Source organism: Choloepus didactylus, chromosome 15, assembly GCF_015220235.1.
Source record: "Choloepus didactylus isolate mChoDid1 chromosome 15, mChoDid1.pri, whole genome shotgun sequence".
Lineage (NCBI taxonomy): Eukaryota > Metazoa > Chordata > Mammalia > Pilosa > Megalonychidae > Choloepus > Choloepus didactylus.
The window spans coordinates 58,573,295-58,861,652 of record NC_051321.1 but is presented as its reverse complement, the minus strand read 5'-3'; the positions used below and the strand labels follow the sequence as shown (position 1 = coordinate 58,861,652).

General features: G+C 37.4%; 2 protein-coding genes across 2 annotated transcripts; one reads left to right on the top strand and one right to left on the bottom strand.

The window, feature by feature from the left end:
- Positions 1 to 73,749: 73,749 nt before the first annotated feature.
- Positions 73,750 to 228,537, bottom strand: CABCOCO1 (ciliary associated calcium binding coiled-coil 1). The gene is made up of 8 exons (XM_037805293.1): positions 228,436 to 228,537; positions 215,754 to 215,857; positions 208,909 to 209,078; positions 194,664 to 194,808; positions 187,734 to 187,806; positions 80,046 to 80,168; positions 79,516 to 79,653; positions 73,750 to 74,145 (listed from the first exon to the last, which is right to left on the bottom strand). Exons 1-8 carry the CDS (start codon positions 228,514 to 228,516, stop codon positions 74,071 to 74,073), a joined length of 909 nt encoding a protein of 302 aa, XP_037661221.1. The 5' UTR covers positions 228,517 to 228,537; the 3' UTR covers positions 73,750 to 74,070.
- Positions 228,538 to 265,257: 36,720 nt separating this feature from the next.
- LOC119510417 (graves disease carrier protein-like) lies at positions 265,258 to 267,704 on the top strand. Its single transcript, XM_037804700.1, has one exon. It carries the CDS (start codon positions 265,319 to 265,321, stop codon positions 266,231 to 266,233), a length of 915 nt encoding a protein of 304 aa, XP_037660628.1. The 5' UTR covers positions 265,258 to 265,318; the 3' UTR covers positions 266,234 to 267,704.
- Positions 267,705 to 288,358: the final 20,654 nt, after the last annotated feature.

Below are 288,358 nucleotides of genomic sequence, written 5' to 3'. Positions count from 1 at the left end.
TGGGAAAAAAATCTAGGCAACCATCATCAATGGCATCTAAGATAACAAAGAAAGAGACAAACTGACATAACATGTAGAAGTACACCCTTTCACCCATGACATTTTTTTTGCCAAAATCTAATCTAGCCTCTAGCTCTAACTACCAATTTATAAGGTATGCAAGAGATAGAGGTACATAATAAATGACACAATGGGAATGCATTTGGCAGAATGTGGACTATTGGAAACTCTGTAAGACAAATAACTTGGCTACTTGAACAACTAAATAGCAAGGGGTGGGGTAAATAAAGTGACTAACTAGTGCCTGTCCATCTAGGAATTCCCTGGTTTTAGTACCCAAAGTCCAGTGTTCAGAACCCCCTGAGTCCAGGGCAAACCAAGATGATTCGTCATTCTAAGAAGAGGAGAGACAAAACTTAGGGATTAAAAGAGGCTTAAGACCACCTTGGCGGGTGATCTCACTGCCCTCCCCCCTACGTGGGACTGACTCCCAGGGGTGTAAATCTCCCTAGCAATGCAGGATATGACTCCTGGGGATGAATCTGGACCTGGCATCATGGGATTGAGAACATGTTCTTGACCAAAAGGGGAATGTGAAATGAAATGAAATAAAGCTTCAGTGGCTGAGAGATTTCAAATGGCGTCAAGAGGTCACTCTGGTGGACATTCTTACACATTATATAGATAACCCTTTTCAGGTTTTAATATACTGGAATAGCTAGAAGTAAAAACCTGAAAGTATGAAGTTGCAACCCAGTAGCCTGGACTCTTGAGGATGGGGTGACAGTGTGATTGTGAAAACCCTGTGGATGGCACTCCCTTTATCCAGTGTATGGATGGATGAGTAGAAAAATGGGGACAAAACCTAAATGAAAAATAGGGTGGGATGGGGGTGTGTGTAATTTGGGTGCTCTTTTTTTATTTTTATTTTTTATTCTGCTTCTGATTCTTTCTGGTGTAAGGAAAATGTTCAAAAATAGATTGGGTTGATGAATGCACAACTATAAGATGGTACTGTGAACAGTTGATTGTACACCATGGATGATTGTATGGTATGTGAATATATCGCAATAACACTGAATTAAAAGAAAAACACCATTCTTTTAAAAAGTTAAGTAAAATTTTTTAAAAAGTCAAAAAAAAAAAAAAAAAAAAGAGGCTTAAGTGACATATGGACTTTATTTGGATCCTAACTTAAAAATTGGAAGGAGGGTGGGAGAAAACTCTGACTGGATATTTGATAATATTAAGGAATTATATTTATTATAGGGTATGATTACAGTATTGTGCTTATGCTTTCTTTTAAAAAAAGAGTTCTTATCTTTTACAGATATATGCTGATATATTTATATATATACAATGATATGATATCTGGGATTTGAGGAAGTGGATTTAGACAGAATTAGGCTGAGCTGACAATGGTTGCAGCTGGGTGATGGTAATATGGAGATCTGCCATACTATTCTCTCTAGTATTGTAAATATTTGAAATTTCCTATAATAAGAAGTAAACATGGAAACAAACAAACCAAAAATCCTTCCAATGGCTTCTCTTTATACTCAGTACTTAGCTCAAACTTTTTAGCATGCTCTACAGAGTCCTGGGTGGTCTGGCTCCTACCACCCTCTCGCTTGCTTGCTGCCTTCTCACCACCCTGGTCTTCTGGCTGCTCTTCAAGCACCATGCTTGTTGTCACTCAGGCTTTGGCATTTGCTGTGCTCTTTGTCTGAGGCTCTTCCCCAGATCTTGCCTCCTTCAGGCCTCTGCTTTATTCCAACTTCTTCCCTGAGCAGTCTACAAAGTACTGTCCTTTTCCTAAACCCCAACCCTCACCCTCTATCTCCTTCCTCAGCTTTATTTTCCTTTAGATCACTTATCAATCACTACCCCAAAGCATTACCATATATTTGTTTGTTTGTTGCTTATTGTCTCTCTCCTGTAGGTCCTTGAGCGCAGGGACCTGTCTGTCCTGTTATTTGCTTGATTCCCAGCACCTAGAATTGTACCTGCCACCCAGTATTCATTCAATAAAATATTTGTGGAATAAATAAATGAGGGAATAAGTCCCATTTGCTGCTTGGAAAAATGGAGGTTCAGGAAGGGGAGTGAATTGCAGCAAGCCCAGGACACCTCCCACTTCAACAGCTGTCTTGCAGGTTTTCCTCTTTCCAAACATCAGGACAGAGAAGGGATGATCTCTGGTTGATGGCACTTGATGCAGGAATTAAGATCTTTATTTCAGCAAATTGTGAATGAAGATTCTGAATCCTTGTTTCCGTACTTACTGGCAATGTAACTTTGAGCAAGAAACAATTTCTCAGAACCTCAGTTTCCTCATTGTTAAAATGGAAAAAATATTTGAGAATGAATGAACTAATGCAAGGAAAGTTCTTAACCTAGTGCCTGGCACAAGGTAGGTGCTTAATAGAGGGTGGCTATTACTGCCAGGTTGGTACTGGCTGTCTTACCTTCTCTCCTTGGGTCAATTAAAAAACTAGGAAAACTATGGAGGGAGAAAGCAATCCTAGTGTGCTCTTTACTGGGTCAAAACACAATCGGAGCATGGTGGTCCTGAATCCATTTCTTAAAATGAACACCGAGAATGAGGAGAACACCCAGGGAAGGGCCTCCTGGGGTGACAAGCAGTCTGGAAATCATGTCCTATGAAGGATGGTTGACACATTGGGGGTTCCTAGCTTGGAAAAAGAAGACCTGAAGTGGATATGGTAGCTGATTTCGAGTAGATCATGTGGAGATGAGACAATAGCTATATTTTGCCAGCTCCAAGGAGCAGGTCTGGTCTCATCTCTCTATCTGAGGAAGAACCTTCTCATACTTGGAGCTGTCTTGATACAGAATGGGCTGCCTCCCAGCAGGCAGCAAGCTCTCTGAGGCAGGGCCCATGTTTGCACCTTCACTGTATCCCTAGGGCCCAGCATTGAGCTCAGTCATGAAGCATTTATCTCATGAAGGATAGAAATATACTGGGGAACCATTTGATGACTTTAAGTGCCCGTCTAACCCAACCTTAATTTTCTGTGGTTGTATCCCAACCCTGCATGCTTTAGAGAATATTTGGCTCTCTAGATCTCAGTTAATTACCTCTTTTATCTCATTCTCTAGTAGTAAAAGAATTCAATAAAAATGGTTTTCTCCTAGATAAACATGATTTACAGTGTCCTCCTATGCATTATCCTAAAATGACAAACACAAAACCCCCTGAAAATATCTACTGACATTTGGGATTCATGACTTATCTCATATAAGTAATTCTATTATCAAGGAACACATGGAAATATAAAGCTGTCAGAATTACAAGGATTTTAATGGTCATCCGCTTTAACTGCCATATGATACTCGAATCCCATCTTCAATATCCCTGCCAAGTGGTTGTTCAGCCTGTGCTAGAGCATCTTCAGTGACGGGAAACTCGCCTCCCTGGAAAAGAAGTATAGCACAGGATTTGAGAGCAAGGGCTTTCTAGCAGTCCAGACCCTAGGGTTCAAATCCCAGTGCCACTGCTGGGATTTCCCACTACACAGGGAAAGCTGTGTCTCCTTGGGAAGTTACATAACTTCTTTGAGCCTTCGTTTTCTCATCTGTAAAGTGGAGAAAATAATGTTGCCTATGTCATTGGGTGATTATGAGCCTTTTAAAGAGAAATAAAATGCTTGTAAAATTGCCTGGCACGTTGAGAAAACGACAAATGGCAACTGTTTTGCCTTTTGAGATGAGAACTACTTATTAGATTGACTTTTAGAAAATTTCCCCTTATATAGCTGAAGTTTGTCTTCATGAAGTGTAGTCCGTGTTCTGGAAGATCAAATACATTTAGTCTATGATGCCATTCTCAGCCAACTGATAGTGACTTCCTGGAGATGAATGTTCAGTGGGATCATAAAGCCCTGTCCAGTGGGAAAGAAAGACAAGATGGCTTAGCGATGTCTGTCCTGGTGTAGGAATTGGGAAATGGAGAGGCGCTAGGAACATTACTGTGGTTCACTTACTTGTTCTGCCTGTTTTTCTCTTTGGAATCATAAGGAATATGCTTCTTCTGCTATGTCCCCTGATTCTTCTCATCTTATGAGTCTTGCAGCCAATACTTAAGTAATGTCTTTCATGATCTGTGGCTACTGGCTGTCCTCACATCAATAATGCAGCGCTTACTTGGAGAGTAGGAACAAGCTCTGTGCAGCTGTCATAAAGCCCTTGCTTTTTAACCAGTTTATCAAATTCAACAATGACTTATTGAAAGCACCGTATGAATAAAGACAGGCAGGTCTCACTTTTTAATACTAACAAAGTGACAAACTCTGAGTAAGAAAACAGCTCCAAAACAAGACTGAAACACTAAAAACACAGAAACTATTTGGTTCTTTTTGTGTCAGGGTCAGCAACCCCCCTTTCCTTGATAGCTCCTAAGGGTTTCATTATATTATATCAGAGTAAAGTAATTGATGTGCATGTTACCTAACTCATCAGGAAAACAATACTTTGTAATCACACTGTTTAAGATGGTGGGGGAATTTGTAATGCTGTTTAGAAAGGTCACCAACAATTATTTAAAATAAGGATATTTTATTGCTGTAAAGAAAGCTCAGAAAATTTTATTATGTGGTTCACCCTACTCTTTAATGATATTACATAACTATAAATGCTTTTAACCCTAGCCTTATTTAGGTGACATGTGGAATTTAAAGGCTGAAGCTATCAAGTGCTGTAAGGAGATTATAAATTAAATCATAAGAAACAGTAAATATTGGGGGAGATGTAGAGTTCGTTAGAAGAGATGGTAGATATTCATTTTATTTTATGTCTGAAAACATTTGTTGGGCATCTATCATAGGCCAGGCACACTGTACTGGGGCCCAGGGTTCCAAAAAAGAATGAGATGTGTTCACCTGCTCAGGGAAGTCATAGGCCACCAGGAGAGGCTGACATGTAAAATAAATATAGCACAAATGAGGGAAAACAATTCTGCTGGACTAAGGATAGAGCTAGTGGCAGGGAAAACTAAGAGATGCAGTATTTCAGTGGGGTACCAAAGGATATGTAATCTCTGAGTGGGGTATTGAAGGATGCATGGGTTTTTGCTATTTGCCTTGTATGCACAAGGAAGAAACGGCATCCCAAGCAGTCATAACTTTTTCTGCTTGAGACAACACTCTCAGTCATACCACCATAAAAGGAATGAAGAGCCCAAAAAAAGTTTGGCTGGGAAAAAATGGATTTTGAGAACGCTTTTATAAAGAAAGGAAATATTGGATGTGAATCTAGAAATTTGCTTCAGTAATAAGAGGTAACATGGAATGTACTGAGGGTCAACAGAACTGAAAATGAACCAACAGGATGGAGACAACCCCGAAACATTTAAACCAAATGAGAAAGTAGAGATGAAGTTAAAATTATATGGTGGAATAAACTGCGTGATTGGATCAAGTCAGGAGAACTGCGTGTTCCTGGGGTTCTGCCCTGACTGCTCTGTTGTACAGAGCAATCTCCGCCTAATTGCTTCTTTGGGGAAGTGGCTAAACCAGCTAGTAATCTAAAGTTTTCTGTAGACCCGGAATATCCCCATGTTCTCACCAGACTGGAAGCAGGGAACTTGGACAGAGACAGCATGTGGAACGTAGTAGCTGCTCCATAAATGTCAAAAGAATGGGTTCATTGCCTTTCCTCGAAGAGCTGGGGACGACTTGTAAAGTCGCCTGAAAGACTTGGAATGGCCTCAGGCTAAGTAGAGGGGCAGACTTTGCCTGGTATTTTGTAAATAGACTGGGGGCTGGAACTCAAAAAGGGGTGCCTGGCAATGAGATGACAATGCTAATCACAGGCAAAGGGAGAGTATCTGAGGAGTTATCTCCACGGGAATGGAAAGAGGGAAAAAAGCAAATACTGGTAGGAGTGCCAACATTCAGGAATGCTGTTATGGTTTTCCCGGAAGCGGCTTCATCTGCAATTTAACATTTTCGTCTTGTTACTCAGGTTGTGACCCTGGACCATGCCCCTGCGGGTTGGGTTAGATTCACCCCATATGTGATGGTCAAGGGCTTTGTAAATGTCCAAGGAGGATGAAGAGCCACATACCCACACTGTCCTGCAGACAATTTTATGGGTCTTAGAGGGGAAGCCAGGACAGGCTATGAGGCAGCTAATGGAGAACATTAAAGCTAACTCCGGCTGCTAGCCTTTCTAGTGCTTCTGATTACATTTTACATTCTTAACAATTTCCTGAATTCCTTGACAAAGCCTTCATTTGGCTAGGCCATGGGGATCAATGACTGAGTGTCATGGGGGAGGGTCCCAGGAAGCCAGCAATGATTTACAGTTAAGCAATAGAGCGCAGCAGCCCTCTGAAGCTTTCTCCGTTGTCAGAGGCAACAGTTTTGTTGGGAGTGGGTTCCTAGAGACCTGAACGGAAAGAAACAGTAGCACAGAAAGGAGCCTCAGGGCAGGGAAAGGGGTACCTGGAGGAACATTTCATCTTAACAAGAGCACGGAGCCTCTGGGACCCTAGAAGCCAAGTAATGGTGGTGCAAGGACCAAGGTGGATGTGGGGAGGGATTGGTCTGGAGCACAGCGCTCTCACATGTGAGAAATCCATGAAGGAGGAATTTGATGGGTCCACGTCAATTCTTCAGTAAATGATAGTGTCTCAACTAGTGCTGACATTGGTTTGCTTGTTTATTGGTTTTACATTGAAAATTAAGAAGGAATAAAACTATTCATATTGTCACCACTTTCTGTTGGTAATTATATGAAATTAAACATTAAAAATTTAAAATGATATTCCTATCCCATACCATCTATCAAAGATTTAAACTTTGCTGTGCATCTTTCCTGAGTTCTTTTTGTCTTTCTTTCCTTCCTTCTTTTATCTCTATCTATATCTATCACCTATCTAGCCAACTATCATATGTATATAGTATATACATGCATGAATGGTATCATATATGTTAGTCTGCAACTGTGGATAATTTAACATATTGGTAGCTATGAATTACAACATTTAAAAATAGCTGCATAACATTTCATAGCATGTACAGTAATTTATTCAATCAGTGCCCTACTAGTGGACATTCAAGTGTATTTTTTTTTTCTAATTTTCTTGTAAACAATGCTGCAAAAATCCATGTGTGGTGTGTGTATAATATTCCTGCTTTTATTTCCACAGGCTGGATTCTTACAAGTAGAATAACTATATCAAAGGATATTCACATTAAAATTTTTATTTTCCAAAAAAGTTGAGTTAATTAGCATTCCAACATCAGTGTATGAGAGTGCCTATTTCTGTTACCTTGGGCGCCATTTAAAATGCAACTATCACATTTTTAAACTTGCGCTAATCCGAAGGCTACAAGTAGCATCTCAGTGATTTAATTTGTAATTCCTTAACAGCTAGAAGGTCAAACATTTACCTGGGTTTATTGTACATTTATATTTTCCTCTCCTTTAATTGCCTATTCAAATCCTTTGTCTATAATTCTATTGTCATTTGTATTTTTAAAATTAATTTGTTGTAATTTCTATATATTAAATATTAACCCTTTATTAACCCTGACTTCCAAAGACAAGTGACTTTCAAAAATTTTTTAAGTGTCAAAACCTTTGATTCAATGGGAATTTCATGCCAGACTCTATAAATACAACAGATAAAAGTGGTACTGCAGAATGTGGTCTTTAAATACCATTGCTCACTAAAAATAAACCAGGGCTCTTCAGAAAAATGGCTAATTTCAGTTTTGGGGCAGGAAATATACAAGAGGCACATGGAACATCTTGACATACTAGAAGGAAAGTTATCAAAGACTACAAGGATCGTGTAACAAGGACCCAGGGACAATCTGAGTCACCGTCCACTGACCAAAGATGGATAATGTGAGAATCAATAAAGGCATTAACTGCAATGAATGAACGTACAGCAAGTAGTTTAAATCCACAGGTTTATAATGATACTTAGAAAAACCGACTAATTAATCTCATTTGGATGATGCTAAGGAACTAACTCATTTTGAAAACTGATAAATAAAGAAATAAATAATTTATTTTGCCTTTCCTCTACGAACTGTATACCTCAGGGTAACCAGAGAGCTGATTAAAATTAGAATATCACCATTTGAAATAAGGATCTAACACAATGATCCTCATGAATGAATCCCAGTGGTTCACAAATTGGTCTGTAAATGCCTAATGAGATTAGGGATCCAGGGAAAGATCATCCACGGCTGTGAATGTCACAAAGAGATCAACATCAACCAGATGTTACAAGTCTCCTGGTAGACTTTTGCAATACTCTTGCAAAAAGGTCAAAATCGACTCTGGCTCAAAACTCTGGCTATAACTACCATATTATAAGAACTGCGAGGAACAGAGGAGGAACAGGTCCAGTGATATCATGCAGACGCAATCAGCAAAATCCAGACTCTACAAAATAAAGGACACAGTTCCTCCAGCAAATAAATGTCAAGGCAACAAAATTTAAAAAGAGAGGGAGCAGAAACTTTTTAGATTAAAAGAGACTTTAGAGATGTATCAGCTAATCTCAGTGTTTGTACTTTATTTTGATCCTGATTTGGGTACATACACTTTAAAAATATGAGACTGTTGGGGGGAATGTTGACATGACATTAAACATAATGATATTAAGATATCAATGTTAATTTTCTAGGTGGATAATGCTATGTGGCTATATTTTTAGAGAATCATCTATGTTTTAAAAATACATGCTAACAGTATTTACAAATAAATGATGTGATGTCTGGAATTTGCTGCAAAATAATCTGTGTGATAAGGGTAGAAGTGGGTATGAAAGAAGATTGTCCATAATTTGATAATTAGTGCAACTGGGTGAGAAGCACATGGGGGTTCATATACTACTCTCACCACTTTTGTATATGCTTTAAACTTTCTACAATGAAAGTTTGTTTTGTTTTGTTTTTTGTTTTATTTAAGTGTAGCTGTCTGGTTAAGAGGGCCTGTGGTATACAACGCTGGGTTGGCTTGGTTCCCATCTTCTTGCCCCCTGAGACATCTGGAAAAATCACTAGAATAAAGCTCCTTGAGGGCAGGGATTTTTATTTAGTTTTTCCTCTGACATATCCCCAGTGTTTAAAACAGTGCCTGGCACACAGTCCTTCCTCAGTAAGTATTTGCAGAATGAATAGTGGTTCTCATTCATTCTGGTATTGGGCTAGGTTCGTCAGGCTCACTGGGGGAAATGTGTAGCTATAAAGAGCTGGACACAAGCCTTGAGGTCATGCACACCATAGGCCTCTTCACGGTCTAGAAACTATTGTTGCAAACAAATAAGCTCATGGCTTAGTTGCAAAACTGGAACGTAAAAGATCTGCTTCATATCCCAAGCTGAGATCCTTCACTGCCTTTTGTCTCCACGTGCCAAGGCTGGCCCCCACCACCGGGTCTCCGGAAGTCCCCCTTCATTGTCGGCAATGAGAGGTTCTCAACAGGGGCTGTGCAACACGACCAGTAGAGGGCGTGTTACAAATACGGGTTCCCGGGCCCCACCTTCAGAGATTCAGATTCCTGAGCATAACCGACGTCAAACAGGCTATTGTAAAACAGAGCTCCACAGGTGATTCTGAGGGCTATAAATGCAGTTACCCAAATTATTTCCTCAGTCCTGGCCAGGCCTTGGCCCACAGAGCTGTAGTCTAATAAAAATCATTCCTATAAGATGCCCCTCTTGGCTGGAGACGGAATCTCTGATCCAGCACTGGGGGACATTTAGCGCGTATACTTGGACAGAATCGCGGGTCCAACAAGATCCAGCTCCTCGGCTTCTCTGCTCAGCCGCCCGAATTTGTTTTCTGAAGTTGGAGCATTTTGCTTTTATGGGGCACTTACTCCATACTCTCAGTAGGCAGCCCTCCTGCCTCAGAGCCGAATTGTGCCGCTTCTTTGTTTTTAACTAGCATTTTAAACTAGTTTCTGGAGGTGGGGCTTCCTGCTGCTGCACTTACTCTCTGGGCTAGTGCATTCAATTGATATTCTATCTGCAAGTTAGCTCCGAGATAAGATTCCTCCATAACTCCCAAGTCTGCCTGATTCTTCCAGGGGCCTTGACCGACTTTTGCTTTTCTATTATATAACCTTATTGATTAATCAAAACTGTTGCACACAGCTGCTGGTTAATGGACGATGGCTCTGGAGTTTGCCTGAATACAATTATTTATTGCTTTATTGATGTGCTACTTATTACTCTGTTAAGTACCATAGGGTGTTTAATTATGTGAAAGGGAAGTGCAAAGGCAGCTGCTGAAAGCTGGAGTTAAAGAGGCCCAGTACCTGAGTTCCTGACAATGTGTTATAAAACAGCTTTAAAACACATGCATACACAAAGGAAAAACCCCATTCCAAAGTTTAACGAGCGTGGAAACAGAATGGGCTGGGGAACTGCTTTGCCACTTTGTGGCCTGATATTAGCCACAGCGCAAGCAATGAAATATGAATATTTTAAAAGAAAGGGAAACGTTTCTTAGGCTTTCATGCATTTTCTGTTTTCTATTATTGATTTTCTATTATTGATTGAAGTGGCACCCATCATAAAGGCAAGAGCTAGAGGGTACATGGGATTGAAAAGTAGCTCTTGTTAAAATCGGGGGCCTAACCTGGCCCACGGGCTCCAAGGAATCCGGGCTGGTTTCTCACTGGTAGTCAACTCCCTCCATTCCAAAGGGCAATCATACTGGCCTAGGAGAAACTTTTGAAAGAAACACAACCAATGGTCTGTTGGATACTCACCACACTTTGCCTCCTATTCTACCGTGGGATAAATTCCTCACCATGGTGCCAATGATTTCAGTTCCTCAGAGGGGCTGGTGAAAGGGGAGTTTGTACCTGTGTTTGAGTAACCTCAGTATTGATAAGCCTAAGTGTTCACCAACAGAAAATGACATTCCATTATTTTGATACATTAGACTGGAGGTTTTCAAATTATGCTCAAAGCTGGGCAAGCTCATTTACCATGTGCTAAGTTGAGACAGCAAAATTTTTGGACAAAACACACGGGCTGGGAGCCAGCGGGCAGCCTCCCTGGGAACCCAGCACACCGCTCCCACCTCCAGCAAGCTTGGGTCTTCCCCACTTATAGATCCCTTCAACCCTAGAAATCTTTTGAGAAGGCACTCCCTCCACAGTTTTGATTTAAGGAGGAGGAGAAAATATCTTTTCTAGTCTCCTGTTGAATTAGGAACAAATCATAAATTACTGTCTAAGCAAATAATCACAGAGACATATACAGAAGTCAACATAAACAATTGGTATGACGGGTTTGTGTTGTAAAGAACTCTCAGCTTGGAGTAAGGCAGAGTTGAAATCTCACCTCTGCCACCTTTCAGTTGTATGGCCCTGGAACAGTCACTCAAGTTCTCTGAACTTTGTTTCCTTATTTGTAAAATGGACAAAATAATAGCTATATCACAAGCTTGTTGTGGGCGTTATCTGAGATAATAGATATAAAAAGCACAGCCCTGTTCCTGACTCATGGTAGATGAGCAAATATTATTGTTCAATTTTTTCCTGATAATACATGTAATACTCCTTTTAGATAAAAAAATGGAGATCACTTTTTGACTTTGGATGTATTACTTTTTAGACTTTTTTCCATGCTGACTATTATGTAGATTATGTACTCATAAAGTAATCTTAAGAGAAAAATGTCAGGATATAAACTTTCATATAAAATATGATCTTTTTTAGAAGTATGTCTTTACAAAAATATATTTATTAAATCTTTTCTAAAATATTTACAAAATTGGGATTATATATCCTAATGTTTTTTACCATTATATCATGGACAGGCTCTTTTTTTGGAAAGATTTTTTGGTTTTGGAAATTTAAACTCTGTTCTCAAGAATTCCTAGGAACTAAATTTTGCTCAAGTACATTAACAAAAATGTTTACAATACTTAAAAGCCTAGATTTGTCTCATCTACTAGTGCTCAGACATTTGGAAGGGATGACCTCCTGGCTAAGTTCTAGGGTTCTCGCTCCCAGTTTGGTGTGCACACGACCCTCCTTGCCTGCCCATTCCAGTCAGCCCCACTCAGATCCCTGGTCATATGACTTCATTGGTTCAATGGCTCCGGCTATAAATTCTGTTCTTGGTTCATTCTGAATCTCCATCAACACTCCATTCTGAACCTGAGCCTGCAGGACCCACTTGGGTGTGTCCCTGCTGGAGACACTTTCGCGCCTACTCTGAGCCCCTCGCCAAGCATTAATTATGATTAAGGTACGGTCCCTCTGGGCACCTCTGCACATCCCTGTAGGTCTCTGGATGATCCTACAATCTGCAACCTAATCGAAACAGAAATCAGGCTTGGGGCATTTGGAGGAATGGAGACCAGTCCCCAGCATTGGCAGAATGATTAGTAAGTTCAAAACCCTTTCCTGCTTAGAAATGAGATGATGTGTAACAAAGGACTGTATAAACTGTAAAGTGCTCCACAAGTGTGACTTAACTCCTTCACGATATCTGCTTAGGGCCTCTCTCTGTGGAGAGAGCAATGGGTAATTTTGACTCCATTTTAGAGATGGGGAAACTGCACTCAAGAGGTCAAATGACTCACTTGGAAATATATGGAAAATTGGTAGCAGACGTGGGATTTGAAGTCGGGATGCTCACTCTTGAGTCATTACAGTGGTATTGACCTCTTCCCACGTGCCGGTTACACTACTAAGCCTTATATTGTTTACTTAATGTGTCAGAGCATTTAATTTTACAAAATGAGCATTTTACAAATGGAGTACCTGGGACTCAGAGAAGGGAAGTTACTTGCTCAAGATCATGTAGCTAGAAAGGGAGATTAAACTTGGGTCTGTCTGACACGAGCCTGAGCTCTTACTCAACCTATTATAGAGTTTCCTGAGAAGAGTTTGAGATTTTTGACATTAAATAAACAGAGCATAACCATATGTGTGAAGCATTAGAAAAAATCCGTTAACCAATGCCTTATTCTGTTCTTCTTTTGTTCAACAAATATTGAATAAGCCCCTATAATGTGTCAGTCACTATTCTAGACATCATAAAGGACTGCAGTTAAACTTCTCAGAAGTTATTGCTCATAGCAAGACACTCCGCCAAAAAGGGCCTTTCAGGGCTTGTCCCATAGCCCCTCACCCTTACAATGTCAAAGCATGCCAGCCTGCCTTCCAACTGCTAGCGCCTACATTTCTTTGCTTGAGAGCTTCCTTTGGCCTCCAAACCTGCTTTGTCTGATGACATGTCCAGCTGCAGTGCCAGGGAATTAACTCCTCTCAGGAACTACCTCACTGAGGATGAAAGCTGGGGTGTAAATACCCCAGCTCCCTCCTCTCTGGTGGGATAACTCTGAGGACAGTGTTCTGTTCTGGCTCCCAGAGTTTCCCCATTGGGATTAAGCTCCGCTTGCCCCTAGTGGTAGCTGGCTTGATAATGCACCTTGTATTCGCCACCTTCCTTATCCTGTGCCACTTCCCAGCTCCCTATTGGTGTTGCCTTTGCTCTCAAATAAACTCTTTGCACTCAAATCCTTGTCCGTCTGTCCAGTAAAGAACAAGCCTGAATGGATGAGTCTGGGAGCTAGCCTTATCTCCTCAGAGGGCATTTTCATTTTTTCTGTTCAGTAAAAGTTTACTGAGCCTTTAGGGGTCTGAGCCCCAGGCTAAGCAATTGGGAGCACACACCAACACAGAGGATGGAGACAAGACACAGTCCTTAAAGGGATTCGTGGGGCTGGGGACAGCAATTGAATACCCTATTCAGGGTCCATATGAGTGATAATACAGTTCATCCTGGAGAACAATCAGGACATCAAAGTGACTTTGGTAAGCTTGCTTGGTTTTACAATTATAATTTAGGGGGTTAGGGGTGGGGGGCAGAAAAGAAATGTCTGTGGAGACAAATGATTACCAATCTCAAAATAGTTATTTTATTTTTACTCAGCCAACACACATTCTCTTTTGGAGTCTTAACCTAATTTCCCAGAGTTGCCTGGCCTATCTTTCTCCTCTACATTTAATGTTCTGCCCAAGTCTTTAAGATCCCGGTTGGTTAATGTTTAATGCTCTCCATGACCAGTGTTTGATGTTCACACTTTATTGAGCTAACCAAATTTGTAGAGCAAATTAAAAATGTGTGGCTCTTTGGCAAGCCACGTTTAGATATGCGTTGCTCAGAAACCTTCTTCTTGTTCAATACTGCATACCCCAAACACTTTCAATTAAATGTTCTTTCCTGGCAGTATCTGTAGCTTTCCACATCGCTTTTGGGGAGCAATCACTTCCTGGATTTACAGATGTCACAGCCTCGTGCCCCTCTGTTTCTGGAGAGCATATCATAGTAGAAAGCTCAACTTCCAGGTAAAGTGAGAGCATCAGCAACAGGTAACCTATTAAACCAGATTGACCAAAGACCAGAAAAATATACTGGAGGAGGAGGATGGGGGAGCTGGGAGGGGAGGGTTTATGTGGAGGACAGAGAGAAAATTGAAGAGCTGGTATCTTTGTTTAAAACACACACACACACACACACACACACACACACACACATACACTAAGAAAACCTACAGATGTAATAATGCACAGTTTAGGACCATTACTGTAATTACCTGAAGAAACAAATTGCTTCTCTCACCCATGTTCTTTTTTGAACAAACTGAAAGGGCAGTTGGTATGGCACAACGGAGAGGTTTGGGAATCCCATCCTTGGGTTGCAAGTGAGCCTTCCGGGCCTCGTCCACGAAAGGAGAGGGAGGCTCTGAGTGGGTGTCTTCCAGTTTGGACATGTTGGGATCCGATCCTCTCTTTGGCCCACTCATAAAATTCCCGAGGATTGGAAAGTAGGGTTTACGACAATCCTAAAGGACACAAGTTTCACGAATGATTACCCGATAGACTACAATTTAACTTTAATTTTACTCAGACACTGACTTGCCTGTGGCTGGCTGGTAGCAAACCTTTCTCCATTCTTCCAAACCAATATTCCCTTTCAGTCCTGCTGGGAGATACCAGGTTTTGGACACAACGTGAGAAAATGCTTAAAGTAGGTTCTGGGGTTTAATCAAGGGATGAAAATGAGGAATTCCCAAACTGGAGGGTCACTGATGGACTCGGGGACTCAGGTTTCCAGGCGTCGGGTTTCCTCCATCTCCTCAAGGCTACGGGGGAAGGCCAGGCCCGTCCCGGTGACTGCGGCTTTGCTGGCACGTCAGCAGTGGCTGAACACTAACGTGTTTAACAGTTGGACTTATTTTTAATCTACTGTATTAGGAGCACAAATTTAATCAAGAACAAAATGTTACCAATGTTATTTTTTGTCCCTGCATATGCATATATCCTTAACACTGTTTTGCGTTCCCTTGTGCTACAAAGCTCTCCATCTGACATCTGACTTATTTCATAACATTCCTTTTTTTTAAGTGCAAATATATGTGGAGAAAAAGAAACAAGAAGCTGAATTTCCACTTAATGCAGCCCCCCCCCCCCTTAAAGAAATAACTGCAGTACAGATTTTAACAATTAACATTCCTGCAGTGAATGTCGTTATGGATGGAGCTAATAAATGTTTTCAAACACTCCTCGGCTCAAATACACGTTCAGCTTATTTTCTGTCATTTGATGGCATGGGTGGGTTGAGACATTCCTCCAAGCTTTTTCTTTCCCTCCTAAAGAAAGAGATCTTATCTTCCTACCCACCCTAGCTCCCTGCTCGCCCCCCTTCCTCCCCGCCCCATGCCTATTTTACTGAAACTTGACTTGCAGGCCGACAGGCTGGTAACAGATTAATTTTACTCTGTTGAGGAACACTAAGCGTTTTGGCCAGGACACATGAGAACCCTGTTATAATATTACTGTTTTTCTAAATTAAATATTAGGAAAAATTAAAACCGAATTGTGGTGCACAGTGCACTGGAAAATATTCCTCTTCCAAACAGTCCTCTGTGATAAATGCCTGAGTAAGTGAAAGCACAATAAATATGCACTACTTTAAAAACCTAGATTATTCAGGTTTTAAGACTTATAGCTAAAAGTAGTTTAATGTTTCATGCCTAATAATAGATTACTGCTATCACATTTCTAACCTTTATTTCTCCTCGCTTTGAAGTTCAGCCATATAAAGGTTGTTTGTAGAACCACACGAAAGTTAAAGCAAATATTACTTAGAGTGATTCATGCCAGCAAGAATTTGCAATGAAGGCAGAGGCTTTTTTTTCCCCCTCCTTTCTGGTGTGTGTGTGTGTGTGTGTGTGTGTGTCTGAATCAAAGGAAATGAAATGTTTGTAATATTTTTTGGTTGATAAATTTATTAAAACATTTTAGAGGCTTGTAGTAGAGGCACAGCTGACATAAACAGACTGACTGAAAACAGATTATACTCTGCTCTGTGGGGGAGGCAGAATTTAAAGGGGGAAAAATTCCCTGGATTTCAAAAATTGCCACCAGTTCACAGCAATATTAATTAACTGAATACATTAACGGGAGGGCTATAACATAGATGCTAAAAAAAGAGGAGGGGTAGTCAAGTACATTTAATCCTCTGTTCTTTGCTTACAGATTAGCCTTTCAGAAAGAGCAACCTGATTTTTTTAAAAAAGGATCCATTTACCTTCCAGAGCTTTTCATAGCAAAACATTTTGCATGGTTGCAAAAGAAATTAATTTGTTGCCAGTTGCTCCATACTGGCAGGAATTCTGAATAAAGAATGTAAGCAATCTATCTTTGTTTGCAAGATATAATTAATCTGGCAGTTAAAATTCTTTGGAAACATTCTGATGACTTATGTGGAAAAGTAACGCAGCATTTTCAAAGAAAACTCAGAACTGTATTCAGGGGAAGATAAAAGATATATGAAGTGTTTGTTCTAAGCGACACTATTCATTTAAAGATCATAATGTAACCCCACCCTAGCAATTATTGTGAAAAACAAGACAAATCTCTGTATATAGCTTTCTGACACAGTCTTGATTTGAGAAACAAAATAAGCACATTACTGTTATAGCCTAATAGACTGCAAGCTGTTTTATTAGAGTCAGCTGAATCCTGTTTTGCATAAAAAAGAACTGTTTGCTATCAAGAACACATTTACATTAATATGACTTTGACAAAGTAAAATAAAATCGCATTAAGATGATGTAAGTAGATAAGACAATGAAATCTCTGTGAGAGAGTTTTGGCACACTAATTACAGTCAAGTCCCTGCAGGAAAAGAACATATTTTTACACCAACTATCCATGTGTTTGAAAATGTAGAGAGCCCAAAATGCAATCCTTGGTTTAGGTATTTCCTGAATACATTGTGTTTCTGTTTCTCTGAGGTAGTTTTTTCCTTTTTTTTTTTTTTTTTTTCAAAGAAGCCAGCCTGATAAATAACACTTTCATTTACAATAATACAAGCAAGTTTCTTTCTGAATATGAGCCTATAATCATCCTGATTATTTTAAGGGACTTTCCAATATAGGGCAGCTGAAAACAAGGTTTTAGATTACATGGTAATTTAGGAATGCATGAAAAGCTAAGCAGTTACCATAATAGGGTCCTGGATAAACGTCATGGTTTTTTAGAGCAAAACATAACAACATATGTTTTGTGATTTGTTTCAATGATTTCTCTCTCTCTCTATTTTTTGTTCAGGTTCTATCAAAATATTTGGAGGCCTCATCTGCGTACAGCGTTTTTATAACCTTATTTTGAAAACTTTGATGTCTCTCCTTTTAGTTTAGTCATTAAAAGAGAGGCATTGATGGATGATGATAATGCCGCGGATTTTATGACTAATCAGTTCTTGGCAGTGGCCATATTTCTTCTGTAGTGAAACTTTAATATTCCTTTAGCCTTGTATAGGCTTAAAAACTTCTTTTTTTGGAACTGTGCTACACCAGCTACTTACTAAGTATTACTAAACAGTTATTGCACAAAAGTTAGCACTCTGATTTAACACCTGACAAAATGAAGCAATTGAGAAATAGGATTTCTTCTCTTTCTTGGCTTCTCAGAGATTTGGGGTGCCTCATTTCTCTCCATGTTTTAAAGGCGAAGATATAAAGAAAAACTAGTAAGATGGGAAATTTGAGAGGGAAGAAAGAGTTCCTAGGGGTGAGATGGGCCGCCATTTGCATTTCCTCTTCTCGAATTGTCTTTGTGCATATGTAATTTTTATGAGGAGCCTGACTTTCTGCCTGCCGCCTTTGATGTGTTGTTCTTGAAGTTGCAACAACAAACACCAGGTGTCTCCACTTAGCCGAGCTAAAGTTTCTGAAAAGGAAGTCCACTTTGCCAGGAAAAGATGACTCTGCCTTCCCTTTCCCTGGTGTCCTGGTGGCTATCTGTAGAAGTACAAGGGCTGGCTGGAGGCAGGGGAGGGGAGTTCACTCTTTCATGAGCTTTCAGTTTAGAGCCTGTTGACTCATATCAAACCTGTAAGGGAACCTGACTTTTGTGTGGCAGTCATGAAGACTGGCGCCCTTGGAAACCTTGGTATGCTGGGAAAGGAGAGTTAACTGGGCGGCTGTGGCCAAGATAACATTCCTGGTGTACTCTGACAGGGACCCGCCATCTTGGAAGGCAAGTGGCCATTACTGGATGGGTGGGAACCTTCTTCTTTTGGTAGAGCCAACTCCAGTGGGTCTTCTGCTCAGGGACAAGACTGAAGGTACAGCAGCTGATGCATTGGGGTCAGTGTCAATGCCCCAAATTCTAAGTTGTGAATTGCATTAAAATTTATTCATTCCTTCAACAAATATTTACTTAATCTCTACTGTATGCCAGGTACCACCTTAAGCAGTGAAAAAATACTAGACTAAAACTCTGCCTTTATAGAGCTTGCAGTAAAATATACCACTTATTTCCACATGATGCCTGGGTTTCCCAGAATGTATTTTGTGGCATTCCAAGGATGGTGCTAGATATGATGCTGAGAAAAGTTTCCATATTTAATTATGCCCCGGAATTGCTGGGTTAAACAAAAGTTGAACAGGTTTCTACATGCCAAACTTCTTATATGCTAATTTACATTTTGTCCCTTTCCAGGAGATATCCTATATATTTGGCCAAGGAATCATTTATATAGCCTAGAAATTACCCGAGGCACAAGTGAGTCTTTTGAGGAACATGCTTTGGGAAAAATTGCTTTATGTGATGGATACTCAGAATCTCTCTCTTTCCTGAAGTAAACATGAGGTAAAACTTCGAAAGTGGAAGGAAGCAAAAAAGCCAGGGCTGGGAGCCCCCTGTCAGAGGAAGGCAGAGGTCTGCTTTGAGAATGTGGCCATGAAAGTTGTACTAGTCTTATTTTAAGAGAAAAGCTTTGTTTCCCATCAGGTGTGAGCAGCTGTCAAAGGACAACATGAGAGATGAGATAAGCTAAGAGAGATGGGTTCTAAACCCCACTCTGCCCCTGACTGGCTGTGCAATCTTGGGTAAATTACTTACCTTTTTTGGTTTTATTTCCTCCTTCCTAATAATAAGCATCAGATATATATTAAGTCATTTAATCATCGAAACTGTCCTCCAAGTTAGGTCATGTTATTACCTCGATTTTACAGATAAGGAATCTGAGTATCAGAGAGATCAAGAAACCTGTCGAAGGTCACACAACTAGAAGGTGATGGAGCCAAGAATATCTAATGACAATGTAGGACAAGATGCTCTCTAAGGTCCCTTCAAGATATAATGCTCTATGGTTTCATAAGAGTGACTTTTTGTGCTACATCGTGTATCTATTGAGATTGTGGAGTTGATATTCTAGGCAGAAATCACTCATCAGTCAACACATTTATCAAGCATATACTCTGGGCCAGGTACTAGCCAATATCCTAGGGAATCCACAGAGAGCAAGAAAATCCCTGCCCTCTGGAGCTTATAGCCCTGTGGAGAAGGGATAAGTAAATAGGCTGCCCATCTGTGTCACAAAATTAATTATCGATAACATTTCTATGGTAAATCATATTATTAATACATAACAGCATACTATTCACAATAGCCAAAAGGCAGAAACAACCCAAACATACAACTGATGAATGGAGAAACACAATGTGGTAGATCCATACAATGGAATATTATTCAGCCATAAAAAGGAACGAAGTATTGACACATGCTGCAACATGGATGAACCTTGAAACATGCCAAGCAAAAGAAGCCAGACACTAAAGCCCACACCTTGAATGATTCCATTTATATGAAGTATCCAGATTAAGTAAATAGGTAATCACAGATTAGTGTTTTCCGGGGACTGGGGAAGGGAGAAATGGGGAGTGACTGCTTCATGGATATGGGGTTTCCTTTTGGAGTGATGAAAATTCCAGAACTAGAGTGTTGATGGTTGCACAACGTTGTAAGTGTCACTAATGATAATTTTCATGTATGTGTATTTACCGCAGTACAAATTACAAAAAAAATATATTACGGCAGCTAAGGCCAGGCTTATTATTCCCATTTCAAATTAATAAATCCTATTCATCACCCGCAATATGAAGAAGGGGGTCAGCAGAGCTGTGGATAAAAAGGTGAATGTGATTTAAAACTTTTCCTTAAAGATCTTACAGTCTACTTAGCGGAGGAGACAGAAGATAAACAATGAATTAAAGTGAGATGTAACTGAATCAGTATTATAGCTGCCCAATGGACAAAATGCTAAGGAATATTTGGGAGGAAGAAAACTAATTTTCAACTGAGGTTACTGGAGAATCCTCATGGAGTAGGTGGTGGCTCGCACATCTGGAAGGTTGAATAGTAGAGACTTCTCATAGACAGAGAAGAGGAAATGGAGAGTCAGAGAGAATAACAACTTACCCAACGTCACACTGCAATGACAGAGTGTGAGTGAATCCCACTTGAATATACTTCTCATTATTGACTACTTCCGGTTTTGGAATTCTGCCGTTGCTTCTCCACTCATCACTCATTGCCACCCTCCAAAGCCGAACACACGCACATGCACACACATACATGCAAACACACACGTGTGCATATGTACACACTTCTCCCCAGGCCTGGATTTGTAATTTTCAGGGTCATGAGCAAAGTGAAAATGTGGGGCTCCTTGTCCAAAATTTACTAAGAATTTTGAGACACCAATAGCACAGTACTAAGCTAAGCATGGGCACAGTGCACGGAGTGCACGTCTATGAAGCTAGTCCTGCTTCTCCTTCAAACCCGTCATGTCCTCACTTCAGGGCTTGTGCTGTTTTCTCTGGGAAGAAGAGCTGATAGCCATTTGAGATAAGAATTTAACCAAGCCATTTGGACTTGCCAAATGTCTGTATGGAAGAGGTAATAAGATGCATGGTCTGTGACCCTGTGGCAGAAGGTTTGGTTTGGCCTTTGACCTCCTGGTGTCAAGCGGCTTGGAGGGAGTTTCATTTTCTCACTGAAAACTAGGCAGATTCACGTGGGCTTGCATGTCGGAGCAAAACAGAGTTTCAGAGCTCCACTCCGCCTCTCACGCATCCCCTTGGCCACCTTCCCTGAAAGAAGTCTCCTTCATGATTTGCTGGGTCCCAGTTTAGCCTTCTTCGACTTCCTGGACAGTGTTAGGGTCCTGGCAGCCTCACACAGGCAGTGCTCGTTCAAGGACTGTGGACTCTCCAGACAGATGTAGGGACTCCCAGGTCAGAGGCAGTGGGAAGGTGTGTCGCCAGGCTCCTCAAGTGGATTTGCCTGGCTCAGCACTCGTTCCTTCAGCTTTTCCTCGGTGAGGAAGAGGAAGGAGGGAAAGAGGAGTCATTCAAAAGCAAATCACTGAAGGCAGATCCCTGAAGTACCATTTTCTTATCTTAGCCACCCTGACCCTTGCTCTACCTCTAACAAAGGAGAAGTGAGATGAGATGTGGAAACCCTGCAGACTTTCAAGGAAGCAGGCTTGATTTACTCTTGGAAGGCAGGGCACAGGGAATCTTGCTGGGTTCTCTGATTGATTCCTTGCCGTTCACGCCTTTCTAGCCATATCTCACGAGGTCTCCAGAGCCATCTTCTCCCAGCCTTGAGCAGGTAGGAGGCCATGTTAGGAGGGAAGCACAGGTGAGATTTTGCAAGGTGGGCGCTAACGGAGATGGGCTCAACCAGAGCACACAGTGTGGAATGGGACGTGGTCTTGATGTTTCACATATGCGGTGGAGCCAGACTGGGGACTGCTTTGAAAGCCAGGCAGAGTAAATGCACACTCAGAGTGGAAGGTGAGTGGGAGCCACTGTAGGCTCTTGAACTGGGCTGCAATGGTGTGAAAATGACATTTTCACACAATAACCCAGGCAGTGGCAGAGAGGATGGAATGAAAGAATATGCCAGTACAGGCAGGGAGACTAATGGGAGCCTGGGATACAGTGGGAGTGGAATGGAAGCAAAAAATTGATTTGATGACTTAATTGGATTCAGAAGATGAAAATAAAGGAACATTAAGGATAGGGACTTGGATTGATAATAAAGTTGAAAAGGGAAACATGTAGATGTGTTTGGGGGACTGGAAAGCGGGAGTGGGGTCGTGCGTGCACATCCCAAATGAAAATCTCCGTTTGGCGTGTACTGAGTATGAAATGATGCTTGGCATCTGAGAGGACCTGTACTCTATACAGAGGTCAGCAAACTTTTTCTGTAAAGGGCCAGATAGTAAATAATTTGGGCTTTACAGGCCCTACTGTCCCTACTCTAAATACTTAACTCTGTTACAGTGCAAAAGCAGCCACAGACAATATATAAATGAATGGGCACGGCTGTGTTCTAATAACACTTTATTTACAAAAACAGGCAGCAGGCTGGATTTGGCATATAGGCTGCAGTTTGCTGACCCCTGTTCTAGATAACGGGATGAGATACCACCATATGTTAAAAGGAGAGAAAACAGAAATCCTTAAAGGCTGGTTTTGTGATGTTTTTTGGAGAGAAGAATGTTCAATGATTAATGGGAATTCATAGTAACAATTGAAACTTCCTTCTTGTGTTCATGCATGCAGCAAACATTTTATTGAGAATCAACTAGGTGCCAAGTATGCAAGCATATTATCACAATCACGCTTCATCCCTAGCTTTGTGAGTTGGGCAACTATCATTCTCATTTTACTGAGGAAGTCTGCGGTAAGGCTCCTTGAACTTTCTTCAGTACTGGGAAGTTTAGCCAGTTCCTGGATAGAAGCCTTCTACCTAGGCAGAAATACTGGTGAGGCTCCATAATTTGCACAAGGCAATATAGAATTTAACATCTGCTTATATATTGTCAAAGTTTTAACTCTGCATTCAATAGTCTACTATGCTCTTGCTAGAGAGTAATGTCTTAAAATTGTTTACTATCTACAATGTGTCAGGTGTCTAGAAGACAAAAATTTAGGGAAGATAATTTAAGGCTCATGTAATTTGTCCATTTCTCTAGATTACCTACATTTTTCCTTTGATTAGGTCGACTGGTCCCTCAAAGAATTTTCCTCCTGGGATTTTATTTTAAGACAACATCTTGATCTATTAGCTAAGATTACCACAAAAAAAGTTGCATCTTTTGCTCCCACTTTAGCTAAGAGTTATTGAAAATATTGTTTATTACATCCTCACATTTATTGTTCCTTGTGAGAAAATTATTTCTGAATTTGACATAAGAAAACTTATTTTTGTCTGAGAAGATATGTTTCTGCTTCTCAGCGAAAGAGCACCACTCGACTATTTCCCTTGTTGACTGGGCTTCCAGAAAACTCAGAGCCATATTTTAGGGGCAAATGCAACAACTATTATCATTTACTGTTGACTTACTTTCATATTTTTTAGGGCACATAACCCTTTTTTATTCCTATTTTATTCCTTTCTTCCCCATAGGATGCTTTAAATGCTTCTTGGAGATAGATGAGTATTTTAAAAAATAAATTTAAATTAAATTGATTCAGCATCAAGGTAGAGAGTCTTTCAATCAGTAAAGTAATAATCTGGATTCCATTAGACTCAGGAAAAAATATTAAAAAAAACTTGATGATTAAAAGCAGATTAGGTACCATGATATTCCTCAAGCAAGTCTTTTTCTAGGAAAACTAAACATCTGGGAGGTCAGGAACTATGTCTATGCCAAGTCATATGTCCACATTAGGCATATCTGTCTGTCATCTATCTATCTATCTATCTATCTATCTATCTATCTATCTATCTATCTATGTATATATATGATACTTTATTTCAAAATGATTCAGAATGACATAAAAATGCATGCAATAAAATAAAGTAAATTTAAAATAAATGAAAAAAGGTTTACGTAGGGGAAGAACATGATTAAGACTAGAAAGATGAGAAGAAGGTAGGTAGGTAGGTAGCTAAATAGGCAGTGGGGAAGCACCTGTTGAAGAAAACACTGGCATCCCTCTGTCTGCAGAGTGCACATTTGGTTTCTGCACAAACACAAATTGCCTTGGAAACTGAAGCAAAATGGAGTAAGAGTGTGAAGAAATCTCTTTGTTTTAAATTAAATTGAACCATCGCATAGCACTTATTGATTGAGTGTTAAAAGTCAGTTGCTGAGTCATTGACGGAGAGAGGTACTCACTGGATTTGGTAAATGGAAATTCCTTCAGTCAAAAAGCGTCCCAGGGAAGTTCAAGGGAGATTTGCTTCAGTGGGACAATGAGAAGAGAGATTTCCTTTTTGAAGGAAAGTATTTCACTGGGAAGAAGTTTTGGCTCACAGTGGCTGCCTCAGAGTAAGGGGCTGCTTCAGGAGCAAAGCAGATAGTAGCAGCTAAAGGGAAAAACAAGGAAGAAGCAGGTTGGGAGAATTCAGCAAATAGTGCTTTTTATGAAATTGATGAGTAATAAGCTAATATAGGGGACTGTTTCTTTTTATGGGAAGTATTCTCTGGTGAGCTTTTCAAACGGAAAAATTCTCAAATTCCGTAATGCACTGATATGAAAGATTTATGCAGCAAGAGGCCTTAAAAGGTAGCAGAAGAAATTTGAGGCTATGAAGGGTTGACAGCCCTGGGAATTAATACTTCATTCATTTAACAAATATTTACAGAGCCTTTACTGTATACAAGATACTATGCCAATCACTTGAGGAAGTGGGGGCAAGGAAGCAAATATGAGTAATATGCCATCTCTTTCTTACAGAAGCCCACATACTAAGGGAATTGATGGCATGAAACAAATCTTATTAATTCATTAAAAATTCTTACTGAGCATTTAAGATGTGCCAAAGCTAGTGCAAGGTGCTAGAATGAACACGGGAACTAAAATGAACATGGTCTGTTTTGAAATGTTAAATTAGAAATCTGTAAATCAGGAGGGTTTTTCTTTTTTTTTTCATGTTTTGTCTCAGCAGGGAATTAACACAAAGGCTTTGACTGCTGAGAACAGCAGAGATAAAACAGAAGTAGAGAGAGTTCAAGTAGACATAATAAAGCTCTCCTGGTCTATTTCCTGGTATGCTTATTATGAATAAATATCTATTTTTACAAGAATATTAAGGCTTTTCTAGTCTTGAAGATTGAAGCTATTGGTTATCTAAAACAGTGATCCCACTCATTATCTAGTAACAGAACCTGGAAAAACAATCCGGGTTGCCTTTGAGAAGGGAATCCAGAGAGAGCAGATATGTGGTATATGTTCCAACACTCCATGACCCATGTCCATGGCAGACATTACTAATAGATCACGGCACATTTTCCTGCTAAGGTCAGATGTGGCTGCAGAATCCTTCCCATTGTAGTATACCAGATGGCCAGGACTGGTCTTGGCACATAAGATGAAGTCCTTTTGCCCTTTGTAGGCTCTCCAGTTCTTTGGATATGCTCCAGTCCTTCGCATGGTAAGAAATAGCTGAATACTTTGTTTCTTTTGTTTTATTTTTTCCTTGACTCTGCCTGTCTCTTTCTGTGTTCTATTCTTTTCTTCAAAGTTGGTTGAAATCTCTTGTTTGACAGATGTTGAAATGTGATGACAGTATGTTATGACTCAGGACTTTCACAGCTTTAAAATGTAATAACAACAATTTTAATTATACTTTATATAATAAATATAATAATTTATGCAATTTTATATAATAATGATTTTATTATATTATCATCAATCTCCAGCATTAATTAAGCATATATAACCTACTATGCATTATTCTATACATTTTACATACATATTTTATTTAATATTCACTGTAACCCTGCAAGGGAGGTGCTATTACCATCCCCCGAAACAAACTTGCCCAAGCCCCCACCTGTATTAAGTAGTGGAACCTGAATTCAAATCCACACCGTGTGCCTGACCCCAGAGCCGAAGCTCTTCCCTGTCTACAGAGTCCAAAACGTGAGACCCCAGGAAGTAAGAATGTTCTTCTCAATGAAAAATTCACCCCCTGGTTTCTAAACTCAAAGGAGTTGCTTGTATTCTCAGAAGAAAGCACAGATAGACTTGGGCAAGCCCTTCAAACTCAGCCCACTCACCACCTTCACTGAAAAGAGGAGGAAACAAGGTGTGGAGGCCCAGGTGTCTGTCCTCGAGCTGCCTTGGTGAGTTAGTGGTGGGTCACGTGCCTGTGCCCAGCTTCCCTCCCACCCTGTGGCCCTCCCTCCATCCCCAGGCCATGCCCTGCCTGTGGCCATTACTGGGAGGCAACAGCTGATATAGAGCAGCTGGCACAGGGGAAGGGGATTAAATGCTTGGTTCGCAATTACTGTTTTCTTTGTCAAGGGCTTTTAATAAACTGCTTTGAATTCCATTTCTGGCTGCTGTCTTGTACTCATTTTTCGGTAAAACAGACAAGAAATCAACATAGGCATTAGAAAAGAGAGGCAAGAAACAGGCTTAGAAAATCTTCATCCCCAAATGATGAAGGGTGGACACTGGAGGAGAAAAATCTCATTTTCTGAACAATCTTCATAGGGATTGAATGAGATGGTATGGGAAAGAACAACACAATAATTTATTGAGCTCTTTCTATGTGCCAGATACTTCTTTAAGTGCTCTGCATGGATTCTTAAAAAATCTGTGTAACCATATGATGTGGTTATTATTTTTTGCTGTTTTGTATTTGGGGAAACTGAAGATCAGAGGGGCTAAGACAATTGCTCAAGGTGACACTGTTTTCATTGGTCGACCCAGAAGGCAAATCAGGGTTCCTCTACCTCTAAGACTCTTAGCCAATTTACTAAACATCACCTAAGTGAAAGTGGTCTATGAACAATAAGCACCAAAGGTTGAAATTACCATGGAGCTAATGAAATTTAAGCTTCAAGGACCTCATTTGTCAGAGCTCTGGGAAAGGCCTTAGTTATTTTGGATTCCTGGTCTTGTACTTTTTCTTTTTTTTACCTGAATAGTGACCCTCCCTTTAAAAAAGCTTTAGACCCCACAAAACTTGAATCTTTCCTGGAAAATACCATATTATTCTAGATTAGATCATCAGGTGGTCCTTCCATGCTTATCCCCATCACCCCACGGAGAATCTGGTATGAATAGAGTCTTTTCTTTCCTTGGGTATTATTAGTCATCCAAATTTCTAGGGCTTTCCTTCTATGGTATCTCGTGCTATTTAGACAGCTAGTTGGGGGGGTGGGGTGGGGTGGGGTGACAACTTCCAGGCATTCTGCAAAGAAGTATTAAACTTTTGCCTGCCATGTCACATGTGACATCACCAATGGCGTGTTTGTAACCCCTTGTGAGAATGGGCAGTCTTCTAATTATAGTAAATGCAGTCAAGAAAATGGCCCAGACTTTAAACCAAAAGCCATGAACACTACATTTGCATGTCATACTCAGAAATCATTTTCTGAGTCACTGATTACCTATTTAGATCAACCCACAAAGAGCATGATGTTTTGTTAATTTGGGGACTTTGGGAAGAGTAAAAAATTCTAGTCAAATATCCTCAGAGATTCCTTACTTTTCAAAGTAAAACATCTTGATAAATAATTAGTAGTTTTTGAGTGTAACGGTTCCTACATATTTAAGCAAGAATATATTCATGCTAAGTGAACTATATTTCCAGAACTGTGACAAGGTAGAAACGTACAATTATTGATTTGGTGAATACTTTAGAGCATAGAATAACTGTAAAATTTGATTTGGAAATTAATTTGAATCATATAATTATTGGAAGAAAACATAAAATATTTATTTCTTACTATTCATTAAAACCAACCACAAATCAAGTATGTGTGAGGGAGTATTAATTAAAAGCAATGTCACTAATAAGCCGTGTGACCTTAGATGGTGATGATGATGATAAGTGATAACAGTAATAAATAAACATTGGCATTTATCGATTGTTGTCTTTGCGAGGCACTGTGCTAAGCAATTTACATCCATTATCTCAATTAATTCACGACTCTATCTTTGTCCACCTTATTCAGATGAGTTCTGAGACCCGGAGAGGCTGAGTGACTTGCCAAGGTCACCAGTAAGCTGTGGACCTGGGATTTGAACAAGGTCTGTCTGATAGCAGAGACCTAGTCCTTAACTGCTCCGCCATCGTTTCACCTTTTTGGGGCTCAGTTTTCTCATATGCAACAGGAGGAGTTTGGCCTTGCTGATCTCTACCATATTTTCCAACTCTAAAGCTCTAGGATGCTCTAATTTCCAGTTGTAATCCCCTAGCAGCAAAAGAGCTCTTGGGTTTTTCCTAATATGTTTGTTTTTCAAATTGATCTCTACCAGTTCAGGGTAATTAAAATGCCACAGTTCTTACAGTTCTTATATTTCCTAAATAAACAGAGGCGTGCACGATCACCACCCTTCACAGCAGTGCACCTGGCTTTGTTTATGCCTGGCACCTCAGATAAAAACCAAAGACATGGCAGAAAGTAGCAAGCTTTGCGTGAACAGAGGAACAAAGTGTGTGCGCTCCAGCCTAATGTACTGTAAGTTTCTGCTTATTTAAGTGTCGACCTGATCCAGGCCTTCCATAAACAATCTCAAATATTCTGTTGGTAAATAGTACTTCATATTCATGGTCAATATGCAGTGGAATTTTGGGTTTAGAGACTGTAGAATATCTTTCAGCAACTTGCAATCCAGGAAACCATTTATCATGGCCATAGTAACAGAATTAACAATGTGAAGAAAAGGTTCTACCTTTCTAGATTAATATCCTATGATGGCAGCATCCTTCATGCACAGCCTTAGTTTCCATGGGAATCATAAGTAGAATGAGCTAAATTCTTGGCATCTCTGGATTGTGATATTTATTTACCTTTTGTGTAAGGATATCATGCCTGAATGGAGGCAGAAACAGAACAGGATTTCCTAAGAGGAGCCTGGTTGAGGCATTTCACTAGGTAGCAAGGGTTCTTTTAAGTTCAGCCCATCAGGACAAGGAATAGGACCTATAATTCATTTCCAAAATAGTTGCTGACGCCTCTTTCCTGGCTTGGTGCTGGGGGCTGTTGGTTCTATTAAGATGAAGCAGTATGATTATGCCTAAGAGTCTCCCCCTGTGTGCCTCTTTGTTGCTCAGATGTGGCCCTCTCTCTCTCTAACTAAGCCATCTCGGCAGGTGAACTCACTGCCCTCCCCACTATGTGGGACCTGACTCCCAGGGGTGTAAATCTCCCTGGAAATGCAGGATATGACTCCTGGGGATTAATATAGACCTGGCATCGTGGGATTGAGAACATTTTCTTGCCCAAAGGGGGATGTGAAATGAAATGAAATAAAGCTTCAGTGGCTGAGAGATTTCAAATGGAGTGGAGAGGTCAGTCTGGTGGACATTCTTATGCACTATATAGATAGTACTTTTTAGATTTTAATGTATTGGAATGGCTATAAGTAAATACCTGAAACTACCAAACTCCAACCCAGTAGCCTTGACTTTTGAAGACGATTGTATAACAATGTGGCTTACAAGGTGTAACAATGGGGTATAATACAGTGTGTGGAAATCTTGTGGATCACACTCTCTTTATCCAGTGTATGGATGGATGAGTAGAAAATGGGGACAAAACCTAAATGAAAAATAGGGCGGGATGGGGGGTATGATCTGGATGTTCTTTTTTACTTTTATTTCGCATTCTGATTCTGATTCTTTCTGGTGTAAGGAAAATGTTCAAAAATAGATTGGGGTGATGGATGCATAAAATGATGGTACTGTGAACAGTTGGTTGTACACCATGGATGATTGTATGGTATGTGAATATATCTCAATAAAACTGAATTTGATTAAAAAAAAGAAAGATGAAGCAGATGGGACCTTGCCCTCAGGAAGTCACGGCAGGGGAGGGAAGATGTGCATAAAACCTGTCCGTATGCTTGTCATTGTGGCATACTTCTTTATCTTGTATTAAAAAGCAGTATGGAGATAGACGCAGGGAGAGGCATCATGGAGGTGCAAGGGTTTGAATTGTGTCCCCCCAAAAGAGATGCTGAAGTCCTCCTCCCCAGTACTTCAGAATGTGACCTTATTTGGAAATAGGTTCATTGCAGATTGAAGTTAGACAAGTTAAAGTGAGGTCATCCTGGAGTAGGGTGGGCTCTTAGTTCAAGATGACTTGTGTCCTTATAAGAAGGGGGAAGGAGACACAGAGAGAGAAGATGGACATCTGATGACAGAGATTGAGTTATGTCGCCAACCAAGGAATGCCAAGAATTGTTGGCCACCTCCAGAAGCCTGGAGGGAGGTATGGAATAGTCTCTTCCCCATGGACTTCAAAGGGATCATGGCTCTTCTGAATATCGTTTTAGGACTTCTAGTCTCCAGAACTGTGAAACAATAAATTTCTGTTTTTTTTTTTAAAGCCACTCAGTTTGTAATACTTTGTTAAGGCAGCCTAGGAAACCGAGACACAGGGTAGGAGAGTGCACAAGACATCAGCTGCAATGGCATTTCAAAGAAGGGAATATTGTATCTTTTGGGTAAATAATAGCTTCAATAAGAGGCAGTATTTTGATTAGAACTTGAATGATGGGTAGTTTTCTAGAATGGGGGTGAAGGGGAGAAGGGCATTCTAATAAAAAAAAATTAGACATGGGGAGAGAAAAAGCACTTATGAAGAACCTGGCTGTGTACCAGGAACTTTAGTATGTGTTTTACTTAAATCATCACATTTATTCTTTTTAGTTCCAGAGGGACAATTTTACAGATGAGGAAACTGACCTTCCCAGTGGAGCTATGACTTGAATCCAGCTCTGTCAGACTCTAATCTGATAAGAATGGTATTAATAACAGATAAAATTCTTCTCTATCCTCTTGGGAAACTCCATTCTTCATGAACCAACTCAAGCACCACCTCCCTGATAATTTTCCTTGCAAACCTCTTCATTAAGCGAACATGCTATAATTAGAGTAGATATCTCAGCATATTGCAACTGTCCAAGGACAACTGTTTGGAACGCACTAGATTATGAACTTGATGAGGAAAGGTCTGGTGTATCTGTTGCCTTAAGCACCAGAATGGACTCTTGGTGGCACTTGCTTCTTTGTAGAGCCAACTTTTGAATTCAAAGTCTCCTGTGGGATCATCAGACCAGCAGGTTAAATGGCTGTGCCCTAGCTGCAAGGGAGGCTGGTAAGGAGAGTTTCTGGCATCAGTTTTGTGGTGAGATGAAATAATAAGGTGGGGAATCTTGTAACCTAAGTGTGGTACTCAGAAGAGTTGAATATCCAAAAAGAAATACAGAAGTCCACTAGACAAGGCAAATTCCCTGAAGCACCTCTGAGTAAAAAAATAGACCCTGATTTGGGTGTGGGTTATGGATAAAGGAAGATGGGAGAAATGGCAAAGGAATTACCTTCATCCATAGGAAGACTCATCTGAGTCTTCCTATGTGGAAGCAGCAAATTGCAGACTTTACCTCCCCGAGTTCAGTATATGTTCCACTCACGGGACACAGGATGATTATAGAGGTTTATGACTAGATTAAAATATTTAATAGCCATTGTACATTTTAATATACATTTTAATGTATATCATGCAAAATAATAAAATTAACACATCAAATCTGTGAGTTCACTGCTGTTATTGCTTAGCAAAAGGTTAACATAAGTACAGTTTAAAAGAGTAACTCAATAATAAAAGAATTAAGTAAATAATACAGAAGGAGGCACCTGGCTATGGCACAATTTGTGAAGGTAGCACAGGGATGGCTGAAATTTGGAAAACTCACACATGGAAGCAGGCAGCTACAGCTTCACTCACCACCTGGATGTGTCTTTACCTCACTGGGCCTCAATTTCACACTTAAATGGGGAGCAATACAATCTTGGCTTCCTGAAGGCAGGGTCAGGACTAGACCTCCTGTGGGGTCAAGTGACACTTTGGTTGGTTCGCCTTGCTTTCCAAGACTGCTTGTCAAGCGTTGGGAATTGATCCATTCATTATCATCATTCAGCTCTGCCTGGGAAATGTCAGATTCTGAGTTAGTCTTTAAGTGTGCACCTGCATATGAGTGGCCTTTGGTGGAGGGGTTGTCGTGGGTGGGTGTGTTTCTGTGTTTGATAAATGAGTTAAGTTCAAGTTTTGATTTGGTTGAGATATGGGTCTGCCCCCTGGCTCAATTTGTCCTCTTCCAGCTTTCCCATCCATAAATCCTTTCCTTGAGTTACTGGCCACTCTTTCAGATTGGGAACAGATGGAGAAGTAAGCATGGCCAGTTTCTAGCTCCCAGTCTAGCTTCATCCTAGGTAGACAATGAAGCAAATCCCTGATTGTGGACATTAGTTTACTTGTGAGTTCAGCTCAAAGGAAATTGTATGAACTTTTTTTACTCTGTCTTCTCTCTAAGAATCATTTAGTTACTTATTCCTTAGAGACATTTATGGTTCAGCAAGACCTGCTACTTCAGGAAGCAAGGAAAGAAAGAAGGGTTTACCAGAGGAACAGAATAGGGTGGGACAGCAGAGCAGTTTGCATTTGGAAAACTATTGGAGGGGTTTGGGCATGGAGAGACTCCAACTGAAAATAAAGTCATAGCAGTGAGGACCACCGGGACTCACTCCTCTGAGTGCTTGTGAAATGGGTGCTAGAAAGTTATCTCATCCTTGGGCCTGTCTATAAGAGGGAAACATGAATAGTTGTCTTATGTGTAGGTTCCATTTAAAGACTCTTCTTAAATACATCCTGGATTGTACTGGCAGGGCCTTAGCAGGTAAGACTAGAGAAAATGGGGCTAAAGAGTGTATCCTTACTAAGCAACCTTGGATGAGTCATTGGGTAAGTTACCTGTCCTCTTTTGTCTTCAGTTAGTAACAGCATGATTGATGGTATTAACTGCTTGTCAAATATTCCAATTTCCTTGTGGAACCTTTTCTGCAAGCAAATTAAACATTCCCAGCTTGTTAAACTCATGAGCGGCCAATGATTTACTTTAGCCAATGAGATATGGGCAGAAGTGATATATAACTCCTGGACAAAAGCTTTAAGAGCCAGCTTATCCTTTTTTCCCTCTGCTGCAACAGCCAACGGTATTCCAGCTTGGGTCCTAGAGCAAAGACGACTTGTAGCAAAGCCACAGCTGATCCACCGTAGGCATGTAGTGAGTTCAAGAAATAAACTTTGCTGCAAACCACTGAGATTTTTTTTTTGCATTATTTTGGCTGCAGAATCTAGCCCATCTTGGCTGATAAAATAGTAATGGTAATAACCCCAGCAATAAGAATACTGCCTTTGATTGAACACATGCTATGTGCTATGCCCGGTGCTAAGCATTTTACCCACTCCATCTCATTTAATTTGAAAACAACCTTGTGAGATGGATTTAACAAATGAAGAAGTTGAAACTCAAAAGAGGTTGGAAAGGTTTCTCAGGGACATGTTGCTAGTACCTTTGCTCGTGGCCTTTGCTCCCAACTGCTCCACTTTATTGGACATTCCCATCCCAACAGCCTCTGGTAAGCCGTCAGCCCACATATGCGGTGCCAAAGGTTCAGATTCTCAGATGTGAATCCCTGCAGGGAACAGACCTCCAAAAGCAAAGCATAGCCTCCTATAATGTGGGGTTCAAAAGAAGAAAAGGTGGCTAATTAATTGCTCACAACCTCTAAAAAACTATGATTTATCTAGTAGAGAAGACTAGAGCCACATACACATGCTTTCTTATAGAAAACAATGCCCTACACCTGTAAAAATAACCAATAATTGTATTACCCTATTAACTTGATAATATGTTGGAAATACTATAAAAAGCACACATATTTATCACCAACAAAATGCCATTATGTAAGCAAATGTGGGGGGAATATTTATATATGTGTATAATATGCAATATATGCTTATACAAAATTGTCTAATGCAAAATATACAATAAATATATTATTTATGTATATAAGCATATACGTTTAAAAATAATTGTTTAAATAATGCTTTAAAACTAATGTCTGGATGATACATATTTGAACTGCAATATATACATGCCTTAAAGTCTAGATACTGAAAAATTATAGGTAAAAAATTATAGGTGCAAACATGCACCATTTCACACAGTAGGGTTCACCAAACAACCCACAACAAAAATTAATAATATTGTAATGAAATCACAGTAATTTATAATTAAAAAACAAGAATAGCAGCAATTTAAAAACCACAACCAACCCAAGACCACACTTACAATACTCTGACAACAAAGGATCCTTCCTGAAAGTTGTGGGAATTCCAGCTCTGTGCCTATGAGCTTGTGTTGGGGCTTGCAGTGTTGCCAAGCATTGTGTGGGAGCCAGAATTGTGAGCAGAGCAGTGAATTAGCATTCTCAATAAATTCATAATGTGCTGACTTGAATTTATGAAGACTAAAGTTTAGTGATCCCTAATTGCCCATTTAGTAGTAAGTAGTCCTTATGTCTATGGATTAAACCAGGATCAGTTTTCATCCATTCAAATGGCAGCCCAGCGATGGGTCACATTGATTGTAGCTTGAGAATTGCTTTTCTAGAAGGGTAGTGAAATCAGATTGCCCAACTTTTTCCACTTAGACCCCTATGCAGATAGACCTACTGGCAAATACCTCCCCAATGTAGGGCCAGGCATCTGCCTCCTATGCATTTTCCAGAAGCTCTATGAGGATCTACTGACCATCTCTGAAAGTGCATTTGGTTTCCCAGGTGCTTCAGCATTGAGAGAGACGTGCCTTGTGGGGAGGGCCTGTCATGGTTTGCCCTCACTTAGTGGTCAGCACCACATGTGCTTAGCTGGGAGAATGCCAGTTCATCCCGGGATCAGTAGAGTGAAGTGACCCTCATTCTCCATGGATGCAGTGCCAAGGACAGCAGATTTCAGGCACCAGTGGAGAAACTCCTTTTGGATCCCCAGCTGAGGCACCCTGCTGAAAGTCTTTACATGGGCTTTTCCCCAGGGCCCCTCTCTGGACCACCCTCCAGGTAACTTTTATTGGTTTCACTCTTTCCCCTTCCACTCCTGCACCCCCACTTCCCTGTTGCTCCTACATAGAAGTGAAGGATGACTTGATACCTATTCGGATGGATACCATCTTCCCCAGTGAAGATGTTATTTATTTAGGTTCAAGTTTTATTAGTCTCGGTTTAAAATATTCTGGTCATTCAAAACTCTGTGTTTTCTCAGCATATCTGTTACCACTGATAATCCCATGTTATTCTGCTGGTCATGTTAATTCATTAACATTTAATTCAATTTACAAGTGCCTATAAATGAATTCAGGCAGAGCTGGTAATAGCTGATAATGCCAAATGTGCATCTCCTTCCTCGAGCTCTCCACGTCTCCTCTTCCCTCTGGGAGCTACAGTCCATTCATCCTACCATCTTTACACTGTCTCTCAATCCCCTCATGTCTTCAGTTCACTCTCTACCCATCTTAGACTCCATGGACCATCATCATACTCACTTCTTTTCCTTCAGCTGATACACATTTGTGTTATTTCCACTTTTTGACTATGAACATTGATGTACAAGTTTTTGTGAGGACATATATTTTCATTTCTCTTGAGTAGAATTGCTGGTTTGTATGGTAACTCTACGTTTGACCTTTTGAGGAACTGCTAGACTGTTTCCCACAGCGGTGGTGCCATTTTACTTTCCCACCAGCAATGTATGAGGGTTCCAATTTTTCTGAAGCATCACCAACACTTGTTATTACCTGACTTTTTGATTACAGTCATCCTAGAGAGTGTGAAGTGGTGTCTCATTCTGTAGACTGATCCATTTAAGATGTAAGTCAAATCATATGGTGCCCCTCCTCTAAATCCAGCAATGGTTCATCACTCACAGAAAAAGCCAAAATCCTTACAAGAGTGTCTAAGGTCCTATATGGCTTGTTCCCACCTCCCCGCCCCCACTCCCAGCTGAGCTCTCTTAACCTCATTTCCTGCCACTCTCCATCTTGCATAACTTACTCAATTTGACCTCATGGCCAAATTGCTGAGAACATGCCTCCTGCAGATATCCACATGGTTTTCTCCCTTAACTTCTTTGGGTCTCTTCAGTTGTCACCTTGTCAGTGAGATCCTCTGTGGTCACCCACTAACTCCTAGCTCTTCTGAGCCCCTTTCCTCACTTTACTTTTCTCCACAGCTCTTACCACCATCTGATGCACTATGTATTTTACTTGTTTATTGTTAGTCTTTCTCCACAAAACTTAAACTCCATGAGAGCAGAAATTGTGTCTTATATTTTCCCCCTATTCCTCTCTCTTGTGCTTAGAACAATGCCTGGAACTTACTAGGGGTTCACAAAGTACTGAATGAATAAATAAAAGAATTGCAGAAAAGAACTCCGTGCAACCTTTCTTTAAGCCAAAAGAATTATGATTATCATGGAAATTTATTTTGAGCCAGGAAGACCTTTCAGTAGGTACTTCAAGCCACATGAATTCAGGAGCCCATGCCTCCTTCTGATGAGGTCAACACTGCCTGCAGCCTCGACTGATCTTGATCCTTAAATTAAAAAATATGTATGTTTTCCCCACTGGCTTTTCTTACTTCTTTTAGGATGAGGAAAAGCAGGGTGGAGTGGGAATGGCTATTGGGTACGCCTTCAGCATATCCAGAGGAGAGTTAGCATTGGAAGTTTGGCTCCATTTGTTTCCCAGGCCCAAAGAACTATGTGGAATAACAGAGTGTGATGGGCATGCGGGTGTGTGAAAGGGGGTGGTGCTGGACGTAGGAGATGTACACATAAGGCAAGGGTTCTAATTCCTGCCTTGTAACTAATTTGCTGTGTGACTCTGAGTCAATCACTTAATCTTCCTGAGCATATTTATAAAGCATGAAATTGGAATATATGATTTTGGAAGTCCCCTCTAGTCCTGAAATTACATCATAATTTTCACCTAATGTGATATTAACTCTGGCATGATTTTAGGCCTTGAGGTCCTGGGAACTGGCAAGATCTCAGTAAAAAAAAAAAACAAAAATAAAATAAAAAAAAAAATCTCCAAATGCAATATGACCACAGTGGAGCTTAATGTATTTTTGTATCTGGGCTATGGGAGATCAAGCTTTGAGTTGGCAATATGGGAATTCAGTTACTATATTTGACAAGTGGTTGGACTTATTGAATGATACATTGCATCTGGCAGCATTACTGATGATTCAGGGAACAAGTACAGAATTAAGAATTTCAAAATAGTTGAAGGGCCTTAAAAGACTGACCCCAGTGAGGACACTGAATTCTTTTAAGAACAACAGGATGTGTCTTGCAAAACCCTCATTATGCAGAATAAATTACTTAAAGCCAGAGGAGCAAGGTACAAGTGGTGAAGAGGGGTTGGCAGGGAGAAGAGAGATTTTGGAGGGATGGGGGCTCAAATGGATCAGGCAAGAGGACTGTTACTCTCACTCATATTAGATCAGTTGATTTCTTACCAAGTATGTGCTTGCTGGGAGGGGAAGAAAGTGCACTCGTGTAATTGTGAGGGTAGAAAAGGTTGGGAGTCCCTGTGATGCTTGTGGAAATAAAAGTTTTTATTCCTGTAAAACAAAAGGGCTATTAACAAGTAAAGATCGGAGCTAAATTGCACTGATGTGATTACATGGGCTAAGATTTCCTTTCTTTGTGATAGACTCACCATATGTTATTGTTTGACAGGCCCAAGGGTCTCCTCAACCTAGGGGTTCCTTAGTGGACCAGGATGGGGACAAAAGGGGCTGGAACATAGGCTTTATAGTTGGGAGCCATGACCATGGCCTACCAAGGACTATAGAGGATGAAAGTCGTTGGAGAAAATGGGTGGAGGGGCAACACAGTCTGGAACCTCTGCCTCAGCAACTGGGTGTCCCCATGGGCCTTCTGAAGTCATGTGCTCCTAGGAAATCCATACATTGCAGTCATTTGGGGCTGTCTTGGCTTGTGATTTTCAAACGTGGTTCTGAGTGTGCAATCATAGCCTATGGGTACAAGAAGGGACCCTTTTAGTCCAGAAGGTGCTCTGTATATTTCATGTTGAGTATCACTGATGATTAAATAGTAGTGATTTCCTGGAGCGCTGTGTTGAGAAGGATTCTAAGTTTCTTATGTAGGCTCAGCAGAAAAAAGGAGCTTTATGGATTAGCAATGCCTCCTTTGAGTGAGAAGGGTTAACAGATAATGTGCAAGCCATGCATCTGATCTAGCTCATTCCACCTTACACTTAGGGAGAAAATTGAGGTGCAAAGAGGAGACATGAGCTGCCCAAGGTCACACAAGCTAGTTAGCTCAGACTAGACCCAAGTCTCCTTCCTCAGATGCCAAAGTATTTTCTACTTGCCATGCTGGATGCCACTTTCCTAAAGGCTTCTGCTCCATGAGGATATTAACAAAGTACACAGAGAAACATGAAGTTGAGGATGAATGAGCGTGTGGCAACACAGACATGCCCTGGTTTGAGCTACAACCTGAACTCTGCTTTTGTTCATGGCTCAGAGGGGCCCAAAATAGCATGTCTGCTCACTTTGTCTGTGAAAGCTGTAATACTGCAAAGGACATGGAAATGCTGTTCTTTGAGCAATTAACCTTTATAAAGAAAAGTTCATTATTTTATAGAGACACATTAAGTATTTAAATTTCCTTCAAATATTTTACCTTGGTAATTTATGATTTTAGACCTTTATCCTTTGGAATTCTCAGGATCTGCCTTTCTCTTAAAGGCGAAGTTGCTAGACTAGTCTTTCGAAGGTTTGCATTTTATTATAAGGATTTGTGTCTGAATGGGTTCTGTAGTGTAGGCTGATCCCTATTCAGGACCGAGGCACTCAGTCCCAGCTGCTGGGAGTACAGGCTGCTTTCCAAGAATTGCCCTTGGCTGAAAGGACCTGATTTGCCCACACTGTGTCCCCTTCCAAGGGGCAGGCTGCATACAGGGACTGGGCTGTCCAGGGGTTCAAAGGCAACTCTGAAGGGCCATCCCAGCTCCTCCTCCTCATGGGCTCTGCTGAGATCCTGTGCGATCCTCCAGTTTTGTCCCAGTGCTTCTTCTACACCTATGACCTCATGGAGGTTTCTTTATGACCAACTGACAGAGGAAGAGGGATGGTTCACACACGGGTTGACTCAGTATTTGGGTGGAAGCTGGAAATGGACTTTCTGCACTACCCGCTCAGTGAAAGGCAGCAGTGAGGGTAGCTACTCTCAATGGGTGGAGCTTTGGGGGTCCACTTGGCCTTCCACCTTGTGTGGAAAGAGAAGTGGCCCGAGGTAAGAATATACACAGAAAGGATATACATGGATTCATAGTAAGTGACAAATGGGTGGGCTGGTTGGACAGGGGCCTGGAGGGAGAAGGATTGGAAGGCAGAGGGCAAGATCTGGGGAAGAGGCATGTGGATGGACTTATGGGAGTAGACATGAAACATGAAGATCGTTATATTACATGTTAATGACTACCTGGCAACATCCATCCCCAAAGTGGCACTAGCAACCAAGTGCATTCCTGTCGGGGACTCTTAGGCATTGGCCAATGGGTTGATTATCTTACCATTTGGGCTTCAGCTTATTTGCTTGCACTTCAAAGAGAACTTCCTTGACCACCTTAACTAAGGGCTTTTTTCCCATCACTCTATCACATTGCCTTGTGTTATTTTCATCACTGCGCTTATATAAGATAGTTGTATTTATTTTATATTGTCTGCATCTTCAATTAATCTCCAACTAGTGGAGAAGGGACATCTTTGTCTGATTCTCCGCTTTATCCCACAAGTAGCAAGAAATTTCTGACCCAGGGTACACACTCAGTATATATTGTTGAATCAAAGAATAGAGCTTAGAGAGTAAAAGTAATTTGCTCAAGGTCGCACCACTAGTAGGTGTTGGAGCTGAGATTTGAACCCAGGTTGCAGAGTGTAATATTAAGTAGTGGAAGCAGTATTTAGACTTGACTCTGACTGGATCCTTAGCCTTGGTGAAGCCTCTTATGTGGCATTTTTGAGGACACTGTTCACTCGAGGCCAGACGAACAACAACTGCTAAAAGGAAATGGTAGGTATTTGATGTAAAGATACCTTCATAATTCCACCTGTCCTTGTGCACTGAATGCCTAACATATACAAATCACAGTGGACGGTACTATGGAAAAACTCCCACATGAACACAATTGGGTCTCTGTTCTCGAGCAGTTCTTGCCCTAGGTTGCAGTGTTTTAAATGCTTACAGCCTCCTCATGGAGTCCAAGTTCCTTGAGGCAGTGCCGAAGCAGGAAATGTCGTTCTCCAGGCTCGAGGAGAGCCATAGTCCTTTGCACCATTTATGTATTTCCATAATCCAGATGCATAGAAACATGTAGAGAAAATCTGGGAAGCCTTCCTTTGATTTTTTTTTTCTGCCTGTCTTCAGTCAGTTCTATAGGATGGAAGTAAATACAGAAGAGAAGATTTTGCTCTGCAAGAAATCTCTCCTGAATTCTTAGTTTTAAAACTTTTTATTGTAGTAGCAGCTGAAAATTTATATGGGTACATGTATACAACTTAAATTTTCCCATTTAAACCCCTTTTCAGTGCAAAACTCAGTAGCATTAGTTACATTCACAATATTGTTCTACCATGACCAGTATCCTTTGCCCTAACTTTTTTGTCGCTGCAGAAACTCTGCAACCATTAAGTGATAACTCCCTCCCCACCTCCGCCACCACTGGACCCTGGTAACCTGTAATCTACTACCTGTCTCTATGACATTTGCATCTTCTAATTATTTCGTATCAGTGAGATCATACAATGTTTGTCTTTCTGGGTCCGGCCTATTTCACTCAACATGATGTCTTGCAGGGTCATCCATGTTGTAGCGTGCATCAGAACTTCACTCTTGATATGAACTCCAAATTTATTTTGGCTCCTATCAATGGATTTGTCCTGTAGTCCACCTTAGGTCTCACCTGAGAGAGAACTGAAAGTAGCTTCCTGGGACCTTTGACCTGCCCACTTGGACACTTGACTTCTAGAATTCTGCATGCAGAGGAGCTGGAGCACTTGTGTGGGAGGACTTTATGGGCTGAGACCGCATGGGTTTGTACCATTAGTTAATCGAAGCCCACAACATCTCCTTTTTTCTACTGAAGCACGATTTGGGGTGAATTGTATTTAATTTTGCCTGGTATTTTGTGCCAGATTTCTTTGCCAAATACTCTAGTGAGTACCGAGCTTATATTTGCTGCATGATTTAACTATAAGTTATGCTGCTTGGGTTGGAGTTTTTGTTGTACTCCAGCATCAAGGTAAATAACCAGGCCCATTATGCCTTATTTTGTGGGTTCGTCCATTGAGGTATCCATAATGGAGTCCACATTTCTGAGAGGGGGGTGATTTGACAAAGGATGGTAGGAGAGGTGTTGCTTTGCTAATATTAGAAATATGGTCCTTTCTAATGGGGATGCGTGTGAAAATTCTGCAGCTTATTTTGTTCTTCCTTTCCCTCCTGGCAACATCGAGTTGGCTCCTCCTCTGCTCTTAGTCTCAGGAAAGGTTATATGTTGTTTTAATAGTATGTGTATATAATGCCCATTAATACTAATGGAATGTGTTCCTTCATCAGGACACAATTGCCAATAGCAGCAAATCAGCACATTTGTTCTCCAACGTTTGCTGAAGTCTCCATTCTTGGGTAACATATGGTCTCTAGTCACCTCCTCATTCTGCTCTGAAAATTTTCCATTACACAGCTTAATCATCAATTTTTTTTTTTTTTTTTGCCCTCTGCTTAAGCAATGAATTAAGGCAGTAAAAATTGGGATGACAGCCATTTTTACATCGAAAAGAACCTTCTTTCGTTGCTGCCAAAACCCACTGTTGCATTTTTTTTTCTTTTACGTCACCAATTAGCGCTTCAAAGTGATTTTTGCGTCTGGCGTGCATGGAGTGTGAAAGATAAAGATTCCAGTTTCAAGCTTGTTTTGCTCTGTTCTGTGAAAAAAATTCCCTTTATCAAAAAATTGCTCAGGCACAAGGGATAATAGTTTAAGGTGTGTAACAAACAGTATTGGCCCAGACAGTCAAAGTAATTTCAGAAAATGTGTGGGTCTGATAGAAATGAATTTGATGAATACACAGAAAGAAAACGACATTGAAAGAGAACCTACTATGTATCAGGTTTCATATTTGCCTTATATCAATGAGTTTTCTCAATAGACGAGGCAACTAAAGTAACTTGCCCAGCTTTATCCATCTGTTTGGACATTCCTTCTTCCCACCCAAATATTGTTTACGGTGTGCTAGTCTGTTCCAGGCATCGTGCTAGGCACGGGGGAAGGATGAGGCACACCACAGGTCTCGGGGGACTTGCAATAGAATTAGAAGGACAGATAAAAGATACCCAAAGAATAAAATCAACTAAAAAAGCAATGGTAGTAAGAACTTGAAAAACAATAGATAGGGTGTTGAGACAGAAAATAATTGGGGGTACAGGGTGAGAAGAACTCTCCACCATGGAGCCACATTGCAAGTAGGGATTGGAGCCTTGCTCCCAACCCAAGGTGGCCTTGAAGCCATTCATTCCACTACATATGTGCCAACTGGGCAGCCCTGCTCTGAGTTTGATCATGACAATGATTGCTAACAGTTTCCGAGTCCCTATTTTGTGCCAGGCCCCATGAAATTTTGCATGTTTCTTCTGCTACCTTATGAGGTAGGAATTATTTTTCCCATTTCGCTGACGAGGGAACCGAGACTTAAAAGTTAGCAACCTGCCCAAGGTGATATGGTACCACTTTCTCTTTGACCCCAATGCCCGTGTTCCCAAAGGCTAGAATCTGTAGCCATTATTTCTTCCCAGAGCCCAGGGGGTTGTGCTCCTTGGGAATGAGGCTTAGGCAGTGTGGACTCTGTGTGTGTGTGTGTGTGTGTGTGTGTGTGTGTGTGTGTGTGTGTCAGGGGTGGGGGTGTCATTCTCTCTTTCCCTGAAAAACTAAAAGCTCTATTCCTGGACACTGTGGAATCAAGAAAAGTTAACAACTTTTGTATGGAGCTTTACTTCTTTAAAAATATATAGTTTTCAGATTGAAAAAGTGGTACGTGCTGATCATAGGCAATTTGGAAAAAAAAGGATGAGAAATGAAAAGAGAAGAATTAAAATCACTTATAGTCCCACCACTCAGAAATGGCAGTCGTTTGTTTCCTTGCAGTAATTTTTCTATGTATAACAATGATGGCTGACACCTCTATAGTATCATTCTATGCTCTTTTCATGCATCGACTCATTTAATCATCACAATAGCTCTATAGGGAAGGCACAGTTATCATCCCAAGTTGAGAGACAAGGAAACTGAGGCTGAGCATGGCTAAGCATCATCCCCAAGGCCACAGGATGAACCCACCCAGGCCACCTGGCTCCAGATCCATGCTGGGAACCATCCTGCTATCCTACCTGCATATAAAAAGAGGCGTACATATTCTTTCATAAACCTAGCATTGCATTTTGCATACAAGGTTAGATTCTGCTTTTTAACAGCATTATTTCATGGCACTTTTCCATATTCATAAATATTCCTCAAAATATGTTTAATGGCTGTACGGCCATATTTTGTATAACTACCTCCTACTTTTGCACATTTAGATTGTTTCCCTTTTTTTGGTTATTATTTTAAAAAATGATGCAGTTAACATTCACGTACATAAACCTTTCATCGGCTTCTGATTATCCCCTCAGGACAGATTGCTGGAAGAGGATGACTTGGTCATTCCTCTCAGAATTTTCAGCACCTTTGCAAATCTTTGGTGGAATTGAAAAAGAGAGGGAAAAAAAGTATTTGGATGTGTGGCATGGAGCTAAATAACATAAAACCTCAGGAAAGTTAGAGATCTATGCGGGCTGAGGAAGGAAAATCAGGGAAGACTTCCCGAGGGTGATGGGGGTGGGTGGGAGCGGGCTTGGAAGTGAGAGGCTGGGGTCTGATGGCCAGGAGGGGAGGGGGAGATGCTCCGGGGCTCTGGGCCTGTTTTCTCCTGTAAGCCAGTTGACGCAGGGCAGGGGCTGGTCTTAAAGGACAGAAAGGGAAGTGAGGAGAGGAGGCACGTGGGCCTTTTAGGTCACGGGCACAACCTCGGGAGGCGCGGCGGCGTGAGAGAACATGGGGGCAGCTTTTGGAACCGAAGATAGTGGGTGCAGGGAAGAGTTGGGAGACGAGCTTGGAGGAGGCGGGTAGGAGCCAGAGCCTGAGAGGAAGATGGACGTTCTCCACCAGGAAGTTGCCCAAGTGTTTGGGCTTAAAGAGAGATGTGGTGTCAGGGTGAAGCAGTGACAAAAAGGGGTGAGGACGAAAGAAGACCCAGCTGGGAGGCTGTTTTGGGGACCTGGAAGAGGGTGTCTGCACCTGACACTCCCACTTCCAGTAGCTTTGCCCACAGTAGGTCCGCAAACCTCTCACCATTCCTCTCGCCGTGCCAAGAGGAGCACAGGCTGCATATCTATAAAACACTGACATGGAAATGAAAAAGCTGCAGAAACGAAGAGCACAAACACTTCCTGTGTGTTGTTGAGAGTTAACATAGATGAGAAATATGCATGTATGTCGGTGCAGAAAATAATGAGGCCGTAGACTTCCTTAAACGGATTCAGTTCATCATCGCCAGGCCCCGGTGAAGGGGGAGACAGCTAGAGGGGCGTCTTCTGTGGTTGGCGCTGGCTGCTCTTTGCCAAGCGGACAGGTCACTTGATGCATTCTTCCAGGCAATTATTTTCAGGATGACTGGAGATTTCGATCAACCAATCAAGCTTTTATAGAAGCCACTTGCCTTGATTATGTCCCAGATCTTTAACTCAGGGAGAGATTTTCCTCAGTATGGCTTGACAGCCTCAAGTTTTCAATTAATTTCTCTCTCCCCACCTCCTGCATCTAGCTTTTGCTTTTGGTAGGGGAGCTGCAGTGTGTTCATAGGCTCACACGAGCTCCGGATAGGTTGTGTGTGTGTGTGTGTGTGTGTGTGTGTGTGTGTGTGTGTGTGTGTGTGTGTTTTAAAGGCATTTGAAGCCTCTTTCTGGCTTCCCTCAATGGGGAATGTCCTGTGAAAAGGCACAGAGACTTGGAAGCATGAAGTTGAGTGAACAAAGAGAACTGAGAGGATTGCACCACAGGGTGTAGACTGTAGAGGATTGTGCTCCCTGGGATGACTGGATTCGGGACCAGTCCCAGGGGGCTGCAGAGCGAGGCATTGTGGATCAGCGCTTCCGAATGCAGGCGGCAGATCCCTGCCTCAAAATATGCTGATGAATATTTTGAATTTTAATGGATACATATCTATTTTGGTGTGATTTATTCCTGGAAATTATTGCTTTCCTTTTAAAATAAAATTATTCGCATAAAATAGAAATGATTTAAATAAAATTATTAGGTAAATATTAGTCCGGATGTTCTGTGGATTGTGGCAGAAATCTCAATGGTGGTGCACGAATGCCTTCAGATTAGGAAGCACTGGTAGAATGGGAAGAATTTTGAAACTGGAGAATCACAGGCATTTTCTAAGCTCTGCCCTCTACTAAATATGTGCCTGTGAGAAAATTACTTACATCTCAGCCTTAGTTTTCTCACCTGCAAAATGGGAATGTTAAAACCTACCTTTGGGGATCGTTGTGGGATTTAGAGAGTCAATCATCCATTTAGGTATTCGTCCATTTGGTCACTAAATATTTATTGTCTACCATGTGGCATTCACTGTTCTGGGCACAGGGACACTGCAGTGAACAAAACAAAGTCCCTGCCCTTGTGGAGCTCACCTGCTGATCAGGGGAGCGGACAATAAATGAATAGACAAATACATAATGCACTGACCAGTACTAAGAAAAATACAGCAGAGTCAGGGAGAGAGAGTTGGGGACGGGGGTTCTCTGTGGTCAGGCCTCAAGGAGTGACGTGAGCGGAGATGTGGATGAAGTGATGGAGCAAGGCCTGTGGCTTTCCAAGGGACGAGGGGTCCAGGTAGAGCAAACAGCAGAGCCTCTGGGACAGGTGTGTGGTGTGTGTGAGGGGAGGCAAGGGGGTCAGAGCCTGGTGGGAGGGCCAGGGAGAGAGGAGGAGAAGAAGGAACGAGCTTGGGCAGGTAGTCAGCTGCCAGGGCAGACATGAGGGTTGAGCAGGGCAGAGACCTTGATGGGAAGAGGGATGATTGATGCATGGTAACTGTTGATAATGGCTATTTCAATTAATATTTGAAAAGCTATTTACTGAGAACCCAACACATGCAGAGTGCCAGGTTTGTTGGGGATACCAAGATAAACGGGAGAAAGGAGCTCAGATTCCTGTTGGGGAAGCAGTAATCTGCCTAGTCAATTAATAGTAAACATTAAGAACTTACTATGTGCAGAGCATAGTTCCAAGTGTTTTCTTTTAATGTAGCAGCTCATGGCATCCTTATAAACCAAAGCACGTAATCAATTATTATCCCCATTTTACAGATGAGGAAGCTGAAGCACAGAGAAGCTTACCACGATACATCCTGCCTCCCAACTTTAAAATAAAGCAGAGTGAAATAAATATGCTACCCATGAGGTGCCAAGTGCAGCGATAGTGCAGAGCAAAGAAAGATTACTCCAAAGCGGGTCAGCACAGGCACCGGCTGCTCTGATAAGGCAAGCCCCCGCCGGCCCCCTGTCCACATTTCCTCTCCTCGCTGTACTGCGGTTTCTCACCCACGTGATGGGATCAGTAAGAGGATCCGTCCCATAGGCTGGTCGTGAGGAGGACATGAGGCAATGCAGGAGAAGTGCTTTTCCACGGAGCCTGGCACGTGACAGGTGTCTCTCAAGTCCTGGTGATGCACGCGAGGGACTGGGAAATGCCCGCTGGAACCGGTAGCCCTGAACCCCGGCCCTGAGGCATGGGGAGGACTTTGGAAGGAAGTGAATGCTGAGAAGTGAATTTCAGGTTGACAGAGATCATCTCAGGGAATTATTCTAGAGTGTTGAATGTTCATGGCCTGGCTGGTATTGAGGGTGCAGTGGAAAATTCTGCTAAACCTGCACATTGAGGGGACTTGCCTGCCATCCTAAGGAGAGTGAACCTTTAAAAAATAGGCCACCGGGAAGCTTCAAGTGTTTCATCGTAGGGAAGTCTGAGATCTGACCTGTGTTTGGGCGATGTGTCCAGCCTCGGTCCTGCCCAGTCCAGGAGACAGATGCTGAAAGTCTGACCTGGCACAGCAGGTGTGAGAGTGGAGAGTGGAGATGATATACGAGACATTTTAATGTCAGGATCTACAGCCTGAATTCCCCAACTCTTTGAAGCTACACAAAAAGCAAAAGAGAGAAATCCAGATTCACCCCCACCCCCGAATCTCATTTCCTATCCCCCAGGGATGAGTCTACTTATAGCTCCTTAGTTTTCCCATCTGCTAAGTGGGAAAAATAAAATCCTGGTCTCATGGCTCCCAACGGGATATAATCATATGCTACTTTAGCACTGAGAATCCTGCGGAAATGCAGACTGGTTTCGTTCCTCCTGCTAATAAAAAACTGTCTTTCTACCAGAATCCAGTACCAACAAACTTGCATTCTCTGAGTTTCCGAAAGCAATGGTTTGGGTTTGAGCTAGTCACTCACTTGTGATCTGAGATTATTCTAAAAAGACTTTGCGGCTTACTCTAATTGGGTAATTGGGATGTTTCCAGATGAAATTCGCCTTGTATTTTCAAAAAACGCTTTGAAGAACTGGTTGCCATGGCGCTGCTCTGCTGACAAGATCCTTCACTGGCTCCCACTGAGCAGCCGTAATGGGCTTCTGTTTATTCTAAGTCTCAGGTTACCTCACCTGAACACCCTTCTGGGAGGAAGCAAGGTGGGAGCAAAGTCCCTCCTTAGCTCTCCTTGAGGGGCAGGGAGGGGTACGCCTTAGAGAACCAGGAGACTCGTGGCTGCAGGACAGCAGGATTTAGGCCTGAGGAGAGAAGAGGCCCAGCCGGGGTGTGGATCCCCAGATCATTTTGCTCCCGGGCAGCTGGGAGTTGAAGAAGAAACCACTGCAGATTGGCCACAATATAAACTAGATGGTTGATTTAGGATATGAGTACTAATCCTTTCCTCTTTGTGGGAAAATAGGTATCAGGCAGAGAGAATTGTCTTTAATTTAAGAAATAGCACGGCTTAAAAATGCATATGAATGTTTTTATGGTATCCCTGTTTTAAATTTGAGAAGGCCTTTGTTCTCAGTCCATTTTTCAACCTAGTGGACACTATTTTTACTCGTCTTTAAACTTTCTGTACCCGAGTGTTTATTATAAAATGTGAAACATCTTCCCCAGATGCAGTATTTTTGGCTTCATTAAAAGTTTTTTTAGTTCCTCTTCAGTCATGTCAATATTTACCTTGGACAATTCTTTGTATCCTTTTGTTTATAATTTCAGAATTCTCCAAGACAAACTGATTATTCATGACTCTCTGGCCTGGGTTACAACTTAAACATACCTTATGTTGACATTCTAAGAGCACAGGTCTCCCAAACTGTTTCCTCTCCTCCTTCTCATAAATTCAGAATTCAAAATTTTCGATACGTGCTTCATGCCCTCTAGTTTTTCTCCCCTCAGATATTTTCCACGCAAGTCTTTTTTCTTGATTATATTCTTAGAACATTAAAACATGTCATTTTTCTTCCTTTTCTTTTAAAATCCCAGGATCCCTCTGTCCTGCCATGGATGCTTTTATCACACTAGGTTGTACCCACATTCTTTGAACACGCCTATTGTTTTCCTAGAAGCACACTCGTCCCTGCTTCCTGCTCCTTCTTTTTGAATTTCGGGCCCCTGATGCAGAGGACACGTGACCCCTGTCTTCACTGTTAGAGACTATAATTTAAAACCTTCCAAATGAGTAAAAGGATGCCTTAGTGGCCAAACAATTATTATATAGCGAAGGCACATTTTTCTTTGGAACCAGTCATCTTTCCTTAAACACTTAGGATTTTACAAACCTACGTACTTGTTTCGATTCTCTGCCTGTGTCTTACGGTTGTAGATGACTTTAGCTTCACAAAGAATTTCACATACATTATTACATTTGATCTTTATAACGACTTTGTAAGGGAGACCTAGGGTATTAAAGTGACCTGCTCAGGATCACAAAGCAAGTTGAATACAGAGCAGTTCTTGCCCTCGAGGATATTTATGTTAATAAATGATATGGGTTTATACAAGTTTTCCTGTTCCTCTAAAACACTGTACTTTTTCTTGATTTGGGGACATTTGCATGTTCTGTTTCCTTTGCTTGAACTGCCCAACTTCTCCCTTTGACTAACTAAACTCCAACTCACTTTTCAGACCTCAGCTTTGATTTCACTTCCCCCAGGAAGCATTCCCTGATCCCCCCGAATCTGGGCTAGGACTTCTTTGTTTGTGCTCCCTTAACACCCTTAAAAATACATAAACAGGTTTACTGCTGTGTCTGTCACCTAATGAACACTTAATAACCATTAGTTGTTACTATCATTCTCCATCCCAGCCCTTACCACACTGTATATATCTTGCTCTGGGGAGGCGCTTAGGAAATAGTTGTTGAGTAAATGAATGATGCACATGGTGCCTCTGGCTGGTGTAGTCTTGGATCCTTTCACTCATGAACAGATGCCACTGAGGGCATGGAGAATGTTCAGAGAATTGTAGACTTTTCCACCAAGCTACAGAACACCATCTGCGTATTGGTAGATAAGTGGATATTTGTGGTTTGCCTGCCCAATACCCTTCACCCTGACTTTGCCATCACCTTCCGATTTTCCTTTGGGAAACTTCCCTCTTCCCCACTTTTAATCAGTGTTGTTCTGATGAGCCTGTCCCTACCTCGGGTTCAGCCAACATGACTGACCACAGTCAAGAAATGGTGAGAGACTGAAGACATGATGAAAATCATTTGAAGCCCTGGATTCACCTGAAGCTCGATGTCCCTTGAATTTGAAAGTTTAGTAGTAAATATATTCCCTCTTTGGTTGCAACCAGTTTGCATTGCATTTTCATCAGTCACCAACAACTGATAGAGTTCTGACTAATTTAGTGGTGAACAAAATACCACGGTATTTTTATTAGTGACATCAGTGCTTTCTGTTCCTCTGTGGCTTTGCCTTATGCTTGCAGTTCTTTGCACGTGTTTTGCCTCCATGTAATTTGTCTTAGATGGTTACTCATGAGAGGAGAAAGCAAGGGTGTGTTTTACTTATTTTTCCAAGGTCCGATTTGTCCTGCGGGCTTGCTGTGTATACCTTGGTTCATATGTGAGCTGAGCACGTGCTCGGCAGCCTTCTTCCAGGAATGGTGATGATTTGACGCAGATGCATCCACACTCTCACAACTACCTCTTGGGCCACGTGGGGTAAACTGTCAGAAGGGGAACTGGCTGGGACCCGGCGGGGGGTGGGGGATGGGGGGATGCGGTGCTTGTGAGCTCAGAGTAACCAAGAGCTCCTGGAACTGTGGAATCAAGCCTCAGAACTGTCACTGACTGAGTTTCACACCAAGATCTGAGCAGTCAAGGCCTCTGTACTCTCTTTGGAGACAAGTTCTTGCCTCCTTAGGGGGCTGAGGACTTGAAAGGAGTCACAGGCTATTGGAATTTCATGGTTTTGAAGTGCTCTGGTGACTTGGCATCAACCTTTTTGTCTTGGTGGAAGAAACAATGGAAAACATCATCCTTCATCCCTCTTTCCCTCCTTGAAGTGCCAGTGAACTTTGTGGTGCATAGTGCAATGGTGATTGCTTACCATAGTCCATAAATTCAGTTGCTCTCTGTACCTGAATCTTGGAAGGCTCTTTAGTGGTTAAAGCAGGGAGGCAGGGGTTTCACTCAGAAGAATTCAGTATTCACATTTTGTCAATACACATTTTGTATTCCTGGACCTAGATCACTAAGTACATCACAGAACAATTGGTAATACTCTCCCATTCAAACAATGTTATGTGTGGGAGCTGTGCTCCTGAGCCAGGCCATAGCTTCAAAGATATCAGAGATGACCTTTCATTGTCACCAAATCAAGATACAAAGTGCAAACTTTTAAGATAATGAGATGAGGATCTAATGCATATTAAATTGCAAAAATTTTAAACAAAAAGTTTTTCATGGGAATACATATTCCATACCTCTTGTTTATATAAGTGCCTCAATTATACATGAAGAATTCTTTTGTCGCATAAAAATCCATTTTATTCTTACATTGAAAACAAAAAGGCAATGTACTTATTATAAAAAGTATTCTTCATTAGATTTAAATAAATGTTGCTTATCTTTCTTAGAAATGTGAAGGTTTTTTTGAGGAGGTGGTTTTGAATAATTTAAATCTCGAAACCACTGTCCTTTTACCTTTGAACTAGCCCTGTCTTTTTCATTGTTCTACTGCAAGCTTGGGCTTGGTGGTCTATTGCCGTGAACTATTGTGCTTGAAAATATTTTATGATGATGGCACCCATAGTGACAGGGCTGGTAAAGACATGGAGAAATGACATGCAAATCCTGATCCGTATACAGCAAAATTTCAGTGATAAAAAGTATAAAATTATCCATTAAGTGAAATCCGTTTTTGCTGTAAACCATATTTACAAACAAGAGGTAAGAATCTGCTCCCTCCTTTCACAAGGCTGAAGCTGGCAAAGTTTGGGGCTTATCACATTCATGTGGGATGTGGCAAGGTCATTTTGCCCTTTCTTCTCGTTGTGCATGTTTGTTCCTCTGCGCTTTTGTCCTCTGAAATCTTAATTAAAAGTTTTGGGTTTTGGCTGATGGGCAGAGCGGGACCCAGAGGTCCTGAGCAGAGACATCTCCAGTTCACCCAGTCAGAGCGCTCTACTTAAGGGCTTAGGACACAAGCACAACTCACAATCAGCTATTATTTGTTAGGATTTCCTTTGCATACGAATTCCCAAGGGATTGCCTAGGGACCTAGGTTCCTGGCTGGGTCCCAAGGACAAAAATCATTTTCATTCCATCAATATCTTCTGTTGGTTTCCTACCAAAACCAAAAAAGAAAAAAAGTTTTCTACCTAGCCTCCAGTGAATCTGAAAATTCATTTAAACAACATCCTCCAAACACCATAGTTTATCGAAGTTGAACTATGCACGTTCTTGGAAAGGCCAAACTGGATGAAACTGACATTTTGAGAGCTTTATTTGCATTGAAATAGAAATTGAAATAGGAATGCATTTTTACTTGCTTGTTTTGATAGCATTTTACTGACAGGAAGTTTGGGGACAAGGGTTTGAGGGCACAAATACTGAGCCTTTGATTTATTATCAGAGAACATTTCACCCAAACTGTACCCTGTTTCTTTATTTACAAATGGAACTTAACAAAATAACATTTTTGCTTTGGGATTCCACTGCTGCTTATTGTCTTGCTTACTTAGAAGATCTCTGGACAGTTGAGGGTTGCAGCAGCTGAGATTTGTGTTGATTCTGCAACAGAGGGTTTTTATTTAACTTTATCTCAGAATTAACGAGCACAACAAACAGCTGTGCTGATAGGCCCATTCTGCTTGGTGACACAGTCTTGCCAGAGCAACTGGCAGGTTGTCTGTCTTGCAAAGGATTGCAGCAGAGTGGGAGAAAATGCTGAGAGGAAAGTGGGTCCTACTTAATTTGAAGTCAGGTTGTTCCATTTTTCTCCTGGTGTTTAGCATCCCGACTCCTATTTTCTCCCCGCTTTAGCTAGGTGGGCAGCATCTCTCTGCCATTTATATATTTACAATTTCTGTTGTGCTTTTCTTTCAGTCCCAACATTTTTCTTCCGGACACTGAAAACTTTGCCCCAACTGCTTTTGTATGAGTGTCTAAGGGTTCTATTCCATAAGAAGTCTACAGCTTGATTCAATCTCCGGATAAAATCACAATCGGGAAACAGCGAAGTGAATGAAAGGAGACAAGAGGCACTAACTGAGTGACAAAGGCAATCGTGTCATAGCAGTGCTATTCAAACTGATGCGATGCTGGAGGCAGGGCCTGCGCCTGTTCTGAAACTTGTATGGTGTTGTTTTTTGTTTGATATCCATATCATGGCTTGAATGCAATCTCCTGTTACATATCTGTGTTCCGCTTGGAACATGTTCCCGTATATTCTAGCCCTTGGAGTGTAAGAAGCCTATAAATATGTTTGTAAGTGTCTAGAAATCTATGGTTTGTTTGTTTGGTTGGTTTGGATTGTTTGGTTTTAAATGTCCTTAAGGAAAAAATAGTCCCTGCCCCCCAAAACGCTTATTGGAGAGTTAATGGCCATTAGAGACAGGTGTGGTCACATCCTTGTACGAATAATCAGCGATTCCGGCTCAGAACAGTATTCTTGAGTTGCTTGTTTTTCTCTGTTGAGAGTTCTTTCATAGACATTAGTTATCAACCATTATTTTTAAGCTGTGGAGAGCGTTCCCATCCCTAAGAGGACATTCTTATGTGGGTGTCATTTATGATGGTATAAAGATGGAAAACAAAGATTCTAAAATCAAGGGCCTCCAAGGTACTGAAGCTGCCTTTGTTATTGGTTCCCAAAGATCATTCTTGGATCTGGCACCATAGGAGAGTGCATGTTTACAGACGGGGCAGCAAGCCCTAAGGTGGTCGGGCAGGAATTTCTTAGGCCTTATGGACACTTGGACTACGTGACCCTGAGGGTCCCTTCTGGTTCCAGTTGCAGGCATGTGAGGTCCCTTCTTCCACAACTTCTCTTGTAGGTAGAGGATGTCCAGCTTTCACTTGAATGACTTTCGTCACAGGTAACTCACTAGTATTTGGGGGTTCTGTAATTTGAGAATTCTGCCTCCCAAGCCAGAATTTGTCCTCCACTCCCCGTTGTAACTACCACCGAGTCTCTCTTCTGCCCTCTAGAGAAAACAAGGGCACGTCAAATCCCTCTTCACGTGACAGCTCTTCAGTGCCGTCAAGACTTCTCTGATTTTCTTTCTTGGACTAAACATCCCTGGGGGGGCTCACTGCTGTCTCAGACCCTTCATCAGTCGACCACCCTCATCTATGGTGGTTCCGCCTGGTTGATGTCTATCTTGGAAAGCAGCATAAAAACCTGATGGTATTCAGATGAGCAGAAGCGCAATGTCCAACTGAGGGTGGTGAGGTACCCTAGATGCAGAGCAGACCAAAGCTAAGGAAGCCCCTTCTGGAGCCTCCTCCTTTCTTGTTTATAGGAGGACCATCTGCCTATATACTGAATTGATTCAGGCTCATAGGCAGTGCCCAAGACTTCTACCCGATATTTCTGCATGGGTACTCAAAGAGCCACTTAAGCCAAATTCATCCAAAATCCAAACCGTAATCTCTGAACTGACACCAAGTTTGGTTCCTCCTCTTGACTTTTTTATTTCTAAGGATGAGATTCAAATTCTTCCAGCCATCTCCAGCCTCCTTTTCCTCCATCGACTTCTCCCACGTGGTTCTCATTTCTCCTTCGTGGGGCATATGACATCCCTCCTGGTCTTCCTGTCCCCAGGCTTTTTTCCATTTCCAATCCATCCTCCAGCTGATATTGGGAAAGTGTAAACCCAGGGAGTTCCTGTAATAGTTTATAAAATCAGACCTTCTGAAGAGCTCACAGTGAGGTGAAGTTTGCTATAAAAAATGGTTCTTTGGCAATGTTAATCTGCATCTTCCTGAATCATATATGTGAGAGGAAAATGTACATAGGGCAAGAAGAAGACAGAGAATGGTGTTGTCCATATTCTCAAAGGGCTTTATTTTGACAGTGCTGCGAGAGGAAAACATTCTCAAGCGGAGTAACCATTTACAAATAGTTAAATGTTCACGCCTCTAAGGCTGCACCCAGAATGGACAGAGGGTCTGATTGAGAACTTTGATTTCCCACATATTGTTTGAGTCTTAAATGAAATTTGGAAAGGTTCCCTGGCATCAAAGGCTGCTCATTTTGGCTAATCAATTGAGTATGTTGGGCCTGTCCTCCCCCACCCCCCTCACGACTGGGAACATATGTCAGATTCTCTCTTTGCCAGTAATTTGGAGATTCATGACAATAAAATATCATCTTTCTAAGTAAAAGAAGGGGAATGTTAATGCAGCAGAGGGTAATAGCGATTTACTCCTCCCTGAAAAAAAACACAAAGCCTGATCAACCCATATCTGAATATCATCTACATAATTTGAAAATAACACATGGAAGGGAACAGGCCCAACCTCACTAGCCTGTCCATATTTACATCTGGAACAGCTGCCAGGGCCTCTCAGAGTTGATTTTGTTCAGTTCCGCAGAGATGACTTGAAACCCAGGCAGAAAATGAAAGTGAGCAAATTTACCTCTGGCATTCAAAGAAATGCTTTTGGTCAAAGTGAGTATTTCTGACCATGACTCATTTTCAAAAGAAGCATTGAATTCGCTTTGTCATCTTTGCCTGGATCAGGCTCAATCGGCCCTTTTATGATTTTTAAAATATCTCATATAGCCGGATGGCATTTATTAGGCTTCAGCTATTCAATATTGCATTTCAATGTATAAAAGTCACTGTTCAATTGAATATTGAGTTTTCTAAGGAAGTAAATCTACAGAAAAGAAATTTGCAAGAATCTAAAATAAATGAGTTTGAGGAAGATCAAACTGTCCTTTTGGCTGTTTCAAAGATCAAAAGATCTCTTTTATAGAAATCAGGGGCGGTTTGAATAGCCTCTTCCCTCTACCGCAAAGCCCCGTTTTTTCCACAATCATTGATAGCTTGGGACTGCACCATAAAGCTATGAAAGGCCCTGAGGAGGAGGAAAGATGGTTTCTTTCCCCAAAAGGCACCCAGGACGTCTGCTTCTGAAATAGCAGGTTTTCAATTTAATTTAGTCTGGAGCCCAGGAGAGTGAGTGAATGACAATCCATCCTCCACTCCTGCAGGAGGATGGATGACCTCGAGCCTCCTGGAGAGGCTGGTTTGCACTTATGGACACTGTATTTGGGTTCACCCCGGGTGTGAATCTTGGCTACCCAATGTCTGCATAAACTTGGGAAGTTGCCTCACCTCTCCAGGTCTCAGCTTCCTCATGTGTAGACTGGAGATGACGATATGGAGCTCGCTGACATATGTACCTTCCAATCCCAGGTCTTTGCTGGTGCTTCCCTCCCACCTGGCTGCTGCGTCTCAGCCCCTGGCCGGGCTGGAATGACTTTTCTTCTGCCAGGCCTCCCACAAACTCCCAGATCAAGCTGTGCCTGCACTCCCCCTCACCCTCACAAGACAGCAACACTTGTCTCAATCATGACTGAGAATGTTTTATGTCAGCATCAGTGTCATGTCCAGCTCCCTCGGGAACAGAAACCTAATGATCCATCTTAAAACAAAAACAAAAGCAGTGTTTTGAATGAATGAAATTAATGTAAAGATCGCCCTTACTGAATGCCTGGCAAACAGCAAGTGATCAAGAAATGGCATTTCTTGTGTATCTGTACTGAGCACCAGCAGGCCCGGAGCAGCCGCACCCCCCCACCACAAGTGCGCGGTGTGGCCCTCAGCAGTGTAGCGGGCCAGGGGCGCCTGTGGATGTGGAGACAGACATTGTCTGTCATCGCCCTCCACCCAGTTGCCTTCTTTCCCCATCTGCTTCTCTGGCCTTTCGCTAAGAGTGCGCCATCTGCATTCAGGGAGATGCGAGAAATCAGGCTCATCCCTCTAGGAGGCAGGCTTTCTCTTTCCGAGGAGAAGGCTTTACTGAGAGCTCCCTAGGAGGGGTCTTCAGTGAGAGGTGAGAACCCAGGGTGATGGTCAGGGCGTTTCCGGCTCTGGTCCAATGGTTGGGGGTTGGCAGTTGGGCAGCTGGAATTGTTGACACAGTGAGCCTTACAAGTAAGGTCAGCTCTCTTGCACTTTTAAACATCACCACCATCATTACCACCACCATCATCAATGACAAAAAAAACTTCTTTACAGTTAAAGAAAAATCTTTGTTTTCCCATCTAGGAAAAAAAAAATAGTCCCATCAATATTGTAGGTCATTGATAGCTACAAATTCACCATCACAAACTTTTGCTTTGGTTAAAGCAGTTACCCATGGGAAGTTACTTTATTCGTTATTAACTACTGATTGTGATGGGAGGTGGAGCATGAAGTCACTCAGGAGGTGTTTCTTTAGGACTTAGTTTCAGATAACAGAATGCACAGAATGCAGCCTGCAGAAAGGTATTTCATACAAGGAATAAGGGGTTTAGAAAATTCACTAGAAATGCTGGAGAATTTCGAGAAATCGCACCCCAGAACAACATCTCATTACTGCTCCCCCAACACTTCAGGAGCTGCTACCTCCTCCATAGTCAAGCTGGGGGATGAGGAGGTCACCTCTATGACTGCTGGCTTTTGGGCTCCCTGCGTCTATCCCAGTGTGTGCCAACATAATAGAAGACCTTGTCTTGCCTCTTGGTAGCCCTGGAGATAGCGTCTGGCCCAGCGACCTTGGTGACGGCTGACGGGGACAGGCCCGCAGGTCTCCATAGCCGAGCCGGCTGGCAGAGAAGCCGAGTGCAGCCTTCGAAGTCTTATGAGGGAATGTCTGGCCGAGTCTAGGTGTCGTTGGAACCTGTAGGGGATTCTTTAGCTTTTCAGCCTCTGGAGAGCCATGCCGCAGCTTCCAGGCAGTTGGGATAGAGTAGGGTGAACCCGCCTGCAGATTGTACCCACAGGGGCGTGGTCGTGGGTTGCCAGGAAAACATTTCAGTGGGAGAAATGGAGAGGGAGTTGAAAACAATCTTGACTGACCTCGAGACTTTGTGAGAGCTGGTCCTGGATATTAGGATGGGGCATTTTAGGAACACCACATTGAAGGGACATTGTTGTTTTCTTTGGGCAGGTGGCTTTGAAGTCTGCATGGAAACTTCCTTGGGTAAATGGCTTCCTCCTCCTATACCCCTGGCATTTATGGTGGGGAGGTAACCCTGAGTCTGGTTTTGACTCACCTGCAACTGGGGTCCCCTTCAAGGCTAGCATCCATTTGACTTAGAAAATGCTGTCATGACAGTGGCTGAAAACAGAAGCCTTAGAAGCTATCCAGAAATTTGTGGTACTTTTATCTGCCAGGTAGATCATTATTTCTCAGATGAGGAGACCCAGAACGAGAACTCAAAGCCCCTGTGGGTTTTGGAAGCAGGCAGTCAGTGGCTCTATCCTGCCACCTTCTTTTTAGCATTCAATCCAGCAAATACCCTAAGCTTTAATAAACATCTTCTCTTTTAATAGTGTTGACTCCAAGCTAATCAGGCAACCAGAGAATCAAGGGAAGGTAAATTTCTCATTAACAATTTATTTAACTTTGTTGAAGAGAGCAATTCCAACTTGTGCTAATTGAGTTTGTAACAAAAAGATGGATCCATTTTATTACCACCCCCAGGACCTTAATCAAACTCTGGGAAAGGTAAAGTAACTCATTAGTACACGAGGAGGTAAAATCCAGGATGGAATGGAAGGTACTAGAGCCCCATTAAATTCCAGAATCTTCAACAGGATTACAAAGCAGAGGCACAGACTGGCATTTCACGGTTTTTGCATCTTATTTGCTAGAGGAAGGACCCTATTGTCTTGAGGCTAAAGCTGCATGTAAGACTTTGAAGTTGCTGACTTTAGTGTGTGGGTGATGTGTTCAATTTCTCTCCCTTTATTTAAGATCCCTCCGTGGGATCTGGAAAAGTGCGCTGGGTAGACCTGAAAGAGGACTTGCCCTTCTCAGCCCTTCCCTCTGGCTCTAGGAGGTGGCTGTAATTTAGGTGTTTTCTAACGAAGGACTGAGCCAGGCTGCCTGAAGTGACAATCCTGTGGGTAGAGAGACGTGCGGCGTGTCTGTGATCGGCCTGTGATTGGATTCGAAGGGATTTAATAATTCGTCTTGAAGTTCTCCGCTTCTTTCCTCAGAGTTTCCTCTGGAAGTCTGATTAAATGCGTATTATTTCTTCTTAAGTGATTTTACAGGTCGTTTATTTTGGATTTATGAGCATCAACACATTTTAAAATGTATTAGCGAGCTGTACGGCTGGATACTGATTCTCTAAATCATTTACTCTACTCTTTATTAACATCAGATAATAAGAGTTCTTTCGAATATTTCTTTGTGCTTCCATCTTATGTATTCACTCTGGCAACAAATATATGTTAAACACCAACTGGGTGCCAGGCGCTGTGCGGGGTTCTAAAGAATGCTCCTCTGAACGAGTCCTTGCTCTCAGCATTGTAGAGATAAGTAAAACTGAACAGGTTAGTAAAAGCCTACGTTATAAAGGACATTATGGAAGTGAATTTTAATTTTAATTAACCCCGTTCTCCCAGGCGACACTCCATTCACGGAATCAAGCTGTGTGTGGAGAGGTGGGGAGCAGGACTCCTGCATTTCATGACGTATGGAGCAGGTGGTAGCGTTGGCGGGGGGGGGGGGGGGGGGGGGAGGGGGCAGCCCTCCCCACTGTCGCTTTCTCCCGCGTCCGTCAGGGTCCGCATTCCATAGAATTTCAAAGTGTCCAGCTGTTCTAAGTATGTGGCTCCAAAAGAGGAAATATTCCCGATGCCAGCAGGAAGCCTCACGTGGCCTATTTTGCTTGCAGGACCCCATCTGTGTGCCATTCACAGGCCCAGGGTGTGGCCTGGGCCCAAGTGGGATTGGGGAAAGGGAGTGTGATTAAGCAGATCACTTGAATCAGGAAGAAGAGACTCATTAGGCCCAAAATAGATAACCGGTACTGACTACTAAGCTAGAGGGGTGAGGCGAACAAAAGCAAAACGTTAGTCACAAGGCCAGGAGCCAGGTGGGTCAAGGGCAACGGTGCAGAACGGAGGCTGTGGGAAATGCTGGGGGGCGGGTTGGGCATTTATCTGAAGCCCTGTTTTTAAGTGTCATGGTGGGAGGCCTTGTCAGTTTGAAGGCTCTTGTTGGCGCCATATACCTGGAGCCCCCCGGAAGTGGTCATCTTTCCCCTTAGAACAGCCTCTTCATTTTTCCCATGGCTTTGGGGAAACCTGGATGACAAAGAATGGGGGAGGAGAACCGAGGGTGTCACCATTTACTCAGGAGAAAACTCTGGTTAGCCTAAGAAAGAGGAGAATTTGGCAGCTTTGATGAAGCTCAAGACTTTAAAAAGTTCTTTCCTACCATTCTCATTTGTCCTTCTCTATGGCTCCAGGATACAGATAGGTAGCTAGAGGGAGGCTGGTTCTCCTTACTTGGCAGATGATGGTGAAGCTAATCAGAGTGAATGAATCCGACATAGGGCTTGATTCCAAATCTTCTAAGTATAAGTATAATTCTATTTTTAATCATGGCTTAGTATTCAAACGACATGCAAAGATAAGCAAGTGATGAAAGAGAGCATTGCAAACATATTGACCCATTGAAGCTCAAGTTTGAAGCTGTAGACCCTAGTTCTTGTGATTCCTTTGGAGGCTTTGGCACATCCCCCCTGGTTGGCTCCTTTCCCCCTTCCTGGCCCTGATCAGGCGCAGATAGAAATGTGCCTGGGAGCAGTTACCACGGCCAGCGCTCCCTCTAGGACCTTGGTTCTCTGAAGGACCAGGAAACATTCTATTCTGTATGAATCCACTACTTTGCTTATTCAGTTGCCAAATTATCTTTCAGGAGTGAATCAGAAGTTTTTATTATTCTATTTGCTTGCTTTTGTTGGGAAATCTAAGAAAAATGAGTTTAATTTACTCTTCACATTTCTCTCTTAATTAAACTTTTTACATTCCTGGCTTTTTGGCAGGAAATAAAAAGCCAGGAAACATGGTGTTTAAGGCAACTTAATTGCTTTAGAGTGAGAAGGGTTAAAAAAGGCAACAAAAAACTTGCTTGTTTTTGCTCACTTGAAAAACAAAACCAAACAAAACCAAGCCAAACTCAAACTATCCCCAAATATAGTTTAATCCATTTTCAGACTCTATATATTATGCATCAAGATTTTCTACAATAGGAATTTGAGAAGAGTGTTTGCATGAAACCACTTCAACAGGTTAAATGTGTAGACTCAAAAAGTATAGGGATGTTTTGAGAGCCCTTCCTCCTTCCTTTATGTGCACAGTTTGTACTTCAGGTAAATAAATTTTTAAGAATAAGTGGCCTCTAGCAACTGTATTAAAAAAATTAAGCACAAGTTTAGTCTTCCTTCCATTTAGCTTAACAATGACTGTGAATGCTTCATATACAGAGAATGTCATTGAGAAGATTGATCTAGGCAGGTTTTTATGTAAATCCTGAGGTTCTTTCAGGCAAAGCTACCCAAGCCAAGGTGGAAAAGCTAATGGGAAAAGCCATTCCCAATAAAAGGAGTTCACAAGGGTTGCTTCTTCAATCTGGAGTTGAGTTCCGTCTATGGTGAAACATCTGGATGCATAGCTCAGAATCAATCATTCAGATGTTTTTACCTAGTGGATGCCAAACATTATGAAGATCACAGCTGGATATTTGGAGGGCCAGTGGCATTGTTATTTTCTGCTGCTTAATTAATGAGTGGTTGGGGTCTTGGAAACAAACCATCTATTTACAGTTACTCCAGAAACCAAACTGCAGGAACGTACTTTATAGCAATCAGGCAAGGGCCAGCAGCACCCAACGAGCGAGGCATTTCTGGACTATTAATGATGGAAGGTCATAAATTGATGGGAGGAGTTAGACCCTGAAGAATCGTTTCTGTTATAAACTATGGACTGTCCAAACTATCTAAAGAGCATCTGAATATTTCTATAATAACTTTTATTTTTGCAGGTGTTGAAAAGTTCCAACCAGCGTGGCTAGTCGCCTGGGCTACAGTGGTGTGTTGACCGCTCTGGTCCTTTCTCTGGCAGCTGAAGATCTGGACAGTGACCAATGAGAAGGCAACGTTCTAGTCTCAATTTTCCATTAGGGTGGTGATTCATTTTGAGACCCACATTTTATGAAGGCTGTGAATTCAGTGCAATGTAGCTGTTGAGGTGTCTACATTCAAATTGGATTCCATTAACTTTGTGGTGTGATTAAACGTCTGAATAATAGGGACTCAGGTGAATTTATGTGCCTTCCGAAAACACTTTTGAAGACTGGCAGCTTCGATGAGTGTCATTTGATGCATGAGTTTGGGAGAACAAAACTAAAGAGCGGTCACCTCTAATATAACAAGGATCTGAGGACTGAGCTTTGGGTGTGGGGAAAGGTGGTCACTCTCAGATGCACAGAGCAGAGCTGTGATTCGGCCTGCATATTTTTTCTTCAGAATCCTTGATTTGGGGTAGTAAAAGGGACTTTGTGATTTTGCATTGCAGAGGTTTTCAAATTTTAAAAGCTAAGCATCATTTGGGCTGCTTGTTGAAAATGTCAATTTCTTGGTCCACCTTCTGATTCTGAAGGGCTGGAGTGGGATGCTGGAATTATAGGCGTGACTTGGAAAAATATTGATTTAGTCAGTTTACATTTGGAGAAGCAATTTGCCTTATCCACAGCCTGCCTCACAGCTCGAGGTGAGAGAGCCAAGATCCAGAACTAGATCTCTTGATGTTTTCCTCAGGGATCTTTCCATCATCTTCTTAGTTCATGTTCAGCAGGACTGGTACTTACGACATGGAAATTGTCAGTGGTGTGTGTGTGTGTGTGTGTTTGTACATGTGAGAATGTGTGTGTGTATGTGCATGTGCTATTACCCACTGTTTAATGCACCTGGTTAGAAGATGACATTTTTTGAGAAAAAATTTAAAATTTGGTGGCACATGGGGGAACATGGGGTGGCAGACAGAGTAAGCAGCATATTGCAATTTACCAAAATGAGTTCTGACATCTCATTTGAAAATTGAAAGTGCTCTTTAACATGTAGGGGTTAAACAGGAGGTGCACAATACGTCCCATATTTGAGTCAATTTTTGGCAGTTCCATTCAAAGCTGAATACAAAATATTTCTATTTCTTTATTTTCCTCTACAGATTTCTCTGGCCCTAAATACACTGAATATATAGCATTTGGAAATCCCAGGACTGATGAAATTAAGCACTTTTACCTGATTGTTGACCATATGTACTTATTATTTTGTGAATTATTTGTTCAGTTCTTTTACAATTTTTCTATTAAGTTGTTAGCATATTTGTATTGATTTTAAAGAGCTATTTATGTATAAAAGTTAATTCCATATCTGTCATACATCTTGCTGAAAATATTTCCCAGCTTATTGTTTTATTTTTATTTACAGTGGATTTTTTTCTCACATGGAGAAGTTTAAATTTTTTCAGCAGTTTAATCTGTGTTTTGGCCTGTTCTTTGTGATGTACTTCATTACTTTTATCTATGAAAGCCCTCCCCATCATAAGACCAGAAAAATAATTACTTATACTTTCTTACAGCTATTTTGTTTTAATACTTGCATTTAATGTTTTTAGTCTTTTGGTATATTCTGTGAAATATAAGATAGAAATATATATTATATAAATATGTAACATTTTTCCTCAAATAGTTAACAGTCCCCACATCATTTCTTATGGATTTTTTTTTAACTTTCCCACTGGTTTGTATAGCACATGATACCTAACATTTACTATGTACTTACACTGTGCTTGGGTACTGTGCTAAATATGCTAATCCATTTACATTTTTAAACTTTAATGCATGTACATTTTATCTGATTCTTATAATCTCATTTAATATAGTTATTTTGTCCCCATTTTACAGATGGATACAATGAGGCTTAGATAGTTTGAGTTGCTTATCAAGTAAGGTACAGAATTAAGAGGGGCTATCAGGACTAAGTGACTTAAAATCTATAATCTCAATCACCCATGTAAATTTAAACACAAACGAAATTCTTAAGTGTTAAGGCCATTTCTGGAGCCTCTATTCTGGTCCATTAACTTGGTGGCTATTATTGCGTAAATATCACAGTTTAATTTATTTTAGTTTTATAATGTTTTTAAATCAGAAGGGTCTTACCCCTTATTATTCTTTCAGCTTTTTCATCACTCCTCTTTTTGGTTCAATATTCATGTGGATCTCAGACTAACTTTAGCAAATACAAAAATTCTTGCTGAGATTTTCAAGGGATTGCATTTACAACTTGACATCTTTACTATATTTAAACTTTTCATCTAGCAAAATGCCCTTTAGAAGAGTTTTATCAATTTCTTCAGACAGGTCCTTCCTATTTCCTAGTGTCACTCTAAGACTTTTACATGATTTTTGCTATTATGAGAGATTTATTTTCCATTATATTTTCTGACCATTTACTCACTTATAGAAAATCTATGTTTAATATTTATCTTTATTTGACTTCTTATCAATTTTTTAGAGTGACTTTTCTCATGGGTTTTCAAAGTAGTTAATCTTATAATCTATGCATAATAATGATTTTATCTTTTTTATTAATTATACTTTAAATTTCTGTGTATTGTCTTATTGTCATGGTAGGAAAAGCTAAATAATACCAATGACAACAGCCAGTGCCTATCTGCCTTATTCCCTTCCTTCCATGAAATATTTGTTAAGTACCTACCTGCTCTGTGCCAGGTGTTTTATTAGGCCTTTGAGGTATAGCACTGAACAAGATAACCCTCCTAGAGTTAGAGTTTGGAATGGTAGATAGACATTAAACAGGTGATTACACAATTAATTCATTAATTGTGGGCCTTACCTTATTCTTGACTTTAATGGGAACGTATCTAGTGTTTTAAACAGATTTGAGATATTCTTTAATATATTAAGTGTCCTTCCAAGACTATTTTCAGGGATGTCTTTTGAGTTTTAGGAAAAGGCTTCTCAACATTGCCTCCTTTTGCACATTGCCAACCCATCCATTTTATGAACAATAAATGGGAGACTCAATGTGATGATGTGACATGCCCAACATCGTGCAGCTGGTGGTGACAGGACCCTCGCTGGAATCCAGCTCTAGATGTCACCTCAGTACTCACCTGGACAATGTGTCTATCTGCCTGATTCCACTGGCCTGCCAATGTTCCCAGCTCAGACCAGAAGCTTCTTCAGAGCAGGAACCATTTCTTGGAAGCTCTTTGTGCTTTCCTGGTTCCAAACAATTCCTGTTGCTTGGTGGTTATTGTTGCTGTAGAGACTCCCTAACTGCCCTAGAGAGGGCTTGGGGAAATGTCCACACTTCTAGTGAGTTGACCCTGAAGCTCGTGAAAGGGCAATGGCACTGCTGGCTAGGGTACAGCATAAACCTGTCTGAGGCAATGTTTATTGCTTCTGATTAGTAAAAAACAAAGAAAACAAACAGTTAATGGAGAAAGTATGGAAAATACAGAAAATACAAAGAAAATATCACCTGCAATCCCATAATCAAGAGATAACCTCCATTTTGTTTTTATGCTTTTTCTTTGTCTGCCTATCAATTTTCCCCCCAAACTCATATCATGCGAATGATAGATTTGGCCTTTATTTTTCATTTTATATTATATCATGATCAATATTCCAGAATTGCCTCATTTTTGTGTTTGTTTCCTCAGTGTGGCCCTGGCCCATGAGTTTTGCTTCGCAGTTCTCTGACATTTATCTGGCTATTCATTTTGAAATAGTTCTAACAAATAAAGGCGCATATGAGGACTCCTTGAATAAAGACGCTTAACTGAATCTGAAATGGCCACACTTGGTTGAATGAGTGATGATCTTGTCATCAACATTTCAGCAAAAGGGAAAGGGAATAATTCAATATGATGCTAGTACCTCAAGAGCTGAAGAGATTTGGTTTCAAAATTTTCTAGCTGTTTTTTATAGACATGTTGTAATGTGGTAGCTGCTGCTATGGCAAACGCTTTTTAAACCATATCCACACATAAAGGTAATTATCAACACCAGTAGCATAATCTTTGAAAACAAAGGAAAAAAATCGGAAATGAAGAATTCAGAGAAGGCAAGGCCATGCAAAGTTACAGAACCCCAGGGGTGAACGATCACTTGGTGGAGTAGAAAAGGCAGCTGCCTTGCCCAGTAGCCATTAGGCCGCTTTTCCCTCTAACAGGATCCCAGTTTTGCTCAGTTATTGACGGAACACACGTCTCAGGGCCACTACCCAGACCCAGCTGGTGAGTCCTGACTTACCTAAGTCCATCATGATAATTCTACTTCCCTGACTAGTGTCTGGTTTACGACTGACCATGTGACACAATTCTGGCCAAAGAGACACAGAACTCATGGAAAGCTTTGAGAAAGGTTTATTTTGTTCTTAAAAAAAGAGATGCTAACACTTACATATGAAATATCTAGAAGAAGCAAATGCATAGAGACAGAAAGTAGATTAGAAGGTACCAGGTACTGGGGGCGGCGGTGGGGGGGAGGTTGGAGAGAATGGGCATTACTGTTTAATGGATACAATGTATCCGTCAGGGGTGATGAAAAAGTTTTGGAAACGGAGTAGTGACAATTGTACAACACCATGAATGCAGTTACTACTATTGAATGGTACACTTAAAATAGTTAAAATGGCAAATTTTATGTCATATTTTCCTGCCATCTTGGGACTGTGAGGGGACAACCCTGAAGACAAAAGCCAAGATGCCGAAGATGGCACCCCAGATAGATAGAAATAATTTGGGTTCTCAGTACTGTCATTGAGGATCCCTACCTCTAAATTTCTTTTTTGTTAGATTATATAGTACAGTTTGGTTATTGCTTGAGCCATTTTGAGTTTAAGATTTTGCTTATGTGCAGACGAAAGCATTCTAACTGATTCAGTTGGTCACCCCTAACAAGTGAGCATCTAGAGACTGAGTATGTGTGAGGGAGGGAAAAATTAAGTTCTGTCTCTTTTCCCTACTCTATCTGTGATCTGACTGTGCTTTTTATTTTAAATGATGGAAATGTCTACTACCCAAACCAGAATAATACCTCAAAAATACACATATATCTTTGAAATTGGATAGTGGCCAGTGTATCAATATTAAAGGTAGTAAGGGCCTTAGCCATTCCTGGAGTAGATATTTAGTAAATAATTTTTAGTGAAGTAGGGACTATTTCATTTGAAGAAATGATCTTGGCCTCAGGGAAAAACAATTAGCAAATCAATAATTAAGTGTATTGTTTATGCATTTATAATACTAGAGAAATCCCAAACCAACCATAAACATTTCAAAAATTACTAGCTGCACTTAAAGGAGAGAGTATTTAAGGTGTGGCGCATTGTAGGACTATATCATACTTTTGAGACTCAGTCAATTATTTCATCAAATGCCAGGTTAGGAGGGACTGTGGGCTTACATAAACTATGAAGTAATTACCTTATGTAATAAAACACCAGACAGGTCCCTAGTTAATGAATTTGTTAGTGATTTTTCCCAGTTTATAGACATTGACCCACATAAGACATGTTGCATATGCATAAACACAGAGGGACGTAACAATTGAGTTAATTAGGGCAGGCTAAATTGCTGTAACAGATAGACCTAAGAATGAAGTAGCTCTAAGAAATGGAAGTTTACTTCTCCTTTATAAGACAGTCCAGGCATGTGCATCAGGTGGATGAGCATCTCTTGTCATGCAGTCATCCAGGAACCCAGGCTGACAGTTGCTTTGTTGCCTTCAGGTGGTCCCTCTCCTTACTGCCATCAGCCAGCAGAGAGGGGGAAGGGGAGCACTTCTGCTTACATTCCATTGGCTGGAACTTGGTCACATGGCCACCTGTAGCTGCAAGGGAATCTGAGAAATGGAATCTAGCCATGTGCCTTGGAAGAAGAGAATGGATTTTGGTGGACAGCTTCTTACACACATGTGGTATGGTAGAAAGAGCACTGGGCTGGAAAATTCTCCTATCTTTGGCAACCCTGTCCTCTCTGGTCTTCTCTTTTCTCCCCACTGCAACTAGAGTCATCTAGGCACAGTGCAAATATGTTTGTCCCTCACCAACCTCCTCTAGGTCTCTGCTTAAAGCCTTTCACTAACTTCTCATTGTTCTTAGGACAAAGACAAACTATTTATCATGGCCTACAAGGTTCTGCATAGTTTGATCTCTGCTTACCTATTCATCCTCAAGTTCAGAAAATTGTTCCTCCTCACTCAGCCACACAGGATTCCTTTCACATCCTGAATGGAAGTGAACACTATATTACTTTTATTCTGGTTGAATTTGGGCCTCAGTTGTATGAAGGCCGTGTATCAATAATATAAAATTTCAATGGGATAAGGACAGGGGCTATTTCTTTCTTCTTTTGATTTCTAGATTGATATTCAATTAAAATGATTACTATTCAGGCCATTTCAACCCTTTATGGTGATAGAAAGGCAGGTGATCATTACAAGGCCTGATTTCAAGTTCATGTGTAGCCCACATTTATTTTTAAAAAATATAGTGCTTTCCATGACCAGGAACAATCATTCAGTAAAGTCTTTGCAGATTTACCTCATTGGGAGCAGCTTGAGAGACAGAAACAGTTCTACAAATGGTCATTCTATTTGTTTAAGATTAACTGACCGTGTTATAATGTTACATTGTAGAAAATTAGGTGCTTAAAGAAATCAACTTACTCTGTACTCCATGAAGTATGTACAATTTTTAGAAAGTTTCAAATTCTATCACGTAATGAGAAGGTATGGAGAGGCCTAGAATTAGTGAAGTTTGCAATTTCCTTTTTAAAATGGGATTTGTTCATCACTTTTTGATGAGCATGTGTTTTTTTCTCTAGTTTGCAAGATGACTGTATCTCATTTTTCATGTGCCATTTAGAATGAGAGGTTGGTCACTCCATGAATGATGAGATCTGACTGTGGGCATCTCGGCTTCTCTCTGCAGCCTGTGGATGGTTCCTTTTCTTATTCTGGTCTCAGCTAAAAAGTCACTCCTCCAGTACGTGTTCTCAGAGCATTCCAGGTCCATTAGCGCTTCCACAGCCTCGAATCTTCTATCCTATGGTCTTGTATTGTTTCATTCATATTATTTATTGTCATCTAAAACCTTCATATTTATTCACGTGTTTATCATCTGCCTCTAGATTATAAACTTCATGAATTCCATGTACTCCTTGGAGTCAAGGAACTTGCCTGTTTTATTCCATCCTAATACCTAGCAGGTACCGTGACTGAATTAAAGGGTGGCTTAAAAAGAAAAAAACAAAACAAAATGACCACTGGAGACATCTGTACTGAACAGTCTCTGAAGCTAAAAAATTGAATAAAATAACACAAGCACTTTGACAGCTCAAATAAAAAAAAAAATAGGCAGATCTTCTCCACTGCTGCACTAGCAAGAAGAAAGGCACTTTCTCTTTCTTTTGGAATTTGAATTCCAGGAAGATGGGACTACTTTGATCTAGACACCATTTTGTTTAAACTTAAATTAATAGGTATTTTGGCTGGTGAATGGGTCCTGACTTCTCTTATTTAACAAATCACTGTCCAGGAAAAATTACTTTGATGTCCAGTAGAGGGACGTTTTCCTATGACTCTGAAATTTGAGAGGTCACAAGTATTTCTCCTCTACAGTTGTTGGGAAAAAGAGCATGCTTATTCTCTAGGGGAACTGAAGCATAATGAAATGCAGTCTAAGAACACACAAACTTATTACCTACCAGGATGGTTGAATGCTTCCAATCAAATGGAGGAGAGAAATAGGGGCTTTATATTCGTATTTTGGAAAAATGACTCCACAGTTATATTTAGGCGCAACAGTGCCTGCAATTACCTGGAATAGTAGCAGTCTTGGGGCTTATTCACAAATAATAAATGTATCTGCTCTTTGCAACTTATCACAGGGGCTAGGAAGAAAGCTCCCCAAATTATTCCTGCAAATGGAAGACACATATCTTACTGCAGATGATAAGAGAGAGGCTGCTTCTTGTCTAAGTGAAAGGTTGGTATTATTTTATTATTTTTTAATTGGTTCTTCAGCGATCACCTTTGCAACAAAGACTACTTAGAGTAGGTGGACCCTATGACTTTAAAAAATTCAAGATTTTTTTTTATTTTTCCCACTCTTGGAAATTGCTAAGAAGTGTGGTGACAGAGTTGTTAGCAGCAGGAATCATTTTTTTTTTATGAGAACACTCTCTTTTCCAGGTCTCTAAGGATAGAAGCCTTGGCACTAGATGGATGACCTTTTAAAAACTCAAATCTGAAGCCACTAGCTGCTTAAAACTTGTCAAAAATCTCCTGTTGCTTTTAGGTTAAAGATCAAAATCTATAATGTGGTCTACAGGACCCCGTGAGGACTTTGGCTCTGGCCCATTGTTTGGCCTCATCTTGTGGCCCATGGACTTTGCACATGCTTCTCTTTCTGCCTAAAATACATCTCCCTTCATCTTCCTTTGTCTAGTTAAAATCTACATATCCTTCAGACTCCAGCCAAAATGTCAATACCTGTGGGAAGCTTCCTTGACCTCCCAGACTAGACTGAGATCCTTCGTTCTCTACTCTCCTAACTCCCTGACGTTTGCCTTTATCACAGTTGCCTAATCTACCCCCTTACTAGATTATTAGGACAGATGCTATGTCTGGTGGGCTCACCACTCAGTGCCCTGGCACATAGGAGATACTCGGTGCATGTATATTGTATGATGAAGCAATGAATGGAGTTGCGTTGCACACTCCATCCTTGCATAATTTTTCTAAATGCCTCATAAACTAACAGCACAAGGAAGTTTGTTCCTTTATCATAACTAATAATGAAAGAGAAAGGTCAGTTTTCACTTTATTTCATATGGCTATGAGATGGCTAGGTGAGGACAGAGGTTAGGTATGTGGTTTTATAATCAGACAGACATAGTTCAAAACCTGCTGTGTGATCACGGAAAAGTTACTTAAAATTTCCTGTGTTCCTTTCCTCATCTGTAAAACAGGTCACACCTGGGTTTGAAGTTCTAATCCACCACTTACTAACTGTGCAACTTTGCTCAAATTAATAATCTCTCTAAGCTTTAGATTCCAAAGGTATAAAGTGAAGATAATAATATCTATTTTTTAGGGTTGTTAGGAGGATTAAGTGAGAATATATCTCTCTCAAAAAATTTCCATAAAGAAGTAAAACCAAGAAAGCAAATTAAAACAATAATGTGACATTATTTTCTATCAGAATTGCAAAGATAAAAATTGGCCAATGCACACTGTTGGTAACAATGTAGAGAGGCACTTTCATACACTGTTGGTAGCGTGCGAATTGGTGGAAATATCTTAGAGAGGCAACTTGTCAATATCTATCAAAATTGGAGATGGGTGCCATAGAATTTGACCCAGAAATTCCCCTGCTAGAAATGTGTCCTAGAGGTACAATGATACATATGCACAAAGATGTACACACAAGGATGGCAAAGGCAGCCTTGTCTGTGATAACAATGTACAGGAAACAATAAAACAGTTCTCCAATAGGACAAATTTTAAAAGACATGGAATTGATAAAAGGAAATAATATAAAGTCATTAAAAATGTACTTATACAAAGTATTTATTATTTGAAAAAAAATCAATGTAAGAACAATGCACACTGTGTGGGAAAAAAGACCACTCTATACACATCCAACTGTTTGAATGGGCAAAAAATGTTTTTCTAGGGATTTACTGGAAGCTGTGGTTGCTTCAGGGGAAAGGAATTGGGTATCTAGGGTGAGAGTTATTTTTCATTATATATACTTTGGATTTTTTTTTAGCAAGTGCTTGTATTATTTTATCAATTTGAAATTTAAAAATAACAGAGACAATTAAGACTATAGTATTTTTTATTTTTATTCTTATTTTCACTTTTTTTTTTGAGGAATGAAAATGTTCAAAAATTGACTGGTGATGAATGCACAACTACATGATGATACTGTGAACAGCTGATTATACACTTTGGATGTATGTGACTATATATCAATAAAACTGCAAGGAAACAACAACAAAACTATAGTACTATCACTGCTATGCTTGTTCTTCCTCCTATTATTAATAAGTTATTTTCCTTAGGCTATTAGTAGATTGTTGTTATAGATTATTAGATTAGTGGGACTGCCAAAGAGATCCCTGGGTAGCCCCGACATGAAAGATATAAGACAGCAGAGTGACCAGGTGTGGGATAACTTCATGAGGGTCAGAGGACACGGTGATTTACAGATGCCAGAGGCAAGGCAGAGGCGTCTGGGAATCCTGGGAATGAGGCTGACCAGACAAATGGGCAATGGGCATTAGGGTATGCAGTGGCTTTTTGGGCATCCTAAGAGGTAAACATAAACCAAACCTTACAACAAATGTCTTTTAATATGAATGTATGGATTTATCAATAACAACCTTAAAAGTAGATTCCATCCCCATTTTATAGATGAACAAATAGAGATTAAGTAGCTCGTCCAAAGTCACACACCAACCAAAGATTAAGATAGCAATGGTACTCTGGGAGTCAACTCCAGAAGTCCCACCCTTAGTCATGTTTATGGTATATTATCTGTGTAGTGTCTAGGGATCCTAGTGCTATTTTTTACTCAGTTTTAGACTTGCAGTAGTATTGCTGAAATTAAGCATTCCTTGTTAGAAATCCAGGTCCATCCTGTGCCAACCATTGCATTTGAAGCTGTGTTTAGTGATTTCTAGACGTACCTTTTCTCCCTTTCTGGTTTTCCCCAGTTTCACCTCTTTATTTTCCCTGGGGAAAAGACTGCTTGACACAATCCAGACTTGTGAACCTTCCTAGTGGCCTCCTGTGACTGTCAACATTTCCAATTAAGAAGGACAGCTCGGGGCACAAACACAGCTCAGCAGATCTCCAGGCCTTCCAGACTTGGAACTGCATGAACAACAAACATGGTTTTATCTTAAGGGCTACTCTCACCTTGTTGACCAGTGTAGTTAGAAAATTACCAAATGCTGTCAGATCAGTCTCGGCCCCAAATGAATAGGTTTGGGGCAATTCCTTTGATAATGATGAAGGAGGTAAAATTAAAGCCCAAGGTTAGAGCACAGAGAGAACATATTCAACATAGTGCCACCATGAAACAAGTACTGCATAAACTGCAAAGTCCTAGGAGGAACTGTCTCCTCCTAGCAATGCTCTCCATTCTAGAATACTCTGAAGTCAAAGAAATTTGGAAAGACAAAGAGCCTAGGCAGTAATTAATTTAATTTGTCAAACCAGGGACAATCAGTTGATAAACTGATATTTTTCTTTTGAAATTATATTTTAATAACGGTATTTAAAGGCCTGAGACATTTTCAATCATTCCACTGCAATATAATGGTTAATTTTAGGAGCTCTGAGAACTTGATTTGTATTTAAGATTTTTACAATCTATATATAGGTTGGTCTTTAATAACCATTTATACATTGCTTCTTTTTATATAGGTCATGTATTCTCCTGGGAGAGTAACAAGATTAGAAATAACAAATACAGCACAGAATAAATTAAAGTGCTTCAAACTGCATTATATAATTTCAGAAAATTGGTTTCACACTGAAACGTTTAAATAAGAAAACCAAATGACTTAAGGAAAAAAAACCTTATGTATGCATTTGAATTGCTGTTGTTTAGCAAGTTTTATCCTCGGCAGTGTGGTACTGGTAACTTTTCACAATGCTGCAGCAATGTGGCAATTCATTTGGGTCAATATGGATAAAATAATAATTATTTTTCTTTATTTCAGGTTATTTAAAAAAAGTTGGCTTCATTCTCCTTGAAGATGAATAGTGTTTATTATTTAAAATGTCAAAGGCATGTCGTGAAAATAATTGTATTTTTACATATAATTCTCCAAACTCTTGTATACAAAATGTTCTTATTACCCTCAATGCAATAAATTCAGAGCCTGTTACGGGACAGGAGATAGCAAATTGGGGCCAATGCTTTTCTAATTATTTAGGATAATAAAAGTGGGACTTTGTTTTCCTCTCACAACTAAATGAAGGAGATACACTGCTCTGTGGAGTCTATTATTCTGGCTGGTTTTGTTTGTTTCTGTGAAGTTTAGCATCAGTCTCCTTGTACCGAGTCTTCAGGCCTTTTTCAGTTTTTCTATTCGTGTATTAAAGGCCTCTTCCTGTATTTGCAGCTTTTCGTTTATCTCGGTCTGTGAAGACAATCATAAAAAAGTGGTTACGATGGAGCTATCTTTTGCTGCACATTGTCTTTGTGGTTTTGACATACTATAGTGCCTAAAGACAGACATTATCCCTCACACACCTTCCTGTTTTGCAGACATAGCTGTGTTTCAGCCTGTAGTGATGTGATAACACTTTATCATATTTCTCTGCACATTCCCAATGTATAGCATGTCTGCTCTGAACAGGAAGTGGTATTTGGACAGCCATTTTTCACATAGCCTTGTGTTGGAAGATAGGATAATTTATCTGTACTTTCAGACAGACTTTACCAATAAGCACCGAATCAGAATAACTGCTCGGGGCTCAGTTATTGCAGTGTTGTTGGTGCTCCACCCTTTTGCAATGGATGTTATTGTTTCCTATGTAATTCATTCTAAATGGGATCCCAGAAGGCTTCTGTTGGGAAATAACAACACAAATAATCTCACAATAAGAACAATTCTCACAATTAAAAGTATTGATCATACATAATAAATCTTGGAATTATGCCACTTTGCAGTATATTTTTGGTGAAAAGAGTAAGCTATGCTGACAGGATTTCATGATTGCCGTGGCTGTGATAGCATTTTGCCTCTGGCAGTGATATTCTGTGGACTAACACTGCTACATGCACAAATCCAGAACTGCCTGCAGATTATCTGAACATTCACAGCTCTGAAAATGTCTTCTCCTTTTCATGGTGGATAATAAAATTACATATAGAGAAATGAATGCTGGGTGACACGGCAAAATTAGTGTTTTTGTTGTTGTTGTGCAGGTTATTGAAAAACAGTCTACAAGTTTTTGAGGAGTAGTTTGTACATACAAGTATTACATAATTCAAAGCTTGGAATATTAATATCTATAAGATAATTTGAGTGCTTCAGAATAATTATTTTAAGAAGTTTTGATTAATTTAATTTCAATAGACGAAATTTTTAAAAGAACGAATACTTTTTTGGTTCAGATATAATCCTTTCTTTATCTCTTTGATTCTTTGTTTCTTTCTTGCTATCTATTTATTTATTTTTAAGAGCAGAACTGTAATATAAGATGATTTTTAAATGTCCATCCTGGTTGCCTTATTTTTTGAGGTGTAGTTTGGCTTTCACAATAGCAGTTGATAATTCTGAAAAGATCGCATTGGTATCAATAATTCTGAATTTTCGCATGAACATCAGTCATTTCTGGTTCAAGTTTTATCAAGCCCTTGGATCAAGTTCTGGCCCCTGGCTCCTTATCTTTTCCTTTCTTGGTGGAAGAGACAAGGAGGGACGAAGAGTGGTCCTCCAGGGTAAAAAGGAATTCTGCTGTTTCTCAAGAATCACTAGCCACCCCCACCCACCATGCAACAATTTCGGTAGAGTGAAAGGAGCACTGGTCTAGGAGTCTGAAGACCTAGGTGCTAGTTTACCTATGTAGCTCAGGCACGTCACTTAACTGCGCTGTGTGTTAGCTCTTATTTGAAAAAGTAAGTAGTTGAAGTAGGTAACATTTAACATACCTTCTTGCTTTAGAATTCATAATTCTGACTCCTAATTTTGTGATATGCTTCACCAGTATCATATTTCATGATATGATATCATGAAACCTTTTAAAAGTATATCACACATATTTTGCTAAAACAAATCTATGCCATACAACATATTGGATCATATAGGGATTGTAATGATTTGAAGAAATCACTTCTTGCCACAATTGCAAAGAATTGGGAACCATCGTTCTGACTAAACAATTGGTTCTTCCCACTTGAAATTAGTTTTTTTTCTATGTCCATCAACCGTCTCATTTCTTTTCAGCTAAGAAACAATGCACAATCATCTACCAGCTTCTGTTTCACTACCTCACCAGAGATTTCACATTAGCCTGGAAACCTTTCTGGTATTTGACTGAAACAGAATTTATGTAAGCAAGTGTGGGTCTTGGGGAAAAAGTCCTTGAAGGTAAAGTACATGCCTAATAGAGTGGCATACTGAGAGAGGAGTAATATTTCAAACATCTAGGTCATGATGGTCAGTACTTTGGTTCGAGTACTCTGTGTCTGCAATAGCCAAAAGGTGGAAACAACCCAAGTGCCCATCAACAGGTGACTATGTAAACAAAATGTGATACATACACACAATGGAATATGATTTGGCTGTAAAAAGAAATGAAGTTCTGAGACTTGCAACATGGATGAACCTTGAAAACATTTTACTAAGTGAGATAAGCAAAGTGAAATAGGGACAAGTACTGTATGACTTCACTTATATGAAATATCCAGAAGTAGCAAATTTGTAGAGACAGGTTACTTGGGGAGAGGGAGAGAAGGGTAGAGGGAGTTGTTGCTTGGTGGGTATAGAGTGTTTGCAAATTTTGGAAATGTTTAAATTTTTTTAAAAAGGCTCCGTGTCTGGTCAAGAACAGGTTGTCATTAGTCTGCTAGGCATCCTTGCTATTCCTAAGAAGATGCTAAGAAGACAAACAATCCCCAAACTCCTAGATTTGGGTCTGGTTCTATTTCCTTTTAGGAAAGAAGGGACAACCAATGACCTGGGTTCAATAGCCTCTCACTGACCACTACCTTGAGGTGACCACATTCTCAGTTTTTCCAACCTTGAAAATTCAAGTTGACCTAAAATTACCTGGAGTCCCAAAGTGGCAACTTCCCTCAAGGTTTTCATATTATGTTACTCTGTTGCTTAGACAGGGCCAATAGCGAACATCTCATGAAGAATTTAGTGTTAACATTAGTATTTCTCTGAAATGTAATTCTTTAAATATATTAAAGTTTGCTCTATTGGGTATAATTTTGTTACACAACTCTGGGCCAAAATAACTTCATTTTGAATGTATCTTTAAAATTAAAATGCCTATATTACAGAGGCTTAACAAGTTTGCTGTATTCAGTATAATTTTAATTAACATCTCAGGGCCAAGATAACTTCATTCTTAATAAATCTCTAAAACTATAAAGTGATTCAACAGGAAACTAAATGGATTTACATAAAAGAATTCAAGGGTTCACACCATATTTTCAGAAATTTCTGTATTATAGAAAGTGAAATAAGTTTGTAACCAAACTGGAGAAGAAGCTATGAAAAAGGTATATTTAAAACATAGAATTCTTTACTGTTTTTTCTTCCAAAAATTATAATAACACTGACTTTTAAGTAAAGGAGAAAAAACAATGGAAAAATTAAAAACATCTAATAAATAATAATTCATTAAATTTTCCTGCAAGCAGGAAAGCAGGTCAGTGTATTTAGAAGGCTTGTATAAAACTGACCATAGACATGTAGCTACCTTTGAAAAGGGATGTAGTAGTTTTTAGAGTCAGAAACACTAGAACGCAGGTTTGAGAAGTGGAAAATAACTTACTCGTCTGAAACAGGAGCAGAAATTTAGGTAAGCAGAGAGTAATTACCCAACTTGGAATGTGACCAAGACACAAGGGTAAACACTGAAAAAGTGCCACACCACAGGAATATTAAAACCCAAAGTAGTCTGGTCGTGATATTAGAGGTTATGTGGTTTTTGTGGATAACGCTGGAATTAGAACTAGAATCCTGTTCATAGCTCCCATTCAGGATTTTCATTAGTTTCTGACTCGGGAAACTGGACAAAAGGCTTAGTCTTTCTGTGTCTAATTTTTCAATTTGATTATCAGGGGTTGTGCCTGTATGGAGGTTACTAGGATTATTGATAGAAAATATACAAAAGAGTTTGCTATCTTAAGACACTGTATAAATCTACATCATCAGGTCATTTTATTGAAAAATTGGCAATAATTTGGCTTAGGCTGATGCCCATGAATCCACTTAATATGCAAATGATCATACCACCTAAAGGATCCACATTCCTCACCTCTGACCCAAGTTTTCCTATGCCTAATTTCATTTAGATGAGCAAGCTAATCAACTCTAGGCCCAGGAAGGATGGCTTCAGGTCAAGTGGACAACAACACACACATACAGCAATCATATTCTTTCTATTACAGAGCAAGTGCTATAACTGCTGCAGACTCCAATATTAAAAAAAAAAAATTATATATATATATATATTTCAATGAATAGTTAAAAACATACTGCTCTCTCCATGGAACATGGCCTTGGTAAAGATGTTTTCAATTTTGGGGGCCTGCAAACAACTCTATTACTGTCTAGTAGTTCCTCGGCAATAATTTCAGGGCTGTGGGATCGCAAGGAGCCCAGGGCCATGATTATACATAAACTATATTTAGATGAAATGTTATCAAATCTAAAAAGGAGATATGTTCAGAACTCTGCTTAATTCAACTGCACTCTACCCTTCCCCACAGTAACCAGTTATTACATTCATGAGGTTGTTAACAATAAAGCTTTGTGTAAAACATGTTCTTCCACTATTCCTGGTAAACACTAAACACCCCTTATTAAGCCGAGGACTTTGGCTGATTTTGTTGGCACGAAATCATTAAGTGTTCACGTAAATAGTGCAATAACATTTGATGATTAAACAAGTAACAAAGTTTGCTCATGCCAAACTAATCTTTTGCTCTTTCTAAATTAGTTGGAAGTACAGTGTGCTTTTTATATATGGTCTCTTGTTCAGATAACAAGTAAATCTTCCCCTGAGATGCATTAGTATTTTAAATATGTGATAAGTTGTTCTACTGATTCATGGTAATTTCCACGAGAAATTTTAAATTCACTCAAAATTTTCACTTCAGGTATTTAATCATTTTGCCTATGAAATGATGCAAATTCCTGCAGTTCTTTGTGTTGAGGCAGAAATGAATGATTTTTTTTTTTTTTTTTGGACAGAATGAATAAAAAATTAAGCATAAAGCTAAGCTGGCTGATGAATCATTGGCAGCTGTTATAGAGATGGCTGCTGTAGTCACCATTTGCATGCAGCCTCTGGTGTAAATTACTTAGCTATTAGTGATATGTGAAAATGAACAAACTATCAGTGAGGGAGTTCAAAGACTTGAAAGGCTCTCTTAAGAAACTGGTGATAAGACGTAGCTAAGAATTATGGTTTGATCTTCAGTGTTTACTGTTTAGAAATGTAGTTGAACTACTCTTGCATGATCAATGTTTACAGTGTGACAATGCATGAAGTCTTTACCATGTTGTTTTTTTCGGTTTTGATGCTGAATGATTTTGTAAATTGATAACAACTACCACGTTAGATGCTGTTGGCAAAATCTCTTTTGTGATCTTATTGAATCTCAGATGACTAAACTGAGAGTTATGTGATGTTAAATTGAACTCCTCTATCATAAAAAAATCCTCTTGCTGGCACAGGGCAGGTAATGTTTACAGACATTAAGGCTGAGGTTGGTTAATTAACCAGTAATCAAATTAAGTGAGCACATTGTCAATACTAAGTACCTGAATGCTGATTATATCATCTTTGACTTCATCCATTACTGATTTTACATCTTCAATGGTGAAACCAACCAAAGGATCCATGTCTGAAGTGCAGATTTCTGTCTGGGACTCATCAGGACCTTGTTCTTGATCCAACTCCTAGAAAATTGAAAGTCAACAACACTGAAATGCTTTCTGGAGCATTCAATGATTCACATGTTGCCTCAAACTTTTATTGAGGGAGATCTTGATTTGACGTTAGCATTTTCAGTATCAACTGAGGTGGGCCATGACAGAGCATGTCATGGTGCCAAGACAGTGTCTACTTTTGGGAAAGAGAATGTGTAGGTTAGTGAGGATGGGGTGGAAGAGATTAAAATTGCTGCACTACCCTCAATTGGCACATCTGTGAACCAACACTAAAAGATATATTTATATTTGGTTGGGAAAAAAAGAGGGAAAGAAAATGGAAAAACATTTAGTTCTTTTCCTTCCTCCTCTAGAACATAGAAGGCTGAGGTAGAGTGCGTTAAAAGAAAAAGGAAGCATACCCTCATTTCTGTATCCAGTGTTGGAGGTGGCGCTATGAATGTTGAGTAAATATCGAATGCAATTCCTTCCTCTAGAGGTTCTGGGAAACGGTCGTCTGTAGGTTTTATAACCTCTATCACTTGCTGGAGGGGATGAAAAGAGTTGTATTATAACATAGTCTTTGATGCGTAACCACAATTTCAGACAATTCCCTTATCAACGTCCCACAGATCAAAGTCTATTATTCTTTAAGTGCCTTCTCTGTGAATTCTTGAGGTCATCTGTCCTCTTGGTTCTCTAGTTCCTTTTGTGTTCCATGTCTTCCATTTTGTTCTCCCCCCTCTTATTCTGTTTCTACACTCTGTGGTTCAAGACTTCATTCTATACTGCCTTGATCTTTAATTGTTTCATATGTCAATGTCCCCTTCCTCCTATCTACACTCTCCTGTAGGTAGAGAGTATGTTTTAGACCCCTGTGTATTGTCTCCATTCTGGCACAGGCTTAGGCACTTAACATACTCATTAACAGCCTGGTGGTGATGGATATTACTTAGCAGAGTGTAGCTTCCTTGGGGCAATAGCAAAGAGCCCAGTTAAGAACTTGGTGATGAGGACAACGAAGGCTTTAAAACCAGAAGACAGTAGATCACAGCAGAGATTAGGAAAAAAAAATAACTTAGATAAGACTGCACTGTAAGCATTTCACAATCTGCAGAAAGAACACACCAAAGAGAGGGAAGGAGAAGGTTGGTCAACAGTGGAAATGATGAAAAAGGAGAGTAAAAGAAGCTGACTTTGGAAATGTCCATCTCACCATGACCTGAGGGAGAGCAAGGGAGATGAAGGGTCTGATGGCATCACACATCTGAGTCATTTAACGAGTTCCCCTTGTTCTGATTCCATGTTCAACAAGCAACCTTTTGATAACAATTTCCCTTTCCATCTCAATTTATCTATAAATACATGTCTACTTTTGGGTGCTCTGGTTTCCCATGATTATTATATTCCTCACTGTAGATGAATAAATTATGTTCTGATGTTCTTGTCCATACAGTAGACTCTCATGGGCTTGTCAATGTGACCCTGAGACGGAGCTGCCCACTGTATGCTGACAAAGTCACACTCTGAGCCTACACATTTGAAGACCAAATTCTGAAAATGCATAAATTAATCAAAGAGTTACCACTTGTGAGGGCTGCAAAAAACCCTGAAATCATGTACATTCAATTTCTAACTTCTCCATAAAATCCCAAACATTTCATCATTTAAGAAATAATTTTTTTTTATTTAGATAGGTTTTAGAATGCACTGAAGTTATTTTTCTTGGCCTTACCAATGGGTGTGTATTTTGCATTGAATGCATGTTATTGATTTCAACTTGATTTTATAGGAAGCTGCTGCTCAGTGTAAATACATAGAAGCATGGATGTGTCCTAATTTTATAGATAAGGAAATCTGGAAACAAAAAGGTTAAATGATTGTCTCAAGGTCAAATAACTATTTAGTGACAGGGCTGGGACTTAAACCCTGGTGTGCTTCTTGGCTTATACAGTTTTCAGTAAATTGTATTAAGTTATCACATTCTCATACTTAGGAATTATTGATATTATTAAGCACTTAATTTTTATTTTATTGGGAGACATCACTCCTGACTATTTATGTTAAGATGACTAGATGTTAATCAAAACAGAATATCGAGAAAGCATATCAGAACTGTTCCTTTCTTGTTTCATTCATAAGCCATTTTTTTTCCTCCTAAATGGGGCATACAAGCATTTTCATCTTCCTACAAAATTATTTATACTTTTTTTTGCCATTCTTGTTTTTCATCCTCCCGCATCTTCTATTGATGTTTATTTTACCAAGAAAAATAGCTAAAGATATTTTAGTGTCCTCTGAAACACTACTGATAAAATAAATAAGCTACACATGGAAATCTGGACACAAAGAAAGATAATGAGTTTCTTACAAAGAAGTATAGTGTTTAATGTGGGGTGAGAAATAGAAAGTTTGAAGGGATGAATGAGACACTGAAAAAAGACAGAAAGGAATTTAATGGAATGTTTTGAACTTGCAGGCTTTGAGAAAACAGCATTGGCTAATGTGCAAGGTTGTAATATTAAAGCATTTTATTTTAATGAAGCAGAATTTAATCTTGTTTGCTGTTGCCATATTTTTCCTGTTGCTTTTTCATATATGGGATATGCATTTCTGCTACTTTGGCCTTATCTCCTGGTGGAAGTTCTCAATAGACTGCCGCTCCCATCTTGGTAGTAGCCAACACTACCATCTGCCCTTTCTTCTATCAGATGATACACTTAAATGCAAACAGATATTTGTGTTCAAGTCTCTCATTTTATCCCTCACGCCCCCTGTGATATGGATTTCTTTGTCAGGCTCTTCTGAATTAATTGGCAACTACCCGGTTTTCCTGGTCTTTGGGACTGTGTGAGTGTTAGGGGTGAGGGTGGGGATTGGGCAATAAGCTGGAATCGTAGTAAACTCTAGATCTACAACATCACTTTTTTGGAGGACTGAGGCTCACAGTAACCCCCAAATGCTACAATTCTGACCTAATCTCAGGAAGAGACGGTCTTTCCTTTTCTTAGATATTTATTGGTTTGGAGCATGTAACTATTAATTTGATTTAATTTGTGCACAAAAACTAGGGGTGAACATTTCTTTTTTTAGGGCATTTGTATACTGTTTATGAACTAAAGTATAGCTATGTTTTTCACTTTCATGAAGAATTACATTTAGTTATGTTAGTAAAACACTAAAAGGGAAAGAAGCTACAATTTCAGATGAGGGCAAATATAAAGTATTTGTATTAATAATAAGGTACATGTACACTCTCATATAATTTGAAATAAGCATAATGCCCAGAAGTATCACAGTGATTATTTTTTTCCATAAGTAGCCTTTTTAAAAAACAAGTTAAAGGAAAATTAGAATCAATAATTGTGGTGAGAGCACAGAGCCAGCAACTATGTTTAAATGATACTGTCTGATGCAATACTTTCTTTTAAAAAAATACAATTAGGCCTTTGTATTTTTTTAACAAAACCTCATGTTTTACAACATCATTGGTTCTGTAATAAAATCTATTTAAAACAGAGAGACATGGTCAGCTTTATTAAGTTAGATTTTTCTGAAAGAAGAACCTTATAATTTCCTCAAGTCTCTGAATAGTTGAAGTAAATTAAATAAAGCTAGTTTTATAACTATTTTTATACATTCCTGTAGAATTGTAATTGTCTCATTTTTTTCTCCAAAGTTTAATATTTGCCTCTTAAATTTGGAAAAATAAAAACAGAAAAAAGATCGAGTATAGTTATTAAAATAACGAACTGCTATTTGGTGCCCTGATTTAGCAAGCCCCCATATTCTGTATGAGAGTAGCACCCATAATCTTCAGATCAGGAAACAAAGGGAAAGATTTTAAGTGACTTGCCTGAGGCCTAAAGCTTGAGATTAAAAATCAGGAGTTTCTGATTATACACATACATCCATTTGGCCAAATGATTGGTTTTGCTTGACTTTCAAATACCCCCTAAATATTGCTCTGAATATAAAGCAATAAATGTGCTTCTCTTGCCATTTTTGAATGCTTGCACACAAATGGATATAATAAAAACAGTCACGTTGTTCCATGTGAATTCCATTTATATTTTTTCTGATAATGAGCAGAACATTTGAACCAAGGTGAGTACATTAAAAGTGCTAATAAAGAAGAGAATAGATTTCTAAACAGAATAATGGACTGTTAAGTGAACATATAATAAATAACATCTATGGGTATGGTTGCTAGAAAATTAGTTTTGCATAACTTACAAGTATACATTTTCCCCAGATGTTATCTGTTACATGAAAATTAAGTTAGTTATATTGTTCATTATGTGCACATTGCGTTAGTGTTATTTAAGAAGGTTTACAATTTGAGCTTTAGTTGAATTGTGCTATGGTATTTAAGGAATATCAAATAAATGGCTTTTTGGCATAATTTAATACACATAAGTAAAAAATTTCATTGCTGTACACTATGTAGATTTTAAAAATCCAACCTCTTTATTTACAAGCCAAATGAAATCAATAGAAATCTTTTATTAAGAATTTACATATTCAATATGAAATGGGCACTTGCCATAGGAAAAAATGATAGGAATTTTGAACCCTCCTGAAGTAAGTAGACAGTTTGTGTCTAAAAACATGTTACAGGAATTAGAACATGCTTTCAGATACTACTGGGTCTAAGAGCGAGCATAAAGATTTTATCTGAAAATTGTATTACTTCATGCTTTCTTCTACTTTATGTATTAACATTACGGATGGTGTATTGTTTTTCTCTAGTGACGGCCTCTTCAGAGAAATGGTGGGTAGTATTTGTACCACTAAATTCTATAATTAAGGTGGCAATTTTGCAATTATTCAAGATATTAAAAATGTCATTGAGATTACAACTTCACACTATCTTGAGTGGCAGAAAGCAAGATAAATCAATCTGTTCAACCCTTTTTGAGCTACAGGCACAGAGACAAAAAACTGGTTCACTTTAAAAAGTCACTTGTTTGGATTTGTCAGCTTAGTGACTTCATATGTAAATCAGAACTTACTAAAAAATGTACAAGTTCTGAAAAGACAAACTTTATTGCAAGCCTTCTCAACATTAACTAAGGAAAAAAGGCACAAAAATTCCTGTAACGTTTTAACTTTTTCCCCCTTGAAGAAAGGCATCCATTTGCAAGTCTAATTAAGAAGTACTTGCTGTGGTTCTGGAAATTTTTAACAAAAAATTGTAACCCATTGCCCACAATATACTAAACATTAAGTAACAACATATGAATGCCATCTGCAAAATGCAATAAACTCTGCTAATGTCATAGTGAGGCCATAAATTTAAAATGAAAAGAGAGGAAATTCAAAAGCTAGGATTATCAGAGAAACTTTAATTAATCCAATTTCTTAAGTAGTTTTCTTTTGTGGTAGGGCCATTATAAACTTCTTCATATAGCCTGTAAATGTAGAATATCAATCTGCTGCAAGAGTCCTCCTTCCCCTTTGCATTCTTGACTTGGGAATAAATTTGCAAAGGCAGCACATTAATTTTCTTTCCTATGCTTAATATGCAGTATTTATATTTTGAAAGGTTTAAAATGTTGCCAGGCTTCTGCAGAGAATGAATAGACATCTAATAGCAACTTCTATTTTTATCCACAGTAGTTTGAACATTTATATATCTTAATAGAGCTTTGAGACTATCAGATCCACACATGTTAATCACCTAAATAGTGAACGGTAACACAGCACAAGTTAGGACAGGAAATGAAGACTACCTCTTCCAGCTGAAGCTGCAAGAAGGAATTTAAGTTGGCATGCCACAGTAAACCAATTTGCAGTCTGGCTAGGACACTCCAGTTAACACCTTGTGTCCATTTTTATTTATATATCTTGATTCAATCTTGTTAAACTTGTGCTTGAATTTAAAAAAAGTTAATTAAAGAAACCAATTCCAGAGTATATTAGACATCTTTAGTATTTCCAAGTGTACTTCTGCTGAAGTACTTCTGAAAAGAAATCTGAGTCCTCCTGTCTTAATGACTGCAGACAATAAAATCTTCTCTAATGGATCTGAAAAAAAGTTCCTTCTTGTAGTATAAATGCAATTTAAAACGAAAAGATGTTTTGATCTGGCGGTGGTACAAACAGTTCCTGAGGGACAGAACAGTTCTTCAGATACACAGATATTTCCAAAAGATGGCAATAATCTGGCAGATAGATCACTGAATTATGGGCTTTTGGCTTAGCCCTTTTTCTAATTGTATGATGCTAAGAAATTCCCTAGGCCTCAGTTTATTTATCTGTAAAAGGAGGATAATGATAATTGCTACCTGGCCACTTCACCGAATTGTTTCAAGCACAAATTAGATAATGTGGATAAAAATGCCAGGCGTTCTTCAAAGAGAAGGCATTATTAAAATCCAAGGTGTATTATTATTATTTATAATTACTGTTATTAGTGAAGGGATCATCTTCATAGTGCCGGTATTGGAATATAGTCTAGAGTCGTCCTAATGAGGACACAGGTCCATGCTGTTTGTATATGTAACTGTCAACATTGCCCAAGCAGCACAATTAACTTGGAAGAATTTGTTAAATGAGGACATGCCATTATACTGTTTCAATATAGTTACAGTCTTTGAAATATCAAACATACATATTCAATGTCATCCTATGTAAAGAGTTTCTTGGACCTAAACAACTTCTCTTTTGAGACCTAGAACAGCATGAATGAAGTAGCCATGTGGCAAGATCAGGCTAAGGCAAATTGCCTATATACAAAAGGAGAGTGTTTACATCTAATTTAAAAATTATAAAATATGCCTCTCCCTCTCCCCTGCCCAATTATCTCTTAATCTTTTGTTTTTCAGCATAAAATGACTCCTATGGTTGCCCAGATTGACCTCATCTTAAAAAGATTCCCTTTAACAAATTTTGTCAACAGTAAAGAGCTAGGGCATACAGGGCAAACTTTCAAGACATCTTTCTTGTGATAACTGATTTACCAGAGCTTTTGAAACTACTAAGTTCAGCACTGTACTTTTGATTCTTAGACTGACTTTATCTTGTAACTTTCTCAGGGTAAGAAAAGGAAAGTATGGTTCCATTATAGTTAGGAAATACTTACTGCTTTGCAAAAATATATTTTTAGAAGCCACTCAAAAGTATATTTGTTTAGTTATAAGGCTATACTCTAGAAGACACACCCTGGAACTCACGTAAAATATTTCAAACAGTTCAGATCATAGGCAGATTTTTGTGTGGTTTCATCTAGGAGGTTCTATTTAAATTTGAGGATTTTAATATTTAAAATTAAGGGAGTATTCAAAATTACCTCATTTTTTAAGGATTTGAATTCCTTTTATTTTGTTAGTCAATATAATAAAGATGGGTTATGAAATTATCTTTGAGGAATACATGCTTTGTAATTTTTAAACACGAACTTAAAAATTTAATTTTACATATATTATATTTTAATTACATCTTATGATAGCATATATGAAGATGAAGCTATTTCAAAGCCTTCATATTTGAGAAGTCTTTTTGAAAAAGTACTCCTAATTTGCAGAAATCATATGAGACAACAATTCGATAATGGTTAGAACAGAAACTGCAATGGAAGAGCCCTACGTCCTTGGTTCTAATCTTTCTTTTTTCATGAACTTCCTGTTGTTTTGACAGTTTAAACTACCTGAATAATAAGATATTGAAACTATTTGGAGAAAGTTATACATGTAATTTACTTAACTTCAAAGCTACTGAATGAACTACATTTCAGGGCTGGTGGTGTCAGTGGGAAGCAAAAAAAAAAAAAAAAAAAGCAACCCAAACTTCTTAAAAACTATATTGAAACTAATTTCAGCTGGAAATAAAAAGCTTTTGGAGGTCAAACTGGAATGTTTGCAAAGTGCTGTAAAATCTTTAGAGAAGTCAATGTAATATTGTTATTCTTGACCTCTCAGGCCCACAACGTCTATTTTAAGTCATCTGACCTTAAAAATGTGCTGACAAATATAGATTTAAAAAACAACACAGGAAGTTGTAAATCAGTTGGTAACCCTTAGCATCAAGGAAATAAGAGACCAAGAAAATACACTCATTTAGTTTAAATTTTTAAAGAAAATTTGCAGAAGGCATGAGGCTTATATTTTGGATATTTTATTCATAGTTTGTGTGCCCCCTTTTTTTCCAGTTGACTTATAAATTATTAAAAGGAAACATGTTGTCAGGGTTATAAATATTTCCCTCTCTGCATAGCTGTGTTAAATAGCCACTAACTGATTCTTGAGCTGTATTAGACACTCTTCGATTCCTCAGCGGGGCAGGATTTTCTTGCTTCAGAGGAAACTGCTGCCAATTTACTCGTATGTGCCCAGCAATCTAGAAACAGGGTTCTCTCAGGAGGCACCCTAGTCCTTCCTCAGGCTGATTCAAGGCAGCCCCTCATTCCATATGCCCGGGGTCATTATTTCAAAAACCTAAAGGGAGTCACCTCTTTCCCTTGTAAGGAACAGCTCAGGGTGCTTTAGAGTTCAGGGGCTTCCCATGGAATCTGAATTCCTGGAGATTAACTACAAAACTGACTTCATGGACAATGGTGTAAGCAGTAATAGATGTGCTCTAAAAAGTCCTTTCACTTATAATCTGTAAATCAGCTAGTTTAGTCAAAAACAAACTAAAATAACAACAGCAGCTCTGAAAAATTTCAGTGATATCTTTATTCCAAATTTGAATGTTTTTAGAAGTCTGGAATTCTTTTCCCTTGAATATGTAGTCAGAGCCCTGGATTGGCTCTTCCCCTTAGTAGAGAGAGTGGTTTCTTCATTTGTAAAATTAAGGGGTTGGACTAGGTCACCTCTAGTCCAGTTACAGATGTTACATTCTACATTACTGAATTTCAAGTGGCTTCTTTATTATTTATATAAAACTCAAAGTCGCTGGCCTGTGCAGATCCCCAGATTTAGTATTTTTCTGCCATCACGTAGAAGAATATTTGGATTATGCACTGAGTGCTTACTGGAACCTTAGACAGGCTGCAGCTTGTCTATTTATTTCAAGTTAATTATCATCCCCAAACCTGCTCCTCCTCCATTTTCTTTCACCAACTTCTCTGTAACCAGGCTCTGTAACCAGGCCTTGAAGTTGTCTTCAATTGTTCACTTTCCGTCATCCCTAACATTAAATCACCCACAGAACTTGTTGGAGACACCTACGTGATGTCTGTGACACCTGCTCCTTTCTTTTCAAGATCGTGCCTACCCCCTGTAGCTTCAAATATAAATTCTTGGCCTTCACAGACCTTGAACTCCAGCCAAACTGGACTACTCACACTTTTCCAATATGCACAGTACCTGGAACACAGTGAATGCTCAATAAATATTTGTTACATGAGGGGGAAAAAAAAAAAAAAAGCTTGCACGAAGGTGCTTTCCCAGTCCCGTGTCTTGCCCGTGCGTTTTCCTCTCACGGAAGGCTGCTCTCCCTCATCCCTGCCAGTCAACATTCCTTCCGACCTCCAGGCTCTTCAGCCATATCTCCAATGAAGTATTTCTGAGAGTTTTTGTCTTGTTTTTCTTGTATAGTACTTGTCACATTGTACCTTGAATTATTGCTATGTATGAATGATCTACTGCCATTTTGTGGAAGCAGTCTGAGGGCAGGAGCTACATCTTATTCATCATGAGGGTCCCTAGCTCAGGTCTTTGTACATAGGAGGCATTTTTTAGATGTTGAAAATTCCATTAGGGAATTCATTCATTTCAAATTTTTCAGGGCTGCCAGTTTGATCCGCTACAATTCAGTTTTGAACGTTTTTAAATGAAAAATGCTTACACTTGGAGAAACAAATCTAGTGGCTTTATTGGTGCATCAGTGCAATACCTGTATTTCTCAATTACCAAAGGAGTCCTAGAGTGAACATTTGTTTGATTAGCGGAACGCCAAACAACCAGTTTCTCACTGATTTGACTGCATTGATGAACACAATGGTGATTTAAAAAAAAAACAACCCTTGTTTATTGAGAACTTACTTATGCTTGGTATTGGGCTAGTTAGAAAACACATTACAAATATTAGGTCCTTTAAATACTGCATTGTGAAAGAGGTTTAATTTATTGCCTCCAATTTTTAGATGAAGAGCCCAAAGGTCAGAGAGGTTAAAACACTTGGCCAAAGTGACACAGCCAGAAAATGGTAAATTCAGTCAGAACTTGAACCCAGATCTATTGATTATTTGACACCAAAAGCCCATGCACCTAATCCTTAGGGTAAAGAAGAACACTGCTGGCTCTTTATGCTTTCCCAAAAATGTTTATCTGCAATTTATAGATGAGGGAACAGAGGTCCAGAAAGGTAAGATGATATATGCACATTAAGGATCAGAAAACGTAAGTTCTCAGGTAATTTCAGAAAGATTTTGGCCACTGGTTCCTCACATACTATAGTGTACTGCTCCAGATAAGTCAACGAATGTAAGGTATGGAGGTTGAGTATTTCTTTTTTTTTTTTTTTTTTTTTTTTTTTTGTGCTTTTTATTTTTATTTTTCCATCTATTCCATTAAGAACTCCAGTGTACTGGAGACATAGAAAATGGGTAGGCTAGTTCCCCTACATTCTACATTATAAACCATTTGTTTTACATTTTTCAAAGTTCACATTAGTGGTAGCATATAATATTTCTCTTTTTGTGCCTGGCTTATTTCGCTCAGCATTATGTCTTCAAGGTTCATCCATGTTGTCATATGTTTCATCAGATCGTTCCTTCTTACTGCCGCGTAGTATTCCATCGTGTGTATATACCACATTTTATTTATCCACTCATCTGTTGAAGGACATTTGGGTTGTTTCCATCTCTTGGCAATTGTGAATAATGCTGCTATGAACATTGGCGTGCAGATATCTGTTCGTGTCACTGCTTTCCGATCTTCCGGGTATATACCGAGGAGTGCAATCGCTGGATCGAATGGTAGCTCTATATCTAGTTTTCTAAGGAACTGCCAGACTGACTTCCAGAGTGGCTGAACCATTATACAGTCCCACCAACAATGAATAAGAGTTCCAATTTCTCCACATCCCCTCCAGCATTTGTAGTTTCCTGTTTGTTTAATGGCAGCCATTCTAACCGGTGTTAGATGGTATCTCATTGTGGTCTTAATTTGCATCTCTCTAATAGCTAGTGAAGCTGAACATTTTTTCATGTGTTTCTTGGTCATTTGTATTTCCTCTTCAGAGAACTGTCTTTTCATATCTTTTGCCCATTTTATAATTGGGCTGTCTGTACTATTGTCATTGAGTTGTAGGATTTCTTTGTATATGCAAGATATCAGTCTTTTGTCAGATACATGGTTTCCAAAAATTTTTTCCCATTGAGTTGGCTGCCTCTTTACCTTTTTGAGAAATTCCTTTGAGGTGCAGAAACTTCTAAGCTTGAGGAGTTCCCATTTATCTATTTTCTCTTTTGTTGCTTGTGCTTTGGGTGTAAAGTCTAGGAAGTGGCCTCCTAATACAAGGTCTTGAAGATGTTTTCCTACATTATCTTCTAGGAGTTTTATGGTACTTTCTTTTATATTGAGATCTTTGGTCCATTTTGAGTTAATTTTTGTGTAGGGGGTGAGGTGGGGGTCCTCTTTCATTCTTTTGGATATGGATATCCAACTCTCCCAGCCCCATTTGTTGAAAAGACCATTATGGCTCAGTTCGGTGACTTTGGGGGCCTTATCAAAGATCAGTCGGCCATAGATCTGAGGGTCTATCTCTGAATTCTCAATTCGATTCCATTGATCTATATGTCTATCTTTGTGCCAGTACCATGCTGTCTTGGCAACTGTGGCTTTATAATAAGCTTCAAAGTCAGGGAGTGTAAGTCCTCCCACTTCGTTTTTCTTTTTTAGAGTGTCTTTAGCAATTCGAGGCATCTTCCCTTTCCAAATAAATTTGATAACTAGCTTTTCCAAGTCTGCAAAGTAGGTTGTTGGAATTTTGATTGGGATTGCATTGAATCTGTAGATGAGTTTGGGTAGAATTGACATCTTAATGACATTTAGCCTTCCTATCCATGAACATGGAATATTTTTCCATCTTTTAAGGTCCCCTTCTATTTCTTTTAGTAGAGTTATGTAGTTTTCTTTGTATAGGTCTTTTACATCTTTGGTTAAGTTGATTCCTAGGTACTTGATTTTTTTAGTTGCTATTGAAAATGGTATCTTTTTCTTGAGTGTCTCTTCAGTTTGTTCATTTCTAGCATATAGAAACATTACTGACTTATGTGCATTAATCTTGTATCCCGCTACTTTGCTAAATTTGTTTATTAGCTCTAGTAGGTGTATCGTTGATTTCTCAGGGTTTTCTAGATATAAGATCATATCATCTGCAAACAATGACAGTTTTACTTCTTCTTTTCCAATTTGGATGCCTTTTATTTCTTTGTCTTGCCGGATTGCCCTGGCTAGCACTTCCAGCACAATGTTGAATAACAGTGGTGACAGCGGGCATCCTTGTCTTGTTCCTGATCTTAGAGGGAAGGCTTTCAGTCTCTCACCATTGAGTACTATGCTGGCTGTGGGTTTTTCATATATGCTCTTTATCATGTTGAGGAAGTTTCCTTCAATTCCTACCTTTTGAAGTGTTTTTATCAAAAAGGGATGTTGGATTTTGTCAAATGCTTTTTCAGCATCTATTGAGATGATCAATTGATTTTTCCCTTTCGAGTTTTTAATGTGTTGTAATACATTGATTGTTTTTCTGATGTTGAACCATCCTTGCATGCCTGGAATGAACCCCACTTGGTCATGGTGTATGATTTTTTTAATGTGTCCTTGGATTCGATTTGCAAGTATTTTGTTGAGGATTTTTGCATCTATATTCATTAGGGAGATTGGCCGGTAGTTTTCCTTTTTTGTAGCATCTTTGCCTGGTTTTGGTATTAGATTGATGTTAGCTTCATAAAATGAGTTAGGTAGTGTTCCATTTTTTTCAATGTTTTGAAAGAGTTTGAGTAAGATTGGTGTCAGTTCTTTCTGGAAAGTTTGGTAGAATTCCCCTGTGAAGCCATCTGGCCCTGGGCATTTATTTGTGGGAAGATTTTTGATGACTGATTGGATCTCTTTGCTTGTGATGGGTTGGTTGAGGTCTTCTATTTCTTCTCTGGTCAGTCTAGGTTGTTCATATGTTTCCAGGAAATTGTCCATTTCTTCTACATTATCCAGTTTGTTGCCATACAGTTGTTCATAATATCCTCTTATAATTTTTTTAATTTCTTCAGGATCTGCAGTTATGTCACCTTTTTCATTCATTATTTTGTTTATATGGGTCTTCTCTCTTTTTGATTTTGTCAGTCTAGCTAGGGGCTTGTCAATCTTGTTGATCTTCTCAAAGAACCAACTTTTGGTGATATTTATCCTTTCTATTGTTTTTTTGTTCTCTATGTCATTTATTTCTGCTTTAATCCTTGTTATTTCTTTTCTTCTACTTGGTTTAGGATTGGTTTGCTGTTCATTTTCTAGCTTCTTCAGTTGATCCATTAGTTCTTTGATTTTGGCTCTTTCTTCCTTTTTAATATATGCGTTTAGTGCTATAAATTTCCCCCTTAGCACTGCTTTTGCTGCATCCCATAGGTTTTGGTATGTTGTGTTCTCATTTTCATTCGTCTCTATATATTTAGCAATTTCTCTTGCTATTTCTTCTTTAACCCACTGATTGTTTAGGAGTGTGTTGTTTAACCTCCAGGTTTTTGTGAATTTTCTAAGTCTCTGATGGTTATTGACTTCTAATTGTATTCCATTGTGGTCAGAGAATGTGCTTTGAATAATTTCAATCTTTTTAAATTTATTGAGGCTTGTTTTATGTCCCAGCATATGATCTATTCTGGAGAAAGTTCCGTGAGCACTAGAAAAGTATGTGTATCCTGGTGATTTGGGATGTAATGTCCTGTAGATGTCTGTTAAATCTAATTCATTTATCAGATTGTTTAGGTTTTCAATTTCCTTATTGGTCTTCTGTCTGGTTGATCTATCTATAGGAGAGAGTGATGTGTTGAAGTCTCCCACAATTATTGTGGAAACATCAATTGCTTCCTTTAGTTTTGCCAATGTTTCTCTCATGTATTTTGTGGCACCTTGATTGGGTGCATAGACATTTACGATTGTTATTTCTTCTTGCTGAATTGCCCCTTTTATTAGTATGTAGTGGCCTTCTTTGTCTCTCAAAACATCCCTGCATTTGAAGTCTATTTTATCTGAGATTAATATTGCTACACCTGCTTTCTTTTGGCTGTAGCTTGCATGAAATATTTTTTTCCATCCTTTCACTTTCAATTTCTTTGTGTCCCTGTGTCTAAGATGAGTCTCTTGTATGCAACATATTGATGGTTCATTTTTTTTGATCCATTCTGCGAATCTATATCTTTTAATTGGGGAGTTTAATCCATTTACATTCAACGTTAAAACCGTGAAGGCATTTCTTGAATCGGCCATCTTATCCTTTGGATTATGTTTGCCATATTTTTCCCTCTCTCTATTAATATCCTTTATTGTACCCATACCGAATCTCTTTAGTACTGAACCTTTCTCCAAGTCTCTCTGTCCTGTCTTTGTTTCTCTGTCTGTAGGGCTCCCTTTAGTATCTCCAGTAGGGCAGGTCTCTTGTTAGCAAATTCTCTCAGCATTTCTTTGCCTGTGAAAAATTTAAGCTCTCCCTCAAATTTGAAGGAGAGCTTTGCTGGATAAAGTATTCTTGGCTGGAAATTCCTCTCTCTCAGAATTTTAAATATATCGTGCCATTGCCTTCTCGCCTCCATGGTGGCTGCTGAGTAGTCACTACTTAGTCTTATGCTGTTTCCTTTGTATGTGGTGAATTGCTTTTCTCTTGCTGCTTTCAGAACTTGCTCCTTCTCTTCTATGTTTGACAGTGTGATCAGTATATGTCTCGGAGTGGGTTTTTTTTGGATTTATTCTATTTGGAGTTCGCTGAGCATTTATGATTTGTGTATTTATGTTGTTTAGAAGATTTGGGAAGTTTTCCCCAACAATTTCTTTGAATACTCTTCCTAGACCTTTACCCTTTTCTTCCCCTTCTGGGACACCAATGAGTCTTATATTCGGACGTTTCATATTATCTATCATATCCCTGAGGTCCATTTCGAGTTTTTCAATTTTTTTCCCCATTCTTTCTTTTATGCTTTCATTTTCCATTCTGTCATCTTCCAGGTCACTGATTCGTTGTTCAACTTCCTCTAGTCTTGTACTATGAGTGTCCAGAATCTTTTTAATTTGGTCAACAGTTTCTTTAATTTCCATAAGATCATCCATTTTTTTATTTAGTCTTGCAATGTCTTCTTTATGCTCTTCTAGGGTCTTCTTGATTTCCTTCATATCCCGTACTAGGGTCTCATTGTTCATCTTTAGTTCTTTGAGTAGCTGCTCTAGGTGTGTCTCTTCTGGTCTTTTGATTTGGGTGCTTGGGCTTGGGTTATCCATATCGTCTGGTTTTTTCATATGCTTTATAATTTTCTGTTGTTTTTGGCCTCGTGGCATTTGCTGTCCTTGATAGGGTTCTTTTAGGGTTTGTAGACCAGTTGAAGTCCTTATCTCTAATTTATCAGATCTACAGCTTCGTGGAGTACACTTTCTCTAACTAACCAGCAGGTGGCGTCCACGAGCCACCTGTTCTCCACAAGGCAGATCTCCCCTGCTTAGCCTTTTTGGTGAGTGGGGGAGTGAGTCTTGTGGGGCCCAATTGGTGTACCAAGCTTGCGTGCGTAGTTGGTGTTGCCTGCCCTGTATGTGGGGCGTGTTTCTGGGCAGTCGGGGAGGGGGGGTGGCCCTAACAATCAAATCTCCCTGATGATCCTAGAGTTTTAAAGCTACTGCAATAGTCTAATCCTTCAGATCAGTCCTGCCACAGTTTGTCTCTGCCACTGACCCACAAGTCTTTGGTATTGGCGTATGGCTCCTGAGACTTGCAAGTGGGCCCCTCTTCCAGGCTGTGCACCCCGGGTCCTCTGTTGAGGGATGACTGTGCTATGTCACAGGTGAGTGCCGTCCCCCCAGGGCAGTTCTGGGCTGCTGGGCTGTGTTGGGAGGCTCCCAGTCTGCTCAAATGATGGCTGAATGGGGCTCTGTTAATTCACACTGCTCCCCCTTCCCAGCTCTGGGACATTCAGCTGAGGTTGCAGGGAAGGCTAATGTCCACGCCCAGTTTTGTGGTGTGTGCCTGTTATTTGAAGCACTTCCGTCACACTGGGTTGTCTGGGGCAGCTCTGGGCTATGGGGCTGGCGATGGGCAGGAGTGTTTCCTGTCCACCAGGATGGTGGCTGTGAGCGGACACCCCCCTTTTCTTGGGAAGTTGTGTTGTTTAGTGAATTTTCTCAGCCACTGGATTATTGCCTTTTGTCTCAGAGCTCTCTTAGTTCTGCTCTTGACTTGACGTGCCCAAATTTCAATTCTTTGAAGCTTTCTGTATTGAGCTTCTTAGAGTAATTGTTTTAGAAAAAGCAAAAAGGATTTAAAAAAAAAAAAAAAAAAAAAAAAAAAAAAAAAAAAAACGGCCCTCCTCAGAGATCTAATGGGTTATTGAAATGCTAATAGACAAAGCAACCAGGGCCATTAAGGAAAGGTGCCCTGGGCAGAGAGATCAGCCTTGCTTCGGGATTTGCATATGCGCCTCAAGGCCTGATCTCCGCCCTTCCCCTTTCTGTGTTCACCAGAACTCCAAAAATCCTCTGCTTTTACTTTGGAGCTTCTCGTGTTGTTTTCCTTCTATGCCCGTCTCCTCTCTGCTGGGCTGGCTGCTCTCAGAGTCTCTGGTGTCTGGCCTCAGTCCATCTATGGTTGGAGTTTGAATCAGTAGAATGAGTTTCCGATGAGAGCAGCCACTGCAATTCTCCCTTCTCCTTCCTGGAGCTGACAGCCCCTCCTCCCCCGGGACTGAGCCTGGCAGGGAGGGGCGCGGGTCCCCTGGCCGCAAAAACTTACAGATTTCGCTGATCTCAGCAGTTCCACGTTTTCATGAGTGTTGTATGAAGTATGCCCAAAGACAGATTGCTCTGTGGTGTCCAGTCCACGCAGTTCCTGGCTTTTTACCTACTTTCCTGGAGGAGTAACTAAAACATACAGCTCACCAGTCTGCCATCTTGCCCCGCCTCTCGAGTATTTCTTTTTTTAAGATGACAAGATATAAAAAGCATTGAGTTTATACAGAAATCTGAGAACATGCTTAATTCATTTGCATTATTAAACAGGAAAATACAGGAGCAGAGGTTACGTTTGGTGACTTAAACTGCATGTTCCTGCTCAAATAGCAATTTGTCTTATTTGTTGTAATTGTAATTACTGTTTTCATTGGAATCACAGCTTTCTCTAGGAACAGGCACACAGAAAAACAACCAATAACCTAGAGAGTTGAAAAACACATCAAGAAGTCGGCATGGTTGTGTGAACAAATCTCTTGTGGTTATTCTACTGTGTGCATAATGTGTTTTAAATCCATTTCCATATTTTTAATTAACACTTAGCTCCAAAAAACTTTCTAGATGACATTTAAATCACCAATGGGGGGAAAACCAAATTTACTTTATCAGAAAATTGACTATAGACTGTTTTGGTGGCTCTTATTATTTTTACATTTTAATGATTAAAATTAAATATAGCATGATTATTCACCACTGAAGACAGTAAAATAATTTTCATGGCTGATATAATTTTAAAGTCAAACCTGGGCGAATAAGATATTAGTTCTGTTGTGGGCCAGTTTCATTGTCCGACCTGTGGCTACAATTTCTTATCAGTTCCATCCATTTAATAAAAGGAATTACACAGCTGCACCAAATGACTCTTCTAGTCGAGACCCAGTGGCACTGTAACACCAATGCACTGACTCTCTCAACTGTTGCTCTCTAGGTACCACTGTGCTGTTTCTGTCCTATGGATTTTAAACACCTATTTTTATGGCTTTGAATCATTCATTTCTTTGGTGAAGAATTCAAACCTGCTGCACAAATCTTATTTTAAAACTCTTAGCACCTAAAATGCTGTATCATTAGCTATACTGAAACACTGTCTTAGTTGCAAGCAAGAGTCACGACTGCAGTGGCCTAAGTTGCTTATTCATCCATGGTTCATGGCAAGCGCCACTGTTTCCTCATCTAGAAAATGGGAAGAGCAATAGTTACCCACCCTATGGGCTTTTGTGAGGATTAAATCAGAATCCACAAAGCATTTACAGTGTCTGACATGCAGGAAGAGCTTAACAGTGTGTTTTTTCCAAATAGATTTTCATGACACATGTTAATGTCTGAAATGATGCTTAAATGGAAGCTCTCTGCTGGCAGGGACTTGATCTGTTTTGTTCTCTATTTTGCTGCTGGGGAAGTGGCTGTTAAATAGTGTAATGGTAATAAATACTTATTGAATAAGTAAACGTAGGAAATTACTGTGGTCTTGTATATCAATAAATCACTTTTTATTTTTTCCTGCTAAATAGTCTCTTGACATACAGGTGCCAAATTTTAAAATATTTTTCCTTATTTCTCCTCTCTAACCCCCCACATGACCTGTAATTCAGGCTGCTCCTTGTTTGGCTGCCCAGCCCTGCGCCTTGACTTTAAATATTCCACCTCTGCTAATGATTAGGTGCCTCCAAAGGGTATCCATGCTAGATGGAGCTATGCAAAATGGATGGATAGTGGCTATAAGACTGGCATACTGAGAGTGAGTGTAGCCTGTTGCCTGATGAGGGAATTATTCAGGCCAGGAAGGGTCGTCCTGGTTTTCACACATCTATGAACACAGCCTTGGTATGAGGTGATGCTAATGAAGCCAGTGAATCTGGCCCAGCATGTCAATTTACTCCATTCAAGAAACTTCCCAGTATTTGGAAATGCACTCTGTACATTAGGTAACTGATATTTAGATGAGAAAATCAGAAAAAAGCACATGCTGCAATATAATGCTTCAGCAGATTGTAATATCAATCAACTCTATCAAAGCTAACATCATACAAGCAAGGACAATGAGCTACTGTTTCAAAATTCTTCTGCTAATATAAGAAACAGGGCTAAAATCTTCAAGTAATAAATGTGCATTGCAAAACGAAGGCAAAGTATTAATTGGGTTAATCTAATTATACACTGTACAGTTAAGCCTTAACATATTTCAGATTGTTGGAATCACTGGAAATATCAGCCACCTGATTATCATCATTGCTCCAGGAGAAGATGAAGGGTATACATTTGATAGATCTGGTATTTAAGGCATGCTTTGAAAAACAGGTTATCAAAATGCTATGAAAAGACACAAACTTTTCTTCAGCTTCTGTTTATATTTGAAACATTTTATTTTTATTCTGCCTGCCGTGATGGTAAATACTTAGAAATGATTGGGAAGGTAACTTTATTACAGCAATTCTCTTTCTAAAACAAAATACCATTTCCAATGAGGTTTTTAAAAGTTATAATTGGTTTACTTACTGGGAAATAATAGAATTTTGGTTTCAGATATAGAAATATAACGGTGTATGTGATTTATTCTTTCATCAGATCGATTTTTCTATTGGTAGACCATAAGACATTTTATTATTTTAACAAGAATTTTTATAAGCGTTTTGTTGTTGTATCTATGAACTTCACCATCGCACTAGCATCTGTCAGATTTAATCACCTACAAAACTACCTTATAAAGATTACCTTATCAGAAAAAGTGTCATCTTGTGAGCTTAGGTGTGAGAATTGCAAAATAAAGCTGAGCCTCACTAACAACTGCTGTGCTAATTTATTGTAAATTATGTTTTTTTGTTTGCAGAGATAAGACATGAGAAGTGTTTCTATTTAAATTCATTTCCTATTATTTCCACATAAATACCAAACAGCTCAACTGAAAAGTGAGAATGTAGAATATTCTTTAAATAGGTTCTAGTGACAGTGAAATTTATTTTCTAAACTATCAGTACCAGTCATGTCACACTGTTCTAGGTGCAGAATCTGACAGCACAATTAAGACAAAACATGGATGCTTAGAATGCTAGATGGAAATTGCTGATTGCCATGTGAAGAGTGATGATTTATAGTATATGAACTGGAAATAATTGCATAGCAAGCTGGTCTACAACAAAGCATTAATTCACAGGTTGACACTGTAAATTTATAATCTGTAGATCTGGCATCATTTATGATAGATTATGGCTGCCCAGGACACATAAGCATGCCCCTTTCATGAGCATTCTGGGAACCTTAGTTCAGATGACCCTAGTAAAAACAACTGCCATGGTTTTAACCAAGCTCTAAGAAATGTAAAAATCACGAGTCATTATATTATTAAAATTCAGAGGGTGGTGGCAATGAATCACATCGAATTATCACCTCTAAATCATCAAAGAGCATATATTAGGCCCTTTAAAGAACTATGAGTCTGAATACATTTTTAACAAGACAAATCTTTTATGTAAAATAAGATTTTATTATTATATTTATTGCTGTTATTATTAAAAACTAGAGTGAAATTTAGGGCTCATAGAAGTGAAGGGCTAATGGCGATGACTCAAGCCAGAAAGATAAAGCCCTGTACTTTTTTTCCTTTATGTAACTCTGCCAATGTATTTTGACCTATGAGTCAATGTCAAACACAGGAATTTGTATGATCCTTGTACGACCCTTTAAAAATGCATCAGTGGGTAGAACATATGATTAGAAGCCCGCCAATCTATTTTGGTTGTTAACCTAAACTAGGATTTGAACCCTAGTTTTAGAGTGCCAGTTATAAGTTCACCCAACTCTTTCAAACCACCCCCCATCTATTTATTTTTTTTAAAATTTAATTGTAGTAACATACATACAACTCAGTATTTTCCATTTTTAACCACTTTCAAGTGTACAATTCATAGAATAAGCAAATTTAAAGAGAGAGTAGATTACAGGTTCATCCCCTTTTTAACACTTGGGGTCTCTGAAAGAAATTGGAGTTGAAATATCATTTAAGAAAAAAACTGTAAAAACATTTTGCTGTATTTGCTATGACTATTAAGTTTTATGCTGTACCTACTCCCATGTTTAAGAGTTTTGCCTCTGTATAAGGTTTAGGTTTTGGTTCAATTCGATTGATCTGGGCACATGGCATGTGCTAGACACGTCATAGACAGGATTCCTGCCCTCACAGGGGTTATAGTTTGGAGATGGGGTTAGAAGGCTGGGGATGTGGACGTGTATACCATCAATTGAATGCTATGGGAAACTGATATGGCTACATGTACCATTGGGCTAGGATAAGGGACTGTGCCCTTAATAAGTTGCCCTTATTTAGCTGACAATTGAAGGACAGACCACTTAGGGATCAGCCAGAGAAAGGAGCGAGGAAGGGAAGGGCCTGGCGGGGTATCTGACTATGCATGATTCCACTGTCAGCTACTTCTAGGCTAGCTACTCTTTATGGTAGTTAACCAAAGCCAGAGGAAAAGCTCACTTGAAATGTAAAAATATGTCAAAATAAAATTGTCTTTTGAAGAAGTTGAGTGTAATTGTTAATTTCTGATAAAAATTATCTTGATTATAAAGAACAGAAGATATGCTACTGTTGGTCAGTGGTTACTTTACTTAAAATGTTTATAGTTGGATGGCCACAAATGGCCCTCTGGTCATGGATTATAGAAAACACATTTGATAGCTAAATATAAAAAATCCAAATATTAATAACTCCTGACATTTATGTATTCCTTTCCTTTCAAAGCTCTTGACAAACATTACTGACTATATCAAACACTGAAATGCTGTTACCCTTGTAAAGGATTAGACATTAATCCAAGAAAGAAGTAGGAAATGGCTGAACTACTTAAAATATAGTTCTACAGAATATAGGTGCGCATTTATAAATGCCAACTCACACCACAGCCCCTCTCTCCTAAAGCGTTTGTCACATTTTATGTACTACTGGTCTTATTTAATTCCATTCTACTAACACGCCCACAGCTTTTGTATTTTTTTCTTAGATGAGGCCTGAACTGGTTTTTGATTGCTGCGGGGCGGTGAGTGAGACCCAGGGCTCTGGCGTCTCTTTTCTGAGGACAGCAGCTCTGGCTCTTTGGCGTCCCCTAGCGCGAGGAGGGGCGAATTGCAAGTGCAACCCAGGAGTGCCATCTTCTGAAGCACTAAGTTATGTTTTATCACGAACCAAGGTTGTTCTTAGTTATCTCAGAAAAATTATCTGGTTCAAACTAGTTGCCAATTATGAAATATGAGATCAAATGGATTGTTGCCGGAATGCTTGACGACACTGATGAAAAGGATGCTATGTGTGTCATACTTGCTTGAACAAAGGGTAAATTACATGGAGATAACCATTTTTAAAGGCAGAAAGCATAAAATGCTTTTATGTCCACTCTTAAGACCCTTCCTATAAAACAGTAATTAATTTACTGCATTCTCAAGGTATGACTGGCACTGACAAAAATAAAAATTAAGGTCATTTACATTTCCTGTAATGATGTTATAATTTGAAATTTTCATTTCAGGGCTTATTCCAAATCACCTGCTTTAAATTTTAACATTCCCTCCTCTTTCCTATAAATCCCATTTATCTCCAAAAGTGCAGATAAAATCCCAGCTCTTCCTTAAAGCTATCAGAATATTTTTCAGAACAAAACCCTATGTTTTACGACTCTCCTCTATGCACTAATTTTCAGTGTATCTTTACTGAGCATGTGCTCTAAACTAAGCATTGCATTGGGCCCTGGGGATTCAGACAAACGACATGAAGTCCCTAACTTTCAAGGAGGCCACAATCTAGTATGTGTGTGGGGGTGGATGGGGAGTAGGGCTTGGCAGAGATAACATACAAGGAATTTGCAGAGTGAACCAATCATTAGAAGTATATGTAGGGTACTCTAGAATACAGAGGAAAGCCAGCCCATTAATTGTGTGGGAGGGGAGAGGAAAAGATTTAGAGAAAGCTTAAAGGGGAGATGGTGCCTGAGTTGAATCTTCAAGTGGGAGTTAGCATGTAGACAAAGTTGGATACAGAAACAAAATCCTAATCAGACAGACAGACAGAGGAAGTGGCATATTCAAAAGCACAGAGACATAAGAAAAGCATTCCAGAACAAAAGATGCATGTGCTGGTGTAAAGAGCTGCAATCAGACAGGCCTGGTTCAGTCCCAGCTCTGGGTTTTAATAACTACATAATCTTTAGACAATTCATTTAATCTCCATAAGCCTTAGTTTTCCGACCTGAAATGGTGAGTAACCTGACAGCCATCCAACTGGTAGAACCAATTTTCCTGATTTTGTGGAAACGTATATAAACAATTAAAAAATCAGAACAATGGAAAAAAGCATGGCAGGAAAGTCTAACAACAATAAAGTGAATTTCATTTGAGGAGTGCTAATATTATAAATATTTAGAAGTTGTACATGTTTTAATTTTTAAATGTGATTTACAGTTTTTTAGAATGAGTCATGCCTCATTCTAAAAAACTTTGCCTTTTCTTATGGCTATACTGAAAAGATGCAGAAAAAATAAAAAATAAATCAAGGGATTTATTTTCCTTATGTCCAAATAATAACCAGCAATTTTTAAAATAAGTTTAGCAAAAGTTAGAACAATGTATTTCCCTCATCATTTGCTGAAAGGAAGCCTGCTTGATTAATGTAATTAAAGGGTTGCTTGTAACTCAAAACTCAATTAAAAAAATAAATTTGGCCTTATTACTTTACTTCCAACTGGTGGTTTTCCTAGTGTGATTTTTGATCTAAAATCTGTGGCTGCTTTGTTCATGACACATGAATTGTTTTAGCACATCCTTTCCCCTGCTGTGCATATGATTAAGAAAGCAGAGGTTAAATGGTGCAGTAAAGAATTGGGTAAATTCATTCTATTTTTGCTCACAGCTCTTTCTAACCATCCTCCCCCTTCTCAGGGCTGGAAGAGTACAGAAACCTATTCTCTTCTTCTGAAATTTTACTTGAGATGTGCTCTTATGCTGAAAATGAGACCTCTCTCTGAACATTTCCTAGTACACTGATTTTGTGATGTCTATGCTATAGGTATTGTCTGTATCGGCAAGAAAATCAAATGCAAGTGCATCCTACCATTTATTCAGTACTTGTGTATATTGGGCACTGTGATAAGCATTTTGAATACATTATTTCATTTTTTCTTCTTTATGATAACCCTGTGAGTTAAGGATAATCATTCACATTCTTTTAGGAGATAACAAGAGGCTCAAGAGGTTTGGTACTTTTCCAATGTCCCACAGTTAGGAGGTGACAATACGAAGGTGCTAACTCTGGTCTGCCTCACTCCAAATCTGGGTGCTTGCATCATTTTATAGCTAGAGTTTGATTCAAAGTATCTGAATTTAGTTATGGTAGAGTGTCTTGCATATAGTTGGTGCAACGCATGTTACTTTGAATGGAAATCTTATGCTCAAGAGTACAAAGACCACTCAGTTCTTGCCCTCTTTGCGTTTACAATTCAGTGTGGCTTGACTACAATATAAGGTATAATATGATAAGCAGCATGGAAGGTAGTATAGCGTAGTGGGGAAAACATGGCAAACTTAACAGGTCCAAAGCAGAACTCGTCATTCCTTCCCCAGGCTCCCAGACAATGGTGCTAAAAATCTACCCAGCTGTTCAACTAGAATTTGGGGAGGCATACCTGATTCTGTTCTGAACCACTTCTCTCTACATTCCCTGCCACCATCCTGTTCCAAGTCTCCCTGAGCATAGCTATCACCTTCTCACTGGTTTCCCTGCTTCCACCCCTATCCCAGTAAGAACCATGGTACAAAGAGCAGCCAGAATAGGTTTTGTGGAACCTGAAGCCAAATTCTGATGCAAAATTAGGAAGAAAAATGAATATACAGCATTCATATATAGAAATAATCAGAATGATGAGAGAAACAAATTTCAAATAGTAAAACACCAGTAAATTCCACAATTATCACAAAATTAAAAAACAACCCATTAAAATTATGAACTACTTATATCTATAACACATTTCTCCCCATACTTTAATCTCATGACAATTTTGCAATGTTATTTTCTGCAGAAAGAATAGAAAGATTATTCAGTTTTTCCTCTAGTTTAGTTAATGGAAATTGCTTTTATTTTCTACAGTTTAGGAAAATTTCAGTTTCACAATGCATTTTTGGTGATATGTAAATGTTTTTATTGATGTCAAATTTCAGAAAACCTCTAGCACGTTTACTTCATACATGAATGATAAGCCTCAAGGATTTCCCAGGTTTTCTTATGCAGTGAACAATCTTAGATACTCTATTTTTGGATGGACGATGCCCAACCAATTTGTGCTGATGTACTTACTGTAGGGGTGCTATTATACATTTTATGTTGTCTTCACTGATATCAGTATTTTTGTAATAATGCAAGAGATTTAAACACTTTTTACAAACTACTCATATGATTCACTCTTCTTCATTAATTGAATTATCAAAGCAATCCAGAAGCCTATTCACCACTTCTATCTAAAATGTAACTCTTCCTCTTATTGGATTACTATTTTTGTTATGAACTGAGGTTTTGGGGGTTACAATTCACTTCTTGAAGTCAGAGTAATTTCTATTGATTTCATTGCTCATCTATATTGCCTTGTTTCATATTCCACTATTTTTTGAAAATTTCTCAATTCTTTAATAAATTAATTTAAAGATAACAAAAGCAGGTATCATGAATGTAAGTCCAGAATATAAGTCCGAATCAGAAGTTGTAATTTCTCACTTGTTGAACTAAAACATTCTGAAAGTCTGCCCAAATTGCAGTTTAAATGGTATATTTAAAATTTATTGAATACAATGTTTGCATCTTATTTGCACTCGGTTTTTATTCCAAGTTCTTCAAAGACATATTTTAGAGTTTTTTAAAATGTCATTGAACTCATATTGTAAGACGTGAACAGGTTTTTCCACATCTGATGGTTAGGAGAATTTTCCATAGACTAGCTTCTAGCTCCATACATTTCAAACCTGATTTTCTCTCCACCACTCACACATATCCAAGGCCTGAGCCCTGAAGACATACTCACATTGCAGTATGACCCTTGTATCATGTTACAGTGGGCAGCAAGAGAAGCCAAACCTGCAAAGAGATGGCTATATATCCACTATTATACAAGAGGTTTTTTTCCTGGTTTAATCAATGACCTCTCTAATATACTTCCCCAGCCCCATATCTCCAACTGTTTGTAGGAAGTTTGTATGTGTCAACTCAATATCGTATTGAACTTAATGTATTTAAGACTAAACTCATCAGTACAACTCTTATTATCATTAAGAAAATTAGCTTTTCTAATTCTGTCAATGGCACATTTACTCTTTTAGATCCTCTTTCTCAAATCTGTGTAAGTTTTGATTCATCTTAACATCTTAGTCTTCCATATTGAAATGGTCATCGATGTCTATGTTGAATTTCTTTATAATATTTTTTACATATGTCCATTCCTTTTCATTGCCACATCCCTAATACTATTTTTTAAAAAAATTTCTCAAGTTATGAGGAGACTACTAATTAGTCTCTCTGTCCGTAAAAACTTTAGTTTCAAAATGTGGTTTATACTACTGCCAGTTTGCTTTGCTCAAATGCTGCTTTTATCATACCAGTCTCATGCTTAAAAACTGCAATCTGGAATTGCTGTTTCCAATATTTAGATGAGCGTTCTTACCAAAGATGGAGTAAAAAAAAAAAAAAAAAAAAACAATGAAATAATATTTCTGAAGAATTATTTCTAAATCTATCTAATATTATTAATTTTGATCAATTGAGTAGAAAGCCAGTCTGAATTTGAGAGGAGTCCGAATTATGGAATATTTTCTAAATAGAACTTCACTTTTAAGTGGTAGGACTTCTCAGTCTCTCAACCAGGATTTCCAGAGAATTAAGCCCTCATGCCTTGAGGCATCCACTGTTTGTAATGAATTAAATCCTCTCCGAAGCATCTAGACTGTTACTAGCTATGTACCATCCTTGAGAGAATTAAGAAAATAGTCACTGAAATAATTTTCTGTAGGACTTAATTCTCTTGCAGAATCCCTGTTAAGAAAGACGGCTCTAGTGACTGAAATAAAGTGCTAATAAAATGTTACAAGTGGAGATTCTGGATCTACCTTAATACTTTAAAATCTCATTTTTTCCCTGTATAATTAGCAATGTCCATTTGCATATAAACAGGGAATGCTGCCAAATGCAAACCCTGTCCTACTTAAGAGAGAAAGAGGCTGTTTATAAACAGCTTCCATGTAATATTGTCTACCTTATGTCTCTGTTCTCTTACAGAGCAAAGTTTACTATTCGTTCAGGTCAGGTTGATACATCTGAAATTCAAAGTTACTTGAGTTTGACTTAATGAGGCTTTTATTGTATATATTTGTAAAATGATTTAAACCACTACAACATATATTGGCTAATATAATTGTTAACACATAACCTAACTTAAATTACAATAATTTTTATGTTAGATTTATATGAGAAATGAATTATTTTGGGAGGAGAAAATATTATAATAGTTTGATTCTTGAGCTATCATGAAAAATGTTTTCTAATTTAAGGATACTTCCATTAAGTTCCACACTTTATCTCTGCTTATATCCCATTGGCCAAAACTTGTAATATGGATATAATTTACTTAAAGGGAAGCTGAGAAATAAAATCTTTATTCCAGGCAACTATTTGACCAGCTAAAAAATCTACTCTTAAGGGAGAAAGAGAGAATGGATGTTAGGAGACAACTAGGAGACTCTATCACAGATTGTATTGTCATAATTTTGATGCGTCCCTCAACCATATCATAATAAACCACATAATCTTAATTCCCAACTCTTTGAGGGAAGGGATGGTAGGTGGATATATGCCAGCAAATTATATCCAGTTGCAGTATGGAAAGTTTAATCTGCCATGGTTCTTAGCCATGGATATGCATCAAAATCACCATGGAATTTTTAAAAACTAGAGATGCTAAGCCCTATCCCAGACCCTTTGACTTAGAATTATAATGGGGAGGTAAATAGTTTATTTTTAAAATGCTACAGGTGAATCAGGTACATGGTCAGGTATTAGACAGAAGCATAGGAATCCACTGGTGGAACTTCTGAACCACAGTATTTCAGAAATGGTTAAGAGTAGGGAGTACAGGAAAAATTTAGTCAGCATTGTTAACAGATCTTCAAACTTTCCTTTTTTCCCCACATTTATGTGACTTGGTTACCCATTCTTTCCCTTCCTCAACTTTCAACGGGCCTTCAAAGTCGTTTTGTCACAGCTCATGTGGCAGAGGAAGCAGAGAGGAACAGAGTAACTTAGTATTGAAAAAAAAAAACACCACCAATTCCTTCAAAGACTTATGGTGAAAGATAATGGTCACATTCACAGCTGTAAAGTGGATTCCAAGGCCTTGGTCTTTTTCAAAAGGAGCTCAGGGCACATGATGTGGTAGGAAGCTGGAGAAATGCTGGAATAACTAAATTGTGCTGGTACAATGTTTAAGTCTGGCTGCTCCCAGGGGTTCCTAGTGGGAACCTAGGAGTCAAGGTTTAAGGATAACTGTTCCCAAGGCTCGAGACTTTCATCTCATTGACCATCTGATTTTATTGACAGAAATCTATCAGAACTGCCTGGAATCTAGGAGGAAAACTGATCAAGTACCTGCTAATACTACAATTAGCTTCTAAGGAACCCTGTGTGTTCCTTTTTAATTATAGGACAACTGATGCTCACTTTGTAGAAGGCTTTTTGGGGTTCATCTAGAACCCTTTGAGAGAAAATGGAACTTTCTAGCTGAGTCCTAATTTTATTCCATTGACTTCAAACTGTTCTACAAAGACACCAGTTTTCACCTCTGCTTTTCAATGAAACTCCCTATATTCCTGATCTTGGAAAAACCCATTCTTCTCCTGGATTCTCTTTAGAAAATAAAAGAACAAGGATGCTCAGTATTAAGCATACTTCATCTAAAATTTAAAGATATTTTTAGGTAAGTTTGAGTTTCTCAAGTATAATTCTAATCTAACCTGGTCTCACTAGTTACACATTTTAAGGTGTTGGCTGACACTGTTACTAAAATAACACCATCCTCTACTCTGTTTCACATTATCTCATCTTATTTTTGTTCTCCTTTTAAGATTTTGTCCAACGCTTCTAGTATGGATGAGCTTACTCATAATTTCTTTGATCCAGGACCATTGCTTCAGAAAGGGCTCCACCTACTTCCCTACTATAGAATGTTGCCAATTATCTAATAATCTATAATTACAGACATTTAAACCTCGAAAAAACAGTGTTTCCCCTTCCCATTTGCAGGAGAAGGACTGAAAAAGATTTATGTGAAGAGACAAAAATCCACTGTAATTGCTGACATAAAATGCTGCAGATAGCTTTCTGGTTCTTCTTTCAACCTTTCAACTGTTCCTTTCTTAGTGTTTTATCCCCCTTAGGTCAGGAAGAAAGTCTTAATTAGGTTCTTGTGTTTTTACACACATATTTAATTTCCTATTTAAGGAGGAGGGGGTTAGGTTTGGAGTACTTAGCAGACATCCTTGGCATTAGTAAATTGGAAGAGGACCAGTAGTGAGGCAGTGGGCTAGTGGAGAAAAGACTAAATACAAAAGGAAATATGGGACAGCTGAATCCACCAATATGAGAAATCTGTATACACTGAAACTTAATTGTAAATGTGCACCATTAGTTAAAAATTTTTTTTCTTGGGACACAGGAGTATGCATGCATGAATGAGTGTGTGTGTGAATGTGTGTGTCACATATGGTGATTATGTTTACATTTCCATACCTCTGAAACTAAGTGTAAAAGGAAGACTAGGGCTGTAAGACGGAAAGGAAAAACAAAGCAAACTTTTTTGAAATAAATATCTAATAAGTAACACTTTTATCCTCAGGGGTTAAAAAAAGTCAAATCTTGAACTGGGGGAGAAAAAGGCTTAACAGTTTGAAAAAAGTCATCTTTTTCATTTTTTGACAATTATGAATAAGTGTATCTTCTAAATTAAACTTTGTTCTCATTTTTTTCTTTTGAAATTTTAAAATATAGTCTATGCTTTTAACAAAAAAAAAATCTGTTTTCATTACATAATTCTGAAAATGTCTTGGCTGATGAATTTATCTTTCTTGTTAAGAATTTTATTATGCTATTTTCTTGTTATTATTTAATTATATAAGGGAAAATCAAGGGAAAAGTCATTTCAATAAAATAATTAAGAAATACAGATTAAAAACGCTTTAATTTGCCTCAATTTGTATTTTGTTCTTTGAATCTTCTGAACTTTGAGTGCTTTTATGTTTTAAAAGTAACTTAACATCTAGTTACAAAGGAAATAATAGCCAAACTTTATTGAACTTCAGTAATTCTGGATGTGATGATTGTGTCAGTTTGAAAATTATTCTCATGGACACAAAAATGAAGTTTTAAGCAAACCTCCACAGGAGGGCACTATAGTGTGACTCTGGTATAATTTGCAACTAGAACAACCCATTCTGTTGTTATCTATCCCTTGATTAAATGTCTAAAACAGAGAGTCCTTCTCCTGAATTAGAAAATCCAAATCTTCAAAGCTCAAAATAGCTAGATTTCAGATGTAGTAAATATTTCTTTCAGTAAAAAATAATTACAGGTAATTTAATCCTTCTCTTGAAGCACATATTCAACATAAAACCTTATCTCAAAATATAGCAAAATGGGTAGAATGCATGGTCTGAATGAAACAAAATCTCAATAGGTTAAAATTATATAGCTAAAATGGAATGTTTTAGAACAAGCAGACTAACAAATCAAAACCAAAATATATTACAACAGATGGATGCATTTATTACTTATAAATAGTATGTATTTATAAATAGTATATATAAATGGTGCTACTTATAAATAGTACGAATTTCTTATGATGGTATGTCTAGATAACTAGACAATAAATTGGTACATCAATCTTAGTGGATGTAGAAGTAGAATCTAAATATAAATACCAAAGCATTTCTAAACCAGTTCACTTCATTCCAATAAAGTTTCTAAAAATATTCACTCTCATGATAAAGATGGAGGTTCAGCCCAAATTAAGATTTTTAAAATGCCCTTGTCCTAACTTCCAATTTCACAAGTATATTTCTAAGTTGTTCTCCAAGAGATAAAATGTTTTAATAATTTACTGATGAATTTATCTTTATTGTTAAGAATTTGATTATGATATTTTCTCTTGATTATTTAATTATATAGGTAAAAATCAAGGGAAAATCCATTTCAATCAAATAATTAAGAAATATAGATAGAAAGTCAATATAAATCAATATAAAAATAATTGTAATACTGGTAATTGACAAGTTTCTTTGTGAGCCTTGCCTCATTATTTTGAGGACTATCAGAATACTGTATAATTCTAAGAAAGCTTATGAAATAAGATAGTCTCTTAATTTGAAAAGGAACACGAGCCATGATTATAGGTATAAATCTTAAAGTTCTAAAAGCTGTTGATATAACAAATTTATTTCCTGTAAGAAAACTATTTATTTCAATAAAATTTTACAAAAAAAGAGTGTAATTTGTTTAAATCCTAACAATGGAGGGAAAGACTGATGTGGAAAATTAAAGTGGTGCAAATCTCCCATATCAACAGGGCTTGACTTTTGGGTCATACAGATTGTCTTTCCAGACAAATACTGATAGCTTCAATGTTCTTGGAATTTATGGTTAAAACAAAATTAAGTAGCTTCAGCATAAATCCAATTGTTTTCTGACTCTGCATTCTATATTAGAAATTGATGGCATAAATTTTCATACCATTGCAAAGCACTTGTTTAAAACAGAGAATTCTCTAAATTTTTGATGGTTCACACCTGGTTGAATAATTAAATTTGTTGGTAATTACAGTGCTAGTTCATCATTCCCCTGGGGAATCAAGGCAGACTGTTTCAATTTAAATATCTTTTCTTTTAGCTGATACTTACAGATCTTTATGCCAACAAAGAATTCAAAAGGTACATTTAAGGATCAGTGAAAAAACAGGAAACTAAGACTTGACTTGGATAATCTCTTGCACTAATAAAAAAATACTGTTCAAAATTATAGCTATATATAATCAGCAAATTATGCAGCCAGATATTTAAATAATAGTATCATACATAAAAAATTTCCCTTGGCTTTTTATTGGAATCTAGCTAATCAGTGCACTTAAGTGGATTCTTTGTTGTTTAGAACTATTAGAAGAGATAAGTTTAATCAAATGATTTTATGTCAGTAATTCAAAATAATGCAACTTCTGGGATCTATAGTAGGGTTGGGACAATATTTCATCGAATTTTATATGACTCTAGGATGCTAAAATATTTCATTCAAAAAAGTTTATTCAGGAAACTAACGTCCTTCCTTCCTTCCCTCCCTCCCTTTCTTCCTTCCTTCCTTCCTTTCTCTGTTCCCATCATAATCTTTTTTAATGTTCAAATTGACCAGGGAGACCCTTCAATTTGGATCCTGTGTCCTTTGGACAAGAATCCATCATCCTTTGAGTACTTCTTTACTTTCTGGCAGGTTAACACATTCCATACTCATCCAGCTTTTTCCTTTCCCTCAGCCAAAATTAGCCATTTCTCTGAGGAGTCATAGTTTTTTTTTTTTTTTTTTTTTTAAATTGAGAATGGTATTTAGAAACGAAGACCTGGTTGCTAAGTGTGCTGATTACTACTGAGGTATCATTGCTTTGGGTCCCCTCAGCAGAGAAAGCTACAATTATCTATCTATCTATCTATCTATCTATCTATCTATCTATCTATCTATCTATCTACCTACCTACCTACCTACCTATCTACCTATCCACTCACCCACTGTTTTATACTGATACCTCAAATGTCAATCCAACCACACAGAGTTTATTCCAGTATTTCCCATTTCCACATGTATAATTCCCTTCTCCTCTAGTGACAAAGATGGATCCCATTGTTCTTGATACATTTACTAATGTGTTCCGTCTCCCCCATATGCAATAAAATTGCAGAGCTGTGGCAGTCAAAAGCCAGACACGACATACGATGCCCTCCCTCTATTTCCCACCACTCCTGGCAAGGCTGCAAGAAGGGAGGAAGGAGGAAAAGCTTAGGAAGCTTGACTCTGGCCATGTCAGCCCCCATTCTGTGGCCAGTTGTGTTGACTGAAAGCTCAACCTTGGATGCACTGTATTTTCCAAGACCTCTGCTGGGTGTGCTGCCAGAACCCTAGCCTGGTCAAAGTTTATGAACATCCAAATTCAGAAACAATGTTAAGCAATATTAATTGAAACAATTATGGTTACCTATATAAACATACAAAAGGAACTAATTCTGTCATATTCCCTTTCCCTTGTGGTCTTAAGGGTTCAATATATTTTTTACCTTTGAAGAAAGATATAAGTACATACAGATATTACAGGTTGTTCTCTATTTTTAATTGACACAGGGATACTGAATGAGTTTACTTATGAGAATAGCTTCATACTAATATGTTTTTACCCAGAAATTCACAATTCCCTGGTGATTTTTGGTGCTGCTTGGTAAAACTGACAGGCCAATTGCAATACTGGCAAATCTGTCTCCTACTTCCATATTCCAAGAAAGATATTTTGTATTGCCCTAAATCTGAGAACTGATAAGCAAAGTTAAAGGCCTTACACATAAGCATATATAAGAACTAACTTTGTATATTTAAAAGAAAAACAAACAACAAAAAGAAAGAAAAAGCAACAATATGCAAGAAGACTTAGAGAGGTAAAAGGAGTCTGAAGAAATCAGAAAGACAAAAAATTATAAAGAAAGATATAATACCCTGATCTTCAGATGCATTCAAAAACATGTTAAACCAAAGGAAAGATCCAAAAAGGATTTTGGTTCTATGACAGTATAGTCTAAGAACACCGATGTCTCTGAGCCACAGATTTTGAAGCTTTACCAATAAAATTTAAAACCAATTTTGTAACAGATGCTAATGTAAATGATGCTTACAGGCATTGATAAAACACTTTGCCTTCCTTCTACTAACATATTCCATAATTAGACTGTGACTTAAATAGTTTATATATAGAGAGATGAATGTGGAACAGGGGAAAGTATTCATACATTAGCATTCAGAGTAAGTAATTCAAACATCTAATTGTTCAAGCTCAAGGAATATTTAAAAATATTACCAGTTAGGTGTTCAAAATTACTTTGATTTATTTCTTATTGAGTCATGGTGATGATTTGCAAAATTAGAAAATATTCTTGATCAACATAGATGCACATTACAGAAAATAAGAATAGGAATAGAATGACAGACAATTATCAGAAAAACATTTCTGTTTTTCTTTTATCCTCAATACGTGCAAAAATCTTTTTTTTTTTTAAACTGAGAGAGATTCTGTTATTTGAAGAGAGCTATGGATGAAAACATACATTTATAGTTATTATTTTAATGGAGAGAAATACTGCATGTAAGGGGTTTGATTTTACATTCTTTGACCTCTGGAGCTCTTATAGATGCATTTTAATTAATTTGAAATAATTTAAATCTCTTTCTTCAATATTCTGAAACAGTGAAAATCTTTCTATTGTAGAAATTATTCTTGAGATTTATGCAATGGGCAATTTACAAAAATCTTTCTCTTTGCAACTAGAATGATTTGAAAATTTAAGATCTTTGAAAATCCCAGATTTATTAGTGCAAAAATAAAGATTATGATATTTTTGGTTTACTGAAGAAGTGCAATTGGTTCAATTCAATAAATGTTTACTGAGTTACCTCCCTTGTTAAGATCTGTAGGAGAGTAAAATAAGTAAGAAATAGTCCTACCTTCAGAAGTTAATAATCTAATAGAAGGTGATAATTAAAAAATCACATTGTCTTTTATTATTATAATTTATACAAGTGCCATAAATGAAGTGCTATGGGAGTGAAAAGTCATTCAGTTCTGTGCAATCATATATGATTCTATAACAACAGTATTTACCAACTATAGTGAATGAGCAAAACATCCCCTTATCATAATATTTTTTCCCACAAATGAAAAAGGCTTTTTTTTTTAATCACAAAAATAAACAGAATTATTGTAAAATATTTCAGGCAATACAAAATAAAAAACTACAAAAACAGTAAAATACAAAAGAAACTTAAAATCACCCCAAATCCCACAAAGCACTGTTAACATTTAGATGAACACTTTCCAAGATATTTTGCTATGTAATCAAATATACTCATAAAATAAATCTAAACCTTTTCTATTGATACATTTAATAATTACATATGTGTATTTTTTATTTTAAGAAATTGGATCATATGACGCATATATTTTATAATCTTTTCATGTCAGTCTCATGTGGAAATGTATGAGCTCATCATTTTTATAGGTATGTAGTCTTAAATTGGAAGGATGCACTAACATGTGCTTAATGAATTTTTTATTGAGAAGCACTGTTTTCCAAGTTTTCATGATTGTAAAAAGCAACACAGGAACACAAATCTTCATAGACATATCTCTGCACATGTTGAATTATCTTCTTGGAGTAAAGCCTTAAAATTAGAAAATTTGCACTCAAGCAGTGTACCAATTTAAAGTTCTGCAAACAGTGGAGGACAGTTTCTTACACACAGGCTAGCACTAAGGATTGCTAATCTGATAAAGGGAGAGTGATATCACATTATTTTCTATTTCTTTGATTATTAGAGAGTTTGAATATTTTTTTCATATATTTAGTGTATATTGTATTTCTTCTTTTATGAAATGCCTGCTTATATTGTTTGTCTATTTTATTGTTGGGGTGTATTTCTTTATCTTATTGATTTATGATACTGAGGTTATTAATCCTTTGTTTAATATGCTTTGCAAATAATATTTCTCATTTTTAAAAAAGTTGAGCTTGTTTTTGGTGCCTTTTTTATCCAAAATATAATTTTGTCATTTCACAATTATCAATCTTTTCCTTTATGGTTTATGTTACATGTTCAGAAAGGCATTCTCCATGCAAAATTAGAAACAAATTATAAATAAATTTACTCATATTTTCATCCAGTTCTACTTGTATATTTATAAAAGTGTACTCTATTTATTTATTTATTTTTTGTAACATATACTGAGTGCCTTCTCACTTCTATCTGAATATATTTTTTCATCTATTTTCCTTGTGGTTGCCATGTGGTTAAAATTTAACATTGAAGTATATAATAATAATATTTGGTTTATTTGGTTTGATACCAACTTGATTTCAATATCATGCACATAAACTTTCCCTATACTCCTCTGTCCCCTTACCATTTTTTTGTACTTGTTACTTTGTATGTTGTATGTCCCAAAACATAGATTTATCATTACTTTTTGTGCATTTGCATTTTGGCACCTGTAGGAAGTAAAAAATGGAGTTACAAGCCAAACAATATAACGCAATAGTATTGTCATTTAAAATTACCCAAATGATTACCTTTTCGGCAGGCCTTCATTCCTCCATGCTGCTTTGAACCACTGACTAGTATCCTTCCCTTTCACTCTGAAGAATTCCCTTTAGCACTGCTTGTAAGGTTGTTCTAGTGGTGATGAAATCCCTCAGCTTCTGTTTATCTGAAAATGTCTTAATATTCCCCTTATTTTTGAAAGTCTCACAGGATATAAAATTCTTGGCTGCCAGTTATTTTCTTTAAGCACTTCAAGTATTTCAACCCACTGCCTTCTTGCCTCCGTGGTTTCTGATAAGAAATCCACACTCAATGTAATTAGGACTCCCTTGTATGTAACACATTGCTTTTTTCTTGCAGCTTTCAGAACTCTTTTCTCGTCCTTTGGATTTGATAGCGTAATCAATATATGATGGGGTGTATTTGTCTGTTTGGTGTTCTCTGAGCTCCTTGGATGGGCATATTCACGTCTTTTGCTAAGTTTGGGATATTATCTGTCATTATTTCTTTGACTATTCCGTCTGCTCCTTTCTCCTTCTGGGATACCCAAAATGCATATATTGGTCAACTTGACGGTGTCCCATAGCTGTCTTAGGCGATTTTCACTTTTAACATTTCTCTATTCTTTCTACTCCTCAGCCTGACTCATTTCAAGTGTCCTGTCCTCAAGTTCACTCATTCTTCTGCCAGCTCCAATTTGCTCTTGAAACCCTCCTGGGCATTTTTAATTTCAGTTACTTTGGTCTTCAACTCTCATAGTTCTGTTTGGTTCATTTTAAAAATTTCTACCTCTTTACTTAGACTCTCATATTGTTCATTCATTCCTTTCCTGACATTTTTTAGTTCTTTCTCTGTACTTTCCTTCCTCTTCTTGAGCAATTTTAAAATCAGTTTTAAAAGGCTTTGTTTGCTATGTCCACATTCTTGTCTTCCTTGGTGTTTTCTGTATCTCTATCCTCTTCCTTTGGATGGGTCATCACTTCCTGTTTCTTTGTCTTGCACTTTTTTGTTGCACACTGTATGTTTTAATACTTAAAAATGTTATCACTGGGACTTACTCCGTGCATTGTCTGTTTCAGCTTGTGACAAGACAAGACATTTCCTTGAGTTTCAGCCCTCCTGTCAGGAAGGTCTACTCAAGGTGAATACAGTGTGCAGGATTTTCCCTGTCTTTTTGGGCCTCTGTCTTGTCCTGGGCTTTTGCTTGTTAGTTGTTTTGCTAAATTGTACAGAAGACAATATTGGGTAGGAAACCATGGATACCGAAAAGTGATTCACAAGTCAGATTCTAAATGTGAAAAATTTTAGGAATACTTTAACTTACTTATTTTTATTAGTCTTCCCATTTTATACTGCTAAAAATGACATATGATTAAAATCCATCACTAAGAAAGTCTAGCAGTGCTCCTTTAATAACTACACAATAAACATTCGTAGCAATAAGACAGCGGTTGTCTGTCAGTGTTTTTCTTTTTCCCTTCTTAGGCAGACAAAATAATGGTGTGTCTTACAATCAATACTGTCTTAGGTTGGATGAAATATTAAATTTGTCAACTTTAGTATAGAAGTAATATTTTTGTTTCCCTCCTATGAAAGATAAGAATATTAACTTATTATGCCTCCTCCCACATCTGTCATCCCACTTCTATCACTGCCAGTCTCTGGTGGCTATGTTGGTAATTCTCTGTTTGCCCCCATAAATCTACTCTCTGCTTTTCTCTACCCTGTTCTATGCCTCAAGGGCTGACAGTGTTAGACCCAGGGATGCACCACTGAGCTCCCCCTTCAAAGAAGGACTTGCTGCCCAGCTGCAGGTAGGGTGGTCAGCAGACAGACTTCTGTTGTCAGCTCCTTGGCAGTCTGTTTGAGCTGTAGAGCGATGTCTCATCCTCGGTCATGTCCTTCCTGAGCAGCCAACATCCAGTGACTGAAAAAGGGACGGTATAGTGGTCTAGCCATTTGGTACAAATTGGGATATTCTGACACGCAAGTCTCACTCCAAAGCTCCCATCCAGGTTGGTGTGGACTTTGTTGGACTTAAAGTCTTCTTGCACCCATTCTTGCTTCTTCCCTCTAAACTTCACAGGTGTTGATCCTTGATAAATATCCTGCAACCCCAAATCCAGTATCTGTTTCTGGAGAACTCAATTTGTTATAGCTGGTATCAGCAGCGGTCTGTGAAATAAGGGTATAAGATGCGGTTTTGGAGCTGGCCCATACACCAACTGGCTGACCATGAGGATTCTATCCCTGGGTGAAATGGCATACAGACAATCCCAGGAAAAGGGTGGTATCCCTCATCATATTTCTGTTTAATTCACTGGCCTGACCTCTGCAGAAACTGGATAGACCCTGGATGATGACTGTAGACTACTCCAAACTTGGCCAAGCAATAAATCCAATTGCAGTGGTCATGCCAGATGGGGAGGCTTTCCCTGAGTACATTAATATGGCCTCAGGTACATGGTACAGAGCCAGTGATTGTGTGAATTCCAAGAATATCAGAAGGGATTCTCATTCACGTGGAATGTCCAAAATATACATTTCCAGTTTTGCCTTAGGGCTCTGCTAACTCATATTATATTACAAAGAGATTTGAAACATCAGGGCGTACTTTAGAACATCACATTGATCCATTCCATCATTGACACTATATTGATCAAGCTGGATGAGTAAGGGGTGGTCAACACTCTGGAGGGTTCTCGTACTCTGCAACTTAAAGTTTTTCCCAAGACTGCATTGTTAATTAAAAGGACAGGTCAGAGATAACATGGTGAAGCCATTTCTTTTTATTTCCTTTTTTTAATTGTGAACTTTAACATATATACATAACAGTTATAACTTTCAAAGTACGATTTCACAAGTAGAAAGCAAATTTTAAAGAATGTTATGGGTCACAGTTCTACAACTTCATCAATTTCCATTATTGTAAAATATAACATACTTATCTACCATTTCTTATCTAGTTGCCAATCCTGTTCATTGGCAGCGGAAGAGCAAATGCTGTGCTGAGTTTTTTCTTTTCCAAAGCTAACAGGGAAAAAAAAAGTGTGAATCTTTAGATTTTTTTATCATGTACCACCTGCAACACTGTACTCTTTTCATAAACTAGACAAGACAGTTATATGTTGACTCTGAGTCTCCTCTCTCAAAGTAGTTTAAATAGTATTGTACCTAATAGATATTCTTTGGAGTTTATAGTATAGGCCTAACCTTTCTTAGTTTAAGCTGGAAATCAATGAAAGGCATTTCGTAAACATGCCCTTATGTCACTACCTTTCCAAGAAGTCCATTATAACCTTCATGATTTGTTTTATTAAGACTCAAGAAAGTAATGCTCAGAATTAATATTTGGCTTAAGATACAGGAAGTCAGGACCTTACTAATACTTCCTGAAACTCTGAGGCTTTTAGAAGTAAATTATATATTGGAATTATTTTACTCCATTAGAAACTATACCCAAAAAGTGATTTACTTAACCTAATGACTTTCTGTAAAATTAACAAAATGTTTTGAAAGCAGATTTATGAAATGAGAAGTAATTGATGACAGTTTTTCAGTTAGCAATTTTGCTGGATTTTTATTACAAAAATAATATTTCAATTATGAATTGGAAATCGATGTCTAAGCATATAGAAGATCATAGGGCACTGGGTAGAAATTACCTTTTTTTGTGTGAGAAATACATCCCATCAGATTAATCAAATTTATTCCTATGATAGACTGACAAGCTGTTAGATCTGGTGAAACAATAAATGTTCTTGTTACACCTTTCCTTAGATAAACTTTCAGAGACTTTTCACAATGAATTCATTTTAAATTTAGTTGTCTGAGTTTTTTCCAGTGAAATGACTGCTTTCTGGATTGACATGACCAATTGGCTTGACACGATGTAGTCCTAATCTGCCTCCTGATGCCCACATTTGGAAATTAAAACACACATACACACAAACATACACACACACAAATGCCCACATACACACCCAAATTCTGACCTTTGCTTCAATAATAATATCAATATGGAAAAGCATGCTGGTTTTTATACCTCTCTTTAAAAAAACCAGGTTGCTTTTTCACATATAATTCATAACTATTTTAATTTAAACATAGTTGATTAAACTTTTACCATGAATTGACTACTTCTTGAACAGAAATGAACAGTTTGACTGGTTGCCATGACTCCGCATAGCCCTAACCTGCCTCCTGACCCTGACTTTGGAAATTAAAACACCTACACACAACAGTGTGTTCATGGACACAAATATACACCCAAATGCTGACCTTTGCTTCATGTTCAAAAATAACAATCTCTTTATGGAAAATCATGCTGATTTTATGGCAAATGAATAGGAATATTTCACTCCAACTGGGCTTCAGGAAGAACTTTCCTATGTTAAAACTCAGTGAAGTTCCCTTTAGTTCATTAAATACTCTCACAGTAAGGCATTAAAACTGCTTCAGGTTGTTTATTGTCCCAAGCCTGAATCACACTGACTAGCATCCATTTAAGGCTTGTCATATTCTGGCCTCCTTACACATTAAATTATATTTTCCCATATTCTCCAGTACATAACCCATCTGATACTGGTAGTCTCTTCTCCAGGTAAGATGTAACAAACATTCATGTCTCCATGCCTTTGTGCATGCTGTCACTAATTTCTACCTTCTCAAATAGGGAATGTTCTTTGCTATCTTTCCTAAAGTCTATCCTGTTTTGAAGGCCCACCTCAATTCCTAACACTCCCCTCAAAATTTTGTTTTGCTATTATATTTCACAGGGGTTCCTTTATTTCCTGACCTTTTATCTTGTTTGTAAACTAAAGTTTTCCTGTTAATTCTCTTAAGCAATTTATAACACTTAGTTTTATCTTTTCAAATTGCATTATCTCTAATGGCAGATACCATATTACCTTAAAGTCATAAAGCATAGTACTTAGCACATAAAATTCACTGGTTGTTAAATAAAAATACCAGAAAATTGTTTAATTCTTCCTAATTTATAAAAGGAGACTCTTACCTCTAGGGGGAGCATAATTTTTCAAAACTAATTTATTGTTAGGCTTTGTTTTCCCCAGATGGGCGGTTAAATGATGTAAAATTATATTAGATACTTTAAAATAAAAAGCTAAAATTACTAAGGTAATTGGAGAAGCCCTCTAAGTTCCAGTAGGAAGAAAACTGCTATTTTTGTTCTTGAAAATAAGAATATATGAGATAGACAGTATTAGAAATAAACATGGGGTATGTAGGTTCTAATTCTAGAGGAAAGAAGCCTTTTCTCCCAAAGTAATTTCCTGAGTATGTTCCTAGAGTCTCACTTCCCTCATCATGTCCATGTAGCTAACACACAGGAAAACTTCAGAAGTCTTGGAGCTGTTCAAGGTCTTATAGTATATATTTTTCTGGCTGTTTTGTTTCTTTTCTCCTTCATGTCTTGGTTATTTTTCCCCTTTCTTCAAAACCTTGTAGGGCTGTTAAGAGGATGAAGTGTTCAGAGCAGTGCCTGGTGCATAGTTAAAAGCTCAATAAATGTTAACTGTTGCGTTATTTTCTTTTTCTGTCTTTTATTTTGAATTTTTACCCATATGAGCCTCATTAAATATATACAAACATTATTTAGTAAAATTTTGCCTATCTGTATGTAAAAAAATATGATTGAGGATGTATTAGTCATGGTTTTCCAGAAAAAGAGAAAATAAAACACATACACACACACACATACATATATGTATATATTAAGAGATTTACTATAGGAATTGGCTCACATGACCCTGGGGATTGGCAAATCCAAATTCTGCAGGGCAGGCTGCAAGTTGTAAACGCCAATGAAGGTGACCCTGAATTCCCAAGAAAGGCTGGCTGAAGCAGAGATAGAAATTCTTCTTTCTGTTTAAATCAGTTCTCACTTTAAGGCCTTCAGCTGATTGGTTTAGGAGATGTAATCAGCCATATATACAATCAACTGACTAATGATTTAAATCTGTCTATGAAATACCCTTACAGTAATGATCAGGCCATTGTTTGCTTGACCAAAAACTGGACGCCATAACCTAGTCAAGTGGATACATGAAATTAACCTTCACAGAGTAATTAGGAAGAATGTCATGTCAACTACCCTCAAAAGTACATAAAATTGGCCTGTTCGAAAGTTTGGAGATTTTTCTAATTCCCCACTTAATAAATGTTTATTAAACATCACATATGTGCAAAACAGGGTGGGGGGGGAACATATTTAGAAATGGATCTTGTTAATTTTTTACAATATACATTTCTTATTTCAGAAACCAGAAGTAAATGTTACTTAAAATGTATCAATAATTCAAGGTTAAAAGTTAAAAGTGCCCCCAAGAAAGGTACAGATAAAACCAGAGTTCACAGGAGGAAATGGGAAAGCTATTTTCAGGTTAAGGGGTTAATAATTCATAAAAGAGAGAGGATTTGAAATGAACTTTGATGATAGAGCTTTGGTTTTGGACAAGCAGAAATTTGAGGGTTATGCAAAGATGTGATGGATTACAGATAGTGCCAAATTCTGTCACTACTTTCATTGAGAGGTGGCGTTTACTCCCTTTCCTCTTGATACTGACTGGTTCTCTGACTGCTTTAACCAACAGAACATGGCAGAAGTGACACCAAACCAGTTTTGGGGCAAACCTCTAAGAGGAATGGTAGCTTCCACTTCTTCCCTCTTACAACCCTTGCACCTGAGATCTATGCATCATGTGATCAAGCCCAGCTAGCCATGTGGAGAAATTATGAGGAGAGACCATGTAGAGAGAGGCGCCAGCTTCCAGACATCCTTTCCTGCCCCAGATACCATCCATAGAAAGCTGCATGAGACAGCCCAAGCAAAACCAGAGGAGCTTTCCTCTCAACTTACAGAATTGTGAGAGACAGTAAACAATTGTTGCGTTTTAAGCCACTAAATTTTAGAGTACTATTTTATGTAGCGGAAGATAAAGGAAACAAAGGACAGAAGAAATGGAAAGAAGAAAAAATGTCAGGAGCATAGACAAATAGACAATTGTGGGACTTGCATGAAGAATATGTAATTAACTGACATAGGGCACAATAAATATCTATAGAATAGATGATGAATAAGAGTACAAAGTACCTGAAGAGGAGTGACCAGTTGGAAATGTGGGCACTGAACACCATTCTTTAAACTGCAGCACAGGTCATCTCCTTTATGAAACTAACTGGATTAAGTCCTTGCTTTTCTGTAAGAACACAAATACACTGACCTGAAATTATCTGTTTCATTGTCAAACTTCCTCAAGGGCAAGAACAATCAGCACAATGCCTCATATGCAGAAATAACTAAGAATTATTTGTTGTGCTGGCCTAAATGCTGAATATTGGGAATTAATAGGAAAGGATCCAGAATGGTTTTTAAAACTTTTTTTGAAATAAAACATATATATAGAAAAATGAATAAATAATAAGTATATAGGTCAATAAATTTTTATGAAATGAACACACCTGGGTAACCACTGCTAAGATCAGAAAACAGAACATTTCCAACTATCAAAGGCTCTCCCTTGACCTCTCCCAGACACAGTCCTAATTCCAAAGAACAATTAACTTCCAACATCAGTTTATATAAGTAGAATTATAAAGCACCTACTTTTTTTTTCTTTTTTGTTCTGGCTTCTTCTATTTTACTCTGTTTGCGAGATTCATCTGTTTAATATGTGTACTGGTTGGCCTTCATTCATTATTGCTATACTGTATAGATTTCCACTCTATGAATATGCAGCAGTATATTTATCTCTTCACTGCTGATGGATACTTCCATTTTTTTTGGCCATTATGAATAATGCCACTATGAACATTCTTATATATGTGTTTCATACATACAGTAAGCAATTTTCCTTTTTGTATATACTTAGGAGTGGGATTGCTGGATCATATGGTAAGTAAGTGCATGGCCAGTTTTGACAGATACTGCCAAAGAATTTTCCAAGGTGCTGGTACCAATTTAACTTCTATCAGCAGTGTATCAATAGTGTTCTAGTTGCTCCACATCCTTGCCAGTATTGGTAATGTTTATAATTTAGCTATTATGATTTCATTGGCATTTTCTTGATGACTTATAAAGTTGGGCACACCCTTTCATTTGAATATCTTCTTTTGTGAGGTGTGAGTTTAAGTTTTTGCCCACTCTTTTCTTTTGGCTTGCTTTTATTGATTGGTGGGAGATCTTTGTATATAGTGGATATGACTTCCGTCACATACATTTTATGACAAATATCTTCCCCAATCTACTTGAATGTTTGCTCTCTTAATGGTGTTGTTTTAGTTTTCCATCTGCTAAAACAAATACCATGCAATGGGTTGGTTTAAAAAGAGGGATTTATTGGCTCACAGCTACAGAGGCCAGAAGCTTGCTTCCTCCTGGGGTTGGTATCTTCTGGCTGACTGGCAATATTTGGAGTTCCTTGGCTTTTCTGTCACATGGCAATGCACATGGCAATATCTTCTTTTTCCTTTGGATTCTGTTGACTTCTAGCTTCTGGATGCTCTCTACTGCTTCTCCTTCTGTGTCCAATTTCCTTTGCTTATCAGGATTTCAGCCATTTTGGATTAAGGCCCATCCCCATTCAGCATGGGCACACCTTAACTAGTAACATCTTTAAAGATCCTATTTACAAATGGACTTACACCCACAGGACTAGAGGTTGGGACTTGAACATGTTTTTTTCTGGGGACATGATTCAATCTCCAACAGTGTTGTTCACTGAAAGGAGATCCCCAATTTAATGTAGTACAGGTTATCATTTTTTTCTTTTATGGTTGGAACTTTTGTGAGTTAAGGTCACAATGATTTTTTTCTATGTTATCTTCTGTAAGTTTGATTTTTTACCTTCATATTTAGATCTACAATTTATCTGGAATCAATGTTTTTTTATGGTGTGATGCAGTGGTCCAGATTCATTGTTTTTCTTATGAAATATACACTTAGCATCATTTATTGAAAAGACCATATTTTCCCTGCTCGCTATCATATCACCTTAGTCATAAATTAACTGTAGAAATGTGGGTCTATTTATGGGCTCTTATTCTCTTCCTGTGGTCTATTTGTCTATCTTTAAGCCAAACACATGCTGTTTTAATTCCTGTAGATTTATAAGTCTTGAGACATGGTAGTGTAAATATTGTTCCAACTTTGTGCTTCAAGATGCCTTAGCTATTCACGGCCTCTTGTAATTCTTTATAAATTTTACAATCAGGTTGTCAATTGCATGCACAAAACCTGATGGGCATTTGAAGTTTAATGAATACACAGATTAATTTGGAGAGAATTGACATGTTTATTATACTGACCCTTCCAATCCATGTCCATTGTTATGCCTCCATTTGCTTAGATGTTCTTTCTCTTGGTAATGTTTTGTAGTTTCCTGTGTATATGCCTTACACATAAGTTGGATATATGGTGCTTTTTATGCTATTATAAATGTTACCATTTTATTGTTTCATTTCCTAATTACTTCTTGCCAGTGTATAGAAAAAATTATTTTTGTATATTGGCCATTGGTTCACCAATCCTGCAAATTTTTCTTTCAGTTCCAATAAATTTCCTGTGGATTCTTTTGTAGTGTCCATATACAGTAATGTCATATGTGAAAAATGAGAGATTTAAATCTCATTTTCTCAATTTTACACTCCCAATTTTATCCTGCCTTAACGCACTGGCTAGGATTGCCAGTGTATGTTGAATATAAGTGGTGACAGAAGGCTTTCTTGTCTTATTCCACTCTTAGGAGGAAAGCTTTCAGTATTTGACCATTAATTATGATGTTTACAGTAGATTTTTGTAGATACTTTTATTTTTTAATCAGATTAAGTAATTTCTTTTCTATTCCAAGTTAGCTAACTGATTTTTATAATGACTGGGTTTTGGATCTATGAAATTATTATTTCTGCTTTTAATGAGAAGTCCATATGATTGTAGTAAATTGCATCAATTTGGTAAATTGGATTGATTGGTGTGGCAAATTGTTTTGATTGATTTTCAAATATGAAGTAAACTTTGCTTTCCTGAAATAAACTTAACTTGGTCATGGTGTACTATTTTTTATATACACTATTGGATTTGATTTGTTAATATTTGTTCAGGATTTCTGCATGTATGCTTATGAGGGAGATATATCAGTAATTTTCTTTGTAATGTTCTTGCTAGGTTTTGATATCAAGGTTATATTGACCTTTTTCCTAGACTTGGGAAAAGTACACATAAGATTGGTTTTATTTCTTTATTAAATATGAAGCTATCTTGGCTTGGAAATTTCCCTGTGGAAATATTATAAATTATTTAATTTAATTTAATTTATTTAATAGATCTAGAGCTATTAGCTTTTCCAAATTTGATGATTTTTATCTAGTATGGAAATGCAGATAAAATGCTGTTCACATTATTCTCTTATTATCATTTCAATGTCTGTATGATCTTTATAGATTAACCCTTTTTATTTGAGATGTGTTTTTTGCCATCTGTCTCTTTTTATTCTTGAATAGTCTTTCTAGGATACTATCAATTTTATTAGTCCTTCCAAAGAATCAATTCATAGCATTGTTAATTTTCTCTACTGTATGTTTCCTTTTTATTTCACTAATTTCTGCTTTTATCTTTATAAATTCCTTTCTTCTCTTTTTTCTCTGAGTTTAATTTGATATTTTTGAAGTTTTTTTCTCTAATTTCTGGAGATGGATGTTTAAATCATAGTTTTTTCAGCTTTTTTTCTTTTCTTATATATGGTGTTAAGACTAAATATTTCTTTAAACATAGCTTTAGCTACATCCCACGTACATTCATGAGGGACATTAGTCTGTAGTTTTCTTTTCTTAAAGGTATCTCTGATTTTGATATAGGGATAATGCTGGCTTCATACAATGAATTGGGAAATATTCTGCTTTAATTGTCTGGTAGAATTTGCCAGGGAAACTATCTATGCCTGAAGTCTTCTGTTGTTTCTGAAAGGTCTTAAAATGTTTTTGTACTTCTATTTTTGAAAGAATTACAGATTCACAGGAAGTTTCAGGGTATTACAGAGAGGTGTTGGGAAGTTTTTACTGACAAATTAAATTAGTTTAATAGGTGCAGAATACTTCAGGTTACTCATTTCTTGTTGAATAAGCTTTGATGGTTTGCGTCTTTCAAGGAATTTGTGGAATTTATTGGCATAAAATTGGTCATAATTGTTGGGAGAATATTCTACATGATTTGCTGTGGAACACAGTCACTAATTGACCTTTTTCAGAATTTATTTTCAAGGGCAGCAAAAAGCCTTGTAAAAGAGTGTCTCCCTTTGGAACAAAAGGCAAGCATGTTTATTGTCCATTACAGAACATCTGGGCTTCCTAAACTCAGGTTTCCTCTAGTGTAACACAGCCCACTGGGCATGCAGGCAGCCATCTGGGCCCATCCGCTTTGGTCCAGAGTATGGACAGTCTTGGTACATATTCTTTGTGCATGTAAAAAGAAAGTGTTTTCTGTCGTTGCTTTATAAATACCAATTATGTTAGGTTGTTTGATACTGTTGTTCAAGTCACCTAAAGTCTTACTAGTGTTGTTTTCTATCAAAAACTGCAAGGGAGTTGTTGAAATCTCCAACTAGAGTTGTGGATTTGCCTATTTCTTCTTGCAATTCTAGCAGATTATGTTTCCTGTAATTTGAAGCTCTGCTATTAGGTGCAAAAACATTTAGAATTATGTCTTCTTGATGAATTGATCCCTTTATTAGTATGAAATGAACCTCTTTCTTGCTGGTCATTGTTTTTGCTCTGATATTTACTTTGCCTAATATTTATATAGCCACCCCTGTTTTCATTTGATTACTGTTAGCATGGTATATATTTTTCCATCTTTTTAATCTATTTATATTCAATGTGTGTTTTTGTAGGCATCATATAGTTGGAGATCTGATTGTCTTTGCCTTTTAATTAGGTTGTTACATTAAATGTGATTATTGATATAGCTAGTTTACATTTACATTTAATGTAGTCATTGATAGAGTTGGTTTTAAATCTACCATCTTGCCATTTGTTTTTATTTGTTCCATACATTCTTTTATCTCTTAATTCTTTTTCTGCCTTCTTTTGTATTATGCTCTTATTTTATCTCCTCTGCTTGCTTACTGACTGTAACTCTTTGCTTAAGGGCTTACAGTATACATCCCTAACTTTATACAGTCTTCCCTTAAGTGACATTGTACCACTTCATATATAGAAATGTAAAACTATACTTCCATTTCCCCTCCCCCTCCTGATCTTTGTGTTACTGTTTTCACATATTTTAGTTCTATATATATTATAAATTCAACAATACATTGTTAAGTGGACAGTTGATTCCTTTTTAGTACTCCATTATCTTCTGGACTGTTATTTCCAATGTGAACTCTGATCTCAATCTTACCTTTGTTCCTCTGTGTAGAACGAAGATGATGTGGTTTATTCTCCAGTTGCTATTAAGATTTTCTCTTTATCACTCATTTTTAGCAATTTGATTATGATGTATCTTAGTTTAATTTTCATTATGTGTCTCATGGTTGGAGCTGCTGAGCTTCTTGGGTCTTTGAGTTGACTGTTTTCATGAAATTTGGATAAAAATTGACCATTATTTCTTCAAATATTCTTCTTTCCCCTCCTCCTCCTCTCTTTCAGGGAGTCCAATTACATATAAATTTTACCACTTGAAGTTGTCGCACAGCTCACTAAGTTTCTGCTCATTTTAGATAGTTTCTATATATTGCCATGTATTCAAATTTGCTAATCTTTTCTTCTGCAGCATTTAATGTGTTATTAATCTCATCAGCGTATTTTTATTTCAGATTTTAGTTTTCATCTCTAGAAGTGATCTGGGTCTTTTTAATATCTTCCAAGTCTCTACTTAATATACTCAATCTTACCTCTGTTTTCTTGAACATATTGGAATATAGTTAAAATCATTGCTTTAATTCCCTAATATATTAACTCCATAATTTGTGAGTTTCTAGGTCTCTATTAATTTATTTATCTCTTCATTATGGATCATAGTTTCTGCTTTATTTAATGCCTGAAAATTGTTAATTGGATGCTAGATATTGTGAATTTTACATTAAGTGCTGGGTATTTTTGTGTCTTTGTAAATATTCTTGAGCTTTGATCTGGAGACAGACAACTTGTAAATGAGTTTATCCTTCTGAAGTTTGCTTTTAAATTTTGTCGGGTGGGAGCAGAGTTGTCTTTACTCTAGACATATCACCCACTATTGGCAGCAATACCTTTCTGAGTACTCTCCCAGTTGCCCCTTGAATTATGAGATTTTCCACTTTAGCTGTAAGGACATGAACTATTTCCAGCTCTATGGAAGCTCTGACAATTGTCCACTCTGTTCCTTTTGCGTGATTCTTTCCCTACCCTTGAATAGTTTCCCCACATGCATGCACTTATCAGTATTCATCTAAGACTCTGCTGATCTCTTTTTCTGTGCAGCAGCTCTCTCTGATCTAGTACCCCGCATAGTGAACACTTGCCTCATTTGTCTTCCCAGACTCCGAGTCATGTCTCTTCAACTCAAATTGGCTCTGCTTGGGTTTCCCCTCCTACAGGGTGGACTGAAGACTCTCATCAGGAATCATGCTAGGGCTCATCTTGTTTTTTCTCCCCTTTCTGTGATATATTCCATGCAGATGTCCAATGTCTGAAAATTATTGCTCAATTTATTTTGTCCAGCTTTCTTTTGGTTGTTTCAGCCATAAAGGTAAACCTGGACCCTGTTACTCTGTGTTATCTGGAAGTAGATTCTCAACCCATGGATTATTTAGACATGAACTGCTTAATTGCCAAACACTTGGGGATTTTTTACCTAAATATTTGTTACAATTTCTAGCCAAATTTCTCTGTGGTCATAAAATATACTGTGAAAAATTTCAATCTTTTGAAATTTGTTGGACTTGCCTTATGACTCCACATATTGTAGATGTTCTATGTGCATGGGAGGAGAATCTGTAATTGTTGATATAGTGTTCTAGATATGTCAACTGGATCATATTTGTTAGTTGTTTGTTTTGAATTGTCTATGTTCTTACAAATTTCACTGCCTGCTTGTTCTAATCTTGTTACTGAGGGAGGTATATTTAAGACTCTCATTACTTTTGTGAATCCATTTTCTTTTGGTTTTTCCTATTGTCAACTTTTACTTTATGTGTTTTAACTTAATAGTAATAGTTTTTTTCACCACTCTGACAATATTTCTCTTATAATGGGAGTTAAATTCATTTATACTTAATGAAAGTACCCTGATATATTTCAGTTTAAACTACTTTTTTGTTCGTTTTCTATTTGTACACCACTCTATGTTCCATTATATCTCTTTTCTTTCCTGATTTTGTATTTATCAAATATTATTTTACTATTCCATTTTTTCCCCTTTATAAGCTTGTTAATTTACACAAATCTCAGTATTCTTTTACAGAGTACCCTAGAGATCTATAACAAGCATTCTTCATTTAAGAATTCCTATATAAATTAGCAATTTTACTACTTCCTGGTCAATGCCAGACCTTTAAAGCACTTTAACCCCTCTTTTTGTGCTGCTGTCATGCATTTTAATTCCATACATATTTAAATATCTTTATTATAAAAATATTGTTATTACTGCCTTGTACCAATAGATATTTCTTTTAAACACTGTTATTGCACAAGACATATTATTATTGTTTTGAACCATTAATATTCATTTTACTTTAGTCACATATTTTCAGTTTTTTCTTGGTCTTTATTCCTTCTTGCATTGCCATGTTTCCACCTGGGATAACCTTCTTTTTGCTCAAGAGATCCTTTAGTGTTTCTTTGAAGGTGGGAATGTTGGTGGTGATGAATTTTCCTTATTTTGTTTATTTTGGAATCTCTTCATTTTGCCTTCACTTTTGAAAGATTTTTGCTAGATACAGAATTCTAGGTTTACAGTCATTTTCTTCTTGGTATTTGGAAGACATAATTCCATTGCTTTCCAGCTGTCTATGATAATTCAATTTTCAGTCTTTTTACTGGTTTTCTGAAGATAATTCTCCCTTACCTGCCCCATGCCTGTCTGCTTTTAAGATTTTCTCTTTGACTTGTTTCTAAACTAAGTGGTTTTACTACTGATGCTCCTGAATATGATTTTCTTTGTATTTTTCCTGCTTGGAGTTTTCTGAGTAACCTGCATCTCTTGCTTGATATTTTTCATCAGTGTTGGAAAATTTTTGACACTTATTCTTCAAATATTGCTTTTGTCTTATATCTGCTCTTCTCCCTCTCTAGGATTCAAATTCCATATATGTTTGACATTTCATTATGTTCCATGTGCCTCTTACATTGCTTTGCATATTTTTTAATCTTTTTTTCATCTCTTTACTTCAGATTGGATATTTACTACTGATTTGTCTTTCAGTTCACTAATTCTTTCTTCATTTGTATTTATATATTGTTAAACCCATATTTAATTATTGATTTTACTTATGGCATTTTTCAGTCCTGGCATTTCCGTTTTATTCTTTTTTATATCTTCAAATTTTCTCATGAAATTATCTGTCTTGCCCTCAATTTTATGAATGTATTAAACATTTTAAAGTCCATATTCCAATATTTTGAATATCTGATGATCTATTTCTATTGCCTGTTTTTATGTTTCAGTCCCATTTGTTTGTAACATGATTTTTAAAAATTGAATATTAGATATTTTGTATGAAAAACTGGAGAATTGTTGTCTTCTTTCAGATGGGCATTTGGAATAGGAGCAGAACACCTCGATCCAACCATGGGTTGAACTGACTCAGGACTGGTTGTCAAACTTTTTAAGGCTAGGTTTACCTTTAAATCACCCCTACTCTTAATTAATAGCACTCCCAGGGTCCCAAATGACCAGGGCTCTTTTCCTTGTTGGTTTCTGTGCTTCAATTGTTTATGTCCCTAGCACCACAAGACTGTTAAATCTCTATTCTGCTATACAGATGCTTTCTGCCAAGCCTTTCGATCTTTTGCTGGCCACAGCTTAAGACTCAGCAAATGCCTGGAGTAGAAAGCTTGCACACATTGTCAGGTTCACTTCTGTGCATCTACCTTCTTCCTATGATCTTGGCATCTTAATTTCTGGCTGTTTTGGCATGCCTGTATTCTAACTTTTGTTTTCCCAGCCTTATGGAATTGCCAGAAGTTCTGCTGGCTTCTTTGCCTCTTAGGGACTACCCTCTGTCTGCTTCTTAACTTCTTGCCTTGTGCTTCTTAAGACTCACACATGCCCCTAGGGGAAAAGCAGTACACAGATACTGGGTTCATCTAAAAAATCTTCACTTCTCTCAGGGATCATGGTCTCTTTAGTCCCAATTGCCTTGGAAACTCTCCAAAACCTTCAAATGGATTTTTAAACACTTTTCTATTTGTTTTTGATTACAGCATGTTATGTTTTAAGCTCCTCCATCAGAGCTGGAAGCAGATGTACCAGAATGATTAATTTTTGAATGAAGTATTTTTCCAATTGGAAAGATGTGAAATTATTTGTAAATTTTATGCTTGATTACTTAATGCCAAAAGGAACATATTTCCACTGTTTAGAAAAGTGAAAATATTTTTGCATTTACTATATATTCAGGGAATATCTATGCATCATGATTGCTTTTAGGATTCAAACTGTGTTCTACAGAAACCTAGGGTTTCTCCAGTTTACCTAAAGAGTCCTTAAAGAAGTTATTACAATGAGGTATCCCTATCTCTGTATCTATGACTCTACAAAGATATGTATTTAGTATTGATTCAGCATCCCAAGCCTCCCATTACAACACTATGTCATGTCAGGAATTGCAAATATGAGAATAAAATAAAATTTTTTCATTGACTATATACACTAAAAAGCTCACTGAAATTTATTTAAGTAGCACTTAGGTAAATTTTTTCTTGTTTTTGGCAAATTAGTACGGAAATATCCTCAGTATCTGTCAAAAAGCATTACGTTCTTAAATAATTCTGTCTTCATTTTGAAGTAACAAAAATTTAAAATTTATAAGTTATGTAAAATGTTTACTTTATGAAGTCACTCATGTCTTAATTCATGTTTTCCCCCTCTTAATTAATTTTATAATTTTGGAATGTCAAGTAGAGATTATGTTACCACACACAGCTCTTTTAATCTGAAAAATCTGTTATTAAAAAAGCCACTTTACACAAAAAAGGCTAAAAATAAAGCTCCTTTTCTAAAGCAGTTTAAATTACATTTTAGTAACTAATCAGTGCCATGTCCTAAGAAAAAAGAGAGAAATGAAGGGAAACACTCCTGAGTTGTAGAGATAGAGAAATAGATAGCTAGATAGGTAGACAGACATAGACATAGACATTGTTTTAGCCTGCTAGGCTGCTGAAATGCAATATGCCAGAAACAGTTTGACTTTAACAGTGGGGACTTTTAATCTTACGAGCTTACAGTTTTGAGGCAGAGAAAAATGTCCAATCAAGGCATCATTAAGCAATGCTTTCTTCCCAAGACCTGCTGCCAGAGATCCTGGACTCTTCTGTCACATGGCAAGGCACATAGCTGCATCTGCTGGTCCTTCCCTTCTCTTCCGGGTTTTGTTGCTTCCAGCTTCTGGCTTCCATAGCTTCCTCTGTTTCCCTTCCAGCTTCTGTGTCTTTCTGTTACTGTCTCTGAATTTCATCCTTTTATAAAGGACTCCAGTAAGAGGATTAAGACTGGCCTGGGGTGTGACTCAACTAAAATAACCTAATCAAAAGGTCCCATCCACAATATGCTTACACCCACAGGAATGGATTCACTTTAAGAACATGATCTTCTGGGGTCCATGAAGCCTCCAAACTACTATACATATATATGTTTGTTTGTTTGTTTTTTAAACTTTATTTATCAAAAGATTAGAAGAACATTTCAAACAAAACAAAACAAAGGAATAATTAAAACAAATATCCTAAAATAACTACATCACTTCCAGTATGCTCCTACAATACCCCAAGAAAATTAACAAATCATTATTTCTATATATATATTTCTATATATACATATAGAATATATGTATTTTTATTTTAAGAGAAGAAGGGAAGCCAAGAAAATAGTTATTTAAAGGACTTTTTTATTATTGTTTCCTCTCTTCCTTTTGTTTTTAGTGGTTTAGTGGTTACTGGAGGCTCTTTTAGGGTGTAGAATGAATTTGGGTATAGCCACTGTTACTATGACTAACCATTTATGGTGAAATTTTAACTGAGTTTTTATAGTTGTGTCATAAAGCTAATATAACAATTCAAATACTGTAGCTATTTTTTAATCAGAGGTGACTATCTTAAGCTGAATTAATTCCAAATGTTTGGACTTACTTTAACTTAATGGCTCTGTGTCTAAGCAATTATCTAATTTAAAGCTTTTTGTTTATTCCAAGTAAAGTCAAACAATATGTGCATTTGCTAAGAATAATCTTTGGGCAACACTTGAGTTGATGTATCCCACTGGAAAAGATTCTGGGAGCCTCTTTTGGATAACCTATCCCAATTTCTCTTCTTAGGATTTGTAGAAATTAAAGGGATAAAAATAACTATATATCCCTCCAATTTAAAATTAACTGTTGAATGTTTAAACATTTCCTACATCTATCCATCTGGATTTATTGAAATAAGTTTCAGAAGTGGGGCCTCACCCAAATTCTTAGAGCATTTTAACCATAAAATGCACAAAAATATTTTGCAAACCCATGGGCAGTAATCTGATATTTAGTAGTTTGTTTTAAAGCAATGAATGGAATATAAATTTTCAAAATTAGAACTTCATGCATGGTCCATAATAGATAGCATTTATTTCAGTAATGTGCCAGGTTCTTGAGACACCAAAGAACAAGGGAAAGGGAAATAAAATTTATGGAGTACTCTCTATTTCCCATATATTTTATGTTACCTAATTTATTTCTTATAACATTCTTATGAAGATAAGATGTGCTAGATTAATTTTAAAGATGAAGAACCTTTAGCTCAGTAAGGTTAAGTAACTTTTCCATGATTTTAAAAGCTGCAGGTGAAGAGGTAAAATTTAAACACAGGTCGAGAAAAGGAAAGGAAGGTTATTCTAGTTTGCTAATGCTGCTGGAATACAAAACACCAGAGATGGATCGGCTTTTATAAAAGGGGTTTTATTTGGTTACAAAGTTACAGTCATAAGGCCATAAAGTGTCCAAGGTAGGTCATCAACAATCGGGTACCTTCACTGGAGGATGGTCAATGGCGTCTGGAAAACCTCTGTCAGCTGGGAAGGCATGTGGCTGACAACTGCTCCAGAGTTCTGGTTTCAAAATGGCTTTCTCCCAGGACCTTCCTCTCTAGGCCACAGCTCCTCTTCAAAATGTCACTCTCAGTTGCTCTTGGGGCATTTGTCCTCTCTTAGCTTCTCTGGAGCATAACTCTGCTTTCAAAGGCCATCTCCAAAATGTCTCTGTAAACTGCAGCTCCTCTCTCAGCTCCTGTGCGTTCTTCAAGGTGGCCCCCTTGGCTGTAGCAAGCTTCCTTCTTCTGTCTGAGCTTATATACTGCTCCACTAAACTAATCAAGGCCCATGTTGAATGGGCAGGGCCACAACTCCATGGAAATTATCCAGTTAGAGTCATCACATCTCCATGGAAACACTCGAAGAATTACAATCTAATCAACACTGATACATCTGCCCACACAAGACTACATCAAAGATAATGGCATTTTGGGGGACATAATACATTCACAAAGGTAAATCATAAAGTGACCAAGTTCATTGCATTCTCACAATGACACATTTGCTCATTCATGCAATCATGCACAAGGTTGGCATCTGGTTAAGCTGACATGGGCTCTGATCCCAAGGGGTTCAGAGAACACTGTAGGGTACTAGGGTTCCAAGAGCTATTCGAGAGGAATGCACAAGGTGCTGGAGCTCAGAAGCAGGCACACTTAATTTGCCTTGTTAGTTGAGTAGCTGTTCTCTGTGAAGCCCTGTGCTACCTGCTTTTATCTTGTTTATACTCACAACAACTCTGGGAGGCAGATTTTAGTTCCCTCATTTTGTAGATGTAGAAACTGAGATTAATTGATAGAGATTTAGAGAACTGTGAATAATAACCAAGCTACTAAGTGGGGGCAGCTTATAGTTGACCTAAGCTTACCTCTCAGCTTCTGGTTTCACCTTGTGCAAACTAAAAATTGGACTTGGCATTTTTCTGTATCTAATTATACAGAATCCATTCACTAAAGAATTAGTAAGAAACAGAGATTTTACTTGGGATTTCTTTTACAAGGGGGTCCCATTGCAGCACCCTTTCTCTCACTGTTAAATTCATTTAGTGGTAGGAAAGCATAAACATGTCACAGGAATGATGATTGCGGACTGTTCCCTGCAGCACAGGCTTTTTCTCCAGACACGGTTCACAGCTTCTTACTCCCTTGCTCAAAAGTCAGTCTACAACTAGGACAGCCACTACAAAGGTGACTGGTGATGCTGGCTTGTTGAAAGGAGTGTCCTCTGAGCATTCCCAGGGGTAGTGGTTAGGAAATAGCTAATAAACAGGCTGTACATTACTTCATGTCCCTGAGCTTCTAGACTCCTTCCTCTATAGTACACCAAAAAAATTCTAGCATGTCAACCTCATTCACAATAGGCCACTATAGACTTCAGCCACTAGAGTTAGCCATCCTAGCAGACTAATAATGCCACAGATGGGTGCTCAAATCAACATCTCACATACAAAATACTCAGGCATACATCCACATCAATATATTCAGCCTGCTCAACCTTATATTTTATCCTCTTTTGTCTAAAACTCTTAGATTAACTCTCATCCTGCTCCTCAACATTGCATCTCCATTTTCCCCTCCCCCTACCCCCTAATTATCTGGACATCACACATATATGTGAACAACCCAAATCAGAATTCCATTTTGAGGGTCAGTGTCTTGAGGCTACCTCCAGGTATCAATTATTACACAGTCTGAGTCCCAAGAGAAAATAGCACACTCAATCTGGTTAACTGGGAATGGTTTAATAAAGGGACTACTTACAAAAGTGTTTGGCAGGTTTTGTTCTTATCCCTGGACCTAACAGGGCAAGGGGAGGGAGCAACTTCCAGAATACAGAGAGGGGAGCTGTACAGGCAGGACAGGCCTTCTGCAGAGGACACCTAATCTGTAGCATCTCAGTTGGCAGTGAGATGGGGGAAAAGATACCTCAGCCTCATTCTCCTCCCACTTTTGCCTCCCACTGGACCCAGCTGGAAGCCAGAGGGTATAGGAACCTACTGGTTTCCATAAACATTGCCTCGTGAAGCAGAGTAAGGTGGAAAAAGGCAGAAAGTGGACCTGGAGGGGCAAACAGAAGATATCCAAGCAACAAGCCAAATATTTAATGTAAGATTATTTACGTTATCTTAAATGTATCTAGGAAACTCCTAGCTATGTTCAATTATAATTATTTTTACCTACTAGCTAATTATGTTGAATAGGTGACTGCATTCATTTTGTAAAAATGGATCAATTAAATATTCAGAACTTCAGCTAAAGAGTTTATCTTAAAGAACATTTCAAGGTTTGAAAAATCTACATTTACATCAGTTATTCTCATTTGCATTTAATGATCACCTATTTCAAAACACTCATTATTCAACAAAGAATAATGAACTACATTCCCTTCTCTCTTTCCGTTTTTGGCTGTAATTTAATATACAGTACAGTGTCCATTTTCATAAACCATATATAAACTGAAGAATATATTTTGGTTGCCAGTATTTATCATGTAAAAAATAATGGGGCAAGATGGCGGAGTGGTGAGGTGTATGTTTTAATTACTCCTCCAGGGAAGTAGGTAGAAAGCCAGGAACTGTGGGGACTGGACACCACAGAGCAATTTGACTTTGGGCATACTTCATACAATATTCATGAACACATGGAACTGCTGAGATCAGCGAAATCTGTAAGTTTTTGCTGCCAGGGGACCTGCGCCCCTCCCTGCCAGGCTCAGTCCCGTGGGAGGAGGGGCTGTCAGCACTGGGAATGAGGAGGGAGAACTGCAATGGCGGCTCTTATTGGAAACTCATTCTACTGATCCAAACTCCAATCATAGATAGATTGAGATCAGACACCAGAGAATCCGGGAGCAGCCAGCCCAGTGGAGAGGAGATAGGGATAGCAAAAAACAGCAAGGAAAACCCAAAAATAAAAGCGGAGGCTTTTTGGAGTTCTGGTGAACATAGAAAGGGGAAGGGCAGAATTCAGGCCCTGAGGCTCATAAGCAAATACAGAAGAAAAACTGATCTCTCTGCCCCCTGGACCTTTCCTTAATGGCCCTAATTGCTCTGTCTCTTAGCATTTCAATAACCCATTAGATCTGCAAGGGGGGCCCTTTTTTTTTTTTCAATCTTTTTTTCTTTTTCAAAAACAATTACTCTAAGAAGCCCAATACAGAAAGCCTCAAAGACTTGCAGTTTGGGCAGGTCAAGACAAGAGCAGAACTAAGAGAGCTCTGAGACAAAAGGCAATAATCCAGTGGCTGAGAAAATTCACTAAACACCACAACTTCCCAAGAAAAGGGGGGTGTCCTCTCACAGCCATCATCCTGGTGGACAGGAAATACTCCTGCCCGTCGCCAGCCCCATAGCCCAGAGCTGCCCCAGACAACCCAGTGTGACAGAAGTGCTTCCAATAACACGCAGACACCACAAAATCGGGCATGGACATTAGCCTTTCCTGCACCCTCAGCTGGTTGTCCCAGAGTTGGGAAGGTGGAGCAGTGTGAATTAACATGCCCCATTCAGCCATGATTTCAGCAGACTGGGAGCCTCCCTACACAGCCCTGCAGCCCAGAACTGCCCTGGGGGGACGGCACTCACCTGTGACATAGCACAGTCATCCCTCAACAGAGGACATGGGGGTACACGGCCTGGAAGAGGGACCCACTTGCAAGTCTCAGGGGCCACACGCCAATACCAAGGACTTGTGGGTCAGCGGCAGAGACAAACTGTAGCATGACTGAACTGAAGGATTAGACTATTGCAGCAGCTTTAAAACTCCAGGAACACCAGGGAGATTTGATTGTTAGAGCTGCCCCAACTCCCTGAATGCCCAGACAAATGCCCATATACAGGGCGGGCAACACCAGCTACACACGCAAGCTTGGTACACCAATTGGACCCCACAAGACTCACTCCCCCACTCACCACAAAGATAAAGTGGGGGAGAACTGGCTTGAGGGGAACAGGTGGCTCGTGGATGCCACCTGCTGGTTAGTTAGAGAAAGTATACTCCATGAAGCTGTAGATCTGACAAATTAGAGCTAAGGATTTCAATTGGTCTACAAATCCTAAAAGAACCCTATCAAGTTAAGCAAATGCCAAGAGGCCAAAAACAACAGAAAATTTTAAAGCGTATGAAAAAACCAGATGATATGGATAACCCAAGCCCAAGCACCCAAATCAAAAGATCAGAGGAGACACAGTACTTGGCGCAATTAATCAAAGAACTAAAGATGAATGACGAGACCATGGACAGGATATAAAGGACATGAAGAAGACCCTAGAAGAGCATAAAGAAGACATTGCAAGAGTAAATAAAAAAATAGATGATCTTATGGAAATTAAAGAAACTGTGGACCAAATTAAAAAGTTTCTGGGTACTCATAGCACAAGACTAGAGAAGTTGAACAACGAATCAGTGACCAGGAAGATGACAGAATGGAAAATGAAAGGACAAAGAAAAAAATGGGGAAAAAAATTGAAAAAATTGAAATGGACCTCAGGGATATGATAGATAATATAAAATGTCTAAATATAAGAGTCATTGGTGTTCCAGATGGGGAAGAGAAAGGTAAAGGTCTAGGAAGAGTATTCAAATAAATTGTTGGGAAAAACTTCCCAAATCTTCTAAACACCATAAATACACAAATCATAAATGCCCAGCGAACTCCAAATAGAATAAATCCAAATAAACCCACTCCAAGACATATTCTGATCACACTGTCATATATGGAAGAGAAGGAGCAAGTACTGAAAGCAGCAAGAGAAAAGCAATTCACCACATACAAAGGAAACAACATAAGGCTAAGTAGTGACTACTCAGCAGCCACCATGGAGGCGAGAAGGCAGTGGCATGACATATTTAAAATTCTGAGTGAGAAAAATTTCCAACCAAGAATACTTTATCAAGCAAAGCTCTCCTTCAAATTTGAAGGAGAGCTTAAATTTTTCACAGACAAACAAATGCTGAGAAAATTTGCTAACAAGAGACCTGCCTTACTGGAGATACTAAAGGGAGCCCTACCGACAGAGAAACAAAGAAAAGAGAGAGAGACATGGAGAAAGGTTCAGTACTAAAGAGATTCAGGATGGGTACATTACAGGATATTAATAGAGAGAGGGGAAAAATACATATGACAAACATAAACCAAAGGATAAGATGACTGATTCAAGAAATGCCTTCACGGTTATAACGCTGAATGTAAATGGATTAAACTCCCCAATTAAAAGATATAGATTCGCAGAATGGATCAAAAAAAATGAACCATCAATATGTTGCATACAAGAAACTCATCTTAGACACAGGGACACAAAGAAATTGAAAGTGAAAGGATGGAAAAAAATATTTCATGCAAGCTACAGCCAAAAGAAAGCAGGTGTAGCAATATTAATCTCAGATAAAATAGACTTTAAATGCAGGGATGTTTTGAGAGACAAAGAAGGCCACTACATACTAATAAAAGGGGCAATTCAACAAGAAGAAGTAACAATCATAAATGTTTATGCACCCAATCAAGGTGCCACAAAATACATGAGACAAACACTGGCAAAACTAAAGGAAGCACTTGATGTTTCCACAACAATGGTGGGAGACTTCAACACATCACTCTCTCCTATAGATAGATCAACCAGACAGAAGACCAGTAAAGAAATTGAGAACCTAAACAATCTGATAAATGAATTGGATTTAACAGACACATATAGAATATTACATCCCAAATCACCAGGATACACATTCTTCTCTAGTGCTCACGGAACTTTCTCCAGAATAGATCATATACTGGGACATAAAACAAGGCTCAATAAATTTAAAAAGATTGAAATTATTGAAAGCACATTCTGTGACCACAATGGAATACAATTAGAAGTCAATCACCATCAGAGACTTAGAAAATTCACAAATACCTGGAGGTTAAACAACACGCTCCTAAACAATCAGTGGGTTAAAGAAGAAATAGCAAGAGAAATTGCTAAATATATAGAGATGAATGAAAATGAGAACACAACATACCAAAACCTATGGGATGCAGCAAAAGTGGTACTGAGGGGGAAATTTATAGCACTAAACACATGTATTAAAAAGGAATAAAGAGTGAAAATCAAAGAACTAATGGATCAACTGAAGAAGCTAGAAATGACCAGCAAACCAATCCTAAACCAAGTAGAAGAAAAGAAATAACAAGGATTAAAGCAGAAATAAATGACATAGAGAACAAAAAAACAATAGAGAGGATAAATAACACCAAAAGTTGGTTCTTTGAGAAGGTCAACAAGATTCACAAGCCCCTAGCTAGACAAAATAAAAAAGAGAGAATACCCAGATAAGCAAAATAATGAATGAGAAAAGTGACATTACTGCAGATCCCGAAGAAATTAAAAAAATTATAAGAGGATACTATGAACAGCTGTATGGCAACAAACTGGATAATGTAGAGGAAATGGACAATTTCCTGGAAACATATGAACAACCTAGACTGACCAGAGAAGAAACAGAAGACCTCAACCAACCAATCACAAGCAAAGAGATCAAATCAGTAATCAAAAAGCTTCCCACAAATAAATGCCCAGGGCCAGATGGCTTCACAGGGGAATTCTACCAAACTTTCCAAAAAGAACTGATACCAATCTTACTTAAACTCTTTCAAAACATTGAAGAAAATGGAACACTACCTAACTCATTTTATGAGGCTAACATTAATCTAATACCAAAACCAGGCAAAGATGCTACAAAAAAAGGAAAACTACCAGCCAATCTCCCTAATGAATATAGAAGAAAAATTCTCAACAAAATACTTGCAAATTGAATCCAAAGACACATTAAAAAAATCATACACCATGACCAAGTGGGGTTCATTACAGGCATGCAAGGATGGTTCAACATAAGAAAATCAATCAATGTATTACAACACATTAACAAGTCAAAAGGGAAAAATCAAATGATCATCTCAATAGATGCTGAAAAAGCATCTGACAAAATCCAACATCCCTTTTTGATAAAAACACTTCAAAAGGTAGGAATTGAAGGCAACTTCCTCAATATGATAAAGAGCATATATGAAAAACCCACAGCCAGCATAGTACTCAATGTTGAGAGACTGAAAGTCTTCCCTCTAAGATCAGGAACAAGACAAAGATGCCCGCTATCACCACTGTTATTCAACATTGTGCTGGAAGTGCTAGCCAGGGCAATCCGGCAAGACAAAGAAACAAAAGGCATTCAAATTGGAAAGGAAGTAAAACTGTTATTGTTTGCAGATGATATGATCTTATATCTGGAAAACCCCAAGAAATCGATGATACAGCTACTAGAGCTAATAAACAAATTTGGCAAAGTAGAGGGATACAAGATTAATGCACAGAAGTCAGTAATGTTTCTATATGCTAGAAATGAACAAACTGAAGAGACACTCAAGAAAAAGATACCATTTTCAATAGCAACTAAACAAATCAAGTACCTAGGAATAAACTTAGCCAAAGGTGTAAAAGACCTATACAAAGAAAACTACATAACTCTACTAAAAGAAATAGAAGGGGACCTTAAAAGACGGAAAAAGGAAGGCTAAATGTCATTAAGATGTCAATTCTACCCAAACTCATCTACAGATTCAATGCAATCCCAATCAAAATTCCAACAACCTAACTTGGAGACTTGGAAAAGCTAGTAATCAAATTTATTTAGAAAGGGAAGATGACTTGAATTGCTAAAGATACCCTAAGAAAGAAAAATGAAGTGGGAAGACTTACACTCCCTGACTTTGAAGCTTATTATAAAGCCACAGTTGTCAAAACAGCATGGTACTGGCACAAAGATAGATATATAGATCAATGGAATCGAATTGAGAATTCGGAGATAGACCCCCAGATCTATGGCTGACCGATCTTTGATAAGGCCCCCAAAGCCACTGAACTGGGACATAATGGTCTTTTCAACAAATGGGGCTAGGAGAGTTGGATATCCATATCCAAAAGAATGAAAGAGGACCCCTACCTCACACCCTCCACAAAAATTAACTCAAAATGGATCAAAGATCTCAATATAAAAGAAAGTACCATAAAACCCCCAGAAGATAATGTAGGGAAACATCTTCAAGACCTTGTATTAGGTGGCCACTTCCTAGACTTTATATCCAAAGCACAAGCAAGAAAAGAAAAAATAGATAAATGGGAACTCCTCAACCTTAGAAGTTTCTGTACCTCAAAGGAATTTCTCAAAAAGGTAAAGAGGCAGCCAACTCAATGGGAAAAAATTTTTGGAAACTATGTATCTGACAAAAAGACTGATATCTTGCATATATAAAGAAATCCTAGAACTCAATGACGATAGTACAGACAGCCCAATTATAAAATGGGCAAAAGATATGAAAAGATGGTTCTCTGAAGAGGAAATACAAACGGCCAAGAAACACATGAAAAAATGTTCAGCTTCACTAGCTATTAGAGAGATGCGAATTAAGACCACAATGAGATACCATCTCACACCAATTAGAATGGCTGCCATTAAACAAACAGGAAACTACAAATGCTGGAGGGGATGTGGAGAAATGGAACTCTTACTCATTGTTGGTGGGACTGTATAATGTTTCAGCTACTCTGAAGTCAGTCTGGCAGTTCCTTAGAAAACTAGATATAGAGTTACCCTTCGATGCAGCGATTGCACTTCTCGGTATATACCCGGAAGATCGGAAAGCAGTGACACGAACAGGTATCTGCACGCCAATGTGCATAGCAGCATTATTCACAATTGCCAAGAGATGGAAACAACCCAAGTGTCCTTCAACAGATGAGTGGATAAATAAGATGTGGTATATACACACGATGGAATACTATGCGGCAGTAAGAAGGAACGATGTGAAACATATGACAACATGGATGAACCTTGAAGACATAATGCTGAGCGAAATATGCCAGGCACAAAAAGAGAAATATTATATGCTACCACTAATGTGAACTTTGAAAAATGTAAAACAAATGGTTTATAATGTAGAATGTAGGGGAACTAGCAATAGAGAGCAATTAAGGAAGGGGGAACAATAATCCAAGAACAGATAAGCTATTTAACGTTCTGGGAATGCCCAGGAATGACTATGGTCTGTTAATTTCTGATGGGTATAGTAGGAACAAGTTCACAGAAATGTTGCTATATTAGGTTACTTTCTTGGGGTAAAGTAGGAACATGTTGGAAGTAAAGTAGTTATCTTAGGTTAGCTTTTTCTTACTCCCTTGTTATGGTGTCTTTGAAATGTTCTTTTATTGTATGTTTTTTAAATTGTTTTTAATTTTTCAAATTTTTTATACAGTTGATTTAAAAAAAACAGTTAAAAAAAAAAAAAAAGAACAAGCTAAGAAATATGCAGAGCCCCCTTGAGGAGCTGGTGGAGAATGCAGGGGTATTGGCCTGCCCCACCTCCATGGTTGCTAATGTGCTCACAGACATAGGGGACTGGTGGTTTGATGGGTTGAGCCCTCTACCCCAGGATATGCCCTTGGGAAGACTGTTGCTGCAAAGGAGAGGCTAGGCCTCCCTATAATTGTGGCTAAGAGCCTCCTCCTGAATGCCTCTTTGTTGCTCAGATGTGGCCCTCTCTCTCTGGCTAAGCCAACTTGGCAGGTGAAATCACTGCCCTCCCCCCTATGTGGGATCAGACACCCAGGAAAGTGAAACTCCCTGGCAACGTGGAATATAACTCCCGGGGAGGAATGCAGACCCGGCATCATGGGATGGAGAACACCTTCTTGACCAAAAGGGCGAAATGAAAGGAAATGAAATAAGCTTCAGTGGCAGAGACATTCCAAAACGAGCCAAGAGTTCACTCTGTTGGGCACTCTTATACACAATATAGACAACCCTTTTTAGGGTCTAATGAATTGGGGTAGCTGGCAGTAGATACGTGAAACTATCAAACTACAACCCAGAACCCATGAATCTTGAAGATGATTGTACAAAAATGTAGCTTATGAGGGGTGACAATGGGATTGGGAAAACCATAAGGACCATACTCTCCTTTGTCTAGTTTAGGGATGGATGAGTAGAAAAATGGGGGAAGGAAACAAAGAAACAAACAGACAAAGGCACCCAGTGTTCTTTTTTACTTTAATTGCTCTTTTTCACTTTAATTACTCTTTTTCACTTTAATTATTATTCTTATTTTTGCGTGTGTGGTAATGAAGGGGTCAGGGATTGATTTTGGTGATGAATGTACAACTATGTAATGGTACTGTGAACAATCAAATTGTTTTGTATGACTGCGTGGTATGTGAGTATATCTCAATAAAATGAATTAAAAAAATAACATTATGGAGTTGTTGGGTAGAGGCATAAAGAAACTGAAAGGGCTGTAAAAGTGATGAATAAATTAAAAATAACTTTTTAAATAACATTATGGATATCATCTTTTTTATTTTCAGAGTGCATATTTGGAAGGTAATTAAGTTAACTCTGTCCTATTTCATTCTTGTTTTAATTGTTGAAACTTCTGTGGGTAATCAAATTACTTACTGTAAAAGTGGTCTAAACAGTTTCATTCAAGGCTCTATTTGGTGTTCCTCAGGATTAAACCACAGCTTTTGAACTTTAACCAATAGCAGCTTTGACCACGAAGGGCAGAAATGCATGCCTATTCTGTTCCAGAAGCCAGTGAGTACATGGAGCCCAATATATGCCCGGCTCAGGGACCAGGCAGAGTGTTACAGTTACCAGTTACAAACCTTGCTTATAAAAGGCTTAGCTTAAAACACTTAAGCACGTCTCTCTGTAATGCTGGTCTGGGTTGGTAAGAAAATATTGTTTTTAAAATGAAGGCTCATGAATAATTCTTGTTTGCACAAGCCAAAAGAAATTGAAATGTGGTTACACTATGAACAGATATTTATTAAGCACTTATTATGGACAATCTAGTTTGCGAAATAAGCCATACGTGGTGGAGGTTTTTTTTTTTTTTTTTTTTAATATACCAGAATTCCAGGGGCCTTTTCTGAGAGAGAGAGAGAGCAGTCAGAGCAGGCCAGTGTGGAATTCCTAAGGCTACATAAAACAGAGTGGGTTGTTCAGGAGCCAGACCTAGGGAAGAGAAAATAAAGGAGTGAGCATTTGGGTAGGTAACTGAAATGTGGGGGAAAAGAGAGAGATTTTCACAACAGTTGTGAATGAGAAATGTATTAGTTATCTGTTGTTATGTAATAATTTACCTCCTACTCAGTGACTTGCAACAACACAGATTTAGAACCTGGGTCAGAGGCCTGGGAGAGGCTTAGCAGGGTGGTTCTGGACCAGGGTCCCTCGTGAGGTTGCGGTCAAGCTGTGGGTCCAGGGCTGCAGTCACCTCACATGGCTACTCGGGTGCTTCAGGTCCTTGCAAGTGGGCCTTATCCGAGACTGCTGAGTGTCCTCACGACACAGCAACTGGCCTCCCCCAGAGCAAATGATCCAAGAAAGAGAGATAGGGAGAGAGTACACCCAAGATAGAAGCCACAGACTTTTTATAGCCTAATCTTGGAAAGCACATTCCATCACTCCTGCCACATTCTATTCACTAGAGGTGAGTCACTAAGTCCAGCCCACATTCAACTGAAGGGAATTTAAGCTCCACCTCTTAAGGGGAGAAGTATTAAAGAAATTGTGTACCTATTTTTAAAACCAACATAGGAAACTTGGAGGGAAAGGAAAATATTCAGATTTCTGTGTGATGTGTACTATGCATAAACTCTATTATGACCATTTAATGAATGCTAATGATATAAACAGCCATCCTTTTCTCAATGCTTCTTAGAGTCAGGTACGTGTGTGCGTGCACATGTGTTTACATAAAAAAGGCAAGCCTCAAGGAAAGCTAGCTATAATTCGATTACATACACACAGATACTATGAGGCACAATGATAAGTGTCAAATCAGAACAGTATTGGGAGAATGCAGCATGGTCTATTCATAGAAGAAACATGAGTTGCTCCAGATCATGAATATAAAATATGTGATATTTAATATATTTTGCTTTGTATGTTACATATTTCTATTTTGGGAAAATAATTAGAGTTAGATTTTCACTTTTTAAACGGAGCAAAAATATTTGCATTTGTTTGTTGCTTTCATATGCCTTTTTAATACTTGATTTCTCTAAAGTTCCCAATTCTTAAAGTTACTGTGTATTGAATAAGGGCAGAAAGAATTCCTTGAATAATACATAATTTACTCTGTTGGTTCTTCTCTGTTTAAAGTGTGTGTGTGTTTGTGTGTGTGTCCCCACAAGCACTGGCACATTTATATAATACTGCATGTACCAGGCATGCAAATTCTGAAATTAGGGAAAGTAGGTTGCTACTCCCATCTAAATTCTTAATAGCCCAAAAGCCATGGTCTGGGAGCTATAAAATTCCATATTCATCAATTAAAACTTGCTACTTCTGTTATGGTCATTAACGTTATAGGCACAGAGAAGATACAAGCAACTAAAGAAAAACAAACAAACAAAAAACCCAAAAGCCCCCACTCTACTTCATCTATCGTTATATTATTTCCTTGATCAAGCACAGACCTAGTTTGTCACAGAGCACTTTGTTGTTTTTTCTCTTCATCCCCATAGTGTCAATGGTGCTTCTTCAGCTGCATAATTTGCATAGAAAGTTGCCCGATTTTGTAGTCAGAATACCAATAAGGTGGCCTCTTTCTAAGCATGTTTATTCTCTCTTGATTGACTCTTCACTTGCATGCTTTTCTGCACAATGCATACTTACTTGCATATTCTCAGCCATCTGTCAGACACTCACCAAGCCTTAAGGCTGGCCCAGTATTCATACCTGAACACTACAGAAACATCAGTTTGTGGCCTATATTATATAACTGTGATCAAAATATTTTTTTTAAGAAAGTACTCTTTCTTAATATATATATAAAGTATATCACTTTGGAGTTTTGGTTGACTTACATTTGATTGCATTTATTAACACGGAAGCCTGGACTTGCCAAGGAGAACTAGCTATATATTTATGTTAAATAATTTCCCAGTTACATAAAAATACTATAGTTCTTTATCCATACAAAGTGTTAGCAGTCCAACATGATTTCCAGCCTGTAGAAAGGAATCCACATTAGCATTCTATTAGTTATACTACCCACAGTTGGACTGGCTTATCATAAATTTGAGACTTTACCAGTAAGAATAATATTTGGGAGTATACTCACGGGACAACAGACTGAATAGTTCAAAATGGAATTGACCTAGAAAAAGATCTGGGCTGGATGATCACATACTTAAAGATCATCTAGTCCAATCTCCTATCCAATGCTTTAAACAACTTTACAAAATATAATTTTCAACAAAAATCATACAGTGAAACTTGGAATACATTTAATGAAAATATGACTTGTTTCCTCCCAATTCATTCAATAAAGTTTATTAAGTGCCTTCTGTTTGCAGGACCTATGCTAAGTGTTGGTAGTATAAAAATGAAGAAGGCACAAGTCCCTGCTTTCCCAATTCTTATTCCTTCCATTTCTGGATACTTCCATTAGTTAGAAAGTGATAGCATACATTTAATCAAAGTCTTTCCCTATAACAGATCTTTGGTCTGCCATCTGGGAGTTATGCAGATAAGACAAATTTCTTTTTTATCTTTCCAGTCCTTTAGCGATTTGAAGACCATTATATCCTCCCTGAATCTTTTCTTCTTCAGAGCCCACTGGCCCTGAAAACCCAAGTTGCTTTCCTCTGAACACATTTTGATTTGAAAATATACCTTTTCAAATGTGGGTTGCTGAACCTGATGCAGTCTACTTTTGACATGCCTGGGCATACAAGAGAATAACAAGATCACTTTCTTTATTTTCTTTAAACCAACTTCTTGGATTATTAAAGAACTTTGCTGAGTATGTAGTCTCAGAATGGGTAAATGTTAATTTTTAATAGACTACACTCATCACCCTATTTCTTGCCATTTATTGGCCAGATAGAATCTTAAATATTTGAGTAAATACCTGTAGACAGAATCCTTGTTTTCTAGATATTACTGGGATCACTCTGGACATTTTTGTGTTTTTGTAATTCATGAATAACAATATTCTCAACCTTGAGTAACAATTAAATCTTCCTTTGCCTAGAATCTTTTGCTTTAGGGGCAAAGAACACTCACTGCCTAATCACATAAACATGAAATGCATGTCTTCAAAATAAAACAGACATTTTCATAATGCTATGCAAACTTTTAAAGTTAAGTAGTGAGGAAAAAAAAAGAAATAATGCTGAATAAGGAAAATAAAAGGGAATGGAATAAAACTTTGATAGTTTAAGTCTTTACTCTTAAAAAGAGATACATGCTGTCATACATACTGATTGCAAAAAATTAATTTCTGCACATATAGACAAGAATAAAGGAAAAGCAAAACAACTAGGTTTATGTCCTTCAGGACCAATTCTCTCTCTCTCTCTCTCTCTCTCTACACACACACACATAGATAAGGATATAAAACTATAAAACCACAATCACAATATACATATTTAGTAGCTTATATTTTCCCCTTAATTAACATATTGTGAATAAATTTCCATCATAAGAATAACACTATATAAGTACTTTTAATGATGACTGAATTACATTATATAGAGTCACAACAATTTGTTTTTAACTTCTTTCTAGTGATAGATGTTCAGGTAGTTCATTGTTATTTTTTTATCATAAACAAATACATATAACGTTTCATGCCTATTGTCTGCTTATCTCCTTTGGATAGACTCATAGAATTATAATTGTTGGCCCAAAAGGTAAAGACACTTAAAATTTTGGTATATCTTTTCAACATGCTCTCTAGAAAATTTACAAATTTACACTCCTATCAGCAGTACATGGAAGTGCCCAGTTCATCACATGCTTATAAGACAATGTGTTATCATTTTAATTTTTGAAAGTCTGATGATTTCAGTTTAATTTGAATTTCCTTTAGTACAGGCAAGGATGAAAATATTTGCCTAAGTATACTGGCTATTTATATATCTTCTCTTTTAAATGTGTTTTGTCAATTTTTCTATTAGAGAGGTTACATTTTTCTTATAGATTGGTAAGAAATAATTATAGTATTTAAGAGTGCTATGACTTTTTAAAGTATATTGTAAATTTTATTTTTAGAGTTTGTTTTATTGTTACATTTGTTTATGACTCCCCCCAAGATAGTGTTCTAAATTTTGATTTAGTAAAAAATATTAGTGACCTCTGGTATCATCCTTAGAGTCCTGATTTATAATGGGCACAATTAAACATCTTCAAGATAGTCCATACAAATAATGTTCTCCATATTTAAAAATGACTAATTTAAAAATTTCTTTGAATATCAGTTTTTAATTTTCTCATAATAGACTTAAAGATTGATATTAAAAAGGTTGATGTAGGTTTTTCAGTGTACACACCAAGAAAACACTCTACAAACATGTTTTAGAACTAGTCAGTGAAAATAAAACTTCCTTTCTTTTACATTTTGATTTAGAAAACAAGCAATTATTGAATAGTAATGAATACATATAGTTTCTACATTAAGAAAAACAATAGAAACAGTAATGTCAGTTACCCTGATCTCAAGGAACTATATGGTTAGTTCCATGAGATATAGCTATATAATTCAAAGTCAATTTATAAGAGAGTTCATATGAGAGTGTTCTTTGAACAGGGCATTTAATGCTGAGGGAATAAAAAGTAAAAGTGATATTAGAGAAAGTAATCCTTTTTCCTTTTCTATTCCCTCTTTCCTTCTTTCTTTTTCTGTTTGTTTTTTTCCCCCTTTAAGTGAAGTGTCTTTCAAACTGAGCTGTGAAGAAATAATAGGTTTGGGTTAGCAGAAAAGGGTAGGAGAGCATTTCAAGACCTAGGAAGCACCTTATACTTCAAGGCAGCTATAAGTAGGAAAACTGTAATTGCAAAAATACCAACCAACTCAATCAGAGAACTGGTCACAGAGGAGCTGAGATTGATGCTACTGGGCCAACTGATTGAAAGACTGACTGACAGGCTAGGAGTTTATGTGTCATGTGATCTGAGATGGAAACTATGTTTAAATTACACTCCTGCCATTTATCAGTTATTTCACTGGAGACAGATTCCCTGAATTTCTCTTTAAAGATTTATATTTAGGGAGGAACGATTATTTTTCTGTGCTTTGGAGAAAGAGGAATAGAGTGAAGTTTGATAAATTGTATACCAAAGCATCAACTATTTTCTTTAAATGATAGATTCCAAAGACAGTCACACATGCCAGGTAGAGCACATAGAATTATTTTAACACAACAGTTTCTGATTGATTTTCTTTAGCAATACCCAATGTGAGGAGGTCAAACTACAAATTATGTCCCTTATGATTCTCCCTTCCAACAGTTTGCTAATAGGATCATCCAACAAGAAAAAAGAGCCTTTTTCAACATTAAAAACATCTTCTGGGTAAGTTTAGATTATTTTGATAGGTACATCTCAAGGGTAAACTGACTGAAGAGAAAAAAAAGATACCTTCATAGCTACGTTTCAGTCACCTTCTTCCTTTCCAAAATATGATCAGACATGCAATGTTGTATTGCTGCTGTTTTTTCCTTTAAAAGGACAAGTGTTGACTTAAGTCTCAAATTTTGTTTATTTAGGACATCATAACTTCATAGTTTAAAGAAAAAATATGAAATTCATGTTTCTATCTGGGTATTTTCCCCCCAAAAAGCTAACAATTTCAGAAGTACAGAGCTATTTACACTCATAATCTATGTGGACTTCAAAATGAGGAAGGAAAAAAGTGTTTCCTTTATTTTGTTTTGGCTTTAGGAATAAGTGCTCAGAACATGAAATCATATACAGCTGAAACTCATTGATTTTAAAGAGTTCTGAATTTTCTGTATTTGCTGATCTTAAGTGGTATTATTTTCAGTTATGAAAAGCTGACAAAATATAACTCTAGGCAAGGTAACCACTAAGGTATATTTATAATTCTCTTTAAATATCTTTCTAAGTACATCATATTTATGATAATCAGTTCTTGCTACGGTACCACTTGTGAAAACAGAGTCTCCACAAATGGCTGCACAGGCTGTGCCGTGCACAACTACATTGGTCACATAGACTATGATGTGAACGATGCCTCCTGGAGTTGTGCAGTGGGAGCCTGTGTGTAAAGGTTCATAACATGAAGTAAAATTTTGATACATATTAAGTATTCTGGCTTCAACAGAAATAAAACTATACCTATGAATAACATTCTTATTTATAGTTAAGGAAACTATTGAAGAAGACAATCACAAGGTTTTATAAGCATCCAAACACAAGTGCATATGTGCATGTTTAAATACGTAATATAATATAAGGTTTGAAATTTCAAATAATCCAACATTAAATTTGTTGTCATTTTGGTGAAATTAAACTGAATAAATATTTTTAAAATGTGCTATACATACATAATTCATGATATCAATTTTATCATCTTGGGGAAAATTTGAGATGCTATAGAACAACACCAGATTTTTACCCTATAAATGAATTTTCAGCCAAACCTAGTTTATACTTATAATTAACATTAAATATGGTAACAACACACTCGTAAAGTATTTAACTTTATGGATTGAGCATTCACCTATTTTTCCTAGTCTGCCTTTCATCTTATAAAAACCCAAATGATGTGTGGTGGACTAAATTATGTACCTCAGTTTGGACATGTTCTTGATTTTGGTCTGCTTTCTGGTGATGTGAAACCATTGTAAATAAGAACTAAAGTGAAGATGGTACTTTAGTCAAAAGTGTGGCCCAACTAAATCAGGTTGGGTTTCAACCTGGATTACCAGAGTCCTTTTATAAGCAGAGTGAAAGTAAGACAGATAGACACCAGAAACTGGAGTCTACAGAAACAGAAGAGAAAGGAGAAGGAGAAGATACCACCATGTGCACTGCCTGGGATGGAAAAGTCAAAGACCAAGGATTGCCGGCAGCCAGTGCCAGAATGCCACAGTCTTCTGAGGGAAAGCATTGTTTTGCTAATGGGTTGATTTTGGACTTCTAGGCTCGAAATCTTGAGCAATAAATTCCTTTGGTTTAAGCCAACCCATTGTATCTGTTTTAGTAGCCAGGAAACTAAAACATGATGTTTCTGTTTGTCAGTATGTTACCATGTAAGTATATGCACTTAATTTTCAAAATGTGCCTCAGTAATTCTTGGGAATGAATTAGGAACAATTATATTATTGCAAAGCAATACATGGAAACATTCACATTGTAAAAGATTCACATAAATCAGAATAAACTCTCCATCTTCAAATCCTACTCAATGCCTACTCCCACTCTACTCACGAAAGGTAAACCACTATTAACGGTTAGTAAAAATATTTCTAGTCCTTTTATTATTTACTTTACATATACATGTCTATATATTTTCAAGTTTGCATTAAAAATAAATAAATGAGAACACATATTGTTCATATTTTTCTACACTTTCTTTTTTATGTTAATAATATGTTTAGATATCTCATGCCATACATAGGTATCTACTGAATTCCTTCTAAAGAATGGATAGTTTTCTACAATGTGACTACTCTTCATTTTATGTAACCATTTCCCTTTTGGATGATCTGCAATTTTTAACTGTTATAAATCATACTTTGATGAGCATTCATGTATGAGTAAATTTATATGATGTAAGTATATCCACAGGAAAGATTATTAGAATTAGAATTTTGGGGACAAAGGATATTCACATTAAAAAATTTTATAAATTCTGCCAATTGGCTTTCCAAAGTGGCTTTACAAATTTAACCTCTCACCAACTGTGTACAAAATTGCATTTTCTTGAATCCAAATTAATACCAGGTAATAATCAATCTTTTTACTTTTAGCCAATCTTATAATTGAAACATAATTCCTCTTTTTTAAATAGTTCCTTCACAACCCTTAAGACTGAATATCTTTATAGTTGTTTATGTAATGTATTTTGCCTAGTCATATTTTTGTTCACATCTCTCGACTTGTCTTTTTCTGAATTTGTAGAGTCTATTTGTGTATAAATGATTTTTGACCTTTATTTGCTAATCTGTAATGTTTCTCCAAGTCCCTTTTTCAGAAAACTTTGTTCATGATATAGGTCATCAAATCTTTGCTTTAATTATAAGTGGCCAGTCCCACAATTAAATTTAATCCCACAATTAAAAAGTTTTCTTCTATATTTTCTCATTTTAATTTTGCATTTTAGATTTAGCACTTTAAATCATGAGATTTTATTGTTCCCTTTCCCTCCTCTATTGGCTGAGCAGTTATTATTTATTCAGTGCTTACCCTAGAGATTACAGTATGTATCCTCAATTTAGTAGTATTTATTATTTATTAATTATTGCTTATAAATTAGTACGTTTACTTTTCTCAGGCAATGCCAGGACCTTAGAACACTAACTTATTTATGTCATTTTCAATGTATACGCTATTGTCATTGTGTATTTTAATTCTCTATGTATTTTAAATCTTGCAAAACATTATTTGGGTTATACAATGAATATTTATTTGGATCTATTTATCATCTATCTATCTAATTTATCATCTGATCTATTATCCAAGCCATATCAGTTGCTATTCATTCCTTATTTATTTTTCTTACTTTCCATTTGGAATAATGTTTCTTTTGCCTGGAAAACACCCTTTACTATTTATTTTAATGTGTTTCTTTTTGCAGTGAATTATCTTACCTTTTGTTTGCCAAAAATACTTCTATTACAACCTTCATTCTTGAAGGATAGTTTTGCTTCTTAGAACAATTCAAAATTATTTCATTGTCTTCTGGCTCTCATTTTCCTATTGAGCAGTCAGCTGTCAGTCTTATAGTTACTTCTCAGAAGAAAATGTCTTTTTTATGGCTGATTTTAAGATTTTCTTCCATCTTTGGGTTTCAGAAACTTTACTATGATATGCCTACATATGAATGTCTTTGGATTTGGGTTCATAAAGATTTAATTTTGTTGGCCTAATGTTGGCTTTTTATGGAAAATGAACTCTTCAAATATTGCTTCTAACTTCTCATTCTGAAATTGACTTCAATTTTCTTCATGTAAGACTTTTTTACTATATCCCTATTCCCTTACATTTTTTTCTTTATTTACCATTCTGCCTTTCCATGTTTCATTCTTGATGAAAATATCTTCTGATATATTCCAATTAACCAATTTTCTCTTCAACTGTGACTAACCTATTGCTAAACATATCCATTTGGTTCTTAATTTCAGTTATTGTATTTTTTAATTCCATAATACCAACTTGGTACTTTTTAAAAATGGTTTCTAGTTCTCTGTTGAAATTCTACATCTAGTATTTTATTTTCAAGAACATTTCTTGTTTCTTAAACATAAGTATTTAAAGGCACATGACCAATTACTCTGTCATTGGGAACACCTTTGTGTCTATTTCTATTTTCTGTGCATCTGGTGATTTTTATTGAGTGACAGATATTGAATATGCAAAGCTGTCAAATTAATCTAAAGTCTAGCATGATATTGCTTATCTTCAGAGACAAGGTGTGCTGGTTTGGATGTATTATGTCCCCTGACATGCCATGCTCTTTAATGCAATCTTGTGGGGGCAGACATGTTAATGTTGATTAGGTTGTAATCTTTGGATTAGGCTGTTTCCATGGAGATGTGACCCACCCAACTGAGGATAATACCTTTGATTAGATTATTGCCATGGCAGTGTGGCCCACCCATTCAGCCTGAATCTTGATTAGTTTACTGGAGCCTTATAAGAGCGCAGACAGAAGGAGCTCAGTGCTGCAGCTAAGAGAGAAATTTTGGAGATGGCCGTTGAAAGCAGACTTTTGTTGATACTTTGGAGATAACTAGCCCAGTGTTTGGTTCAGAGAAAAGCTAAGAGAGGACAAAATGCCCCAAGAGCAACATTTTGAAGAATGCACAGGAGCTGAGAGAGAAGCTGGAACACAACCTGGGAGCAAGCAGACGCCAGCAACATGCCTTCTGAGCTAACAGGTTTTCCAGATGCCATCGGCCATCCTTCAGTGAAGGTACCCTATTGTTGATACCTTAGCTTGAACACTTTTGTGGCCTTAAGACTGTAACTTTGTAACCAAATAAACCCCCTTTATAAAAGCCAATACATTTCTGTTTTTTTTTTTGCAAAACAGTAGCATTAGAAAACCAGAACAGAAGGCTAGCAGCACTAAACACAGATAACCGTATATCCATCAGAGATTGAGATACTTTTCCAGCTCTGGTGATTTCAAATATTCAAGTTTTATAAAAAAATATCTTGCCCAGAATTTCTAATTGTTCGCAGTGGAAATTCTGGGCCAAAATATATTTCCATTATGGGAAATGGATGTCTTAGTGAAGTGGACTCATTTTCAAGTTTGGTGTAAGGTGGAAATCTGTCTTTTTTCACCAAACATGCAGCCAATTAATCGCAACTGATTTTAAACACCTCTTTCCTAATAACTCATATATGCCAGATATTAAATACCCCAAATTTGCTTATATTTAATTTTAAATTGCATACTGAAGAAAAAAATTAACAAGAATATCCAACCAAATATTGAAAAAGAGGAATAATAAGGAAGGAATTGCCATAACATATACTAACACGTTCTATACAGCTATAGTAATTAAAATGCTAAGGTATTCAGACAGGGATTGACAAATAGACCAATGGGATCACTGGTCAAAAATGAGACAACTTGAACATTACTAAGAATAATTAAAATGAATCAAAACACAACAAATGTGTGTCATTAGCCAAAATCTCTGTTTCTTATTCCTGATATAACAAATTACTCAAACTTATTGGTTTCAAATAACACAAATTTATTATCTTATAGTCTGAAGGTCAGAAGACTTCAAATCAAGATGTCAATAGGGCTATGTTCTTTCTGGAAGCTCCAGAGGAGAATCTGTTTCCTTGCCTTTTCCATCTTCTAGAGGCCATTGTTTCCTTGGTTCCTGGCCCCTTCCTCTATCTTCAAGTCCAGCAGTGTAGCATCTTCAGATCTCTCTCTGACTCTGACTCCCTCCTTCTTTTATAAGGATCCTTGTGATAATATTGGATAATTATCCAGATAATCCAAGATAATCTTCCCATCTCAAGTTCCTTAATTTAATCACATCTGAAAAGTTCTCTTTTGCCATGTAAGGTAACATATTCACAGGTTTTGGGGATTAGTACTCAGACATCTTTGTAGGGGGCATTATTCTGTCTACCAGTCACTTGTGGTGGATAATAAGGAACCAACTCATTATTTTGAAAATTACTAAATAAAGAAGCATCAGGTTCTTATTCTGCCTTTTCAGTATGAACTGTACCCCAGTCTAATCAAATAATTGAAGAGTAGAAGCTTCTCTTCATAGAAGTATCCAGCTCATAAATGAATAAGAAATGAAAAATTAGAGAATCACCTGTTTTTAACCTTTAATGCAACAATAGATCTAGGCAATCAAGATCAATGGCTGCTAAAGTCACAAAAAGAGAGACAACCATATATTATATGCCTTTGATAAAATTATGTAAAATCACCTGTCAGTTGTTCTTGCTAAACATTTGAACTAAAATCTGGTCAGTCTTCTAACTCCAACTACCCGTTTACTAGAAATACAGAAGATAGAATATGTTATTGGATACTGCAAGGATACAATTAGACTGTGGGAAATTCCACAGAATAGGAGAGCTGGTTTCCTGAACAAATAAATTGCAAGGAAATTAAAAAAATAAAAATACAAAGAGGGAACCTATAGATTAAAAAGGCTTAAGGGGCTGATTGCAATATAGGTATCTTATTTGGACCATACTGAAAAACAAACAGACAGACAGACAGACAAATACAAAATATTTATGAGATAATCAGGGAAATTTTAACTGTAGTTGCATAGTTGATGATATTAAGGAATTATGTTAAGTTCTTTATCTTTTAGAGTTACATATTGGAATACTTACCAATATCTAGGAGTGTGCTTCAAAATAAAGCAGGGGAAGGGGAAAATCAGTGGGTGGGGTATAGGTGAAATAAAGTTGGCCATGAGTTAATAAACTTTGAAGCTAGGTTATGGATATATGAGGGTTAATTCTATCCTTTCTATTTTTGCATAAGATGAAATAGTCCACAAAAAAAATTTATAAAGAAAATCACTTCTTAAAGTAACACAATAATCATGGCATAAATTTGATTATGATTACATTGAGTTTACAAGTTAATTTAGAGTGACATGATATCATTGCAAAATTGAATCTTCTCAACTGGGAAGACAGTTTGTCTTTCCATTTACTCAGAATTGCTTTGCAAAAATTCATCTTTACTAAAACATCTTAAGTTTCTTCATAATGTCCTCGTACGTTTTTGTTAGATCCATTGCAAAATGTGATGGCTTTCATTGTTATTATCTATGTAATCCTTATCTAATTGGTTACTACTAAAATGTAGGGAATACTATTTTTTAATGTTGGTTTTATATCATACCATGTGCAAGCAAGTGGCAGCTTGGTGTCTTATTTTTCAGTGTTTATCTTTTTCTTCTACTTTTGACTTCTTTTTTTGTTTGTTTCATCACATTGGCTAGGAACTACAAAGCAATATGTATCCTTTTCTTGCTCCTTGGTGAGTATACTAACGTTTAATCATTAAGTAAGATACTTTGAGTCAGTATAGTTTTCTTTGGTTGGCATATTTTATGAGTTAAGGACATAATTTTATATTTGAGACAAACTGGAGTCTTTTTAAAATCAGGAATAGATACTGAACTTTTTCAAATGCTTTACCATTATGCACTGAAATGATTGCCTGTTTCTTTCTACCCTTAATTTAATAATGTACTGATTACATTGATAGGTATTCCAGTGTTAAACCATCCTTCCATGTTTGTAAAAAATCCACTTAAACATATAATCCAATGCTATATTTCACTTCTCAATATTTTATTTAAAATTATCGCATCTATTTTCATAATTAAGGTTGGCTTATAATTTTGTGTTACTCTTTTACAGTTTAGGTTATAATTCGTTATTAATAATAAAGAATAATGTAAATGTTTTCTCAGGGTTAAACTAACTTCAAATAAATAGTTAAAGCTTGCCATCTTATTTTATCCACTGTAATAACTTATATAAGAAGGAATTATCTACTTCTAGAAACTTGAGTAAAACTGGCCTGTAAAACATTCTAGGCCTGGTGCCTAGATTTTTCAATAACTTATATAACTTCTCATTCTATTAAAATTTCTTACCTCATCATGAGTCAATACTGATAATTTATAGTTCCCTGGGTATAATTTTGTCCAGATTTTCAAATCTATCAATATAAAATAGTACCTGCCATTTTATTAAATTTTTTCAGATTTTATTTTAAATTTCCAAAATCTCTATTAGTTCATTTTAAAAGAATACAATAAGCTTTCAATACAGTAAGAATAAAATAATTTTTCTGAGACTATTAATCAGACTTAAAAGTCTTCTTCCACTTGTTCTATCAACTCTTTTCCTTAATTGTTGTTTGATCTGTTCGTAGGAGTTTCGTGCCCCTCTATGATTTGATTTTCCTCAACTCATAGAGATGATCTCTACATTAGAGGATCCCTGTTCACTTGTCTGGGGATGTTTGTTTTGCTTGCTATAGCTTGACTCTAGAGACTGTCAGAGAGGGGCAAAGAAAGATGCTGGTCATGTGTGCCCGCAGCTTGTATACAGGGTGTATTCACTGTCTCTCCTGAAGGTCAGTAGCCCCACTTAGGAGCCACCCTCCTCTTTTGTATCTGTGTCCACACTAGTTTGTTTAGCTTTGGAGAAAATGCTGTAGAGTCCCACTGCTCAACACAAGCAGCAGAGGGTGAAGGGGCTGAATAACGCAATTGTTCTGAAAGAAGTCCTCTGAAAACTTTTTTTTTTCTCTACGGCTTTCTCCCAGTTTTGTATCTATTGAGAACGCCCTTATTAACTATAGCATCTTCTTTGTATAGTTGGGGCTGTGGTTTCATCTAATCTAAAATCTATAACTTTAGATGTCACAAAATGTCTTTTGCATAGCAGTTTTTGTTTCCTAGTTACATATTGGATTCTGAAATTTTTTCTGCCTCTCATGGAATTTTGAATAGAATGGGAGTTGTACAGGCGTATTGATCAAATCACTTTTCCCTTCTTGTAAAAGATCTTTCTGTTTCTTTGGGATGTATTCATCCTCCATTGTCCATTCAATGTGGCTCTTGGCTCTCTTAGGTCTTCTAATTAATATTACTCTATTCTATGGCCACAGTGATTAATCAAGAGTGGGAACATGGTACAAGCACAGCCAACAATGTTGTCTGCAGTAGAAGAGAATGAGGCCAACACACAGAGAATCAGAGAAAAGACATGAAAGGGGACAGGGAAAGATTAGAAATTGAGACACAGGCACGCATCTACACACACTTAATAACACTGGTTACCTAGATTCAAGTAACCCCTCTTTTTTTTTTTGCTTAGACTATTTTGAGTTGAATTTTTCCCCTTGCAGCTAAAAGAACTGTTAATACACTGAAGTGCTTGTATCTCCTGGAATAATTCATGATCCTTTTTCTCTACCAGGATACCCATACTTTGATATTCTTTTGCCTGGCTAACTCGTTTACAATCTAGGTTTCCTCTAAGATTTTACCTTCCTGGAAGCCTCCTATGAGCCCTAAGATCACAAGCTAGATGTTCCTCTTGGTGTTCTCTTTGGTCCCATAGAATGTAACATTTTCGGTTATGCAGTGTAATTCCTTCTTTATTCATCTCTTTCCTGTCACTAGACCATGAACTGCTTGAGGGCAAGAACAGTTGCCTGTCATTGTATATCCCTGAAAGCCTGGAGCACAGTAGGAAATGGATAAAATATGCTAAATAAATGAAAAAATAATTTCATTGCTGCAGCATCTTATTTTGGTAGACACCTATTATAGACACCTGGTTGAAACTCTGACCTTGAGTACCTGCTATGGGTATCATTACCAACTACTATAGGTACCATTATCACCATTGCTACAGCCAATACTGTTACTTGTTTGAAGTCATTAAATGTTTCTTGTAGTATTTAGGTAACGGAGGCAAAATGCATAGCTCTTTCTATGGTTGGATCCTTAGGCTGAGAAATACAAACCCTCTAAGGAGATTTTGGTTTCCTTACAAAGAGTGTCTGTGGCCTAATTGCATTGTGGAAAAAAAAAAAAAAGATTTTGAGCACTCTTGGCTTGGGTAACTAAAAGGGCGAGTCCTCATTTCTTTCATTTATTTATTTATTTTTATTTTTTTTAAATCTTCATTTTATTGAGATATATTCACATACCACGCAGTCATACAAAACAAATCGTACTTTCAATTGTTTACAGTACCATTACATAGTTGTACATTCATCACCTAAATCAATCCCTGACACCTTCATTAGCACACACACAAAAATAACAAGAATAATAATTAGAGTGAAAAAGAACAATTGAAGTAAAACAGAACACTGGGTACCTTTGTCTGTTTGTTTCCTTCCCCTATTTTTCTACTCATCCATCCATAAACTAGACAAAGTGGAGTGTGGTCCTTATGGCTTTCCCAATCCCATTGTCACCCCTCATAAGCTACATTTTTATACAACTGTCTTCGAGATTCATGGGTTCTGGGTTGTAGTTTGATAGTTTCAGGTATCCACCACCAGCTACCCCAATTCTTTAGAACCTAAAAAGGGTTGTCTAAAGTGTGCGTAAGAGTGCCCACCAGAGTGACCTCTCGGCTCCTTTGGATTCTCTCTGCCACTGAAGCTTATTTCATTTCCTTTCACATCCCCCTTTTGGTCAAGAAGATGTTCTCCGTCCCACGATGCCGGGTCTACATTCCTCCCCGGGAGTCATATTCCACGTTGCCAGGGAGATTCACTCCCCTGGGTGTCTGATCCCACGTAGGGGGGAGGGCAGTGATTTCACCTTTCAAGTTGGCTTAGCTAGAGAGACAGGGCCACATCTGAGCAACAAAGAGGCATTCGGGAGGAGGCTCTTAGGCACAACCATAGGGAGGCCTAGCCTCTCCTTTGCAGCAACCGTCTTCCCAAGGGTAAAACCTGTGGTAGAGGGCTCAACCCATCAAACCACCAGTCCCCTATGTCTGTGGTCATGTTAGCAACCATGGAGGTGGGGTAGGCGAATACCCCTGCATTCTCCACAGGCTCCTCAAGGGGGCACTACATCTTTTTTTTTTCCTTGTTTTTCTTTTTCTTTTTTTTTTTTTTTAACTTTCCCTTCTTTTTTAAATCAACTGTATGAAAAAAAAAGTTAAAAAGAAAACAAACATACAATAAAAGAACATTTCAAAGAGACCATAACAAGGGAGTAAGAAAAAGACAACTAACCTAAGATAACTGCTTAACTTCCAACATGTTCCTACTTTACCCCAAGAAAGTTACCTAATATAGCAACATTTCTGTGAACTTGCTCCTACTATATCCATCAGAAATTAACAGACCATAGTCATTCCTGGGCATTCCTAGAACGTTAAATAGCTTATCTGTTCTTCTTGGATTATTGTTCCCCCTTCCAAAATTGCTCTCTATTGCTAGTTCCCCTACATTCTACATTATAAACCACTTGTTTTACATTTTTCAAAGTTCACATGAGTGGTAGCATATAGTATTTCTCTTTTTGTGCCTGGCTTATTTCGCTCAGCATTATGTCTTCAAGGTTCATCCATGTTGTCATATGTTTCACGAGATCGTTCCTTCTTACTGCCGCGTAGTATTCCATCGTGTGTATATACCACATTTTATTTATCCACTCATCTGTTGAAGGACATTTGGGTTGTTTCCATCTCTTGGCAATTGTGAATAATGCTGCTATGCACATTGGCGTGCAGATATCTGTTCGTGTCACTGCTTTTCGACCTTCCGGGTATATACCGAGAAGTGCAATCGCTGGATCGAATGGTAACTCTATATCTAGTTTTCTAAGGAACTGCCAGACTGACTTCCAGAGTGGCTGAACCATTATACAGTCCCACCAACAATGAATAAGAGTTCCAATTTCTCCACATCCCCTCCAGCATTTGTAGTTTCCTGTTTGTTTAATGGCAGCCATTCTAACCGGTGTTAGATGGTATCTCATTGTGGTCTTAATTTGCATCTCTCTAATAGCTAGTGAAGCTGAACATTTTTTCATGTGTTTCTTGGCCATTTGTATTTCCTCTTCAGAGAACTGTCTTTTCATATCTTTTGCCCATTTTATAATTGGGCCGACTGTACTATTGTCATGGAGTTGTAGGATTTCTTTATATATGCAAGATATCAGTCTTTTGTCAGATACATGGTTTCCAAAAATTTTTTCCATTGAGTTGGCTGCCTCTTTACCTTTTTGAGAAATTCCTTTGAGGTGCAGAAACTTCTAAGCTTGAGGAGTTCCCATTTATCTATTTTCTCTTTTGTTGCTTGTGCTTTGGCTGTAAAGTCTAGGAAGTGGCCGCCTAATACAAGGTCTTGAAGATGTTTTCCTACATTATCTTCTAGGAGTTTTATGGTACTTTCTTTTATATTGAGATCTTTGGTCCATTTTGAGTTAATTTTTATGTAGGGGGTGAGGTGGGGTCCTCTTTCATTCTTTTGGATATGGATATCCAACTCTCCCAGCCCCATTTGTTGAAAAGACCATTATGACTCAGTTCAGTGACTTTGGGGGCCTTATCAAAGATCAGTCGGCCATAGATCTGAGGGTCTATCTCCGAATTCTCAATTCGATTCCATTGATCTATATGTCTATCTTTGTGCCAGTACCATGCTGTTTTGGCAACTGTGGCTTTATAATAAGCTTCAAAGTCAGGGAGTGTAAGTCCTCCCACTTCGTTTTTCTTTTTTAGAGTGTCTTTGGCAATTCGAGGCATCTTCCCTTTCCAAATAAATTTGATAACTAGCTTTTCCAAGTCTGCAAAGTAGGTTGTTGGAATTTTGATTGGGATTGCATTGAATCTGTAGATGAGTTTGGGTAGAATTGACATCTTAATGACATTTAGTCTTCCTATCCATGAACATGGAATATTTTTCCATCTTTTAAGGTCCCCTTCTATTTCTTTTAGTAGACTTATGTAGTTTTCTTTGTATAGGTCTTTTACACCTTTGGCTAAGTTTATTCCTAGGTACTTGATTTTTTTAGTTGCTATTGAAAATGGTATCTTTTTCTTGAGTGTCTCTTCAGTTTGTTCATTTCTAGCATATAGAAACATTACTGACTTATGTGCATTAACCTTGTATCCCGCTACTTTGCTAAATTTGTTTATTAGCTCTAGTAGCTGTATCGTCGATTTCTCAGGGTTTTGTAGATATAAGATCATATCATCTGCAAACAATGACAGTTTTACTTCTTCTTTTCCAATTTGGATGCCTTTTATTTCTTTGTCTTGCCGGATTGCCCTGGCTAGCACTTCCAGCACAATGTTGAATAACAGTGGTGACAGCGGGCACCCTTGTCTTGTTCCTGATCTTAGAGGGAAGGCTTTCAGTCTCTCACCATTGAGTACTATGCTGGCTGTGGGTTTTTCATATATGCTCTTTATCATGTTGAGGAAGTTTCCTTCAATTCCTACCTTTTGAAGTGTTTTTATCAAAAAGGGATGTTGGATTTTGTCAAATGCTTTTTCAGCATCTATTGAGATGATCAATTGATTTTTCCCTTTTGACTTGTTAATGTGTTGTAATACATTGATTGATTTTCTTATGTTGAACCATCCTTGCATGCCTCGAATAAACCCCACTTGGTCATGGTGTATGATTTTTTTAATGTGTCTTTGGATTCGATTTGCAAGTATTTTGTTGAGGATTTTTGCATCTATATTCATTAGGGAGATTGGCTGGTAGTTTTCCTTTTTTGTAGCATCTTTGCCTGGTTTTGGTATTAGATTGATGTTAGCTTCATAAAATGAGTTAGGTAATGTTCCATTTTCTTCAATGTTTTGAAAGAGTTTGAGTATGACTGGTGTCAGTTCTTTCTGGAAAGTTTGGTAGAATTCCCCTGTGAAGCCATCTGGCCCTGGGAATTTATTTGTGGGAAGATTTTTGATGATTGATTGGATCTCTTTGCTTGTGATGGGTTGGTTGAGGTCTTCTATTTCTTCTCTGGTCATTCTAGGTTGTTCATATGTTTCCAGGAAATTGTCCATTTCCTCTACATTATCCAGTTTGTTGCCATACAGTTGTTCATAGTATCCTCTTATAATTTTTTAATTTCTTCATGATCTGCAGTTATGTCACCTTTTTCATTCATTATTTTGTTTATATGGGTCTTCTCTCTTTTTGATTTTGTCAGTCTAGCTAGGGGCTTGTCAATCTTGTTGATCTTCTCAAAGAACCAACTTTTGGTGATATTTATCCTCTCTATTGTTTTTTTGTTCTCTATGTCATTTATTTCTGCTTTAATCCTTGTTATTTCTTTTCTTCTACTTGGTTTAGGATTGGTTTGCTGTTCATTTTCTAGCTTCTTCAGTTGATCCATTAGTTCTTTGATTTTGGCTCTTTCTTCCTTTTTAATATATGCGTTTAGTGCTATAAATTTCCCCTTAGCACTGCTTTTGCTGCATCCCATAGGTTTTGGTATGTTGTGTTCTCATTTTCATTCGTCTCTATATATTTAGCAATTTCTCTTGCTATTTCTTCTTTAACCCACTGATTGTTTAGGAGTGTGTTGTTTAACCTCCAGGTATTTGTGAATTTTCTAAGTCTCTGATGGTTATTGACTTCTAATTGTATTCCACTGTGGTCAGAGAATGTGCTTTGAATAATTTCAATCTTTTTAAATTTATTGAGGCTTGTTTTATGTCCCAGCATATGATCTATTCTGGAAAAAGTTCCATGAGCACTAGAAAAGTATGTGTATCCTGGTGATTTGGGATGTAATGTCCTGTATATGTCTGTTAAATCTAATTCATTTATCAGATTGTTTAGGTTTTCAATTTCCTTATTGGTCTTCTGTCTGGTTGATCTATCTATAGGAGAGAGTGATGTGTTGAAGTCTCCCACAATTATTGTGGAAACATCAATTGCTTCCTTTAGTTTTGCCAGTGTTTCTCTCATGTGTTTTGTGGCACCTTGATTGGGTGCATAGACATTTACGATTGTTATTTCTTCTTGCTGAATTGCCCCTTTTATTAGTATGTAGTGGCCTTCTTTGTCTCTCAAAGCATCCCTGCATTTGAAGTCTATTTTATCTGAGATTAATATTGCTACACCTGCTTTCTTTTGGCTGTAGCTTGCATGAAATATTTTTTTCCATCCTTTCACTTTCAGTTTCTTTGTGTCCCTGTGTCTAAGATGAGTCTCTTGTATGCAACATATTGATGGTTCATTTTTTTTGATCCATTCTGCGAATCTATATCTTTTAATTGTGGAGTTTAATCCATTTACATTCAACGTTATAATCGTGAAGGCATTTCTTGAATCAGCCATCTTATCCTTTGGTTTCTGTTTGTCATATTTTTCCCCTCTGTCTATTAATATCCTTTATTGTACCCATACCGAATCTCTTTAGTACTGAACCTTTCTCCAAGTCTCTCTGTCCTTTCTTTGTTTCTCTGTCTGTAGGGCTCCCTTTAGTATCTCCAGTAGGGCAGGTCTCTTGTTAGCATATTCTCTCAGCATTTGTTTGTCTGTGAAAAATTTAAGCTCTCCCTCAAATTTGAAGGAGAGCTTTGCTGGATAAAGTATTCTTGGCTGGAAATTTTTCTCACTCAGAATTTTAAATATATCGTGCCACCGCCTTCTCGCCTCCATGATGGCTGCTGAGTAGTCACTACTTAGTCTTATGCTGTTTCCTTTGTATGTGGTGAATTGCTTTTCTCTTGCTGCTTTCAGAACTTACTCCTTCACTTCTGTGTTTGACAGTGTGATCAGTATATGTCTCGGAGTGGGTTTATTTGCATTTATTCTATTTGGGGTTCGCTGAGCATTTATGATTTGTGTATTTATGTTGTTTAGAAGATTTGGGAAGTTTTCCCCAACAATTTCTTTGAATACTCTTCCTAGACCTTTACCCTTTTCTTCCCCTTCTGGGACACCAATGAGTCTTATATTCGGACGTTTCATATTATCTATCATATCCCTGAGGTCCATTTCGAGTTTTTCAATTTTTTTCCCCATTCTTTCTTTTATGCTTTCATTTTCCATTCTGTCATCTTCCAGGTCACTGATTCGTTGTTCAACTTCCTCTAGTCTTGTACTATGAGTGTCCAGAATCTTTTTAATTTGGTCAACAGTTTCTTTAATTTCCATAAGATCATCCATTTTTTTATTTAGTCTTGCAATGTCTTCTTTATGCTCTTCTAGGGTCTTCTTGATTTCCTTTGTCTCCCGTACTATGGTCTCATTGTTCATCTTTAGTTCTTTGAGTAGCTGCTCTAGGTGCTGTGTCTCTTCTGGTCTTTTGATTTGGGTGCTTGGGCTTGGGTTATCCATATCGTCTGGTTTTTTCATATGCTTTATAATTTTCTGTTGTTTTTGGCCTCGTGGCATTTGCTGAACTTGATAGGGTTCTTTTAGGATTTGTAGACCAATTGAAGTCCTTATCTCTAATTTATCAGATCTACAGCTTCGTGGAGTACACTTTCTCTAACTAACCAGCAGGTGGCGTCCACGAGCCACCTGTTCTCCACAAGCCAGTTCTCCCCTGCTTAGCCTTTTTGGTGAGTGGGGGAGTGAGTCTTGTGGGGTCCAATTGGTGTACCAAGCTTGCGTGTGTAGTTGGTGTTGCCTGCCCTGTATATGGGGCGTGTTTCTGGGCAGTCAGGGGGGGGGGGGTGGCTCTAACAATCAAATCTCCCTGGTGATCCTAGAGTTTTAAGGCTGCTGCAATAGTCTAATCCTTCAGTTCAGTCCTGCCACAGTTTGCCTCTGCCACTGACCCACAAGTCCTTGGTATTGGCGTATGGCTCCTGAGACTTGCAAGTGGGCCCCTCTTCCAGGCCGTGCACCCCCTGGTCCTCTGTTGAGGGATGACTGTGCTATGTCACAGGTGAGTGCCGTCCCCCCAGGGCAGTTCTGGGCTGCTGGGCTGTGTAGGGAGGCTCCCAGTCTGCTGAAATGATGGCTGAATGGGGCTTTGTTAATTCACACTGCTCTACCTTCCCAACTCTGGGACAATCAGCTGAGGTTGCAGGAAAGGCTAATGTCCACGCCCAGTTTTGTGGTGTGTGCCTGTTATCTGAAGCACTTCCGTCACACTGGGTTGTCTGGGGCAGTTCTGGGCTATGGGGCTGGCGATGGGCAGGAGTGTTTCCTGTCCACCAGGATGATGGCTGTGAGTGGACACCCCCCTTTTCTTGGGAAGTTGTGGTGTTTAGTGAATTTTCTCAGCCACTGGATTATTGCTTTTTGTCTCAGAGCTCTCCTAGTTCTGCTCTTGACTTGACCTGCCCAAATTGCAGGTCTTTGAAGCTTTCTGTATTGGGCTTCTTAGAGTAATTGTTTTAGAAAAAGAAAAAAGGATTAAAAAAAAAAAAAAAAAAAAAGGGCCCTCCTCAGAGATCTAATGGGTTATTGAAATGCTAAGAGACAAAGCAACCAGGGCCATTAAGGAAAGGTCCACAGGGCAGAGAGATCAGCTTTTCTTCGGGATTTGCATATGCGCCTCAGGGCCTGAGCTCGGGCCTGAGCTCTGCCCTTCCCCCTTCCACGCTCACCAGAACTCCAAAAATCCTCCGCTTTTACTTTGGAGTTTTTCGTGTTGTTTTTTTTCTATGCCTGTCTCCTCTCTGCTGGGCTGGCTGCTCTCAGATTCTCTGGTGTCTGGTCTCCGTCTATCTATGGTTGGCGTTTGGATCAGCAGAATGAGTTTCCGATAAGGGCTGCCACTGCAGTTCTCCCTTCTCCTTCCCGGAGCTGACAGCCCCTCCTCCCACGGGTCTGAGCCTGGCAGGGAGGGGCGCGGGTCCCCTGGCCGCAAAAACCTACAGATTTCACTGATCTCAGCAGTTCCACGTTTTCATGAGTGTTGTATGAAGTATGCCCAAAGTCAGATTGCTCTGTGGTGTCCAGTCCACGCAGTTCCTGGCTTTCTACCTCCTTTCCTGGAGGAGTAACTAAAACATACAGCTCACCAGTCTGCCATCTTGCCCCGCCTCCCCCTCATTTCTTTTAAACAAAGTGAGTGACATACACTTCAACCACTCAAGATGCTTCCATTTTCTATTTGATTCCATCATTCTATCATAGCTCAGTCCAAGCGTTGTCTGCCTTTTTCAGCATATATGATACTGTGAACCATATAACTTATGAACTGTAAAACACAGCCATAACTATTAGAAAGATTTTGAAAATCTCAGGTCAAGAATAATGATTTACTGAAAATGTGTCTCTATGATCTACACATAACATGGAATTTCCTGAAAAACTTGAGTAGGAATAGCTAGAAACAACTCATAAATTCAAAAACAGAAAATCAACTTTCTTTAACCTCAAACCCAAGAAAAGAATGATTTATCTCTGTTGTCTATTAATAATTACAAGTTAATACTTAGCAATTATTCTTGGAGGGGATTTATGTGTTTGTTTTAATATTTTATCTGCAATAAAGAAAGATACTTAATCAAACTTGAATATTTTCCTGATAGATAAACCTGAAACATTCATGCTACTACCATGTGGCCCTAGTGTGGTCCCAGAGCACTGAGGTCAGCATGATAATCATATTAGTGGGGGCTGGCCTTTGCCTCTCTCATGAAAGGTTGCTAATTAAAAAACAGAATTTGTGCCATGAATTATCAAACACTTCTGAAACACCATAAAATACTATAGAATGACACCTGCTTTGGTTAATCCTCTAAAATTCCGCAAGTGTTCTCATTCTTGTATACCCAATACCCTTTCTTTGAAGGATTAATTTTTATAGCTCTGGTCAGCTTGGGAAAATACGAAGATGATAGAAAATTAAAGAGCCTTTCTCATTTAATCTTTCCACAAGCATAAATGTCACCTAAATATATCCTTACGACATAGAAGAAAGGCATGATTGTGCAACTAATAAAGAGAAAGGGATTTCTTTCTGAATTTTTTTCTTGATGACTCTAAATATCTGTGTATGCCACTGTTGAAGTCACTATCATTTCCCCAATGTCTTGTTGAACAGATGAAATAGGGTAATATTCCCAACTGTTAATTATTGAAACATGATCACACCATATGATGTAATTCTAAAATGGAAATGTTTTAAGTGAAACTTTGACAAGTGTCAACTAGTTTAAGCTACAGTATTCATGAGGTTAAAGCGACTGCATAGAAGAAACTGTTAGGAAAGTCAAAAGCAAAAAGGGTTCCTTGTCTTGCTGTAGCTCACTTTTAAATAGCCGGTATTAGAACAATTGCCCAAATGAAGGGTGAGTAATGCTGAATGAGGTCTTTGTGAAGAAAGCAATTTATAAACTTCAAAATAATGACACTCTGTAAGACAGAATAGTTAGTACATGCCATTTGGTTCTTAATATCAAGAAAGTTATAAAGAAGATGTGAATATTTCTGTTATGGATTGAATTGTGTCCCCCAAAAAGACCTTCAAGCCCTCAATGCCAGTCCTGTGAATATGAAGTTATTTGTAAAGAGGATCTTTGAAGAATTTATTAAGATGAGGCAAAACTTAATTGGGGTGGGCTCTAATCCAATATGACTGGTGTCCTTATTAGGAGAAGAAATTTGGACACACACAGAGAGAGAGAGAGAGAGAGAAACAGAGAGAGAAAGAGGCAGAGACTGAGTTATGCCACCACAAGTCAAGGAATGCTGTGGATTGACGGTCACCCACCAGAATAGAGGAGAGAGGAATGGAATGGATTCTTTCCTTTGAGAGGAGGCATGGCCATGCCAACACCTTGATTTCAGACTTCTAGCTTCCAGAACTTTGAGACAATAAATCTATTTTTTTGGGTTAACTAGTCTGTGGCACTTTTATTGTAAGAGCCCTGGCAAACTAAGACAATTTGTTAGTCACCTGCTTATTTCTAACTGTGGCCACTCCTGTCCCTGATTTTTCTAGGCAATGTAGCCTCCTAAAGTAGTTAAGAACCCACAGGAGCATTTTTTTTATGGCATGTTTAACCCTTTAAGATGTTCTTCTACCTAGGGTTTATTTCTAGTAATTACAAATATATGATTGTGTCAAGGCTGTTCAAAAATGCCTTGTGGTAGGTCTGATTCAGGCAAGGCCACTGAGTCACTTATGTCATATTAATTGAGTGGCTATGGTGCCCTGCATCATACTACATGCTGTGGTAGAAAACCAGAAGGTGATCCTTGCCTTCAAGGAAATTGCAGTTGAGTTATGCCAACTATATCAACATACAGGAAACAATTAGGAACCATATGAGATGGTACATATTTACATGCTCACTGGTGGTGGAAGAGCAGCTGAAATACAATGGGAAGAGATCAACTGAAATAAAATCATAGAATGAGACAAGAGAGTTTGTCCAAACCCCTTGTTTGAGATGGGGTGTGTGCTTCATTGAGGAAGTGGGATTTGAATTAGGCCTTAAACAATGAGAAGACAAAATGTGAAATTAGAAGAGATCAAACTGAATTTATCTCACGTTTCCTGATTTTATTTATTCAGAGAAAAGCTAAGAGAGGACAAAATGCCCCAAGAGCAACATTTTGAAGAATGCACAGGAGCTGAGAGAGAAGCTGGAACACAACCTGGGAGCAAGCAGACGCCAGCAACATGCCTTCTGAGCTAACAGGTTTTCCAGATGCCATCGGCCATCCTTCAGTGAAGGTACCCTATTGTTGATACCTTAGCTTGAACACTTTTGTGGCCTTAAGACTGTAACTTTGTAACCAAATAAACCCCCTTTATAAAAGCCAATACATTTCTGTTTTTTTTTTTGCAAAACAGTAGCATTAGAAAACCAGAACAGAAGGCTAGCAGCACTAAACACAGATAACCGTATATCCATCAGAGATTGAGATACTTTTCCAGCTCTGGTGATTTCAAATATTCAAGTTTTATAAAAAAATATCTTGCCCAGAATTTCTAATTGTTCGCAGTGGAAATTCTGGGCCAAAATATATTTCCATTATGGGAAATGGATGTCTTAGTGAAGTGGACTCATTTTCAAGTTTGGTGTAAGGTGGAAATCTGTCTTTTTTCACCAAACATGCAGCCAATTAATCGCAACTGATTTTAAACACCTCTTTCCTAATAACTCATATATGCCAGATATTAAATACCCCAAATTTGCTTATATTTAATTTTAAATTGCATACTGAAGAAAAAAATTAACAAGAATATCCAACCAAATATTGAAAAAGAGGAATAATAAGGAAGGAATTGCCATAACATATACTAACACGTTCTATACAGCTATAGTAATTAAAATGCTAAGGTATTCAGACAGGGATTGACAAATAGACCAATGGGATCACTGGTCAAAAATGAGACAACTTGAACATTACTAAGAATAATTAAAATGAATCAAAACACAACAAATGTGTGTCATTAGCCAAAATCTCTGTTTCTTATTCCTGATATAACAAATTACTCAAACTTATTGGTTTCAAATAACACAAATTTATTATCTTATAGTCTGAAGGTCAGAAGACTTCAAATCAAGATGTCAATAGGGCTATGTTCTTTCTGGAAGCTCCAGAGGAGAATCTGTTTCCTTGCCTTTTCCATCTTCTAGAGGCCATTGTTTCCTTGGTTCCTGGCCCCTTCCTCTATCTTCAAGTCCAGCAGTGTAGCATCTTCAGATCTCTCTCTGACTCTGACTCCCTCCTTCTTTTATAAGGATCCTTGTGATAATATTGGATAATTATCCAGATAATCCAAGATAATCTTCCCATCTCAAGTTCCTTAATTTAATCACATCTGAAAAGTTCTCTTTTGCCATGTAAGGTAACATATTCACAGGTTTTGGGGATTAGTACTCAGACATCTTTGTAGGGGGCATTATTCTGTCTACCAGTCACTTGTGGTGGATAATAAGGAACCAACTCATTATTTTGAAAATTACTAAATAAAGAAGCATCAGGTTCTTATTCTGCCTTTTCAGTATGAACTGTACCCCAGTCTAATCAAATAATTGAAGAGTAGAAGCTTCTCTTCATAGAAGTATCCAGCTCATAAATGAATAAGAAATGAAAAATTAGAGAATCACCTGTTTTTAACCTTTAATGCAACAATAGATCTAGGCAATCAAGATCAATGGCTGCTAAAGTCACAAAAAGAGAGACAACCATATATTATATGCCTTTGATAAAATTATGTAAAATCACCTGTCAGTTGTTCTTGCTAAACATTTGAACTAAAATCTGGTCAGTCTTCTAACTCCAACTACCCGTTTACTAGAAATACAGAAGATAGAATATGTTATTGGATACTGCAAGGATACAATTAGACTGTGGGAAATTCCACAGAATAGGAGAGCTGGTTTCCTGAACAAATAAATTGCAAGGAAATTAAAAAAATAAAAATACAAAGAGGGAACCTATAGATTAAAAAGGCTTAAGGGGCTGATTGCAATATAGGTATCTTATTTGGACCATACTGAAAAACAAACAGACAGACAGACAGACAAATACAAAATATTTATGAGATAATCAGGGAAATTTTAACTGTAGTTGCATAGTTGATGATATTAAGGAATTATGTTAAGTTCTTTATCTTTTAGAGTTACATATTGGAATACTTACCAATATCTAGGAGTGTGCTTCAAAATAAAGCAGGGGAAGGGGAAAATCAGTGGGTGGGGTATAGGTGAAATAAAGTTGGCCATGAGTTAATAAACTTTGAAGCTAGGTTATGGATATATGAGGGTTAATTCTATCCTTTCTATTTTTGCATAAGATGAAATAGTCCACAAAAAAAATTTATAAAGAAAATCACTTCTTAAAGTAACACAATAATCATGGCATAAATTTGATTATGATTACATTGAGTTTACAAGTTAATTTAGAGTGACATGATATCATTGCAAAATTGAATCTTCTCAACTGGGAAGACAGTTTGTCTTTCCATTTACTCAGAATTGCTTTGCAAAAATTCATCTTTACTAAAACATCTTAAGTTTCTTCATAATGTCCTCGTACGTTTTTGTTAGATCCATTGCAAAATGTGATGGCTTTCATTGTTATTATCTATGTAATCCTTATCTAATTGGTTACTACTAAAATGTAGGGAATACTATTTTTTAATGTTGGTTTTATATCATACCATGTGCAAGCAAGTGGCAGCTTGGTGTCTTATTTTTCAGTGTTTATCTTTTTCTTCTACTTTTGACTTCTTTTTTTGTTTGTTTCATCACATTGGCTAGGAACTACAAAGCAATATGTATCCTTTTCTTGCTCCTTGGTGAGTATACTAACGTTTAATCATTAAGTAAGATACTTTGAGTCAGTATAGTTTTCTTTGGTTGGCATATTTTATGAGTTAAGGACATAATTTTATATTTGAGACAAACTGGAGTCTTTTTAAAATCAGGAATAGATACTGAACTTTTTCAAATGCTTTACCATTATGCACTGAAATGATTGCCTGTTTCTTTCTACCCTTAATTTAATAATGTACTGATTACATTGATAGGTATTCCAGTGTTAAACCATCCTTCCATGTTTGTAAAAAATCCACTTAAACATATAATCCAATGCTATATTTCACTTCTCAATATTTTATTTAAAATTATCGCATCTATTTTCATAATTAAGGTTGGCTTATAATTTTGTGTTACTCTTTTACAGTTTAGGTTATAATTCGTTATTAATAATAAAGAATAATGTAAATGTTTTCTCAGGGTTAAACTAACTTCAAATAAATAGTTAAAGCTTGCCATCTTATTTTATCCACTGTAATAACTTATATAAGAAGGAATTATCTACTTCTAGAAACTTGAGTAAAACTGGCCTGTAAAACATTCTAGGCCTGGTGCCTAGATTTTTCAATAACTTATATAACTTCTCATTCTATTAAAATTTCTTACCTCATCATGAGTCAATACTGATAATTTATAGTTCCCTGGGTATAATTTTGTCCAGATTTTCAAATCTATCAATATAAAATAGTACCTGCCATTTTATTAAATTTTTTCAGATTTTATTTTAAATTTCCAAAATCTCTATTAGTTCATTTTAAAAGAATACAATAAGCTTTCAATACAGTAAGAATAAAATAATTTTTCTGAGACTATTAATCAGACTTAAAAGTCTTCTTCCACTTGTTCTATCAACTCTTTTCCTTAATTGTTGTTTGATCTGTTCGTAGGAGTTTCGTGCCCCTCTATGATTTGATTTTCCTCAACTCATAGAGATGATCTCTACATTAGAGGATCCCTGTTCACTTGTCTGGGGATGTTTGTTTTGCTTGCTATAGCTTGACTCTAGAGACTGTCAGAGAGGGGCAAAGAAAGATGCTGGTCATGTGTGCCCGCAGCTTGTATACAGGGTGTATTCACTGTCTCTCCTGAAGGTCAGTAGCCCCACTTAGGAGCCACCCTCCTCTTTTGTATCTGTGTCCACACTAGTTTGTTTAGCTTTGGAGAAAATGCTGTAGAGTCCCACTGCTCAACACAAGCAGCAGAGGGTGAAGGGGCTGAATAACGCAATTGTTCTGAAAGAAGTCCTCTGAAAACTTTTTTTTTTCTCTACGGCTTTCTCCCAGTTTTGTATCTATTGAGAACGCCCTTATTAACTATAGCATCTTCTTTGTATAGTTGGGGCTGTGGTTTCATCTAATCTAAAATCTATAACTTTAGATGTCACAAAATGTCTTTTGCATAGCAGTTTTTGTTTCCTAGTTACATATTGGATTCTGAAATTTTTTCTGCCTCTCATGGAATTTTGAATAGAATGGGAGTTGTACAGGCGTATTGATCAAATCACTTTTCCCTTCTTGTAAAAGATCTTTCTGTTTCTTTGGGATGTATTCATCCTCCATTGTCCATTCAATGTGGCTCTTGGCTCTCTTAGGTCTTCTAATTAATATTACTCTATTCTATGGCCACAGTGATTAATCAAGAGTGGGAACATGGTACAAGCACAGCCAACAATGTTGTCTGCAGTAGAAGAGAATGAGGCCAACACACAGAGAATCAGAGAAAAGACATGAAAGGGGACAGGGAAAGATTAGAAATTGAGACACAGGCACGCATCTACACACACTTAATAACACTGGTTACCTAGATTCAAGTAACCCCTCTTTTTTTTTTTGCTTAGACTATTTTGAGTTGAATTTTTCCCCTTGCAGCTAAAAGAACTGTTAATACACTGAAGTGCTTGTATCTCCTGGAATAATTCATGATCCTTTTTCTCTACCAGGATACCCATACTTTGATATTCTTTTGCCTGGCTAACTCGTTTACAATCTAGGTTTCCTCTAAGATTTTACCTTCCTGGAAGCCTCCTATGAGCCCTAAGATCACAAGCTAGATGTTCCTCTTGGTGTTCTCTTTGGTCCCATAGAATGTAACATTTTCGGTTATGCAGTGTAATTCCTTCTTTATTCATCTCTTTCCTGTCACTAGACCATGAACTGCTTGAGGGCAAGAACAGTTGCCTGTCATTGTATATCCCTGAAAGCCTGGAGCACAGTAGGAAATGGATAAAATATGCTAAATAAATGAAAAAATAATTTCATTGCTGCAGCATCTTATTTTGGTAGACACCTATTATAGACACCTGGTTGAAACTCTGACCTTGAGTACCTGCTATGGGTATCATTACCAACTACTATAGGTACCATTATCACCATTGCTACAGCCAATACTGTTACTTGTTTGAAGTCATTAAATGTTTCTTGTAGTATTTAGGTAACGGAGGCAAAATGCATAGCTCTTTCTATGGTTGGATCCTTAGGCTGAGAAATACAAACCCTCTAAGGAGATTTTGGTTTCCTTACAAAGAGTGTCTGTGGCCTAATTGCATTGTGGAAAAAAAAAAAAAAGATTTTGAGCACTCTTGGCTTGGGTAACTAAAAGGGCGAGTCCTCATTTCTTTCATTTATTTATTTATTTTTATTTTTTTTAAATCTTCATTTTATTGAGATATATTCACATACCACGCAGTCATACAAAACAAATCGTACTTTCAATTGTTTACAGTACCATTACATAGTTGTACATTCATCACCTAAATCAATCCCTGACACCTTCATTAGCACACACACAAAATAACAAGAATAATAATTAGAGTGAAAAAGAACAATTGAAGTAAAACAGAACACTGGGTACCTTTGTCTGTTTGTTTCCTTCCCCTATTTTTCTACTCATCCATCCATAAACTAGACAAAGTGGAGTGTGGTCCTTATGGCTTTCCCAATCCCATTGTCACCCCTCATAAGCTACATTTTTATACAACTGTCTTCGAGATTCATGGGTTCTGGGTTGTAGTTTGATAGTTTCAGGTATCCACCACCAGCTACCCCAATTCTTTAGAACCTAAAAAGGGTTGTCTAAAGTGTGCGTAAGAGTGCCCACCAGAGTGACCTCTCGGCTCCTTTTGGATTCTCTCTGCCACTGAAGCTTATTTCATTTCCTTTCACATCCCCCTTTTGGTCAAGAAGATGTTCTCCGTCCCACGATGCCGGGTCTACATTCCTCCCCGGGAGTCATATTCCACGTTGCCAGGGAGATTCACTCCCCTGGGTGTCTGATCCCACGTAGGGGGGAGGGCAGTGATTTCACCTTTCAAGTTGGCTTAGCTAGAGAGACAGGGCCACATCTGAGCAACAAAGAGGCATTCGGGAGGAGGCTCTTAGGCACAACCATAGGGAGGCCTAGCCTCTCCTTTGCAGCAACCGTCTTCCCAAGGGTAAAACCTGTGGTAGAGGGCTCAACCCATCAAACCACCAGTCCCCTATGTCTGTGGTCATGTTAGCAACCATGGAGGTGGGGTAGGCGAATACCCCTGCATTCTCCACAGGCTCCTCAAGGGGGCACTACATCTTTTTTTTTTCCTTGTTTTTCTTTTTCTTTTTTTTTTTTTTTAACTTTCCCTTCTTTTTTAAATCAACTGTATGAAAAAAAAAGTTAAAAAGAAAACAAACATACAATAAAAGAACATTTCAAAGAGACCATAACAAGGGAGTAAGAAAAAGACAACTAACCTAAGATAACTGCTTAACTTCCAACATGTTCCTACTTTACCCCAAGAAAGTTACCTAATATAGCAACATTTCTGTGAACTTGTTCCTACTATATCCATCAGAAATTAACAGACCATAGTCATTCCTGGGCATCCCTAGAACGTTAAATAGCTTATCTGTTCTTCTTGGATTATTGTTCCCCCTTCCTTAATTGCTCTCTATTGCTAGTTCCCCTACATTCTACATTATAAACCATTTGTTTTACATTTTTCAAAGTTCACATTAGTGGTAGCATATAATATTTCTCTTTTTGTGCCTGGCTTATTTCGCTCAGCATTATGTCTTCAAAGTTCATCCATGTTGTCATATGTTTCACGAGATCGTTCCTTCTTACTGCCGCGTAGTATTCCATCGTGTGTATATACCACATTTTATTTATCCACTCATCTGTTGAAGGACATTTGGGTTGTTTCCATCTCTTGGCAATTGTGAATAATGCTGCTATGCACATTGGCGTGCAGATATCTGTTCGTGTCACTGCTTTTCGACCTTCCGGGTATATACCGAGAAGTGCAATCGCTGGATCGAATGGTAACTCTATATCTAGTTTTCTAAGGAACTGCCAGACTGACTTCCAGAGTGGCTGAACCATTATACAGTCCCACCAACAATGAATAAGAGTTCCAATTTCTCCACATCCCCTCCAGCATTTGTAGTTTCCTGTTTGTTTAATGGCAGCCATTCTAACCGGTGTTAGATGGTATCTCATTGTGGTCTTAATTTGCATCTCTCTAATAGCTAGTGAAGCTGAACATTTTTTCATGTGTTTCTTGGCCATTTGTATTTCCTCTTCAGAGAACTGTCTTTTCATATCTTTTGCCCATTTTATAATTGGGCCGACTGTACTATTGTCATGGAGTTGTAGGATTTCTTTATATATGCAAGATATCAGTCTTTTGTCAGATACATGGTTTCCAAAAATTTTTTCCATTGAGTTGGCTGCCTCTTTACCTTTTTGAGAAATTCCTTTGAGGTGCAGAAACTTCTAAGCTTGAGGAGTTCCCATTTATCTATTTTCTCTTTTGTTGCTTGTGCTTTGGCTGTAAAGTCTAGGAAGTGGCCGCCTAATACAAGGTCTTGAAGATGTTTTCCTACATTATCTTCTAGGAGTTTTATGGTACTTTCTTTTATATTGAGATCTTTGGTCCATTTTGAGTTAATTTTTATGTAGGGGGTGAGGTGGGGTCCTCTTTCATTCTTTTGGATATGGATATCCAACTCTCCCAGCCCCATTTGTTGAAAAGACCATTATGACTCAGTTCAGTGACTTTGGGGGCCTTATCAAAGATCAGTCGGCCATAGATCTGAGGGTCTATCTCCGAATTCTCAATTCGATTCCATTGATCTATATGTCTATCTTTGTGCCAGTACCATGCTGTTTTGGCAACTGTGGCTTTATAATAAGCTTCAAAGTCAGGGAGTGTAAGTCCTCCCACTTCGTTTTTCTTTTTTAGAGTGTCTTTGGCAATTCGAGGCATCTTCCCTTTCCAAATAAATTTGATAACTAGCTTTTCCAAGTCTGCAAAGTAGGTTGTTGGAATTTTGATTGGGATTGCATTGAATCTGTAGATGAGTTTGGGTAGAATTGACATCTTAATGACATTTAGTCTTCCTATCCATGAACATGGAATATTTTTCCATCTTTTAAGGTCCCCTTCTATTTCTTTTAGTAGACTTATGTAGTTTTCTTTGTATAGGTCTTTTACACCTTTGGCTAAGTTTATTCCTAGGTACTTGATTTTTTTAGTTGCTATTGAAAATGGTATCTTTTTCTTGAGTGTCTCTTCAGTTTGTTCATTTCTAGCATATAGAAACATTACTGACTTATGTGCATTAACCTTGTATCCCGCTACTTTGCTAAATTTGTTTATTAGCTCTAGTAGCTGTATCGTCGATTTCTCAGGGTTTTGTAGATATAAGATCATATCATCTGCAAACAATGACAGTTTTACTTCTTCTTTTCCAATTTGGATGCCTTTTATTTCTTTGTCTTGCCGGATTGCCCTGGCTAGCACTTCCAGCACAATGTTGAATAACAGTGGTGACAGCGGGCACCCTTGTCTTGTTCCTGATCTTAGAGGGAAGGCTTTCAGTCTCTCACCATTGAGTACTATGCTGGCTGTGGGTTTTTCATATATGCTCTTTATCATGTTGAGGAAGTTTCCTTCAATTCCTACCTTTTGAAGTGTTTTTATCAAAAAGGGATGTTGGATTTTGTCAAATGCTTTTTCAGCATCTATTGAGATGATCAATTGATTTTTCCCTTTTGACTTGTTAATGTGTTGTAATACATTGATTGATTTTCTTATGTTGAACCATCCTTGCATGCCTCGAATAAACCCCACTTGGTCATGGTGTATGATTTTTTTAATGTGTCTTTGGATTCGATTTGCAAGTATTTTGTTGAGGATTTTTGCATCTATATTCATTAGGGAGATTGGCTGGTAGTTTTCCTTTTTTGTAGCATCTTTGCCTGGTTTTGGTATTAGATTGATGTTAGCTTCATAAAATGAGTTAGGTAATGTTCCATTTTCTTCAATGTTTTGAAAGAGTTTGAGTATGACTGGTGTCAGTTCTTTCTGGAAAGTTTGGTAGAATTCCCCTGTGAAGCCATCTGGCCCTGGGAATTTATTTGTGGGAAGATTTTTGATGATTGATTGGATCTCTTTGCTTGTGATGGGTTGGTTGAGGTCTTCTATTTCTTCTCTGGTCATTCTAGGTTGTTCATATGTTTCCAGGAAATTGTCCATTTCCTCTACATTATCCAGTTTGTTGCCATACAGTTGTTCATAGTATCCTCTTATAATTTTTTAATTTCTTCATGATCTGCAGTTATGTCACCTTTTTCATTCATTATTTTGTTTATATGGGTCTTCTCTCTTTTTGATTTTGTCAGTCTAGCTAGGGGCTTGTCAATCTTGTTGATCTTCTCAAAGAACCAACTTTTGGTGATATTTATCCTCTCTATTGTTTTTTTGTTCTCTATGTCATTTATTTCTGCTTTAATCCTTGTTATTTCTTTTCTTCTACTTGGTTTAGGATTGGTTTGCTGTTCATTTTCTAGCTTCTTCAGTTGATCCATTAGTTCTTTGATTTTGGCTCTTTCTTCCTTTTTAATATATGCGTTTAGTGCTATAAATTTCCCCTTAGCACTGCTTTTGCTGCATCCCATAGGTTTTGGTATGTTGTGTTCTCATTTTCATTCGTCTCTATATATTTAGCAATTTCTCTTGCTATTTCTTCTTTAACCCACTGATTGTTTAGGAGTGTGTTGTTTAACCTCCAGGTATTTGTGAATTTTCTAAGTCTCTGATGGTTATTGACTTCTAATTGTATTCCACTGTGGTCAGAGAATGTGCTTTGAATAATTTCAATCTTTTTAAATTTATTGAGGCTTGTTTTATGTCCCAGCATATGATCTATTCTGGAAAAAGTTCCATGAGCACTAGAAAAGTATGTGTATCCTGGTGATTTGGGATGTAATGTCCTGTATATGTCTGTTAAATCTAATTCATTTATCAGATTGTTTAGGTTTTCAATTTCCTTATTGGTCTTCTGTCTGGTTGATCTATCTATAGGAGAGAGTGATGTGTTGAAGTCTCCCACAATTATTGTGGAAACATCAATTGCTTCCTTTAGTTTTGCCAGTGTTTCTCTCATGTGTTTTGTGGCACCTTGATTGGGTGCATAGACATTTACGATTGTTATTTCTTCTTGCTGAATTGCCCCTTTTATTAGTATGTAGTGGCCTTCTTTGTCTCTCAAAGCATCCCTGCATTTGAAGTCTATTTTATCTGAGATTAATATTGCTACACCTGCTTTCTTTTGGCTGTAGCTTGCATGAAATATTTTTTTCCATCCTTTCACTTTCAGTTTCTTTGTGTCCCTGTGTCTAAGATGAGTCTCTTGTATGCAACATATTGATGGTTCATTTTTTTTGATCCATTCTGCGAATCTATATCTTTTAATTGTGGAGTTTAATCCATTTACATTCAACGTTATAATCGTGAAGGCATTCTTGAATCAGCCATCTTATCCTTTGGTTTCTGTTTGTCATATTTTTCCCCTCTGTCTATTAATATCCTTTATTGTACCCATACCGAATCTCTTTAGTACTGAACCTTTCTCCAAGTCTCTCTGTCCTTTCTTTGTTTCTCTGTCTGTAGGGCTCCCTTTAGTATCTCCAGTAGGGCAGGTCTCTTGTTAGCATATTCTCTCAGCATTTGTTTGTCTGTGAAAAATTTAAGCTCTCCCTCAAATTTGAAGGAGAGCTTTGCTGGATAAAGTATTCTTGGCTGGAAATTTTTCTCACTCAGAATTTTAAATATATCGTGCCACCGCCTTCTCGCCTCCATGATGGCTGCTGAGTAGTCACTACTTAGTCTTATGCTGTTTCCTTTGTATGTGGTGAATTGCTTTTCTCTTGCTGCTTTCAGAACTTACTCCTTCACTTCTGTGTTTGACAGTGTGATCAGTATATGTCTCGGAGTGGGTTTATTTGCATTTATTCTATTTGGGGTTCGCTGAGCATTTATGATTTGTGTATTTATGTTGTTTAGAAGATTTGGGAAGTTTTCCCCAACAATTTCTTTGAATACTCTTCCTAGACCTTTACCCTTTTCTTCCCCTTCTGGGACACCAATGAGTCTTATATTCGGACGTTTCATATTATCTATCATATCCCTGAGGTCCATTTCGAGTTTTTCAATTTTTTTTCCCCATTCTTTCTTTTATGCTTTCATTTTCCATTCTGTCATCTTCCAGGTCACTGATTCGTTGTTCAACTTCCTCTAGTCTTGTACTATGAGTGTCCAGAATCTTTTTAATTTGGTCAACAGTTTCTTTAATTTCCATAAGATCATCCATTTTTTTATTTAGTCTTGCAATGTCTTCTTTATGCTCTTCTAGGGTCTTCTTGATTTCCTTTGTCTCCCGTACTATGGTCTCATTGTTCATCTTTAGTTCTTTGAGTAGCTGCTCTAGGTGCTGTGTCTCTTCTGGTCTTTGATTTGGGTGCTTGGGCTTGGGTTATCCATATCGTCTGGTTTTTTCATATGCTTTATAATTTTCTGTTGTTTTTGGCCTCGTGGCATTTGCTGAACTTGATAGGGTTCTTTTAGGATTTGTAGACCAATTGAAGTCCTTATCTCTAATTTATCAGATCTACAGCTTCGTGGAGTACACTTTCTCTAACTAACCAGCAGGTGGCGTCCACGAGCCACCTGTTCTCCACAAGCCAGTTCTCCCCTGCTTAGCCTTTTTGGTGAGTGGGGGAGTGAGTCTTGTGGGGTCCAATTGGTGTACCAAGCTTGCGTGTGTAGTTGGTGTTGCCTGCCCTGTATATGGGGCGTGTTTCTGGGCAGTCAGGGGGGGGGGTGGCTCTAACAATCAAATCTCCCTGGTGATCCTAGAGTTTTAAGGCTGCTGCAATAGTCTAATCCTTCAGTTCAGTCCTGCCACAGTTTGCCTCTGCCACTGACCCACAAGTCCTTGGTATTGGCGTATGGCTCCTGAGACTTGCAAGTGGGCCCCTCTTCCAGGCCGTGCACCCCCTGGTCCTCTGTTGAGGGATGACTGTGCTATGTCACAGGTGAGTGCCGTCCCCCCAGGGCAGTTCTGGGCTGCTGGGCTGTGTAGGGAGGCTCCCAGTCTGCTGAAATGATGGCTGAATGGGGCTTTGTTAATTCACACTGCTCTACCTTCCCAACTCTGGGACAATCAGCTGAGGTTGCAGGAAAGGCTAATGTCCACGCCCAGTTTTGTGGTGTGTGCCTGTTATCTGAAGCACTTCCGTCACACTGGGTTGTCTGGGGCAGTTCTGGGCTATGGGGCTGGCGATGGGCAGGAGTGTTTCCTGTCCACCAGGATGATGGCTGTGAGTGGACACCCCCCTTTTCTTGGGAAGTTGTGGTGTTTAGTGAATTTTCTCAGCCACTGGATTATTGCTTTTTGTCTCAGAGCTCTCCTAGTTCTGCTCTTGACTTGACCTGCCCAAATTGCAGGTCTTTGAAGCTTTCTGTATTGGGCTTCTTAGAGTAATTGTTTTAGAAAAAGAAAAAAGGATTAAAAAAAAAAAAAAAAAAAAAAGGGCCCACCTCAGAGATCTAATGGGTTATTGAAATGCTAAGAGACAAAGCAACCAGGGCCATTAAGGAAAGGTCCACAGGGCAGAGAGATCAGCTTTTCTTCGGGATTTGCATATGCGCCTCAGGGCCTGAGCTCGGGCCTGAGCTCTGCCCTTCCCCCTTCCACGCTCACCAGAACTCCAAAAATCCTCCGCTTTTACTTTGGAGTTTTTCGTGTTGTTTTTTTTCTATGCCTGTCTCCTCTCTGCTGGGCTGGCTGCTCTCAGATTCTCTGGTGTCTGGTCTCCGTCTATCTATGGTTGGCGTTTGGATCAGCAGAATGAGTTTCCGATAAGGGCTGCCACTGCAGTTCTCCCTTCTCCTTCCCGGAGCTGACAGCCCCTCCTCCCACGGGTCTGAGCCTGGCAGGGAGGGGCGCGGGTCCCCTGGCCGCAAAAACCTACAGATTTCACTGATCTCAGCAGTTCCACGTTTTCATGAGTGTTGTATGAAGTATGCCCAAAGTCAGATTGCTCTGTGGTGTCCAGTCCACGCAGTTCCTGGCTTTCTACCTCCTTTCCTGGAGGAGTAACTAAAACATACAGCTCACCAGTCTGCCATCTTGCCCCGCCTCCCCCTCATTTCTTTTAAACAAAGTGAGTGACATACACTTCAACCACTCAAGATGCTTCCATTTTCTATTTGATTCCATCATTCTATCATAGCTCAGTCCAAGCGTTGTCTGCCTTTTTCAGCATATATGATACTGTGAACCATATAACTTATGAACTGTAAAACACAGCCATAACTATTAGAAAGATTTTGAAAATCTCAGGTCAAGAATAATGATTTACTGAAAATGTGTCTCTATGATCTACACATAACATGGAATTTCCTGAAAAACTTGAGTAGGAATAGCTAGAAACAACTCATAAATTCAAAAACAGAAAATCAACTTTCTTTAACCTCAAACCCAAGAAAAGAATGATTTATCTCTGTTGTCTATTAATAATTACAAGTTAATACTTAGCAATTATTCTTGGAGGGGATTTATGTGTTTGTTTTAATATTTTATCTGCAATAAAGAAAGATACTTAATCAAACTTGAATATTTTCCTGATAGATAAACCTGAAACATTCATGCTACTACCATGTGGCCCTAGTGTGGTCCCAGAGCACTGAGGTCAGCATGATAATCATATTAGTGGGGGCTGGCCTTTGCCTCTCTCATGAAAGGTTGCTAATTAAAAAACAGAATTTGTGCCATGAATTATCAAACACTTCTGAAACACCATAAAATACTATAGAATGACACCTGCTTTGGTTAATCCTCTAAAATTCCGCAAGTGTTCTCATTCTTGTATACCCAATACCCTTTCTTTGAAGGATTAATTTTTATAGCTCTGGTCAGCTTGGGAAAATACGAAGATGATAGAAAATTAAAGAGCCTTTCTCATTTAATCTTTCCACAAGCATAAATGTCACCTAAATATATCCTTACGACATAGAAGAAAGGCATGATTGTGCAACTAATAAAGAGAAAGGGATTTCTTTCTGAATTTTTTTCTTGATGACTCTAAATATCTGTGTATGCCACTGTTGAAGTCACTATCATTTCCCCAATGTCTTGTTGAACAGATGAAATAGGGTAATATTCCCAACTGTTAATTATTGAAACATGATCACACCATATGATGTAATTCTAAAATGGAAATGTTTTAAGTGAAACTTTGACAAGTGTCAACTAGTTTAAGCTACAGTATTCATGAGGTTAAAGCGACTGCATAGAAGAAACTGTTAGGAAAGTCAAAAGCAAAAAGGGTTCCTTGTCTTGCTGTAGCTCACTTTTAAATAGCCGGTATTAGAACAATTGCCCAAATGAAGGGTGAGTAATGCTGAATGAGGTCTTTGTGAAGAAAGCAATTTATAAACTTCAAAATAATGACACTCTGTAAGACAGAATAGTTAGTACATGCCATTTGGTTCTTAATATCAAGAAAGTTATAAAGAAGATGTGAATATTTCTGTTATGGATTGAATTGTGTCCCCCAAAAAGACCTTCAAGCCCTCAATGCCAGTCCTGTGAATATGAAGTTATTTGTAAAGAGGATCTTTGAAGAATTTATTAAGATGAGGCAAAACTTAATTGGGGTGGGCTCTAATCCAATATGACTGGTGTCCTTATTAGGAGAAGAAATTTGGACACACACAGAGAGAGAGAGAGAGAGAGAAACAGAGAGAGAAAGAGGCAGAGACTGAGTTATGCCACCACAAGTCAAGGAATGCTGTGGATTGACGGTCACCCACCAGAATAGAGGAGAGAGGAATGGAATGGATTCTTTCCTTTGAGAGGAGGCATGGCCATGCCAACACCTTGATTTCAGACTTCTAGCTTCCAGAACTTTGAGACAATAAATCTATTTTTTTGGGTTAACTAGTCTGTGGCACTTTTATTGTAAGAGCCCTGGCAAACTAAGACAATTTGTTAGTCACCTGCTTATTTCTAACTGTGGCCACTCCTGTCCCTGATTTTTCTAGGCAATGTAGCCTCCTAAAGTAGTTAAGAACCCACAGGAGCATTTTTTTTATGGCATGTTTAACCCTTTAAGATGTTCTTCTACCTAGGGTTTATTTCTAGTAATTACAAATATATGATTGTGTCAAGGCTGTTCAAAAATGCCTTGTGGTAGGTCTGATTCAGGCAAGGCCACTGAGTCACTTATGTCATATTAATTGAGTGGCTATGGTGCCCTGCATCATACTACATGCTGTGGTAGAAAACCAGAAGGTGATCCTTGCCTTCAAGGAAATTGCAGTTGAGTTATGCCAACTATATCAACATACAGGAAACAATTAGGAACCATATGAGATGGTACATATTTACATGCTCACTGGTGGTGGAAGAGCAGCTGAAATACAATGGGAAGAGATCAACTGAAATAAAATCATAGAATGAGACAAGAGAGTTTGTCCAAACCCCTTGTTTGAGATGGGGTGTGTGCTTCATTGAGGAAGTGGGATTTGAATTAGGCCTTAAACAATGAGAAGACAAAATGTGAAATTAGAAGAGATCAAACTGAATTTATCTCACGTTTCCTGATTTTATTTGTATGAAGACATATATACCCTATCCAATTGAGTTTTGTCAAATAATCCATAAACACATAAAGTACATGTGATTAACAATGCTTTTAATGCCAAAAGACAGCTTATTTTCTTAATCCAAAGCTCAATTTTATGCAATTATTCTTTTGCAAACTACTAGTTGCTTATATTAACACTTGCATAATCTTGACAAGAAGTTGCTTTAAGCAGTTAAGATCCAGATGCTGATCAGCATGCATTAAGTGATTCAGCTTAATTAGTTCCAACTAAATAAATTACTTACCTCAGTTCCTATAACAATTTCTTCCCTGGTAGAGTAGAATAGAAACTCATATAGCTTGTAGTGTTGAAATAAGCTGAAATGCAAAATAAATATGCAACTCTGGTTAATTTATTTCCGGAAAAAAATCAAATAAGTAATGGTATTTATTAAAGGAAAATTGCTATTATTGACTTAAGCTAAAAACATTAAACACTAATATAGAGTTAGCCATCTCATTTATTCCAGAAGAAATTACCTAGAAATGCTAAGAAATTAAGGGTTTATTTTTGGAGATTGTGGTGGCTTGGAGCCATGTACCCCAGAAAAACATATTCTGAATCTGAACCATTCCTGTGGGTGTGAACCCTCTTAAATAGGACCTTTTGATGAAGCTATTTCAGTTTAGATATGGCCCAAATGAATCAGGGTGGTTTTAATTCTATTACTGAAGGCCTTTTAGGGAAGGCCACAGAGAGAGAAAGTAACAGAGAAGCCAGAAGCTGGAAGTGAATGAAAGCAAGAAGCCAGAAGAAGCTGCCATATGCATTGCCATGTGACAGAAAAACCAAGGACCAAGGTTCGCCAGCAGACAGTCCCAGAATGCTACAGTCTTCTGGGAGAAAGCATCACTTTGATGATACCTTGATCTTGGAGTTCTCCTAGCCTCAATACAGTGAGCCAATAAATTCCCATTATTTAAGCCAACCCACTGCATGCTATTTGCTTCAGCAACCAGGAAACTAAAACAGAGATGTTGACATTATAAAACACAGTAACCACTATTATCTATGAGTTAATCCATCTTTGATGAATGGATGTATTTGGGATAAGGGAGCAATCAGATTGCATCTTGAGTCTTCCTGGCTTAAAAGCAAATAACGCACCACTCCTAAATAACAACAAACGTCACAGTATTTTTCACATTTTACTCCAAACTGGACTCAATTTCCTCTGGCATGAAAGGCATTGACTCTATAATCTACTTCCATATTATTTCCTCCCATGTTCCCCAATTTTTTCAAGATTAAATTAATCTCCAAAAACACCCAAGAAGTGATGTGAGATGAACTGCAATCCATTTAGAAAATGTCTAATTTTCTTGCAGAATGTTAGATCACACATCAGAAGAGAGGAATTAATTTAAGAAAGATCATTTCTTCAGTTCCTGCTCTAAAAACAATAAAGAGCCAAAGGATAGGAGATCCTTAAAACAAATATTTTTTAGTAAGTTTAAAGCTGTCAGCAATGTATTATTGGGAGTTAGAAATTTACTGAAGGGCTGACTTCTAATATCCTGTATGTGATAATATTTGAAATTTTCTAATTCTTTTCCCACTGTTTTGGAAAATTAATAGACTCATAATACAGCAAAATTCCCAAGAACAAAAAATAATCTTAGTGGTTTCTCTTTCACTCTGGTGCTTTTTGCTATTTAAGAAAATTGATTTTAATATAACTGAGAAATTAACATTTACAGAATGTAGCTACTGAGCATGTATAATAATGGCTTTTCCTGAATGTTGTATTGGATCAAAGTTTCAATTCATTTGAAATCAATGAAGAAATCCTCAGGCACCTGGGTCTCTCTGAGTTATATTAGCTGTTGATCTCAGCACTAACACAATCTATTAAAAAGTGAGGGGTGTGCAGACTCGGTCATGGTATTTTTTTTAGGGGGAAAAAAACCTTGCACATTCAAGTTACTCATCAACATTCAGAAAACTAACTTAGCTTTTGATATCACTTTGATTTGTTCGCTAAAATAATAAAGATTAGTGAAGTTTTATAATTTAGTGAAGAAAAATAATGCAAACTCTCCTTCCCCTACAGTGGTTACCTAGAGAACACTTTAAAGTCAAAAGTACTACACTGGCAATAACTGATATTGAGTAGAAAAAATGAAGACTGTAGAGTAATTTGGAAATAGCTTGGCTTCCTCTCACTGAAGTAGTGTAAAATTTTCCTTTATCTTGTGTCACTTAATAAATCTTCCTTTCTGAAATTTTATAATCGTTCAGCCTTATTCTCCTCATTGCAGTAAGAATGAGATTGTCCCACCCCAAGAGGTAAATACACTTCCTACCGTGAAAATAAAATGTATGTGTAGGATGTAGTGGCCAAAGATGCAGAGTGAGGGGCAAGAGCAGGTCTAGGGAAAGAAAAGAGAGGCGCCTAAGGAGGTGCTCCCTCTTGGGGGCCAGCAAAATTGCTTCCCTTGCCTCACACCCGTTCCCTCCTTGGTGGGGGCTCTCTGGATGCCTTACTAAGGAGGGAGGATTACTAGATGGCCTTACAAGGGAATAAAGCAACACTATGGTTGTGGGAGTGCATGGTCTCCCTCTTCCTTTAGACTTTGAGCTGACTTAAGCTCCTAGACTATTTTGTCAAACATCTAGTGATAGTCCTAAGTGGAAGAGAGAGAATAAAATTGGGTCAGGAGGCCTGGCTCCATGCCAGGAAGTATGATGCCCTGTATTGTGCATGAAGAGGCAGGGCTGTTCTACTTTTTTGGGGCATATGCCTGTACACATTCCCTTCACCTAATCCCCAGGGAATATGTAGACTATACAATGACAGACGTGTACCTGGACTAGATATATATTTAAATGATGCCTTTATCAAAAAGCTGCACTAGTTTTTATCCTTGTATATTTTATACATTCACTTATACAAATGTGCACATTAGACACACACAAGCAGATGTGCCAGTACTTCATAGTACTGGGGTGGAGGGCAAGGAATTTTGGTATCAGTTTTTTCAAATCACAGAAACATGAAAGAATATACAGTTTAGACTCTATTAAGCATATCAAGTGAAATTTCAATTTTATTGTCAGTTGAATTTCATGTGCTATGAGTCATGTTCTAAAAACTGCTTTCCTTAAACAGAGCTTTTATTGGTTGGAAAACTTAATATCAGGTTAAATGGATACATGCTTATACTTTTGATAATTAAGTTAGCTTCATATTTACAAAACTGCTTTATAGTCATCAAAATGAAAAGTATTATATGAATTAATTGTCCTTAAACTTACATTTGTGGACCTATGAGGGACTCCAAATAGACAAGCTTCTAGAAAAGCACATTTTCTTTTATAGAACTTTAGTATCAATATCAGATATTCTGTAACATGGTTATTTAAAACATAATTTCTTTGAACTCACAATATGAGGATTTAACAGTATTGAAAAGAGCTCTGATTTACTTTATTTGCCTAATCCCTCAAATATTACATTTTTTTTGGAGAAGTAGCACTGGTGATTTTTGGTATGGGAGTCACCCTGGTTAGGATCTAAAGGTGACTGACACTGACATCCCCTCCTAACATAAATATTTTCTAAAAGAAAATGTCAAGAAATATGTTGATGAACATTTGCCCAGAGAGATTAGATGAAAGGAAAGAGAGCCACTACCCTCCACCATCTAGAAGGTGTCATTATCATGTTTGCATGGTTTTGATTCTATGGTTTACTATCAGTCCCTGCGTCCATTATAAGCCTAAGCTTAGGGCTCAGCTGTAAAAATGCTGCTCTGCAAGAGAAACCTGGCACATTCAAGTAGAAAGAGAATAGAAAGAAGAATGCTATACAAGAATGCAAAATAGAATTCCTCTCATCCAGTGATCCTCAAACCCTGATGGGCAGAAAGACCCTGGGGACTAGGTTCTCCTCCAATTCTAGATTTCCAGAACCTCCCCCATCCCAAAGGACCTTTCCTTGCTTTACTCTACTTGGTATGAAGAGCAATGTGGTTTTTAGTGAGAGACACAGAATTAGGAAGTATGCTTTTGTATTAAGAAATTATATTATATCAAATGCTACTATCTAAAAAACATATATTATATGCAATTATTAATTCATACCAGAAACAAGTATATAAATTTACCACATTAAACACATTAATATTGTAAAAGCTTCCAGACTATAACCAGGATCTTTGCCAAGCTTATTACAAGCATGTCTAGGATATCATTTACCTCCCTTTATTTTGGAATTTTAAAATTTAAAGTTGGAAAACACTGGAGTAGATAAGAGAAACAAAGATATTATTCTACAGAAGCTTTTAATTAAACAAAAGATTTTACCTGCTTTTGTTTAAATATTTGAAAACTCTAAAAATGTCCTGCTAGTGAAATACATGACTCTAACGCAGCCCTTATATAAAAAGACAGATTTCTTAGATCAACAATGAAGAATTACTGAAATAAAAATACTTTCCCTCCATCCACCATAATTTTCTAAGTTGAAAGAAAGACTTAATTAGTTCACTTGGTGAATACAACAAAATATTTCATGGTACATAATAAATTTGAGGAAGTATATATATAAATCTCTTCAATTTCTAACACAAAATGTTTCTGTTTCTTAGTTGCTAAAACAAATACCATACAATGGGTTGGCTTCATAAAAGGAATTTATTGGCCCACCATTTTAGAGGCTAGAAGACTTTCTGCTCCCTGGGGGGTGGTATCTTCTGGCTGGCTGGTAATCTTTGGGGTTCCTTTACTTTTCCATCACATGACAATGCACATAGTGGTGTCTTCTTTTTCTTCCGGGTTCTGTTGACTTCCAGCTCCTGGCTGTTCACCCTGTTCCCCAGGGCTTCTCTTTCTGTCTAACTCTCATTCTGCTTTTAAGGGACTCCAGTATTCCATATTAAAGCCCAGCCTGACTCATCTGGGCTACACTGTAACTGAAGTAACATCTTGAAGACATCTTATTTACATAGGTCCACACCCACAAGAATGTGGACATAGACCAAAAATATATCCCAGCGGGGGTCTACAATTCAATCCACTTCTGTCTCCTCCTGGATCCCAAAAAGACATGTTCTTCCAATATGCAGAATACATTCATCCCATCACATCAACCCCCAAACCTTAAGCCACATTAGAGCAAAGCTAAGTCCAAAGTCTTATCAAAATCAGTAATGGGTATGGTCTGCCCTAGGGCAAAATTCCTGTCTGAAGGGATGGTGAAACCTAGAAAACAAGTTATCTGCTTCCAATACACAATGGAGGGACAGGCATAGGATAAATATTCCCATTCCAGAAGGGAGAACTGGAAGGAAAACAGGGGTCACAGGTTGCAAACAAGTCTAAAACCCAGCAGGGAAAACTCCATTAGATTTCAAGGTCTGAGAGTCATCTATGGATTGTTTTGTCCTCCAGGCCTGCCCCACCCTTCAAAGTACTTGTGATGGGCCATGCTCTCCAAAAACACTGGGGTCTAGGCCCCAACCTCCTGGAGCATCAGGATGGCAGCACTCTCCGTTAACAATGGGAAACATGGCTTGCCCCTGCCAAGCCTCCAAGTGCAGGGATGGATCCTCCCAACCCCCCTTCCACACACATGGGTGGCCTGCTCTCTTGAGCAGAGGAGATTTTATTTGGTCCAGATCTCTGCTTCAAGGGTTCTGCCCTTGAAGTCATTCTTCCTTCAACTAGTCCCTTTTCTTTCTCTTTCAGTCTGGGCTGGCAGTGGTTCTGCTCATACAAATTTTACAAAAATCTTGTTGGCTTTGTGTGGAGTTCCAAGAGTTCCAAATCAGCAGACAGTAGAATCTTCCACAGATTCTTCTTGGATAACTGCATTTCCAGTTCTGACTTCCACTGAAGTGGCTGACTGAATCCATCATCAACCACACATAAAGGGTCGTTCAGTAAAATCATTACATGCAGCTCTGTCCTCTGGGGACTCACTTCCCAAAAGTTTAGGGATGTCCCTGATAGAGCTGCTTCTGGCCCTAGTCTCAGAGCACACATCTGGATAGGCCAAGAATTTTCCAAATTATTAGTTGCTAGTTTCCTTGTGCTAAGAGTGTAATATTCAGTTTATCCCCATTTCCTCTCTCATTTCACTATAACTTCAAGGAGAATGTTCTGTCTTCCATCCAACATGAGAACTCAATTTTGCCAAGTCCTCTGTCACTTTATAACAAGGATCACCTTTCTTCTAATTTCCAACAACACAGCTAATTCCTTCTATGTCCTTTCCAGAAGAACCTTTAACATTCACATTTCTACCAACATTCTGTTCAGGACCAATTATGTATTCTCTAAGATAATACAAACTTTATCTACATTTTCACTCATTTTTGAGCCCTGATAATTTTTCTAGCCTCTACCCATTACCCAATTCCAAAGCGGTTTCCAAATTTTTAGATATTTGCAATAGCAGCACCCATTTCTGGGTACCAAAATCTGTTTGTTTCCTAGTTACTAAAACAAATACCATGTAATGGGTTGGCTTAACAATAGGAATTTACTGGTTTATGGTTTCAGAGGCTGCCTCCCAGGGGGGTATCTTCTGGCTGGCCAAAAATCTTTGGGGTCCCCTGGCTTTTCCATTACATGGCAATGCACATGGTGGTGTCTTCTTTCTTTTCTGGGTTCTGCTGACTTACAGCTTCTGGCTATTCTCCATGGCTTCTCTCTCAGTCTGACTTTCACTCTGATTATAAAGGACTCCAGTAGTCTGGATTAAAGTCTAACTTGATTTATTTGGGTCACAAATGGTCCATACCCATAAGAATGTGGACTAAGACAAACAACATGTCCTAACTGGAGCACACAATTCAATCTACCACACAAAGCCATTAAAAGAAACTTTTAAATAAAAATAAATGTTGCTCTTTAAAATATAAAATTTGATAAGGTCAGTTATATTACTGTATTTAAATTATATAGTCTATTATAATCTAGTGATAGAACATATTGAAGACATTTTCTTGCTCTGTTTTAATAATGTAAGGTTAGCTAACATTTGGTTCAATGTTATGACTTTTATTTATTCTATGGAAGATTTTAATATTATCTAATTATTTGGTTGGGTTATTACTGAATAAATTCTGTAAGCATCTGAAATTGTTAAAAATGTATTGGTTTTTATTTAAAAGACTTTTCTAAAAGATATGAAAGGAAAAATAAATGCTATGAAAAAGATCCATACCTGATTTTTAAGTAATCAATGATAGCATTGGCTTGTTTTACATCAAAGATATGCCATTTCTCATTGTTTTCTGAGTGGGGTGGTCCTATTTCAGCCATAACTTCTCCAAGCCATTTTATGCTGTCTTCTAAGGACATATGCAGTGCTGAAATAAAAATCCAAGGGAATACTAATTAAGCTTTATTTTGATGATAGATGATTTCAGAACAAAATAATCCAAGATGTCCTTAATGTGCAAAAATTTACTTTATTCAGGATTTTGCTATTGTTTCTTCATGAAATAATTAATAATTTCATTTTGTGTAAAAGAATAAGAGCTGACAAACCCAATAATTGTAAATTACTATAACACTACACAAATGTCTGAAGAGTTTTTGTTTTCAAGATGCAAAAAAAAAAAAAAAAAAAAATCAAAATCTATCTAAAGATTACTTTAAAATGGAAAGGAAATTTATTCCTATCTTAAAATAAGACCATACATGAAAATGACAAAAAAGAACTTGGTTGGCTTAGTTGGTGAGCAGGGCCTGAACAGTAGATTTAGTTACTATAGACAGCAGAGCTGAACTCAGTGCTGAAAATATAAATGAATGGAGGTGAACAATACCTGGCTTTAGCTGATTGTCACTATGTGCAAATCTGGGCCTGAAGAATTTCAACAGAAGCCTGAAATATGGACTTTTACATTAAATGTCAAGATTGTTTTCTCTTTTCCACAGTTATAGTCTGTAAGGGATTTCTCAAATGTATGCTCAGTGGTGATGGTGAGAACCAGATGTAAGTGCAAAAAAACTTCACTACTATTTCCAAAATAAACAACTCAATGATTCTAGCGTGTTCTCTTCCAGCTAAAATAAACAAACAAAAATCCCCAAACCTATCATTTTTTTTGCATTTTTTCCCATTAAGAAAGAAGTAATTAAATGTTAAAAACTAGAAACATTTTTTTTAAATAATGTCTATAATAAAATTATTAACTCCCATCTTATTTTCCTGTTTATTCATATTATATTCTTTTTAACTTGTGGCAGGCAAAATAATCATTTACAATCCAAGCACTCCCCAAGAGGATGAATCCAGGTAACTGAAGTGTCCAGAGAGTCCTTTGCTGACAATGATGGGCCTGTGGACCTAAAACTGAAGAGCAGATTGCTCTGCGTAGGACCTAGGGGAGGAAGGAAAGGTTGGGGCTGGGATCTGTGAGCAAGAGATGGGGTACTGAAAAGACTCTAGAGAAGATGAAGTTGGAGTGGCTGTTTGGCCGAAAGGCAAGACTGACTGTAAGGATATGTCAGTTAGGGACCTGCATTAGGGCTTTTGGAGGGATTTCATGTTCAATGTGAAACCTACCCACCTGGGTCCCAACCAAACCTCTGTCTCTCTTATGAAACCATCACTAAACTTTCTACTTCTTACTAATGGAATGCATTTTCTTTGGGAGGAATGAAGAGAAGTTATGAGAACATAAGCTTATTACCTGGACCCAGCCCCCCTTTAAAGGGTTATATAGCTACTCTTTCTGGTATATAAGGACTATACCACAAACACAAAAATTAATAAAATTATAAAAAAGCAATTTAAAGTTTTAGAAAGACACTATATAGACTAACTTGTAAACTGTTTAGTCTATATTATTTTCTACTGGTAGGAATTAGAAAGAAGCATAAAGCTATATCACAATTAAAACCCAGGTTAATAAATTACAATTGGTCCATTTCTCATAGCCTCCCTCCAGATAGTCAGAACACTGAATTATAGCTGGATGACTAGGCTTTCTTAAATCATTCAAAGGAGAGCTCTATTATTGTTGCACATTTCTCTTCCATGATAAACTTCTTTTGAAAATAGTGAGAGTATCTTCAGAAATGAAAACTCTATTGCATAAAAGGAATTCATAAATGAATGGATTAAAAATCTGAAAGAATCCTTTTATTAATCAAGCAGCATTAATTAGAGATGCAGAGAAAAAGTAATTCTTAGATAATTGATTATAATTCTAGATGAATTATACTAATCAAAAGTACATTTATATGACTATTTCTTTATGTTGAAATATGACTAACTCTTTAAAAATGTTTTTCTCTGTCTAATGTCTTTCTATAGATAATGACTTTGAAAACTAGGGAAGTTATCATTTCACTTATCTAACTGAAATATTTGATCTTTTAAAAATCACATTTAGTAATGTGATTAAAATATGAAAGACTGAACCACTTAAATTGTAAAGGCTGTTAGAAATAAAATTTATCCTTGAAAATTTAGGGTAATGTAAGAACACACTAGACTTGTAATTAGTTGGAAGACTTAGGATAATACCTTAGAACTGCTGCTTACTAGCTAGGTGACTTGAGTCTCATTTTCCTTATTTGTAAAATGAAAATAATACCCATTTTCAAAATTATAGTGCTGCTGTGAGCATCAAACATGAAATGCATGTGAAAGTCTTAGTAAACTGAAAAATATACACATGCTAGTATAATACATGTGTATGTCCTTTCTAGAATTCAGCCCAGCACCAGGTATATTTGGAGTAGTAGTTAGGGGAAAGGCTGTTAAGCCCGACTCCCTGGGGTTGACCCAGTGTGACTTCAAGGAATTATTTAACAAATTCCCTGAATATCATTTTTTTCTCATATGTAAAATGCTATAATAATAATGGAATTATCTCATAAGATTGTGTTTAAATTCAATACAATATTTGTAAAGTGATTGACATAATGCCTGGCAGAAGGTAAGCTTCCATAAATATAATAATTATTATTGTTGTTAATATTATTGTTATTCCTATTAGGGGTGGGGGAAACCCAATTCAGCATGACAGGAACTACTTAGTAAAAGCATTCCAGGGCTACATACTCAAATTCAAGTTATGTAGAAGGGAGTCAGTCTAGGCCCCATGGACCTGGAGAGAGGCCAATAGTCAGCCTCTCTAACACCTACAGCTTGTCCATGGTCAGGCCCTAGAAAAATTAGATCCCACAATATATACTGCACGATAACTCTAAAAATTCTATGCTCCTCAATCCTTTAGTTTGAGCCAATTTAACTACAGATGAGTTGTCTGCAGAATGCCTTATAAAATGTTGCACAAATTTGGGGCATGGATCAGAAACCGAGTTAATAGAAAATGCAGTTCCCACAATAGACTTTTATTAATAACATTCAACCACACCACGGTTAAAAGCCCAGACTGTGTTCTTCATGCTTTTTCTATTGATATGTTCCTTGATAGGAATGCTGACTAGGAGGTAATCAGGACTCTACTACCACTTAGTTTAAGGGTAAACATACTTTATGTTTTCCCTTGGCACACTTGGCTAAAATTACATTCTTTCCTGATGATGACTATAACATTAAGTTTAAAAGGTTTGAGGGGATTTATTTTTTCCTCAAGAAAGGAAAAGTTAGATCTCCTGATTTTTTTCTGGTTAGCTTCTATACACGTACTTTCACTCTCTCATAGTTTATGAGTTAGCTGGGTGGATGCTATTCAAGTTTTTAAAATTCATATTTGAACTGGTATCAATAATATAGAGTTTCACCTAGAAGAAATATTCTTCACTTAGTTATAAGTTGTGGAAAAAATTTAAAATGGAACTTAGTATGTGAGATCCACAACAATTTTTACTTTCCTTTATTCTGTTTCTAGTTTGTGCATACTCAGCTCATAGACTGCAAAGTTTAAGACTGTCCATACCATATACTCTTTTAAAAAGTAATTTTTGCATAATTGATATGGTTTAAAATATACATAAAGATATATTTTGAAAAACTTCCTCAAACTCCTCTTTCCCATATCCCCAGTTCCCACCACCCATCTCCTCCACAGGTAATTTTTATTAGTTTTTTTTCTGAATTCTTCCAGTTTTTGTTTTGATTATATATCAAACAAAAGATATGTAAATTCTTATTTTTCTCTTTTATAAACAATGGCACACAATTCTGCACCTTGCTTTAGTTATATAACAATATACCGCCTACATTTTCTGAAATAATACATAGAAAGCTTCCTCATTCTTTCAGTTTTACAGCTGCATAATATTCCAGTTTAGATGTGGGCCAATCCCTACTGATAAATTTTTAATATTAGAATAGTTTTAGATTTATAGAAAAGCAGCAAGAATATTACAGAGTTCCTATACCCCTTCCCCCAGTTTCTCCTTTGTTAACCTTAATATGATGTATTTCTGACAACTACTTAACCAATATGGATACATTATTATCATCTGAAGTCCATACTTCATTTGGATTTCTTTAGTTTCCATCTAATATCCTTCTTCTGTTTGAGGATCCCACTCTACATGTAGTCATTGTATCTCCTTGGGCCCCTCCAGACAGGGGCTCAGACTTCCTTGTTTTTCATGCCCTTAAAAATTTTGAGAAGAATTGGTCAGATAAACTTCCGTTTAGGTTTGTCTGATATTTTTCTCATGGTTAGACAGAAGTTATGAATTTTAGGAGGAAGACCCCAGGGCCATTCTCATTACATTATATCAGGAGTATATGCTAGTAACATGGTTATCACTAATGATGTTGACCTTGAGCATCTGAATCTTTGCCAGGTTTCTCCACCATACATTTGCTGTTTTCCCCCCTTTCAATACTGTACTGTTTCAAAAGAAGTCACTATGCACATTCCACACTGAAGAGGTAGGGAGTTATGATTCACCTCCTTGAGGATGAAGTATTGACATAAATTATCTAGCATATTCTATATGAAAGATGTGTTTATTCTTTCCCATTTAATTACTTATCCAATAATTAATTCATATCAGTATGAACTTGTGGATCTTTATTTTATACTCTGAGTTACAATCCAATCAGGTTATTTTGTTGCTCATGTTGTTCCAACTTTAGACATTTTAAGTTGGCTCCTGTATCCCTTTGACATACTCTCATCATTTTGTTTTTGAGCACTTATTTTCTGGCATTACAAGATGCTCCAGACTCATCTTTTATATTTACTGCTCCAGTCCTAGAATCAGTCATTTCTCTAACAAGCCCTGATTCCTTTTATTGGAGAATGGAATTATAAACCAAGATCTGGGTGCTAGCTATGCTATTGCGATGCCATTGCTTCCAGGTCCTCTCAGCAGACAGATCTAAGAAATATCACATATACCAACCTATCTAGATATACGTATTAATAACTATTTCTCTCTATATAAATCTGTATCTATATTAGCCTAAATATTATTTCATACTGGTATCTCTGATGTTTCTAATCTTTTGCTTTTACAAACATTTCTGCAACTGATAACTTTACACATATATCAGGGTACATGTATGTAAATGTATATGCAGGATAAATTCTCACAGTGGAACTGCTCTGTCAAAGGGACAATACATTTGTAAATTTGATAGCTATCTGTTAATCTACACTCCACAGGATGGTGTTCAATCTATATTTCCAATGCAACATGAGCACTGCTTTCTTACATCTTTGACAATTGAGAATGCTTGTCATATGTAACAAATAACATTTCAATGTTAGCATTTGTCTTACTGTTGTTAAGGTTTAGCTTTTCACTTGTTTAAGAGCCTTTTGTATGTCACTGATCATATCCTTGGTGTACTTTTCTATTTCATTATTGGTCTTTTCCTTCTTGGTTTCTGCATGCTCTTTTTATATTACGGAGTTGTCTGAGATGCAATAATTTCTCCCAGTTTCTTCTTTTGGCATTTTTTCTTTGCAGAAATTATATATAATTACATATAATATATAATAATTATATATAATTATATATTTTTTATTTGCAGAAATTATATATATATAATTTCACACACACACACACACACATTTATCAATCTTTTTCTTTATGGTTTCAGAATTTTGATATGTAATTATAAAGATCTTCCCCATCAAAGATTGCAAAGAAATTAATCCATGTTTTCCCCTAGTATTTTTATACCTCACTTATTTTACATTTAAATGTTTGATCTATTTGGAATGTATTCTTGTTTATGCACAGAGAGAGGTTTGGATCCAATTTTATTCTATTTTCCAGATGGACATCCAGTTGCCCCAACATTAATTATTGTATAGGGCATATTTCACCACAGATTTGAGACATCATCTTTATCATATACTGAATTCCAGTGATTGTCTATTTCTAGACTTTCTGTTCTGTTCCTTTGGTCTGCCTGTCTAGAATCCACTGTATTCAATATTCACTACAGAGTTAAATATTTACAATTTTATATTACTAGTACTACTACTAAAATATGTATGGTTTACAAAACTTTTTACAAAAAGTTTTCTGGCTGTTTGTATTTGTTTACTTTTCTGTATTTTAGAATCAGCTGGCTAGTAACCCACCCCTAGGCATTTCATATATATAATTTCATATATATATATGTATATATAGTATTTTATTGGGAAATTAATATTACACATTAACTTAAGAAGACTTAGCTCCTTTATGATATTGAGTCTAAGAATGTTGTTTGTTTTTTACAATTGTTGAAAACTTCCTTTATGTCCTTTAGTATTGTTTTGAAGTTTTCTTCATATAGGACTTGAACATTTCCTTTTAAAATTTATTCCTATGTAGTCTCTCTTTTTCACTGTTAGTGCATATATAACTTTTATTTCATTAAGCCTTTTATCTGTGTTTTTATGCTTAAATTTTTTTCAAAAATTATCACATAGTGAAATTGACTTTTCCTTTCAATGTACAGTTCTATGAATTTATACACATGTATAAATTCATGTAACCACCAACACAATCAGGATACAGAACATTCCATAAACCCAAAAAACTCCCCCATTTTATAGACATGTCCTCTCCCCACCCCAACTCCTGGCAACCACTGATTTGTTTTCCATCCCTATAGTTGTTGCTTCTTTTGGAGAATGTCATAAAAATATAACCATATAGTATGTAACCTTTTGAGAATGGCTTCTTTAGCTTAACATAATGCTACTGAGATTCATCCAAATTGTTGAGTGTATCAAGGTTTATTCATTTTTATAGCTGGACACATCAGAGCCCGTTTACAAATTCACCTGTTGAGGAACATTTGGGTTGTTTTCAGTTTGGAGCAATTATGAATGGAGCCTTCATATAAAGGTTTTTGTGTGAATGTATGTTTTCCTTTCTCTAGGGTAAATACCCAGGAGTGAGTGCTGGGTCATATAACTTCATAAGAAACCGCCAAACTATTTTCCAGAGTAGCTATGCTAATTTGCATCACTATAAGCAATGTATTTATTTGAATTCTAGTTTCTTTTCATCTTTTTTAGCATTCGGTATTGTCACTATTTTTTATTTAGCCATTCAAATAAGTGTGTGGTGATATAGCTGTTTAGATTTGCAGTTGCCTAATGATTAAGTGGTTGAACAGCTTTTCATGTACTTATTTGCCATTCTTATGTCCTCTTTGGTAAAGTGTCTGTTCAAATTTTTTGTCCATTTTTTTTTTTAAACTTTTACTTTGGAAGAGTTTTAGATTTACAGAAAAGTTGTAAAAATAGTATAAAGAGTTCCCATATATCCCAAACATAGTTTCCCCTATTGTTAACATCTTACATTACTATAGAACATTTATCACAACTAATAAATCAATAATGGCATATTATAATGAACTAAAGTCCATAATTCATTTGATTTCCCTAGTTTTTACCTAATACCTTCTTCTGTTCCAGGATTCCATCCAGTATGCCACACTATATTTACTCTTCATGTCTCCCAAGGCTCCCTTAGGCTTTGTTTCTCAGAAATCCTTGTTTTTTTATGAACTTGCAGAGTACTGGTCAGCTATTTATAGAATGTTCCTCGACTTGGGTTTGTCTGATGTTTTTGTCATGGTTAGACAGGGGTTATGGGTTGGGGGGCTTTGCCCACTTTTAATAGGATTGCTTGATTTCTTATTGTTGAGTTTTGGAGTTCTTTATATCCTACGGGCACAAGTCCTTTGTCAAATACGTGATTTGCAAATATTTTCTCCCTCTCTGTAGATTGTCTATTCATTCTTTTAACACAGAGCAAAAGTTTTTTTTTTTTTAATTCAGTTTTATTGAGATATATTCACATACCACACAATCATCCATGATGTACACTCAACTGTTCACGGTATCATCTTATAGTTGTGCATTCATCACCTCAATCTATTTTTGAACATTTTCCTTACACCAGAAAGAATCAGAATCAGAATAAAAAATAAAAATAAAAAAAGAACACCCAAATCCCCCCACAATCCCACCTATTTTTCATTTAGGTTTTGTCTCCATTTTTCTACTCATCCATCCATACACTGGATAAAGAGAATGAGATCCACAGGGTTTTCACAATCACAATGTCACCCCTTGTAAGCTATTGTTATACAATTGTCTTCAAGAGTCAAGACTACTGGTTTGGAGTTTGGTAGTTTCAGGTATTTACTTCTAGCTATTCCAATATATTAAAACCTAAAAAGTGTTATCTATACAGTGCCTAAGAATGTCCACCAGAGTGACCTCTCTACTCCCTTTGAAATCGCTCAGCCACTTAAGTTTTATTTCGTTTCATTTAGCATCCCCCTTTTGGTCAAGAAGATGTTCTCAATCCCATGATGCCGGGTCCAGATTCATCTCTGGGAGTCATATTCTGCGTTTCCAGGAAGATTTACACCCCTGGGAGTCAGGTCCCACATAGGCGGGAGGGCAGCGAGATCACCCGCCAAGGTGGCTTAGTCAGAGACAGAGGGCCACATCTGAGCAACCAAGAGGCACTCAGGCGGAGACTCTTAGGCACAATTATAAGCAGGTTTAGCCTCTCCTTGCAGCAACAAGCTTCATAGGGGCCAGCCCCAAGACAGAGGGCTCAGCACATCAAGCCGTCAGTCCCCAATGTTTGTGAGAACATCAGCAACAATCCAGGTGAGGAAGTTCAACACCTGCATTGTTCCCCAGCTCTTCAGGGAGGCCCCGAATACATATTTTTATTCTCCACTCAAATTAGTTTAGGATGTATTGCTATTTCATTGTAATCTATATAGACCTACCATAGCTCACTTACTATTTGAAGTTCCATGTAATTGTAGTGTTTGAACAACCTGACTGTAGAAGTTACATTGTTTAGAAAATGTAGATCCTACACCAAATAAACATCTCTTCCCTTGGTCTCACATGGAAGTTTAAGTTTGAACACAGTCAGTTTCAACCTTTACCCTTTAGCCTGATTAGAGCAAAAGTTTTAAAATTTCATAAAGCTCAACTTATCAACTTTTTCTTTTATTGATCATGTTTTTGGTGTCATGTCTAAGAACTTCTTGTGTAACTCCAGGTCACAAAGATTTTCTCCTATGTTTTCTTCTAAAAGTTTTATACTTTTGTATTTCTATCTATAATCAAATTTGAGTTAATTTTTGCACTGGGTGTGACATTTACTTTGAAGCTCATTTTTTTCCCAGTATGGATGATCAATTGTTCCAACAAGATTTGCTGAAAAGTCTACCCTGTTCCATTGAACTGGCTTTGTGTGTTTGTCAAAATCAAATGGACGTATTTATGTGAGCTTATTTCTGGACTATCCATTCTGCTCCACTGATCTATATGTCCATCCCTTCACCAATACCATACTGTCTTTATTACTGTTGATTTATAGTGAGTCTTAAAATTGGTGATTTGAGTTCTCCAACTCTATTCTTAGTTTTCAAAATTATTTTAGCTATTCTAGGTCCTTGGTCTCTCCATGTACTTTAAAAATTAATTTGTCTATATCTAGAAAAATACTGCCAAGATTTTGATTGCCTTAAATCTGTAGATCAGTATGAGAAAACTTGTCATCTTTACCATGAACTCAGTATGTCTCTCTACTTATTTAGGTCTTCTTTCACTTCTTTCATCAGCATTTTGTAGTTTTCAGCATACAGATCCCATACATAATTTGTTAGATTTATATTTAAATACTTTTTTGGAGCCATCATAAATGGTATTATTCTTTGAAAATTTTGGTTTCCAGTGTATATTGCTAGTATATTGAAATACAATTGATTTTTGCATGTTGGCCTTATTCCTGAAACCTTGCCAAATTCACTTCTTAGTTCTAGGATTTTATTTTTTTGATTTTGTGGAATTTTCTATGTAGACAATCATGTTGCTTGAAAATAAGGGACACCTCCAATTAGCATGACTTTTATTTCTCTTTCTTATCTTTTGCCCTGGCTAAGACTTCTAATACTACATTGAATAGGAGTGATGAGAGCAGACATTCTTTCCCTGATTCCAATCTTAGGGGAAAAGCATTTGATCTTTCACAAGTATGTATGGTGGTAGCTATAGGTTTTTTGAAGACCTTTATTAGGTTAAGGAAGATCCCTTCTTTTCCTAGGTTTCTGAGAGTTTTTTTTTTTTTTTTTAAATCATGAATGTATTTTGCCAAATGCTTTCTCTGCATCTATTAATATGATCATGTGGTTTATCTTCTTTAGACTATTATGGTGGATTGGCTTGACAGATTTTCAAATATTGAACCAGCCTTGCATTTCTGGGATAAATTCCAATTAGTCATGTGCATTATTCTTTTTATATATTGCTTGATTCAACTAAATAATATTTTCTTGAGAATTTTTGTCTTTGTTTATGAGGGATATTGGTCTATAGTTCTTTTCTATTTTTCTTTTCTCTGTTTTTGTTTGTTTGTTTGATTACTTTCTTTGTTAGGTTTTGGTATCAATTTAATACTACCTCATCAAATGAGTTAGGAAGTGTTCCCTTCTCTACTACTTCTGAAAGAGAATATGTAGCACTGTTATTAACTTTTGGTAGAATTCGCCAGTGAAAGCATATGGACCTGGAGATTTTTTCCCAGAAGTTTTAAGCTACAAATTCAATTTCTTTAATAGTTGTAGGACTTTTGGTTTATTTATTTTATTGACTTTTGGTAGTTTGTGGTTTTTAAGGAAATGGTCCATTTCCTCTAAGTTTTCTAATTTATGTGCATAAGTAATATTCATTAATATCCTTTTAATGTCTGCAGGTTCTGTAGTAATATCCTATTTTTAATTCCTGACAATCTGTGTCTTCTCTCTTTTTTTCTTTATCAATTTTGCTTCATGTTTATCAATTTTATTGATTCTTTCAAAGATCCAGCTTTTGATTTCATTGATTTTCTCTATCGGTTTTCAGTTTTGAATTTCATTGATTTCTGTTCTTACTTTATTACTTTCTTCCTTCTGTTTGATTTTTATTTTGCTCTTCCTTTATTGGTTTCATAAGGTCTACTAATTTCTTAAGGTGGCTTACACAAGAGAAATTAATTGTCTCACAGTTCTGGAGGCTATAACTCCAAAATTAAGGTTTTGGCTGGGCCATGCTCCTTCTGAAACCTGTAGGGAAGAATCCTTCCTTGCCTCTTCTAGCTTTTGGTGGTTTGCTGGCAATCCTTGGTGTTCCTTGGCTTGTAGATGCATCACGCCAATCTCGGCCTCTGTCTTCACGTGGCCACATTCCTTCTGCGTCTGGGCATTCTCCCTGTGTGTCTCTTGTCTTCACATGACTTTGTCCTCTCTGTGTATATGTGTCTGGGTCTCTCTCCTACTTCTTATAAGAACACCAGTCATATAAGATTAAGAGCCCACCCTACTCCAGAATGACTTCATCTTAATTTAACTAATTATAGCTGCAATGACTCTAGTTCTAAATAAAGTCACATTCTGAGGCATGGGGTCTTAGGACTTCAACAGATCTTTTGAAGGGGATACAATTCAACCCATAATATAATGTGTAAATTTAGATGACTGACTTGAAACATTTTTGTTTTCTAATATGAGAATTTAGTGCTATAAGTTTCTAGTTCTTAGCACTAATTTAGCTGATCTCACAAATTTTCATGTTAGATTTTCACTTTAATTTAGATAAAAATATTTTCTAATTTCTCTTGAAGCCTCCATTTTGATCTATCATTACACGTAAGTATGTTGTTTAATTTCCAAGTATTTGGAAAGTTTCTCAACATATTTCTGTTATTAATTTCTAGTGTATCTCATTATAGTCAAAGAACATACATTGTATGATTACAATTCTTTTAAATTGTATTATACCCCACAATACAATCTATCTTGTTCAATGTTCCATGTTCATGGAAAGAATAGTTTGTTGTTTTGAGGTGGACTGTTCTATAAATTTCAATTAGATCCAGGTGACTGATGGTGTTTTTCTTTGGTTTTAACCTGTTTGTGGTTTTACTAGTGTTCCAGTTTGCCAAAGCTGCCATTATGCAAAATACCAGAAATGGACTGGCTTTTATAAAGGGGATTTATTAGGTTACAAATTTACAGTTCCAAGGCCATAAAAATGTCCAAACTAAGGCATCAACAAGAGGATACCTCTACTGAAGAAAGGTAGGTGTCTGGAACACCCTTGTCAGCTGGGAAGGCATGTGTCTGGTGTCCGCTGATTCTTTGCTCCTGCGTTCTGGTTTCAAAATGGCTTTCTCCAAAATGTCTCTGGGTTCTGTCTCATCTTTTCTCTCTCAGCCACTGTGCATCTTTAGTTTTTCTCCCAGGGTGTTTCTCTCCAAGCCTAAGGGTCCTCTTTCAGTTTCTCCAGGACAAACTCTGGGCTTCATCTCTTAGCTTAGCATCTCCAAATGACTTTCTGTCTGCATCCCAAAGCATCTGTGTCGTTTCTCTCCAAAAAGTCTCTCTCAATCTCTGAGCTCCTTCTTTCCATTAGCTCTCTTAAAGGACTCAAGTGACTAATGAATACCTACCTGAATGGGCAGGGTCACACCTCCATGGAAATGACCTTATGAAAAGGTCTCACCTACAACTGGGTGGGCCACATCTCCATGGAAACAACCTAATCAAAAGGTCCCATCCTAATCAAAAGACTAATAAGTCTGCCCCCACAAGATTGCATTAAAGAACATGGCTTTTGTGGGGGACATAACAAATTCAAACCAGCACAACTAGCTTCTTGAATTTGAAGGTTTATGTCTTACCAAATTTTGGAAGTTTTCACCCATTATTACATAAAATGTTTTAACAGCATTGTACTCTTTCTCCAGTTGTTTTGGGACTTGGATTACATGTGTGCTAGAACTTAGTTATCCTTTACATAGATCACTGAGGCTTTGTTCATTTTTTTCCCCAATCTTTTTTTTTTTTTTCCTCTATTGGTCAGATTTCATAATTTCCATCACTCCATCTTAAAGTTCACTGAGTTTTCCTCCATCCTCTCCATTCTCCTACTGAGTCAATCCATTGGGCTTTAATTTTGGTTCTTGTGCATTTCAGTTCTAAAATTTATGTTTGTTTCTTGTTCATACCTCCTTTTCTTTTGATGATTCTTTATATCTTAATATTTGTTTCAAGAGTATTTGTGACTGTTTATTTGAGAAGTTTTATAATAGTTAATAGAAGGTTTTGTCAGATGAACTCAACATCTGTGTCATCTTATTGTTGGCATCTACGATTGTTACTTACCATGCAGGTTAAGATTTGGGTGATTCCTTGTTTACTAAGTAATTTTGGTGATGTTAGCTGGGGAAATGTTTAGGAACTCTAAGATTCTCAAAATATTTATGTTCTAAGAAAAAAAAAATCCTAACATCTCTCTTTTTGATAATTTGTGAAGAATACATTGTTTGGAAGAACATAGTTTAACAATGGAAACAATATATTATTTATTAGGTTTCATAATAATAAAAAATTCATTCTTAAGGATGGTGTTGGAAAAGACTGATTTCTCAAGTCTAGCTACCTAAAACTTCTGGTTTTCTTTTAGCTTTATATCATGTTCCCCATGTGCAATGTTAATTAATATCACATAATTCTTTCATTGTAAAGTGTAATTTTGTGCATCATTTTCTCCTATTGGTACAGTTATTTTTAATATGACATTCCCATATCTCAACAAAACAAAAAATGGAATTTTCCCTTTTGCATAAAAGGAAAAAAAAAAAGGTGTCTTCTCCTTACATAAGAAAACTATGAATACATTTTTTAAAAATAGCACTACATGTCCTTGCCCTTGAAAGGGGTGGTCAGGAGCCAGAATGAGGAGGCAGAGGTCACCAAGATTTTAAATTAAGTTAACATATCTTTGACAAACTAATTATTACGAGAAATTTAACGTTGTTAAATATTATTTGAGGATTTATAACTCAGTAAAGATGTGAACTGTATCTTTGTCATATTCAGGAAAAAACATAATTTTCATTTGAAGGAATTACAATTAGGAAGTGCAGCTTAAGAACATTACTTTAGATGGTAGAATAAATTTCATTTTCTTAAAAAAAGAAAAAAATAAGGTACTTACTTCTCAGATTATGTAGTAACATATGTAGCAAAGTCATAAATTTTGAATACTGAATAACAGAAAATTCCATTTCTCTAGCCCACAAAAATCCAGATACATAATAATCAAGTAGAATGGCTTCCTTTAAACAAGTTTGAAGACTTTTGAAATTTAAAAACTCTTCCAGCTTTCTGTAGCAAAAGGAAAAATCCAGATATTAAAATCAGACCAAATATTGAATAGCTCCTTTTCAAAGAATTTTTAGAACTTAGGTTTTTTAAATGGAAATTCCATAATGCCTATAATCTAAATTTGTCCATCATTATATCAAAATCCATAAGTCCAAAATGATATGAGAGATAGAGAAGGGGGGTGAGAGGGAGAGAGAGAGAGGGAGGGAGACAGAGAGAGAGAAAGCAAAAGCAAACTTACAGAGCATCACTGGAAGAGACTATTTTACCAATTCCTTAGTTTGAAGTTTAATAATTAACTGGATGATGGAAAGCTCTCATTTAGGAAGAATGCCAACAAATAAATTTAGAAGGAATGAGAGAATTGGCAAATCACCATTTTGTAAGAAATAATGAAATAATGATTCCAGGAGGAATCAATGGATGTGAAAATCATTAAAGATTGACAAGGAAGTGCTTATTTGTACTGAGCCAAAGTATGACATCCTGATAACTTCTGTCAGAAAAACTGTCAAAGATTTTGAAATGGGCAAAAGAGATTACTGAGTGACTTGCTCCTGGAGGTCTGGGGTTGACTTATGGACCCTCCAGAGATTATCTGATTTGGTAGGGTAGAGTTTTTATTTATTTATTTTTTATTGATTAGGCTATTTTACAACTCTGTAGGTAAAGAAATTAAGTTGAATAAAACTCCTAATGCAAATGAAAATATAAGTAAATATTATTCGTTTGAGATCAGAAATCTCTGTAAGTCAAATACTCATTTCAAGTGGCTTTAGCTACATGTTGGTTTCTTCATCAATGAATATGCTGAATAAAACCTTGGACACAAGTTTCTGCTTTATCTATATTGCTTCTGGCAATCAGCTCCATATTTTGTGGTTTGTACTTTCAACATTATCCTAGTTTTGAAAAAGAGGGAACCGGCATTTCCTTGTCGATTATACATGATTTCTGAGTTGGGGGGTGAGGGTAGGAGTGGCTAGCAACTTTATGGTATCATTTTCAAAAAAGTAAGTCCTTGTATTCATAATATTGAAATAAATTATATGATCAGAGTACAGTGGCTTAAACAAGTTTGGGATCAAATAAAGCTGATATTGTATTTGACTCTCCAATATCCATTTCATCCATAAGGTGTACTTCAACTCCAAAAGTGAGTTCTGATTATTCTAAGCCTATCATGGTAATCTCATTTCCCCTTCCCATAATGCTACATAATGCCAATCAGTGAATGCCATTTCTTGGTAATAATTATTGGTCCATTGTGGGCACTCTATTAAATTATTCTAGTTATTTCATATGTAAGAGGGTTGTTCATTTTCTTCCGATGAACAAAAATGAGAAAAAGTCAGTAAGTAGCTCTGATTGCTATCGGCAGCCATCTGCTAACCATAAAAAATCAGCCCCAAGATTAAGCTTCATTTCTTGATACTGCTGAGGTCTTGAATCAACCAACTCTGAAGTCCAACTTATCTCTGAATTTCCCTATTTTAGATATGTGTATGTGTGTATATACTTTTTTTAAACGATTTTAGTTACATACAACTAAAAGCATCCTAACTGATACATTTTGATAGGCACACAACTCAACTGGAAGGTGCAGTTGTACACAGGCACTGTGGGGGTTACTCTACTAGCCAGACATCTTCAGTTTGCATTTGCCATCAGTCAGCAAATGTTCATTTATTTTTTTGTATTTGAATGAAGAGTATCATTTGTCTTAAGTGAAAGTCAGTAAGAAAGTCTGTAGAAATAAAAACCTTGGGTATTGCTCCTGGAATAAATAAATAGACCAATGGAACAGATAGAAATCCCAGAAACAGACCTAACATATATGGGAACTCAGTATATGACAGAGGGAATATTTCATGTCAGTGAAGAAAACATGGGCCCTTCAAATATAATGCTGGGAGACTTGGCTATTCATATGGAAAATAAAATAAAAATAAAATAATTAATTAAAATAAAATCCTGGTGGGTTAAAGACCTAAATGTGAATGGCAAACATCTAAAATTTTTAATAGAAAAATATCTTTATGACAATGGGGTAGGACAAAATTTCTTAAACACATCACCAAAAACACAAACCATAAAGTAAAAGCACAATAAATTGGTCTATATTAAACAAACAAACAAAGAAAAAACTTATGGATGACCAAAGACAACATAGCCAAATTGAAAAGGCAAGTGGCAAACTGGGAAAATAAGCTTGCAATGAATATAACTGAAAAAGGATTAGTATTACAAGGGAGTAGAAGCAGGAAAGCTTCAAACATTCTCCAGTCCTATCAGTAATATCTGAATAGAGCTGGTAATACTTTGGAACTATATATCCCCAAATTTGCGCCAATGTCCTCAATTGGTTAAGACCTACAGAAAGGTGGATGAGTAATTAAGGCCCTTCCAAAACTCCAATGATCTTTTTGCAATAAATTCCTATAAGTGGGATTGCTGGGTAATATTGGACATGGTGAAATAAATTGCTAAACTTCCCTCCAGGAAGCCAGTGACAAGTTAGTCTTCCATCAATGCTATACAAAAGCTCATTTCTCCAAAGCCCAATCTAGTTTGAATTTTGTCAGTAATTTTAATATCCATTAATCTGATAGAAAAAGTGTTTTCTTGTGCATTTCTTTGCTTACCAGTTAGGTTTTTAATGTCATTGTCTACTAGTTGCTTTTTTCCCCCTTATTGATTTATAAGAACTTTTTGTTTATTTAGGGATATTAACCCTCTTTATTTGTAATACAATTAATTTTATTTATGGTGAGGGGAAGAAATTAGGATACTTTATTCTCATTGGCACCCCTCCATTTTTTAAATTTTTAATTCAGTTTTACTGAGATATATTAATATACCCTACAGTCACCCACAGTGTACAATCAATTGTTCACAGTACCATCATATATTTGTGCATTCAACACCAAGATCAGTTTTTGAATATTTTCATTACTCCAAAAATATAAAATAAAATAAATAAAAACAAGAATAAAAATTTAGTAAAGAAAAACACCTAAAACATCCCATCTCCCATGTCCTACCTATTATTCATTTACTTTTTGTTCCAATTTTTCAACTCATCTGTCCATATGCTGGATAAAGGGAGTGTGAGCCACAAGGTTTCCACAATCTCACAGTTACACTGTGTAAGCTACACAGTTATACAGTCATCTTCAAAAATCAAGGCTACTGGGTTGCAGTTCAACTAGCATTCCTACTTCTGGTGATATGTTCCATAATAACTGTTCCAGTCTATTACTATCATATTAGACTTCATTTTAATTTAAGTGAATCCCAGGCTTATTACCACCCTTTTATATCAGTTTCTCATTGGTAATGTTGTTTTGTTTTGTTTTAAATTCACCAATGAATTAATTCATGTGTCAGCTGGGTTATGAATTAGATATTTCAATGAGACCACATAGCTGCTACATTTTCTGAGTTGTCTCATATGTTACAATATATTGTTGTCATTATAACTGATAAACAACCAGAATCAATAATGTAATCTAGGATTACATTCTTTTGACTTTCCATTTTGCTTACTTGTTACTCCTCTGATTTCTGCTGCCTAACGTTGCAAAGGAAAATTTTGAGGCTGCTTGAGTATTTTCTTCTCTAGGTGATTTGCTTTATCAAAGACATATGGTAAAACGTGAAATTTTATTCCACTAAAATAAAGTATTAAAAACTTTGATTTTATGAAGTTTATTTTTTTCTGATTCACTATATTAGATGTATATTCGAACATCTTCTGTGTTCATCTGCATTCTGTGTAAGTTTTCTTAAATATTTATTCCACATTATTGACTTGATTTTCAGCAAGGCAAGATCTGCATTGGTGTTATTCTTTTATCCTTAGTTTTTTGCCTTAGTTCTAAAAGATCCCTTACATGCAGTGTTGATGCCTCTTTAAAGATCAACTATTGTCTACTATTTTCTTCTGTTAGTCTTAATTTTAGGTGTAGTCTTCAGGTACCTTCTTCATACCATGTTTTCCTAACTAGATATTTGACTTGGATATCTGCAAATGTTTTCTCCTTTCTAATTTCATTTTTTCAGTGTTTAATAGTATTTGAAGGAAAGCAACTACTTATCTACTTATATTTTTGTGAAACCTTTTTGACATCCCTCTCCAATAAAATGCTCCTGTGGTTTGAATGCAACGTATCCAAGCATTTTACTAGCAAATTTGTAAAAACCTTTTCTCTGAGAGTAAGTGTGATGGCACAGGGAAGAAAGGAGTGATGACCATGAGGGAATACAGAGAAAGAAAAAGATGCTTAATAGTGGTTTAGGAAGTTTTGCTTTAGTGATAGGTGATGTAACTATTTACTTTGCCCCACCAAGAATTTCAGTAAAAATACTACAATATTCTTGAATGCTTTTGAAATTGGAGTACATTTTATTTCTTGAATATGATGACATGCAGAAATAAGCCTTAAGGCAAGAGCTGAATAGCTCATGGAGGCCCCATTATTGAAAGGTTATATCTCAGTGTTACTTCTGTGTTTATATAGTGATTTTCAATTTAGACCCTATCTCTTTTTAAAAAAGGGACTTGAGGTGGATCTGTAAATAAAGTCAGAGTTACATTAAAACATGAATGATTGATAGCAGCTAGGAGATTGTGAGAAATGTACCCAGACATTTAACTTTGCTTAAAGTGGACTCCAGAAATATGTTTTACCGGTACTTTAAAGTTTCATTCAGTTGGCTGCTTTCAGAGAGACAAATTTAAATTTTTAGATGGTAGTGAAATGTGGTTTCTTATAATTTATTTAAATCAGTCTCTAGCTTTGTAGACAGCATGATTTTGGCACACTTCTGTCACTTGGTGACAGGATACCTAAATTATAGTTCTGTCATTTTGAAGGTATATAATCTCCATTTACAATAATGCTATTTTAAAATGAAAGTGAGTGAGTGATTTCAAATATTTCAGGATTACCAATACAAAAATTGCATTAAGAACTTCAAGAGAATTCCTTTGCAAAGAAATGGCTCCTGAGTGCATTTATTCAAAGACGATGTCCTAAAATTTGAGATTACTTCAGGTGATTTCCATTTCAATGAGACAGTCTAATACGTCAATCTGCTATTGACCCTAACTGTTACTATACTGTCTCAGACCTCACCTTATAATGATTAAAGATATTTCTAGGATTTAGATATTTAACAACAAAAGAGAGAGGATAACTGGAAAACAAAGGTTTTGTTACACAGTATAACTTAAGATGTGGTAAGAAATAAACAAGTTTAAAAAGCATTTGTTTATACCTTTTACATAATACGAGCATATCATAAAATTAATTGGAAACTGTTAAATTCCCGCCATTTTGCACTGTATTATATTGCCTAGTATTAATTATCTATTATTTTGCATTGCAATGTTCAACACCACTTAGGGTTACTTCAAAATGGAAAAAAAATGTATATAAATCATAAGTAAGCAGTTGTGTTAATACAGTGAATGCATTTTACTTACCAATTCTCACAATAAAAAACAGAATTCCTAATGCAGATTCATTTCTATAAAAATGGTAAAATCATCATGAAAAAATTGTTTAAAAAATGTGACCTTTGGTTTATGGAATGATCCCTAAAGAAATGTACATATTAGGCAGTATGGCCAAATCACAGAGCATCAGCATTTCCAGCAAGGTTTGCAGGTGCTGGAGGAGAAGAGCATCATAGGAAAAGGCCTGTCAGTGTCATTCTCTTGCTCCTGATAAGCCTCCTTGTCTCAGATTTCTCTTCCAGCCAGTACATCTGTCATATTTCCTTTTCAGTGTTAAATCGCCTCTATTACATAATATTTGTAAGCTCTGCAAATGATAACCACTGACAGAGTCATTTTCTATTTGTCCATTATGGTCTAATACATCCTGCTTGTGTCCTAAGGACTGGCCTGCAAAGACCTTACAACAGGACATTACGGTCCAGCACATACCATCATCCCCACTCTCCTGACATTACGGCCAATCATGATTCCATCATTAGAGTGAGATAATTTTTAAAATGGGTGATCACTCAAAACACCTTTTAGGCAACTGTTTTGTTAGATATTCTGACAAAAGTTCTAAATACATGATACACTGTAGAAATAAATGTCTTAAGAGAGAGATAAACATATATAACAATTATTTTCTATAAATTCTGTTATAGTCACACTTTTAAGCAACATGTATGAAATCAGAAAAGTTATTATAGCTTCATTTCCAATACAAATCTTAGGTGGATGATTACTCTTCAGGGATTCCCGAAATAATAAAACTGGTTACTAATTTTATAGGAAACAATTTATTCTTCCCATGATGAGGCAGAAGGCTGTTATTCAGACTGTACAATTGACAGTTAGTTTTATGAATGAGAGAGAATAGAAGTAGAAGATAGCATATGTGAGAGGCTGCTTTTAACAATAAACCACTATTCTCAGTTAATATTAACAAGATGGCTTGAAATGTATTTCTCTCATGAAGATGACTGCAGAACAGTGCAAAAAGGCAGTTATTTGAGATGTTTTTGTGTTCTAGAATCTGGATACATATCAGTGGACAATATAATAAATATTCTGGAAACAAGCTTGAAATATGTAAAAACATATCATGATCATTTATAGATGCAGAACAAAAACTTTTCTAAATTTGATTGCAATATTGAAATGCTTACTGTTGAACTCCATCTACATCTTCTTCTAGCAATTCAGAAATTTGGGCAAATGAAAGAAAATCTAGACACAAAATTTTTTCATGCTCCTGGGGTTCAGCATCTCCCTATAATAAAAAAAAAAAAGTGGAGTGGGTTATTTCAATTGCAAGTTTTACATATTAATCCCATTGATATCAAAATTTGTTCTTACTCTGTTCTATTTGCTGCCAGGATGGAAATTCAAACAAAACATTACCCTAGATAAACATTTTTCTTTTCCATTTTAATGTAATGATATGTGATGATACCTCTTCTCTGAAAAGACAAACAGGTAGTCATCTGTCTTTTGAGCATATTTAAAACTGGTGATGGCTTTCAATTCAAAAAATATTTATTGATTACATATTTCTCATCAAGCTGGGGGCTCACGAGGAGGTAAAGACAAGTAAGAAAGAGCTGCTATCTTGAGAAGCTTACAGTTGAGTATCAGGAACAAACTAAAGGTGACTTCAAAACAAGAAAAGAAAATGATAAGTGTGATAAGGGAACCATAACAAATGTGTCGCTGAGTCTTAGAGACTTAGCTCACGGACAGATCAAGGAAAGTCTGTAGAGAGGAGGTCTAGGAATGGACACTGTGGGACTGGGGGTGCATAATGCCCCAGGTGGACAAATCAGCAACACCAAGGTTATGAAGACAGGGAAGGTGTAAATAGCAAGCAGTTCACAAAGGCACCTAGGACTGCACAGGGGAATAGTGGAACTTAGATGGGAGTGGAGGTTGGGAACATATCATATAGGATTTTAAATTTAATAATTCAACAAATATTTACTGAGTGCTTACAACATGCAAGATACTGTGCAAGAACTCATAAATATTTCAGAACATGGCTCACTGAAGAATGAAGGCTGAGGAGTTTGTTCTTAATAACATAGGCAATGGGGAATTTGTGAAATTTTTGAGCAGTGAAATGACAAAATAAAAACTGTGCTTTAAGGAAGGTAAATATTGCAGCAGGGTGAAGGAAAGAGAGGAGCAGAGAAAGGATATGGGTGAAGAGTTAACTTAAGAGGTCATTAAAACAGTTCAGGGAAATGGCATTGGCCGCACTGAGATCCTCACAGTGTTGGTGAAAAGAAAGAAATGAATGGGACATATTCTATGGGGCACTACAAGATGGAAGAATGAATGGAGATACTGAGTTTGTGAAATAGGTGATAGGGAGAAAATGGTGGTGATACTCAGGACCTCTAATAGCACATATACCACCTTTGTGTGAATTAGACAAGGCATCCTTTCTGGGTGGTAGAATTACTAAAAGTCCCCTTTCCAAGGATCACACAGCTCTGTGCCCACATGCACTGTTTGTGAATAGTTTCAGCTTCTACTGACTCCTTAGCTGAGTTCTTTTATTCGGAGTACACCCTGTGCAATCATACATGGCACCCTCATTACACCAAAAGAAACAGGAGCATTGGAAGATGATGCTAGTTTTAAGATGGTAAGATGATGAGTTTGGTTTTCTTTGGTTGAGTTTAAGGTGGAAGACACATATCATGGAAGAAATGTTTAGAGGTTAATTAGAAATGCTGGAGTCAGAGAGGTCAAGTTTAAAGATGTTGGTTTACAAGTCAACTGCAAGTACGTCAATGGATGACATGGACCAGGGCCACAGCATGAAAGAAAAGCTGTGAATGGGAAGTAGAAGAGGGGAATGAGAAACAGAAGTAAGAGAAGTGAGAGAGAGCAGCAGCTTCGCAAATCACAAAGATCAAGGATTGTGAGTTTTTGAGGGGTGGGGGGTTGGGACAAGTATTTTTCAATTCAACAAACAGTAACTGATCTTGCTGTGTGAATGGGCCCCAGTAAATAAGAACAGCAAGGAAATGCTTTGCTATTATTAACCAGATCACACCCCAAATTTCCCATATTCCTTTTCCAGAGTGAAAAATCCCCAAATCTGATGCTAATTGGTAATTTTGGCTTAACAATTGTAATTTAATATTGGTTTTTTATTTTTTCATTTTTAAGAACCTAGTTTAGAAATAAAATGGTACTTTATTAGCTGTCTTTTTTGTAATCTATAATTAGCACATTAACCTAATTTAGGTCAGATTATTAGATAATATCTTGCATCCAGTTGGCACTCAGACACTTATAAATTGAATTAAATACACTTAGTTTTTACTTAGGGAAGTCTTTTGGTCCATAATATATGACTATATATTTGTTTAAGGGCTTGTTGATTATATATATATTATTAGCATTGAAGTGTAATTATTTCTGTACTGTCAATCCCATTAGATTGTAGATTTGTTGGGGAAAGTCATTCAATTTTTTTACTTCTTTTTAGCATTCCACAGATGTGGTATGTCAAAACAAGATATTAACTGACTGTCTAATTCATCCTCATCATTTGATGGCATTGTGAGATGATGGAGTATGGTGAAAAGTAGGACTCAGAGGAACTCTGGCTCTCGTGAGGGTTTGGCTAGTGACTACCTTGGTGCTACAAGTAATTTAAACCTAAATTTGGATTCATGTTAAAAAAATTATTTTGATATGTTTGATATGAAATAAGATTGTGATCTTTATTAATAATGAATAAAGATATACATGAAAAACAAATTATACATATATAGAGATAAATTTTATTTGATTGAAAAATTTTCTGGATGGGGAAAACTAGATCATGCAAGAACTATCCTGAAAGAGAATAATATAATCTTAACCTTTTGGACAATAATAATTCTAGCTAAGATGCCTAATATTAGTGCCTCATTTTTTTCTAAAACCTACAGGCTTAAGATAATCATCTTTTAGGAGAGTTTGCCTCTGGGTTTTGGCTTTCTTTTGTTTAAATTGCATTACTAGACCTATTTAAACTAGAGCTTTTTTGTTTGTTTATACACTGCCTTGCACCAAAAAGAATATACAGTGGTCAAAAAAACTTTATTTTTCAACACATACATTCTGATTCGTAAAAATTAAACATAAAATAGAAAATTCAAAAATTCATAAATAAGCTAATAAAAATGTGAATATATAATTGTTGCTTTCTCTGTAAAATTACATCTCTGACTAGGAAAATATGTAAGCTAAACTGCACTGTAACTAATTTTATTCTACCACCTGGTGGATTTTAGTAGCTATTCCTGGAGCAATAAAACTATAAGCCGGATTTTGTCAGATAATCTTCTCTTTGATTTTTCTTCTCTAAGGTTACTTAAATTTTCCACATTGTATTATGCAGCTTTGTATATACATTCTAGAACGTCGACTTTTGGGGACATTTTTTTATCTAGAACCAGTAGCATACTACATAAAATAGATTTTTAATTGGTGTGTGAGTGTGATGGAAAGGAGAAGTTTTTGGAATCACATATGTCACCGGAAGGAAAACTGGAGGTTAAAACATGGGAGTGTATAACACAGTGAATCTTGTGGTGGACAATGTCCATGATTAATTGTACAAATACAAAAAAGTTCTTTCAAGAACTAGAGCAGATGTATGACACTATTATAATTAGTTAATAATAATAGAGGGGTGTGTTTGTTTGAAGCTGTTATGTACCCCAGAAAACACCATGTTCTTTTAATCCATCCCTGTGGGAGAAGACCTATCATGGGTGGGACCTTTTGATTAGGTTGCTTCAATTGCGATGTGATCCAGCCCATTCAAGGTGGGTCTTAACTCTTTCCTGGAGTCCTTTAAGAGAGGATAACAGGCAGAGACATTTGGAGAGAGCTTAGAGAGAGAAAAATGCCCTGGGGATTCTAAGAGAGGACAGATACTCAGAGAGAAAACCACTGGAATAAGAAGCTGAAAGCAAGGAAACCCAGGAGCAAAGGACAAGCAGATGCCAGCCATGTGCCTTGATGTTGGAAAGAGGAACCCTGAATGTCCACAGCCTGTCTTCAGAGAAGACATCCTCTTGTTGATGCCTTAATTTGGACACATTTTCACGGCTTTAGAATTATAACTTGTAACTTCATAAATCCCCATTGTTAAAAGCCAATTTCTGGTATATTGCATTCTGGCAGCTTTAGCAAACAGAAACAAGGGGTATATGGGAAAACATGTACCTATTGCAATCTATGGACTATAGTTACCAGTAATATTTTAATTCTCTTTTATCAACAGTAACAAATATACCACACCAACACTATGGGTCAATAATACAGGGGGATAAGGAGTATAGGAGGATTAGGGTTTTCTTCTTTGTTTTTATTTCTTTTCTGGAGTAATGAAAATATTCTAAATTTGATCACGGAGCTGTATGCACAACCATGTGATCATACTGCGAACTGGTGATTGTATATTTTGGATGATTTCTATGCTGTGTGAATATATCTCAATAAAATTGCATTAAAATAGATTCATACTAAATATTCATTTAAAGAAATATAATACATTTCACCAAATATTACTAAAGAGAGGATTCTTAGCCACAAAGAATATAGACTAGTCCACAAATTCCAGCCTTTGAAAGATTTTCTTCAAGACTGAAAAAATATTGGAATCTGGGGCCAAAGGAAAAAACAGTAATATTGAATTTTTTTATTAAAACTTTTGATCCACATTGGATTTTTTGCCTTAATTTTTCATTTTTAAAATATTGTTGTTATGGTTTGCTAATGCTGCCCTTTAGTAAAACACCAGAAATGGATTGGCTTTTATAAAGGGGGTTTATTTGGTTACAGAGTTACAGTCTTAAGGTCATAATGTGTCCAAGATAAGGCATCAACAAAGGGTACCTTCACTGGAGAAAGGCCATTGGCATCTGGAAAACCTCTGTTAGCTGGGAAGGCACGTGGCTGGCATCTGCTTGCTCCCAGGTTGTGTTTCAAAATGGCGTTCTCCAAAATATCAGCTTTCAACATCTGTCTTCAAAAATATCTCTCTTGCTGCAGCTCTTCCAAAACGCCACTCTCAGTTGCTCTCCAAAATGTCACTAACAGCTGCTCTGTTCCTTCTGTCTGCGAACTCCTTTACAGGACTCCAGTGATCCAATTAACACCCACCCTGAATGGGTGGGGCAACACCTCCATGGAAATTATTCAATCAAACATTTCACTCACAGCTGATTGAGTCACATCTCCATGGAAACACTCAATCAAAGGATTCCAGTCTAATCACTAATACATCTGCCCCAACAAAACTGCATCAAAGATAATGGCGTTTGAGAGACATAATATATCCAAACTGGCACAATTGTGTTAAAATCTTATTTATCTTGATTACTGAATTTTTGTTGCTCCCTTAAATTTTGTGCCCAAGGAGCGTACCCCACTTGCGTTACTCTAGTTCTGGCCCTGCTATGGAGCCAATTTAGGAAAAAAAAAAAAAAAAAAAAATTAAAAGTAAGCCAAATAGATGAAGGAAGGGTAAGTGAAAGCAAGTGCCAGTTCAAATCTTTGGAAAATGTGATTAAATAATAGAGAAAGAAAATGAATATATGCTGCATAAAATAGTAATATATTTGCAAATTCAGAAAAAATGCATGATTTCCTAGGAAACTATAAGTTATCAAAACTGATGAAGGGATAAGGGAGAAAACTGAACAGTCCAACTGAGAACTAAACTGGAAATCCACTTTTTAAGAAGTCACCATGCCCAGATGGTTTTACACTTATAGTTCTCCCTAACCTTCAAAAATACTTAATTTTATGTTAGTTTAATAATTATAGACTGGAGAGAACTCATTTTTAAGATGCCAGCCAGCATAGTCTGCCTACATAAAAACTGAACTAGACATAATGACAGAGAAGAAAGTCTTACAAATCACTCTACTAGAAAAATGGAAGAGCTGGAAAAAGGGACTGGAACTAACTAAGTGGTAACCCTGGAACCAGAAGGGACACTTAGAACAACTACAGGAGTGCCAGAGGAAGCAAGAGCCTGCCAAGAGTGCAGGTTTTGTAAGTGAAAGCACAAACCAGGGACCAACCCCCATTGCTCAGACTTGCAGCAGCAGTTGTGGAAATGGCTGAAGCTGCAGCAGCACAAACCAGATTCTGGAGGATTCTGGGGGCAGCCGGGTGAGGCCAGGGCTGGCAGAGAAACCCTCCTCCTCTAAAACTTGGGGCTGAGGGTTGAGGATGTTCTGGGGGATCCCTCAAGGACCAGCATGGAAGCTGGCCTCAATTTTGGCCCTGTGAGCAGCATCACTTCCAGCCTCCCACCATCATCCGCCTGGACAGACATAAAGAGACAGGGCACCTTCTTTGGCTGTTTTTTTTTTCCTTCTGTGCACTGCCATTTCCTGGTCTGGTCTTGCTTTCAGCCCTTTCTGCTGCAGCAGCTTCTGGCCTCATACCAACATCTACAAGGACTTAAAGACTCAATGCACTTTGCCACTAGTTGAGTTTCTCTTTCTTGAGTTGTTTAGTTTGGCGGATCCCTGAGGGCCCAGCACAGATGTTAGCCTTGAGAAGTACCTTCTTATGACCTTATGTCATCATCTGTCAGGATATAAAGAGCCAGTACACTTTTTTTTTTTTGGTTGATTGTATTTTTCTTCTACTGTTTTACATTTTTGGGTCTGATGGATGAGCAGGGATGCTGGCCTAGGTTTCAGCCTCAGCAGCAGCAGCTTCTGACTTCCCACTAGCAAATAACAACAGACTTGGAGAGGCAGTGCACTTCACTATTTTTTTTTTCTTGTTTTTTCTTTTGTATGTACGTGGTGTTTGTGTGTGGGGGAGGTGTCTGTTTGTTAGAATTTTTTCTTTTTTTTTCTCTTTTTCTTTTATTCCTCCCCCTGACCTCACCCCTTTTCTTTCTTTCTTTCTTTTTTCTTCTTGTTCTTAGTCTGGCAGATTAACCGGGCAAACTATATTTCCAGAGTGACCATAACATAATAATCAGAATGTCCAATTCTCAACAAAACACAAACATACAAGAAGACATACAAGGAGACTGGACCAGGAAACTATGGTCCAGTCACAGGAAAAAATAATTTGATGGAAAATATATTTCAAAATACATACAGTCTGTGGAATTATTAAAGATCATAGAAAAACTCTCATAAATAGGATCAATGAACTAAAGGAAAACATGGACAAAGAACTTAATAAAATCAGGAAAACAATATATGAACATACTGAGAATTTCAATAATGAGATAGATATTATAAAGAACCAAATGGAAGTTGACCCTGAGGAACCTGGGCGACACCATAAAGCATGCCAATATATGCATCACAGGAGTCTCAGAAGAAGAGACAGAGAAGGGTCAGAAAACAAACATTTGAAGAAATAAGGGCAGAAAACTTCCTAAATCTGATGAAAGATATGAATATATAAATCCAAGATGCTCAATGAACGCCAAGCAGGATGAACCCAACAGATCTACACTAAGATACATTATGATCAAACCATCCAATTTCAATGACAAAAACCTGAACTAGAAAAAAAAAGGAAATTATAACCAAAATCATTAATGAATTCAAAGGCAAAAATTATAATTAAAATACATATTAGAAAATCTAACTTGGCAGTATAATAAAAGATGAATAAGCTATCAGCATATCCAAATAAGGTTTATTTCAGAAATATAAAGATGGTTTATCATTAAGAACACTATTAATGTAATTTTCATGCCAAATTAACTGATAAAAATTATACTGGTATATAAATAAATAAAAATCAGGCTGAAATAATTTGCTAAAATTCAGCAGCAAAATTTTCAATAACATATAAAGCAAAAAAAGATAGCCAACTATGAAATGACTATTTGCCAAAACCAACAGTAAACATCATATTGAAAGGCAAAATACTAAAGTCTTTCTTTTGAAAACAAGGAAGTTTAAAAAAGAAACTCTGGCAATTAATATTATTACTACTCAACACATTAGAGAGTTACTATTTAATACAATAAGATAAGCAACTAAATAAATGGCTTAAACATTAGAAATGAGGTAATAAAAATAATCTCTATTTGAAGATTACATGGTTGTATACCTAAAGAAATCTGAGATTGTATTAACTTTTTTGAATTAATAAGAAATTTGGCAAGATGGCTATATGTAAGATAAATATATAAAATCCAATTGTTTTTCTCTATATTAGCAATACCCATTAGAAACAGAAATAGCAAACCTTGAGTAAATTATAGTAGTAATTGTTCCAGTTTGCTAATGCTGCCTTTATGCAAAATACCAGAAATAGATTGCCTTTTATAAAGGGGGTTTATCTGGTTACAAATTTACACTCTGAAGGCCATGAAAATGTCCAAACTAAGGTGTCAACAATAGGCTACCTTTACTGAAGGATGGCTAATGGAGCTTGGAAAACCTCTTTTAACTATGAAGACATGTGGCTGGCACCTGCTGATTCCGATTGTGTTCCAGCTCCTCTCTCAGCTCCTGTGCGTTCCTGGTTCTTTTTCCCAGGACATTTCTCTGTAAGTGCCTGGGCATGCTGTCTTAGCATATCCCAGGGAAAACTCTGGGCTTCCTCTCTTAAGCATCAGCAAAAGTATGCTTTCAACAGTAATCTCTAAAATGTCTCTCTCAGCTGCAGCACTGAGCTCCTTCTGTCTTACAGGGCTCTAGTAAACTAATCAAGACCCAAACTGAATGGGTGGGACCACACCTCCATGGGAATAATCCAATCAACAGATCGCACACTAATCAAAGGTGTCACTCACAGTTGGGTGAGTCACATCTCCACGGAAACATGCTATCAAAATGTTCCAACCTAATCAACAGTAGTAAGTCTACCCCCACAAGATTGTATTAAAAAAAACATGGCATTTTGGGGGACATAATACATCCAAACTGGCATAGTATTAAGTCTAATAAGAAAGGTATACAACCTGCATGAAGAAATCAAAAGTTAAAAAAAACAAGATGAATAAAAGGCATTTATTTGGGAGCATTCAAATCCAAAAATTTAAATCCTTACCACATTATAAATATAGTGCAATGACAATCTCAAATCTCAGTGGGAATATTCTGGAATGTTACAAATTAAGTTTTAAGTTCTTTAGAATAATACATACATTTTGGGAAAATAGTGTGAGGAGACTTTCCAAAGCAGATATTAAACCTGAATACAAAATAGCACGGTATTTGCACGAGGATAGACAAATTGGTCAGTGGAAAAGAATAGAGGATCCAAACATATATGTAAAAAGTGGCAGTCAGTTCATTCTCAATAGGAAGAGAATGGTTTATATAGTACATGATTTGCTGGTTTAATTGGTGATTCACCGCTAGAAGAAAACAAAATTAGATCCTCATCTCAAAAATACAAAATACATCTATAAAAAGTAAATTTCAGCCATATTAAAGACTAAACTTTAGAAAAATAAAAAGGTAAATATTAGAAAAAAGATTGAAGACTAATTATACAACTGGAGGGGGTATTAAGAGGGGTGCTTTTAAACAAGATAGGATCCCCAGAGACCAATAGTAATAAGACAAGCCTAAATATTTGTCAATATTTCTATGCCTATAGCCACTGAGATTCAAAGTGACTGATAAAGAATTCTACCATATATTAGCATTTTGAGGTTCATTAGTACTGTCTTCTCAACAATATTTTAAATGACTTATTCTGCATCCTCCCCATAATCCCACACCAGAAGGTGACAAGAAGGGCAGCGGCCCAAGCCCCCAGACACAGGAGCCCTTTGAAGCCCAGAACCCAAGTCAGCTGTGGTCGCCCAGCTTCAGGCTGGGTGACAAGCCTCTCCTTATGAGCGTGACAAACCTTTAAGAATGATACAACTCTAACACGGACGCAGATGAGGGTGGAGGAAAGTAGGAGCAGCACTCCCACAATGAGGATTCTGAGCAGGGGTTGAAGACGAACTGCAGCTCTCAAACATAATAAACAAGCTGCACTGTGATGCGAATGGCTTCAATAATGCCCCTTGAAACACTGAAATTGCAAGAATTGATCATTTTGCTGCTCAAGTTGACCACCAAGTGGTCCTTTCTAACCTGCAAGTGACGGGGTAGGGGCCATTTTCTAGGAACCATCTAACACAGAGAGCACTGCCTATGCCTCCTCTTGGACATGTTGACAATCCATAAGATAAGTGACATCATCTTTTACAGTCAAGAATATGCCCTCCTGTCCTGAATAAAGCCCACTGTGTATTGAGTAAATGTCACATAACAAGGGATGTCGTGACACTTTGAGACATTATTCAGAAGAGGCAATTGGGAAATAATCATTTGCATTTTCTTAGGTCCCTGATACTACTTAAAAGGATTATACTTCTTAAGTAGCATTTTTGAAGATATTAAGAAAGTCAGTTTATGAACACACTATTGCTGGAAGACTGACCACTGAATTCCAAGCACACATTTACAAATTCCTTCCAAATACAGACCTAAACATAGCAAAGATTTATTTTCAGATTTTTGCCATTTTGCTTGGTTCTTGTGCATTTACACAGATATTTGTCAAAAATTGAGTCTTACCTTTTAAAAGGAGGCATTTATCCCAATATTACTAAAGAACCTGGAATGCTGAATTCAAAAAGTTGGCAAGTAGAGTCTATGTTATGTCACAGAAAAAATATTTCCCTGGATCTGGAATGCATTTCTGCTTGTTCAGTGTCTCATAGACGACATACCTTTTCTGGCATACTTCAGACCACCCATGATTTTAATTAGTTAATTTAACATATTTTATTGAGTGCCTACTATGTGATTGTAATAATTGGTTGTTTTCATTCTGTAAGTATTTGGCCTTGAACTATTGGAAGTGTATGCTTTATTTGCAATAGACTTGGCTAGAAAAGAAATATTTCACTAATGCTTGGCTCAGCTGACTAGATGGTCTACTGGCTAAGTCAATTTGGAGAAGAATTTATTAGTAATGACACCATCAGGGACTAGGTCTCGAGAGATTAACTCTGGAAAGAATCTGATCTGAAAAAAACTTTTTTCTATATGGCTGAAGAGTCATGGCCTTGGGAACAGAGACACCAAGGGAGAGAGGGACTTTGCTATTTTCCATCTAACCCCAGTCAGCACAAATGGGCAGCAGGCAGCACTTGTCACTCTAATGAATGACAGGGCTCTATGGATCAGTCGTTTTCTCAGTGAACTATAAGAACTCTGCTTTTATTAGAACATAAAATTGAGTTTCCACCATGTACCATTTTAATGCGTTAATCTTAGTAAATGAGCACAGCTAAGTGAGTACAGGTTACAACTTGATTTCGTAGGTTTGTTGCTAACTAAAAGATTGAACATATCCTGAATTACATGCCATGGGGAAAACTCTGCTCCTCACAGAAGTTAACAAGTGTGTGAGATGACAGTGCCAAAATGGTAGATAACCCTCGAAGGTCTGTAACTAGCTCATTCATCTGACTCATCCATTATAAAAAGTGTTTTTTTTTCCCCCTGGAGCATGGTATTTCTTTGCTTTCTTTGTTAAAAAATTATGGAATATTTCTTTTTTTTTCAAAGTGAGGATTCATAAGATATCCCAAACTATCAGAGTCTTTAAACGGATGTTATCTACATGAATAAGTATGCATGTGTACACTGACAATTATGAATTATCTTAAGGAAGCTTTTGTATATATTTAAATAACACAATTTAACTGGGAAATTTCCTATGCCACTTTTGAAATAGTGTTACTTACATTAGAGATCACAAGGGAATAACTGGTTTAGCAACCAGTTTATCACACTAAAATGTGTTTTTAATGTATGCTAATTTCAAAAGGTTCATAGGAGAGTCAGTTGCCTCAGTGGTCTGTATGTTGTATAAAGTAGAATCTGGGCTGGGAATGACTTGTGTATCTCTAAACAAGCCACCACATTATTGCTCTCTCTGTTTCCTCATTTATAAAATTTGAGTTACTATTTATCTTCTTAACAAAGAATGTTGTTTAAACTAACTGATGATTACAAAGGGAGTTGAGCATAAGAATGTAAATTATAACATTAGTATTCACCTTTAGGGCCTTAAAAAACTGGAGGAAAAATCTTCATAGGAACAAAATGATAGACTCCATGCGTGAAGATTTAAACATTCTTTTGGTAATATTTGGCACAGTGGCCACGTTCTTAAGGACTAAGGATAATAAGTATATGAGTAATTACATTTATCGAAAACCCATTTATTATTGACAGCTAGTGTTGGGAGGTGACTCAAGACACAAACCTTTTACACACGAGGCCACTGGGGCCGAAGTAAATGACTTTCCTACAGACAAGCTGACAATGAGAACCTAAGCCATAACCAGAATTCCGAAACGCCTGCTACCCATCCTTTTTCTTATCTTATCATGTATTTACTGGTTTAGAAAAATGGCAAAATAACGGAAACGGCAAGCCTTAATATTAACCAGTCCCCTACCACTGAAGGGTTATTCTGTGGTACCTTTTGAGCAATTGGAATTCTGATCATTACAAAAGAATTAACGGCAATTTCAAAAAGGAACTAGCCTATTTTAAATTCTGAGGTTAATTTTTTATTTTCTCTTAAGTGCAGAGAAACCCAGGCGAAATTTGTTACAAGCGAGGACATTAGAGAACGGAAGTGTCCAATGGATGAATACATACTCGCCGGCGCCACGGGCGGAAGGGCCCTGGGAGCGCATGGCGGCGCGTCCGGGACCCCGGTGCCGCCCTCCGTCAGCCCAGGCCCGGCCGCCCTCCCTGGCTGCGCACTCGTCCTGGGAGTGGCCTCGGAGGACCCGCCGACGGAGAAAGGGCGGCGTACCTCGGGCTCGGGTGTGGTCCCGGTCGGGGTAGCCCCTGCGGGGGTCGTCCCTCCGGGTGTCGTCCCCAAAGGCGTAGCCATGATCGCGCCGGAGCAAACGGCTCCTCGTCGCCTTGGCAACTGGAGTGGGTGGGGCCCTAGTCCCGGAGCCTGGGAACTGATCCCAACCCAAAGCCGCCCCTGGGCCCCCGCGCCTTCCTCCCCGGGTCTGGAGCGCTGCTTTCAATGGTCTGATAGAGACACTCTTGTTTTTTGAGTGTGAGAGAAAGTAAATGAATGAATGAATGAATAAATAAAAGAAAACTTAAAAAATAAAATTCAATGAACTGTTAATATGTGAAAGGTTTAACGTTGGCATATAGCAAGTTCTCAAAACAATCTGAGATGTATTACTGGAACTTTGAACACTGATATTTGAAATTAAGGAATTACTGTAGTTTTTAAAGGTGTTATGGTTGTGATCATGTTTAGAAGAAAAAAGTGTCCTTTTATTTTAGAAATACATACTGAAGGACTGAGGGATGAAATGATATTATTTCTGGGATTTACTCCAAAATAATTTCAGGAAGGAGGTCCATGGGAAATGAGTGGATGAATCAAGATTGGCCGGGAGCTGTGTGATGGGATAGTGGGGGTGGGAGTGGGGGTTATTATACTTTTTTTCTACTCTTGCATATGCTTGAAAGTTTCCATAATAAAAGCATTTTAAAACGAAAAGATCTATTTAATGGCAGTATGAGTAATCTTGACTTCTCTGCTTGATCAACACTTGCTTTGAAAATGAAACGTTCTTGCTTGTATTTACCTGCATGAGGGTTGCTGTGCTTACTGTAAAATTCAGAAACTGTTTCCCCATCTGTAAAGTGATATATTAATAGTATCTGCCTTATTGTGTTACCTTGAGGATTAAATGTGTTAATATACGGCAATGTTCACATAGAAGAGTTAGCTATTTTTAAAGTAGTATTAGTATTATTAGCATTTTATGTTTTTCCTGACTTTAGTCCATCCTGTATACAGCTGCCAGGATAATCTCTCATCATGTACCTCCCCTGGATTATTACCCATTGTCTTTCAGATCAAACTTAACACTTTAGCTTTACATAACCTCATAATTGCGCCTTTCCTTTAAATTGTCTCAGTTCAAATTATGCTCACAGTTTGTACTGTCAATCTGTGATTATGAGTTGTCTCTGGTCTTACATATGGATAGCCCATCTTTTCAAGTGGATTGTAGTGTCCTCCTCCTTTTCTTGATATTTTCACCCCTAAAGGAACTAGTTGAGTTTTCAGTACAAAGTATACACTCAATAAAAGTTTGACTTTCAACTCCATTTTAGAAAGGACATTAGAACTTCTTCAATTAGTGGAAATATAGTCAGTTTTTAGTGATTTCCAGAGTTGGCGTACGAACCACCAAATTCAAATTCATATGAATTCCTAATTCTAATTCATTACCATTCTTAATTATTCCATCATTTCCCTCTGATCTCTACTTCCAGGAAATTTAAAATCACTGGTCACCTTCGACTAGATAAGAACTCTTCACATTCCTTATATCTGATGTTTCTTAAAGCACTAAAAGATTTATTTCTCTAAACAAAATATCTGATTTATTTCTCCGGCCTTTAATTATTCAACTACTTTTTTTTGACAGTTTTTACATTTTCTGGACTGCAGAACTAGATTGAGTATTCCAGTTCAGATGGGATCAGTTCTAACAGTTAATGGGAGGGTTGCTTCTGGGAGGGCAGCATTGCTTTGTAGTTATTCCATTTTACTGTATTTATTGTTGTCTTTTATTAGAGAAGTCAGTTTTGAGAGGGTAATTTGATTTTATGGGGCCCAAAGTTGTTGCCCAGTAAGGAGTGGTGGTGAAAACCCATTAGCCTGAAGGTTATTTTAATTTGCACGAACTGCAGTCGATTGTAGCCTCCCATTTATTTTGTAGGAAAGTGCCAACTAGGAAGACAAATCTCAGCAGGTGATGTACTTTCTTACATTGAAAGGTCAAGTAAGTCTTACCTTCTCCAGTCACTTTTGAAGATAAAGGCTTCTAACCAAAAACCTGCAAAATTCCATTTGTTATGTTAGCTTATTGTTTTAGGATTCTAATAGAAAAGGTAACATATGGTTCTTGCAATTTACAGTCATTTTAAAAAAGACCTGTGACTTTTGTGACACCACAGTGAAATGTGAGGTAGCTTGATACTGTCAGATGATCAACTGGATTGGACCTGTTCTAATGAAAGAAAGTGCTCCAATCTACACATCTATAAACCTGTGAGTAGTACTACATTTTAAAAATGCAATCAGATTTTTTTGAAGAGGAGCATGTTTGTAATTTTACCAATTTAAGTATTGTGTGTTTAAAATAAAGCTTACTTTTAAATACCAGAGAAATGTTTAGGAAAGGTCTGGATAATTTTATGATGCATACTGATGGCCTGGTATGGCAAAGGAGAGCAATGAATAAAGATGCTGTGATTTCAGCTGTCTTCCTGGTGTGGGTAAATATTTCTATTCCACTCTTCATGTTCCTTGTGCCATTAGCTCATCTTCACTGTAAATAAGATTCTTTAACACTAAATTAAATAGTGCCACTAATGAGATAAAACACTGGGACAATCCCCCCTCCCTACCCTCTTCAATCTATTAAGTGACACCTACTTAATAATCACTCTGGAAAAATTCCTGTTTGTCCTGTAAGTGGTGGTGAGACCAAATACTTCTGGAGATGGAATTTAGAGAATACACTGTATCTTACTCTGTAAATACATTGAAATATTATATATAGAAAGAATAAATATTTTTAAAAATTTAATTTGTAATTAATTGCCTTCATTCTTTGTTACATATTTAATTTTTAGCAAAGAAGGTATTCAAATAGCTAAGCAACTCTGAAATATGTTTAAAGTTTTCTTAACCTTTATCTAATCTTTAAATGTGGATTTCTCTTTTCAATCAAGTGCCATAATCTGTTTAAGCCAAATGTCAGAACATTTTAAAGCCTTACCCTAATAAAACACACTTAGGAAATGACACAGTAAACTTACTATTCTAGAATACATTCTGAGAGCAACTAATTACTATTGGGGGATAATAATTTCCAATAAATAGTTGGTACTATTTTGATATTATTCATTTAATACTGCAACTTGCCTTTAAAATTATTCTCTCCTATTTTACGTCCATCTGTTATTCTTTCTCCAGTAACTTCATTTATAGCATTTATAGTAGAGTGGATCCTTCTGTTCTTCAGATAAAAATTCTAAGTAATTCTAATTCTTTTTTTTTTCCAAATCAGAAAAGACTGTCTTTTCCTAATGCAGAGACCTCTTAAAGATAATATTATGGCTTGTTCCTTTCCTTCCTGATCAACTTATTAAAAAATGTGCTGTCTTACTCATCATCTCTCCTTAACCATTCCATGTCCTGCAGTCAGTGTTTTACTTCCTTTGCTCTCCTAAAGTTGTCCACAGAAAAGTTACTATGGGTTTCTGTTTTCCTTGGTGTTTCTCCGTTTGCCCTTGATATCCCCTCTCCACCCCCCTTTACTCAACTTTGTGCCTGGAAGGCTGACATTGTAGATCCCATCAGCTAGAGTCGCCACTTTCTTGCCCTCTGACTTTGGGTTGGGCCAACGGGAGCACCAGAAGGCCGGAAGGTGGGGGAGTTACTGAGGGTATTTATTCTCTCTGCTCCTTCCCTGCAGGATTGTAGGTAGGGAGTAAATGGGTTCCTATACCGAAGGCCTTGAAGATCACAGCCTGTCCCTCAGTTCCCTAAAAAGCTACAGCTCTCCTGAGTTTTGGTAACCATCTCATCCCTTGCCCCTTCAGGACTAGGGGTGACAGTGGATCCCTGCTGTTGTTATCTTTGGGATGTTTCATCATCCCTGTTGGTTTCCTTTATGGCTATCCACATCTTTGTAAATAGTTCCTTATCAAACACTCCTCACTCATCACATTTTTGCCATCTGTTTCCTACTGGCACCTTGACTGATACCAGCCAAAATTAACTCTAAGACAATTAACAGGGATGACTGACTTGTTCAACACCACGGTTGTTGTCTGCCAATTTGTTGTCTACCAGTATTGTCTGTAAGTGACCCTGGGTACTCACTGTGGATTTCCTGAACAATAATCTAGGTAGGACTGTACCCACTCCACCTTCACCCCATTCTCTCTGCTGGACCTGCTGCACCCAAGTTCAGCTTCCCTCAGGATTGAAGACAGGTGTGTGGGAGGATGTGCAAGGAGAAAGTAACGACCTATGGGACCTGGGATATCAAAGTGTTGGGAAGCTAGGTCCCCCAAGGCAGCTGGTATATAACTGCTGGCCCCCCTAAATTCTAATTTCCTGATGCTAAGCAGCCTGCATACTCCCCCTGTTGACAAGACAGCTTGAAAACTTGTCCTGTAAAGAGATAAATTAACAGATCACCTGGGCCTTGCATGGCTTTCCATGGATGATGGGGGAGGGGAAGGCCAGGGGAAGGACCAGTGCCTTCCTCTCTTCTTCTTGCTTACTGGGGCCTTGAAGGTTTGACCTTTCTCAATAAAACCTTATCCCATGACATGTGATGTTATGGAATTTGTTCCAAACCAAGGAGGGGCACAACTGACCGAGGAGACTACTCATGTGAACATATCTTGTTTACAGATTCCCTGTCCCAGCACATTTAGATGCAAAATCCATATTTGCACACAAGTCTTATTATTGCCATTTACAAATTGTTCTTTATTGTAGTATTCATGCTAGTATTTTCATCACCCCTTTCATGCTTCAGTGAACCACTTTTGAGTAATCAATCCACATTGCTGAACAAGTAATGCAAAAACAACTTAACAAACCTAAGCAATCGCATACATATTATGTGAAAATGCATCAACCAAGTTAAAATTGTACTGTTTCCAGAATGTTAGTCAAGACAGAATGACCTAAATTCCCAAAGCACGTGCAGAAACTCTAAAGAATATACAATTTGAGCTAGCCATAAATAATTTTTTAAAAAATCAAAATTCTTCTTAAACTTTAAATTCGTGAACCATATATGATCAAAATAGGTTCACTGATTCCCACCCCCTCCACCCAGAACTGCCTAAAAGTGCCTGGGTGCCACTTAATTAACATCAGGGGCTTCCTTTGCTCTTTGAATGTGTTTTGAGAAAACTGATCCTGAGGGATTCTGAGACGTGCTTGACTGAGCAAGCAAATGCCCCCATCTCTGCATTATCCCCCTCCCCAAACCCACATTTAAATACACCAATTCTAATTTTATCTGTTTTACATAATAGTTTTCTTGTAAATTTCTTTAGAAGGAAGGATTTTGAGCTTTAAAAATTTTGAAAGCCACTAGATAATCTCTAAGGAGCGCTTCATCTTTGAAAATTCTGTTACAATATAATCTCCCAAAACATTCTTGGTCTGAAACATTCACTTGGGCAAATATACAGTATTAACTGTTATTAAACATTTCTGAGGCATACACATTTTTATGATTTTAGGGAAGGGAAATAGTTTATATTATCTCAGTTAATCATCATAACCACACTGAGAAGTAGATGGTGTGATTTTTGTTTTACACATGAGGAAATGGAGGCTGACAGGACCTGATAACTGACCTAATGTCTTGCGGCTAAATACTTGCCCAGCAGACCCAGGTGTGAACTAGTTCCTATGACTCCACAGCCCACTCCCTGTGTCTCAGAGCATTGAATTACCTCAGGTGTGCTGTGCACTCAAGAACCCAGATGAATAGATGAAGTTTATCCCTGAATCCTTTCCATCTTCCCACAATGCCTCTCCTCTCTTCCCCTCCCCTACTCCCGTGCCTTCACAATAATTGTTAATTCATTTTGCAGTTTACTCTTGGGCATGTAATCATATAAGGCATATAGTAATAACTAAAGTGTGAGATGATCTGGTTCAGCACCTACCGAGGGGCGTTTGTATTTTACTTGGAGACTCTTGAAGATGGAAAATTCTTTTGCAGCTCAAAGAAATGAGGCTTTCCTAGAGGACTGACAGGTTGTAGGGTCTATATTTTGGGAACAGGAGACCTTTTCTGGTGCCTTCTTATACCCTCATCTTATATTCCACTTGCTAGTGTTATCAACAGTTATGATTTCTTCTAACCTCCACAGCATCCAATAAATTGTTAGATCATGAAAATGAAAATGTTAATCAATAGATAATACTCTTGGAACTATTGCTATTCCTGATTCTAATGCAATAGGTGGCATGCTTTTCAGCATAATTTTTTCTACATAATCAAAAGGCCAAAGTGCATCCTTTTCATGTGAAATGCATTTTTTTTTGTGTGCCTCAAAGCAAATTCCTATTAAAGGAATTTGCAGTGTCTTTGGAGACAACAAAGTCCCTAGGCAGCTTTCAGAAGAGCATAGCAAACTATCAGAATTCACTATGCCATTTTCTATTTTTTTGCAGAGTTGTTTTTCTATGTGTACTAGGTGGTGAAGGCCTATAAAGGGCATGAGAAGATTGTATGTGGTATTTCTCTGACTAGAGATAGATCCTATTGGTAGTTAATGGTTGGTTTCCAGCTTGTTACTTTAATGAGAGTCCCACCATGCTCATTATGGTGCTGTCACTTGGCCACCAGTATCTTGGTAGATATAGCCTGGGTACACAGTGGTAGAGCAAACCCTGTTAAGCAAGACTTTTGACCAGCTAAGTAAACGTGGGGAAAATGACTTTATTTTCATGTAACATTGATGATTCTTTTATGAGAATCCTCAAACATTTCCTTATGTAAGTTTATTTCAGAATGGTTGCATAGAAAAAGGAAAATATAAGATTGGAAAGGAAGAAAGGAAGGGAAGATGGGTAGTAGAACAGAAGTTAAGTTTAAACTCTGGAGAGAGAAAACAGTGTATCAAAATTTAGAAGCTGAACAGAAACCACTATGACTTTGGCTCACATTACAGTCATTAGGAGTGAGCTGACATATGAGGGCAGACCAGAGTGTTCTAGTAGGTTATGCTTCACTCTAGAACTACCTGCTGATTGATAGGAGAGTTCCTAGGACAATCTCCTCTTTGGGACCTAGATCCTCTAAATAAATGATATCCTGCAATTAGAACTTTTTTTTATTGTTGCTGGTTTGATGTTAAAATGGTTGGCATCATGGCTGTTGGCACAAAGCTAACTGATGCAACTTGATTATAATTTCGCAAGTGAATTAAGGTTTCAGATCTACTTTAATCTATAGTTTGCAATGAAGATTTTGAAAGAATTGGTGAGTTACTTTTGCCTGGGCATCTCACTCCTGAATACCTGGTAATTCTTGATGTGATTAGGCAGCCTTCTCATTGAATGCTTGGCTGTGCTCAGGAAGAGTCAAACCACTCTGTGGGCTTCATAAATGGTCATAGGCTCGGTGTAAGAGAACAGGGCAGGACATGCCTCTGGTCTGCTGCTTTTGCATCCTCTGGGGAACACTGGCAGAATTTCTGTTTTTCTCTTGATTGGACAGGGAAGGACTCATTTTTCTGTGGACACACTAGTTCTGCTGGAGGAATTATACCTACCCTTCTCTAGCAGTATCATGTGTTGGGCTCTGCCTGCACTGGTGATACACTGTAAACTTTAATTTCCCTTTTTGCTATAGAGTGCTCCCTTTCTTCTTCACTGGGATCCTAGATCATGGAAGGTGCTATCAAAACTTGCTTGGGTTTTCTCCATACATGGAGAGACAAACTCTATGTTAAGGCCCTGCTTCTAACTCCACCTCCTGTGATTAGTGCTTTTTTACACCATTATCCTCAGTATTAGGCACAGAAAATGGAGTGAAAATTTTCTCCACAATTTAAGACAACTACAATTGCTGAAAATGTGTTCCAAGGGATTTTTTAAATTATCATTCATTAATTCAACAAATATTTATTGACTGCTGAATAGTGTCAGGCACTGTTCTAAGCATTTGGTGAACAAAAGAGACAAAAACTCCCTCATCTCTCAGAACTCTCATTCCAGTGAATACATAAACCTGGATTCTATTTCTAGATATAAGAAGTCACTAATGATTGTTTTGGAAGGCTTTTTATCTTTGTGTGTCTGAGAGGTTTATATCTCCAATCAACATGATATTATACGTGATGTTTCATCAACAGGAAATCATATCCTACTGGTTGACGGTGAATAGTTTGTTGGAAAGTGATACGTGCTATCGAAAAAACTCGAATAAGATGAGGGGGGTCAGAAGTGTGGGGTTGGGAGAATCTGGGTATGTTGCAGTTTTGAATAGGATACTCAGATAGACTGTGGGAAAAGATGATAGTTGAGCAAAAACTCATCATTGCCATCATCATAACTTGCATCCTGCTAACTCCTTTCTCTGTATTATCTTACTTAAACCTCACAACAGATGGGATCATTGAGGCCTAAAGAAGTTAATTTATCCACTATTACATAACTATTAGTGTAAAGGCAATAGAATTTCAACTCAGGACTATCGGATTAAGGGCCCAGGGTACACTACACTGTATTACATCTCAGAGCAGTGGTTTTCAAACTGTATTTGGATGTTCCATGGAGATTTGATTGGCCTTTTTAAAAAAATTTATCATTAGCCATATTATAAAGATCACTCAAATAATTTACTCAAATATGTTGTAATTCACATGTTAACATTTTGGAGGCCCTTGATATGTTAAACTGTGTTAGGTACTTTTTGTGTACATGCAGATCTTTTATTGGCTAAGCATTAATTTAATTTTAAGCTCGAATTACTTAAGTGAAGAGTATCCTGTGGGAACAGGCAACTTTTTTTTAACCCACCATTTGCAGTTATTTATTTATGTGAATCAAAGTTTTTATAGTACTGTGAAAACAATTCAGAACACTGAAATAAATTGGATGTTCAGACCACAAGGCTGGAATTTTGCAAATTCATTATGTTGGATTTTATAAAGTCACAGTCAAATAAGTGCTATAGTAAATAAATATTTGTTTATGTTTATAAAGAGTACATGTTAAAATAGACTATAAACAATACAATTATATAAATAACACTTTCATCTATTTACAGGAAGCTTAATTTTAAAAATTATCTGTGGAGGGGATGGTTTTTCTGTTTTAAAAATAGGTTGAAATCCATTGATAGAAATATGGAAGTAGAGTCTAAAATAGCAAGTACATAAAGAATTGGAAAATAAACATACATTGTGCCTGTAGCTGACTTGATTGAAGCTAGGGAATATTGTCTCTTTTGTGAATATAAATAGTCCAGTGACCAAAATAACTTGTGTTTTCTCTCACCTATTTAAACCTGTGTAAACATACCAGTCAGGAAATTGAATAGTATGAAAATCTTCACAATTTCATCGTTCAGTCATTGACTTTAGGTGACTGAACTTGGAGGGCGGTCACTGCTGGATGGTGGGGTCAAGGACGATTCACTTGAGTTTAAAGCTGCCACTATGTCCACAAAGATCCGTAATTTTACTCCCTCTCAACTCATTTTCAGACTTACACCTAAATTTCACCTTCTTATCAAGGTAAGGCGTGGGCATTCTTAGTATTATTTCCATTACTTTTAATTTGGCTACTAGAGTGAGTTGTCCTCAGTGTTTGAGTAATATATTTAAGATGGTTTTATTTACGTGGAAACTTAAGTGTGGAAAAATGAAGACAAAAAAAATAAATGAATATTTTGTATTGATTAGTGAAATTTTTGAAATGGACATGAAGTAATAAGAAAAAGAGAAATGCCCTTCCTTCATAGAAAAATCAGCAAGGAGGCAGCAGGCACTTTTGAAAAGAAATAATAATGAAAAGAAACACATGAAAGATGTTAACCCTCACAAATGAGGAAAGAAATGGAAATCAAAATAACCATAGAATCTCTTGCCTATTAAATTGAAATAAAAATTACTAAACTTATAATAATTTGTGTTGGCAAGCATGTGGGGAAGTGGACACTCCCATACACTTCTTATGAGCTTGTGAAGTAAAAGCATTTCTGGAAGTTGTATGACAATATGCATAAAAATTTTTAATTTGCATACCCTATGACTCTGAAATTACATTTCTAGAAATGTATCCTAAGGCAATATTTATAAATGTCTACAAATTTCACCTACAAGTTTTTTTAAAATGTAACATTGTTTATAGTTGTGTGGGGGAAATAGGGGAAATAAATTATTTGTTTAACAATGGGGGATTGATAAAACAAATCAAGTTAGATCCATAAAATGAAATTTTACACAGTTAGGAAGTGTCATGCTTGAGAAATTTTCAATATAAATTAAAAAAGAATTCAGTACAAAATAAGATATGTACATGATCCTCATTTTTGTATGTATGTATATCTATATCATCTATATATATACAGTAAAAGGACTGGAGGGATGCTCACTAAAATATTAAGTATGTTTGAGTAATTTCTTCTTGATTATTTGTACTTTGAAAATTTTCTATAGTAAATATGCAATGTTACTTTTACTTTTTAATAGAAATTTTCAAACATACACAAAAGTAGAGAAAATAATGAATCCCTGGGTATCTCTCACTCAATTTCAACAACTATCAACTACACTTCTTTAAAAATACCATAAAAAAATTCAATCACCCAGAAACCATTGTGCTTAAACCTCCTGGAGCTACTTATTAATTGCTTCTCTAAATAAAGAATTTGTTATGCCATCCCTTGAAAAGCATTGTTTCCACTGCCCAAATCCTGTTTTCAAAACATTGGCTTAGACATTTTTCTTATGAGAAAGCTAAAAGCATATTAGTGTTGTTAAAGAAACAGTAAATCAATATTATGACTTCTTATTTTTAAAATCAAAGCTAAAAACATATCTCTATTTTCTGGCAGTTTGTCATTGTTTCTCAGAACACATTAACAGGAAGCTTTATGAACAGTGAGGTCAAAAAAGGGATCTGGGAGTTGTGTGTGGTCCTTGCCACCTCTTTCCTCATCTAGCTTAGAGTTTGGGACAGAACATGGTAAAATACATTTAAGTAAAGGGTTCTGTATATTCTGTAATCAGTTTGGGGAGCATTTCATTCTTGAATTCAGAATTTGAAATACAGTACCTGCTCTGCAAGCAGATGTTTTTAGAAGCTTCTAGGAGAAGTTAGGAGTATCTAGGAGAATTTAAGAGTTTTGAAGCAAACAAATCCTTTTGTTTACTCCAAAAGGATTATGTGCTTACACGCAAAAAACAGACTCTCACGAGAAGAAATATTTTCTTCACTGAAGAATAAAAGAAACAAAGAGGTGCAACAACCAACATCTCGTATGTTTGTAACTAAAAAACTCTCCCCCAGACTCCTATTTTTCTACCAAGTTTTAAAGGCACATTTTTCACACTGTGCTTAGTGGTAGTGTGTGCATTTTGATGGACTAGCCCCACTGAAGAATTTTAAAGTGTGCTGTTTTAAAAAAATCCTGGATAACTTACTTTTGGAAAGTGGAAAATTGCTTCTTTCTTTTATTTCCATAAGGCCCAATACTGTGGTTCCAATACATTGAGTATATAACTGGATCATAAAAATAATAAATGCATGACAACATGAGTATAAACATAATAAATGGCATGCTTTCATATGGCAAATTGTCAATATCTATTGACATTTGTTCTTATGGCATCTATTAAGGCCACACCATATTTATTAACTCTGGTTTGATTATACCGCTCCATTAACTTGGTAATTTCATTATAGTTTAAGAGGGATTTTAGCTGCTGGATTTAGTTTAAATTTTATGCACAAGCTCAGATGTCTTGGGCAGTGAACACCGTTCATTTATATCAAATAAATAATTAATGAATAGAAGCTATTTTGGAGAAGCAGAGAAAACAGAATCAGGATCAGATAACTTTTTAATAACGTAAACTGAGAAATAGCTTATAGAGAGTAGTCATGAGCTGTATCAGGTGTATTCATGCATTTGTTAGTAGAATACTTTTACTTAGAAATACCTATGTTAGAGGGAAACTACCGCCCAACCAGGAAATAGATGTTAAGCCCACACAGACAGTGAGAACAATGAAGAAAGACACTTGCATGGGGGCAGGAGGCTCTGTAAATTTGCTTGTTTGTTTCTGAACTAATTTTAAACACGATAGCTGAAGAAATTCGATGAGAAAAATGTTTCTCTGCTGAAAAGCCTACAGAGGCCACAAAAAGAACTGATAAGAGAGAACATATTCTTTATTCTGTGGTATCATCTAAAAACTACTATATAGGATATAAGTCCATTTCTGCTACTATTAACAAGTCATAGATTACACCTGGATTTGACCCTTTTATTCTCAATCCACTAATTTGTTTAATTTTTTGTCCTCTTTGAAGTTTTCTTAGAACATCAACAGTGTTTTTACCAGGCCAAAGGGTAAAGGTCGAAACTGACTGTGTTTTAAAACCTCAACTTCCATATGAGACCAAGGGAAGAGATGTCTATTTGGTAGAGGATCTAAATTTTCTGAACAGTAAAACTCTACAGTCGGTTTGTTCAAACACCACAATTGCATGGAACTTTGAATATGAAGTGAGATACGGTAGGTTAGTATAGGCTGGAGTGGAATAGTGACACATCCCAGAGTAATTTGGGCAGATAATAAAAAATATATTTACAGCCTTCCCCCCTCCCCAGCCCCGAGAATCTGGGGGAAGGTGCGGAAGTGTTGGACTTCCTCACCTGGACTGGTGTTGATGTCACAAACATTGGGACTGGCGGTTTGATGTGCTGAGCCCTCGATCATGGGACTTGCCCTTATGGGGTGTGTTGCTGCAGAGGAGAGGCTCAACTTGTATATAATTGTGCCTAAGAGTCTTCCCCTGAGTACCTCTTTGTTGCTCTCTCTCCCTCTAACTGAGCCACCTTGGCAGGTGAACTCGCTGCCCTCCTCCCTACGTGGGACCCGACTCCCAGGGTTGTAAATCTTCCTGGCAATGCAGAATATGACTCCTGGGGATGAATCTGGACCCAGCATCGTGGGACTGAGAGTATCTTCTTGACCAAAAGGGGGATGCAAAATGAGACAAAATAGTTTCAGTGGCTGAGAGATTTCAAATGGAGTTGAGAGGTCACTCTGGTGGACATTCTTACGCACTATATAGATAACACCTCTCAGGTTTTAATGTATTGGAATAGCTAGAAGTAAATACCTGAAACTACCAAACTCCAACCCAGCAGTCTGGACTCCTGAAGACAATTATATAATAATGTAGATTACAAGGGGTGACAGTGTGATTGTGAAGACCTTGTGGATCACACCCCCTTTATCTAGTGTATGGATGAGTAGAAAAATGGGGATAAAAACTAAAGGACAAATGGGGTGGGATGGTTTGGGTGTTCTTTTTTTCACTTTTATTTTTTATTCTTGTTCTGGTTCTTTCTGATGTAAGGAAAATGTTCAGAGATAGATTGTGGTGATGAACACGTAACTATGTTATCATACTGTGGACAGTGGATTGTATACCATGGATGATTGTATGGTGTGTGAATGTATTTCAATAAAACTGAATTAAAAACAAACAAAAAAAAACACAAAAAAACAGTGTTTTAAAAGTCTTGAAAACATGAGTAAACACAAGTTCCATTTATCATTTTGTTAGGCTGAACAAAGCTCTTTGGAGGTGCCCAACTGCTCTTACATGAAGACAAACACGATCAGTTAAATAAATGAACTATTTCATTGGGATCAGAAATTTCAGCAGAAGTTATTATTTTTTTAAGAGCATTAACATAGGCAAAAACCTATGTATTTGACTTAACCTGTGTATCTGTAAAACACTCCCTCCATGTTAGCATCAAGAATAGAGAATCAGGCAATTCAGATAAAAATTGTAGCACATGATAGAGACTTTACAATGATTGGAAGATAGGCCACAAATTATGTTTGTAAATTTCTGAGATGATTTCCAGAAACACATTGCAGGCTAAGTTCTTTATACAGTATGTATTGTTAGCAGGTGTTGTGAGTGCTTTATTTCTTACACACAATGCTGACATTTTACTCCTTCACACTCTTTAAAGGAACAAGCAGCATAATTGGAATTCCTTTGAGAATGATTTGTTAGTTATTTTGGACCTTTACAGGGAGTAAATGGTAAATAAGAGCTGGGTTTTTGGACATTAGTATCTATTGGTTGAGCAGATTATACTGTAAATTTTAAAAAGGAAGGGCAATTTAGGCAATAATACCTAACAGCTGCACAGTTATTGTGTAATAGTGGCCCACCTGGGCTGCATTGTGACTTGCAAAACAAAGCTGAATGCTTTCAATTCTATGATGTATTATGCTACAAGGGAAGCTCTCAGCTAAGCTAAATGTAGAGCTACTGTCAGACCATCCCTCTGCCAAATTATTACTGCGCTGAAAAATGACTACAGTGATATCATTTGGTGAGATCATCAGAGTCTACTTCTCTTAATGTTTACATCATTTCTGATCCCAATTTTGTATCTCAGTAATTTATTTTTGGTAATGACATGTTTTCTCCTCTTTCACTTTGGTAGTGGTTACATTAATTTGTTTTAACTCATTCAGCCATGTCTTTGAGAATGAAAACACCAAGTCTCCTCCCTCCTTCATCATGAGCAGTATAATAAATTAACAGTCCAGGCAGTGATTTACTTGCTCTGATTTTTATGTTATGTGTAATTATTTTAAAAACAGAGGAATGTTCTTAGAAGTGGTCTAAACGCAGCAAAAGTCAGCACTTTTGCACTTAATTTAGTGTCAGATTATATGACTGTTTACTTTATACAACTTAGAAAGAAAAAGAAAAAAGTATTTCTCCATCTCCATCCACACCCCAACTCTGTATTTCTCTGATTTTCCACTATTGTCCATAATGTTTAGAATAATGGAGGCCTCTAGAAACATGAGTTCTTAGAAAAGGAAGGAATTGAGACATGGGGAAGCCATGTGGTCTTGCTGTGAATCATCACGAATATGAGCCAAAGAAAAGTTGGGCATGATATCAAGCATTGTTTTCTTTCCAGGTTTTGCTAAATCTGGCTCAGTTTTACAAACACTTCAGGGGAAGTTCTGAGTTCTACATTTTATTCCTAGATCCTTCATATGACCCTGAGAAGTCATTTAAATTCATACATGTGTTTGAGGCGGATTTTAAACCACCTTTCAAAATACATCAGTAATAAAAGGTGTTCATTTGCATGCTTTCTTCTCATACATGCTCAGACAAAAGCATGGAAACAGTGTGATTCTATTTAGATGTAAAGAATAATTCATATTTTTAATAAAGCCAAATGGCTGCCTGGATGAATCTGTTAATCAGTTTTCTCTTTGCTTGTTTTCTTTCAGTAATGTGGTTACCATTATACATTTCAACTCTGTTTCATTGCCGGTAAGCAACTGTTTTAAAATACAGTTAAAAATTGGTACTCTTGGTCCAATTCCAAAGGGCAAAATCAGCAGGAATAAGTAATCCCACAGCCTTAAGAAGAAACTTCTAAACCATGAAAAAAAGTAATAAGTACTAAACTTTGAATAAAAGAGCCGTAAATGAGTCTGGAAGCCTCATTTGCATTGTAATGTGCATACCAGCATGATGTCATTATCAATTAGTGTGAGTATTTTCTAACAGCCATCTATTCCGAGTATGCAGTCATTTAGTTTATGGTTATGATTACGGTGTGTGAGTATTGGTATCAGACAGAGTACACTAAAGTAGAAATGTCCATGGAAAGTAGTAATACAGAAAAAATTTATGCTGGCCATGAATCAGTCCTACTTCATTTAATGTTATTTATTGATATGCGGTAGATATAGTAACTCAATAATCTATGCATGTTGAATAGAGTAATAAAATCTGGCTGTAATATAATCTTCTACAATATGAGTTAAAGCAAAATAAATATATATATTCATTTTTGTCAGCCTTATAATTATGTAATATTTTTCTTGTGGATTTTGGAATGCTACAGGTATTGTCAAGACTAATATTTTATTCTCTGTATTTTAAAGTCTTGCTCTGTCTCTGTTTTGATTATGTTTTGAGAATCTCAGTGCACTGATTAGTGCAGTGGTATCTGAGGTATGAGGTGAGACTGTCCTCTTGAGTTTAGGGTTTGTTCTTTATACCTCTATGCTCTCTGGGAGAATATAGGGCAGCTTGCAGTTTACATTGATGTAGATGAATAAAACAATCTTGATGAGACACCATGCTTCTTAGGCCTGGCTTCTTGGCTTTAGCTGTCTTTTTTAAAAAATTATTTTTAGCTGTCTTGGCTTTAGCTGTCTTTTTTAAAAAATTATTTTTTTCTACTTCCTGCTGAAGGCTCTGAAATGTTCCCCAGCCTTTTCTTTCTTCTTCTTTTTTTTTTAAACCTTTGTGCTTTGATGCATTTCCACACATTAACTCATCACAATGATTAGGATTTTTAAAATTTGTTTATGCATTCAGAACATAAATACATAAAATGACTGAGAGTCCTCAGTGAAAGATATCCAGTAATTCATCTTTTATGTGGGGAGTATTTTTATCAATAATACTGTTGAAAAATATAGAAGGACCGCCTGAGAAATGTACATCTTGTACAAAAGAAAAGAAATAAAAATGATGATTGGTTTACCTGTGCAATAAAGGAAAAAAAATAGTAAATAAACAAAACAAACAGCAACAACAACAAAACCCCGTTTCTGGACTGTGCTCTAACTAAGCGTTTTCCCCTAGAAGGCTGTTTTTCTTCTGGATGGTGTTATCCATCCAGTCTTCTCTGGTCTCAAACTAAGGCTGTGGTACTTGGCTCTGAGTACGTTGCCATTTGGTGATTTCTGTAATGTTCTGTGTCTTTGTTAATTACATAATGGAAAGATTCAACTTACTGAATCATTTGCTTTATTACAACTCCAGAACAGCACTGTAACTGCCTCGTGGGAACTTTCTCGTAGGAGGCAGTCACTATATAAATAATCTCTTCAGTTCCTGCAAATGGCACCAGTGCATTCTGCTACAACTATGTTAAAAAACAAAACAGCCCTATGGTAAGCTTTCCTAGTGGAGGTTTATAATGTTGCATTTAATGATTTCAAGACAATAACTTCATGCTAAATTGCTAGCACCATAATTGAATGAAATAACCTACGTAAGAGCTCTTTGGTACAACGCCTGGCCACTGGTGAGCACTCAACACATGTTAAACATCCAGCTGTAATCCTGGCTATTGATCATGCTCACGTCATTTAATAAGTTTCAAATATGGGCGTCCACCTAAACTGCTTTGTTTGAAAACTTGGATTGTCCCTTTTTTCAGCACATAAATGTGTGCTAAAAAGTATATATGTCACTGAATTGTTCACTTTAAAAAGGTTAATTTTATGTTATATCAATTTCATTCAATAAAAAATGATATTTAAAACATATGAAATTCTTTTACTTCATTATATCCTCTTTCACTGTGTCCTAAACTTCACTACATCAGAATCTCAACTCAGGTCATTTCAGTCTCCTGCTCCATCATCCTCTTTTCTGCAACCTTTAAACACCCTCAAGCCTCCTGCTGCCCCCCCCCCCCCCAATCCCTGTTCGTAACACATAATACCTCTCCTTGATTCAAGCTTCTCTTCAAGGAATTGACTTAAATTTATTCTTTCCTTCACATACAGCTTCTTAAAAGAGCCATCTACTTGATGTTATCTCCCAACTCCCTATATAATTTGAAAAGCAACTGGTGATATGTCAAAAAGAAGTTATAGTGATATGCACAGCATATCAGGATCAATTGCAAATTGAGTGGTAATCAGAAAGTAGGAGAAGCTGTCTCTCTAAGCCAGCCTTCAAGTGTCTAAACTGTGAGCCTTGATTGTAAGGAATTGCCCTACATGCTGTGGGGGATGCCAAAAGAGGCAAGGCATGGTTTTCATCTCCCAGCTGCTTATGAACTAGTTGTGGGGAGAACCACATACATAGAAAGGTAACTGAGAATGAAAGGGAAAGCCAGATGAAGGGTGCAGGCAGTGCACACTGCGGAATCCAACAAAACAGGCTGGATAGTACATGTGGAGGCAACTTTGAAACCATCTGCAGCTGTTCAGGATCATGAAGATGATGATTCCTGCTGTTAAAAGGCAGAAAAACATCTGCTGGTTTGGAGATGGTGTGGCAAGATTGGGGGTGGACCAAATGTTGGGTAGATAGAATGGGATGAGATGGAGGAGATAGAGTTCCAGGTTAAGGGAATGGTGTGCAAACATGGGTAGTGATGCGAAAAGATAAAATGTGTGTGGTAGGCAAAGAGAAAAAATATGACTAGGAAAGAAAATTCTTATGGGAGAGTGATGCACGACAATGCAAAAATATCACTTGAAGTGCATTTTATTCAATAAATATGTACCTGGAAAGTGAGAGAAAATAAGGGCCAATGTACCAAGCTATTTTAGAAAAAATGACAACCAGACCTCTCTTCAATGAATGAATGCTAAAGAGCCAGGTTCTCATAGTTTCCAGTCTTAATGTAAATTAGGCAATTGCATTAACTCTTTCAGGCCTTTAGTTTGTCTACTACTGGCTGAATAAAAATTAACTGGCACCTGCCATTTTATACACTAATAGTGGGTATGCCATGTTATATATGATGCAGAGTGGCTTGGGCCTCCTGGATATTTCAATAAATATTTGAATGTTATTAATGTCAGCCCTATTTTTGCTTTTTACTGTCTCAAGATCCCTGTGTTACATGGTTCTCTGTGGGGCAAATTTAAGGAGGAATTACAACAGATTTATAAATTACTAGAGAGTTCACAGGCCAAGAGGTCTCATCATTTTTGAGTTCTGCAAAATTCATTAAATTGTTAAGAATAGGGCTACAAAGGGCTCAATTAGCCCACCCTTCCTAGGATGTGACTTATTCCTTGAAGCCCATAGCAGATTTTACCTGGCTGGAGATCCATTTAATAAATTACTTCTGTTCACTAGATAGACCCAAGAGACATTAAATTGTTAATGTGGCTTCTAGTCATTCATGGACTTAGTGTATTTATTTATTACTCTATGGCAACATTTTATTGATACGTTATATGTCAGTTTGTCAGATTGGGTCATCCTGTAACATGTAAAATATGCCTGATTTTTCCTCTTCTGAAAGACTGTGTCCTTCTAAAGGGCTTCTGTGGAATTACCTTCCATTAGTAATTTTGATGAGGGTTGGGGCTAGAGCTCTGGGGTGGAAGGTGTAGACAGAATACATTTCCTGGTTTATATTCAAACCTGTGTATGTCTAAGGAAGATGGAGTATTATTATTATTGAAAATATTCAATCAGGTCTTAATGCAGTGACTTTGAGTCATACACTGAAATTAGCCTTTCATCTAAAAACATAATAGTCAGAGGAACATGATGACACATCTCCAACTCGGTTCCTTTGAAAGCAATCAATCAGGGAAGTTTCCTTTTAACAACTAACTTTGACCTAGAGCTGCTGAGTCAGTTTGGAAAACAGTGTGTTAAAACCAAAATAAGACTTAACAAATATTCCTTCTCTTCCTGATTTTGCTTTTGGAAATTAAAAATCATGCAGTTATTGGCGGGGAAACTCCCAGTGTTATAAGTAACCCATTTTAAAGATATACTTAATGTGATATAACAGAAGCAGCCAACAATTGATAAGGAAAAAAAAAAATCAGAGCTAGACCAAACAGTGATACATACATGGAGGAAAATCAGCCAAATTTCTTGGAACAGAGTCTGAATTATCCTTGTTGTATAATTCCATGGACTAATTTATCTGAGGATTGAATTTGTGCAACCATAGTTCAGGGTCCTTTTGATGAAATTATAAAAATTAGTGTCCATTTAATAATCACTCAAAGTAGATGATTTTAAAGACTCAAAATTAACTACACATGGGGTTGCTGAGAGAGCTTCCTTCCTAACAATGTTTAACAGACTCTAAGAGCCAGAAGGGACTTTACGAATTATGCAGCTCACCTGGGCATTTGACAGGTAAGGAACCTGAGGCCCAGCAGGTAGCTGAATTGCTCAATTTCCTGCAAATAGGCCACATCTTCTTTTTGTATGTGAGGGTGTGAGATTTTCTTTTGTGTATGTATTTTGTTTGTTTGTTTGGTATCATTTGGGTTTTGATTATTTTTCTTGTTAGTGAAACATGTATTTCTGTGGGGATGCAAACTACTTCTGAGCAATAATTATTTTTACTCTACGGCAGCTTGGACATATGGTGGGTTCAGAGCATGAGCCTTGCTGTCTGGCAGACATGGATTCAAGTCTGGGCTCTGCTACTTACTCAGTGGTATTTGACACTTAACCTAGGCCTCAGTCTCCTCATGTGTAAATTAACATTTGTTTATTATTCTGAGAACAGTGAATTGTCAATAACTATTACTCTTATTATTTTCATTTAGTAAATACTTGGTCAGTTGAATCTAAAAAAAAAAATTCTGGGGCTTCATTATCAACATTTACAGTATTTCATTACCAACATTATCAACATTAAAAATATTTCCCATCCCATAGTTTAAAAAAGTGGATTTGAGAATATGTTCAATTATGTTTCTTATTGATAGTATTTCTGATTTACAGATTTTATGACCTACTGTGGTAACCTTGTCTGTATGATTCAGAGAGAAAACAACTCCAAACAGTAATTTATTGACTTACTGGTAAGTCAGAGGTAGGTCAAAATTCCAGCAAGGTTTGAGCCACAAATTAAACCATGTTACCAAAGATCTCATTTTTTTTCTCACTATCCTCTCCGCCTGGCTGAGTATCTGCTTCATCCGAGAATGGCTCAGTTTTGGGGAACTGAATGCTTGCTAATTCATATTAAACAGTAAAAGGGAGAAGACCTCTTCTGGTACCTCTCAAAGAAGAGGGTGGTAGCCTATTTCCTCAAAAATTCTCAGCAAATATCTTCTTGTGTTTCATTGATCCTCATTAGGCCCTGACCATTATGCCAGAGATTGGACTTGGTGATTGGTTTTAGTTGTTAGAATCCATCTCTGGAGATGGGGATGGAGACAACTTCTCCCAAGGTAAATGTGCTGTTTAGGGGAGGGGAAAATACTCAAAAGAAATCAGGGTGATCTTACTAAGAAGAAAAGACAGTGGATAATGAACTGGTCAGGTGTCCACTACATCTCCCCAAAGCTATTGGTGTGTGCCAAGTTTGAGATAAAATGTTAGATGTGACCACATCTCTTTATCTTATATAACCTCAAATTCTTTGCTTTTGCTTAGATGAATGACATTTATGGGTATGTCTATTAGCATGGAAATATTTAAAGAATTACATCTATTTCTTTTCAAATTTTCTCAATCTCCTCCCAAAGTAGTGTCCTTAAAAAAAGTATGCTATTGTTGGACAGGAGGTCTAGATTAATTATATTAAACATAACGTATTTCAGAATCTCAGGAGGGTGGTGCTTGAAGCTTTGAACCCTAAGACAAATTATCTGTGTTATTTTGTATTATCATGTAACTTAATATTCTTCTTTAGAAAAAATTCTAATTAAGTAAGAAAGAAATGAGAATGGAATAAATACATTTGAATAATTTTGGCCACAAGCATGATTTCTACTTTTAACAAATAACAGAGTTATCAACATTTAATGAAATATTAGTCAAGTTGGAAATGTTTTTCTCTTGCTATCCAGGAAATTTATGCACTCAATTCTGATATCCTCCAAACATTTATGGATCATGCTGAGGGAATGTCCAAGGATACCCCATGTGTCCAAGGTGCAGTAGACTAAAAACAATTATTATTCAAAAGTAGTTTGCAATCCCATGGAGAATATACATCTCACTCAAAGGAAAAATAATCACAGAACCAAATGATACCAAAGCACAACAAAATGACAGAAACAGTCTCAGAGAATGTTCCAAATAAGGAATTTGACTGGTTTTGGACTTCCTAGTTTTTGAGTACACAAAAGAGTATCATAATGATAGTGACTGAGTAGACCAGAAGAAAGCAGTATTTTGGGTGGTTTGCTAATACTTGGAGTCATGAATCTTTGAGAGTCATGTGAAAGCTACAAATGCTCACATCAGAAAAATGTTCCTCCATACAAAATTTCACAGGCAATTTTGGAGACTCATAGACTCCCTAAAGCTCAGCTTTGAACCCTAGTTTAAAACTTCTTGGTCTATATGACATTAAGCATATATAAACCATTTTTTTCTAAAACAGAAAAGTCAACTCTCCTTCCTTGAATTTTAAAATTTAATATATGGCTTCTTACAGACATTACTTCAGGGATTTGAGAGAAATGAGTTCATTGTTTCCTAAAATATTTTCCTAGTCATTAAGTCTAACAGGAGCAAGACCATGTGAAGGAATAAGAAATGTGGAGCATAATGGATTCCTCCAATGCCTTGCACATAGTAGGCACAATTGATCTTCTATAAATAATGAAAAATCAATCTTGGAATCATGCCAAGGTAGCTACTCAATTCCAATGTTATAAAAGTAATGTTAGGCATATACTTATTAAGATAATTCTCCTTTAATTGGTCATAAAAAACTACATCATTACTATCTAATTTTTAATCTTTTTGAATATGCAAATAGTTAAAGTGTTTGGCTAGTTTTCTTCCATGTTTTTTGCCTTAAACTGCCATGAAATATTTTTATTAAATAATGTATTCTGATTCTGGTGGCATTCATTTAGTTCTATGAAGAACATTCCTTGTATTTTACTTTCTAAGGGCTATTTTCATTCTATCTTTAGATTTTTAAAATTTCTAATAAGCTGAGTGTTTTTTACAATCGGGGTTCACACTGGAGGTGATCCAACACGTCAACTCAAATGTTTGGAAAAAACACGATTGGTCCTAACACTGAGTGAAACTATGTGGGAAATAGTAATGATTTGTAAACATTTTCACACTTATTATGATTTAGATATGGACTGTGGCCCAGAAGAGATTTGGATTTATTTTGATAGTCCCTGTAATTAGCTCAGCAATGTTTTTCTAAGTTATGATTTCATGCTGACTATTAGAACTTGCACATTGTTGAAATGCCACATGCAAAGAATGTATAGGATTATATGACAACACTTAAAAACATTATAATGTAAATTAAACAGGATCTCAAACCAAGGAAACATAAAGTAAATATGTCATAAATAGAATCAAGAAAGAAAATGATATCTATTCTAAGTTTTGACAAAATTCTAAGCATATGGGCCAAATTATTTTGAACAAATAGAGCAAAACCAGAGTACTGATGAGGTGTTAGAGAATGTGGACTTTATTCCTTTATTAGTGGCATCAGCAAGGATATCAAGGAAACATGCCCTGGCCCAAATGCTATACTATTAATGTATTTTCTCCTGGGATGGATGGCAGGCAGGACTGGCTATATAATTTGGGGAACCCAGGACAAAAGGAAAATGCAGGACCTCTTTTCAAAATACATTAAAAACTTCAAGATAGCAATAGCAGAGCATTAAATCAAGCATGGGGTTCTGCTAAGTGGGGCCCTGTGGGACTGCTCACCCTGGTGACAAAGGGAGAATAGAGTTTAGCAATGTGCCTGAATTCTGTCTCTCCCTGTCCCCCATTCCTCCAGAGCTCTGAGGAGATGCTGTGATGACCAAGCCCAAGGGAAGGGCCACAACTCTGCTGCAATTTTTGAAGGAGTTGAGATGACAAGAGCTGTTCCTTCCCGAAATCTATCCTGTAGATAGGATACGAGGATTAATGAGTTAATATCGGAAATTGCTACAGGGCAAATCTTCACTTGCCTAAAAGAGCATAAAATTTTTATTTTGTCTTTTATGCTTTCTGACAATCCCTTCAGTCTGCCAGTAGGCTTTTAGCAGAGCGTGTGGAGAATTTAGGACAAGATGATGAATCTCACTCAAGGGCAGTCTTGATAGCTTTGCAAACTTAACGCAATAATGTAGGTCTTGGGCCTTGTGTCATAAGAGTAAACGAAGACAGTTGAAACTTCAGATAAAAGAGGCTACAGCTCATCTATTATTATTATTTAGAAGACAAATTATAGCAATGAATTTTTTTTCCTTAAAATCCCTTTTATTGTTATGTGCTAATTTATTTTGAGCAAGTAGTCAGCTATAAAGATATTTGATCAAGTGTTTAAGGCTACGTTTTATTCTAAGCAGTGAATAAAGTTTAGCCCCACTAAACAACAACAACAACAATAACAAAAACCAGGTTGCGTAACTCTAAACTGGGTAAAGCCCCAGACTGAAGAGGCAGACACAAGTGGCAACATCTTTCGCTTTTGCACATGCTTGAGAAATGCCAGAGAGAAGTGAGGGCAGATTCCTGCCCCATTGCCACTGCCCGAGAGGTGCCCTGGTCTTAGGAGCCATTTGAGGGCATCTGCTGTTCTGAGTCACTAGAAAAAAGGTGTTAATGAGGCATTTAACACCTATAACCTAACAATTGAGCTAAAAGAGACTGACTGCAGAGCAGGGAAAACAGCCATAGGCAGCCAAGGGGAGAAAAGCCGGGAGAGCGAGGAAGCAAGGATTTCAACAGTTTAAGATAGTAACCGGGTTCAACATATACACTGGAAGCATTTTTTTTTCCTTTTGTCATGTGTCGTTTGCTGTGTACTTCATGGTTAGTGAGGAGAAGTTAGGTGTCCTGTACAAGGAAACTAGCTCACTTCAAGTCCAGGAACACTTGAGGGATGATACTTTGCTTGTGGGATGCAGTGATTCAGCTCCTGCCTTAAAGGAGCAGAAAATTATTTTTATAATTTTTATAATTTTTTAATAAATTTTTTATATTTTATATTTATAAAATATATTTTATAATTATAAGAAATTGTAAAGGAGTTGAAGAGGGAGGGAGGAAAGTGGGGGGTGGGGAGGGGGGAGAGGATAAGGAAAGCTTATGAGAGAGAAAAATTTGGGGAGCAAAACCCTGAAAACTATGATGCAGAAATGGACAGACTGTATTGAGGAGAACTATTGTGGAATACCTATTATGTGCAGGATGGAGTGGAGCACTTTTCATAAATCAGCCCCCAGCAATCTTCACAATAGCTCTGTGAGCCTGGTGTTATTAAAGAGAAAGCAATTCACCCAAATGGGGTATGAATAAAATCCTTAGAATAGCTAAACTTAAAAAAGATTATGGTGCCCCCCCCAAACAATTCAAAATAAAAATAATACATAACACAATACGTTCACATGTATGCTAGAATTACAATATTAGCTTATTTTCAGATATTCTCATTGCCAAACCCCGGGTAAGTTGATTGAAGGTGGACTTGTATCAAGTTTTAGGAACCCTTCTGCTGTCATGCCCTTACCTTGCTTATTGGATAAAACTGCACTGCACTCAACGTGACAGAACCAGTAATGGATGGAAGGAAGGATTCAAACCCAGGTCTGTCTGACTCCAAAGCTCAGGCTTTTGATAGTGTGGCTTTTCCAGAGAGCCATGCCTGAGGGAAATCCAACTCCTGCATAGGTGCTCTCACCTCAGCAGGCTCTGCCACCACTGAGGAGTGACCATATGGGTGGGGACAGACATCCACAGAGCTTCAGATGGCTGCCTAGGACTCTTTGTGAAACTTTCTGTCAAAGGTTTATAAGGGACACACATATCCACTATATCTGTGATGTACTAAGTGAGAAAAACTACTTGCAGAGAAATATATATAGCTCTATCTGATGTTTCCTAACAAAATGCTCCCATATCTGTGTTTATAGATGACATTTGTCCGGTTACCATGGGTAGTGAGAGGATAAAATTGAGGGGCGGTGGGAGAAAACTGTTAGGTTCCTGGTGTAATGTAAAGGGGAAATGCACAATAACACAGTTGGGTCTATAACATTACCACCAATATGCAATCATTGAATGTGCCCACAAACAAGGCCTTTTGGCAACATGGTTAAAAGAAAATGCTGATTTGTTTAGGTGTTGGGACTGTGGGCAGTTTTGGTCTTTGATTCCTTTTGTTATTTTAATTTAGCTTTTGTTCTAAAGTAAAATAATATAACAAACAGAATTCCTCAAATCTGCATGCACTTGGTTGAGCCTAGTTGTACAATCAGCAACGACACATCTCCTAGCCACAGAGGAGCACGCCGCCCCCACCCCCAGGCCTCTCAACTGCCCTCCGTCCCGCTGGAGGGGGAGGTGCCCACTTGTTCCGCCATGCCTGTTCCCATGGGGCAGATGCTGGTGGTGACTGCAAGTCCCTAACCACACACTCTGCTCCATAATAAATGGTAAAAAAACATGGAGGGGAAGCAAAAGCAGGTCCCTGAAATATCAAGGGACTCTCTTCATGCCTTTTGCATCCCATCCTGCAGGGTTCCTGAGATTTCCTGTAGACAGAGTGGAAGCAGGGTGCTCTATGTAGTGTGAGCAATTCTATCTGCTACCTTTGCTACAAATGTGCTTATTTCTCACCTCTTTGGGTTTTAAGTTCTTGTTTAAGTGTAAACGCTTCCTGGAGATGATGATCTATTACAGTGTATTCGGTTGTTTAGGCATAGCAAGGTCTGCAGCAGCAGCACAGGGAGTGACAAGAGGAGTAAGAGGAGACAGGACAGGGAGATTGCAGGGAGCAGATCACAGGACCTCTAGACTGTGCTAAGGACTTTGCTTTAACTCTTAGAAAAATGGGAAGCCATGGGAGGGTTTTGAGGAATGACATGATTTTATATATGTATTCAAAAGAATCTCTCTGGTTGCTTATGGAGAGTAGTCTGGGGGTAACTGGGCTGGGGAAATTGCAAGGGCAGAAGCGGAATGATCAGAAAAACAGAACACATGAGTGACATGAATAAGGGATGTAGATTAGAGTTTATGCCTCTGTGGGGGTTGGCTCAGTGGCCTAGGTGAGGCTTTTCTCCTGTGTCTGGTGCTGGGCCTGAAGGGTGCAGGAGAGGCAGTCTGGAAAGGCAGATGGATGTGAAGTGGGAGTGACCAAGGCCAAACTGGAATCATGTGTGTCTCTCACTGCCTTCTGTCTTGATGGTACAGAAGGAGCAGGTATCCTTTCCCATGGAGCTGGACTTACACCTGGCAGAGGACTTGTAGAAACTGAAGGAGAAGCTTAGACTTGGGTGTGAGATCTAATGAAAAGATGCTGCCCCTTGCCAATGAAGGGAGCTAGCAGGTCAGTGATAACCTGCCTGCCCTACACCCATGTTTCAGTTTCTCAGCTACTAAAACAAACTCTATACAATGGGTTGATTTAACAACAGGAGTTTACTGGCTCATGATTTCAGAGGCTAGAAGGCTTGCGATTGGTGTCTTCTGACTGACCAGAAATCTTTAGGGTTTTCTGGCTTTTTTTGTCTCGTGGTAATGCACATGGAGGCAACTTCTCCTTTCTCTTATGGGTTCTATTGACTGTCAGTTTCTGGCTGTTCCCTGTGGCTTCTTCTATGTGTCCAATTTCCTTTGCTTATAAGGACTTTGACTGTATTGGATTAGGGCCCACCCTCATTCGGTTTGGGCATACCTTAACTAATAACATCTTTAAAGGTCCTGTTTACAAATAGCTTCACACCCACAGGCCTGAGGTTGGGACCGGGACATGCCTTTGTGAGGGATATGATTCAATCCCCAGTAACCTACCTTCAGAGTGTGGACATGACTAATACTTCATTCCGCCTTCCAACTCTTGCTCAAATTTCTCTTGTGGAACACTCTAACCTGCAAACATATAGGAGAGCGAGTTCTGGGAAATGTAGTCCCAACTTAGCTAAGTTGAAACAGTTTAAAGTCACCCCATGTAAACACCTGTGAGACCCATCCAGGTAGAGGATTGAAACAGCCTTCTGGGAACTTGGCAAATTGCAAAGTTCATGCCCTTTCTAAAGGAGGCAGCCGCTGCTCCACTGCTGAAGATTGTTGCCTTGTAGGAAGGTGAGTCACTGTTTTCAGATTTTCTAGTTCTTTTAGAAAAGTTCCAAATCCTGATTTGGATGTGAATACTCTTTGTTTTTAAAGATTGGAACTAAATTACATTTCAAAAATGATGCTTTGCAAGCCAAACAAGACATATACGATTGTGCCTTGAATGGGAAAGTATCTGGTTCAATAATTTTGACAAAAATTCTGCCATATGGCTCTTGGGGTTGTGGGGCACCACACTGTGTAGGTCAGATATTGGGGTGGGGTGATTAGAATGGGGAAAATTGAGTAAATAAAGGGAATCACAAGGTCACCAGTTGGGTAAGAAGGGAAGCTATCAGCTTGTAAAAGGGCATGGTGATAACCTTTGCTGATTTCTCAGTTTTGCTGAGTATTTTAGTTTCCTGGCTGCTGAAATAAATACTATGCAATGGGTGAGCTTAAACAATGGGAATTTATTGGTTCATCATTCTGAGGCTAGAAGAAGTTCAAAATCAAGCCATCAGCAAGGCAATGCTTTCTCCCAGACTATGACATTCTGGGGCTGGCTGTGGATGATCCATGTTCCTTGACTTTTCTGACACATGGCAATGCACATGGCAGCCTCTCCTGGCCTCTCCACCCTCTCCCAGGTTTCACTGACTTCCCTCTTCTGGCTGTTCCTTGTGTGAGTTTCTTTCCCTTTGTGGCCTTCCCTAAAAGGCCTTCCATAGTAGGTTTAAGACCCACTCTGATTCAGTTGGGCCACACCTTAACTAAAGTAATCTAATCAAAAGGTCCTACTTATAAGGGTTCACTCCCACAGGAATGAATTTCATTTAAGAACATGTTTTTCTGGGGCACATAGCTCCAAGCTACCATTCTGCCCTCTGAACCCCCAAAAGACATGTTTCTTCCACATGCAAAATACATTAACTCCATCACAACATCCTCAAAACTTTAAGCCATTTCAGTAATAACGCTAAGTAGGAAGTCTCATCAAAACCAGTATGGATGTGGTCTGTCCTGGGGCAAAATCTCCCTCTGTCTGTGAACTGTGAAACCTAGAAAACAAGTTCCTCCAATATAACAATGAAAGAACAGGCAAAGAATAAACATTCCCATTCCAGAAGGGAGAAATTGGAAGGAAAAGAGGAATCATGGGTCCCAAACAATTCTGAACCCAGGAAGGCAAACTCCATTAGATTTTAAGTTCTAAGAGTCCTTTATGCATTGGTGTTTTGTCCTCGGGGCCTGATATAGTGGCAGCCCCACCCCTTCTTAGTGCTTATCCAGTGGTTTTGCTCTCCAAGAAAACTGAGACCCAGGCCCCACACTCTCTGAGCATTGGGGTGGCAGCATTCTCCCTGATGAAAGGGATGCAAGGCCCACTCCTCCAAATGCTGAGGTGAGCCTGCTCTTTCCACACATATAAGTGGGCCTGCCCAAGGAAATCTCTTCAGTCCAGATCTCGGCTTCTATGGTTCTGCCTTTGAAGTCATTCTTCCTTCAATTTGTCACTTCTCTTTTCCCTTCAGTCCTGGCTGGCAGTGGTTCTGCTCATACAAATTTCACAAAAAACTTGTCAGCTTTACGTGCAGTTCACAGGGTTCAAACCATCAGACAATAGAACTTTCCACAGATCTTTCCTACCTAACTACATTTCCAGTCCTGACTTCCACTGACATGGCTGACTGGATCCATGTTCAGGTAAACCCACATATAGAGCCCTATTCTCTGGGGATTCACTTTCTGGAAGCTCAGGGAGGTCCCGATAGAGCTGCTTCTGGCCCTGGTCTCAGAGAACACTATCTTGATTGGTTCACAATTTTTCAAACCATCAGTTTCTGGTTTATTTGTGCTTAAGAAATCAGTTTTCAGCTTATCCCTTTCTCCTCAAATTTTACTTTATGCTGCAAGGAAAAACCAGGCTGCACCTTCCACACTTAGCAAGGAAATCTCCTCAGCTAGATATCTAAGTTCATTACTTACAAGTTCCCCTTTCAATTTGACATCAGAATATATTTTTTTCCAAGTTCTCTGTCACTTTATAAAAAGGGCCACCTTTCTTCCAGTCTCCAATAACACATTCATCACTTCCTTCTAAGGCCTCATCAGAAGTTCCTTTAGCATCCACATTTCTACCAACAGTCTCTTTAAAGCACCTCACCATTCTTCCAGCTTCTTTCCATTACCCAATTCCAAAGCTGTTTCCACATTTTAGGTATTTGAAATAGCAGCATCCCACTTACTGGTATCAAAAACCAGTTTTTGTTTCCTGGACGCTAAAACAAATGCCATGAAATGGGTTGCCTTTAACAATGGGAATTTGTTGGATCACAAGTTTTAGTCTAGGGGGACTCCAAAATCAAGGCATCATCAAGGTGATACTTTCTCCCAGAAGATTATGACATTTTGGGGCTGGCCGCAGGTGATCCTTGGTCCTTGGCTTTTCTGTCACATGGCAATGCAGTGGCAGCGTCTCCTGGCTTCTCCTTTCTTTCACAGGTTTCATTTCCCTCCATCTTCTGGCGGCTCCCTGCATGGTTTTCTCTCCCTCTGTGGCCTTCCCTTAAAGACCTTCCATAGTAGGATTAAGACCTATTCTGATTCAGTTGGGCCACACCTTAACTAAAGTAATCTAATCAAAAGGTTTTATTTACAGGGGTTCACTTCCGCAGGAATGGATTTCATTTCATTTACAAGTTTTTTCCTGGCATACATAGCTCCAAGCCATCACACTATGCATCTATCTTATTTTTCAAGTTATATTCTCTCTTTCAGATCAATTGTTAAAATTGAACTCTGGAACTCAAACAGTGAGAGCTTCACTTCAACATGGAGTGAAGATATTCTCTCTCTAACCCTAATTACACACATACACACATACCACAAGCATATAGAAACATGGAGTGTTGCTTTGCTCTTCTTATTACTTAAAACTTAGGTATAGAAATGAATTAAAATACTATAGTGTGTCATTGCATGTTCTGAATTCCACAGTAAGTCAAACACCCCCCATTAAGATTCATCATTCTGCTTCTAGGCAGGATTGTTCTTAAATTGTCCTAGACATGTGAACACTTGTGGTGTTCACTAAGACCTCCTGGGAGTAAGATTCCCTTAGAAATACTCAGAAAGCATCTCTTTCTTAAAGAAAAATATTTCATATCTCCATCAATAACATTCCCTTAAAATTTTTTTTGCCTTCACTCTGCTATACCGTAAAGGGCAAGAAAAGTAGGTTAACATGTAGGGAGTAGAATCAAGTTTGTGCAAGCAAATATTCAGGAGTTATACCTTATATAGTTCATGATTTAATATCAGCAAAATCCTCCTCCCCACTCTCTGTTTTCAGAAAAAGTGCACAAGAATTCTGGAATGTCATACTCTATTAATTTTAAAACACTGCTGGAAACTACTGCTTTTTAAAAACTGAAATATTAAGAATTGTTCTGTACCCAAAACAGATATTCTTATTTTAGAAAGTGCTTCTTCGCTAACTGTCACAACATTCTTTTGCAAGGAGTTAGTTAAAAGGGAGTAAATGTTTTTCTGCATTGCAGGCAGGCCTATCCTCTCTGTTACAGTTCAAGTCAAGAGGTCATTTTATGCCGCCACAAACTAAGAATTTTGCAGTTTCTGAGTCATCATTGGAATAGCATATTTTCCATGATCCTGAAGACACATTTATTGATAAGACATTGATTACTATAGCCCTAAATGGATATTTCTGGTACATTGTCTAATTTTAGTTTCCAGAAGACATTTGGGTCCTATTCACAACTTCTACCATTTTCAGTGTTTATCTTCATTCCATCAAATTTTTAAAAGAGTTCTTTCAATTTCCCTTCTGTCTCTTTATTCTCTTCAGTTTTCTAGAGTGTGGTGATTAGTGATTGATTTTTGTAGAGCTCCAGTTTTAAAATTTGTGGTGTAAGCAAGCTCAGGGTTAAGAAAACAGTAAATCAATAGGTTAAAACTTTAGTCCTTGCTCTGTCATTATTTACTTTAAAAAATTTTTGCTGATCTTTTAACACACCCATGTCTTAGATTCCCTACTTACCAAACCCAAAGACGATAGCTTCCTCCTTCCATCTCAGCAGGAATATAGTGGCAAGGAATAATATGATGTCCTTTGAGAATCTTTGAAAGAATCTGAGTTCTTAACCTCACTTTACCAACAGCAATTTTTTTCAGCCTATAAAAATCACTCTGGCTGTTCTGTGCTTTGGTTTCTCCATCTAAACAATCTAAGTAACAATTTATTTCTCGATCTACTTCACAGAGATGTTAGATGGACAATTGTGATACTTTGGAAAGATAAATACCACAGAGAATTTAAGGCAGTGCGGCATATCTTCTAGAATAGAATTAGTAATGTGCTCTATGGTTTTCAGTGCCCTACTGTGTGTTAAGCACCTGTGTGGTATATTAATATATTTATCTCTGCAGTGTGGGTATAACGATCTCTAGTTCTTTAGGTACATGAGGAAACTTGGAAATAGTGTGGGAAAAATGAGTCCAAGATAAAAAATCTGGTGGTGTATTGAATTATGTATCCCATCAGAAAAATGTTATTAATCTTAACCTGTATTCCTGCAGGTATGAACCCATTGTAAATAGAACCTTTTGAAGATGTTATTTTTAGTGAAGGTGTGGCCAAACTGAATGAGGGTGGGCCTTAATCCAGACTACTGGAGTCCTTTATAAGCAGAAGAAATCGGAAGCAGTGAGTCAGAGAAGGCCACTCAGGAGCCTGAAGCTGGAAGTCAGTGGACAGAGAGATTGTCATGTGTCAAATGGCAGCGATGAAAGCCGTGGAGCCCAAAGGATCGCAGCAAGCCAACACCAGGTGCAACAGCCTCCCAAGAGAAAGTATAGCCTTGCTGATGCCTTGATTTTAGAGTTCTAGCCTCCATAACTGTGAGAAAATAAGTACTTGTTTGAGCCAACCAATTGTGTATTATATGTTATAGCAGTCTGGAAAACTAAGACAACTAGAAAGAGACAAACCAGAGTTTGAACTGTTTGCCTTCAAGACATACTCTCGTTTTTTATACTATTTTAACCTCAATAAATGACAGCTGACGTATTTTTAATTTATTTACATGCATATTTGCACAATATGGATTTATCATAATTTTTTTTAGAACGTAACAATTCTATGAGTAAAAGTTGAAACTTCTGAAGGTAACCTGTTCATGTCCCAAAGAAGATGGTAACTTCAGACACTGCTTTAGGGCCAAAGTAGCAGGGTGTGGCTTCTAATATAGATATAAATATGGATGTAACAAAGGAATACATGCTGTATCTAATCTCTAGTGATAGAAAGCAGATCAGTGATTTCCAGGAGTCAAACATAGTGCAGAGGTAACTTGAAAAAGACACAGGGAACATTTTAGGGTAGTAGAAATATTCTATATTTTGATTGTCACGGTGGTTATACAGTTGCATACATTTGTCAAAATCCATTATTCTCTACACTTAAAATGGGAACATATTATAGTAGACAAATTATGATTCATAGACGAGATTTTAAAAATACAAGTGCTGTCATTTACTTCCTATCTGGTTGGGCATGTTACTTAACCTCTCTGTCCATATTCCTTTTGTATATGTGGGGATACTAATTTTACCAACCTCCAATATTTTGGGAAGTATTAAATAAGATAAACCACATAAAGTGCTTAACATTATATCTGTCCATCGTAAGTACAGAATATAAGGTTATTCAACAAAAATGCATGGAGACCTATTATGTGGACGGTGTTCTAGGAGCTGAAAATTCATTGGTAAATAAGACAGTTTTGGCCTTTATTGAGCTTATATTCTAGACTCAGGGAGGCAGAGAATAAGCAAACAAAGAAATGGCCAAGATACTGACAAATAGCAGTAAGGGCTATGAAATCAATTAAATATAGTGATGTGTTAGAGATTGAGTACGGGGATGGCAGCCATTTCTCTCAGTGATCAGGGAAGGTTCCTGATAGGGAGGGGTATTTGAGCTGAGGCCCAAATAATATCAAGCAGATATCCATGGGATAATATGGAGGCAAATGTTCTAAACAGAGAGAACAAGGAACCCAAGGTGGGAACAAGGTTCTGTTCAAGGCCAGTAAGGCTGGATTCAGAAAATGAGGGAGAGAGGAATAAGATGTGAGGTGGGAAGTTCAGTGTTTTAGTTTCCAGGATGCTAAAACAAATACTATATAGTAGGTTGGCTTAAATAAAGGGGACTTATTGGCTCACAGTTTTGAGGTTAGGAAAAGTCCAAAATTAGGGCATCAGCAAGTTGATGCCTTTTTCCAGAAGACTTGTATTCTGGAGATGACTGCTGGCAATACTTGGTCCTTAGCTTTTCTGTCACATGGCAATGGACATGGTGAAGTCTTCTTTGTCTTCCAGGTTCCTTTGACTTCCAGCTTCTGGTTGCTCCTGGTGGCTTCTCCCTTCATCTGACTTTCACTTTGCTTGTAAAGGATTCCGGTAATCTGGATTAAAGCCCAATCTGATTTAGTTGGGCCACACTTTAACTGAAGTAACATCTTGAAGAGGTCTTATTTACAATGGGTCCACACCCACCAGAATGTAGAACAAGACCAAGAACATGTCCAAACCAGGGTACACAATCTACATTACTCAGTGACTGGGCAACTCACCTGCACAATGGGAAGACACTGGAGTATTTTAAGCAGGTGATAATGTGATCTGATTTATATTTTTTAAAAATTGCTTTGGCTACTGTGCATATAATGGATTCTAAAATGGGGGAGGGGGAAGCAAGAGGGAGACCATGTGAGAAAAAGCAGAGTTTGAACTAAGATGGCAGGAATAGAGATGGTGAAGAGTGGCCAGATTTAGGATCTGTTTTGGTTTAAAGGAATCAGCTTTGCTAGTTGTTTAGATATGGCAAGGGATAAGAAAATCATTTTCTGGTTTGAGCAACAAGGTATAAATTGGTGCTATTTACTGGTTTGATATTTACTAAAATTTAGTTAAAACTGTAATAATTTAGAATGAGAAGCTATTTAGTGAGTTGTTAGGTATTATATCATCATGTATTTCTGGGCTGACTGTTGATATAAAATATTTGTATGTTGAGTAATAGTTTGGGGCCAAACCCTTATTTTGGTCTTAAGCTGTCTATTAAGTAACTAAATGGTTGTGCTGGAACAGTCTCGGAAATCAGACCTGCATTTGTGATTATGTGGGCAAGTGTGAATGTGTGTGCATGCATATGCAATGTGCAATGAGAATGTGGAGTTCTGCTTACAGGACTGACATTCAAGGACAAAGTCTAGAATTCCTTTCCAATAGCAGTCTTGAAGTTGCCCCTTGCTCACTTCACTTGCAACATCCTCTATTTTGCACAATGTTTATGGAACTGAGAATTTGCCCAGCTCACATTCCCTCATTACTGTTCCATTTTTCCAAAGCAAAGAGAAAATGTCCAGAAGACTTCTTTATTTTCACAAGAGTTTAGAATTCAAAGGCTAGAGGTTAATTTTATTCCTTTGGTGGAGTGGTACAGAGGCAACATCACATTAGTGGATTAGAGGGGTTTCCCACTTCTACTTACTTCATCACCAGCTATTCTCTCTGCCCCTCTCAGTTTGTGTTTCCTCCTCTTAGAACCACTGGAAATTTTACTAAGTGTGAAGGACCACTGTGAGATAAATCAGTTCCCCCAGGGGACAACTGACAGCTGATAGAACCTTTAATTCAATAATAATAAACAGTCATTACTCTCCATTGTTACTTGCCAGTGCTTTATAGGAATTCTATCTCTTAATCCTTCCAGTAAACTTCAAAACTCTCTTACACAAACTTGTAGAGCTCTCTTATTTCCACTTCCAATGGCTGAGTAAACAGGCTCAGAGAATCATTTGCCCAAGGCCACAAAGCTAGTAAATGACAGCTTTTGGATGTTAACTTAGGTCTGTCTGACTTCAGATTCCAAATTCAACCATTGAGCTATAGGGCCCCAGTACATTTAAAACATTTAATACGAGATATTACTGCAAGATTCCCCTGAGCCTTGGCTGGATATTAAATCAATTACTGCAATGCTGACCTTGAAATTTAGAGAACAAGTACAAAACAAACAGGAAATGATGAGCCATCCAAAGGAAGAGGATAAAAATCCAGAAAATATCAATGAAGAGACTGGACTGTCAACATACTGGGCAGAGATTTAAATTTTTTTTTCAATAGCTAAGGAGATGAAGAAAAACACAGAAAAGTAACTAAATGATAGCAGGAAAATAATGAATGAACAATATGAGAATCTCCATAAAGAAATAGGCATTTTAAAAAGGAACCAAATGGAACTACTGGGTTGAAGAACACAATAATGGAAATGAAAAAAATCCCAGGATGATTTCAATAGCAGATTGGAGTTGGTAGAAGAAAGAATTAGTGAACTTGAGGATAAGACAATTGAAATGAGTCAATCTGAGGAGCAAAAAGGAAAAAGATTAGAAAAAAGCTAAAATAGCTTAAGATACCTGTGGGGCACCATTAAGCATACCAACATACACATTATGGGAGTCTCTCACATTTATGGCCACCTGATTTTTGATAAGGGAGCAAAGACCACTCAATTTTGAAGAATAGTCTCTTCAACAAATGGTGCTGGGAAAACAGTCTCCATTTGCAAAAAAAAAAAAAAAAGAAAAAGAAAAAGAAGGCTCCTAACCTCACACATTATACAAAAGTCAACACAAAATGGATCAAACACCTAAATACAAGAGCCAGAACCATGAAACTCCTGCAAGAAAATGTAGGGAAGCATCTTCAGGAATTTCAGTTAGGCAATGTTTTCTTAGACTTTACACCCAAGGCACAAGCAGCTAAAGAAAAAATAGATAAATGGAACATCATCAAAATTAAAAACTTTTTTCCTCAGAGGACTTTATCATGAAAGTAAAATGACACCCCACACAATGGGAGAAAATATTTGTAAAACACGTAGCCAGACTACGGGCGCAGCGGTCGGCGTTCTGTCACCGCGGGCTCTGGCCATGGCCCGGACTTGTGATTTGTAACTTGGGGACTGAAGCTCCCGACACGACCCATGGCCCTAATGGCGGCGGCGGCGGCCTTGGCCGCAGCCGACTCCCCTCCCGCGATGCCGCAGGCGGCAGGGGCTGGAGGGCCCACAGCCCGCCGAGACTTCTACTGGCTGCGCTCCTTTCTGGCCGGAGGAGTGTTTTCCACATTGCGTGCTGTTCCCCGAAAGGAAGGATTCCTTGGATTGTATAAAGGAAATGGTGCAATGATGATTAGAATTTTTCCCTATGGCGCAATCCAGTTTATGGCGTTTGAGCATTATAAAATGTTAATCACTACAAAGCTAGGAGTTTCTGGTCATGTACACAGATTAATGGCTGGATCCATGGCAGGTAAGAGGTGTATGACGGCAGTTGTCTGTACTTACCCTCTTGACATGGTTAGAGTTCGCCTGGCATTCCAGGTCAAAGGGGAACACACTTATACAGGAATTATTCATGCATTCAAAACAATTTATGCAAAGGAAGGTGGAGTCCTTGGATTTTATAGAGGCCTGATGCCTACTATATTAGGAATGGCTCCATATGCAGGTGTTTCATTTTTTACTTTTGGTACCTTAAAGAGTGTTGGGCTTTCCCATGCTCCTACCCTTCTTGGCAGACCTTCATCAGACAATCCTAATGTCTTAGTTTTGAAAACTCACATTAACTTACTTTGTGGTGGTGTTGCTGGAGCAATAGCACAGACAATATCCTACCCATTTGATGTAACTCGTCGGCGAATGCAATTAGGAACTGTTCTGCCAGAATTTGAAAAGTGCCTTACCATGCGGGAGACAATGAAGTATGTCTATGGACACCATGGAATTCGAAAAGGATTATATCGTGGTTTATCACTTAATTACATTCGCTGCATTCCCTCTCAAGCCGTGGCTTTTACAACATATGAACTTATGAAGCAATTTTTTCACCTAAACTGAAGAAAAAATTCCTGTTTTTTTTCCTTACTAAACTATCAGAGGGAGAAATAAAATGTTATTTTATTACTTGAAAGGGGACATTCACCCTGTCACAGGAACCACTGGTATTTTAGTATTTGATTTTTTTTTTTTTAGGTCATAAATCAAAAGTGTTTACTATCCTTTTTTTGATGCCAAAAGTTGTACTTTGGAACATTGAAAAAAAATTCCTAAGCTGATGCTGGCTAATCAGTTAGGTTATTTGAAGCCATTTTAAAGCGTATTTGGAAGTAGAACTAACTTCAAAACGGGTCTCAAGAGGTTGCCATTAGCTTTATCATGCTGTTCCAAGCTTTTAATTGTAATCATGATTTTCAAAAGGCTCCAATAGCGTTTATTATTAAAATAAACAGGCTTGATTATATTGGGGCAGAAAGATGAGAACAGAATTCCTTTAATTCTATAAAACATAACCTATAAGCCAGTGCTGAAGTATTATTCTTATTCTCTTCTCATAAAGCTACTCCACTAGATAAAAAGGATAAGCATATTTTTTTTTCATTTTTCAACAAAATAAATGTGTTTAAAAAGTAGCCATGTAGAGACTCAACAGTAAATGAAAAATTTTCACGTTTTATTCAAATGTTATTACCATATACTATGGGAGATTTACATGGTTTTAAAAAGTCAGTGTATTTCCCAAAGGCAGTAATAATAAATACTGAATAATTTTGTTCTTACAAACAGAATAGCATTGTAGATTTGTTTTTGTTAGATGGTTTGGTGTATACTAGAAAATTTATTTAAGTGGGCTATGAAATAGCCATTAATGTAAATGTGAGTGTCAAAGAATGTTACTAAGATTTTATGTCATGATACATAAATTGGTTCTTCCATGTAAAATAGTTTTAGTGCAATATAAACAAGTAGAGATGTAAAATACGATTTGAATTGTTATTTATATTAAGAAAATGGTTTAAAATGTAAGAACTCCATTATTGTTTTTAGAGCACTTATTTTTTTTTATAAGCATGTCACATACGGAAGGGGAACAATAATAGTTCTAACTGCAGAAATAGTGATTTGTAAAATTGATGTGATTTTTAAGGCACTAGAAAACTAATTGAAAGTGTTATTTCTGCTTCAATTTTTATTTTTGCATAAAGTATTTCTTGTCATATCTTGGTAAAAAATTTGATGAACTGGTTTCATTTTCAAAGACTTTATTTTAAAATAAATATGTATCTTTGTATGATGTATAAGTGTACCAGCAGGTGGAAATACATGTGTTCCTAAAACTGTTTTGTAAATATTCATTTCTGAGCTACACTGTAGCTAAAATATTGTTATCAAGTCTCAAGATAATTTAAATGTATAAAATAAGTAACTCAGTCATGTTATCAAGGAAAGGGGACTGCGAATATTTTTTTAAATAAAAATTTGCATTCTATGTGTATAATAGACTACATAGGACAATTAAAAATAAATTTTATCCGTGAAAAAAAAAAAAAAAAAAAAACACGTAGCCAATAAGAGATTAATATCCAGAATATATAACGAAATCTTTCAACTTAACAACAGAAAGATAAACAACCCAATTGAAAATTGGGCAAAAGACTTGAGTAGACATCTCTCCAAAGAAGATAAACAATATGCCAGAAAGCACATGAAACAACAGATAGCTATCAGGAAAATTCAAATCAAAATCACAATGATATACCACTTCACACACATCAGAATAGCTGCTATTAAAAAAATGGAAAATAACAAGTGTTAGAGAGGATGCAGGGAAATAGGAACACTCATTCCTTGCTGGTGGCAATGTAAAATGGTGCAGCCTCTGTGGAGGACAGTTTGGCAGTTTCTCAGAAAGCTATGCATAGAACTACCATATGACCTGGCAATCTCACTACTAGGTACATATCCAAAAGAATTGAAAGCAGAAGACTTGAACAGATATTTGCACACTGATGTTCATAGTGGCACTGTTCACAGTTGCCAAGAGATGGAAGTAACTGAAGCGTCCCTCAACTGATGAATGGATAAATAAAATGTGGTACCTCCACCCTATGGAATATTATTCAGTTGTAAAAAGTAATGTGTCCTGAAACATGTGCCAACATTGATTAACTTTGGAGACATCATGTTGAGTTAAATAAGCTGGACACAGAAGGACAAATATTATATGATCTCATTGACTTGAAGTAAGTAGAATAAGCAAACTTATTGTGTCAAAGTCTAGAATAAAGGTTCCCAGGGCACAGGGTAGGGATAGGGAATGGTAAGTTGGGGCTTGAAATGTACAGGGTTCATATTCAGAGTGATGGAAATGTTTTGGTGTTGGATGGTGGTGATGGAGACACAGCACTGTGAACGTGATTAACAGCACTGAAATATATATCTGAATGTGATTAAGGGGGAAATGTTGGATTGTAAATAAGGTAGTAGAATAAAAATATTGAGAATAATCCATGGAACTATACTGCACAGAAGGTGAACCCTAACTTAAACTATAGACTGTAATTAATAGTTCAATTATAAAAATCTGCTATCGTCAATTGTAACAAATGTTCCACACTGATACATGGTGTTAATAATAGGGTGGCTCATGGGAATCCTGTATTTTATACATGTTTCTTTTGTAAACCCACAATTTCTATAATAAAGAAAAAAAGAAGCCCAATGAATACAAAAGAGGATAAATTTGAAGAGAAATATGCCCAGAAACAGAGCACTCAAATTGTTGAGTGCCAAGGACAAGGGGAGAGTTTTGAAAGCTGCAAGAGAAAAGCAATGTGTTATGTACAAGGGAGTCCTAATTAGATTAAGTGCCAATTTCTCATCAGTAGCCATGGAGGCAAGAAGGCAGTGGGACAAATACTTAAAGTGCTGAGAGATAACAATTGCCAACCAAGAATTTCATATCGAGTCTCTCTTTCAAAAATGAGAGATAAAGATATTCCCAGATAAACAAAAGCTGAGGGAGTTCTTTACCAATTGATGTGCTCTATAAGTAATGCTAAAGATAGTTCTTCAGACTGAAAGGAAAAGACACTAGACAGTGGATCAAAGCAGCATAAAGAAATAAAGACCTCTGGTAATGGTAACTGTATGGGTAATTATAAATGACAGTACTAATGTATTGCATGTATTCGTATGTAGCTCCACTTATTCTTACAGGTCTTAAAATGCACATGCATAAAAAGTAATGATAAATCTATGGCTTTGGACATACAATGTACAAAGATATAATTTATAAAAATATATAAATAGTAACCAAAAAAGTGGGGGATGAGGGATATAGCCAATATATGTGTATACTAATGAAGTTAAGTTGGTATCAAATAAAAAATGATTGCTCTATATTTGGGATGTTAAATTTTAACCCCATGGTAACCATGAGGAAAACAGATGAAAAAGATATCCAGAAAGAAATGAGAAGTGACTCAATATGGTACAATACGAAAAGCCAAATAAATTTGAAATTAGGCATTAATGAAAGAACTGAGGGCCAAAAAAGTTATCAAAAAAGTTACAAGACTTAGAAAGACTAAATAGCAAAATGGCAGAAACAACACCTGTATTATCAATAGTAACTTTATATGTAAATAGATTAAACTCTGCAGTCAAAAGGCAGAGATTGGCAGAATGAATAAAAAAAATCAGGACCCAACTATATGCTGTTTACAGGAGACTCACTTGAAAGTCAAAGACATAAGTAGGTTGAAAGCGAAAGGATGACAAAAATATACTATGCAAGCATTAAGGAAAAGAGATCTGGGGTAGCTATATTAAAATCAGATAAAATAGACTTTTAGTCAAAAACTGTTTCAAGGACAAAGAAGGTCATTATATACTGATAAAGAGGTCAATTCAACAAGAAAACATAACAATTATAAATATATATATGCAACTAACAGCACATCTCCAAAATATATGAAGCAAATATTGATAGATTTGAAGGGAGAAATAGACAGTTATACATTAATAGTAGGAGACTCTAATATGCCACTTTCAATAATGGATAGAGCATTTAGTCAGAAGATCAACATGAAAATAGAAGACTTGAATAATACTACAAACCAACTAGACTAAATGGATATATATTAAACATTTCACCCAATGGCAGCAGAATACATGGTCTTCTCTAATGCAAATGGATCATTCTCCAGGATAGGCCATATATTATGTCACAAACAAGTCTCAATAAATTAAATAATTTTGATATCATACAATGTATCTTTTCTAACTACAATGGAATGAAGCTAGAAATCAATAATAGAAGTAGAAATAGAAAATTCCCAAATATGTGGAAATAAAACAGCCTATTCTTAACAACCTATGGGTCAAAGAAGAAATCACAAGGGAAATTTAAAAAATATCTTGCATGAAAATGACAACACAATATACCAAAACTTATGGGATTCATCAAAGGCAGTGCTGAGAGGGAAACATATAGCTCTAAATGCTTACATTAAAGAAGAAGAATGTTCTAAACTCAGAGCCCTAACCTCAAAATGGAAGATCTAGAAAAAAGAAGAGCAAACTAAACCCAAACCAAACAGAAGAAAGGAAGTAACAAAGATTAGAGTGGAGATAAATGAAATAGAGAATAATAATAATAATAAACAACAGAATCAACAAAACCAAAAGTTGGCTTTTTGAAAAGATTTTTAAAAAATTGACAAACCTTTGGCTAGATTGACAAGGAGAAAAAGAGTGAGGATGCAAATAAGTAAAATCATAAAGGAAAAGGGGGGCATTACTACTGAACCCACAGAAATATAAAGGACTATAAGAGGATACTATGGATGACTATATGCCAACATTTAGACAACCTAGATGAGGTATGCAAATTCCTAGAAACACACAACCACCACACTGCCTCAAGAAGACATAGAAGTTCTCAACAAACCAATTACTAGTAAAGAGACTGAATCAGTCATCAAAAACCTCCCAACAAAGAACCACCCAGGATCACATGGCTTCACAGGGGAATTCTACAAAACATTCCAAGAAGACTTAACTCCAATTCTGCTCAGACTCTTGCAAAAAATTGAAGAGCAGGGAACATTCCATAACTCATTCTATGAGGTCAACATCACCCTCATACCAAAGCTAGATAAAGATACTGGAGTAAAAGAAAATTACAGATCATTATCTCTTATGGATATAGATGCAAAAATCCTGAACAAAATACTAGCAAACTGACTTCAACAGCACATTAAAAGAATTATGCAATAAGATTGAGTGGGATTTATCCCAGGTATGAAAATGTTCTTCAACATAAGAAACCAATTAAAGTAACACATTACCAGAACAAAGGGGAAAAAAACCACATGATCATCTCAATTGATGCAGAAAAGGCATTTGACAAAATCCAACATTGCTTATTGATTAAAAAAAAAAAACAACTTGCAAAACTAGGAATAGAAGGAAATTTCCTCAACATGATTAAGGGCATATATGAAAAACCCACAGATAACATCCTATTTAATGGCGAAAGACTGAAAACTTTCCCTCTATGATCTGGAACAAGACAAGGACGCCCACTGTCACCACTGTCATTCAACATTGTATTGGAGGTTCTTGCCAGAGCAATTAAACAAAGAAAAAGAAATAACAGGCATCCAAATTGGAAAGGAAGAAGTAAAACTTTTACTATTTGCTGACAACATATTCCTATAGGCAGAAAATCCTGAAAAACTACAACAATGCTATTAGAGCTAATAAAGGAATTCAGCAAACTGGTGGTGTACAAGATCAATACCTCCAAATCAGTAGTGTTTATATACACTAGTAATGAGCAATCTGAAGAAGAAATCAAGGGAAAAATTACACTTATAATAACAACTAAAAGAATCAAATATCTAAGAATAAAACTAACCAGCGATATAAATTACTTTTACATGGAAAACTATGAAACATTGCTAAAATAAATCAAAGAAGACCTAAATAAATGGAAGCACATGCCATGTTCATGGATTGGAAGACTAAATTTCATTAATATGTCAATTCTTCCCAAAGTGATTTACAGATTCAATGCAATCCCAATCAAAATTCCAACAGCCTCCTTTGCAGAGATGGAAAAACCAATTATCAAATTTATTTGGAAGTTTAAGCGGCCCTGAATAGCCAAACCCATCATGAGAAAAGAAGTATAAATTGGAGGACTCACACCTCCCTATCTTAAAACTTATTACAAAGCCATGGTAATCAAAACAGCATGGTACTGGTACAAGAACAGACATATAAAACAATGGAATCAAATTGAGAATTCAGAAATCAACCTTCACGTTTACAGTCAATCTATTTTTTGACAAGGGTGCCAAACCCACCTAATAGGGAAAGAATAATCTCTTTAATATATGGTGGCTGGGAAAACTGGATCTCCATATGCAAAAGAATTAAGATGAACCCCTGCCTCTCACAACATACAAACATTAATTTAAATGGATCGAGAAACCTAAATATAATAACCAGAACTATCAAACTGCTAGAAGAAAACAATAGGGAAGCATCTTCAGGACTTAGTATTAGACAATGGTTTCTTAGACTTTAGTTGCAAAGCATAAGTAACAAGAAAAAAAAATTGATAAATGGGACTTCATCAAAATTAAACATTTTTTCATCAGAGGACTTCATCATGAAAGTAAAAAGGCAATCTCCACATTGGGAGGGAGTATTTGGAAACCACATATCTGATAAGCGTTTAACATCCAGAATATATAAAAAAAAATCCTGCAACTCAAACCACAAAACACAACCTAATTAAAAACAACAACAAAAAACAACCCAATTAAAGAATGGGCAAAAGACTTGAATAGACAGTTCTCCAAAGAAGAGATAAAAATGGCCAAAAAAGCGTAAGAAAAGCTACTAAACATCATTAGCTACTAGGAAATGCAAATCAAAACCACAATGAGATACCATTTAATACCCACTATAATGGATACTATTAATGAAAACTGGAAAATTATAAGTGTTGGAGAGGTTGTGGTAAAATAGGAACACTCATTCATTTTTGGTAGGTATATAAAATATTGTAGCTATATGGAAGACAGTTTGGCAGTTCCTCAGAAAGTAAATATAGAATTACCACGTGACCCTGCAATCCCACTTCTAGGTGTTTACCTAAGAATTGAAAGCAGGGACTTGGATAAATATCTGTACACTGATATTCATAGTGGCACTGTTCACAGTTGCCAAGAGATGGAAGCAACCCAAGTGTTCCTCAACTGAAGAATAAACAAAATGTGGTATATACACATATGGAATATTATTCAGCCCTAAAAATGAATGAAGTCCTCATACGTGTGACAACACGGATGAACTTTGAAGACATCACGTTGAGTGAAATAAGCCAGACTCAGAAGGATAAATATTGCATGAGCTCACTGATTTGAAATAATTAGAATAAGCAAATTCATAGAGTCAGAAACCAGAATATAGTTTATCAGGGGCTGGGCTGGGAGGAGGGAATGGAGAATTAATGGTTAAATTATACAGAGTTTCTACTTGTGCTGATAGGAAAGATTTGGTAATGGCTGGTGGTGATAGCACAACACTGTGAACATAATTAACAGCACTGAATTATATATTTGAATGCCGTTAAAAAGAGGAAATTTTAGGTTGTATGTATGTCATTGGAATAAAAATTTTGAAAAAAATCCATAGGACTATAAACACAAAAAGGGAACCCTAAAGTAAACCATGGACTATAGTTGATAGTACAATTATAAAAATGTTCTTCCATCAATTGTAACAAATGTACCACTATAATGCAAGATATTAATAATAGGGTGGCATATGGGAACTCTATTTTATGCATGATTTTTTCTGTAAGCCTACACCTTCTCTAATGAAAAGAAGTCAATAAAAGTGAATTTTTAACCCTTGTATTAATTCACAAAAACTTTTCCATACATTTTTTTTTATCATTTTATTGAGATATATTCACATACCATGCAGTCATACAAAACAAATTGTACTTTCGATTGTTTACAGTACCATTACATAGTTGTACATTCATCACCTAAATCAATCCCTGACACCTTCATTAGCACACACACAAAAATAACAAGAATAATAATTAGAGTGAAAAAGAGCAATTGAAGTAAAAAAGAACACTGGGTACCTTTGCCTGTTTGTTTCCTTCCCCTACTTTTCTACACATCCATCCATAAACTAGACAAAGTGGAGTTTGGTCCTTATGGCATTCCCAATCCCACTGTCACCCCTCATAAGCTACATTTTTATACAACTGTCTTCGAGATTCATGGGTTCTGGGTTATAGTTTAATAGTTTCAGGTATCCACCACCAGCTACCCCAATTCTTTAGAATCTAAAAAAGGTTGTCTAAAGTGTGCGTAAGAGTGCCCACCAGAGTGACCTCTTGGCTCCTTTTGGAATCTCTCTGCCACTGAAGCTTATTTCATTTCCTTTCACATCCCCCTTTTGGTCAAGAAGATGTTCTCCGTCCCACGATGCCGGGTCTACATTCCTCCCCGGGAGTCATATTCCACGTTGCCAGGGAGATTCACTTCCCTGGGTGTCTGATCCCACGTAGTGGGGAGGGCAGTGATTTCACCTTTCAAGTTGGCTTAGCCAGAGAGAGAGGGCCACATCTGAGCAACAAAGAGGCATTCAGGAGGAGACTCTTAGGCACAAATACAGGGAGGCCTAGCCTCTCCTTTGCAGCAACCGTCTTCCCAAGGGTAAAACTTATGGTAGAGGGCTCAACCCATCAAACCACCAGTCCCCTATGTCTGTGGTCATGTTAGCAACCATGGAGGTGGGGTAGGCGAATACCCCTGCATTCTCCACAGGCTCCTCAAGGGGGCACTACATCTTTTTTTTTTTTTTTCCTTGTTTGTCTTTTTTCTTTTTTTTTTTTTAACTTTCCCTTCTTTTTTAAATCAACTGTATGAAAAAAAAAGTTAAAAAGAAAACAAACATACAATAAAAGAACATTTCAAAGAGACCATAACAAGGGAGTAAGAAAAAGACAACTAACCTAAGATAACTGCTTAACTTCCAACATGTTCCTACTTTACCCCAAGAAAGTTACATAATATAGCAACATTTCAGTGAACTTGTTCCTACTACATCCATCAGAAATTAACAGACCATAGTCATTTCTGGGCATCCCCAGAACGTTAAATAGCTTATCTGTTCTTCTTGGATTATTGTTCCCCCTTCCTTAATTGCTCTCTACTGCTATTTCCCCTACATTCTACATTATAAACCATTTGTTTTACATTTTTCAAAGTTCACATTAGTGGTAGCATATAATATTTCTCTTTTTGTGCCTGGCTTATTTCGCTCAGCATTATGTCTTCAAGGTTCATCCATGTTGTCATATGTTTCACCAGATCGTTCCTTCTCCATACATTTTTAATCCTTAAATTTTACATGCCCAAGATCTCAATCAGATTGTACAATTATTCCCTATCCTTATATGAGGGAATTCATACATTTGATGCTCAATAAGTAAGTCATATGGAGGCATTGCTGACCAACAAGAATTCAAAAAATTATTTTTCAAAAGAACTTGTTTTTGAAGGGACACACACAGATACACATGTACACGAGAGAGAGACAGAAAGAACACATTCACAGAGTATTTTTGGCCTGGCTTGGCTGAAAGCAGGAAGTACTGGAAATACTGTTTGAAAGTATGATCTCAAGATTTCCACCCCATATTAGCAGAATCAAATGTCTGATATATATATTCAGATGTGGGAAGCTGGCACTAGAACCAGTCCAAATAAAACTTGCAATTCTTCCATTGCTATGTGAAAATTTTATTTGTTGGAATTGGGGGCCCCAAACTATTCTCCCTCCCGTGACAATTTACTATTCAAAGACTATGTCCTTATATGACCCATATGTATTTCATTCTAGTATGGAGAAATGAAAGTCTGAATCACAGATTGCTAACAAAGAGATATGGATGAATCTATTAAAGTATATCTCCTTGCTGTTTTGTTTTTGACTTCCAATTGGAACTTTTTTTTTTTTGCCTTTCAGTTTTGAAATTTGAGAATAAAATGCCTTTGGAAACATAGCATAAGCAAGCTGGAGTGTGTATGTTATACAGAAGAGTGAGAGAAATCTTTGTGCTGTGTATAGCTACAGCTGTCATCTATTTTTCATTTACAATAAGGTCAGTCAGACAAAAGGACCCAAGACAACACATTCGGTAGCATCTTTGTTCTCATCTCAGTCTAAAAGGGGTAACTTGTTGTAGTGACTTCCAATTATGGGTCATAGTGATTTTTCAGCACATCATTGGCTTGGATATTAATTGTTGGTCACATAGGCGTTCTTTCCAACTCCTGTAAGAAAATAAATGTAGCTTTTATTAAAGATATGGACCCCAAAGCTCCAGAAGTAAATTGCTTAACTTTTCACATTGGAACCTGATTGTTTTACTTCCACATTGTTCTGTGAGTAGAAGGATTAGCCTTTTCAATCAAAAATAGCCTACTCTGTTATTCAGGGTTTGATGATATAATTATTATTGAGTTCCTTTGCTCTACCTTGGTCTGTCTTCCTTATGAAAGTTTCTCCACCCCTTTCCACATCAAATGACTGGAGAGGGTCAATCTTCTATTTATTTTCTATCTAAGGAAGGAGGCTGAACAATTAATAATCTGAGATTTAAGGATTGTTTGATGATCAATGCTATCCATCTTCTTCTAATTATTTGTGGCTATTATGTAAAAGTTTTGCACTTTTCCCCCCTTTCCATTGATATTGACCATAACACAAGCTAAATACAAAATTAAGAAACTTTTAGTCCTGGTCTTCAAATTTTGTGATTTCAAAGACACAAGTTGTGGAAAAAATATTCCTCTATGTTAAAGCATTTTACAAGTTCAGGATGTTTATTTTTGGTGATTAAAGAAAATGGAGAGTGCCAACTGAATTTATTTTCAGTAGATAATTTTTCTTTTCCATGTTGAATTTCAGTTTGAAGCTCAGTGTCTCCTCCATTTTCTTTCCCCCCAAATTGTTTTATATTTTGCCAGATTACAGAGTTTCTATTTTATAAAAAGCTCGAAGGGAAGGAATTGCTCACCACACCAGGAAAAATGCAAAATGGTATTTTGTTTGGGTTAAAATTTGCCTTCTGTCTCTTTTACTGGTGTAGTTATGTACCAAATGGAAAGAGGTAATGCAAGACTTCACAGACCTCAATATCTATAATTAAGGACTGCATCTGACAAGATTTTTTTCCCTTACTGACAAATAAATATCAGTTTAAAAGGAATATTACAGGAAGATTGATTAAAAAATAGGCAAAAGGGCAAAACTTGTTCTCTTGTGACAGAATACAGAGTTGCGTAGTTTTTTTTTTTTTTATTTTGTTTTTGATAACTACTTACAATGACTACACTGTTGACTTGGCACACATATGAAAAGACTGACAGATTTAATTCATGTTTCTGTTCTTTACAAACAATGACATGTACGAGCCAATTTGCACCGCTTTCAGCAAGTAATTGAAGGTAGTGCAAACACAGACTTTAAAAGATCAGTAGTGCACAACCAAACTGTTCGACAAAAAGAGATCTGACAGTGCATGTTCTCTTTACTGTTTCATTGAGATTCCTCTTTTCCTGTCCTCTGTCCTGCCCTTATTCTCTTGGAATTAATAACGACTGATAGCTTGAGCATTGTGTCAAAGGAAATGGACACCTGCACTGTATATTAACTCACTCATCAGCTGCTGGGTTAAGAGATAAACTCCAAGAGTGCACAAGAATAATCTGAAGACATGTCGAAGTTAACCACAAGCAATCAATGTTTGCATATGCTTCCATTACACAGGCATCTTTTGCTCTATAATGTCGGGATAGTCTGGGTAACAAGGTAATAAATTCATTTGCTAATGGATAAAGAATGACCCTGAAGGATTCTGACATGACTTTTTTTTCTGGATCTAACTTGGTAGAAACTACAGGCAGTATTTTTCTCTAGTAATTTGTGTACTTGATGGTTTGTTTGTTTTTTTTTTTTTTTCCAAATTGCATGGTGTCAGCAATTTGGTTTTAAATACAATAGTCTATTGAAAAGTACTGAAGAAAATGAATAGAAAATCACCAGTATCATAGCAAATTATCCTAGGTCAACACATAATGCCTGCATTTTCCAGATGTCTCAATTCAGGCAGCAACATTGGGCATTTTTGTCTAAGTATACTTATAAGTATCCCAAGTTTAATAATATAGTTTCTGTTGTGTAGGCTAATATCATTGTATGTGTATCTTCCACATTAAGGCTCCAAAAGAAACGGATTAAAAACAATGTGCCCAGAGGCAGTCCTTTTGCTTGAATGTTTCAAATGAATTATTTGTTCAAAATCCTTGCCTTTACTTTGAGGTCACAGAAAATTTCACATGGTTTGATCTCAATTATAAAACTATAACTGTTTTATACTAAAGGTTTTGAAGTATAATTTCTGATTTTTTTATTGCCCAGAGTTTAAACATTTGGAAATGGTCTATACCATAATAATTAATTGACAAATTGGTTTAAGAACATTGGGTCTTTTTATGGCTGTCTTAAAAAAGTTTCATAAGCAATGCTAGCTCAATGTAGAAAAAAATCAGAATATTCAAATAAACAGAAATAACAAAAATTGTCTATAATACCTTCACCTCCCAGAACAATTGTTATTGACATTTGGATGTCTGTCCTTTCAAACTTTAAAAAATGGTTATACATATTCTTTTTTTCTTTCTTTTGTCAGAGAAGTTGTGGGTTTGCAGAACAATCGTGTAAAATACAGGATTCCGCCCCACCACCATCACCTTGCATTGGTGTGGAATATTTGTTACAATTGATGATAATACATTTTATAATTGTACTAATAATTGAAGTCCATGGTTTAACTTAGGGTTCACTGTTTGTGCAGTGTATCCATAGATTTTTTTTTTTTTTTTCCCTTGTTTTTTTTCTTTTTTTTTTTTTTTTTTTTTTTTTAACTTTCCCTTCTTTTTTCAAATCACCTGTATGAAAAAAAAAGTTAAAAAGAAAACAAACATACAATAAAAGAGCATTTCAAAGAGACCATAGCAAGGGAGTAAGAAAAAGACAACTAACCTAAGATAACTGCTTAACTTCCAACATGTTCCTACTTTACCCCAAGAAAGTTACATAATATAGCAACATTTCAGTGAACTTGTTCCTACTACAACCATCAGAAATTAACAGACCATAGTCATTTCTGGGCATCCCCAGAACGTTAAATAGCTTATCTGTTCTTCCTGGATTATTGTTCCCCCTTCCTTAATTGCTCTCTACTGCTAGTTCCCCTACATTCTACATTATAAACCATTTGTTTTACATTTTTCAAAGTTCACATTAGTGGTAGCATATAATATTTCTCTTTTTGTGCCTGGCTTATTTCGCTCAGCATTATGTCTTCAAGGTTCATCCATGTTGTCATATGTTTCACCAGATCGTTCCTTCTTACTGCCACGTAGTATTCCATCGTGTGTATATACCACATTTTATTTATCCACTCATCTGTTGAAGGACATTTGGGTTGTTTCCATCTCTTGGCAATTGTGAATAATGCTGCTATGAACATTGGCGTGCAGATATCTGTTCGTGTCACTGCTTTCCGATCTTCCGGGTATATACCGAGGAGTGCAATCGCTGGATCGAATGGTAGCTCTATATCTAGTTTTCTAAGGAACTGCCAGACTGACTTCCAGAGTGGCTGAACCATTATACAGTCCCACCAACAATGAATAAGAGTTCCAATTTCTCCACATCCCCTCCAGCATTTGTAGTTTCCTGTTTGTTTAATGGCAGCCATTCTAACCGGTGTTAGATGGTATCTCATTGTGGTCTTAATTTGCATCTCTCTAATAGCTAGTGAAGCTGAACATTTTTTCATGTGTTTCTTGGTCATTTGTATTTCCTCTTCAGAGAACTGTCTTTTCATATCTTTTGCCCATTTTATAATTGGGCTGTCTGTACTATTGTCATTGAGTTGTAGGATTTCTTTGTATATGCAAGATATCAGTCTTTTGTCAGATACATGGTTTCCAAAAATTTTTTCCCATTGAGTTGGCTGCCTCTTTACCTTTTTGAGAAATTCCTTTGAGGTGCAGAAACTTCTAAGCTTGAGGAGTTCCCATTTATCTATTTTCTCTTTTGTTGCTTGTGCTTTGGGTGTAAAGTCTAGGAAGTGGCCTCCTAATACAAGGTCTTGAAGATGTTTTCCTACATTATCTTCTAGGAGTTTTATGGTACTTTCTTTTATATTGAGATCTTTGGTCCATTTTGAGTTAATTTTTGTGTAGGGGGTGAGGTAGGGGTCCTCTTTCATTCTTTTGGATATGGATATCCAACTCTCCCAGCCCCATTTGCTGAAAAGACCATTATGGCTCAGTTCGGTGACTTTGGGGGCCTTATCAAAGATCAGTCGGCCATAGATCTGAGGGTCTATCTCTGAATTCTCAATTCGATTCCATTGATCTATATGTCTATCTTTGTGCCAGTACCATGCTGTCTTGGCAACTGTGGCTTTATAATAAGCTTCAAAGTCAGGGAGTGTAAGTCCTCCCACTTCGTTTTTCTTTTTTAGAGTGTCTTTAGCAATTCGAGGCATCTTCCCTTTCCAAATAAATTTGATAACTAGCTTTTCCAAGTCTGCAAAGTAGGTTGTTGGAATTTTGATTGGGATTGCATTGAATCTGTAGATGAGTTTGGGTAGAATTGACATCTTAATGACATTTAGCCTTCCTATCCATGAACATGGAATATTTTTCCATCTTTTAAGGTCCCCTTCTATTTCTTTTAGTAGAGTTATGTAGTTTTCTTTGTATAGGTCTTTTACATCTTTGGTTAAGTTGATTCCTAGGTACTTGATTTTTTTAGTTGCTATTGAAAATGGTATCTTTTTCTTGAGTGTCTCTTCAGTTTGTTCATTTCTAGCATATAGAAACATTACTGACTTATGTGCATTAATCTTGTATCCCGCTACTTTGCTAAATTTGTTTATTAGCTCTAGTAGGTGTATCGTTGATTTCTCAGGGTTTTCTAGATATAAGATCATATCATCTGCAAACAATGACAGTTTTACTTCTTCTTTTCCAATTTGGATGCCTTTTATTTCTTTGTCTTGCCGGATTGCCCTGGCTAGCACTTCCAGCACAATGTTGAATAACAGTGGTGACAGCGGGCATCCTTGTCTTGTTCCTGATCTTAGAGGGAAGGCTTTCAGTCTCTCACCATTGAGTACTATGCTGGCTGTGGGTTTTTCATATATGCTCTTTATCATGTTGAGGAAGTTTCCTTCAATTCCTACCTTTTGAAGTGTTTTTATCAAAAAGGGATGTTGGATTTTGTCAAATGCTTTTTCAGCATCTATTGAGATGATCAATTGATTTTTCCCTTTCGAGTTTTTAATGTGTTGTAATACATTGATTGTTTTTCTGATGTTGAACCATCCTTGCATGCCTGGAATGAACCCCACTTGGTCATGGTGTATGATTTTTTTAATGTGTCTTTGGATTCGATTTGCAAGTATTTGTTGAGGATTTTTGCATCTATATTCATTAGGGAGATTGGCCGGTAGTTTTCCTTTTTGTAGCATCTTTGCCTGGTTTTGGTATTAGATTGATGTTAGCTTCATAAAATGAGTTAGGTAGTGTTCCATTTTTTTCAATGTTTTGAAAGAGTTTGAGTAAGATTGGTGTCAGTTCTTTCTGGAAAGTTTGGTAGAATTCCCCTGTGAAGCCATCTGGCCCTGGGCATTTATTTGTGGGAAGATTTTTGATGACTGATTGGATCTCTTTGCTTGTGATGGGTTGGTTGAGGTCTTCTATTTCTTCTCTGGTCAGTCTAGGTTGTTCATATGTTTCCAGGAAATTGTCCATTTCTTCTACATTATCCAGTTTGTTGCCATACAGTTGTTCATAATATCCTCTTATAATTTTTTTAATTTCTTCAGGATCTGCAGTTATGTCACCTTTTTCATTCATTATTTTGTTTATATGGGTCTTCTCTCTTTTTGATTTTGTCAGTCTAGCTAGGGGCTTGTCAATCTTGTTGATCTTCTCAAAGAACCAACTTTTGGTGATATTTATCCTTTCTATTGTTTTTTTTGTTCTCTATGTCATTTATTTCTGCTTTAATCCTTGTTATTTCTTTTCTTCTACTTGGTTTAGGATTGGTTTGCTGTTCATTTTCTAGCTTCTTCAGTTGATCCATTAGTTCTTTGATTTTGGCTCTTTCTTCCTTTTTAATATATGCGTTTAGTGGTATAAATTTCCCCCTTAGCACTGCTTTTGCTGCATCCCATAGGTTTTGGTATGTTGTGTTCTCATTTTCATTCGTCTCTATATATTTAGCAATTTCTCTTGCTATTTCTTCTTTAACCCACTGATTGTTTAGGAGTGTGTTGTTTAACCTCCAGGTATTTGTGAATTTTCTAAGTCTCTGATGGTTATTGACTTCTAATTGTATTCCATTGTGGTCAGAGAATGTGCTTTGAATAATTTCAATCTTTTTAAATTTATTGAGGCTTGTTTTATGTCCCAGCATATGATCTATTCTGGAGAAAGTTCCGTGAGCACTAGAAAAGTATGTGTATCCTGGTGATTTGGGATGTAATGTCCTGTAGATGTCTGTTAAATCTAATTCATTTATCAGATTGTTTAGGTTTTCAATTTCCTTATTGGTCTTCTGTCTGGTTGATCTATCTATAGGGGAGAGTGATGTGTTGAAGTCTCCCACAATTATTGTGGAAACATCAATTGCTTCCTTTAGTTTTGCCAATGTTTCTCTCATGTATTTTGTGGCACCTTGATTGGGTGCATAGACATTTACGATTGTTATTTCTTCTTGCTGAATTGCCCCTTTTATTAGTATGTAGTGGCCTTCTTTGTCTCTCAAAACATCCCTGCATTTGAAGTCTATTTTATCTGAGATTAATATTGCTACACCTGCTTTCTTTTGGCTGTAGCTTGCATGAAATATTTTTTTCCATCCTTTCACTTTCAATTTCTTTGTGTCCCTGTGTCTAAGATGAGTCTCTTGTATGCAACATATTGATGGTTCATTTTTTTTTGATCCATTCTGCGAATCTATATCTTTTAATTGGGGAGTTTAATCCATTTACATTCAACGTTAAAACCGTGAAGGCATTTCTTGAATCGGCCATCTTATCCTTTGGATTATGTTTGCCATATTTTTCCCTCTCTCTATTAATATCCTTTATTGTACCCATACCGAATCTCTTTAGTACTGAACCTTTCTCCAAGTCTCTCTGTCCTGTCTTTGTTTCTCTGTCTGTAGGGCTCCCTTTAGTATCTCCAGTAGGGCAGGTCTCTTGTTAGCAAATTCTCTCAGCATTTCTTTGTCTGTGAAAAATTTAAGCTCTCCCTCAAATTTGAAGGAGAGCTTTGCTGGATAAAGTATTCTTGGCTGGAAATTCCTCTCTCTCAGAATTTTAAATATATCGTGCCATTGCCTTCTCGCCTCCATGGTGGCTGCTGAGTAGTCACTACTTAGTCTTATGCTGTTTCCTTTGTATGTGGTGAATTGCTTTTCTCTTGCTGCTTTCAGAACTTGCTCCTTCTCTTCTATGTTTGACAGTGTGATCAGTATATGTCTCGGAGTGGGTTTTTTTGGATTTATTCTATTTGGAGTTCGCTGAGCATTTATGATTTGTGTATTTATGTTGTTTAGAAGATTTGGGAAGTTTTCCCCAACAATTTCTTTGAATACTCTTCCTAGACCTTTACCCTTTTCTTCCCCTTCTGGGACACCAATGAGTCTTATATTCGGACGTTTCATATTATCTATCATATCCCTGAGGTCCATTTCGAGTTTTTCAATTTTTTTCCCCATTCTTTCTTTTATGCTTTCATTTTCCATTCTGTCATCTTCCAGGTCACTGATTCGTTGTTCAACTTCCTCTAGTCTTGTACTATGAGTGTCCAGAATCTTTTTAATTTGGTCAACAGTTTCTTTAATTTCCATAAGATCATCCATTTTTTTATTTAGTCTTGCAATGTCTTCTTTATGCTCTTCTAGGGTCTTCTTGATTTCCTTCATATCCCGTACTAGGGTCTCATTGTTCATCTTTAGTTCTTTGAGTAGCTGCTCTAGGTGTGTCTCTTCTGGTCTTTTGATTTGGGTGCTTGGGCTTGGGTTATCCATATCGTCTGGTTTTTTCATATGCTTTATAATTTTCTGTTGTTTTTGGCCTCGTGGCATTTGCTGTCCTTGATAGGGTTCTTTTAGGGTTTGTAGACCAGTTGAAGTCCTTATCTCTAATTTATCAGATCTACAGCTTCGTGGAGTACACTTTCTCTAACTAACCAGCAGGTGGCGTCCACGAGCCACCTGTTCTCCACAAGCCAGATCTCCCCTGCTTAGCCTTTTTGGTGAGTGGGGGAGTGAGTCTTGTGGGGCCCAATTGGTGTCCCAAGCTTGCGTGTGTAGTTGGTGTTGCCTGCCCTGTATGTGGGGCGTGTTTCTGGGCAGTCGGGGAGGGGGGGTGGCCCTAACAATCAAATCTCCCTGATGATCCTAGAGTTTTAAAGCTACTGCAATAGTCTAATCCTTCAGTTCAGTCCTGCCACAGTTTGTCTCTGCCACTGACCCACAAGTCTTTGGTATTGGCGTATGGCTCCTGAGACTTGCAAGTGGGCCCCTCTTCCAGGCTGTGCACCCCGGGTCCTCTGTTGAGGGATGACTGTGCTATGTCACAGGTGAGTGCCGTCCCCCCAGGGCAGTTCTGGGCTGCTGGGCTGTGTTGGGAGGCTCCCAGTCTGCTCAAATGATGGCTGAATGGGGCTCTGTTAATTCACACTGCTCCCCCTTCCCAGCTCTGGGACATTCAGCTGAGGTTGCAGGGAAGGCTAATGTCCACGCCCAGTTTTGTGGTGTGTGCCTGTTATTTGAAGCACTTCCGTCACACTGGGTTGTCTGGGGCAGCTCTGGGCTATGGGGCTGGCGATGGGCAGGAGTGTTTCCTGTCCACCAGGATGGTGGCTGTGAGCGGACACCCCCCTTTTCTTGGGAAGTTGTGTTGTTTAGTGAATTTTCTCAGCCACTGGATTATTGCCTTTTGTCTCAGAGCTCTCTTAGTTCTGCTCTTGACTTGACGTGCCCAAATTTCAATTCTTTGAAGCTTTCTGTATTGAGCTTCTTATATTAATTGTTTTAGAAAAAGCAAAAAGGATTTAAAAAAAAAAAAAAAAAAAAACCGGCCCTCCTCAGAGATCTAATGGGTTATTGAAATGCTAATAGACAAAGCAACCAGGGCCATTAAGGAAAGGTGCCCTGGGCAGAGAGATCAGCCTTGCTTCGGGATTTGCATATGCGCCTCAAGGCCTGATCTCCGCCCTTCCCCTTTCTGTGTTCACCAGAACTCCAAAAATCCTCTGCTTTTACTTTGGAGCTTCTCGTGTTGTTTTCCTTCTATGCCCGTCTCCTCTCTGCTGGGCTGGCTGCTCTCAGAGTCTCTGGTGTCTGGCCTCAGTCTATCTATGGTTGGAGTTTGAATCAGTAGAATGAGTTTCCGATGAGAGCAGCCACTGCAATTCTCCCTTCTCCTTCCTGGAGCTGACAGCCCCTCCTCCCCCGGGACTGAGCCTGGCAGGGAGGGGCGCGGGTCCCCTGGCCGCAAAAACTTACAGATTTCGCTGATCTCAGCAGTTCCACGTTTTCATGAGTGTTGTATGAAGTATGCCCAAAGACAGATTGCTCTGTGGTGTCCAGTCCACGCAGTTCCTGGCTTTTTACCTACTTTCCTGGAGGAGTAACTAAAACATACAGCTCACCAGTCTGCCATCTTGCCCCGCCTCTCCCTAAAATCTATCCATAGATTTTTAAAAAATATTCTGTTACCATACATACAATCTAACATTTCTCCTTTAATCATGTTGTTGTTAACTGCATTCACAATGTTGTGCTATCATCACTACCATCCATCACCAAAACATTTCCATCTTTCCAAATAGCAACCCTAAACATTTTAAGCTTTAGCTTCCCATTCCCTATCCCCACCCCACTCCCTGGTAAGCTTTATTCTAGATTCTCACTTTATGAGTTTGCTTATTCTAATTACTTCAAATCAGTGAATTCATACAATATCTGTCTTTCTGTGTCTGGTTTGTTTAACTCAAGATGATGTCTCCAAGGTTCTTCCATGTTGCTGCATGTATCAGGACCTCATGTATCAGGACTGCTGCATGTATCAGGACTGAATAATATTACATAGGGTGGAGGTACCACATTTTATTTATCCATTCAACAGTTGAGGGACACTTCAGTCACTTTCATCTCTTGGCAACTGTGAACAGTGCCACTATGAACATCAGTGTGCAACTATCTGTTTGAGTCCCTGCTTTCAATTCTTTTGGGTATATACCTAGTAGTGAGATTGCCAAGTCATATGGTAGTTCTATGCATAGTTTTCTGGGAAACTGCAAAGCTGGAATGAGTGTTCCTATTTCTCTGCTTCCTCTCCAACACTTGGTATTTTCCATTTTTTTTTAATAGCAGCTATTCTGATGTGTATGAAATGGTATATCATTGTGGTTTTGATTTGTACTTTTCTGATAGCTAATGATGTTGAGCATCTTTTCATGTGCTTTTTGGTGTGTTGCTTATCTTCTTCAGAGGGATATCTATCTAAGTCTTTTACATGATTTTTAATTGGGTTGTTTATCTTTTTGTTGTTAAGTTGAAGGATTTTTTTTATATATTCTAGATAGATTATGTGTTTTCCAGATGTTTTCCCCCATTCTGTAGATTGTTGTTTTACTTTCATGATAAAGTCCTTTGAGGACCAAAAATTTTCAGTTTTGATGATGTTCCATTTATCTGCTTTTTCTTCTGTTTCTTGTGCTTTGGGTATCAAATCTAAGAAACCATTGCCTAACACAAGTTCCTAAAGATGCATCCCTAAGTTTTCTTCTAGGAGTTTGATAGTTTAAGCTCTTATTTTAAAGTCTTTGATCCACCTTGCATTGACTTTTGTATATGGTGTGAAATAGGGGTCCTCTTTTCTTTTTGCAAATGGAGATCCAGTTTTTCCAGCACAGTTTTTTTAGAGACTCTTCTTTCCAAATTGAGTTTTCTTTGATACCTTGTCAAAAATCAGTTGGCCATAAATGTGAAGATTGATTTTGGAGCTCACAATTCTATTCCATTGTTCTATATGTCTGTCCTTGTGCCAGTGCCATCCTGTTTTAATTATTGTGGCTTTATAATAAGTTTTAAGATCAAGATGTGTGAGTCCTCCAACTTCAATCTTCTTTTTCAAGGTGGCTTTAGCTATACAGAGTCCCTTGACCTTCCATATAAATTTGATGATTGGCTTTTCCATTTCTATAAAGAAGGTTGTTGGACTTTTGATTGGGATGGCATTCAATTTATAAATTGGTTTGGGTAGGATTGACATCTAAGGATATTTAGTCTTCCAATCCATGAACACAGAATGTTCTTCCATTTATTTAGGTCTTCTTCGATTTCTTTTAGCAATGTTTTGTAGTTTTCTGTGTACAGGTTCTTTATGTCCTTGGTTAGATTTATTCTTAGATATATGATTATTTTAGTTGCTATTGCAAATGGAATTTTTTTCTTGATCTCTTTTTTCAATTGCTCATTGTTTGTGTATAGAACCACTACTAGTTTTTCGGTGTTGATCTTGTATCCTGTCCCTTTGCTGAATTCATTTATTAGCACTAGGAGCTTTGCTGTGGATTTTTCAGGATTTTCTGTTTAAAGGATCATATCATGTGCAGAGAGAGAAATTTTTACTTCTTTCTTTCCAATTTGGATGCCTTTTATTTCTTTTTCTTGCCTAATTTCTCTGGCAATAACTTCCAGTACGATGTTGAGTAATAATGGTGGCAATGGACATCCTTATCTTTTTCCAGATCTTTGAGGGAAAGCTTTCAGCCTTTCACCATTATATAGAATGTTAGCTGTCAATTTTTCATATATGCCCTTTATCATGTTGAGGAAGTTTCCTTCTATTTCTAGTGTTCTACGTGTTTTTATCAAGAAATGGTGCTGTATTTTGTCAAATGCCTTTTCTGCATCAATTGAGATGGTCATGATTTTTTTTCCTTCATTCTGTTAATATGGTGTATTATACTAAGA

Excerpts from the sequence above, each read along its gene's own strand:
- CABCOCO1 (XM_037805293.1), bottom strand. The coding sequence starts at position 228,516 with ATGGCTACGCCTTTGGGGACGACACCCGGAGGGACGACCCCCGCAGGG. Across the intron at positions 187,807-194,663 it reads ATTGATTACTTAAAAATCAG|CTTATTTCAACACTACAAGC; the intron begins GTATGGATCTTT and ends TTTGCATTTCAG. Across the intron at positions 80,169-187,733 it reads AAATTGTTATAGGAACTGAG|CAAGTGATAGAGGTTATAAA; the intron begins GTAAGTAATTTA and ends CATCCCCTCCAG.
- LOC119510417 (XM_037804700.1), top strand. The coding sequence starts at position 265,319 with ATGGCCCTAATGGCGGCGGCGGCGGCCTTGGCCGCAGCCGACTCCCCT.